The 286004-nt window shown below is 49.4% G+C and overlaps 2 protein-coding genes and 1 pseudogene across 3 annotated transcripts; 1 reads left to right on the top strand and 2 right to left on the bottom strand.

Annotated features, from left to right (window-relative positions):
* The first annotated feature begins 58839 nt into the window (after positions 1-58839).
* Positions 58840-186297, top strand: CPXM2 (carboxypeptidase X, M14 family member 2). Of its 2 annotated transcripts, none has more exons than XM_047703219.1 (14): positions 58840-59220; positions 69554-69652; positions 91429-91538; positions 109030-109169; positions 144313-144397; positions 145350-145500; positions 157216-157304; positions 163488-163611; positions 164810-165006; positions 166000-166179; positions 172098-172395; positions 176857-176996; positions 178926-179025; positions 183154-183281. In XM_047703219.1, the coding sequence occupies exons 1-14, from the start codon at positions 58914-58916 to the stop codon at positions 183177-183179; spliced, it is 2046 nt and encodes a 681-aa protein (XP_047559175.1). In that variant the 5' UTR covers positions 58840-58913; the 3' UTR covers positions 183180-183281. The 2 variants fall into 2 exon arrangements, with proteins under 2 accessions (XP_047559175.1, XP_047559174.1); XM_047703218.1 differs by lacking the exon at positions 183154-183281 and adding an exon at positions 184550-186297 and having other exon boundaries at positions 58843-59220.
* Positions 186298-203683: 17386 nt separating this feature from the next.
* LOC125085387 (uncharacterized) lies at positions 203684-203811 on the bottom strand (annotated as a pseudogene).
* Positions 203812-225719: 21908 nt separating this feature from the next.
* GPR26 (G protein-coupled receptor 26) lies at positions 225720-254996 on the bottom strand. The gene is made up of 3 exons (XM_047703549.1): positions 254279-254996; positions 244425-244538; positions 225720-230469 (listed from the first exon to the last, which is right to left on the bottom strand). Exons 1-3 carry the CDS (start codon positions 254944-254946, stop codon positions 230238-230240), a joined length of 1014 nt encoding a protein of 337 aa, XP_047559505.1. The 5' UTR covers positions 254947-254996; the 3' UTR covers positions 225720-230237.
* Positions 254997-286004: the final 31008 nt, after the last annotated feature.

The raw sequence follows: 286004 nt of genomic DNA, 5'->3' as shown, positions 1-286004 counted from the left end.
GGCAGCCAGCTGGTCCGGGGGCTCTAACTCTGAACACAGAGCAGCACTTGACCTGCTGCGTACGTGCGAATGGCCCCTGGTGTGTGGGGATGGGGTGACCTGGAGCCCAGCCCTTTCATCCCCAGCCCTCCACACCCTCTCCCTGCCCCTGGCTGGGAACATACGTGCTACTCACAGATGTTGTGCAATTCAAGCTGCGATTTCACTGACAAGCAGGAAACAAACTCACCGTTCTCAGTCCACGTAAGGTGGTACAGGGACACACGGTACTCTGTGACTGTGACTTGGTGAATTGTCGCTCCCAGGTTAGGAGCGGGGACCTGAAAAGGACACCCGGGTCCCCAAGTTCCCAAAATGTGGACTCCACTTTCCGGTCCCTCGACAGGCCCAGCAGAGGGCAGGCTGGCCCTGGGAATGCGCTGGAGGCCAGGACAATTGGGAGGCGCCCGCTTCCCAAACAAGAGCTGGGAAGCCTAAATCCGTGACTCCCTCCAAAGGCTCTCTCCCTGCTGGGCCCTGCCAGGACCCGGGTTACACCCCATCAAAGAGGAGACCTCTGGGAGTCCCAGCCAGGTCCCTCTCCCTTCCTACAGGGCCCTGCCCTGCTCCATCAATAGGAATGTCCTGGTTCACAGGTCTCCTGGGGACTTGGAGTCGGGGCCCTGAGAGCGTGCCGGCTCCCTCTCGCCTTCCTGCTGTCTTTTTTAGGGCTAGCGCACTCGCTGCCAGCTCTGGGCCTATTGAGCCCACACAGCAGCCCTGGGCCACCCCTCGGCCTGCCTCAGCTGCCCCCCTTCTTGCCTGGACAGCCTGGCAGAGAGGTGAGGAGCCTGCACCCTAGACGGGCCTGGGCTCTCCCAGGCCGTGCGAAGTGACCTTGTTTTCTCATCTCTAAAATGGGACTCAACAGGTTATACTGGAGAACTGTTGAGCAGAGTGTGTGTGATATCATCTGAGATAGAGAGATACCTGATAGCTGAGAGGGGGCAGATGGAGATGATAAACACGATTTTCTTATGTCGTGGGACGCTTTGTTTTTCCTCTTGAAACTCTCAGTGTGACCTCAGTGTCCTGAGGCCGGTGTCCACGGCCAAGCAGGGGCATCCACTCACCCGTCAGAAACCCGCTCGCCGCTGAGCTCTGTCAGCCCGCGGAGCCGCTTGCCCTCCTGGATCTCTCAGCTTCTGCATCCCACGCCTCCTCATGCTCTATTTTCTTTGAAAGAGACGTGAGACTGCAAAGTGCTGTGGAAGAAAAGGGGATTGAGTTTTCCTGCTCTTTCTCTGAAATCCTTAGAGACTGAGTTTCAGGGCCAGGCTGGAGAAGTAAGGAAACCCTGAAATTCTGTATGGGTCTGGATCATTCCAGAAGCCCCCAGAGACACGCAGGACTGCAGAGACCTACCTCGAGCTGCAAAGCCTTCTCATGGCCCTCCCTGGTGGCCTGGGCACAGGTGGCAGACACTGAGCCCGGGGTCGCATGGGACCAGAGGCAGCCAGGGCGGGGATGGGAGGGGGGCACGGGGCAGAGGACACAGCACGGCCCAGGGCAGGCTCATGTCCCCAGTTTGGGTCCCAGCACAGGAGACTGGACCCTGCATGAGGCCCCCGTATCTGGCTGAACCCCAGTTCCCAGTTTGCTCCCCGGCATCCCAGGCCCCTGCCCCACCCCAGCCCATCCCGCAGGCCAGTCCTTCTGACAAAGTCCGTGGGAGTGGCGGTGTCTCTTCTCTGCTTCTCTGCACGGGCTGGTTTTGCAGCCTCTTCCTGTGGTTTAGAGTGTGTGCATTGTGTGAATTCCCATACAAAAGCTTTTTGGGTTCATCATCTTCATTTGGTCAGATTTCCTCTGACTCAGGTAGTCAGTTGAAATGTTAATTCTGAAAATATGGCCAGGGGCACAGAGCTGGAGTCGACTTGTTCTGGCTCCTTCATAAACAAGGAGGAAAAGGGCCCAAGGAGTGACTTGCCCGGGGTCTCCAACCTCTGGCAGAATGGGAGGGTGGGGCCTTGAATCGGGTCTCCTGAGCCCCTTCCTTGGTCCCCAGGGCTTTCTTCTATGGGATTGTTGACTCAGCTTGAATGTCCAGCACTCACTTCCCAGCAAGTAGCAAAGCACTAGAATGATCCATGAACTCGGGGGGCCCCCAGCAGGAGCTCAGGCCTTCTTGGAAAGGAGGTCTGAAGCGGCAGTGTAGCCACTGTTTGCTGAGGGTGTGGGACAAGGGGAGGGGACACGGAGCTCTTCCTTTCCTGCTTCAGTCATTCATTGAGTGGGGAACCCAGGGCCTGTGGCCCCCCACAGGGATGGGTGACATCGGGGCTCTGCTGTCACAGAGGCTTCCCTCAGACCGGAAAGGGGGGTTGCTGCTGGCTGGTGCGCTCAAAAGGAGTGACCACATTGGCCCATGCAGGACGGGGGACCAGCTGTCATGGATGTGCCCAGGGTCCTTGGGCAGATCAGAGCCTCGGTTTCCCCATCTGCACCCAGAAGCGGGGGCAATTCTATAGTTTGTTCCACAGTATTGTAAGGATACCAGGGAGTCTCTGGGAGCCTTTACCAGCAAGAACCATCCAAGAGGAGTCAGCAATGAATTCATCATGACCCGAACCCATAGGTCCTAGGGGTTTGGTTGGTGACAGTGGGAATGAAAGAGCCATGTCACCCGTGTTGAAGTATCAGACAGGAAGGCTGTTGGCCTGGGCGGCTATCGGTAAGCGAACCCGACCTGAAGCCCGAGTCAGGGCACTGATAGGAGAAAGTGAAGCTTGAGAAGAGTGGATTGCGAACGACTAGCTTTCCCCCGGGAAGGCAGCCACTTAAGCTCTAGCCAGCCAAACACATTTCCTTGTTTTGCTCCTGCACCTTCTCTATAAAAACATCTCCTGCGAACATGCCTCAGTTTATCTTTTTCCCCGCTAAGCACATTGCCCAGTGTGCCACTGTCAGCCTCCTCCAGTCCCGGTGGGGACAGCAGGTGTCCGGGCAGAGACGGGGAGAGGGGTGCCCAGGCAGGTGGCTCGGGGACTGAGAAGGTTTTCAGCCCCGGAGGCACCACGCTTCCAGAACCTACTCTTGCCCAGGGGCAGCTGTGGCTGGCAGCCTGAGGGGCCCCTCCCACACCAGCAGCCCTCTGGCAGCATGAAGGGTGGGAAGTGGGCAGGCCTGCCCCTTCCTCCCAAAATGAGTGAGGCCATTGTTTGTCACCGAGGGTCTGCAGGTCTGGCTGGGGAGGGGAATGCAAGTTTAAGAGGGCGGAGGCTTCTAGGTTCAGGGTAAACTGAGCCCGGCCACTGCTGAGGCACGGGGACAACGGGCTCAGCAGCACGCGGACAACGGGCTCAGCAGCACGCGGAGGCTCTGTGTCGTGAGAACGTGGGGATTTGGGCACCAGGTGGGAGCAGTGGCTGGTAAACACCCACGGCCTTTCGAAGGAGGCTGGCGTTCATCTTGGAGATGCACGTGCGGAGGGCCCACCGGAGACACGTGACCCCCGCATCTCAACGCTGCGTTTCCTTCTGTCTGTTCAATCCCAGCCATGGAAGGTCCGAGCGCCTGATTGTGGGCGGCCAGCCTCCCTTAATAGCCATGGTGCAGGTGGCACGTGTGTGTGTGCGCGTGCACACACGTGTGTGTGTGTGTGCGCGCGTGCGTGCATTTTAGGTGGCGATGTTTCCCAGACTGGGTTTGGAGCTCGTGGGACTGTTCCAAGTTTAGAAAGCAAATGTGTGAAGGATGAAGGGGGCGCCACCAGAAGGTGTGGGCTGGAGCCTCTCCGTGCCTCTTCTGGAAATTAAGGAAGAAGAGTTCTTTTTTTTTTTTTTTTAAGATTTTATTTATTTTTATTTGTTAGAGAGAGAGCATGAGCACAGGCAGACAGAGTGGTAGGCAGAGGCAGAGGGAGAAGCAGGCTCCCCGCTGAGCAAGGAGCCCGATGTGGGACTCGATCCCAGGACGCTGGGATCATGACCTGAGCCGAAGGCAGCCGCTTAACCAACTGAGCCACCCAGGCGTCCCAAGGAAGAAGAGTTCTAGTCCAAGTCTAATGCCACCAGCTGTGTGGTCTTGGGGAGGCATTTCCCTCCTGGGGCTGCCACTTTCCATCTGCTATTGTTCATCATGGCCACGGCAAAGCTCTCCTAGGTGTTTGCTTTGGGGTGAGGAGGGTCCCCCATCTTCTTGGGGGTTGGATGGGGTTGGAAGATGGCAGGGGAGACTCGGAGCCCCAGGCTTATCTTCCAGGAGCACAGAGTGAAGGCGCCTCGGGCTGCAGGCTCCTGCCTGCCTGTCGTCCACCCACGGTGCTCCAGAAAATTTTCATTTGACAGAAGGATTCAGCAGCTCCATATCACTTGGATGTCTTTGCATCCAGAGCTCGAACGTTCGATGATTCTGCAGCAAGCCCTCCTCCTGGGTTACCAGCCATGTCGGTTTGCCCAGAACTGAGGTTTCGATTCTGAAACCAGGAATGTTCTAGATAAGCTAGACCAGTTGGCCACCCTATCATGTCCTTATTGAAGCAGCTGATCTTTTGGGGAGGGAAAGACATACCATTTAGAAGGCCTCCTTGATGCCCAGGTGCCAAGAAAAATGGGATCAGTAACCCAATCCAGTAGTAACACTGGATAGAAGGGGAGGGAAGCTCATCCCATCTGTTTCTGAAAAAGAAGCTTTTATTTTAACTTGCAAAACAGAGCGAAGGCAACCGGAGCCAGGATTGGTGTGACTGATGGGAGCGGAGGGGAAGAAGGGACTTGAAAAAAAGAAGAAGAATTTCACACTGAATCTCTTAATCTGTTTTACAAAGAGACTCATAAAACCTTAATATAGCCCCGGGACTGTCATATTTATAGGCACGGTCACATTCGCCAGCACAGCAACCGGTGCTTGGAGCGGCCCAGAGAACCTACAGCCATGCACTTGGGGGTGGGGTACAGCCCAAAGCAGCAGAGCCCCCTCTGGGGAGGGCATGGAGGGACAGCAGACCCCACATGAGGAGGCTGAGCTATGACCTCTCCTGAGTTTCCAGGTCTCTTACTCTCGTCTAACAGCTCGATCATATGCCCAACCCTGCCCCAGTTCTCAGGGAGGAAGTGGAGCCCAGGTCTCCGGAAAGCCTGGAGCACCTTACCCTCCTAGGTGAAGGGAAGCCGCCGCATCTGTAGCAGAGCGTGAATTCATTAGCATGGGGGACACACTTGAGCTGTGATCTAGAACGGCTGGAGGTAGCTGAGAAGGAATGGGGGTGGCCAGGGAGACAGGGAGGCTCCTGTGTCTTCCTGGAGAGGGGCCCCAGGCTGGGATCCACAGCATCTGGGAAGGCAGGAGGGCGGGCACTGCAGGGAGCAGAGGCTGGGCAAGTGGCCGGGGTAGGGGGGTGGCGCGGGGGAACGAGGTGCTGGGAGGGCAGGAAGGGGCTGGCACTCAAAGTTAGGATGAGACATGAACTCTACCCTCATCCTGGCCTTGGGGACAAGAAAAAGAAAACCAAAGCAAAGCCTGTCATTCCAAAGAGCTTGCCGTCTAGACTCCACCTGGGGGAGATGAGCTCAGAAGCAGGTGTGGGAGCAGTGCATGCTGGGACCACGGGCCAGTCCCAGCCAGGGGTAGCGGGATGCTCCCAACAGAACTGGGACGAGCCATGGCCACGGGCACACCTTCCAGATCCTGTTCTCCCCTCTTCCCTCTCTCCTCCTATCACTGTGCCAGGAATCTGGGAATTTTGCCCTCTTTCATGCTTTAAAGAAGTAACTTCCCATCAGTGGTCTCTGCAGGGACAATGAAGAAAGAATCAAGCGTTTCCCGCTTGAAGGCAACATGTGAAAAACGGAGCAAATGTAATGAGTTTTTCGTAAAGCTGAGTTTTTCCAACTTAGAGGTGCGCCCTCTGCACGGTAAGCGTGCTGTTCCTACCTCTGCTACTGTTCGATGGACATTTGTTAGTGGGCTTGTGGCAAAGGGATGGTGCTCTGCGGGTTCTTGCTCTGCTTTGTTTTGTATATTTGTTTGTTTGTTTGTTTTAAGCTGGAAACCCAGGAATAGTCCCTGATTCCATTTAAAAGTGATTTCAGATTCCTGAAGTCCTCAAGGCTGGGGACCCCTGATTAGACCCCCGACTCTCACCCTGGCTAGAATATATATCTGTGTAACTTGAAAGTTTGATGTAGGGACATTAGGCACCAAGAAGACAGAAGTGTCTGTACCGTCGGGGACCAAGACCTAACTGTGCTCTAGAGCACGCTGTGTCCACGGAGAAGAAGGGACCCATAGCAGGCGAACCCCACAGCTTCCCTCCTGCCTCCTTGGCTCTGTCCCTTGGAAGATGTGTACTACTGTGGTCGTGGAGGGTGGGGAAAAATTGGGAGGGGGTTTGAGTGCTCCTATAAGATTAGAGCCTACACAATCTTTGCGAAGTTTGTGAGGGTTTGAAGCAGGCATGGGGAGGGCAGGCTGTGGGACAGCTATTGTCACAATGCACTCCCCAGGGCAGAGCTCCAAGGAGAACTCTGGCAGATTAGGAAGATGATAGCATCAATGTATACAATCCATAGAGGAGCTGGAAGAAATTGGAGATAAAAAGCAAAACGGGAAATAAGGGAGACAGGTAGAAAGTTAGAAAATCAAATTTAGAAACTCTAATATCTACAGAAGAGAACCAGAAAGAGCACCCAAAGAAAATTATTAAAGAAATAATTCATAAATTCATCTGTTAATGTGTCATCTTTAGCGGGGTGAAAGGTAAGTATGTTAGAGCCACAAAAGAGCTCTGAGACCTCCCGAACCCCACTCCCTGCTTGTAACACACTCCCTGCCCCCCCGACAGGGCTCCCATGTTGTCCTATGTCAGTGAAGATCATGGCATGGTCATGGGCTTGGGAGACGGAGCGTGGGGGAGGAGGCAACACCTGGCTTGCCATTTGGTCGCCCGGGACCCTCTGTGCAAAACAGCAAACCCCTGAAAACTTGAGTTTGACCCAATCATGCAAAACAAACCTGCATGAACAAAGACGCAAACGTGACTGTGGAGATGATCTGTGTGGAAGGCAAAGGACAAGCAGGCACTTCTGAAGAGGAGAACAGAAGGAACGGAACAGAAGAGACCCTCAAGGGACTTACCAGAAGCAAACTTTCCAGAAGAGGGACTGAATCTTTAAGTCAACAAAGTACATTGCATCTCAGGAAAGAAAAAATGGGCAGAGTGATGAGTGCGGAGACATAACCATGTTTAGCTACCGAGTACCATGATGGAGGCAGAATCCTACACAGAACAAAGCCAAACAGGGAAGCCTGGGTGTCTTAGTCGGTGAAGCATTTGCCCTTGGCTCAGGTCATGATCCCAGGGGCCTGGAATCAAGTCCCTTATCAGGCTCTCTGCTCGGCAAGGAGTCTGCTTCTCCCTCTGCCTGCATCTCCTGCTGCTTGTGCTATCTTTCTTTGACGAATAAATAAATAAAATCTTAAAAAAAAAAAAAAAGAACAAACTGAAACAAGACAAAAATTCCCCCATGACATCCCAGTGCTTGCGGATGGTGGCCAAAGTCTACAGAGTGTGGACAGCAGGGGAGTGTGACCCGGCATCCCTGGGACCCAAACGGCAGCATCGGTGGACAGTTCTGAAAAGCCGTTTTATGAAGGAACCCTGAGAAATCAGACAGCAGATCCCAGAAACCAGGCACCCTCCTCCTAGAAGGGTTGATGGTGAGCATAGAGTCTGTTCTGTTCTGGAATTAAGAGACTCTATAACTCTTGGAATGAAGGTATAGGACAGGACGTTGGTGTCGCAGAGTGTGAGTAATGATTCCAGGAACCAAACTGGCGGGCGAGGAGGGCGACGAGAGGCAGTATTTCCCTCATCTTCCGCAGCCGGAAGTCCAACTTGAACACAGTCATCTCAAAATATAATAACCCCACGTTCTTATTATTTTTATACTCTTTCCCTCCCTTAACTTTGAAGAGCTCTTTTGGTCCTTTTTATATTGCTTGCATTTTTTTTTTTCTTTTTTAATGAGCATGATTTAAAAAAAAAAAAAGGTCATTATCCTGAAAACATTTCTTTTTGAGTTTTCTCTTTTCCATCTGGTTTGCTTCATTAAAAAAGTAAAAAAAATTAAAAAAATTAAAAAAGGAAGAAAAGGAAGAAGAAAGAATTTCCGTGCCTTTGAAAGGCAGCTGTCCTGATCCAACATCTCCAGGGCACGGAGCTGAGCGCTGCAGGCCAGAGCCTGGGAAGGGTGGGTGCGGTCTCCCCCGCTTCCTGCTGAGTGGCGCCAGGCTGAGAGGCTCTGGGAGCCCCTGGCTCTTGGAGAAAGTGTCCGCAGCCAGCGGGGGGAACGAGGGGGTGCCCTGTGTTGGATATGGGACTTACTTTGTAGGGCAGAACCCTGGGACGCAGGCAAAGAATATGATAGCCCGAAGCCATTCTGGAAGGAGATTACTAGGGGCTCCCCACTCTCCCTGCCACCATCTCTGGATCTGGGGTTTGGAGCCAGACTTTCCCAGAAGAGCAATCTTGCCTGCTGCTTTGTCTTTCTCCAGTCGTGAACTCTGCCCCTCCCAAGCTGCAGCTCAAGCAGAGAGAAACCGGGTATGTACGTGGTGGGGAGGCAGAGACTGAGGCCACCATTCACGCATCCCTGCATTTGTGCCCTGAGGGCCTCTCACTGCAGGCTCATATGGTGTCTGGGGACACAGAGGTGGTCTGACACTCTCGGGCCTCTTGGCGTCTCAGTCCAGTGTGAGGAGACCACGGAGGGTGGGGGGGGGGACAAGCACAGAAGGCTCAAGGCCCTTAGGGCGTTGGCGGGGGCCGGACTGTGTGCCAGGCACCACCCAAAAAGTGGGCACCATGGTGGTTCCAGGCTGGGGAGAGGGTTGCTTGGAGGAAGGCCTTCTCTGCTGGGCCTCAGGGGGTGACAGTGGAGTGGCTCTATTGGGGGGTCCTCCTGGCTCTTCTCTGGCAGAAGCTCCCCTCTCCTTTGATGCCCATGTCTTCTGGCCTCCAGGCCTTGCTGATTGATCTAGCCTGGGTGCCCCTGACCTGCTTGGCCCAATCAGAACGAAACAGCCCCAGATGGCTTGCTTCAGATCCCAGCTCCTTGACTGCTGGGCTGGCTGAGCCGGCACCAGCTCCGTGCCTCTGCCTCTCAACAGGGAGGGGAGCCGAGCCCACCCGCCACACCGGGTTGTGGGATCGTCCAGTGAGATGTGTGTGGCTCTGTGCCTGGTGCCTAGTGGGTGATGGCATCGACACACCTAGGAGATGGGAGGGTCCCAGGTCTCCAAGGGCACAGCCGGCCCTGGTTCTGGTCCGTCCAGAAGGCTGACTCTCCTCTCATTCTTGGAGTTCATAATCCAACCTGTGTTTTTATGATTGATTAATTCTCCTTTCTGCCAGCATGGTAGTGATGGCCGCGGTGGCGGTGTCCTGTTTTTTTGCAATGGTGTTCCAGAGAGGGGGACAGGGATGTGCAGATGGGACGGGCTAGGGGATGCCTCCTAGGGCCTGATGGGCTCATGCCATTCACCTGGAGCACAGAGCCTTGGAAGGGGCAACATCAGCAAAGCAGGAGGGTGACCTGGGACCAGGATCTGAGGGATCTAGGCAGCAGCCAGGATGCTGAATGGGGGCCTCGGCACATCATGGGTACTCAATAGCAATTCCCTTTCACCTCCCCGCCTCACCACCTGCCTGACACTGGCGAGACACGCACCCCTTGCCATCCCCACCCACCCCCCACCCCGGGGGGGATGCGGTGGTTGAACTAGAGGCTCTCCAAGACCCCTTCCAGCCCGAGATGCTGAGTTCTCTGGGCTACGTGATGTGATGCACTTTGTACACACAATGTGCGAAATGTAATAAAACAGTTTTTGCTGATGTAGGCACTCCCCCAGACCCCCGCGCCGGCTTCCTCCCGTACAACCCTCACATCCTCGCTCTCCACTCTCTGTGGCTAGACAGGCACATCAAGGCTGGAGAGGTGCTCACCTGCCACACAGTAAGTGGCCAAGATGCTTGTTCCTGGCTTTTCTGACTCCAGATCCCTTGTGTTTAATCAGTACATTCTTCTGCGTATTGGTGACCTGTTTAAATAATGATTTTCCCCCCTTCTAACTGGGAGTAACAAAATACCCAAAAGGTATTTTGGGGAGAACTAGTCAGTGTACACAGAAAGGACAGTGGGCAGGGAGGGAAGGAATAAAGGCCCATCAGGGAAGAGCTCTGCCAGAGCCATTTTCCCTTAATTGAGAAAGTGTTTGGAAAATACTCACTTTCCTGCATAATGAAAGACTGTAGAAACCAGCTATTTTAAGGTACCCAAGCTAATGCATATGTGTGTGAACACTGCGGCACAAGCCTGGGTTCTGTCTGCCTTCTCATTTGTTTTCTCCGGATGTGTCTGCATTTGATATACATAACAGAATGCCTCCATCGTGGTCTGCTTCTCCTTTAAAGGAAAAAAAAAAAAAAGCCCAAGATTTAGAAATGCAGTATAGAACCAAAAGCTTTTAACTCATCAGCTTCATTAAAAAAAAAACAAAACGAAACAAAATAAAATAAAACAAGGCCCCTGGCGTCCTCAAAAAAAGATTTCGCGAAGGTCCCACAGGCTGCCTCCAACCCAGTGGGTTGTTACCAATCATCCCACCGAGCCTCCGTGGCCTCAGCTTCCAAGGAGGTATTTGCTCTGTGGACACAGAAGCAAAGCACTCTCTCTTTAGAGAGAATCCAATTATCTGAACTTTTGTATCAAAGACCCATCTGGAGAATTTTAATCATTCCAGCAGAATGGAAGATTCCAGTGGCTCCGGGCTGATCTCTGTGACTGCATTTTAATCTCTGTGATTATGCGGTGTTATTATCTCTTTAGGTAAGCAAGGATGCTCTCGGAGATGCTCACTGCCAGGGCATGTGGGCCAAGTGCCCCGTGGTTTTAGGAGGGGATATCGTGCCTCCAGCTGAGATGGGTTCTGCCATAATTTAAGGGGTTAAATTGCATACGTCCCCTTGGTTCCTTGGGCCCTGTCAGTATTGCTGAGTTTGTTGGCTCAGATCTTAGGCGCACTGTCTCTCACTGGCAGTGGTACTGAGTGCTTTGACCGCCTCCCCAGGCATGTTCACTGGGCTGAATTAACAGGTGTCTTGCCATCCCTGGGGTGAGCAGGGGATGGTGGCCATGGTCCAGGAAAGGCCTGGATGGAAAGGAGAGGTGTGGTGGGGAAGGGAAGTGGACAGTGAGTATTTCCAACAACGACCTGCTGTCTTTCCTCTGGTTCTCTGGTGCAGACCCTGGCTTTAGGTTTGCCTACCCCAGGACCCTCTACTTGGCCTCATTTTCCCTCTGGCTTCTCTCAGCATTTTTCTCTTGGCCCTTCTCCATAGAACCATCTGTGATTCCACTACCGGTGCCACCAGGGAGAGCCTGAACCTAATCTCACATCTCTCAACACTATGCTATCCTCAGGGAGCACACAGAAAGGTTACCACCCAGGTCACCCATGAGCATCAGAGACAACAGCAGCCTTGGTGCCCCATGAGGCACAGAGGACTGAGTGTGAACTGAGTGGACATGATGCTGAACTGAGCTTTGAAGGGACAATGGGATATACCTGCTGGGGAAGGGGGTGGGAGGAGTTCTGGTTGGAAGGAACAGGGCACAGAATGGTTTGGAAGCACACAATCCTACAATTGGGGATTCTAGTTAGACAGAAGGTGCCTGTCAAAGAGAGGCACAGGTGAGACCAGAGAGATTTGGAGGCCCGAAGACCTTCAAGATCTCTCGATGTTAGACTCAAGGCCACAGGGTACGGTTGCGCAGGTTATGGACTGTACCATTCGAGGAGCTCCCCTAAACCTGTGCAGGGCACAATCAGAATAACAGAACAGGATGATGCTCTACTAAGGGAAATGAGCTTTATTCTAGTGGCAGTGGGAAGGTTTCAAAGGGTTGTGAGCAGGAGGGCTCGTGATGATAAATGTGGCTGTGGAGCGTGGGTTGGCAGAGAAAGGAGGGGAGGCAGGAGAGCAGCTGGAGGTGACGGGGCTGCCATGAGGCTGTGCTGGGGAGAAAGGTGAGGAAGATGTGCTGTGTGTTGGGGGAGGGGGGGTGCATTCTGCAGGGCTTGGAGCCGGACAGCATCAGTGCACTAAATACAGAAAATGCCCAAGCCATTATAAACACCTTCAATGAGTAACGGCAGGCTTGTAAAATTAGCTTCCATTTGTCATTGCTTATGCCGGAGAAACTTTCCAGGATTTTCTTCTCCTCCACAGTTTCAGTGATGCTTGAAACATTATTTTGCTTGTTGGAGATAATATGCACACTCAAAGGCATTTCATTATTTCACTCTCTCTTCCATGCTGAAGTTCAACACCTTTTCTCTCTCTCTCTTTTTTGGAGAGAGAGATAGATGGTGCATGCCTGTGCATGTGGGTGGTGGGGTGGGAAGGGGGAGAGGGAGAGAGAGAATCCTCAAGCGGACTCCCTGCTGAGCACAGAGACCAACATGGGGCCCCATCCCAGGAACCTGAGACCACACCTGAGCTGAAATCAAGAGTCAGCTATCCATTCACTGTCTGATTCACCCTGGCGCCCCATGGTGGGCTTCTTTAATCAGAATTTCACAAAGGATCTGTCCCAGCCCCAGCTCTGGAGTCAGAAACACTTTCTTAGGGTCACCGAGGGCAGAGACCCTTCTCCTCCATGGGGCCGCTGGAGCGCAGTCTCCTCCTGCTCCCTCCAGGACCCAGGCAGGCTGTGTTTGTCTGCGTGGGCGGAGTAACCACAGTGAACAGCCTCACCTCCGCCTTGGCCCTGGACCTCCACTCGCTGGGGCTGTCAGCAACGTCTCCGCAACCTGGCCTCAGCCCATTGGCACACACGTGCCCTGACATACAGCCAGCGGTGACGTTTTTATGATCCTGCTTGTTATTTTTCTCTGCTCTCTGTGGATCTGAGATTCAGACCAGGGGAGCGTCGGGCCTTCCGTGCAGCCCGCCGGCCACCAGAAGATCTGCCTGTTGCTGATCGTTCTGGGAGGATGCTCGAGCCCACAGGGATCCCTGGGGTGTCACATCCTGATACTATTGTTGTCGTTGTCGCCATCATTTGTGACCATACGTCGCTCCACTTTCCAGGAACTCATGCATTCAAATGCTTTACTGTTAAAGAGATCATTTAGTAAATGTTAAAATCATGGGTCTCAGAGAAGTATGAAGTGAATACAGGCAAGTTTAAGTCACCCCTTCATGAGGAAACCAATAGTATGTCACCATCAGTTCGAAGGAAACGTCAAAGAACACACAAATACAGAGGCAACCTGGAATGCCGAAGTGAATGTAGAAAGAGATGCAAAACCGACCAGCCTTCCCAGGGCAATAGTCAATTGTGTTCTTACAGACAAAACTCATTTGCACTTCTGGGGATAGGCACCATTTGTATTCTACGTTTTCTATAACTTGCAGAGTAGTCACCCGGCTCAGACAAGGAGAGGTGCAGACCCCTAGAAAATCAGATTACCCTGGAGGGGTGCATTAAGCAGAGTACCGGTGACCCTTTCTCTCTGTTTCAAATTCTTGCAAATTTCCCTGAAGCCCTTATAAGGGTCTACACAGGTCTGCTTGTGAGCCATCACAACCGCTGCTTCAAGGTTTGCATATTTGGGTTCCCTCATCCTTATCTCAGATGACACTCAGGGAGGGTAAGGGGCCTGCCCAAGGAAAGGGCTCTTTCCCCCACACACCCCCAAAGACAGGGGAGGGTGAAGGACATCTGGGATCCTGCCTATTGTAGGTGCAAAAGTCTTCTTTATAGTGTACATGGATTTTGTGTTTTATTCCCTCATTTATCCACGTTGGGTTAAACAGTAAAGTGATGTTTTAAAATTACTCAGTTATGGGTTGAAATACGTCCTTAGAAAGATATGCTGGGGTCCTGACCCCTATTGATATAGGAAAGATGTTAGGGTTTGAAGACAACGGTCAAGAAAGAATTCTTGAGACGCCTTTGGTGCCAACAAGTGGTTTTATTAAAGCATGGGGACAGGACCCGCGGGCAGAAAGTGCAGCGCTGGGGTCATGAGGAGTGGCCCATTATAAACTTTCAAGTTGGGAAGGGGTTAGGGATAGCGTAAGTCTCTAAGGAATTTGGATGTAAGGTTCCAGGACTTTGAGGGGCCTAGCTGTTCTTGGGAAAAGGTCATTTATTACCCTCTAATAAAATCTGAGTCACGAGACCCTTCAGATGTTTTATGGTGGGTCATATGCTTGGGGGATGATTGCCAACATATATCTTGGGGGGTAGTGAAAGGAAGTGTCCAGAGGAATTTCTACATGTTAAAGTAGACTTACAGGATCCTGGGGGTCAGGCTAAGATTACGTTTTGTCTTTGCTAAGTATTAACATCAAGACAGCAGAGGTCCTAGAGGAATGTCGCTCGGCCTGTTTCAAGGACTTGTCAGTGGGCTGTAGGTAGTAAGGAAATTTAATTTCTCCTTTTGCCTTTGTTTCCCACAACAAAACTCCCTCAGAATGTGACATAATTTAAAATAGGGTTGTTGCAGATATAAATTTTGATGGGGTCCTGCTGGAGTTGGGTGGGCCCTTGCAAATCTGACATGACTGGTGTCCTTAGGATTAAGGGGCAGAGACACGGAGTTGCAGACAGGAGGGGAGAACCCCCTGCGACAGTGGGGGCAGGGATCTCAGAGGGCTCCCACTGCCCGCCAGATGACGCCGACATTGCTAGCAGCCGCAGGAGGCTGGAACAGGCAAGGAGATGCTTTTCCAGAGCCTCCCGAGGGAGCGGGGCTGCCGGCACCTCTGTACTAGACTCCCGTCCTCTGGATCTGGGACACAGGTCTGTCTGTCCTTTGAGTACCCCCAGTTTGAGGGACTTTGTTATGGGAGCCCTGGGAGATGAGGCCCCCACTGTGGAGACCATAGATGCTTCTGGAAGAAGGGTGGGCTCTTCTGTCCCTTGGCTTCCAGCTCCATGGCACACTCAGGTCCGGGAAAGACGTGGGCTGCGGCTTCCCACCCCGCTTCCAGAAATCCCGTGTGGGCTTTAAACGCTGGAAAAGGAGAGAGAAAAGCTGCCATACAAGTATTTCTTAGGTAGACGCGGAGGGATCCCCGCGGACTTGGCAATGAGGGCACGCCCATGTGAACACCAGCCCTGCAGCCTCCAGATCAGAGATGCGCACACGGACCATGGAGGGATCCCCGGGCTTGGAAGGTCTTTCATGGGGCTGGTTCCTGGGAATCTCTGAGAAGGTCAGGAGGAGGGCTTGTATGTCAGCCACCAGCTGGTATGAGAAGAGGCACCGAAGTGAGTGGAGGTGACACCTCCCAGGGAAGGAGGCAGACCAGGTGGCGCCAGGGCTGTGCTGTCGGTGTGAGTGGCACCGCAGAGAGCGTTATAGTCAAGACACGATGTCCCCAGTCAGCTTCTGCCTGGTCGGGGTTTGGGGGGAGGCGTGCTGGCCAACCTGCAGCTCCCTGGTCTCAGTGTGTGTGGTGGAGAGTGGGTCCCGGCTCCCGGACCCCAGCCGGGCTTCCCGTGGGATCGCTGATCGTGCCCACTGGGGCATTCCGTCTCTGGGACAGGAGTTCTCGTGGACGGACGCTCTGGGCGTCCATGTTTACTCTCGTTTGCTTTTGTGCCATTTGGCATGAGGCTGCCCATTCAGGCTGGATGAAGTCACATTCGGATGGCCTCTCTATGGACTGGTGTCACACCTCCCCAGGTGCAGGTTCTCGGTGACTGTGCCCAGGCACTGGGCCCAGCCACACAAGTGCATGGTCTCCTTTTTATCCCAACAATCCTGTATATCAGGGATAATGCCTTGCTCCTCCCCCATTTTAAGATGGAGAAATCAAGGCCAAGACAGATCAGTAACTTGCCCAAGGCCACGCATGGGTCATGGGCCAAGGCAGGATAGGAAGCAGGTTTGACTCCAGCACCGGAACCCTGGGACTTTGCCTCACAAAGAGCTGTCACGTAACCCAGCAGGTCCAAGTCCACTGGGGTGCCCAGAGGGGAGACTTCCTGCCTCTGCCTGTCCTCTGCCTACAGGGCCCTGCTCTGTGCTGCTGCATGGCTTTGGCTTGAATACATGGGTCCTGTTTCCAGCCTTACCGGAGGCAGGCCCAGGTAGAAAACATCACCATGGTAACCCTTGTTTGGAGGGGCAGCAAGTTGCTTCTGGAGAACATGACACCCTGGTTCCCAGCACTCAGTGCTCTGTGGGTCTGCAGGGCGAGCTGAATTGGCATCGCTCACAGTTGGCTCAGTGGATACGCTGCTTAGCTCCCTGTCCACGATGCGGTATCCAGGAGACCAGGAGACGTGGTGTGTTTGCTCCTAGAGAAAAGGGGGCAGGGGAGCCGGGTGTGTCGTCTGCGTTGGCTCCAAGCTGTCTGATGAGACAGGCCGCCAGGGCTGGTGGTCTGGCTGGGCTATGGGGACACGGGCTGGGCCCCACCTGCGTCCCAGATGAGGGTGGCCTCCCATTGTCACCACCTGTTCCATGTTGAAACCTGGCATGACCTCCCCGCCCCCAATTTCCACTGGCCCTCGGCAAACAGAGAAGAGGGGTGCTGTGGATCACTTGAAAGACGGCTATGGCAGACATTGCTCATCCATCAGCCAGCAGCGATACCCCTTTCTTGCTTTCTGGAAGCTTCTGTCATGATAACCACTTTCCCTGTTGCCAGATGCCTGTTCTCCCAGACCCCCCCCAGCCCAGGTGGCCACGAGACAGCAGGCTGGCCCATGAGATATGTGGGGACATCTAGGAGCCTCTAACGCAATTATTCTCTTCGTAGAAAAGGAAGAGACCCTGGAAAAGAGTGCTGTTCTGCCTCCTGTCAGGGATCACTCATGTGAGGAGGTGCCATTTGCAGCCATCTTGGGATCAGGAGGATAGCAGACACAGCGTGTGGACATGACTGGGCGGCAAACTGCCCTGCATCTTTCCGTTTCAGGCCTCTTGCTTGGTGACATAATGAGGTACTTTGTATTGTCTGAGCCCTTGCTGCTCAAAGTGTGATCCTAGAGCAGCTTTGGGATCACCTGGGAGTGTGTTAGAGATACAGATGCTTGGGCCTGGCCCCAGACCTACTGAATCAGAATGTACATTTAAAAAAGATCTCCGGGTGATTTGTGTGTATGTGAATGTGTGAGAAACATGGACCTCAGAGTGGGGGGGTGGGTGGTGGATCTCTTGTAAGAACTAAGATTTTTCTGGAGGTTAATTTTCTTGGTGATATTTTTGTGTCTATGCCTCTTTCAGCTAGGAACAATGAAATCTTAACTCTATTAAAATGAAAGCAAGGCATCCCTACCCCCCTCAGCATCCCTACCTCCTCTCCATCCAGTTGCAGAAATGCAAGAGGGCAGGCGGGGCTTCTGGGTCCATGATTGATGGAGGTGGGCTCATTGAACTGGCTTTGAACTTGGCTCATTGCTCTCAGAGTTCCATCATCCCTCATCTTTTCTGAAGTCTGAGCTTTAATTTAGAAAGATTAAAATCTGTGTATTCAAAACAGAGCCCTGAGAAGTAAAAAGTGTTGCCTGAGGCTTTTTCTTTTAAAAAGCTTGTTTCTTTTCTCAGACAAGCAGTCGGGATGCTTGCAGGAGAGAAACTTGGTGTGGACTTTAGCTTCAAGAAACAGTCAGGAGACTTTGTGGAAAAGCGGAGATCTTCCATAAGGAAGGGTATTTGGTTCCTGGAAGTACACACAGAGAGCTCAGGTCCCATGGGGTTTCTCTCCACAACACCACGATTTTAATGTTTGATTTTGCCCTTCTAACAGGGCTCAATGCATGAGAAGAGGACTGACTAATGAGGGGGGGGATGGAGGGACCAAAAGTTTGCAAAACATTGGAGGGGATGCTCAGTAACATCATGAGAAGGGAGGCATCTCAGCTTTCTAGTTCAGAGCCTTCCCCCGCTCCCCCCCACCCCGCTCCATTGCAGGGGGAGGTCCGAGGCCGTGAGGGAACGAGGACTTTCCAGAATGTAAAGTTGTGTCTAGAACCCAAGTCCATGTTAGCACTGCACCCCCCCCACCACTACCCCATGCCTGAATTACCAGAAGAGGAACTTGGGGGACAGCTAGACTCTCCTGCAATTTGTTTGGGAGGCCAAGGTCCAGAGAGGGGGCATTGTTGGTGCATCAAATTCGGAAGAGGTTTCAACTCTGCTCCTTCTAGCCGTCTTTGATCTCTCAGAGTCTCCATTCCCTCCTCTGGCTGAGATGACAAGAGATGTGATGTTCATAACCTACCCCACCTGCCTCCCAGGGAGGAGCCTCGGCATGTGGCACTTGCTGCCTGGTCTTCTGCTGGTGAATGAGGTGAAGGGTCCAGAAGTTGCAGAAGAAGCCAAGGGAAGGGAACTGATGAATTCCTGCAGAGGAAGAGAAAAGATCAGGTCGTGACCCAAGAACCAGGGAGTGGGAGTATGGGGAGAAAGAGGAGGGAAACAGAACCCCTGCACTAGCCCGAGGCTCCCACACTGTAGGAAGCTGGTGTGCAGCCAAGAAGAGCCACAGACGTTTCTGGAATCTTCTGAGTAATCGTCAGTTTCTGATCCATCTGCTCCTGTAGTTAGTGATGGATCTTCAGATGGTGGTAAGGCATAATGGTTCAGACCATATGCTCTGGAGTCAGGCAAATATGGCTTCAAGTTCTGGATGACTCCTCACTGCCTGGTGAGCTTTAGAAAAGTTGATTAGCTGCCTTCGAGCCTTGGTTTCCTCATCTGTAAAATGGGGATGATAAAGATGACCTGACAGTTTTGCTTTGAGGATTAAATGACATAATAGATATAAAGGACAGTGCCTAATCCTTGGTAAAAAAAAATTCAGTAATCATTGATGAGGATGATGATGGTGGTGATGATGATGGTGGTAATGATAATGATGATGTTTGTTTCTCTGGCCAGATCTTTGCTCAGAGTCTCTTCCTGGCCCTCTTGCTCACCTTGACTCCTTTTCCTCCCAACCGCCTTCCAGGCCTGGACTGCCATCCCCAACAGCAGCTTGAAAGTGTCTGGCACCTCACTTACCAGCCGCAGTGGGAAGAGCAGTTAGGCCATGAGCTAGGGTGAGGGGATCCTTTATCTCCCTGCAAGACCTGTTGAAGCTGGCCATGGTCTCTCTCCTCGGTTTCTGGGCCTTTCTGACCAGGGCAGAGTTGTCCCAGCAGCCTCACCCCACCAGTGTGGGGCTTTGAGTGAAGATGCTCTTGAACCCTGAGCTCCCCAGGCTGAGCTGGAATGGGCAGATGCTGCCCGGTCCCTGGAGCCTAGCCTGATGGTTCCCTCCTGGAAAGGCTTTTTTGGGGCATAGCCCCTCAGTTTCCTTTTCCTGACCAGAGGGCTGCTGCCTCTGCTTGAAATGGCACCATTTCAAGTCTTTATTCATTTAGGATACAGCTCTCCCTGAGACAGGCCAGGCTGTAAGCCCGGCACGTTAAACCTTTGTGAATTATGGCCACTGTGTTTGTTCTCACTCTGATAGCTCACAGGACAGAGCATGCTCGGTGCATCAGGCCCGGTGGCAGGCCGCTTGCCCCATTCTCTCCTGCTGTACCTGCCCCTGCCTTTAGAGAGAAAGAGACAGAGGACGAGAAGCTAAGTAACTTGCCGATAGCTGCTGGAACCTGGGCCCAGATGGGAAAACATACAGAATGGAACCGAGAACTTTCTAGCTGGATTGTGCCTGCCTCACAGTTTTGCCTCAAGTTTGGCTGCTGCTCCTAATTTCAGGTGGTGAGGCGCTCCCCTCACTGCAGCCTGGCAGAACGTGGAGCCTCAGCATTGGGATCAAGGGGAACAGGAAGCCAGGCCCACGTGACCCTGGGCGGACAGGATGCACGGCTGCCATCCTTGTGCACAGAGTTAGGTTTACGCGGTAGACAGTGCACGGCAGATCCAGACACGGGGAGAGCAGAGGATGGGCCCCTCCATCTTCTCACTCCACGTGGGTGGGGGCAGGCACGGAGGAGAGAACCCACACACTATGTTCCTAGGACACACCTCCATAGGAGAAAGAAGAACGATGCCCACTTTCTGTTTTCTGCAAGACGGTCCCGACTAGAAGCCAGGCCTGCTCTGGGCATGGGGGTTTAGAGTGGGTTGAGTAGCGATCCTTCCAAACTCATGTTCATCTGGAACCTGCAAATGACACTTTATCTGGAAATAGGGTCTTTGCATGTTTAAACAAGTCAAGATGGGGTCAGATTAGATTGGGTGGGGGGGACCCTGAATCCAATATAGCCTGGTATCCTTCAAAGAGGGAGAGCCTCTGGCTCAGGGACACAGACACGCAGGGGAGAAGGTCAGCAGAGACAGAGGCGGAGACCAGAATGATTCATCTGCGAGCGCAGGGATGCTGAGGACGGCCAGCCACCCCCAGAAGCTGGAAGAGGCAAGGAAGGGTCTTGCTCTAGAGTCTCCAGGGGGCACAGGGCCCAGTCGACACTGTCATTTTGGACTTCTGGCCTCCAGAACCATGAGAGAATACATGTCTCTTGTTTTCAGCCACTGGTCTGTGGTCTTTGGTGGCCGCAGCTCTGGGACACCCAACACAGTGCTCTTGCGTCATGTTGTCCAGGGCACGGGAGCCCTGCTGGTGGTTTGCCAGCATGCTTCTTCCTCCTCCTTTGCTAACAGATCGTTACGTTTGCTCAGTGTATTACCCACGACCCCTGCTCCAACATGAGCAGAGAGAAGGTGACTTGCCCTGTCCCCAGAAGAGCCCCAGTTCCCCTGACTCAGGCCTGGGCCTGTCGCCCAGTGTCCCCGCCTGTGCCTGGTTTTGGAGCCATGAGACAGGAGGGGAGTTGGTGGGGCCAGGGTGGGAGGGGGAGGGTTGGTTTCTGGGAAGAAAGATTTCCTCTCACTCAGGAAGGAGCCTCCAAGGAAGAAGATGGCCTCTTCCTCCTGCTCGCCTGCCATCTTGCTGAGGGTGTCACGGCCTTTCACGGCCTGCGGCGGGGGTGGAGGGTGGGGGGTACCGAGGGGGGTTGGTGCCAGCGCAGGCCAGGTTGGGGCTCCATGTTATAAGACAGTGAATCATTATTGTTGAAGGCAGTTTGAGTTGGGGGTTTCTGTTTTGCTGCCCAAGGCGTCCTGACAGACCCCCAGGCCGGGATGTAGCGGAAGGCAGGTAAGAGCAGACCCTGTGGCCAAGTAGGAGAGAAGAGAAATGGTGGTTAGGCCCGCAGCTCACACAGCTGCTGCCCAGATTTGGGTGTGCCTCCTTCTCTATCTCTCGAAGTACAAACACAGTGACATCACTCTTTGGCCTCCTCCTTGATCCCTCTAAGAGTGCGTCCATAATGAATCCCCCCCCCCCCCCGCCCCTTGCAGAATCGGAGCACCTGGGATTTATTTAAGCCAAAGGCAACCAGCCCGGGGAGCCGGACATGAGGTGGTCCGTGTGGGACTGTTGCCACTTGATGCCATGTGCTGTTGCTGTTGGAGACTGGCCCTGCTTGTCTGCCCCTATGACGTCCTTGCTGTCCGCTCCTTGCACAAGGTGACCATGAATTTACACCTCCTTGGTCAGCTGTTGTCCCCCTCCTGTTCTGGTCTTGAGAACTTCTTGTCTCTGCCACAGGTCCCAGCTCCAGGGGACACAGGCCACTATATTTTGGGGATGTGCTCTATGGGTCCTGTCCTTAGAGCTCACAGTGCTTTATGGACCTACCCCTCCCATGCTGGCCCAGTGCCCTGTGCACCGCCGGCCCAGCCGCCTCCCTCCTGTGCATTCCTTACAGGGACCCTTGGTATGTTTCGTCCATGCCATGCTAGGAAAGCATCTTCGCTGACTCCAGCTCTTTTTTCCCCATGATTTTTAAAATTTATTTATTTGAGAGAGAGAGCAGAAGCAGGTGGGGGGGGGGTGCAGAGGGAGAGGGGGAAGTAGAGCACAGAGCCCGAAGTGGGGCTCCTTCCCAGGACCCTGGGATCGTGACCTGAACCCCAGGCAGATGCTTAACCCACTGAGCCACCCAGACGCCCTTGACACCAACTCTTTTAGGTCCCCAGACCCAATTCCAGTGTGGGGTTCCCTCCAGAACACCAAGCCATTCTCAGACGCCAGCCGGGGGGGCCAGGAATGCAGCTCAGTTTTGGTGCCGTCCGCCCGGAGGTGGCATCGGAGTCCATGGGCTAAGGGCTCAGTCCTACACAACGGCCCCCACCCCTCACTCCAGATACCGGTGCAAGCCCCAGGCTGTTACCCGCGCCCCTACCCAACCAGTACAGATTGGAAGTTCCAACGATCTCCTTACGCTAGATTAATTTGCTAGAATGGATGAGGACTCAGGGAAACACTGACGCTTACCAGTCAATTAAAGGGTATAATAAAGGATATGAATCAATAGCCAGAAGAAGGAATACATAGGATGAAGTCCTGAACACGGTCGTGGGGCTCTGGGCCTGGCTTGGTGGCATGTGGAAGCCTTCCAGTTCCCCCAAGCAAGGAAGCTCTTCAAAGAAAAAGGGCCAAAAGCTGTCTTCTTGGGTTTTGATGGAGGCTTCACTATGTGGTCATGATTGGCTAAGTCACTGGCTATTGGCCGATTCACACTCCAGCCCCCCTCCCTGCTCCCCTCCCTGGAGGTGGGGGCACTGGTCATTCCAAACCTTGAATCACATGGTTGGTCTCCTTCAACCAGCCCCACCCTTTGGGTGGGGTCCAGTGAAGCCACCTTCATTAATAAGACATCACCAATTTCCCCTTTCTGCCTCAGAAGCGTTTTCAGGAATTGTGCATGACAACCAAACGTAGCTGAGAAATAAGTATTTGGTCATCTGAGTGATCGCCCATGAATCAGTCTTGTGTCGGCATCTTTTAGTTTACCCGCGCATTTCCCACCCTTGGAGCTCTGGGTCCAGGCGTCAGAGTGCTCAGCCCTCCTGCCCCAGAGGCTCTTGGGTTCCTGGCCCATTGGTTCACTGTGTACCCGGAGCCTTGCATCAAGGAAGAAAAGCAAGCTGAAGCAGAGTCTGTCCTAACACCGTGGGGTACAAGGTCACGAGGAGCAGAGTGGGTGTTGGGGGAGCACCCAGGAGGATGGAGGCTCTGCACAAAGGTGCGTGTGGACTTGGCCGCTGCGAAAGGCAGCTAGTTAGTTGCCCAGTCCTGCAGACTTTCTGGGCGTTCTAAGGAATGTGTTTTGGAACCGGCCCACCCAACAACGTGGGAGATACTCTTCCAGCACCTGCCCCGTGGGATTTTAACCAGCAAGTTGAGGGCTGGGACTTTCAGGTTAGCTGAGAGTCGTCTGGAGGGGTGGCCAAGAGCAGTGGGGTACCCCCCACCCCCATCACAAGAGAATGTTTGACCTCTTGACCTTGCATGGAGTCTGGACAATGTCCCGGACGAAGATGATGGGCTTCGCTGTGCCCACCATCTGTGCCTGGAGAGGTCACGGGCATGACCCTTCTGCAGTTTCATCAGTACCTTCCTAAGACGTACATCCTTTAATTTAACTGATACCCTGTTGCCCTGTTTAAGAACAAAACAAAAAAGCCAACTCAGACTTGTCTTCTGTATACAGTCCCGAATTCTCATTTTTCAGCTTACCAGTGCAACAGAAGCATTTCTCAGCGGCGCCTACTGTTCCCGGCGTGGCCCACAGTTTGGGAACGCCGTGCTACTCCAACCCCCCACGTGGGGGGTGTCCTTCTGCAGAACTTGTCTTCTCTCCCATTTAATTGGTGGACAATGACTACCCTACCCCTTTAAAAAAAAAAGATTTTATTCCTTTATTAGAGAGAGAGAGAGCATGCACACACAGGGGGAGGGGCAGAGGGAGAGAGACTCTCCGGCAGACTCCCTGCTGAGCACAGCGTGAGATGGGGATCTTGATGGTGCCACCCTGAGATCCCGACCTAAGCCACAATCAAGAGAGTTGGATGCTTAACTGACTGAGCCCCCCAGGCGCCCCCTATCCTACCTCTGTTTGCTTCAGATGAGGGTAGCTGGAGGAGTTGATAAGCGTGATCATCCCTTTCTGGTGAAGCTCAGTTTATGGGTTTGGCAAGCGCTGCTTGCTGATGAGTTGGGGGGCTGCCTTCCCCTCCCCTCACAATCTCAGAGACCCTTGGGTTGGACAGTTGCCCAGAAGAACCACGGAACACACCGAAAGCGATTACACTCATGGTCGTGGTTTATTACGGGGAAAGGACACAGATTAAAACCAGCCAAGGGAGGAGGATGTGGGGCAGAGTCCAGGACCGTTCCAGGCACAAAGATCGTCCAGATGTTCTCTCCCAGTGAAGTCGTGGGCTTTTCCCGGCAGCAACGGGAATAATGCACCAGAGTTTGCTGACCCGGGAAGCTCACCTGAGCCTCGGTGCCCACTGCTTTTATAGGGTCCAGGAAAGGCAGACCCGGATGGTTGCCCATGGCTGAACTCAGTCCACCGTCTCTCTGGAGGCCGAGCTGATCATGCAGGGCTCGAAGACGGTGCCCACCATGAATCCCTCGGTCAGATTATCTGCTGTGGCCCAGGACCTCCAGATAAACAGACACTTTTATCAGGCAGGACAGTTTAAGGGTCTGGAGGTCACCTCCCAGGAGCCGAGGGCAAAGGCCAGATCTCTCCTCCCGCAAGGTTAATTCCTAAATACACAGCACCTGAGTCCATGCGAGACCACAAACATACATGTCTACACACAGACATCCAGGAATGCAAGTTCCATTAGTCGGGGGTTGTTCAAGGAGTCGTTTCTCAAAAAGTTCCCCTCGCCTCCTTTTCCCCTTTATTAAGTAACAAACAGATACCTCGAGGCTCTTCCCGGTCGCCCCCTCCTTCCCCCTACCCTGCGTTTTGGGGGCCCTCCCTGCCTGGTACCTTAGTCTGTGTGGGCTACTAAACAAAGTGCCACCCACGGGGTGACCTATGCAGCTGAAACTTGTTTTGCACTGAGGTGGAGGCTGAGAGTCTGCGATCCGTCGGGTTCTAGCAAGTGTCCTCTCCTCGAATCCGCACAAAGGGAGGCGGGGAGCATAGAGGGGGAGCGGGCAGGCTGGTGACTCTTACAAGGGCGCTCATCCCATTCACCAAGGCTCCACCATGACCTCACCAGGCCCACTTGACCTCCAAGGCCCCACCTCCTCGGACCATCACCCTGAGAGGGTTGGAGTTGGGCGGGGCGCAAACATTTGGCCCGTAGCCACTGGGGGAGCCTCCATGGTCCGCGCTCTCTGTTGAGGTTACCAAGGTCAAGTTGTCCTCACGGATATGTCTGGAGACTCAAGCCTGGGCCACAAACCAGGACATCGTGGCAAACCCAGTGTGGGTAAGTTCCTCCCCCGCCTGTGCTCAGACCTGCCGCTTTGGGGATGCGGGATTTATGAGCTCATTACCCAGTGCTGGCGACTTCCTGGGCCGCCTGTGTTCTGCAGCTGTGAAAGGGCTATGATCACCAAACATTAAACTATCCAATTAAAATTAACGCCAGGAAATGCCATTGCAAATTGTTTGGGGAGCTTTCTTGCAGTGACTTGTTGGATCCACTCTTTGGAGGTCTTTTTTCCCTGCTTTTACTGTAACAGGAAAATTAAAAGCACATGGCAGCTCGCAGGCCTGTTTCGAATTTGCAGATCCCGGCTCCCGGGATGGAGGTCTGAGGGGTCGGTTAGCTCTCGGTCGTGTGCACTTTGAGGCCCCGATGGTGGTGGAAGGCCAGGCTGCTGGGAAGGCGGGTCAGCCGGCCCTGAGGCATGAGCACCAGGCAGCCTGTGTGGGTCCCAGCAAGACGCATGCTCTCACGCCTGCTCCGCCCAGCCAGTCCCTCCCTGTCTGAGGGAGGACCACGTTCCTTTGGAAGGCTTCAGGCCCAAGACAAACTAAAGCCTGAGCCACGGGGCTGCTGGAAACCGCAGAACCCAGTTTGTTCTTACTCTGCAGACAGCGGCTCTCCCTCTAGCCCCGACGGCACGGCCTCTCATTGGGAAACTGATGGCAGGGCTGGGAGGCCAGCAAGAGGCTTTGGGGAGAGTCTGGGCTTCCCTTGCCAGCCCCCTATGGGACTCTGGGCGCAGATTTTCCCAAGCAAGGCAGTCAGGCCATCAGGGTGTTTTGTGTTGAGCCGTCCTTTCCGTGTGTATCGTGTGTGTGGGGGAGAAGGGGCCAGCACACGTGTGTCCAGGCCACTTCTGCAGGGGGTCGAGGCAAACCCAGGAGGCCCTGGACCTAGGGGAGCAGGACCCGGTGGTGGGGAATGTGTTTCTGATGCTTTGCCCCTTCCTGCAGATTATGGGTGGGGTATTGAAACGTGAGGGAGGGCTGGCTGGGCGCAGGCTATGTCTAGGGGCATGATGTATACTCGCCCCACAGGGAGGGCTGCCTGCCTCCTTATTGTCAAAGCAGGAGCTCTTGGGTGGCAGGTCACGTGGAGGTAGTGGTTTTCAGATAAGGCCTATAGAAGGCCGAGGAACATTGCCCTCCAGGAGCAGAGGCGGGGCTGAGAGGAGCCATGGCCAGGGCTTTGGCTAGAGCACCCACTTCAATGTGGGATCCAAAGGGAAGTGAAACATCTGGTGCAGGGGCAAAGGAGGCTTCCTCAAGGTGGCCTCCTGGCTTTCTTCCTCCTAGACCTATGGTCTGCTTGGTCCTCAGTGTCGCTGATCTTTGCTCAGGTGCAGTTGCTATTCTGCAATTTTTCTTTTGACAGGGACCCTGTAGACTACACCCCAGAAAGCCACCAGGGGGCCCACCAGGAAGGCCCTAGCTCCGTAAGGCTCAGCCAGCCTCGTTCCCTCCCGGGGATGATCTGCTGATGCCCCAGCCCATTGCCTTCTCAGAGCCCTCGCTGTGCCCATCGCAGTCACAGTCAGGCTTGCACTCTGAGGCATCACCTATCCTGGTACTGCTTGCCCCTCCCCCATCACCCATGATGGCTCCCTTTCTCAGGTCCTCTGACAAGGACCTCAAGGTGTCTTCTGGCTTCAAGTCTGCTGGCTTCTTGAGGATTCTTTGGCCCAGGCTCCCGTCCAGCAGAGGGATCAGCTGCAGGCTGCCTGCGGGAGTGTCCCCTGTGCCACACAGAACCACCAGTGGCTTCCCAGGCACCCACAGGGGCAGCCACATATCCTAGTTACTACTGTTATGTAACTGACCAACCCGAACTTAGTGGCATATAGCATCTACCTTTTTATGCTTCCAGATTCTGTGGGTCAGGTGTCTGGAAAGAAGTCCATGGGGATGACTCATCTCTATGTTCGGACGTCTGAGAAGATTCAAAGTCTGCGATCCCTTGGGCAAGGTGCTTCACCGTTCTGTTCCTCAGTGCCCCCCCCCCCCCGCATCAAGTGAAGGTGATATTAGTACTCATGGGCTCACAGAGAAGAGTAAAGGAATTACTGCGTGTAAGGGCTCAGAATTGGGTGTGACACATGGTAGGTGATGTGTCAGCCTCTGCTGTTCTGACAATTTGTGAGAATCGGCTGATCCATTTCTCACAACAGCTCTTCGAGGCAGATACTGTTAGCAGGCCCATTTTATGGATGAGGACATTGAGGCAGAGCGGGCATTTTGTCTGTCTAGTATCAGTGGAGGGTGGGGCACAGGGGGCTGCCAGGGAATGATCCTCGAGGAGGCCTTAAGGGAGATAAGCGGAGAGAAAGTTCTTCTTGTTAAGGGAGCAACAGATGCAAAGGCCCTGGGGTGAGCCAGAGGTTGGAGCCCAGAGGGCACCATGTGTGCAGTGTGGAGTGTGGCCAAAATTGGAAATCAGGAGAGAGAAGTGATGACAATGAGCTGAGAAAGTTGGCAGAGGTTAGCAGGGCCCATTCTCCACACATGAGCATTTTCTGGGATCTTATTAGGTGCTCGACCCTTTACTTCATCCAAGAGGCTTTGTCAGTTAGGGTGCATTTGGCTGGGACTCAGGAAACCAGACCGGCAATGACTGAAGGCAGTAAAGGAAGTTTCTTCATGTCACAATAAATCTGGAGCCATGCAGTATGGAACTGATGCAGCAGCTCAGAAGCCAATGGGGTCTCCATTCTCTTCCTATCTTTTTGCTATGCCTTGTGGTTTTAGTCCATGAGGTTGTAGTCCTCATGGTTTGAGTATGGCTGCTGCATCTCCAGACATCACATCTCCAGGATCTCTCATGTTTGTGTGCACCCCACCCCAAGGCAAAGAATAAAGGGCAAACCAAGAGGGAACCAGGCTAGCTGAGTCTATCTCCTTCCAGAAAGCTTTATAGTAAGCCAGGCCACGTTGTGGAACACACAGCCTACTTGCAAGAGAATCAACCAAGGAAGGGGAATAATTTTATCAGGACCCACTGCCATTTTGTCTACTGCCCTGTACAAAAATGGTGTTCTCTAAGTTCTGAAGGAGAAGAGAATGGATGTTGGGGTGTTCAGGTAGAGGGAGAGAGAAGAACATGTGAGCAGATGATTCCAATAAAACCAGTCGGTGGACGATAGAGGTAAGCTGAGGTCCCTGGGGGCCCTTCAAGGGACATCCAGCCCAAGGAGGGCTTCTCAGGGAAGGAGGTGTCTGGGTTAAATCTTAGGGACAGAAGGAGGGAGCAGAGACTGTAAGACCGGTCCTTGGAAGACGGGGCTAACGTGCCCAGGTCCTCACTGCTTCCCAGTGACTTACTTTAGCCAGTGGAACATTGTGAATGTGGCACAGGCACTACTGACCTTGCCCTGTGGCCCTCCTGTGAACCACCATGGGAAGGGCAGATCCTGGGTAGCTTCTAAAGTGCTTCTAAAGTATATGACCTCAGAGCCTCTTCTGGACCTGCAATCCTGCCACGCTTTCAAAGCATTATATGCACATATCGGTTACTGGGATTTCATTTCTATTTCTACTTTCAGTAGAAATAGAGCATTTTTGCCTAACATGTAGATCTTGGAGGCTAATTTTGATTGTATTAAGTTATTGCAACTTGTTATAAGTACATCTTTAAACTCTATAAATTTTGTTCACCACCACATCTCAGCTTTCCAGAACCAAGCCTTGACACTTAGTAGGAGGTCAATAAGTATTTGATGAATGAATGAATGAATGAACGAACAAATGAATCCTACAGTCTTGAGGAGGAGCTCACAGGTACACAAAAGACAAAAACCTTGTGGCAAGAGTGGGGGGTGGGGAAGCCCAGTGTTGCAGGAGCCCAGAGCTCTACCTTGCAATACACAAGAGAGGGATTTGGGAGTTGCCAGTTTTTCTGGATGTACACAACTTACAAATATTTTGGCATAGGCATAGATTTCCAAGAGGATGTTTATGAATTAGAATGTTTTTGAAATTTATGCATTTTGATTAAATTCATTCTATTATGTGAAATGGCTCTTGAAGCCACTATTTCTCTCCATACACTAATTAGCAATCAAAATGCCAATGTGTTTCGCAGATTTAACAAAGCCTGGCAACGATGATCTTTGATTCACTGGAAAAAAAAATTAATAAGCGTGTGGATGCTTTCTAATAATCTCCGCTACTTAATGAGCTCTGGAAACTCGCCGAAGTAGGCAAGCATTCAAGCCTGACTTCCTGGGTTGTTTTAAAGCAATACGGTTTTTACATATTAGAGATTACGCTGAATTGAGAGAAATAGCCAAGGGGTAGGAAACCTTCCCCCAGTCACTTGTTGCTGAAACCTTATGGGTAAAGCGGTGGAAACAGCACCAGATCTGGGGCTAACTTGGTTCCGTTGGCCTCATCTTCCTCCCCCTCTCTGTGGCTGGTGGGCTTCTTAAGGTCAGCTGGAATTGCTGAATTCTATAGACCAAGTGCTCACTGTCATAGCTGAACGGACACATTAATGAATTGCTATGGGAACAGGAACCCCTAGTCCCTAATAACATTTGTCAAATTCACAGAATGTATGCTTCACCTAGATTCATTTGAACATTTTGCCATATTTGATTGCTCTCTCTGTAGGACCGTATCTGTATCTGTTTCCTGACTGTAGATACATACTGAACACACACACACACACACACACACACACACACACACACACATCATTTGGAAGTAAGTTCTAGTATGACATCTCACACCTAAATTCTATTTCTCTTGAGAACAAATACCCTTTCTTGTATCAACCAATATTTTTGTTACACTAAAAATAATTATTTTAACTATCTGATATTCAGTCTAAGTTTGTATTTCCTCAACCTGTCCTAAGAATGTGTTTCACGGGTATTTTTTTTTTTTTTTTAAACAGTCTCCAGTTCAGCCACACACGTTGCATTTGGTGGTCTGGCCTCTCAGTCTTTTTAATTCAGAATGGTTTCTCCACTTTTTCTTTTTTCCACAACATGAGTTTTTTGGAGAATGCAGACCACTTGTCTTCTAGAATGCCCCATGTTTTCGATTTGTCTTATTGTCTCCTTGGGGCTTTTGCATGTTCTTCTGCCTGCCACATTTACTCTGAGTTGGGAGGGAGAGCTAGAAACTTCATTAGATTTCTTGGGTGAAATACTGTGTTGTAGGGTAGTGGGGGGGTGGGGCACTGTAGGTGTCAGCAGGCCCCGCAGCGCCAGGCTGAGCCACTGCCCGGGATCCCATCACTTGGTTAAGGGAGCAACCGTGAGAGGTCTCCACGTTAAAGTAACTTTTCTCTTTGTAGTTCGTCTTCTGTGGGATGACGAGCTACCACCATGGGAATGTCTTGCTTCCCCCCTACTTTTCACCCATGTTTCCAGCCTGAGTTCCTTATTGCATTGGGTTTGCAAATGGAGCTCTTTTTTTCCCCCTTTCGCTGGAGCTGGGGACATTCCATCGAGATTTCCCTCCTCCCCAGCCCTACCTACTGGGGAAAGTTCTCTCACGTCTCTGAGCCTCCTTCTCTTTGGGGAGGTTTATCTCTTTCTTTGGGGAGAATGATCTCAGCTCTCAACAATATTGTGGGGCTCTGTGAGGTCAAGTACAGTTTCTAAACTGCAAAGTTCTGTATTTGTTTCTGCAAACCAGGGAGGTGGTCACAGAGGTGAGCTGAACCGGCCAGCTGCCGCGGGGCGAGGAGACTTGCCCACGCGGCAGTAATGAGCGTGGTTTGAGTGGATCAATGAACACCGCGAGCGCAGGAGGAATAGGAGGAATATTCGGGTGGAACAGCACTGAATTAACATGGGGAAAACCGTATCATCTCCAGACAACGTTTTACCCTTTTCCAAATTAGAAAAACAAACCTTAAACTTGACATTTTTGGCCCTTATTCTTCTGGGCTCTGCTGGCCTCTGTGACCATTCTAGTTAAGACAAGTGGACCCACCTCCTGCTCTTCCGAAATCACTACCCATGAAGTTTCTAAAGTGTTCTAGTTGACTTTGCTCCCCGGGGGATATTTGGCAACATCTGGAGACATTTTTTTTTTAAAGATTTTATTTATTTATTTCACAGACAGAGATCACAAGTAGGCAGAGAAGCAGGCAGAGAGAGAGGAAGCAGGCTCCCGCTGAGCAGAGAGCCCAATGCGGGACTCGCTCCCAAGACCCTGGGATCATGACCTGGGCTGAAGGCAGAGGCTTAATCCACTGAGCCACCCAGGCGCCCCTGGAGACATTTTTGGTCGTCAGCCCTGTGGGGGTGGGTTCTTCTGGCCTCCAGGGGCTACAGGCTAGGGGGGATGCAGGACATCCTACTGTGCAGAGGACCCCCCCAAACAATGGATAAAAGGATGCCCCCAAAGCTGACAGTGTTTAGCTTGAGAAATCTAGAAATAGACAAGAGACATTCTCAATTCAAGGGAAAGAATGCAAAGGGCAGTGAAGGAAAGATGGGGTAGAGTGGCAACTCCACCTTCTCTTGGCAGAAAAGCCCTGTACAAAAGGAAGGCTTCCTCCAGCCAGCACATGCCACAAGCCTCAGACCTCAGTTTCTCTTCTTGGCTCCTGGAAGAGGTAGAAGACAGGACTTGGTTTTCCTCCCCCAAGCTGGGAGCTGTAGGGGAATGGCCAACCTATGCTCTGCATGGCCACATCTCCAGGATTCTTCCCAGCTTCCTACATGCCTGTCTTTCTCTTCCTGATACAGGCCCATCGTGGCGCAGGAGACTACCTCCATGACCGCCCTGCACTCCCCTGAGTGACTCTGGTTTTGCATCTGAGTGTCTCAGCTTGTCCCTGGTCTGGAGGCTGACCTCACGCCCCTCAGCAGGTTGTTTCCACCCAGTTGTCTCCAGAGGCTGGTGGCCTGGTCCTGGCTCTCGTCTCCTGTGCCAGCACCTCTTAAGCTCTTAAACCCCCCGTTGGCCATTTGTGGCTAGCTGGTTTTTGTTCTTTTGGGTTTTTTGTTTTGTTGTGTTTTGCTTTGGGCTTTGTTCCTTTCAATGGATGATGCTATCAATTGTAGAACAGTGATCACCATTAGCATCCTGGAGACTCTTTTCCATGAAGACCTTGTTTCCCACATAAACACATAAACAGAATTCAGAATTTTGGGCAGGCTATAACAATAATGATCAAGATACTGAACTCTAGGTTTTTGCTGGTTGGTTTGTTTGTTTTGATCCCAGTTCTCTTAAATAACTGGAACCTCATGAGAATGGGTGAAAGTTAAGTTTGCCATATTCTTCATGGGGTGGGCACTCTACCACACCCCTTCTCTCTAATAAGAAACCGATATGATAAGCATGTTATGTTTTTTTGTACCCAAACTGAGACAGGGACTTTGCCTTTTTTCCGAACTAACCAGTGCTTTAGAAGGAATTATTTTAACATTATAATGATAGTTGATCACCTACTGAAATTTTGGAGAAAAAAATAAATGAAGAGCAAAATTACCAATAGTTCTTTTACCGAAAGAAGTCACTAGTAACACTATTTTCCTCACATCCAGCCCCACTCTATGAAGAAGCACATTGCCGTCATGCTGTTGGACATAACTGTAATCATATGTTTTTTTCAGTCTGTATCATGTGGTTTTAAAACATAAGGTCATAGGAACTTTAAAACTTTTACCAACCCTTTGTAAAATAATTCTGTAGTGTTCTGACTTACACAGTTTATTTTGTAACGTATCTACTGCCGGCAATAAATTCTCTTGGGTTTCATGTCTTTACTTCACTTTCATTCCTATGCAATATTTGTGCTACATGGAGGATTCTGGCTTGATGGTTCTTGCCTTTAAGAGCTTTAAAAATAATTCAACTGTCCTCTGGGCTCCAAGGTTTCTGATGAGAAATCTACCATCATTCAAATTGGTGTTTCGCTATGTGTAATGCATCATTTCTCAGACTGATTTCAGGAATTTTTCTTTATCTTTGGTTTCCAGCAGTTTTGTGATGATGTATCTTAACTTGGGTTTAGTTAAGCTTATTTTACCTGAGTTTTGCAAATCTGTAAATTTATGTCTTTTACCAAATTTGAGAATTTAAAAACATTTTTTATTCTTTCTTTTCTTTCTTTCTTTCTTTCTTTCTTTCTTTTTTTTAAATATCACGCTCTCTCTGGGCCTCCAATGTCATGGATACTAGACCTTGTGGTGTTGTCCCAAAAGATTCTGAGATGTTACTCCATTCCATTGCGCTCATCTAGTGATTAAAATATATATATATTTTTTAGCTATTGTATTTTTCAATTTTAAAATCTCCATTTGGTTCTTTTTTATTGGTTCTCTTTCTTTGCTGCGAACTTTTGACTTTTTATTTGTTTCAACAGTGTTCTTTCCTACTTCATAGAGCATGGTTGTCTTACTTATTTTAACTCTTTTGTCTGATTGTGCCACCAGCTGGGTCATCTTGTGGTTGGCTTGTCCTGATTATCTTTTGCCTTGAGAGTTTGTTGGGATTTCCCTGATTCTTAGTATGCTGAGTGATTTCAGATCATATTTTGGATAGCTTGAATACTATGTCATAAGACTCTGTGTACTATAAAAATCCTCTGATAAATGTTGTTTTTTGTTTGTTTGTTTTAGTGGACAACCAACCTGCTTAGGGTGGACAAGTCCTTGCCTATCTTCTGTGGGCTGCGGTTTCAATGTCAGCTTACTTTTCAAGGCCTTTGCTGCGCTATTCAGATGTGTCCCGCGTATGCCCTACGTGGGGTCCAGCCCGGCATCTGGACTGTGCTCATACTGCAGTTAAGTTCTTGAAAACTTATTTTTCCTGTTTTGTGTCAATTCTGCACACACACGTGGTTCACAGATGATCCTGGGGCTTCATACACAGATCCAAGGGATCTCTTTCTCCAGCTTTCTCCACACATTCCAGCTCCCATGGCCCCCTCTCCTGGTGCCCTGACTGGAAAGCTGGGGCTTTTAGCTTCCTTATATTCTCACACATACCCTATGCCTGGTGTGCCTTGGGGACAAAGCAGCTTGAAAAAGAAAAGAAAGAGAAATTCACAGGCATTCCTTGTGCCTCACTTCAAGCCCCAGGGATCCCTCTTCCAGGTTCCTCTAGTCAGAGAAAATAGTTTTCTCAGAATTTTCAGTGCTTGCGTGACTGCCATGCCCATGGATGCTAACGGGGGCAGCTTCCTGACTGGGGCTCGCTCAGGGTAGGGCTGGGGAGGAAAAGGAAAAAGACTGGAAAATGAATTGGGGATTCTCCTCACACTCTGTATTTCAGGGGCCGCCCTGCTGGTTCTCTGGCCAGAAAGAAAGGAATCCTCTTGGAATTTATTTTGTCTACATCTGCTGCATGGTTTCAGGATTTGACTGCCTTTGTGTCTAAGCCAGAAAGCACAGGAGGGGGCCCCAAGACGCTCACTACCATATTTGTATTTTTTCAAGTTCTGATTTCTCTCCACTCTGCTTTTTCTTATTTATTTTTTAGGCTACTCTGATAGTCATTTCATAGACTATCAGAGGTTTTTAGTTGTAGTTGTGGGAAGAATGGAGTGCGGTGTACCTCCCAGCCAGAATCAAAGCCTGTAAGATTATTTTTCATGGCTGCATAATATTTCATTGACCACATGTGTTGTGTTCCTTGAAATTTTCCCCTATGGGATTTTAGGCCATTTTCATTTGTTTCCATTGTTATGAATAAGCCACAGAGAACACCTCTTTTCTGTGTTAAGAATTCTTATCTTACAACAGATATTCAGGAGTAAAATTACTGAGCCCAATAAGGTAAACATTTTTAGACCTTGTGTTTCCATCTGTCTGGAATGCTCTGCCCTATTTCTTTCTGCAAATGGGTACTTCTTGTCATTCATCTCTCAATTTAAGTCACCTCCCCAGGAGGCCCCTGACTCCTCTATCACCCTTCATATACTCTTGATTATGACATACTGTTTTAATTTCTTCCTGGCTCGTTTCTCTGTATATAATTGTCACAGTCATCATTTCCCTGGTGAGTATCCCTACTATAATGTCATCTAGTACAGGGAACTCTCTCTCATTCCCTGCTACTTCCTGGCACCCAGCACAGTGTCTGGCACATAGTAGGTGCTCAGTAAATATTTATCAAACAGATGATGTAGCATAGTGTTTAAGCCTATGTCTATGTGTTCTTAGACTGCCTGCATTTCAATCTTCGCTCAGAACTCCAGAATTGTTGGGGGTAAGGAGGGTAACATACGAGAAGCTCAGTGCCCAGGATACAGCGAGCATTCGGGGACCATCTGCACTTACTGTGTGCTGGCCTCAGGTTATTCCTTCTGTAAAATGGGGCTGCAAATCCTTCTCCCCTCTTCAGTGTACAAAATGGGAATGTTAGTGGGAGCATATTTGCCTGTTAGGTAAGAACGGGCCATTAAAATCTGAGGCATTATGGCTACCATGAGTACAGAATAGTAAGAAGATTTCAATGGGTTGTGAAGCCCATTACATCTGGCCGCTTAGGGCAGCAGGTGAACTGACGGTTCTGTCCACGAGCTCTCTCCAACTCCCCAGTGTCTTTGCAGTATTTCATTTTGAAGGAAAGCGTTGACAAAAGTCCATGCTGCGTGTAAGAAATGACTATGTAGTTTAATTATTTTAATGACATTAAAAATGTTAGTCACTGTAACTTTCCTTCCTGTGACTCGGTACCTCAAAGTGGATCCTTAATTAGAAATGGAATGAAGGATCTTTTCTATGGGCTTCTCTAGAGAGATGTTCCAGGGACACTCATGACATTCTGAATATTTTGGCGTCTGGTGATCGTATAGATCTATTTTCATCGCCCACTCCCTGCCTCACTGCCTCAAGCTCTTTCTGTCTGTCTGTGTTTCCACCCAACCTCACTCCATTTCAAGAAAAGCTGGGCTCAGCCTCCCCTCCCCACCCTCCCTCTCCGTGCTCCCTCCTGGCTTCTCTATTTCCAGCTGTCCTTCTTCCCACCCGCTTCCTCCCCTTCTCCCTCCCTGCCCCAGGGCAAGTGGGAGGCAGCTTGAGCTGGAGCTGGAAGGGACCCTTGGGATAATGTAGGCAGATCAAACCAAGGAACGTGAATTTGATGTGCATTGTATGCTGCGGGCTCTGAGTCTGAGTTGAGTGTGGTTGAGATCCGAGGTCCCTGCCCTGGAGGAGCTTCTGAATTAATGAGATTAAACCCATGCGTGCTTGCACGCTTGTGCACACTTGGGCACACACACAGGAAAGTTTAACAGAGCTTCAGGCAGTTTGAGAAAAATGGCCAGCTGCAGTGACTAGGCGCTCTGTGGGACTGCGGGATGGAGCCGTCTGTCATACCTAGCTGGTGTGGGGGCTGTTGAACTGGGTGGCTTGGTGGCTCAGCTGTCTCAGGCTCACAGACCTGGCCTGAGAAGCCCAGAATATTTCGGAGCCTTGTGTACAGTTTGTGGCTTGTCAGGAGCCTGGCCCTTACCTCATGGGTCCCTCCTCCTCTTCGCCCTTCACCCACACACCCGTCACACAAATCGTGGTGTTTTGCCCCACCCCTGGGATGCAGTTCCAGCTCAGTGGTGGCCAGCATGTTGCTCCCAGGGCTGGAATGAGTGCTGGCTGAGGTGGTCTCCCTCCTGCGGGAACTGGAACTTGCACCCACCTTCAAGCCTGAGAGCAAAACAAGTCTTATACCAAGTGTCCTGAGATCCACACGCTGCCAGAGCTGGAGGTTGGCTCCCCAGAGGGCATGGAGAGGGGCTCTGGTGTGGGCACTAGAGAGGACTCCGGTTTCAGTAACAGAAAGCTGCTCAACCCCAGAAGGGGGCTTGGTTGGAAGATTCCAGAGGTCTTCAGGGGAACTCCAGGGCTGGGGCTGCACACCGGCTTCCAGAGCAACCAGAACCAGAACAGGAACACCTAGAGGACACTCTCTCAGTCTCCTGTAGTCTGCTTAGCTTTCAGAGTAACCAGGACCGAACATTGACTCTGGACCAATTTTGAACAGTGACAGTAAGTCAGACACAGTGCCTGTCCTCAGGGAGCTACAGACTAGCAAGGAAGATTGACGTTACACAAGGCAACAAGCTAATAAAAAATGACCAGCATTCTAAGTGCTAGGAAGGAAGGAAGGAGCTGGTGGGGATGGAGAACAGTAGGCGGGGCTTGTTTTGGAGAGAGGGAGGGAGGAAGTGCACATGGATGAGGAAGGGCGGGGCAAAGAACAGTCCGGCAGAGAGTGAGTGCGTGCAAAGTCTTGGAGGCAGGAAAGACCCCACATTTTGGAGAAAGTACAAAAAGTTGGTTGGAGGGAGGGATGGGGAAGGAGACAGGGAGGCTGTTGGCGGGAACAGGTCCAATCTCCAATGCCTGAGAAAGGAGTTCGCCTTTGATTCTTAATGTGATGCGGGTCATTGAAAGGATTTAAAGCAGAGGGATGACTGGATCCAATTCTGGTTTTAAAACGATCTCATGCGGGGCGCCTGGGTGGCTCAGTGGGTTAGGCCGCTGCCTTCGGCTCAGGTCATGATCCCAGGTCCTGGGTTCGAGCCCCGCATCGGGCTTTCTGCCCAGCGGGGAGCCTGCTTCCTCCTCTCTCTCTGCCTGCCTCTCTGCTTACTTGTGGTTTCTCTCTGTCAAATAAATAAATAAAATCTTTAAAAAAATAAAAAATAAAAAAAATAAAATGATCTCATGCAAACCAAACCGGGGGGCAGGGGGGACAAGAGCGGGCATCGGGGCTGGTTAGAAGGCCGTTGAGCAAACTCAGGCTGAAGACAGTGGTGGCCAGGACAGGACTCGGGATTCTAGAGAGTAAGCGGGGAAAAGGGACTCAGTTCGTTTTGGAAGTTGAATGGACTGCGGTGGCGTGCTGATGGCCGTGTGCTGGGGATGTGGAAATGAAGCAGAGGAGTGCCAGGTTTCTGGTTTAAGTCACCATCCGGGAATCGGATGGTGTCATCTACTGAGAGGAGAAAACAAGTTTGGGGGAGCCAATCAAGAATTCACTTTGGATTTCCGTCAGGATGTTGATGCAATGTCTAAGTGGAGAGGTCCAGCAGGCTGTGGATATACTGACCTGGAGTTCGGAGAGCTGCTGGGGCTTGGGGTCTACCTGGGACCCATCTGCATGTGGGGTATTTAAACCCACAGGAAAGTTGGAGAGCCTCCAGAGAGAGAAGCGGGAGAACAGAAGAACAAGGGCCCCACATGAGATACCGGGCGGGACTGTCTGAGGTCTGGGCAAAGGATGAGGAGGCAGAGCCGGCCTGGTCAGGACAGTGGGAGGACAGCCAAGGAAGTCAGGCATTCAGCATCCAAGATGGGGGAGTGTTTGGGAAGCAAGCCACAGTCCACAGGGTCCAACGTTGCCGAGAGATGGAGGAAGAAGAGGACAAGTCGTGCTTGGCCACAGGGAGTCCACAGCCAACCTTGGCAAAAGCTGCATTGACCTTCAGTTTGAGCCACCAGCCAACACAATTGCCCCCCCTCGGGTAGAACCCAGATCCCCAAGGGTGGGGGTGTGCCGTGGTCACCCCGGGGCCAGCAGGTGCAGCTGGGGCCGAGGGCAGCTCCCAGACTCCGGGGTGTGGGAGGCTGCTGCCTTCTGGGCTGAAAGGAGGCCCACTGTGTGTGGTGAGACCACGGGTCCCCAGCACCTTCCCAGAGCAGAGCATCAGAGCCTTGGTCTCCATGGTTACCATGGAAACAGAAGCTTTGTTCACCGCTTCCCCTTCTCTCTCGCTCCTCCCCCCGGTTTCCCCCTTCTTCCCTGTCCTGCACAGCCGCTCCTCTCCCCTCTCCTTTTCCTTCCTCTATTTTCCTTCCTCATTTTCGAATTCACCTGCCCTGATTGTCTCATCTATTATTCTATTTTCTATTATGTGAGGCTTTGCTAGTCACCTTGAACTCCCTCTGTGGGCTTACGGCAGTGAATACACAGCTGTGTTCGTTTAGACATGTGTGCGTCCCCGTCTACACGCACGAGCACGTTCGTGACTTGAGAATGCTGGCGCCCTTTGACCGCGCCTGTGCTAGCCTAACAATTATTAGAAAAAGGATCAAGGCGGGGAACGTGTGTCCTAGCCTTGCCATTCACCAAATGCTGCTTGGAGTACAGGATCTTCTCTCAGATTCTCCCGAGACCCCGCATTTAGGTAAGACAGCTTCTTCGGCATATCCGTGGACAAGTTAAAACAGCCAGGGCTTGATTGCTCCTATCCGAACAAGCATAGCTATTAGTCATGCTCAGCTCAAAACACCCACAGTGCATCTTTTATTTTCTGTACACACACAACCAATCCAGGTTCTTCCAAGAATGCAGCTGCCAAAGTCTATCCACATTAATCAAATCAAGGCTGAGAGCCCGACAGCCAAGTCCAGGGAGAATTGTGCAGATGCAGAGCTCTCACCTCTCCAGAGCAGAGCCTGGGCACCCTCTCCATCAGGAGGGCGGTCCCCCTGCACGGCAGGAGTTCCTGGTGGCCAGGGAGCTCCCCAGCAGGGTTGCCGCGTCGGCTGTGCGGCGCCCCACCCGGGGGGGCGAGAGGACCGGTGCTGGTACTTTCTTCCATGCCTGCAAAGCCAGTTGGCAAATGAAACAGCAACAAAACAATTGACCTGTGAGCTGGCTTCAGAGAGACAAAAATGACTCGATGGTCAACTGAACTGGGAATTTCTTTTCTTTTCTTTTTTCTTTTCTTTTCCTTTTCTTTTCTTCTTTTCTATTTTTTAATGGAAAGTCATGAGAGTCCAAATGGCAAGAGTGGACTTTTTACCAGGGTCCAGGACAAAAATGAGTTCATTGCCCTTCACCAGTGGGCTGGGTGGGGTTGGGTGTGTTGAGGGTCATGCTCGTGAGCCCCAGGGCAAGTGCCTCAGAGGATGCTAAAAATGAAAACAGACTACCCATGGCCATCAGCTCCCTCTCTCCTTCCCCCTTGAGGAGCGGCTCTCGAGGGCCAGTGTGCAGATGTGGCCGGGGCCTGGGCTTGGGAGCAGAGTCCCAGAGTCCAGCTGTCATTGCCCCTCACGTGAGCTGGGGAGATGGGCCTGTTTCCTCAACCGTGCAGTGGACATGAGAACCCCTCCCTGGCAGGGTTGCTGTGGGGCACGGGTGCAGACATGGGCCCAGCAGCTGGCTCCCAGGGGCACTCAGTGATGCTTTGGACTTCACAGTGACCTGGCAGGTGCCTCATGTGACCTCTAGGCACCTCTCTGTTCCGGCGGCGCTGACTCTCCCAGGTCCTAACAGCTTGACACTTCTCTTTTCTGGGCTCTTGGAACTCCTTCTGCCCTGGACCTCACTGCCTGTGTAGCTCGGACTCAGCTGCGGTCCTCAGCTCCGTCACCGTCCCCTCCCGTCTCAGAAGTGCCTGGATGCTGAAAACCGGGAGAGAAGCCCCACCAGGGAGAGGGGCTGCCGTGCCCCTGAGGGCTCTAGCTTGGCATGATGTCACAGTCGTCTGTTCACTTGTCCCCTGGCCAGTAAGGCTTTGAGGCCAGGGATCCCTACACCTAGCGCAGGGGCCCAGAACACAATAGGCCCTCAATAAATGTTTGCTGAATGACTTAGCGAGTGAAAGAGTCAGCACACTAGATACAGTAAAGGAAACATAATCCAGGTTCATTTGGGGCTGAATTGTGTCCCCACAAAAAAGACCTGTCGAAGCCCTACACTCCAGTATCTGTGAACGTGACCTTATTTGGAAATAGGGTCTTGGCAGAAATAGCCACATTAAGATGAGGTCATCAGGGTGGGCCTTAACCCAGTGCGTGGCTGTCCCTATAGGAAGCGGGAGATTCGGACAGACACTTGGACATGCAGGGAGAACACCACATGACAGCAGACAGGGACAGTCGGAGGGAAGACGGCAGTATGATGCTGGTGGCAGAGACTGGAGCGATGTGGCTCCATGTGGGTCCCCAGAAGATGAAACAGGCAGAAGGGACCCTCCCTTAGAGCCTCTGGAGGGAGCAGCTCAGCGCACACCTTGGTTTGGGACTTCCGACCCCTGGAGCACCAGGAGGACAGCTCTGTGTTCTTTGAAAGCACCCAGCCTGTGGCGTTTGGTGGCAGTAGTGCTGGGAGCCTGATGCAGAGTCAGCGGGGAGTCAGAGATGAGGTGCGGTTGGCCGAGAAACTCTTACCACCTCCATCTTGTTACAATCTGCCCGTCGCATCTGATTCATGCTGCCATGGCATCGGAAGGCCTCTGCCGGGGGAGGGCGCACGGTCTTGGGCATTCACTTGAAGAAGAACCCACAGCCAAGGCCATGGAGGCACAGAGAGGGAAGGAGTAAAAGAGCCCAGCCAGGTGTCTCCTGCGTGGGACCGTCCCCGGGCGTCGCGGAAGTTCTGGGCGCTCCCTGCCATTGTCCAAGAACATGACAGGAGAGAAGCGAGTATACAGTTATCCACTCCTCCCTCGCCTTCTTGGCTGATTTTAAATGAAAGCAGAGCAACTTGTTGAAAGCCGTTCCTGAGGGAGCTTTTACTGGCTTTCCATTCGAGTCATGCTTTAGACGTCGAGCACTGACTACCAACCTCTGCACGCGGGGCTGTGTGTCGCAGAGACACACTGACATGCAACGGAAAGAGAAAACTCCGGCGCCGTCGACTAGCCCAGCAAGTCAGGACCACAGGGTTCCGGCAGGCCTGGACAAAGGCATTTAGAACCAAGTGACTGGCCGGGGAAGGGAACTTACAGCAGGCACACAGGCTCGATTTATTACACATGACTGTATAGACGTAAATTATAGGGCTGCTTTCTGGGAAGGCACCAGTGAATTACTTTATTCAACCCAGATTCGTATTTTGGCAAAAGATATTCTTATCAAAGAGTTAAGCCTGGTGTGGACAGCACTTGGAATTTGTAGAGACAGAATCTGGGAGGTGGAGGGACCTTGCCAGGGGCAAGTCATCCCCACAGGTCTTCACAGGTGGGATGTGGGTCAGTGGGACGTTCCCTGGAAGCCCTTCTTAGATGTAGAACCTCAAGGCAGATGGAAAGCAAGTGTCTTGTGATACAGGCAGTGCATGGATCCTGCTTTCTGGTGAGTGTTTCTTTAAAAAAAATTATTTACTTATTTGTTTACTTATTTGTTTATTTACTAGAGTCAGGGGAGAGCAGAGGAGGAGAGAGAGAGAGAGAGAGACCAGACGTCCTGCTGAGCTCCATCCCAGGATCCTGGGATCATGACCTGAGCCAAAAGCAGACTCTTACCCAACTGAGCCACCCAGGTGCCCTCGGTGTTTTAAATCCTTTCTTTCTTTCTTTGTTTTTTGTTAAGCAAAAGTAAGGTTGTGTACTCTGTATACTATAACAAGGGAGACAAGTCATTTCTACGTTCATCCAAACCCCTTAGAATGCACAGATCTGGGGTGAACCCAAGTGTGAACGACAGAATGTGGGTGACAGTGATGCATCAGGGTCCGCTAGATTCACCGACCGTAACAAACGTTCCGTTCTGCTGGGGGTTGTTGATAGTGGGGAAGGCTGAGTGTGTGTGGAGGGGCTGAGGGTATATGGGAATCTCTGTACCTTCCTCTAAGTGTTACTGGGAGCCTGAAACTGCTCTTTAAAAAGCAAAGTCTTTCATTGAAAAGAAGTTAAGGCATCATGTAAGGGTGGTGAAATGCACACGTAGTGAAAAAAGTGTACCGTGAGCTGAGTTTCAGCAAATGGAGAACCAGCACCCAAATCAGGATGCAGAGCATTTCCATCACGGCGGGAAGTTCCCGGGCACCTCGCAGCAGTCAGTAATCCCACAGCTGTTTAAACTCGCAGCTTGGAGCATGGGGACAGGTTCTGCCAGCTCCAGAGGCTCTGGAGGACTCCACTTGGTTGCCTGGCCCCCGTGCGGCTGTCCCCAGTACCTTAGGCAGACGGGCCAGGTGGCCCTCGAGACTTCCTCAGAGAGGGCTTCCCCACCCAACGTTTCCTCAAAGAGGAACCCTCTTTCTCTTTGCCACAGATCCCTGCCTCCCTCCCCCTGCTTCCCTGTTTCCCTACCTCCTGCCTCCCTGCCCTTTCCTCCCTCCCTCTTGTCTCCCTGCCTCCCTCCCCTTGCTTTCTTGTCTCCCAGCTCCCTCCTTCCCTCAACCCCCTGTCTCCTCTCCTTACCCCTCCCTTTGCCCCTCCCTGCCTCCCTCCTCTATTCCTTGCCCCTCCCTGCCTACCTCTCTCACTTTCTCTCTTTCTTCCTTTTTCTTTTTAAAATATTTATCCAAAGCTGTATGTTTTGCTGATGCACTGGCCTATTTCCCTATCACCTCCCTCTCTCTAGAGTATAAGCTCCATGGGGGCCGCGCAGAGGCCTCTCGTGCACATCCACGCATCCCAGGCCCTCGGGGTCGAGTCCCTCTCTTGGCACCCAGCAGACGCTCACTGACTGTTTCTGAATGCATGGGTGAACCTAGGGGAGGGGCTCTGTGATTCTAGGACAGGAACAGTGGAAGAAACATTTAAAAAATGACTCTGGGTGGGCCAGTGCCCTCAGGAACCCTTAGCTGGTTCCTAAGAGAACAGTCCACAGGGACGGCTTTGTGTCCCCTGCTGTGATCCTCTGCGGGTCAAGGTGGGCTGTGGAGTGGCGGCAGGGAGCCAGGGGCAGCGGGGCTCTCCTCCCTCTGCTGCATGGGGGGTGCCCTGCTCGGCTCAGCCCAGCCATGCTTCTTGCTTTGCGTGGGGTATGTTCCAAGTAGACGCATTTTCATGATAACATCGAATAAAGCACAGACATTTGAGAAAAAAAGCTCTGGCTTGAAGAATAGTCTCTCCTAATTACAGAAAGCTGTGCGGTTTGAAAGGGAAAGAGTTTTCCATTAGGAGGCCTCTAAAAATAGTCATGGTGATTTGAACCACCTTCCTCAGTTTCAGCCGGAATGTTAATTACGTTAGCAAATCATTTTGGCAGCTGGAACAGGTAGCCCCACCATCCGCGGCAGCCTCGTGTAAACACACCATGCTGATGGGACCCCTCTGGAAACGCAGCTCTTTAGGGGACACACACACACACACACACACACACTCCCAGTCCCTTCTGGCGCTTCTCACAGGTGTCTCCCAGCGTGAAGTTCATTGTGCTGAGCTTGTAGGGGCAGAAACTTATAAATCCTCGAGGTGAGCTCCAGATGTGTAGTAGACATCCATCAGGCAGCTGCTGGGCAGCTGGAAGTTTCAGTGGTAGAAGAAGACGGGGCTGGTTATGGCAGGGGAGGCAGCCGCCTGGAAAGCAGGGCAGACATCCTCCCAAAACTCTCCCCCTGGCACCACGTAGGGGTCACTTTCCATCATTCTGGCCCATGGTGGCTTGGGACCCCACTTCTCTCTCCCCTTCTAGAAAATGCAGGGGAACGACGTGAATCCCAAGGAAATGGGAGAGGTTTCCTGCACCAATTTCTTATCTTTGGAAGGTCCCCAGGTCTTATGGAGCCAAGTTTGGGAAAATTCAGTGCCTGTGAAGGAAAATGTCATGTTTTTTTATTATTATTATTTTGGTTTGTCATTTCAGGGCAGGGAATTCAAAGTGTGGGTTTTATGAAGCATTACGGCTTCTGGATTCAATTTCAACTTTATTCTGATATCGTGCACACATGGCCAGAGGTTCCGAGACAGCTGAGTGGGGCTGATGTGATCTATGGCAGAGGTAGCTGCGGAGCAGCAATCCAGCAGCCCCTCAATCCCCTGTGGCTGTCTGAAGTTGGGCTCATCCACTGGAGTGGAGGCTGCCCATGGGCAGGAGGAGAAGCCAGCCTTGGCTTAGCATCAGCCTGACCTTCGTGAGGGGTTTCCTGTTTGGAAATCATCTTCAATCCCATCTCCTTTCTGAGCTTGGTCAACATTAGTTTCCCATTCTGTAGATGAGGAGGCTGAGACTCGGTAAGGTGAAATGATGAGGTAGCAGGTGGTCTGCCTGTATCTCCCTTTCTCACATGTTGCTAAGGAGACTTCAGGAAAGAAGTTCAGAGACAGTGTCCCCTCCAGGGTCTATCTTGGATGAGGTGGATGTGGACTCTGAATTTAAGTGGTGGTGCCAACTGGGGAGTGTTCTCTGCACCTTGGGAGTCTGGAATGGGAGCAGGTGGAGGAGCTGGCGGGGGAGGCTTCCTGCAGTGAGGTGTGGGCGAGCCGGAGTGTGTGGGAGCCACGTAATGCTTTGACTTCGTTTCCTGCCTGGCCAGCACTGGGAGAGAGGGGGGGAGAGGAGCGCCAGGGGCAGGGAAGCTTGGCCAGTGCATGTAGACCGGGGGTCTGCTCGTCACCTTCCAGAGAGCAGGGAGGCACCAAAGGGTTTGACTTGTGAACCGACACAGGCAGCACAGAGGGTTGACTTTCAGGGTGAGGAGACTCAGAGCAGGACACGGGATGCAGCGGGGTGGGTTTTGGGGGGGCAGGCAGGGAAGCAGTGAGATGAGAGAAGTCTCTGGCAGAGGAGTCTATGACTCTGCTGACTGGGCGACCTGACCCCAGGGTACACAGAGCCAGAGAAGGGGGTGGCCGAGTGGGAAGCAGGAGGAGGTATGAATGTGATGGGCAAGGCAAACATGACGCAGGTTGGGTCCTGGGGCCACAAGGAGGTCTGCAGCCCCATGTGGTGAGTTGAGGCATTTCTGGGTCATCGGCATCCTCTGTCCTGGACCAAAAGCTTCAGGGGAGCGATCGTGATTGCTCAGAAGGTCAGGGACTGCCGGAGGAGGAGCCTCTGGGGCCACTTGCCAAACCCCTTAGTTTGCAGATGGGGCGACCAAAGGCTCTGAAAGACGAAGGCACAGAGAGTGGCGTCCCTAGAACCAGAGTGACTTGGGTCCGGTGCCCTCCCTCTAGACTGCTGTCTCTGGGACCGTGGCTTCAGCATCCAGGTCACACCATCTGGAAAGCAGGAGACACATGGTGGCAAAGCCCCACTGCCAGGCTGCGGTGTCCCACATCATTTTGTCCTGTTCCCTCTTTGAGGTTGTTGGAAGACCGTGTCACTGCACGTGCGGTTAGAAGTAGCCTCGCCGAGGGCAGCACAGGGCATCTGAATGCAAGCTCCTCAGAGGAAAGCTGCAAAGCCCTGCTCCTTCCTGGTCTCAGGGTCACTCCCCTGCACATCTGCCACCTGCCTGGCCGTGAGCATGGGCACTGGACACGCTCTCAGGGACTCTGCTTTCCCAGAGTCAGCAGGGCGGTGTCTCCCCAAGGAAGGACGAACGGGGCTGTGCTTGGTGCCCCAGTGGGCAGGCGAGCTGGGGAAATGGGGGAGGGGTGACAGAACAGGAAGCAAGGATGGGGCAGGTGGTGGAGGAGGGGACAGCCCTGTTGGGGGGTGCAGGGGAGCCTGATGTATGGATGCAGAAGAAACACTTAGTTTGACCAGAGAAGGGCTTCATGAATAAAAGGTAGGGGTGAATTTGGAAACACAGGCTAAGGCCAGAGTCAGGGAAAGTCTGTGCCAGCCTTGATGGACCCCTGACCCCACACCAGAAATTGAGCTTGGTGTGGTCACGCCTCAGCAAAGAAGACGTATGAAGTTAACAGTGGGGATGGTGATCATTTAATTGAATCCTTCCCAGGCTCTGTTCTTAGCACCTCACACACATTAACTCCTTCACCAACCCCCACCAGTCTGTGAGGTACGGACTCTGATTGTCCCCATTTTCCAGAAGGGGACACTGAGGCACAGAGCGCTGAGGGACCTGCTCTGGGACACAGCTGGTGAGTGACTGAGCCAGGATCTGAACTCAGGCGTTGCCCCGGGCTCGCCCCCTCAGCTACTGACCCCGCCGGTCTCTTTGCTCCTCAAGCATCGGGGCGACGGGGAGAGAATGTCCAGGTGTGGTGGGTGCCGTGAAGAAAACGCACAGGATGCGGAGCCGGGAAATGAGGGGAGAAGGGTGAGTCCTTGCTGAAGTAGAAGTTTCCAGAAAGGGATCTTTAGGAAGGGACATCTAAACTGAGCCCTGAAAGGGGCGCCCGGCTGCCTCCGTCGGGAGAGTGTGTGATTCCTGATCTCAGGGCCGTGAGTTCCAGGCCCATGTCGGGTGTGGAGGTGACTTAAGAAAATGAAGCCAACAGAAAGCCGAGTCCTGAAGGATGAAAGGGACAGCACTTATTTCAAAAGTACTATCCCGGGGAAGGCTTCGTTTGAAAAAGACATACTGCATATTGATTTTAATGGTGGTTGCTATTCTTCATCTTATCAACCTTTTGTTTATTTACTTATTTAAATTTATTTATTTATTTGACAGACAGAGATCACAAGCAGGCAGAGAGGCAGGCAGAGAGAGAGAAGGGGAAGCAGGCTCCCTGCCGAGCAGAGAGCCTGATGCGGGGCTCGATCCCAGGACCCTGGGATCATGACCTGAGCCGAAGGCAGAGGCTTAACCCACTGAGCCACCCAGGCGCCCCCAGCCTTTTATTTATATATATATATATTTATCTCCAAAGCGGGAGCTAAGCAGTCTGCTAGCTGGAGCGGAGTAGACTCAGGAAGCCTGACGGGGCCGCCGCAGGTCCTGACCAGGCTGACCCACACCGGAGGCTGAGAACGTCCCAGAAAGGCTCCTAGTTTTGTCAGGCTGTAGTTATGCCGTGTTTAATTTGGATCTCCGGGGTGTTTAAAAATTAATTGGTTTGGCTCCAGCGTTCCTCCTTTGAGAACAAGACCATTGTAGAATTTAAGTGGCGGTGCCAACTGGGGAGTTGCCAGGCGGTGCCACCTTGGGAAGAAGTTCCTCTCCCCAGCTGGGGGTGGGGAGGGCAGGGATGCCGCCACTGGAGAAGGAAAGACTGGGTCCCTGGGCTCAGGGGAGGAGGGGGGTCTTCTTCCTCACGTGCACCCCTCCTTGGGGTGGGGGGAGGGGACTTGAGGACTGGGCCGTGCTGCGGGTGGTGGGGTGGGATGGGATAGGAAGGTGTCCCAGATCTTCCGGCCACCGCAGGGGCCCCTTGGATGAGGTGGATGTGGACTCTGAAAGTCAGTTTCAATGCAAGACCCTTTGTTGAGCACCTACTGTGAGCCAGCCACTGGGATAGACCCTGGAGGAGACACACAGAAAAATCAGGCACTGGACCCTGCCCCCAAGTTCTTTTCATGCAGCCAGCATTTACTCAGCACCTTCTGCATGCAGGAGAGATGCCAACTGCATTCTAGTGTTTTCTCCCTTGGAGGAGATCGCTAGGTAGTGAGGAAATCAGTGCTGTGCCTATGTGCAATGTCCTGAGGGCTGTGGGGACCTTGTGCAGGACGCTATGGGAGCCCGGTGGGACAGGGAAGAGAGGACCTACCCCCTGCAGGGAGGAGGGCTTCCCCAGGAGTGGGACCTCAGAGGTTGAGCAGGAGTTTGTCAGAAAAGGAAGGGCCAGGAAGAAGCCAGGTAGTGGAACAGCGTGCACAAGACAGGGGTGATGAAGAGAGACTGATGGGCGTGATGTGGTCTCTTTCCTCCATTAGGCAGCGACAAGCAGGAGCCTTGCTCCGAAAGGGCAAGAAAACAGCAAGTAACAGCCGCGTACCGTGTGCCCAGCTTTATGCTCAGTGGCCATGTGCATTATATTACTAGCATCTCACCACCGTTCTCTGCTAGGGCAGCACGATTTCTCCCACTTTACAGATGCACAGACTGAGGCAAGGCTGGTGTGGTCCATCCCTGCCCCGGGCTGACAGCTAGTGAAAGGCTGGGTCTGGATGAGAGGTCCTCAAGCCCATGTCGGTCTGACTCGGGGGCCTGACCCGTCTCTGCTCCGAGCGGCACCGGCCCAGATGAACCACTCCTGGTTCGGAAACTAGGGTTTCCGAACTAGGGTTGCAAGCGGTTTATGTATTAAAATAGTGTAAACACTTCGGTATTTTACACGCCTCACTCCCCCCTCCCCGATGAAGAATGGAAACAAGAACAAGCCTACTTTCTCTTCCGTCCATTGAGCTGTGGAAGCTCGGGTTTAAAAAAAAGATTTAAGAATTTGATCCAGATCCTTCCAGTGGCTGCCAACTTTGGTTGGAAACACAGAGCTCGGATTTTCGGTCTTGAAAGTTAACCTTCTTAGAAATAGAAATGGATTCTTAGTATGAACTTTATAACTGAATGTGACAACTTAGCTTCCTCAGCACACGGAAGGAGAAAGGTGTGGGGTGAGAGGGAAGGAGTGTTTGCTATTCCCAAGAGCTCCCCATCTTTTATGCCTGAGCCCCTCCGAAGCTGCATTTCATTGTGTGATTTATGACTTGGAGGGAGTCGGCAGCGAAGCCCAGGTGTGAAGGAAAGATGCCAACTCTTCTAAAAAATGTGCTTCCTGATTGTGCCCCTAAAGGGAGATGTCATTAAGCTGAATTTTGAAAACCACTACGCCTGTGTTTTTGGTTTATGCTCAGTGTTATGATCTTAATCGGATAATTGTAGCTTGAGAGCAAGGATCTATTTTCCTCCCCGTATGGGGGTGTTTATATAACTTAGTCCCCAGATGGCAAAAGGGCATATTACAAATGATTTTCATATATGGCGTTTGCTTACCTGTGCCGAGCCCTTGCTCCCTCAAAGGAATGAGAAAGGTAAGGAAGAATAAGAAGGTCACTCCACGTCACCAAATAATTAATTAAATTTGGGCTGACTCTAGAAGGTAGTGCCATAAAATTGATTGGTTTATTTAATTCAGTGGAAGGAAAAGAAGAACAAAAATCAGCTCAGTCTTCTGTTTTCCAATGGCAATGTAGAAATTGTCAGGTGTGCATCCTGGGTTAATATACTGTCCTCTATGGGTACAAGCATTTTAGCAGGGAAAAAAACTGCTTCTCCACTAAATTTTTCTTTTCCGTTGGGTTTGTCCTTTTCTCTTAAGCAAATAATGGGCATTCAAGCCTGGTGGCCATGTGTACATTTGGAATGCTTCAGGGCACATAAGTCTAGTCTGCCTGTCAGATTGGTGTCACCTGTCTCTGTGCCCCCCTCAGTGCTTGAGGATTCCTGTGACCCCACCTTGTCACCAACACTTGACATGACCCAGCTTTCTCATTTCTATCCATCTGATGGTTGCCATCATTTAAATTTAGAATTTCCCCGATTACTAAGGACTATGCATTTCTTCATACATCATTAGCTTTTTGAGTTTTCTCTTCTGTCAGTAGCCTGTTCATATTCTTGGGTGTTTTTTTTATGAGGGCTTCTCTTTTTTCCTTCCTTATGTATCATGGATGTGATTTTTGGGTCCGATCGAGACGTTGGGGCATCACCTCCCAACGTGTTAGCTTCCTGCGCCTTCTGTCCAGCGTGTCCTTTGTGGAATAAAAATTGTGTTTCTTTTTTTTTTTTTTTTTTTAAGATTTTTTATTATTTATTTATTTGACAGAGAGAAATCACAAGTAGGCAAAGAGGCAGGCAGAGAGAGAGGAGGAAGCAGGCTCCCCGCTTAGCAGAAAGCCCGATGTGGGGCTCGAACCCAGGACCTGGGATCATGACCTGAGCCGAAGGCAGCGGCTTAACCCACTGAGCCCCCAGGCGCCCCAATTGTGTTTCTTAATAGAAGCAAGTTCACCAATTATTCCTGTTCTTATTTTTTTCCTGGTGGTTTGTACTTTTGAGGTTTTATAAAAGAAGTTTGTCCCATCTCTAGGTCCAAAGGCATTTCCATTATCTTTATGATCTCACTTTTTACATTTAGTTCATTCATGCATTGGGTTCTCACCTCTGTGAGCGGTATTAGAGCAAGAGCCACGCTTAGTTTTCTGCCACAGAGAACTGGATCTCCCAAGGCCGTATGGTGAGGAGTCTACCTGGATTCATAATGTTCTCATGTTCTGCGTTGTTCTCGATGTACTACACATAACTCTGTCCCTGAGCTCTCCCTTTTGCTATATGAGTCTGTGGCTTGTTTTGTGCTCATAGCATGTATTCTATTCCTTTTTTCTCTTTTCCTTTTTTTCAACTGTGACTTTGTAAGGTGTCCTAATACCTAGTCGAGTAAATGTAGGCTATTTTAGCTATTTTAAGACTTCTTTCTTCCACATATATTTTAAAATAAGCTTGTTGAATTTCTCAAAAAACCCAAGTGGATTTTTCTTGCATATAACTTATTTAAAATTATTTTATTTCTAGATTAATATGTGTGTGTAGTGGTGTGTGGGGGAGAATTGAATCTTTGTAGATGCTAAGTTGGCCATGAAAGAGTATGGAGTATCTTGCCATTTGCTCAGGACATTCTCCATGTACTTTACTAGATTTCAAGACTGTTTTCTTGCAGAGCTCCTGTATTATTGGATGGACAAATTCCAAAAGAGTTTCAGCCATAATTAGCTAATATTGTGAATTTATCTTATCTTGTATTATGTTTTCTGGTTTGTTACTATTGGTGTAGAGAAATGTTACTGATTTTTTAAAAGAATTATCTCCTATCAACCTATCTTGTAAAACTATGTTTTGTTTTGTCTGATGATTCTAATGGTCTTTCTGGAGAAATGATCAGATTATTAATCTCTAATAATAAAGAATTTTTTTCTCTTTCCTTCTTAAATTTATATACTTTCTGTCCTTTTCTTTCCATGTAGCATTGCCTACAGCTTCTAGGACTGTAGGAAGCAATTACAACGATGGTGGACATCTGGCCTTGAATTCAGTCTTAAAGAGAATACATTAAGTTGATTCCATTACTTATCATGCTTGCTGTGGATTTTTGATGTATAACATTTATCAAGATAAGAAAGTTCCCTTTCATTTGTAGTTTATTAAGGGTTTCTCCCTGAAATAGGTGTTGAATTTTAAGAAATGCTTTTCTGATCCAGATAATTCATTGACAAGTCATTGAATCACATAATTATATAATTTTTGTCTTTTAGTCTGTTGATTTGATGAATTACATAATTTTTTTTTCTGTTGAACTATCCTTGCATTCCTACAACAAGACGGTCTTCCTTATACCATATATAAAAATAAACTACTACATTCAATTAGCTCATATTGACTTAGGATCTTTTACATCTCTGTTCATCATGAAATGATCCCATTATAGTCTTATGTTACCATTCTCTGGTTTTAGAATCAAGATTACATTAGCCACATAAAACGATCTAAGCTTTCCCTTTTATGTTTCCCAGAATAAAGCTTTTGTAAGATGAGAATTTGGGCTTTTTAAAAAATTTGGTAAATTTTTTTTTTAATTTTATTTATTTATTTGACAGAGAGAAATCACAAGTAGGCAGAGAGGCAGGCAGAGAGAGAGGAGGAAGCAGGCTCCCCGCTGAGCAGAGAGAGCCCGATGTGGGGCTCGAACCCAGGACCTGGGATCATGACCTGAGCCGAAGGCAGTGGCTTAACCCCCTGAGCCACCCAGGCGCCCCAAAAAATTTGGTAAATTCATTTGTAAACCCATTGGAACTACTTTATAAAAACTAGTTGACTCCTATTTTAACTTTGGGTTCTGTCTTGTTTGGGTTTTCTCTTGTGTCAACTTTGGCATTTTTTATTTTTTCTAGGAATTTGTTAAATTTTTTAATTTTTTAGGTTCACATTGCTTTCTTATTATAGTTACAGTTTCTATGTTATCAAGCTCAGGGATGTGGGGAGATGTGGGGATATTCTCCTGCAGAAAGGGCAGTGAGACTCCTGGTTGTGGGTTTGGTTGCCTGAGAATGGGCTAGAGGTATGTGTTGACTTTTCTGTCCCTGGGGCCTCCATGAGTCTGTAGACCAACTGCATTTGGCATTGGTGTTTTAGACAGCCCTGCACCCTGACAGGGGGGAGAGAGACGGGGCCTTCCAAGCCCTTTCTTCTGATTTTGGGACAAAGTGTGGCAGTCCCATGAGCATGGTGGTAGTTCGCTGCGGGATGGGGCAGCATCTTCCTAGGATTAGTTTCTTGGCCTCTTGCATTGAGTTTCTCTTCATGCAAATGAAAAGATTGTGTTCCTTCTCTTCATGCATTAAGTGACCACAGGAGCAGCTCCAGAATTTCTGAATTTGAGGAGCTTAGATCTTAAGCCATCCCATTGGAAGGAATGGCTAGAAATTTCCCCAGACCCCCTCATGACCACCACTGGGGCTACACTGTTGCTCTGCACTTAGCCTGAGTGCATCCTGGACCATCAGAATTCCCTTTGTCCTGAGATGGTGAAGAGCATGCTGGAGGCCAAGGTTTTGGAGATGGACAGCTGGAGCTTCAATTCCTGATTCAATCACGTGTTAAGCGGGTGACTATCAGCAAGTGATTGAACTATTTCCATTTCCCTCTGCTACAGGATGGGGGAGAATACTGAGGCACCAGAGACTAGAGACATCAGGCTTAAGCCTGCCAGAAGTCATTACTGCTATGAATATTAATAAAGGGATCCCTCCCTAAAATGGAGTCAGGGATCGGCAGGAGGCCGACTTGTCCTCAACCGCAAATCCAAAAGGAAGAGACAGACTTTGCCAAGTGGTTACTACTTTGTTACCCAGCAGAAGAAAGAAAGTTTTTCCTTCTTCCCTGGCAACAGCCCAGCCAATGAGAGATGGCCACAAATCAGCCAATGAAAGGCCACCATACTTCAAAACTCCAATGGACTTTTCATTTCTAACAGTTCTTCCAACATCCCCTTTCCTCTATAAAAGAGCATTCCTCTCCTTTGTTCTCTGGACTTGACTGTGCTTTTGCCATAGCTTATTCCACATTGCAATTCTCTGCTACTCCTGAATAAACTGATGTTTTGCTGCCAACACCTCCCATTGACCATGCCCAGTTAGAAACCAGAGGGCAGGGATACTCAGCCCGTCAAGGTCAAGCTCCAGGATGCATAGGGCTGAGAGGGATGGGGATTGGATAGAATGCAAACAGACAAAAACCAGCATAAAGCTTAGATCAGTCATATCTTCAAGTTCTCTTGCACACAGTAGGTGACCAGGAAATGCTGACTTTCCAGGGCTGGTGAGCAGCCTCTGGCTGTTCTGAGTCCGGTGTCTCCCCAGGTGTCTGTGAGCAGGGTTTCTTAACAGTTTCACTACCGAGTCTTATGTTTACAAATGGAATCTTTTAAGCCAGAGCCAGTTTCTCCAGGTCAAAATGAAAATGAAGGGATCTGGGTGGCAGGGGAACCCGTGAACTAAGAATAAGGCTTTATCAGCAGATGCCAAATCTACAGAGATTAGGAGTAAGAACAAACATGTTGAAAATTAAATACAAAATGGGTAATTATGTAGTAATGAGACTGAGGACATTACAAAGGGCGCTGTCATTTAAACCACCACATCTCAACACAGTAATGAAGGGGAAAAACCCTCCAGCTTCGTAATTATAATCGTAGTTGCCATAACAACTTAGTATCTCTCTCTGTGAGCATCTATCTCAAGACTATATTTTTAGCAACAACTGTGCCTGAGCATGTATTTTTCTTTATATAGCAGCTAATTTTTCAAATTACTGATCTTGAAAAAACAAAAAAACCCCACAATTCCATCTTCATTCTCTCTGAGTGTAAAAGTCTCGGGGATAATTAGGGAAATGAGCAGGTGTGAAGAGTCCGTTATGAAAAATGCTATAAAAGTATTGATGTCTTGACAACATTTGTTTCAACAGAATGTTCTCTGGACCTGTGCACCCTATTGTTCCTTGTCAAGCAGCTTAACATAAATCTTTGCTATGCGACTCATAAATATTGGAAAAATTATTAGCTCTGTAAGGTGTTTGAGGATTATTTGACAAGTACAGATTTATGTTGTGTAACAGAGATTGGCTTAATGGGATCCTGAGTCTCAGGAAAGAATGAAGGAGTAAATAAACACGGGCTTACCTTCCTTAGCAGAAATGTCCATAACAGATTCTCAGCTGAAGCAAACAATGGGTTGACTTTAAAGGACACCGTTTTAAAAACTCAGAAAATCCAGGAGGGATTCTGAGCTGCCATTTTGGTTTCTAAAAGTTGTCTGCATCTGCTAGACCCTGCTGGAGGGTTTGGTTTTATAGCATGGCAAACGTCCAGTAAAAGTTAGCACTTAACCAAGCTCCACTTACACTCTCGGGAGATGCCAACAGCCTTTTGTTAGGATCCCAGACTTAAGCTAAGTAAGCAAATTATTAGGTTGAGAACAAAAAGATCTCACTTCAAAAAGAAGCATTTTTCGACAATGCTACAAAAAACGCTTAGCCAAGATTAGGCATGCAACAAGAATTTATTGAGAAGTTTCTGTCTTTCTTATACTTTCTTGTTTCTGTGGAGGATGTAAAATTAGCAGGTTAGAATAATTGCTGTTTTATAAAGAGCTAATAAACACTGTGTATGGGGAAATGAAGAGGATGCCTTATTGTTTGGGGCCATGGGTGAACCAGGACGGCCAAGTGTGGGTGAGCAGGTGAACCTGAATCCTCTGTGGCAGCATTGCGTGGGATTGGTAAGCTCTCTGGTCCTCAGTAGGACAGCAGCAGCATAAGTGAGTGTCTTAGGGAGCTTCTCCATAGCTTCTCCTTTGGGGTAGACAGCAAGTCAGAGAGGCCAGAGGCAAGGGGGTCTGCCGAGCGTGTGTTCCAACGACCTGGCTGGCAGCTCTGAACAATGGGAAAGTTGGAGGGACGGAGGAAGAGGTGAGTTCCAGAACATGACGGCGAGAAGCACTAGGAGTTCCTAAGCTGTCGGATGCAGTAGAAGGTAAAGCATAAATGGGGCAAAGTCCTGATCTGGGGATGCTGAAGGGTGAACAGAGTCTCTGGGCCAGATGATGGCCAGGTTGATAAGCAGGGCGAGGCTTGGGAATGAAGGGTGGGAGTAAGCTTGGCCATCCTGTCTTTCTAAACTTCCTGAACGCTGCCTGTGCCCAGCCCATTTCCAGGTGAGCAGCCCCAGAAGGAGAGAATCGGAGGGAGATAAAAGCAGCTCCAGGAACCCAGCAGGAGGCTGCTAATGTGTCGGGAGAATTGGCAGTCGATGCAATCAATTCTTGTTCTCTTTGTTCTGCTTGCTTTAATTATGTGTCTATCTGTGGAAAACAAACAAGCCAGCCATCCCAGGGAGAGCAGTGATTAGCGGGATCTGTTTCCTGATTTTAGGGATGTGTCGAGGCTCACGTTGGAGCAGGGGCTTTCTCTGAACGTTACCCAGACACTGCAGAGTAGGTGTGTGTTATTTTATTTGGCTAAGAGGTGCCAGGAGAGTAAAATGTTTTCAGAACTTATGTGTTTGGGGTTACCAAGATTCATACTGCCAGACTTCAATTATTGGATAAAGGTTAGTCTTGGCTGTAGTTTGCTATGTGTCCCCAGGTGAGTCTGGGCTTCAGTTTCCTCCTCTGTAAAATGGGAGAGAGAAGGTCAGTCTCAGGTTTTAACTGTATCAGAATGATTGGAGGAGCTTCCTGGACACGCCCATGTTCAAGTCCACCTCTCAGAAGATTGGGGTGGGGTCTGGGCCCCTGCAAGGTTAGCCGGCTCTGGGGTCTCCGATGGAGGTGGTGCGCGGTGCCGCCCTGTCTGGAGGGGCTCTAGGCCCCTTCTGGAGGGTTCGAGATGATCCTCTTGGTTATGCTTCATAGAGCTAGCTGTAACTTCTGAGGGCCTCACCTCCTCCGGCTTTGCCACTGAAGCCCTGTTTTGTTGTTGGGAGGGCGTGGCTTCAGATAAAAGAGTCCCACGTGGGTGAGCCCTGGGGATATATCATGGGCGAAGGTGGGCAAGGATCCACAGGGGGTCATGAACCGGGCCCAGACCAGGCCTACGTGGAGAGTGGAGAGAGGGGAAAAGGGCCATTCTGCCTTGTCACTTTGGAGATCTCTGCTGGTTCTGGATTCCAGAATTTTCTGCAGGTGTGGAGGCTGTTGATAGTCAGGTCCAAGGCTTCTTGGCCCTTGAAGACAGGGCAGAGCCCTGCCTCAGTCTGTAGCCTCCTATTCTCACTCTGGCCATTCTCTTTGGTCCGCAGCCTGGAACCCCAGATCTGCACTAAAGGATGGCCTGGTTAAGCGGCCTGTGTGAAGGCAATGAGAGAAGACGAGGTGGCAAATGGAGAGGCGGGTGGTAGAAGACGGCAGCTGGCCTGGCCCAAGCCCAGCCCACTGTGTGGGCTCAAATGTGAGACTCCAGGGAAATGGGGAGGCTGGCCCGGATGCCCCGACTCAGCTCAGTGCTATCCTGGGATGTCAGGGCCCCAAGGACTGGGAAGGTGATAGCCCCAGTCTGTCCCTGGGGAAGGCAGAATGGCCCTCAAAGACCTCCCCAGCCTATTGCTAGCTAGGTTATATCCAAAATGGATTGTACAGATGTGACTGAAGTTACCTAAACGGGATTATCCTGGATGATCTGGGTGGGCACGACGTATCACTGGAGCCCTTCCTCCAACCCGAAGGAGGCAAGATGTGGCAGAAGGGGAGGTCAGAGAGCTTTGAAGCTGTGGGGCGGGGTGGGGAACGACACTCAGCATGCCAGCGCTGGCTCTGAGGTGTCAGGCCCACACACAAGGACCAGGAAGAAGTGGCTAGAACTCCTCATGGAAAGCGTAAGAAGGAATACAGACAGGCAGGAGGAGTTGAGAGTGGGGTGCTGACCGCCGGCAAGTTCTCAGGACCTGGGTGCTTCCACCTGGTGGAAGGGAACTGGGCCAGCACCCAGTGGGAGCCTGGAAGCAGGATCTGCCCCGGAGGCTCCCCTGGGAAACGCAGCCTGCTGATTTTAGCCCAGTAACATGGCTCACACTTCTAACCTGCATTGCTGTGAAGGTAATACATAGTGGTTGTTTTAAACCACTAAGTGTGCGGGACTTCATTACAGCAGCAAGAGGAAACCAATGCAGGCTTCGTTTCCCCCAATCCCAGCCTGAAGGACCGAAACAAAGTGGTCCAGGAGAGAAGGTGCTTTCTCAAAAGTGGCTGAGCTCCCGGCCCACTCAACTAGAAAACCCTCCCACGGGAGTCTGCGCTTTGGATGTAACCGAATGACCTCAGTGACTCTGAGTTCAGCAGCCCTAGGGTAACTGTGGCTTCTCTCTCTTGTACAACAGACTCCCCCTCTCAGGGGCTGGGACCCTCCAGGGTCACCAGGGCCCTGCCCTCACGGAAACTTTACTCCTTGGAGCCCTGCGGATCCCGGATCCCGGGGCTCAGGAATTCCTTATTCACTGTTCCTGAAATGGGATCACGGTCAAGTTGAGCGAGAGGTTTGCATGGTCAGTGGAGAACCGTGTCTGGTGCGGAACCAGGTGCGGAGGCAGGGTCGGAGCTGCGGTCGGGAGAGCTGGAAGCTAGGCTTCCGCCCTTAACTGGCTTTAGGACAAGGGCAATTCCTTTCTCCTGGTGGGTCGCACTTCTCCAACCTGGGAACCGGCTCGAGTTTCCTCCTGGATAGAAATTCCTTTGAGACTCTGCGGAAACAGGCGCCTAGCTGGGCAGCGGGACCGGACGAGGCTTGGAGACCTCTGATGGGATGAAGGGGCCTCAGACACCTGCCTCCAGGGCCGCCCTCGGCGGGGTCAGCGCCGGGAGGGAGGGCAGACGGAAGGGCGGGGCCGGCCCCCTGCGCCCGCCCCCGGCCCGGCCCAGCCCAGCCCGGCCCAGCCCAGCCCCGCCGTCCGGTCACACGCGCCGCCGGCCCGCCGCCTCCCGCGCCCCGTGAGCCTAGCTGCCGTCCGGGCGCCCCTGCCCCGCGCCGCCGCCCGCGCCCGCCGCCCACCCGGCGCTCCCGGCGCCCGTGACCCTGCCCGGGGCGCGGGGCGGAGCGGGCATGGCCCGCCGGGGGGCCGCCGCGCTGGCACTGGCCCTCGCGCTGCTGGCGGTGGTCCTGGCCGGGGTGGGCGCCCAGGGCGCAGCCCTCCAGGTCCCGGACTACTACGTGCAGGAGACCTGGAGCCGGGAGCCCTACTACGCGCGCCGGGAGCCGAAGCCCGAGCCCTTCTCGCCGCGGCTGCCCGCGGGGACCCGGGACGGGGAGCGGGAGCCGCGCCCGCCCGAGCCCAGGCCGCCCAAGAAGGCGACCAAGCTCAAGAAAGCTCTCAAGAGGGACAAGTTGGCCCCGGAGACCCCTCCACCAGGTAAGTAACTTTGTGTGCGGGGCGGCCCGAGGGGGCGCCCGTGACTGTCCGCCTCCCCCAGCGGCTGCCCGCTTGCCGGTGGGGACAGCTGGCTTCCAGGCCCGTGTGTGTCGGCGATGCCAGAGCCCGCGCACCCACCCATCGCGATCCTCCCCCCACTCCCCGGACTGAGTCGCTCATCCCGCTGGCCGCTTGGAACTTCCCGGACCGACCCCGGACTGCATCCCCCTCGCAGGTGGAGGTGAAGCTGTGCGGTAGGGAAGCTGCTCGCGGAGCTGGTGGCCCAGGTCTGAAGTGGGCTGGCCAGAGGCTCTTTCCGCCGGACGCCCCCTCAGGTCTTACTACAGGGCGTTTTCTTGGGAGTGAATTTACAGGGTGGCCAAGTGAAGGGCCGGCTGGCTTTGGCACAACCACCTTCTGGGGGAAAGCCCAGCAGTGGGCCTTTACCCAGCCAGCACCTCTCAGCTCCCTCCCTCCCGTGTTCTGTGGGTCCCGGGAGTCTCTGCCCAGTTGGGGCAGGATGGCAGAGCCTCTGCTGGGGAGGCTCCTGTGCCAGATGGAGGGAAAGCCCAGGGGCGCCTGGCAGCCTGCGGCGCCCGCCTTCCATCCATCCGCACACCCTTCTCCCAACCGCGCGTCTCTGCCAGCCCTGTCTTGGCAAATGACTTCCATTCCGTTTCACTCCTTGTGAAGGGGGCACTTTTTCTCTTAATTGTTTCAGATGTTCTTTGCTCAAATCGCAGGAGGCCCTGGTCCTAGTATTTCAGGGTTGGGGAATGAGCAGGATTGTAGCCAAATTCTCTGGCCTTGTAATGGCCTTCCTTGAAAGGAGATGCAGTGCTGGTGGCACCGTTACATGGCTCCTGGCATGGGAGGAATTGCTTTTGTTTGGTTAAACTCTTCAGAAAGTCAGCAGGAGGCAGCAGGAGAGGGGAGGAGGTGGGGACACAGATCTCTTGAACGTGTGGACCCATCTCAGCAGCCCCTCTGCACATGTGTGTGTGTGGGGGGAGGTGTCCTGCCATGCCCCAGTGTGTGAGCGACCCTGCCAATAGGCAGGCACTGCTATGAGTTGTGTAACCCCGAACAGAACCATCCAGAATTTCCAGAATCTTCTGGGGGAATTATGGGAATCAAGATGTGTAAAACCACAGTGGTTGAATAGCAGGAGGGAAGAGACAGTCACGTTTGTGGAACATCTGTTGGGACTCTGTTAGGAGCTTTATGTACAATTGTCTGGGCTGATTCCTTCAGTGGCGCAGAGGGCTGGGTGTTTTTATTTTACAGATGAGGGACGGTAGGCACTGACAGTTGAACTTAGTGTCCCTTGCTGGCTTGGGAGATTGGAAAGCCCTTCTGTGCCTATTTTTAACTCAAGGCCTTTCTTGCTTGGTAGTTTGAATCAGATTTGCGTGTGTTTTTGGTTTTTGGTGTCTGCTGTGTGATTAGCGCGGTGCTGGTCGGGGTGGGTGGGGACACGTATGCGGGGTTCTGGTACTTGCCGGGGGGGAGGGCAGGGGCAGTGTGGAAGGAGCCCCAGGCTGAGTCTGAAGATCACATGTCATACCTGGGTCTGGGGGCTCAGCACTCAGCTTCCTGGGACTTGGTGTCTTCGTCGGCAAAGGACGCCTGCGCCTGTCACCTCCCTTTACTTGGTCACTTGCTTTAGAAGCTTTTCCACAAAAGCTTCTAGTGTGTCAGCTTGTCCATCTCTGAGCCCTTCATTCGTTCGGCAGGTGGTTTCCAGGAACCTGTTCAATGCCAGGTGCTGGGTGAGGTCCTGGGGGTCGGGCGCACGGATCATCCTGCCCCTGTGGACCGCACAGAAGCTGGGGGGCTTTGGAAAAGGGATCACTGTTGTGCTGAGGGCCGCATTGCTAATCCCCAAACGGGAAAAGGTCCTTGGAAATTCCTAACACTCAGCTTTGAGGCTTCCTGGGAGAGCGGCCGCCCCAGGCCCACCACTCTTTTTAATGACTTGCATGGGTTTTTAAGAGCCCACCAACAAAGACAAGCGAAGTGGGACATTTATCCCCACTCAAAAATCCTGTCCTTTCCACCCCCCATGTTTTGGGGTGTTTGGCCAATGGAACCTTCTACCCTAGACTCTTAAGTGGAGGAGACTGGTTTAACAATGACTCGATCAGGGGACTTGGTGGTGGTTGTGTTCAGGGACACCATGCTGAGAAGATCCATCTTGGCATCAGACTGTCTTCCAGGTGCCATCAGGTCGTGGGGAGACATAGATGGAGGAAGGAACCTTGTACAGCAGCCTGGGGTGTGTAGCGTGGGCTTCCGGACCTGGCTTTGCGGGGTGGGTGTGCGTGTGCCCGTGCATCAGACTCTGTAGGACTAACCTGGGAGTGAGGGCTTGGATTTAAAGATGGATAAGAAGGTAAATGTGTCTATAACTACTTTAAAATCAGTCACGTGCTTTGTCGCCATAGGCGGTAACATCTTTTTTGAATAGCTCTTGTCTTGCATCAAGGCAGGTTCTGGAAGGAGTGTTGTCTTAATCCCAGAGGAAGGTCTCCTTAAGGAAACTGGGACACTGGGGACTTGATCTTGGTGTGAATTTGGCCCTGACCTGTGGCTCTTCTTTAATGCCAACACATTAAAAATGTGCAGCGGATGGCCCATGTTGACATTCTCCTGGAGGTGGCTTGGGCAGCTGGGTCTTTGGGTTAGTTGAGACCATTGCATTTTTCCATGAAGGGCCGACAGATTCCTGGAGAAGTAGAGCTCTGATATGCTCAACAGAGTGGGATCTTTTTTTTTTTTTTTTTTTTTTAAAGATTTTATTTATTTATTTGACAGACAGAGATCACAAGTAGACAGAGAGGCAGGCAGAGAGAGAGAGAGAGGGAAGCAGGCTCCCTGCTGAGCAGAGAGCCCGATGCAGGACTCGATCCCAGGACCCTGAGATCATGACCTGAGCCGAAGGCAGCGGCTTAACCCACTGAGCCACCCAGGTGCCCCAACAGAGTGGGATCTTTAAAGAAGTTGCTAATGCTTTCATTTTGAAATAATTATAAACCACAGTGAGGTCCTGTGTACCCCAGTGATGATACTTTCTGGAAACGTAGGACAGGATTTCTGTACCTTGGCAGTATGGGCATTTTGTGCCAATTGTGCATGCTCTGGGGGGTGGCAAGGAGGGGCTGTCCTGTGCACTGTGGGATGTTTGGCAGCTTCCCTGGTCTCAACCCCCTGGCTCCCGTAGCGGCCTTCTCTTAGTCGGGACAATTGAAAATGTCTCTAGATGTTGGCAGGTGTCCCTAGTGGGCTGAGGATTGCTGCTCTGTGCAGTCGCAAGACAGGAAGTTGACATTGGTACAACACTATGAACCAGATTACATACTAAACATTTCAGCAGTTTTTATGTGCACGTGTGTGTGTGTTCTCTGTGGTTTTGTCACATGTACAGGTTCCTGGAACCACTCTTAGCATCGGGATACAGACCTGACGACCTCTTATTTATTTATTTAAATTAGAGAGAGAGGGAGAGAGCACTAGAGAGAGAACAAGCACGTGTTGGGGGCAGAGGGAGAGGGAGAAGCAGGCTCCCCGCTGGGCAGAGAGCCCGATGTGGGGCTCCATCCCAGGACCCTGGGAACATGACCTGAGCCGAAGACAGATGCTTAACCGACTGAGCCACCAGGCGCCTCTGAGGATCTCTTGTTTTGAGTTTGAGTGGGACACACTCTTGGACAATTTCTGGGGTCCTCACTGTGAACATCCGTTAATCCCAGCATTTCAGAACTTGGAGGAAAACACGTGGTCATTGCACGCAAGTTCTTGTTCACTGCAGGGTTCCAACACTGGACTGCGCAGTCTCTGCTCACACATTTCCACCGATGGGCTCTTCCTACCACGTTCATTGGATGAGCAGTACTGATTGCCAGAGTGTTCTTCCTTGGTAGAGACCGGACTACCTCCTTTTTTCTAATTCCCTTTATTTGGCGATTGCCGGCCAAATTCAGTAGTTTCTAGGTCTTTGCAGTTGGAATGCTTTGGGAGCCAGGTCCCCGCTTTCCATTAGCCCAGTGTGGGGAACAGGATGGGGAGTGCATTTTTGGCATGCGGGTGGATGTGGGGTGTACTTACCTTTGTATGTCATCCCCAAATTGACGAGCTCGGTTTGTGGCCAGGTTCTTGGTAGAAAATAAAATGGAACAGAGAGGTGAACCATAATTAATATAAATCATTTGTCTTTTCCCCCCAAGGGGTCGTAAGAAACAAACAGTCCCGTGACCGACACTCTGAGTAGGTGATCTGAAGACTTTTTTCTTCCTCCTATTCCTTTTGGGTCTTGGGTTACTTTCGGTTTCCTGCTTGTTTGTTTGTTGCTTTCTTCCAGGACGGGCAAGAACGCGCCCCTGTTTTGGGGATGGGCACGCCCACGTCACACCCGCCAGCCTGGTCCACGGTCCTGAGCCCGTGGGATTTGCAGAGTGGGCGGCGAGCCGTGTGTGTTTGGATGTCTGTGCCCAGAAGCAGCGAGTTTGCGTTTTGTACCGTGTTGTGCCCCCGCCGCTGGGTGGAATAACCCAAGACTTGTTACTGGAGCGTGTGTGGTTGTGAACAAAGCCCTTTCTGTTGTGAGCAGCCGGCCAGTTGCGGGAAGGGGCCTCACTTTCCAGCTTTGGCCGGTCACTCTTCAGAGTGTCTTGTTGCGCGTGGCCTTCAGAGGGAAGCGTCTTCTCTCGGGCCCAGCTGGAGCGTGAAGATCCGGGGAATGTGCTTGTCAGGACTTCGCTGTGTATTTTACAAGCGGTCCCGGCGCCATCAGCACATGTGGACAAACAGCAAGAACTCTTTACATCGGGATATTATATGCTCGCTTGAAGAGTTAAATCCAAAGTGTTTGTCCAGATAAACTCCCTACAGAGTCCTGGGGGAAAGGACATTTAATTAAAAAAGGTTGTTTGAGGGGTACCTGCGGGGCTTAGTAGGTGAAGCATCTGCTTTTTGGCTCAGGTCATGATCCTGGGGTCCTGGGATGGAGCCCTGGCATCCGGCTCCCTGCTCAGCGGGGAGTCTGCTTCTCCTTCTGCTTCTCTCCCGGCTCGTGCTCACACTGTCTCTTTCTCTTTCAAATAAATAAATAAAATCTTAAAAAAAAAAAAGGTTGCTTGATGTGCATCGGCAAGCAGCTTTCTAAGACACTGCCTCTCTTTCCAAGACGTTTTCCAAAGTCAACTATTCATGATGGCAGTCCCTGGTCTGTGCCCGTAGTTCTAGAAGCCAGCATCTGTGCGTGGGCCTGAAGACACTCCCTTGTTAGGGAAAGCTGGGCTGGATGCCCTGGTTCTTAAAACCAGCCATCGTGTTCTCCAGTGGCCTCAGGTGTCCATGGCTGCCAGATCTCATGGCAGAGGGGGCCCTCAGTGCCAGGACAAGGGCAGCTGGGGCCCCAGAGTCGGGACTGTGGAGATGAGGCTCTCCTTTGGGTATCCCCAGTGGGGCCAGGGAGCCTGAGCACTTAGGCTTGGCATCTCCAGCCATTGCTCAGCCTGCTGTGGCCTTTCGAGGTCCCCTACCATAGCTGCCACTCTGGGATCATGGAACGCATGAAATTAGGGTATCTTTGGATGGCCCGGGGGAAGGGCTAGTGTCCATAACCGGCTGGCATCTGGTTGGCTACGCGTCCAGGCATCATAGAACGGTCGGAGGGGCACAAAACACCAACAGTGTTAATTTAAGACTGCAGCATCCCAGATTTTTATGGAATGCTTGGTCATGCAAACCACGTGTGGTTATTTGGCAGTTTGCTCAGGATTCAGAGAGAGCGGAGACTAGAATTGGCGCTGCCACTCATGGGCATGGGTGACTTCTCCAGGCCTCGGCTTCCTCACCGTGACATGGGAGGGATGAAAAAGCCATGCTCCCAGAGATGTGACGGGTCAACTTCCAGTCTCCTGTGCTCAGAGACACGGTTTGGGAGCACCTTCCACTGTCTTCCCCAGAGACCCCAGCTGGGCCAAGTCCTCGTGGGTCCTGCTCTGCACGTGGCTTGCGTTACTGGAGTTTCCTTCTCCGGGTCTTTCTCCTTCCATTTCTTCACTTGAACTTCATGAAATCCCTTCCCAGATACACACCGGCAACCAAGGCTGCATCTTGGGCTCTTTCCAGATGCAAGCCAGACTGAGACAGGCCAATGCCCACGGCGCCCTGCCCAGACCCCTGCATGTCCGCACTTGCTGCTCTTCCTGTGCTGGTTCTAGAAAAGCAAAGGGCTTCTCATTTGGTTGCAAGTCAGGAAGGTGTCTGCTGGTGCACTAGAGGTTGGGAGTGGCGGGCCCTCCCTGGGCCCTTGAGGGCGACCCAAGTTGCACAAAAGGCTGGCCCAGAGGAGCAGAGGATGGCCCCCTAGTTTCCCAGGGAAGACACAGCTAAGCAGGGAGGGGAAAGCTTTAGACTGATTGGTTGACTGGTTGATTTTGGTCTGGCCCTAGTAAAAAAGTACTTACAGTACAGCACTCGTGCCCCCATCTCCACCCCAGACCTTCAAGGTTACTGATGAACAGAGGCAAACATCTCATTCAACCATTCAACCTGCCTTTCAGGATCTACCCGCTCCCTTGATTCCTGTTTCCGCCAATCCCTTGACTTTCTCAGAAGCAGATGAGACACAGCCTGTTCCCTTCTGGCGTCATGGCCCTTGGCCTGCGCACGGCCACACAGAGCACGCGTTTCTAACCCCTGCTGCTGAGGCTTTCCCGTCCACCCGCGCCGTCCCACTGGCCATCTCTCGAAAGGGTTCTCTGCTGACGTGCCTGTGTCGTGGGGCTTTAGAAAGCCCTGATTGCTGTCTGGCCTGAGAGACTGCATTTCTGGGCAGCCCCCGAGAACCTGCCCTGTGTTCAGGTGAGGCCGTCCTTCTCCTGCAGGTTCCTTAGCAAGAGGCAGGAGAGGAGCCTTGGGCCCTGGACGGACTCCTGCACAAGAGAGAGTGCAGATGCCATGGGGCTGGAATTTCCTAGGGAAAATGCAAATATGCAGCAAAGAATTTTTTCGGTTCCTGCGGGGAGTGGAGGGGTTGCTACTATAAGCTCCTTGTATAGAGAGGGGGAAAAATAGTTTCCTATCAACCCAGAAGCATGATGTTTACCACCATAGACCAGAATAGAACATGTGGCCCGCATCGGCACTTTGCTGGCTACTTTTAAGGAATTCAGTTTTGTCACGCAGCCCAGATGGAGTTGTTGATCTCCTTCTCGGCAGGCTTCTTCCACTGGACGGTCTTCTCTCATCTCTGCCGACCGTCTGCGGCCTTTCTTGCGGTGAGAGAGGACGGGTCTGGGGAGGGCCTCGCCCTGAAGTCCGCTTCCACTCTGTCCCCATCTGTAAAGGCGCGTTCATTGCACCTTTCCTGCCCTCAGTGGCAAGTTGCCGAGGTCCAATGTTGTAATCCTGGTGAGGAGGCCGCCTTGCAGGCTGGGAATCAGGCTCCACGTGGGAGCCGTGTTTCTGCAGCCGCTGGGTTGGCGCTCTGTGATGCGCGGGGACTCGATGGCGAACCCCTGACAGAAGGACAGACAGTGGCTTCTGTTTGGTGGTTGCTGCACGCTCTACACAGCCCCGAGCGCTGGATGCATATTGTTTGTTTCCCCCACAAAGCGCCCACGGAAGCAGGTACTTGTCTTGTTGATGAGGGAATGTGGCTGCTCGAGAGGAGAGGTGACGTGGGTCATCCGAGGTCAGTGCAGTGGTCCGTGCAGTGGCAGAGTCCAGCGGCCGTGGGCTGGGACTGGATCTGACGGCCCTCCAGGAGCTGGAAGTGCGCCCCCTAGAGGAGGTGGCAGGGTCTCTACCTGTGGTCTCTGCCCCTTTGCCACCCCCTCCCGGCTTCTGTTCCCCACATCTCAGACCCCTGGGGAGTCAGACTCTCAGAGCTTTGACATCTGCCTTGCATCTGGGCCTTTGGTGGCTGCCCAGAGCCGCATGGGGACGTGTGTCAAGGGCGTGGATCTGGCACACGGTGGCGGGGGGCGGGGTGCACTGAGGCTGAGGGTGTTACCAGGCCATGGTCCGTGGTCTTTGACCCTTGCCTCCTGTGTTGGGATGGAGGCTCCAGAGAGGTTTCCCTGGGAAACAGAAGGCTTGCAGCCAATGGCTGACTTCTGCGGAAGGTTGGGATGGAACATTCTTTTCCAGAACTTTGGCTTTTTCCTCACATATTTTGTAAAACTTCATTCCCCCTTTAACATCTTATCTTTCCGCCAAATCAGGCTCCACATTCTTAAAAGTGATGGTACCAGTTTTTCTGAGCAATCCAGATCTTTACAGACCCGAGTCAGGCCCCTTCAGAAGGGGCCATCTTTGGAGGTCACCGGCCATGACGTTCTGACCCACAGAAACGGGACAGGTGCTGAGGTGACATCAGGCTGATGTCAGATGCTCCTGGGTCCTCTGGGTCTTCCTCTGGCCTTTCTGAGCATTTTGGTGTTTTGACTTTCTGGACCTGAGGGGAACACGTACATGAAAAATGAATGATACTCCCAGCAGGCATTGCCCCAGAAGATGATGGAGAGAGCAGTACTCTTGGCTGGACCCAATGTGGCCTTTGGATTGTTTGAAGAGTAAAGGTTTTCTTGATAAGTATCTTTTTTGGGGGCGGGGAAGGAAGACCGTAGAACAGTCTGAAATGATTCATTAATTGGCACTCAGTCCACTAAATGTTTTTTGTATTTCAACTTGCTTTTTAAAGTCCAAACTAAGTATCCTTCCCTTGTCCCTTCTCTAATTTTTGTCTGTTTGTCATTCAGTGACTCATTAGTATGTCCATTCACTCATTCATCTTGGCTTATTCTGCACCAGACTCCAGAGACAGAGCAGGAAGCAAAACTAGACACAGTCCCTGCCCTCGCTAATAGACCAGCATATGTTACGTGTTACATGCTCTTGGTGCTACACAGCACAAGTGTGTGGACTGACAGTAGGGGCTGCTCGTGCCCTGCCCAGGCCTTCTTCCTGCAGGTACACCCATCTTCCAGCTGTGGGGTTCTTGACTGCAGTGGCTCATAGCTGATGCCTTCTCTGGAACATTGCTCCTGGAAGCCTGGTTCTCACACCCCAGTTGGTCCATCTGTAGCCAGAGGCTAACCAGCAGTATAAAAGGTGGCTTCTTTTCCCAAGGTGGGGACAATGATGTGTGTAGTTCCCGCTGCAGAGCTCCCCATGGGATCAGACTGAGCCAGCCTCTGGCTAAGAGGTAGGACAGCCTTACTTAGCTCCTTCCTCTGCCCTATCCTGCTTCTCCCTCCGCTTTCCCTTTAGAGCCCTCCCCCAGTATATCATGTGCATCTGAACCCCTGCATCAAGCTCTGCTTAGAGGCAACTTGACCTAAGATGGGTGTTATCAGAGCCCACCAAAGGAGGCATTGATTTAGGTGGGGAGTTCAGGAGAGCCAAAAGAGGAGATGCCAGAGCTGAGATTTGCAAGATTAGTGGGAGTTAATGAGACAGAGATGAATGGAAGGGTGCTCCAGGAGGAGGGAATAGCACATGACCTGAAGGCGGCAAAGAGGCTGGTGTTTCAGGAGTAGAGAGAGGGAGCTCAGTGTGAGAAGAAGCTGAAGGGGCCAGAAGCATGAGCAGGTAGCCTTCCTAGGCCCTGGTAAGGATCTCTCCAGTTGGTTAGGAGCGCCACCCCCCACTCCCACCCCCAGGTACCCAGCCAGGGCCCTTGGAGAGAATTGGAAGGAGGAGCCCAGCATGGTGGGAAATGCTAACTCTGGGGTCAGGAGTCCAGAGTTCCCGCTCTGTTTTATCAGTTAGGTGTGCTGTCGCTCTCTGGGCCCCAGAGTGGGTGAAAGTACTACCACGGTATTTTTGCATTCTTAGAATAGTGTTGACTGACAAGTGTACATTGTCTTTATTAAGAGTATTTCTTTCTTTCTTTCAATTTAATTTACTTTTATTTAATTTCAGTTAATTAACATATCATGTATTATGGGTTTCAGAGGTACAGTTCAGTAATTCAGTAATCAATCGCATATAACACCCAATGCTCATTACGTCACGTGCCCTCCTTAGTACCCATCACCCAGCTACCCCAGCCCCCACACACCTCCCTTTCCTTGACCCTCAGTTTGTGTCCTATGGTTAAGAGTCTTTTAGGTTTGTCTCCCCATCTGAAGGAGAGTTCATTTCCCCGGGTGTTCACAATAACACGCTCCTATAATCTCCAGCAAGCACCTCAGAGTCCAGAGTGCCATCCCTGGGGACAGGGGATGCAGAGGGGGCAGATGCTGCTTTGCAGAAGATGGTTGAGCTCTCCCCATGGGACGTATGTGGAAGTAAAGGCATTTCTCTCTCTCCTTTTTAGGTAAAAATAGCAACAGAAAAGGCGTGAGAACCAAGAGCTCTGAGAAGGTTGCCAGTGATGATCACAGCGTTCCCGTGGCCCGTGACGATGTCAGAGAGAGTGAGTGAGGCTCTGTGGAGAAGCTCCTGCTGGTTCCATCACCGGCCCAGGGAGGGCGGTGGCCCCTGGAGCACCTGGCAGCCGCAGATGCCCCCTGGGGCTGCCTGGGGTGTCTGGCGGCCTCTCTGGCCTCTCCTTTTGCCATTACCATTTCGGGGTGCAGATTTTCCCAGCCTCCCTGTCCTCTGCAGCCACAGTCATCCACATCTTTTCCCCATTGGCTCAAATGAAGTCATTTCTGAATCTCCCAGAGCCCTGGGTTGCCTTCCTGGACCCTTCCACTTCCCCCACTCCAACCCCAAAACAATCTCATTTCCTTTCTTGTGGGGCCTCAGAGCTGCCCATGTATATTGCATGTACATTTCTTATCTTCCAACCAGACCCCGGGGCCTCTGGAGTCAGAGTAAGTTTTCCATTTACAAGCCCCATGATGCTGGTCTTGGGGTCTTACTCCCTTGTAAAAATATTAGTCTTTTAATTATTTACTTTAGGATGGTCGAAGTCATTACTCCTAGACTCCTGGGCCAACTCTGGCCCATTTGCAATAGCGCTTACTAGACTGACTACTAGCATTATGATTATTGTCTGTGACGCTCTGGTATCCAGGATCACATGTCTGCAAACGCTGATAGTGTTTGTAAAATGCTTCTGCTCTCCGTAGCTTCAGGTCCGGCAAGGGGTCTCACCTTTGGTATCGACCCATGCCTCTCTCTGAATATCGGTGGACATTCCTGGTGTCATCAACATTGTGCATCTTTTATGGATAAGGAGGACGAGACTTGGTAGTTTGTGCCCTTTGCCTGTGGTTATGCAGCCTCTAAGTGGCAATGGGGATTTGAACCCAAGATTTTCTAGGCTTTCTGCTCAGGAGGACAGCGGCTTAAATAAACACAGCATCTCACAAATTTGCATTTCTGGAGGCAGGGTCCGAGGTCAGCTGCCGTGTGAGCCCATGCACTATGTCACAGCCTCGACTGTCCTAAAGGGAATGCTCTGTTCCCTTAGGCAGTGGTTGGGGTATGTGTTTCTAACCAAAGCTCACCGTCAGAGCCATCAAAGGTATGATTAGGAGTGCGTCCTAAAATAAACATGGAAATTCAGCAACAGTCACATTCTGCAGTCACTTAACAACCGAGCATTATATTCTGTCTTAAAGTCTCAGGCCTGCAGGGCACCCGTGGGCATCGGGGCAGGGTGGGTGGGGATGTTGAAGACACATGTGATGTGGAGCTGTGTTTCTGCTTATTCACCTGGTGAACCCTGGTGACCTTTGGGGTCTCAACAGATGGGTGGTAATAAAACTCCCACCTCCGGTGGGCCTTGGGCATGACTTCCGTCCCCTTGTCCCAGCAGGCTGACTGGAAGACGAGCTGTTCCTCTAGGACCCCAGATGCCCCAGGGCAGGGCAGCTCCCAGCCTCTGTTCTCTGGGCTCTCACTCCCATCCTACTTGGGCCTCAGAATCCCTTATTGTCTTGTTAATATTTATATGCTTTAAACATTGAAAAAATATTCTGCCTAGGTCTTCTTTTTTTTTTTTTTTAGCTTCATCACAAGGGTTGGTTTGAATTATTTTAGTTATTGGCAGAATTGGAAGTTATTAATATTTGGGGAAGCATTTTCAAAGAGAGTTTTCAAGGCCCATTTATTGACACACACACGAACACACACATGCTACCCCACGCGGAATTGCTCCCCAGGCCTTGGCCTCAGAGCTCTTTCTGAAGGGGCTGAGGTCCCTGGTCTCCGGGACAGCCACTGTGGCTCTGATTCACTGAGTGCTCGATGAGTGACTCTGGTCTACGAAATTTGTTTACATTGCTCTTTTGTTAAAATAAGCTTGAAAAATCGGGATGACGCAGGAGGGCAGAGATGCCATGGGGGGCTGTGAAATGTAATACGGAAGGGACAGAGAGGACTGTGGCTGGGGAGGCAGACAGCACAGCAGTTAGGGACGCTGGCTGGGGTGAGGCAGGGGCGCCTGGGGCGTGGTGCTGGGTGGAACGGGGCCTCAGATCCATAGCCGGGCGCTCTCAGGACCCTGTGCTCAGCCTCCTCTGTGTCTCTGCTCTGGTCTCCCTTGGGGGGCTTGCTGGAGAGGTGGCAGCATGAAGGGGTTGGGTGGCCAGTGGAACGGACATGCCCTATATTGTGCCCAAGGTGGCAGATGGAGATGTGACCCGCTTCATTTTCAAGGTGGTGGGTGGCACAGATATTAACACACACCCCCCTCAACACACACACTGGTTATGTGAGCAGATAACATCGTGAGTTTGCATCAGATGCAGACTCTCCCCTTAGGAACTTTCGCTTTGAGGGCGAGAACGCGTAACGGGCTGAAGAGCACCGTCCGCTCGGGCAGGTTCCGAAATGCATCTTGGATGTTGTCCCAAAGTCACTGGTGCAGCTGGCTGACTTATTGCTCTAGCTCTTCCCCTCTCCTTGGGTCCAGCCCTTTGCCGTGTGACTCTTCCATGCCCTCGCTAAAAGGTCAGGGCCCCTTGGCTCCGGGCCGCGTCTGCAGGAGTGCGGGGCCGTGCCCAGGGGCCCGCCGTGAGCCGAGGACCTGGGAGAACTTGCTTGTTTCTATTCGCTTCTCACTTCTGGCCTCTGCCTCCTGCCCCCGCAGCCAGACGGGCTAGTTTCTCACACCGCGTCCCGTGCTGAAGCCCATGGTTCACGTGTTTTCTCCAAAGGGACCTGGAGCAGTGTCTAAGCGGATGGCGGAGAGGACGGCTTTGGGTCAGGCTCTACTCTCACTGCCCGTGCGACCCCGGACGAGTTCCTCCGTTCTCTGGGACTCCCTTTCCTCCTCCACAAGAGTGGGGACAGATGCCTTTACAGGGCTATTTTGAAGACTCAGGATTGTCTGAAGGGTGCAGCACACAGCCCACAGCAAGCCCTCAGTGAGAATTAGCGATGCCTTTTATTTGCCATCTGTGTGGTTCCTTTTTTTTTTTTTTTTTTTTTTTTGTGCCTCAGTTAGAGGACTTGGCAGATATTTTTAAAGGATCAGATCATAAATACATGGTTTATTGGCCAAGAAGCAAAATTGAGGATATTATGTCATTACTTAAATAACCATTTAAAATGTGATCATTAAAAAAATACAAAACGGGCACCTGGGTGGCTCAGTGGGTTAAAGCCTCTGCCTTCGGCTCAGGTCATGATCCCAGGGTCCTGGGATCGAGCCCCACATCGGGCTCTCTGCTTGGCAGTGAGCCTGCTTCCCTGTCTCTCTCTCTGCCTGCCTCTCTGCCTACTTGTGATCTCTGTCTGTCAAATAAATAAATAATAAAAATCTTAAAAAAAACCCAAAAACTATTCTTACCTCTTTGGCCATACAGACACAGGTGGTGGCCTGGACCTGGCCATCCCAGGGGCTGAGGCTTGCCCACCCTGTCTCAGAACTTCACTTTTCTGCAAACACTGCCTCCAGGAAGACTGCCCTGATCACCTCTCTTTCATTTCCCTACACCTCCTCCTCAGAGTCCCAGTCCCTTCCTGTCTCACGTCCTCATGATCCCTGCAGGCAGCTCTTCTCCTCTGTGAGGCTGAGTAGTCAAGAGCTTAGTCTCCCCTGCCTCTTCTCAGGAGACACCCGGACTTGGAGCAGCACTCGACAAAACTGGCAGGCTCATTTATTGAACACCTGCCCTGTGTTGCACTAGTGTTCTGGGCTCCAGAGCAGGTGTTGAACGTACGTTCCAGTGGCTTCTTCACAACCCAGAAGGGCAGGGCTGGCCTCCACAGGAAAAGCTCTTGGATCTGTAGGAGAGGAACGTGATTTCCCACCATCATAGAAGTAGAACGCTTTTCCCAAAGTGATGCACGTTGGTGAATGGGAGCTTCCTCATGCCTGGGCTGGGTGAGAATCGAGGCATCAGCCAGGTAGCATGCTAGGGGGTTGACCCCCTGTGTGTGTGTGTGTGTGTGTGTGTGTGTGTGTGTGTGTGTGTGAGACACTTGAGAGTTTTTCACTGTAGCAGAGACAGTTGGTTTTTCATCCATGCCCATGTTGTGAGCCTTTCCCCGGTGTTGGCTGGCTCGGTGCCTCTTGGGGGCTCAGCTCTGGTCTCCCTCAGGCATCTGGCACAGCTGTTGAGGGCAGGGGAGGGAGTCCTGGCTGACCTGGAAGATGCTATGATACACGGTTACATCTCTGGGGGTATTTCAGATCCTTCTGGAAGTGGGAGGGGAGGCGAGTAGCCAAAATTGAGACAGGGTCACATCCATCTTGGACCCGCCTCTCTTGGGAATTCTGATGGATGTGGGCAGTTGGGACACCAAGGGTTCCTCCACGCCTGGCTAGCTCCCCCACTTTCCACTTTGTCTCAAACATGCCTAGAAAGTTATTCTTCAGTCTCTAATGTGAAACGTGTCTCATGAGGATTTTCTGGCCTGCCTTTGCAATGGAGAGAGATTTCTTTTGTTCTTCCAATGGTTTTGTGGCAGGGCCTTCACTGGGTTCCATTAGGGGTCCTGGCCTAGCTGCTGCCTGCGAGTGTAAAGTGAGTTCTGTTAATGCCGTGTGGGCAGTGTGGCGAGTCTGGGCCACAGGCTGTAGAAGCTTTGGTTCGGAACCCGGGCCATGGCGGGCTTGCTGGGGTAGAAATACCTCCCAGAGAAGGGGTCAGGGCCCAGAGCTCTGATGTGCTCAGGAGCACCTGTGGGCTCCACTCATTTCTATCACCCAGCTGACCCCAGGGTGGGGGTTTCTGGGCGACCAAGTTCACAGGAGTCCATTTATAGAGTAGAAATTCTAGCTGCACCTCTTCTGAGTCTGTGTCGCCGAGGCCAGCACACGTGCTTCTTGTTGCTGGTCGGACTTTGCTCCTGTGACAATCTGCCCATCTTCTTTCCATCTTCTCAGCCCTTCTGCGACGAGATCCTCTTCTTTACTTATGGGTTGCTGACTCAGGATGGAGTTAGCAGAAAACCGAGTTTGCCATGTCATACCCTAAAACTGAAAAAAAAAATAATTAGAAACTTAACTCAAAGTGGAAGCTATTCTAAAATAGATTTCTTTCCTGGCTTACAAAACATTTTGACTATGAAAGTAGTGGATGCACTTTGTAGAAAATGTGGAAGATATATAAAAACAAAGAAGGGAATAAAACAAACCCATAGTCTTATCTTCCAGGGATAATCACAGTCAGCATCTGGAGTCTCTCTCTCCAATCTTGTCTCTCCGTGTGTGTGTGTGTGTGTGTGTGTGTGCACGCGCGTGCACATGCATGCATCAGGAACAAATTCCAGGTATGTGTGTAGATGACACGCACACTTTCTACAATATTGAACTAGTCTTGCTTTGTAACCTTCTAGTCTCAGTTCATGTGCTACTGTTATGTTCTTAGGTCATCAAATACCCTTTTAGGGCATGATGTGAAGTGGTTTCCATTTTAGGTGGAGTCGTAACTGACTGTTCTTCCCAGGCTGTGAACATTTCCACACTCCTCCTTCTGTCTGTCTTTGCTCGCTCGCCCCTTGCACTCATGCTTCTGGAAGAGGAACCGCAGAGTCATCACTGCTCTCTTGAAAGGTTTATGCAACAGGGGTAATAATTAGACATACCTGTAAGATTGGGGTAAGTATTTAATAAGGTAACTTGAATAAACAGTGACTTGACCAATGGGTTCCATCGTGGAAACTTCGTATCGGTCATTCATTTGGGCACCTGAGCTTGACACATTTTTTAAAAACCTGTAACAGTGCAGGAACACAGACTGATCTATTCCTTGAAAGTTATAGAGAACGGGACTCTGAATTCTTTGAAACTAGGCATTTTCCATTCAAGGAGTTCTTTGATATATCTCCTTTCTTTCATGGTAATTGATCAGATTTTCTATTCTTTCTTTATTTTTTTAAAGACAAGTTTTTTTTTAAAGATTTTATTTATTTACTTGACAGAGATCACAGGTAGGCAGAGAGAGGCAGGCAGAGAGAGAGGAGGAAGCCTGCTGAGCAGAGAGCCTGATGCGGGGCTCGATCCTAGGATCCTGAGATCATGACCTGAGCCGAAGGTAGAGGCTTTAACCTACTGAGCCACTCAGGCACCCCAGATTTCCTATTCTTTTAGTTAATTTTGATAAGGTTTACTTGGAAGACATTGTCATTCTGTTGATATATTTTCTTTTTGCCATTTATGTACTTACGCTTTGTAATATGTCAGCCAATTTACTTATTTATTTTAGAGAAGTTTTTGATTTTGGATTTAGAAAAAAAATAAAGGCAGAATACAGAGAGTTCCTATATATCTCTGCTCCTCCTCTCGGTTCCCTTATTATTAACCTCTTGGGAATTTTGACCCGTTCTTCGTAACTGAAGTCCATGGTTTACATGCAAGTTCACTGTGTTGTACGAAATTCTACGGATTTCGACGAATGTATAACAACACATAGCTCCCATTGTAATACCATCCAGAATGGTTTCACTGCCCTAGAAATCCTTAAATAAGTAGGTCCTTTGCCTACTTATTTCTGTTTCCCTTCCCTGATCCTCTGGCAAACCACTGATCTTTTTACCGTCTTCCGAGTTTTGCCTTTTCTGTAATCTCGTGTGGTTGGAATCATGAAGTATCCAGCTTTCTCATTTCTTTCACTCAGTCATATGCACGTCAAGATCCTCCATGCCTTTTCATGGCTGATAGCTCATTTCTTTTTATCACTGAATAATATTCCATTGTCTGGATATGGTGCATACGTTTGTTTCTCCACTCATCCATGCAAGGACATCTTGGTTGCTTCCAACTTTTGGCAATTATGAATAAAGCTGTTATAAATATTCATGGGCAGGTTTTTGTGTGGCCACGTTTTTAACTCGTTTGGGCAAATACCAGGGAGCACAATTACTAGATCATATGGTAAGAGTATTTTAAGTTATATAAGGAATTTTGTCTCTTTTATAGGACCTCCACTAACAAAAAAAATTGGTGGTACTATTTGTCCCTTTTTTTTTGTCCTTTCAGTATGCATTCCAAAATCTTGACAAATTTGTTACCACATCACTGATGTGATTTTCTGTGTAATATATCCACTCTTACTGCTTCATGTAGGCTATTTCCTACTTCTATTTTGAAATAAAGCAGACATAGAAAAATTAAATAATGATATATATGTTCTTTTAGCAAATATGTATAAAGCTAGCCCCTGTGCCACCATCACCAAAGTCAAGAAGGAGAGACTTGTCAATCTTCTCGATCACATCTGTATCCTGTCCACTGTAGAGATGACTTCTACCTCAATTTTAACAGCTTTTCTTCATAATTTTACCACTTATGTTTTATCTCTAAGTTAGTTTGGCCTGATTTTGAAATTTATAGAAATAGAATTATGCTATGTATATTCAGTCATACATACCTTATAATTTTCTATTAACGTTCTATATTTGTTGAGTTACTTCATTTTCCTTACTGGGTGGGTTTCCGTCATAAGGCTACACAACAATTTTTTTTTTATCCATTTCAGTGCCGATGGATGCTTGACTTATTTCCAGTTCCTGTATTTTATGAAAAGTGCCTCCATGAAAACTTCTGTGCATACATCCTAACCCCCAAGGGCTTAAGTTTCTCTAAGTATACATACATTTAGATGTGCAATGGCTGGGTTTAGTTTCACTGTTGAACAAAAGCTCAATTGTTTCCCTCCGTGGGGCAGGGGGCACGCCATTCTCACTTCCTGTCAGCATTGTGTGGGCTCTAGGCTTCACATTCTAAATAACTGTTCTATGAGCAGACTTTAGGATTTGCCAGTCTGACAGGTGTATGATGGTGACTCACTGTGATTTCATTTGCATTTCCTAATTATTAATGAGGTTCAGCATCTTCTCATAGATTTGTCATTTGAATATTTTTCTGGTGACATTTCCGTTCTATTTTTTTCCTTATAGATTTACCCATTCTGAGTTTGAATTTTGATTTCATAATATTGGTAGCAAATACTGTTTTTTGCTTTTCATTCTTGTGGGATCTTAATGAACAGAAGTTCTTAATTATCATGTAGCCAAATATATCGATTTTTTTTTCTTTTAGGTTGCTACTATTTGTGACTTGTGTAAGAAATCCCTTCTTACTCCAACGTCATGAAGATATTTTATACTGCCTTCTAAAGCTTTCTTTCTGTTTTTATTTTCCACAGTTAGGTCTTCAAATACCTGGATGGACTTTGTTTATTTATGATATGAAGTCAGAATTCAATTTTATTTTTTCCTTGTTTCCATGCTGTTTTGCAAAGCTACCTCTGTCTGTTGGGGATTAAGAGTCCATATGTGTATGACTTTGTTTTCAGTCTTGCTGTTCTTTATCATTAATTCATTTTTCTACCCATACATGGGTATGGCTAGAAATACCTTACTCTTCTAACTACTACAGCATTTTAACATATGATATCCAGTAGAGCAGGACCTAGTTTTTCTTCAAAAGTTGTGGTTGTTCTTGACTCATTGTATGGACATACACGTGCACGTGTGTGAGCACGCACATATATTTACACCACCCAGTCAGGATCTTCAAATATCTTTCCAAAAACTTTTGGAATTTTGATGACAGTCTCATAGATTCCATAAATCAGTTTGGGAAGAATTAATGTATTTACAACATTAAGTCTTCTAATCCATGAGCATGGTATATCTCCCCACTTGCTAAATCTTTTTACGTATCTCCCAATGGATCTTGCCCATCTTTATTAGATTTATTCTTAGATATCTGCTATGTTGTGATGCTTTTAATTTCAGTTTTCTAACTCTTTATTGCCAGTATACGGGAAGGCGAATTTTTTCTATGCTGATTTATACCCAGCAACATTGCTAAACTCTTACTAAAAACAATTATTTGCATATTTACTTGGATTTGAGTACCAAATCATAATGTAGGCTAAATGATGGCAATTTTGTTTTTTCTTTCCATTTCTTAAACTTTTTCACTTATTTTTCTTTACTTCATTGGCAGAGATCCCAGGTTAAAAATAATGGCTCTTTCCATAGGTTTTAATTCTGTCTTTGGGTTTGTAGTTTTCTTAATATTTGGCCTTATTTTCTTTTAAAGATTTATTTATTTATTTTAGAGAGAGGGAAGGAGAGAGAGGAGGGGCAGAGGGAGAGGGAGAGAATCTCAAGTAGACTCCTTGCTGAGTGTGGAGCCTGACGTGGCTCTCGATCCTACAATCCTGGGACCATGACCTAAGCCAAAATCAAGAGTTGGACTCCTAACTGACTGAGTCACCCAGGTGCTCCTGGCCTTATTTTAAATACTTTTTCTATACTTAGGATGAACAATTTCTAAGAAAAATATTTTCCCCATTATTACATGAAATCACTTTCAAAGGTACATTATTGCTTGAAGTCTTTTGGGAGCTATAGCTCATGTTCTTTTTTGTGGAATTTTGTCCTTCACAGATGGCACCTCGGTGTTTGTGCTTCACTCATCTTTCTTTTTTTTTTCTTTTTTTTTTTTTTTTTAATATTTATTTATTTGACAGAGAGACACAGCGAGAGAGGGAGCACAAGCAGGGGGAGTGAGAGAGGGAGAAGCAGGCTTCCCACCAAGCCGGGAGCCCGATGCGGGGCTCGATCCCAGAACCCCGGGATCATCACCTGAGCCGAAGGCAGACGCTTAACGACTGAGCCACCCAGGTGCCCCCTTCACTCATCTTTCAATGAGGCAAAATGCAGCCAGATTTCCTCCACTGGGGGGCAGTTGCAGCTCTTTCTCAGATCTACAGGTTTCGACTGGGTCGGCATGCAAACGCTCTGTACAGTTTTCAGTTTCAAGCAGATCTTTATCTTCTACATATTTTTGCTTCCCTGAGGTGCTGATTTCTTTCCTGGCTGCAGTTCTTAGATCCTCTTTTCTGATGGGATATGTGGGAGAACAGTAATTACTTTCCTATGCTGTCATCAGTGTTCTTGTCTTTGCCCCACAGTGTCCTTCTGTGTGACAGTTGTCCCTCCTTCCTGTCCAGTTTTTTTCTGAGAGTTTCTGATCCAAGCAGTTGTGGAAAGCTGATGGGGGTCGGGGAGGAGAGGCAAGCACCTGGCCACTGCAGAAAGCCAGATCCAAGCTACAGATGGTGTCGAATTTTCAGTTTTCTCGTTGCTGCAGACCCTGGACTTCAAAATGGAGGCACACAAGAGGGATGAAGTGTTTTTTGTCCCTCCTCTGGACATCTCCATTTTTTCTCCAGCTGTCTCCATCTGACTCAGCTGTGGGGAATAATCTTGCACATCTGGCACTAGGTGGAAGCATTGTTGAGACTCTTTCCTTTTGAGAATCTTTGTAGGTTTTTAGGATATGTTTGGGAGATGTTGCAAAAGTTTAAACTAGAATTCTCTTAAGTTTGTGATACATCTGTACAACTGGTGATTTTATAAGGTACGTTAAAAAACCTGGAACACGGTGTGAGAAAGTTTTTTTTTTTTTTTTTTAAGGAATCTTAAAGCAAAACAAAAACTTTCATTTTGAAATGACTAGAGATCCTTGGGAAGTTGCAAACAAATGGGTCCTATGTACCCTTTACTCTGCCTCCTCTGGTGCTGACCTTTTGCATAACTGCGGTACAATAACAAAATTCATAAAACGTATTTAGATTCCACACATTATCTGTGTGTGTGTATGCATATGTGTGTATAGTCCTGTGTCCTTGTACCACATCTGTCATTTCATGGGAATACCATCATAGAGAGATACAGGGCTGTGCCTTCAATGTGGGGCTTCCTTGTGACATCCCTTCCTAGCCCCATACCCTATCCCATAGTCCTTAACTCCTCACAACCTCTAGGCCGATCTCCATCTCTACAATTTTGTGTTTTCAAAAATGTTAGATGAAGTAAACCTTATGGTATATAACTTTTGAGATTGGCTTTTTTAACTCAGCATAATTCTCTTCTTCTCTTTAAAAATTGGACAAATAGACTTAGTTGGTATTAGTATGCTGTAGCAGTCAGGAAAAGCAAAGTCTTTTTATTATTACTATTATTATTATTATTGAAGTGTAACACACACAGAAAAGTCTGGAAATCTTAAGAGCATAACACATTGGATTGTCATATGCTCCACTCATGGGTTAATGTTAATGCACTATATTAACTACCATTTAGATAAGAAATAGGTGACCAGACCAATGAGGCCTCCCTCCTACCCCAGTTAGTCACTAGCCCTGTTCCCTTTCAAGGATAATCACCATCAGAGATTCCTTTTGCCTGTTTTTGAACTTAATATTCATGGACTCGTACACTGTGTCTGATTGCTTTCACTTAATAGTATGTTTATGAGATTCCTTCGTGTTATCGTATACGGTTATGATCCGTGTATTTTCAAGGATTTATAGTATTCTGTGGCATGGATATACCCCCATTTACTTATTCATTCTCCTGTTAATGGATGTTGGGGTTGTTTTCAGTTTTCGGCTCTCATAAATAGTGCTTCTGGGATCATTCCTGCGTGTAAGTCTTTTGGTGTATGTGTGAGTGAGATTCTGCTGGGTGTCAGCACCGTGGTAGAGTTGCTGGGTCACAGGGCCTGTGCATTTATATCTTGAGTGGATTCCCCTGGAGAGTTTTCCACATGGGTTGTCCCCGCTAACACGTCTCTACCTGTATTGTTGCTTTGTGTCCTTGCCAACATTTGATTTGTCTTTTTAATTGCATTGATATTGGTGTGTGGGTCCCGACATTTCATTGTGGTCTTGACTGGCATTTTCCTGAAGACAGATGGCCAACACTCATTCACCATCAGCATATCTTCTTTTGGGAATGCCTGCTCGGATCTTTTGGCTCATTGTTTTTCTTATTGATTTATAGGAGGGTTTTTTGTATGTTTGCCTTTTTTTTTTTTTTTAAAGATTTTATTTATTTATTTATTTATTTATTTGTCAGAGTGAGAGAGAGAGAGTGAGCACAAGCAGGGAGAGCAGCAGGCAGACGGAGAGGGAGAAGCAGGCTCCCCGCTGAGGAGGGAGCCAGACTCAGGATTCCATCCCAAGACCCCGGAATCATGACCTGAGCCAAAGGCAGACACTCAACTGACTGAGCCACTCAGGTGCCCTTGTATGTTTGCTTTTCTTAAAAATACCGTGGATGGGAGCACCTGGGTGGCTCAGTCGTTAAGTGTCTGCCTTCGGCTCAGGTTATGATCCCAGGGTCCTGGGGTCGAGCCCTGCATCGGGCTCCCTGCTCAGTGGGAAACCTGCTTCTCCCTCTGTCCTACCGCTGCTTGTGTTCCCACTCTCACTGTCTCTCTCTCTGTCAAATAAATAAATAAAATTTTTAAAAATACACTGTGGCTGTGAGTCCTTTGTCAGACGTACACACAGCAATATCTTTCTTGCACTTCCCGGCTCACCCTTCACCTCTGATAACCGTGTCTTTTGAATAACAGATGTTCTTAATTTAATACAGACAAATCATCAGTATTTTCCTTCAGTGTTTTTTGTTACATGTTTAAATTTCTTTCGCCTACTGCAAGATCACGAAGACATTTCCCTCTGTTGTCTTCTAGAAAAAGACTTCCTTTTGCAGTCACTTATTTCCATTAAAATTCTTGATTTAAATAAAAATACAAAGGAAGAGGACAGGTGGTCCTTGGATATGGAAAAATTCACAAGGATAATCAGCAGGTGATTGAATTTTGAAACCATAATTCCTCCTTTTTTGGCTTGATGAGCAACATAGAAAGAACAAAATACTAGCTTTCCGCAGCGTGTGGGCTAAGGATGATAAGTTCTGTTGGCTCATGAAACACGTTCGCTCATTTACTTGGGAAATACTGATGGCTTTGGGGCTCCAGGGATGGACACTCGCGGTTGCTGCCCCAGGGGAGAGAACAGGAGGCTTTGTGTCTTTTCTAAACAGGGGTGGGGTGGGTAGGATGAGAGAGGTGGGTGTCAGGGAGCAAGTCTTGGAGGCTTTCAGTGAGCAGCCACCAGATCAGAAGTCAGAGCCGCTGTGATGCAGGTGCCCTGGGCACGGTCTGGGCAGGAGGCTTCAGCCCTCCGATACTGCTCCCTGAGGATTTCCTGTCCCTGAGCCACAGGGCCAGCACAAGGCAAGCTCCCAGCCTCTGTAGCTTTAAGGGAGGAGACACCAGCCAGATTCTGAGGGTCTCACAATCACCTGGGAACCGAAGAGACCAGGGCCCTTCTGCAGTCCTGTTCTTTAGGGTCTCTGGGGAGGGCTCTGAATAGCAGTGTTTTGTTTTTGTTTTTAAGATTTTATTTATTTATTTGACAGAGAGAGACAGCTGGAGAGAGAACACAAGCAGGGGGAGTGGGAGAGGGAGAAGCAGGCTTTCCTCGGAGCAGGGAGACCTGATACGGGACTTGATCCCGGGACCCTGAGATCCTGACCTGAGCTGAAGGCAGATGCTTAATGAGGGAGCCACCCAGGAGACCCTTAAACCGCAGTGTTTTTTAAAGCTCCCCAGGAGGTTCTGATTCTGGTCTTGGGCCACCGTGAGAACGCTGGGAGAAGGAGGCCTGCGGTGAGGGAGGTGCTTTCTGAGGGTGGCTGGACAGGGCTGACATGAACTCCTTTTCCCCAGACCCAGAGGGGGGACCTGCCCCTCTGGGAAGCTGGGCGTGTCTGAGACCCGCCAGGAGCCATCACAGACCCACCCTCCAGCGCAGTAGGGCTGCTTCCACCTTCTCACCCATGGAAGGGCATGTCAGCTCCAGAAAGGTGAGGGACAGAACGTCATATGTCAGAGCTCTTCGATTTATGGCAACAGTAGGGCAGTGCACTTGTCCCCGCCAGTGCTCTCGAGGTCTTGGCGAATTCTTCGCTCTGCTTTGAGCTGATGATCACAGAAGGCCCACTGGCCTGGGCCTCTGCTCAGCCAGCTGGGGATGCCCGGCACAGCCCCACTGCCTTTCTCCATCGTGACCCCAAACACCACCACGAAACTTGGATTTGTCTCCCACTCTTGGCTTTTCAAGTCAAGCAGGTGGCGTCCCAGCCGTGCCTGGGCTCGTACGGCGTACCTGATCTTTAAATTATAACCCGCATACTTAGCTGTTTAACTCTGTGGAAGCTTCCTCCAGTCTTGTTTGTATACGTGTAAAATGGGGATGAGGACGCCCTTCTCTCCCTGTCCCTGGGGAGATGAAATCACAAGATGCCTTCAGAGCATCGGGCTCAGGGAGTTTGCCTGCACGTTTGCCCTATCGCTCCCCACATCCTTAGTCTTTTAAAATACTTGTCGTGACTTGTCTGTCATGACGGCTGCCCCCCAGACAGATTGAGGTTTTGGGGGTGGGATGTTGGTGCCCCAGACCCAGAATTCTAACTTACACTCTCCATTAGGACCTCACCCTGTAACTCTGGACCACTGGGGCCTCCACTGGGAGACCAGTGCGTTGTGCCTGCCCATAGCTGTTTTGTGAGGTGGCCGCAACGCAGAGAATTTAAGCTTGGGTCACACTGAATGAAGTGTGTGTGTGTGCTTGTCAGAGGGGGGAGGTAGAACAGGCCCCAGTCCTGGTGGACGGTGCCCGCTCGACACAGGGCCTTCTCATAGACTCACACTGCCTTTAGGAGCCATGTGGAGTCATCTTTGATGACTGTCACCCTCTTTCCTTCTGGTTATGACACATCTCTTATCTCTAATATCTTCCTGAAGTCTTCTTTCTCCCGCCCATTTTCACGTTCTCCTCCCCCACCTGCTTCTGAGGATTACTCTTTGTCCTTTTAGAAACAATAAGAACTTGATCATATAGGAGTTTTTGTGGATTTGTTCTGTAGGAGGAGCAGGGAGCAGTGCTGCGGGGGGCTCTGTGGCTGCCGTGGGGACCCTGCGGGATCCCTGGCCCACAGATTCCGTGCAGCCCGGCCGGGGCTGGGCTGGGGACTGGGGGTGCTCAGCTTCCCCGAGGCTCCCCAGCTCTCTGTGAGCCTGGCAGTGATCTCCATTGACATTACGGTCTTGGTTGTAACACAGGCATAGTTCAGTTCTGGCTTCCAGCCTTTTGACTTTCTGATCGTGGCCATTTACTGAGCTTGGAAGCACTTGTTTCTTCTCTGTTCTACTCGCTCATTGGGGCAGCACTTCCGGCCCCTCGGTGAAGTGTCCTGGTGGGTGCAGATGAGCCCTCCGTGGTGGGGGGGGGGTATGGTGGCCGACAGCTCCTTGGACAGGGCAAGCTGTTTCTCTGAGAATTTAAACCAAAGGAATTCTCACTTCTTGTTCTAGCCTTGCTCTAACCTCACAATGCTGGAGTGCTTCGGTTGGAGAGTTCTCTGGGCTTCTTTTGGAGGAAGTAAGTACTGCATAGCGTACTCAACTCTTCGCATCTGCTGTGCGTGTCTGTGGGTCTCTGTGTCTCTGGCTCCTTATTCCAGAAGTTCTTTCAGCAAGACTGTCTGGTTCTGGTGGGAGGGGTACATGTTCTAAGTATTAGCTCTCTGAAAATGCCCTTAGTTACCTGGACTGTTGACTGGTAGCAGATTCTAGATTCTGATTTGTTTTTCCTGAGCTCTGCGGTGCACAGGCGGCCAGTGAGAAGTCTCACGTTGGTCTGAGTATCACTGTCTTGTTCCTCTCCAGCAGTCGGACAAGCCAGGGACCAGAGCTGGGCTCATGGTTTGTCTCCTTTCTACCCTCTCTGCCTCTCCCCGAGTTCCAATTTTGAAGATGCGGAGGCTGATTCATCCTGTGGATTCTGTCTGGCTGCTTTCTGCCCCTGGGGTTATAATGTTAGCAGCAGTCCTCTATTGTGCCCAAAACCAGGGACCAGCTGAGTCACTGAAGTTCTCCAGATGTCACCTCAAGGAGTGGGAAGTGGTCTGGAGCTTTGGCCCAAGGTCATGGAGCCTGGTGGCCAGATGTGGTCAGCCTGCCATTTCCGGCTCCTTTTCTTTGTATGACTCTTCGGACTTTGAGAGCTTGGAGTGCAGCTGGAGGGAGGAATGGTCCCCGGGACCTTCTGTAGGCCTCTGCAGTGTGGGGGACCTGAGGGAGTTTTAGTGCCGTAGCAACAGGGGAGACAAGCCTCACCTGACTGGGTCTGAGGCCTCCGGACTGTTCTGTAGGTTTTCGATTTCCTACCTCCACCTTTCTCCTGATCGGCCGAGTGTGCTTGGCAGTGGTTTCTTAATTGTCCTCCGCAGTATTCTTTCCAATGTAGTGTTGTTCTGCTTTGCGGGTGGAGGGGCAGCTCATTTTGCTCATTGTGGGCCTTAACCAGACCTGCCGAGAGCCTTAAGGATGATGTTTGCAGGGTAGGAAGAAGAGGGGAGAAATGAATCAGGTGGAAATATGCTGAAATTCATCCGAGTTAAGTATTTAGTACGGACATCGCAGTGCTCTGTATTTTGAATTAACTTAGGAGCTCTAAATCAAAAGCTATTTGAGCTGTCCTCCACTGTCCTGTCCTTCAGTATAGGAAAACCCTTCATTTTCCTAAATGTGGAGATCCCTGGGTCAGACCTTCAACGTAAGTCATTACGATAGGCCTAGGAACTTGTTGTCCACAATAACATGGTACTGGCTAGGATTTTTGCCTTGTCGACCCTTGCATCAAGGCAGGTAGGATAGAGAGGTTGTGCTAAATATATTACTTTATGTGTAAACACTGTATTAATTAAAAAACAAAAAAAGTTGCAAATGTGATTCCTGGGAGGCAGGGAGCTCCCAGCTGGGGTAGCTTGTGTCTCTGTCGAGCTGAGCGGGCATGGTGGTGCCCCAGCCCTGCGGGTGGCGATGTGGGAAATGCGTGTTGAACCAAATTTCACTGAGGGTCATGGGAATCGAGGCAAAGCCTACGTCAAGCAGGCATGTCGTGGCAGGAAGGGAACAGAAGAACTGAGGAAGGAGAAGTTCCAGTGGGGGGGGGCGCAGAGGGACAGAGGGGAATTCCACAGGTAAAGACAGCATAAGCGCCTCCGTGACCCCTCCCCGGGCTTCTGCCATCTGAGTGTGCAGGGACAGTCTGCTGGAGGAGGAGAAAGTCACCGCAGCCTTGGAGAGCTTCTTCAGCAGTGGGCTGTGGAAGGCGGTGGGGACACGTCCGTGATGACAGTCACCTCCGGAGCGGGATGGCTTGCTGCTGCCAAGCAGGACTCACATATGGAAGGTGGTGGAATGGTTTGGTCTTCAGAGACACTCACGGGAGGGTCCCGAGTTGAAACCTCAAATGAGCGACTTGACTGCTGCTGGCGGAGGTGGCGTCTGTCATTGCGTGGATGCAACCGGGGCACCTGTGTGACCTGCTCAGGGGCAAGGGAAGGACGACGCTCTGGGAGCTGGAGGGTGACAACCCTGAGCTGCAGGGGAGGAAAAGGCTCCCTGAACCAGGAAGAAGGAAGGGGAGAAACAGAAATATCATTGCTGGGGCCTGAATATTTGGGACCCCCTGACACCCAGAATTCCCAGGTTGAAATCCTAGCCCCTAAGGTGATGGTCTGAGGAGGCAGGGGCTTTGGCTTCTGTCCTGAGGGTGGAGCCCTCATGAGCGGGGTTAGTGCCCTCCTGAGAGGGACCCCAGAGAGCCACCATGTGTGGCTAGGTGACAAGTGGCGGCTGAGAACCAGGCAGCACCCTCCCGCCCGCCCCAGCAGAGGGCAGCTGTGCCGATGCCTTCATCCTGGGTGTTCCAGCCTCCAGACAGGCGAGCGATAAACTTCTGTGTCTAAGCCTCCTGCCCATGGGGCTTCATTATAGCAGCCAGAGCCGACTAAGACTTACATTGCAGCAACTCTGGATTGGGAGTAGCCAAGAGGGAGCGGACTTGGGGAGGGAGAGGAGGCCACCGAAGGAGGAGAGCCACCGTGCCTGGGGACCAAAGCCCGAGTGCAGAATGCAAAATCCAAAAGAGGGGAGGGGGACGTGGGGCTGGAGAACGCATGTCACCAGGGGGGTGGGGGGGGGGGGTGGGGAGCGGGGGCGGTGTGGGACCTCCCACCCCACCCCGCAGGGCAGCGCAGGCTCCAAATGCCCCCTCCAACGCGTGCGCAGCGGGGAGCTGGAGACTGGCATCCGCCCCCTGCCTACAGCACCTGACTTTGGTGGGCAGACTGGAGATGCGGGGGGCCAGGCCCTCTCTGGGAGGAGGGGTGTGACGCTGCGTGCAGCCACTGAGGCGGGGTGGTGTGGCGGGAAGTGCTGTCAGGATTTGTCTGGTCCTCCAGGGGCACATGGTCCGTGGTTTCTGCGGGCTGGGTGATAGGGCTCTTGGGGCTCCCCCTGCACCTATCCCGTGTCCCTGCCTTGGCCCCTTCTGGGAGCTTCCTACCATGCCCCCAACAATCTCCATTCCTGCTTATGTTAACCACTGTTGGTTTCTAACAGCCAGAGATGCCCCAGCGACTTCCGTGCGTCGGTGACTTTGCTGTGGCCTTTCTCAGTGTGGGGCTGCCTCGAGTGTCTTTAGTAATGGCATGGGTGACAGACAAGGCTTCCAAACAAAACCAAATTCTCTGAAGATGGTGTCTTCTGGTAAGGGAATAAAACATCCTTATTAGGATTCAGGGAAGCCAGTGTTTGAGTGCAGTCTGAGTGTGTGTGTGTGTTTATCTGGGCTCCTCACCAAAGATGTCATCAGCTGTGCTGTGGACCGAAGGAGTGACTTTTCTGGCCCACGCTGTCACATCATATCAAGAGTGGGCGAGAGTGGACATTTGTCGGATGGGGCAGCTGACAGCGGTGCTGACTCTGGGACTCTGCACTTGCTTTGTGGGCCTGATGGTTGAGCCCCTCGAGAGGGCTGGCATTGAGCTTTTGGGTTGATATTAGATGTGCAGTTGATAAACACCCCACTTCTGGGCACTTTCTTCCCCACCTTGTGTATCCTGGTGAGAGGATGTGTGGGGCATCCACTTATCAATGTAAGAGTGATCTTGGTGAATATGCAATCTTATTCGGTTCCTTTTTGAATTAAAGTATGCATGTGCATATGAGATGTTCTCTTTTCCTGGAAGAAATGCTTTGGGTAACAATTATTCTTCATTATTTAACTAATAAATAATATTTAATTTGTGTTGTCCACCTGACCACCTAAATGAGTAATAGGGTTTGCTCAATGGAGTACCTGAAATTCAGCACTTGCTGTGTTTTCTGCTAAGAGGGAGGGATCAGGGGATGTGAACACATTTGACAGAGCTGTGAGACAGTCTCACTGAAATGGCAGTGAATCCTTTTGAATTCCTGATGCTCATGTGAGAAGACCGGGCTTCTGAACGGAGCCCCAGGACATGGGAGGGACAGACCAATTCCCTGTTCTCTGTCCGGGTCTGAAACCAAAGCTGGCGTATCTGGCAGAATCGAGATGCAGAGGCCACTGCCAGGACACAGGGAACCGTCCAGCAGAAGCACTGACCGGCCAGTGAGGTGTCCGGGCCCAGGCGATGTGGGTTTCTCTGCGGATGCTGATGTGACTGAAGCAGGGTGGACTGGGACTAGGTGACAAGGAGAAGAGGGGAGCAGTAGGAGGGTAGTAAGAACTGGGGACAGTGGGCAGCATCTTTAGCTGAGGAAGCCCCGAGCCCAGGGTCAGGGCCATGGCTGAGAGGCAGGTTGAAGAACATCCCGGAATCTAACCTCCCAGAGAGGATAGATAGTGATCCTGACCCTCAGTCCTTGCCCTGAATCTCGACCAGGGCCTCAGGTGCCTACCAATGACCACTGAGGTCTGAGAGGCTGGAGGGATATGGCCCAGAGAGGCGAGCAGCATGGAAAGAAGGTGCCGTCCATCCTGAGGCCACTGTGGGACGGCGTGGGGGCTCAGGCTCTGGATCTCACAGCCTGAGCCCAGGGACCGAGCTGCAGAGGGGCAGGTGTGGCTACTGCTGGGTCAGCACGAATAGGTTCCATGACCAAGCACAACTGGTGGAGGCAGGCCACGTGGATTTCTGAGTAAGCGTGTAAAATATCTTTGCTCAGTGCTCTGACACTTGGTCAGTTTCCAGTAGGCATGATGGAGAATTAATCTCTTAATATTGGGACCAAGGAAATGCCACCCATGTGCATCAGAGGCTGGGAAAGTGCCCAGGGCAGATCCTAGTGAGGGAAGGAGGTTATGATAACTAGAATACCCTCTGTGAGGTCAGCCTTGGGTGCTCAGGCATGCTTGCTGCCTAGATCCCCCGGGCCATATCCCACCCTGGCTGCATGCCCTCCCCATTCATTCTGTGGTCCCCACTGGATCCACACCCTCGTCCCCCATTCACTGCATGGTTCCTGCTCCCCTGGCCCCCCACTTGAGGTGCGGCCCCCTCTGGCAGAATCCAGCTGGAGCACCATTGCTCACAGTGCCACCTGAAGCCTCCTGGGGTCTCCTGCTGTGTCAGTGGGCAGCAGGGGCACCGTTACTCCCCTCTTGGTGCTGCTCACCACTCTGGGCCTTGGTACCTCTGCCCCCTCCTCCTAGCAGAGATGGCTGGTGCATGTGAACCAGCCCAGGCAGCCATATGGCAGACGTGGCAGGATCAGGAAGCAGCCTGGAGCCAAGAATCTGGAGGCCAGCATCCAAGGTCCAGCTCTGCTGCTGGAAGGGATGCCTGGGAAGGCTCACCTTGAGTCTCCGGGCCTCGCCTTCCTCCTTGAGGACTCAAGGGGAGGACTAGAAAGTGTCTCGGGGCCTGGTGGGTCTGAGTCCCTCTGACAGCGGCCCTCTCAGGCTGACTTTTGTCCCCAGCGGTTTGCAGAGCACCGGTCGCAGCTCCTGTCTTGCCGATCTCCCCCAGCATCTGGAGGCCAGAGGGCTTTTGTTCCCTGCCAGGGTTTGTCATGGATGGACAGATACCTGCACCGCCTCAGGTCCCTGAGGACACCGATCTCAGCAGTGAGCCGCACAGATTTTCAAACGTGCCTCTCACAGGAGGGATTTCTCACACTTCTAGTAGAAATAGATTTTGCTTCTTCCCCAGAGTTGGTATTTTCTTTAACCAGGGTCAGATCGGAGGAGACAGATAGTGTCACTCGGAGACTTCCAGCCCCAATGTGGGCTGGGCAGTGAGAACAACAGTTCGGGGGTCCGGAGGCCATGGGATCCGGCCCCGAGCTGTTGTTAAAGCTCTCACCCGCAGGGACGCTGGTCTGGACAGGGAGTCTGGCCAGGGGTCTGCCCACGTGCCAGCGTCTTATTTCAGGAGCAGCTTGGACCACACTGTAGCTCGTAGCTGTTCTCAAAACTGCCAGTTTTGCCAAGAATGGAAAACAATAGATTTTTTTTCCTATTTATATGGCCTTGCTTATTAGCATGCACAATACAAAGGCCAGAGTTGCTGAAGCAAAATCAACATGTTCTGATTAATCTGCAGAACTCAACCACGGGATTGCTCCGAAATTTCTGACCAATAGCGCTCCCTGGCTGAGTCGTTAATTGGAAACAGCCTCAAACAGTAGCAGGGACAGCAACAGAGAGAAGGAGTATCAGAGCACAGACAGCCAGAGAGGAAGTGCCGAAAAGAAAGGCGGTTGGGGGGCGCCTGGGTGGCTCAGTGGGTTAAGCCTCTGCCTTCGGCTCAGGTCATGATCTCAGGAGCCTGGGATCGAGCCCCACATCGGGCTCTCTGCTCAGCAGGGAGCCTGCTTCCCCTTCTCTCTCTGCCTGCTTGTGATCTCTCTCTGTCAAATAAATGAATAAAATCTTTAAAAAAAAAAAAAAAAAAAAAGAAAGGCGGTTGGCACACTGTTGATGGTGGAGTTGAGCGCATCTGTCTGGACATGCCGGACATACCCCGGGGCGGGGGGCGGTTCAGGGGCAAATGGGAAAAGGGGAGGTCAGATTTAGAAAACCAGAAACTTGCCTTTGAACATCTGTCTTTGTTTTTAACAAGCACTGTCCTTTCTAGGTTGCCCACCTCTTGGTCTGGAAACCTTAAAAATCACAGACTTCCAGCTTCACGCCTCTACCTCCAAGCGCTACGGCCTCGGGGCACACCGAGGGAGACTCAACATCCAGGTACCAGTGGCACAGGAGGGTTCTGGTGGCTTTGATTGTTGTTCTGGCCGGAGATGGAGCCTGTGATTCGTTGAGCTTGGGCCGCATACCCTGTGTAGTGTTGCAAATGCATTAGCCCCACATGTCCCACCAGGAAGGGTGATGCCTCAGATGCTCGTCCTAGAGGGAGAGCCTGACAGGAGACTTCAGGTATGTGTCTTCTGCAAAAAACCTTTAGTGCAAAGGCTGCTGGTACCTGGAGCCGGGTCGGCCTGCCTCCACCTGTTGGGCTCTGCCCCTTCATGTCATCTCTCTGGATTGGGCAGGAGGGGGGCGCTGACCTCCAGCCACATCAGCAACCAGTGCTTTTGTCCTCTTCCCCTCTACCAGTGATTCTCACCAGCATCCACACCCCTTCCAGGCTGTTCTGTGGCTCTCCCCAGGTCAGACCTTTAGTGGCTCTCTTGGGCCCAGCACCTCATGTCTCGGCCTCCTTCTCTGAGGCTCAAGGGTCATGCGAACTTGGCCTTCACTACTGTGAAGGTCCTGCTCCAGGCAGGCAAGCTCCTCCCTGCACAGCTGATACACCGCACAGTTCTTGGCTTCTTGCCTTTCCTCTGGCAAGTCCCCCTGCCAGCCACCCCTTGCCCTCCCATCCTGCCAGGCTGCGTAAGTCCTGCAGGATCCGTGAGGATCGACTCCTCGTGCTGCTGTCACATCATATCATAAATGCAGCCACGTGGGCCACACGCACTCTTACTCTCTTCCAGTTCTGGAGGACAGAAGCCCCCTTGGACTAAATCACAGTGAGGGCAGGGCCGTGCTCCTTCTGGAGCTGGAGGCGAGGGTCTGTGTCTTTGTCATTTCCAGCTTCTAGAGGTGCCTGCATTCTTCCTAAGCCTCTGGGTCCTTCTTCTGCTTCCCTCTTCCACTTTTAAGGAGCTCGCGATGACACCGGGCCCTCGTGGATGCTCCAGGATCACCTCCCATCTCAAGCAATCTTAATTACATCTGCAAGCTTCATTTCCTTTTACCAGATAGCCCAAGTGTTTCCAGGTCCCAGGGTTAGCGAGTTGGCGTCTCTTTTGGGGAGGGGCGCTATAGCACCGGCCCATGCAGGGGGCCTTTTGCCTCCTGCTCCGGCTCCTGCTGTTCCCTCCCTTCCCAGTTCAGCATTATGGTCACCCTCTGTCCTGTGTGCGTCTCGGTATTTCAGCATCTCTCCCCGCTGCTCTGTAATTCCGTGTAATTCCGTCTGCGCATGCGCCATCTCCTCCAGCTTCCCGGGAGGGACGTGGTCCTTCATCCCTGAGACCTGGGCCGCCTGAGCACCGCGCCAACACCTCATGCTCTTGGCGGTCCCCGAAAGCAAGCTGCAGGCGGCTGCTGCGCCGCTGGGGACCGGCAAGGGCGGACGAGGCCCATGGCCAGGAGCTCGCGGGCTCAGGGGTGTCTGATCCGAGCCCCCGCTCGCCGCGCCCGCTCTTCTGTCCTCCCTCCACACTCAGCCCCATCCACAGAGCTTAAAGCTGCTCAACCAGTAGCACTTTGCAGGCCAGGATTCCGGCAGCATGTTTCTAGAACCAACATTAGTGAAGTCCCAAGTTTGGTTTGTGTAAGTAGGGCTGTTTTTTAATGAGAGCTGATAAGAAACCTTGGGCTGTGTACAACTGGACGTTGTGTTTCTCAAGAGGATGAAGTCTCCAGGTTTCACAAGAATGACCCGTAGGGACGTGAGCACCTGCGGCTCGGTGAACAGGGTCCGGGCTTCCGTGGAAGCTAAGTGAAGGCTCGCGGGGCTGCGTCCCAATGGCTGTGGGCCTGTTTTCATGCAGCAGTGAGAGGAGCTGTCAGCTAACGCCTTGAACGCTCTCTCTGTAAGTGCAATTACCTTTGTTAAAGAGGCAGTGTTCACAGTTACCTGTGCTTTCAGTCAAAAATTGGAAGGCACTGTTAGTCCTGAATTTGTTGGTAGGGGTGGGGGGGGTCATGTTGTTCCAGTTGGGAATTCGACTCCTGGAGTGGGCGGATGGAGCATAGGGTGGGGGTGTCATAGTGCGGGGGTCCTAGGCACGTGGAGTTCAGACCTTGGCCTTGACACTTCTGGATTTTGGGGCCTTGGAACTATTATCTTATGGCTCCAAGCCTTCACTGCCTCACCAGAGAAGAAGGAGTCCTAAGAACTCATAGGATTTGTCGAGCAGTGAAATTAGGTGATTTATAATTTTAAAACATTTGCTGGATCATTTCACTTTTCTGTTTGTAGCTTCTCGGTTCTCTTGGAAACTTCCAGCCAGGCTTGTGTGACTGTCCCCTCTTAATTCTTATGGGGTGCTGTCCCTCCCTGAATGCGGGTGACTTGTTTCCTTGGGTGTTATTTGCCTGCCCCTCCTTGAGCAGAATCCCCAGGTTAGAAGGGGCTTGGTCTCTCCTCTCCCCTCCTCCCAGCCCAGAACGTTGCTCAGCACCCAGGACGTGCCCGGAGGGGTTCAGGTGAAGACCTGCCTTGCCTTTATTGCACCCCACAAGGCGTCCCCTTGCTGGACTGTCATCCAGCAGGGAGCAGCCGGCTGGGCTGTCCTTTGGTCCTTGTCATCTTTCCCGGCTACTTCATCCTTCGCCCCAAGGAGGCACAGCCCAGGGAGAAGGCAGGCACCCTGAGCTCAAGTGTGGACAGACCCACCCTCCTGACTAAAGGCAGGAGGAAGTCGGAGAGTCATTGAAAACCTCTTTAGGGCTGTTTGTCCTTATGTGGATTTATTATTTCTCTCCAGTGCCCTACCATTTCCCCAAATGCCCTGAGAACAAAATCTCTGCACGTGCTCTTACAATGGGAGGTAGCTGCTTTGACAGGCCAGCCACTGCCCCCCAGCCCTTGGGTGCCCCCCACCCCCGCGGGTGAGGTGGGGTTAACCGCAGAGAGCGGAGTGTTGCCTGCAAGCTGTGTGAGGGCCTTCAGCACGGCCCCCACGGGGACATAATGACTAGGTCGGGCTCCTGTTGTGGTTCTAACTTCCCGAATCAGTCCCCATGAAGCCTGATTTCACTGCCAACAGGTGTTCTAAAACACACCTTCCCACGCATGCCGTTTGAAGTGCGGGTTAAAAATATCTTCTCATCTGGCTTCAGAGTATTTTGTAGGTGTGTCCCGCTAATGGGATTTGATGTGTGAGAAACGTCAAGGTGTCAGAATTAGAAACTGTTCAGCTGCCGCGGTTCAGGATGTGAGTGGGGTGGCCCAGCCCCGCAGGCTCCGCTGCGGTCCCCGGGCGCACGGGGCAGGCTTTGCCGCGCGACCTGGTTCCGCCCATGATCAGCCCAGCGGCTCTAGGCAGGAGGCCCCTTGTCTGAGGCTCGGTGTCTTCATCAGCGAATCGAGGCCCCACCACCAGCACTGCCACCTTCTCACAACGTGAGGATCCCACAGAGTAAAGAAAGAATTATCTTCGTTGATTTCCAAATGCCGTGTTTGCACCTGTCTGAACCCGAGGGGGCTCGGGTGCTCTATTTCTGGGTGCTTGTGGCTTGATTCCTTTCCCCGCTCGCCCTTGTCCCCGAAGCCTGGCTGCTTCCTCGTTCCTCCCACCCCCTTCCAGCGTGCTGCCTTCACTTGTAGTTTCTTTCTTTTTCAAACTCCAGTCCTATCACTGTGGCTGTATTTCATTGTTTTAAGCAGCTCATGTTTTTTCTTAAGTGTGCCACGGTTTTTTAGGATGGATTTTTTTTTTTTTTTAATCTTCCGATTCCATAGATTTTTGAGTATTCTGGCTCGAACTCTTGTTTTTCCTGTGACCTCATTTTTCAGAGTGCCCGGATGGAGCTTTTACGGAATTGTGTTTGCCACATTACAGCAGACATTCTTTTCTTTGCCTTCGTCCTTTTGAGCCTCGCTGACCATCTCCCATCTCCGGGGCTTGTAAACTACATGGACTTCTTTCTCATGGGCCTGGAGGCTGGGAAGTCCGAGGTCAAGATGCTGGTGGACTGGGTGTCTGAAAAGCACCCTGGCTTCCTGGTTTGTAGGTGGCTACCTCCTTCACCTTCTTCTGTGTTCCCAGGTGGTGGAAGGAACTAGGGGCTCCGGAGCCCTCCTTTATAAGGGCTCTAATCCCACTCACAAAGTCTCTACCCTCATGACCTTGTCACTTCCCTGAGACCCTGCCTCCTAACACCATCGCTTTAGGGCTTGGTTTCAACATACGAACTTTGAGGGAACAAGTACAGTCAGTCTGTGGCACTCTTTTTTCCTCGTTTTAAGCAGAAGAGTTTGGAAGAATGAAAGCACCTTATAACTCCACTTATAACCTCTTTTTTTTTTAACAAGTAGAATTTTACTGATGTTTATTTAATAATATAAGTTTAGAGAAAAAAAACAAAACTCTGTTCACATTTCTTCATGTCGAGGGAAGATAGATCTTTCAGGAATTCAAGGAAGAGGTCCAGTTCAGCAGGAGGGCAAAGGCTTGTCCTCTCACCTGTGACTGTCCTTCCAGACTACCTGGAATCCTCTAACACCAACCCTCTTGGGAGCACGTGATCTCATCTGGAAACAACCATGGGTTCTGCTTCAGGAGCAGCCACAGGCAGAGCAGAACCGAACATCTGAAGTCTCAAAGAGAACGTTTCAGCGGTGAGCTCTGTGGTCACTCTTGGATCATCGTTCGCCTCTGGTCGGTCTGAGGAGGTGGCTCTCCACCCAGATGGGTCATTTAATGTCAATTTGTCACATGTCCTCTCCTTGCAGAATCTTCTGAAGACCCCCACAAGATTTCCCATGGCTCATAAACTAAGCAAAGTGGAGTCCAAGACCATGCCACTCCCTGAGGGATCCCCCCCGCCCCCCATTAGTACATTGGGTGCCTTCATTGCTGCAAATCCTTGAGCAAATTAGAGTAGCACTTGCTGCTTCAGAGCACTGGGTTTAGATTTCCTTCTCAAGACTCTACATCTGTGGTTGGTGAGTAGGAGCCTGACATGGACCCGAAGGGTGTGGCTGGAACTCAGGATGTCACCACAATTCCTGCCTGGAGCCGGGACTACGAGACAGTCGGTGCAGATCAGAGTTTTGAGGAAAGAGTTGACATTTTGAGGTCACAAGAAAAAAGTTGCCACCCTACACGCATACCTCCAGATGTCTCTGTGGCGCCTGCTCACGGTCCTGTGGCATTCTGTGGCCCATGTCTTGTCTCACTGGAGTTTGACCCCCGAGAGATGTTCAGGGCTGGTCCCTCTCTCAGGAGGAAATGTCTGGTTGTAATGACAGCCTCTGTCCGAGCCATTTCTCAGTGCCGCTGTGAAGCCAGCCACAGCTCCTCTTGGTAGTCCTTCCCCTCAAGGAATTCTCTGGAACACCTGGATTCTGATACTAAGATCCACTTCCGACGTTCAGATAATCTTCTTGTACCTGAAATGAGGTGAAAGCCTTGAAGATGGCCGATGCCTGTGGCTTCAGATGCACCCCCCCACCCCACCCTGTCCCGGGAAGGCCTGAAGTTGGTTATGGGACATTGAACCAGGTTTCATTCTGGTGTCCAAGCTGATGTGTGCGGGCCCGTCCTGTTGTCTGTCTGTCACCTTTGGTCCTGAGACACCTGGTGCCCTACTTTGCCCAATGTGAGGGCCACCTGGGGTAGGACTGTTTTCTCCCATGTCATCCCGTGTCTACCCCACTCCTGCTTATCACCGGAGTCCTCTGCACCCAGAGTCCTCTGACCCCACAGCCTGTCTGTCCCACCCGGTCATCCGGCTTCTCTGGGCGCTCGGCCTCCAGGCTATTCTTGGCTCACAAAATGCTGCTCTAACTCTCCAGGGCCTGGGTGGGGGCTGGGAGTGTGCGAGGTGCACCAGAGGCGGAAGGAATCCTAGTGGGGGTGGCTTCTAATCCAAGGAATGTCCTGCTTGCTCTGATAAAGGGATTTTCTGCTCTGTGTGGCTTTAAGAAGCAGTCTGGAGACAGGGTTTAGAGGCCAAAATGCTGGAATTTTGGATGTTTGGATTTTTATGGGAATAACAGGACCAAACATTCTAAATCATGAGTCTCTTGGAAAATTGAAAAGGAGAATTTACCAGAATGGTGATAATGCACCGTTCTTATTCTCCAGAAGCTTGCGTCATAAACACCCGAGTGGGAGAAGGCAAAGAGTAGGAGAACAGGGAAACAAAAGGAAGGGGCCCTTTGGGGCTCCCTGGCCTGGGAACCACAGATTATTAAGGAACCACAGGCCTTTCTGGTTCAGATGTGGATTTTGTTACTTGCTTATGTGAATTTTCTTGACTATTTTATGAAATCTCATGAAATTGATATTTCATTTCAGCTTCAATATACCCGGAGGGAAACTGTTTTGGAGATAAGGGAATTGAAGTCAGAGGTTAAATGGCCTGCCCCAGCCTCACAGCTAATGAGAGCCGAGCTGAGACTCAACCTCAAGGTTTCTGGCCGCATTTTCGCCCTTGGTTATCTCCGGTACTCACGAGAAGGTTCAGTGTGTTCTCCTGCTTGTGGCCTCAGCTGGCATCATCCCGTGACTCATTGCCCTGGCCGCCGGCTTGAGCACCGCCTAGTACCTTCACTGTGGCAGGGCCAGAGGGGCCCGAGGGCCACCAGCAGTCTCGGGTGGGGGCCTCACATCCATTCACCTGACACGAGCCAACTGGGCCTCCACGGATACTGACTCATGGGGGGCGGGCCCTCTGCGTGGTCTGTCCCACCCCGCGCAGGCGGGCCTGCCTGTCTCGGGGATGTGGACGGGGTGGGGGTCAGTCGGTGTTCTGGGCCTCCTAACAGTGTGCGGGTAGAGAAGCCTGCATGAGGAGGGGATGGTAGAGCGGGATGGAGAGAGGAGAAGAGAGAAGAGAAAGATCAGAGCAGACACTTCATTGACTGGGGGATCCGTCGACTGATTGATTTCATGAACACAAACCCACCTCCGGTGGGAGCAAGAATAGAAATGGTCCTATAGTTTAGCAAATATTTAGGGAGGACCTGCCATGATCTGGGCCTTGTCTAGGTGCTCGGGATACTTTGGAAACCCAACGGACATAGATCCTTGCCATCTGAGAGCTTCCGTTCTAGTGGGGGAGGCACACGAAAGCAGGGAATGTAATAAAATAGAGCTTTTCTAGCAGCAGAAGTGGTGAGTGTTATGGAGAGAAAACACACCAAATTTAGAGCTGGCAGCGGGGGTCAGGAGGGCAGGCTCTGGGGAGGAGATGAGCTGTCATTAAAGGCATGCATGGGTGGCTTCATCGAGGAGTTGGTACTGAGGCTGAGTTGGCTTAAAGGAGGTCATCAGGGAGTCAGGCAACTGTGGGAGGAGACCTCCAGGCAGTGGGAATGTCTTGAGCAAAGGTCCTGTGGTGACTGCCTGTGTGGCACTCCCCTGGAGGAACAGGAGGCTGCTGTGGCTGGAGCAGGGTGAGCCTTGGAGGGGAGGAGCAGTAGAAGGACTTTGCCTTTGACTTTTGTTCTTAGGTCAGTCGGGGGAGCCCTGGCAAGTTGCTGGGTGCAGGAATGACATGCCTTGATTTCCAGGTGAGAAGGACAAACCCGGTTGCTGTGTTGACTTAGGGGAGCAGCGTGGAAGCAGGGAGGTCTGTTGGGGCATGGCTTGGCACCCTGAATGGCGGTGGTGGTGGGAGGTGGTTGTACTTTGGCTGTTTTGAAAGCAGGATGAGGCTGGATGACATCTGGATGAGGGGTGCAAGAGATAAGAAGGGGAGTCAAGGATGCCTCTGGTGTTTTTTGGCCTCTGATAATCAAATGGGGAAGTGAGACTATTAAAAAGAAAGATTACCAGGGAGGGTGGGACTAGAGCCTGGGCTAAGCGCTCAGAAGGAAGCCCCGCATATTCGTTTCCTTGGCAACTGCAAAAGCTCTGCAGACTGGGCAGCTTAAAACAACAGGGATTTGTTCTGTCACGATTCTGGAGGCTGGAAGGCCAACCTCCAAGTGGTAGCAGGGCTGCTCTCCCTCCAGAGCCTCTGGGAATGAGGCCAGGCTCCTCCTGTGCCTCCTCCAGCCTCGGTGGCCGGGGCATCCTGTCGGTTCCCTGGGCTGATAGCTGCACCAATCACGTCTCAGTCTCCAGGGTCACAGGGTGGTCCCCCTACCATCTTCCCTCTGTGTGTATCTGTCTCTGTGTCCAGATTTCCCCTCCTTGTAAGGACATCCGTCATCAGAGTTAGGGCCCAGCCTACTCCAGTCTGACCTCCTCTGCACTGATTTGATCTGCCTTGACCCCTTTCCCAAAGAAGGTCACACTCTGAAGATGCAGGGGTTTGGATTTGTATATATCTTTTTGGAGGACATGATCTTTTTGGAGGCATAACACTGCAGTTCTCTAACCCAGTGAACCTGCCTCAGACTGTAGATTGAGGAGACTTCCCCGTGGGTGGGTACTTGGGCTAACACTTGAAGCAGGATGAGAAGCCATGAGGTTATCTGACAAAGGGTTGCTGGAGGGGGAAGAAGAATCCCAGGTTGAAGGGAATGGCATGTACAAAGGCCCTGTGGTTTTAGGGAACAAGACAAGGTGTTCTCTTTCATTAGTCATCAAGAAAATACAAAATACACAATGAGATATGACACATAGGCACCAGAATGGCTTTAAGGAAAAGGGACAGTATGAAGTTTAGGTAAAGAAGTGGGACAATAGACACTTGTAAACAGTGCTGAAAATGTAAAATAGCACAGGTTTGGAAATGTTTTTGGGATATCTATTAATGTTCAACACTCTGATACCTGTTCATCTGACAAATTCACTCTTATGCCTAAAAGAAATGCATTCATGTGCACACGATAAGGCAGGGACAGGTAGGTTCATGGCACCACTATTCATGACAGCTTAAAATGGTAACAAGACACATACCCATTGACATACTATGAATAAGTCACCCTATATGCGCATGATGGAATATTACACACCAGCAAAAAAGAGTATGTTATTGCTACCTGTGATAATATGGATTGATCTCACAGATATAACATTGAGCAAAAGAAGCCAGTAGAAAAGTAGAAGAGAGTAGTTATGGTAAGATTCATTTACATAAAATTTAAAAACAGAAAAGCCAATCTGGAAGTCAGAGTAGAGGTTATTGTTGGGGAGCAGGTGATACTGGGAGGTGGCCAAAGGGGGGCTGTGGCAAGCTGGTCATGTTCTATGTCTTGATCTGGGTGTGGACACGTGAGTGAGTGTGCAGTAAAATTTATTGAACTTAGGACTTGGGCACTTTTTTTGGATATATCTTGTTTTTAAAACATTTATTTTCAAGTTGTATTGAAACTTGAGATAAACGATCAAATCATGTATCTGTTCTTCTGCTTTACCATCGTATTTCAGATATGAAAGTATCCTTCTCTTCGGTTCTTAATAATTTAATTCTGGTACAGGGACACCTCTTGGATATTGTGGGTTCGGTTCTAGGCCACCTCAATAAAGTGAATATTGCCACGAAGGGAGTCAAGTGAACTTTTTGGCTTCCCAGTATGTATAAGTTATGTTTACACTATACCATAGTCTCATAAGTGGGCAGCAGCATTATGTCTAAAAAGCAAAGTATATACCTTACTTAAAAAATACTTTATTACTAAAAAATGCTGACCATCATCTGAGCTTTCAGGGAGTCATAATCACTGGTCACGGACCATTGTAACTAATGTGATAATAATGAAGTCTGAAATACTGTGAAACTTACCAAAATGTGACACAGAGACATGAAATAACCAAATGCTGTTGGAAAATTGGCACCAATAGACTTGCTTAATGCAAGGTTGCTACAGACCTTCCTGCCCCAAACCCTAAAAAAAATATCTGTGACATCCGATAAAGTGAAGCACAATGAACTAAGGTACGGCTAGGCAGGATGACTATTTAGTTACTAACATGATTTTAATATTTTTATATAATGTAAACATCAGACTCTTTAAGGGAGTGATTTTTTAAAAATTTTTTCATTGAGGTGTAATTGACATACATTATATTACTTTCATGTGTACAATACAGTGATACAATGTTCATACATATTGTTGATATTTGTGTATATTTCAAACTATATATATATAATATATATATTATATATAACATATATATAATATATAAGAAATGAAACTGATATATATACACATACATATATATAGTGTATATTTCAAACTAATCACTAATCAAATTAAGTCTGGCTAATATCCATCCTTATACATAGAAATATTTTTTTCAATGAAAACTTTATTAAAAAGCTGGTAAATCATGGAAAGGAGGTTGATTTGATTTAAATTTTAAAAGTGAATGTTAAGAATATGATGAAGGAAGTTAGGTGATGAAGGAGAAGAAGGGGCCATAGCAGGAGGTAGAAATGAATTCATCACTGCCTATAGTAGGGAGTCAACAGGGACTTTCTAAGAAAATATAGAAGAAGCATATTGCACAAAGGTATTTTTTTTTATGTTCAGTTAACCACTGCATAGTACATAGTTAGTTTTTGATGTAGTGTTCAGTGATTCATTAGTTAAGTACAACACCCAGTGCTCATCACAGCACGTGCCCTCCTCAACACCCATCACCATGTTACCCCCTCCCTCCCACCTTCCTTCCCTCTGAAACCCTCAGATTGTTTCCCAGAGTCCATAGTCTCTCAGGGTTCATCTCCCTCTCTGATTTCTCCCTCTTCAGTTTTCCCTCCCTTCCCCTATGGTCCTCCGTGCTATTGCTTGCTCCACATATGAGTGAAACAATATGATAATTGACTTTCTCTGCTTGACTTATTTCTCTCAGCACAGTCCCCTCCAGTTCCATCCATGTCGATGCAAATGGTAGGTATTCATCTTTTCTGAAGGCTGAGTCATATTCCATTGTATATGTGAAGCACATCGTCTTCATCCACTGGTCTGCTGAAGGGCATCTCAGCTCCTTCCACAGTTTGGCTATTGTGGACCTTGCTGCTATGGACATTGGGGTGCATGTGTTCCTTCTTTTCACTACATCTGTATCTTTGGAGTAAATACCCAGTAGTACAATTGCTTGGTCGTAGCACAAAGGTATGTTAGGTAAGTTATATAGTTACTAAATTAATCACTGAAACAAAGATGCACCTTTAAAAAAGGATAAGAAATGAAACTGATAAACATGGGGGAAGAAAGAGAGAGCAAACCAGGAAACAGACTCTTAACTAGAGAGAACAAATTGAGGGTTGCTGGAGGGGAGGTGGGCGGGGGTGTGGATGAAATGGGCAATGGGGATTAAGGAGGGCACTTGGGATGAGCACGGGGTGGGGAGGGGTGGGGGGACCTAGGGAAGTATCGAATCACCAAATTCTACATCTGCTACTAATACCACACTGTCTAACCGGATTTTAAATAAAAACTTGAAGCGACAACCACAGAAAAACCAAAAACAAACAACCCCCAAAAAGAGTACATAGAGAAAGAGTAAAAAGCACTTATAGTTCCAATAAAAATAATTATTTCAGAGGAGGCATGGCCTGAAAGCCAAGAAAACAGCTCAGTAGTCAAACATGAAGCACCAACAAAAGAAACAGGAAAAATACAATATCTGAGGAAAGCTGATGACTCATGACCGCAAAGAACATTTGTCAATGGGCTAAGTTGACCACTCAGTTGTTAGTGGAAGAAAAGTTAGGTGGTATCATGGAGGGAATTCAACCACAGGTCTCAGCAGATACGAACCTGAAACAAAGTGAGTTTTTTTTTTTTTTTAAACAAGTGGCTTATAGTATTTGAGCCACTTACATATAGATTTTACTTTAAATGTTTACTTTTTACTTTTAATGTTAACTTTAAAATATTTTAAGTTTCAAGCTCTAGGTGTTTATTGTTTGTTTGTTTGTTTGTTTTTTGACCAGCATAAGGAACAATTTAAGACTTTGATTTTGGGGTTTAACAATCGCTTCAAAAACAATGAATATTTCTTTTCAACCAGCAATCCTGATGACTGAGGTCTGAAGTGGGACATGATACTCTGCTGATTTGCAGAAGGATCAGATTTGTCTCTGGGCCGTTCTATGGGTTTATCAAAGGACTATCACAGAGGTTTCCTGAAGGAGATATTCTGGCCAGATGATGGCCCTTACTTATATGGGAGATTAACTCTACTAATCATATGTCACATCTAACATTTTTAGGTACCCCCCCCCATGGAGGTACCTCTTGATCATTTTTATGATCTCTTCACCTTAACCTCTTTAATCCTTCCAGTAAAATTGTATCTCAAATTTTGGGTAAATCTACATTAAAGGTTTTCATTAGTAGGACTGTGTCAATAGTGCTTGATACTCAAGCCAAGAAATAGTGTGCATTTTGAGCCAAGGGAGACACACTCTGTATCCTTTCTTGACAACTTCTTGTTTTCCTAGAGCTGTTTGTATTTTTAAAAAACATTTCCCATACCCTGTAATAGGTCTGTGTCTCTAAAATAGCCTTTAATAACAATTTTCTACAAGGTCAAACCTGCTCAATGTTCAGTTTCACCATTGTTTTTTATGTTTCTGTAAGACATTCCTTCAGAAGCCCTTGACCTGCTGTGTTGTGAATGGCTCGCTTTCTGGGTTTTATACAGTTGCTCTCGTGGGACTATATCCTCCCTCATTCTGGGAATTCTTTCCTATATTGGCACCCTTGATTTCTGGATCTCATATCTCCTTTTTGGTGTTCTGCCTCATTTTTGTGGAGTGCGTTCATTTTACAGCTTTATGGAATTGGTGCATGAGAGATTTTTTGAGGATCTCTGAATCTGAAATGTCTTCATTTTACCATCGCAATGGACAGTTTGGCCGAGTGTAAAATTCATGGGTTGAAAAGTCTTTTCCTTCAGAATATTGAAGTCATTATGCCTCCAGTCTTTGAGCTTCCGATGTTGCTACCAAGAATTTTGGTACCGTGCTGATTCCTTTGGCTTGGATTTACATATTTGCTTTTTGTTCTCTCTTTGGAAGCTTCTAGAATCTTCTCTTTATGTGTGATGTTTTGAAGTTTTAAAAAGATATGTCTGGGTGTGGGTCTTATTTATCATAGTGGATTCTTAGCGTTTTGGAGACTTTGACCTTACAGATCTGGGACATTATTCGCTTGTAGTCTTTTTTTTTTTTTTTTTTTGTAATTTCCTCCTCTGCTCTTCTTAATTTTCTTTGATTGCCCATTGTTTCTGGAGTTTTCACATTGCAAGAGCTCCTTTTTCCTTTCTAAGAATATCCTTCTTTTGTTTTATGCCAACAAGAGCTTCTTTGTCAAGGAATAGTCATTATAATTTCTTTGAGATTTTCTTCTGTTCCCCATTACATTTTCAGTTTATTTAATTTCTGTTTGTTGGAAGCCTGGCTGCCTTTTGTCCTAGAGCTGGAAGGAGGAGGGGGGCCAGGGCATCTCACTTTTCAATTCGCTGCTACCCACTGACCAAGTTCCCTGTTGTAGCTATCATATCACACCTCCTTCCTGAGTCTGGAGCCCCCAAATCCAGAGCCTCTGGGGTTGCTTGTGTGTGTGTTTTTTTTTTTTTTTTAAAGAGAAGAATTTCAGGTCTTCTTTGGGGTGGGGAGATCTGTAGAAAGAGCTTTGTGGGAATCTGTTTTTTTATACATGTTTTGAATCAGTTACCTGTTTTCAGCCCTGCCTCACCTTTCCAGCTACCTAGGAGTCTAGTTTCTGAGCTTTTTAAATGAAAGCCCTGGGTGGCTTGCTTCTCCTCTTGCTGAGTCATTTGGGACTCCTCCATCTGATTTCTGTCTTCATATATTGTAATTTGGAGATTATAAATGTTTTCTAATTTTGTCAGAGACCAAGGTTGTATTTCTTTATCTTGTTTTCTTTGGAGGGAATTTTTGAGAAAAGTGCACAGAAATCAACATTTACTCTATCATCTTGAAACAGAAAAATCCCATTTGTTTTTTGTTTTGTTTTAGAGAGAGAGAGATTGGGGGAGGGGCAGAAGGAGAGGAAGAGAGAATCTTAAGCAGGCTTTATACTCAGCACAGAGCCTGACTGGGGCTCGATCTCACCATCCCAAGATCTCAAACTGAGCCAAAATCAAGAGTCGGTCACTTAACCAGCTGAGCCACCCAGGCAGCTCAGAAAAATCCCATTTGATCTTAAAAGGATAGTATCAGATTTTCTGTTTGTTTTGGATATAGTGATTTCCACATTTATCTTAAGCAAAATTTAGTCTGTTAGATGCATTGTTGTTGTTTTTTTTTAAGGTAAAGAAATGATGAGTATGACTTAATTACCTAGAGAGAATTACATTAATTCTTAATTTATTGAGCCCCTAGTACAAAGTATCATTCCATCTTAGTAGTGTTTTCAAGACTAATTTATACTCTAAGGAATCTCACTTTTTATTACAACAGCTTCTGATAGAAATTTCTCCAACATTTATGAAGTCTTTCTTGCATTTTTGAACAGAAAGGGATGAGTGTACCCTTCTCTTGGTCTCTCAGACGTCATACTGACGTCACAGATTGCGCTGTGCTGAAATTTGGTGGCACCTCAGGGACTGGCCCCTCCTCTTTCACTGAATCCTTCCAGGCGCTTGCTTTATACATTCATAATTGATTTTGCAGAGGTGGCTGTCACTTCCCTGTGAGTCAGCTTCAGAAAGGGCCTTCCAATCCCCTGACACCTAACTGCATTTAATTGAATGTCTGGTGTGCTCAGGAAGAGCTGAGATTGGCCGCAGAAGCAAAATACCCAGGCTGGCAAAACCAGAAGCCCAAGATTTAATTCCAAGTCTGAGTCAAGTAGACTGTGGTCGAATAGCAGGGGGGTACCTCCTCCACATTCTGTGATTCTCTCGGGGTGAAAATCCCAGGCTCTGTGGCATCTCTGTTCTTTTCTGCTTAGCATGCGACCAGATAATCTCAATCTTGGCACAGCTGACATGTTGGATGAGGCACATCTTCCTCTTTTTAAATTTTTTTAGAAAAGCTTTTTTTGATTTAAGAGAGAGAGAGCGAGAGTGCATAAGTGGAGGGGAGGGACAGAAGGAGAGGGAAAAGCAGGCTCCCTGCTGAGCAGGAAGCCCAATGGGGGGCTCGATCCCAGGATCCCAGAATCATGACCTGAGCCAACGGCTGATGCCTAACTGACTGAGCCACCCAGGTGCCCCGAGGCACTTCTTTCTGATGCTGTGGTATTGTCCTGTGTGTTGCAAAACGGTTAGCAGCATCGCTGGTCTCTGTCCATCAGTTTTCAGTGGCACACACATCTTCCAGTTGGGACAGCCAAAAATGTCTGCAGACACCATCACCTGCCCCCTGGGGGGCAACATGGGTTCCTGTTGAGAGCTTTAGGCTAGGAATCTTCTCTTTCTTCAGACTTTGTAACTCTGTTCTGGATATTTGAAGTTGTAGAAGATGTGGCAGCAAATGCCCGGAATAGTATTGGAATTCCTTACAATTTTGTAGAATATGGGATAATTCATAAAGCACCCATATTTTCATAATTTGCCAGATAGTCATTGTTTTAAATATACTGATAACTAACATTTATCCAGCACTCAGTTTGTTTTTGAGCCCACACAGTGTGCCGGGGCCTGTTGTAAGCACTGTCAATACCCTAAGGGAGAAAAGAGCATTGCCCCATTTTGGAAGATGGGGAAACTGAGGCACAGAGCGTTTAGGCAAATTGCCTGACTTTATACAGGGTGGAAGTGGCAGGACTGGGATTCACACCGAGGCAGGAGGACTTCAGAGCACACGCTCTTAACCAGCACTTTATGCGATGGTTGGTTTTAAGGTTCCGAGATCAAAACGCGAGCAGTGTGTGTGGACTTTCGCCCGTCTGTCCATTCTGAGCACCAAGAGGGCGGGACTGAACACATTTTCCACCTTACCATTCCTCTTACCCGGGCCAGTACCTGTGAGATCATAGAGGCATGGTGAAGGTTAACTTTAATAAATGAAGTAAACGCCAGTCTCACGCCTGTTGATGTGAAAAGAGGAGCCCAACAAAAACTAATGGTTCTGGTTCCTCGGAAGAAGCTAGATGGCTGTATTGTAAGCATTGCTATGCGCTACAGGTCTCTGCCATTGGGAGGAGACCTGCTATGGGTGAGGATGTGCGGGGATGGTGCCAGTAAAGTCTCCAGCCCAGGGCAGTGGTCTTCTTGTTGGCTGGGCAGCTTGGGGACATGAGAGGCAGCATGTCAGAGAGTCACCCTCACTTGAACAAAACCCACCAAAGCACAGGTGAGGACTGGTAAGATACGCTCGCATGATTTAGTCTTTCTATGATGGTTCTAGAAGGCAGAGCCTGGTAGCACTCCCAGGTCCTGATCACAGAGGTGATCGCGGGATGCCATGAGATCCCACGGTGCTGGTACTTAAGAGCTCAAGTTTCTGGAGAATGTTGACCATTGGATGTTGCTAGTCACCTTCACTTGAGATAGCAATGCTTAAAGAAGACCAAGATATGTGAGTGTTCTGACATCTGCCCTCTTTCTAGATTGTTCCAGGAGGGGGTGGGAGTCACATACTGTGGTTTGGTCCTGATACAAGGCTGATGTTAGGTGGCACAGAGATGGTAGGACACCACTCATGGAACCGTTGGCCACATTGTTTGTCTGCTGTAGTGGACTGTGAATTTCACATCGCTGTTGGCCATTAGAAGTAAGGCTGTCCCAGAATTTGAGCTGAAAGCTGCTCAGAGGGAGAAAAGATGGGCTGGCCTGTCTTTCAAATATCACTTAGACTTTTTCTCTGATTCTGTATTTGTGAAATAGCTGTGGGAATAGCTATTCATGCAGAAAGGGTCTTAGTAAATTAGGAAGCTTCACTTAATTCAAATATCCTCCCCCACTTTTTTTCCTTTCCTTCCTTCCTTCCTTCAAATTCTCTCTTAAAATGGTGATAATATAGGGAAAATTCTAGAACAGAAATGTCACATACCTTGTAAAGTCAGATCGAAAGAATCTTTGGTAGCAATAGTAGCCCAGACTCAACACATCAAGTGACTTATGTGGCAGTAAGTAAATATTCACTAGATAGACTTACCCTTTAACACCCAGCTCAGAGCTCCTCTAGCCCGGTCTCCTCCCCAGTCAAGTTAGCCCCTACCTTTAAATGCTCCTCTAGCAATTTGCTCTGGTTCCCAAAATAACACAGGCTGCATCGTGTCTCTAATTCATCCGTTTTCATGTCTTTCTTCCTGCCTGGATGATGAGGTTCTGGAAGGGAACGATTCACCTTTGTATCCCCAGCACCTGGCATGTGTAGGCTGGTATGTAGGAGACGGTCTGTGCCTTCTGGATGCATGAGTAATAGGGGAGCTCATTAAATTTCATCTTCCGCACTGGGCAAGAAGAGGACATATCATATTGAAACATTTCCAACTTGTTAATAACAAGCCACTCCATTTTATGATTTAGGATAAGGAGTGTTCAGGGCACAGTGATTTTTTTCTTTGTCCCCTGCTCATTTTCTTCTACCCACCCCCTCCCCCAAACCCTGCAAGTCTCATGAAAGTATTCATTGATTCTGAATCTTCCTGAAGAACATCTCTCTTTCTTTCCAGGCAGGTATTAATGAAAATGATTTCTACGATGGGGCGTGGTGTGCAGGAAGGAATGACCTCCGTCAGTGGATTGAAGTAGACGCGAGACGTCTGACTAAATTCACTGGTGTCATCACTCAAGGAAGGAACTCACTTTGGCTGTAAGTGTGGGTGGACCTGTGCTTTTCTAGCCTCCATGCCTTGGGTCCCATGTTCTAGGGTTTGAACAGAGACAGGAAAGATACAGAAAAGTTCTGGTGAGAAGCAGTAGAAGGAAGAAAATTGGGATGTGGACAGGATGCTGAGCTTGCTGTAGACACAAGCATCTCTTGAAAGGATGTTTTCGCCTGTACGAGAGTAGAGAGAAGGAGCCACCTGACAGGTTGGAGAACAGGTCGTTAAAACAATGCAGTTTAGGCAGGTGGCTGCCATCTTGGATCTGTGGTGTGTTACTGGTACCCTGACTGGTAGACCAAACACAGCCCGAGGTGGGAACTCCAGACAAGCCTGGAGGAGATGGTATGATCCTTTAGAATCTGAGGACTGGAAGCCTAGAGACATTCCCCAATAAAGGACTACTAGGGAAGTAGTAGAAGGGTGAGCCAGTGTGAGGCCTGAGAACAAGATGGAGCCCATTTCTCAGAACTGACCTTGGGCCCAGGGTCAATAACCAGAGGACCCAGTAGTATTCCTAAGAGCGCTAGGCTGCCCATCCTGTGGTAGATGCATACAACAGAATATTATTCAGCCTTCGGAGGGGAGGGCATTGTGACATGTGCTATACCATGGATGAGCCTTGAGGACATTATGCTAAGTGGAATAAACAGTCACAAAGGGACAAACACTGTGTGGTCCCACTTATGTGAGAGGCCTGGGGGAGGGGGAGCAGGGGGGTATTTGTTGAATGGGTGCTGAGTTTCAGTTTGAGGTGATGGAAAGTTCTGGAGGGAGATGGAGGTGATGGTTGCACAAAGGTGTGAATGCACTGAATGCCTCTAAATTATACAGTTAAAAATGGCCGGAACAATACATTTTATGTTGCACACCTTTACTACACTAATGACAAATTATCTGTGCTAAAACAATATGCACAAAAAAACCCCCATACAATCTCCCCACCTTAACCCAGGGCTGGTTGTGGAGACGGAAGCCGGGCTGCATCTGTGGGGTTGTCCTGGGACTCCAGCCTTGTGGACAGCAGGCCTGCGGAGACAGGGTACTAGGCAAGGCCTAGAAGGGTCCACAGGACCTTGGGTGCTTTCTGAACTTCAGCAAGAATTTTCCAGTTCCTCTAACATCTGATGACAACTGAGAAGCCAAGGGCACAAGTGCCTCCCACGCTGACATCAGGAAACTGGCCCAGTTGGCTAAGACCCCTCCTGCCCTGCCCGCCTCCCCTTCCTGTCTGTGCTACACTCTCGAATGTCATTTCAGTATTTGCTCATTACCTCTTGGCAGTCATGCAAAATCTGTCTGTAATTTGTTGATTTGATTAATTTTTAATTCCTGGAAAGGTCAACATTAATAAATAAACCAGGATAAAGGAGAGGAACCTGACATCTGTGCTCACATTTAACTGCCTGTCATTGTCACTATACAGGGGACTTTCTTGCATAGTGACAATTGTCAGGCAGTGACTCATCGCCCATTTTCCTCTGAGCTTTTTTATCATAAAGACAATATTATAACATCTAGCAACATTTAAAAACATTACCCAGGATTCCACTGTCCTTAGGCAAACGTAGTTTTTTGGGGGGACATATTTGTAATCCTATTATATAGGCAATCATGTTATTTTAACTTAAGAACATATCAAAGCATTTTCCATGCGGTTGCTGAGGCTTCCTAACGATCGTTTTTAATAGCCTGTGATTGACCCAGCCGTAGCTCTGCCACCTTCTCCGTTTTCTTGAATCACATGTCATTTTGTAAGGAAGCATTTTCACACCTTTTTTCTTCCTTTGAATTATGTCCTTCAAATACATTTCCGGAGCTGGGATGATTTGTGCGTTTTGACAACATTTGGCTATGCATTTATGCTGTTGTGTGTAGCGCTTTTTTTTTGTCACTTTGCTTTTCAGCAGCCCGTGTATTGCTCGTCATGATGATTTTTGCTCCGCTGTGTGCATTGGGCTCTAATCAGCTTATTCCCATGACAATGGTTTTCACTGTTTAGGTTCTGAAAGGCAAGAATTTGGGGGAAGAAAATGTTGACTTGCTCAAGGAGAAGGGAAACTTGGACAGAAAGCCTGATCTGAGATTATCCATAGGGAGGAATGGAGGGATTTTACCTTAATGCTTGGATATTAATCCATCTAACCACAGTCATTAGAGAGCCAGTAGTCAAGTTATTATTGGATTAGAAAGACCTGGCAGGGTAGGAATAATACATTCCATTTCATCTAGAACACAAGAGCATTTTAGGTGAACAAAAATTGCAGTAAAACAGTATCTTTCTTTGACTTAGCCTAGGATGGGAACATCTTAGAAGGCAAGGGACAGAATTGCTTTTAAGAGTCAGATTGATTTTTTTTTTTCTAAATGTATTTCAAGTCAAATTATCCTTGGAGGACAATGGAAAGAAATTTGATGAGTTTCAGTTTGTCTTACCTCCTGGAATAGGACTGTCTCCACCAAGAACTGAAGAGGGAATGGGACAAGGATTTTGGTATCTGAACCTTTTCTTCCCCCAGAGGCATGAATAATGCTAGAAGCATTGGGATCTGTCCCAATGACCAGAAAACATGTCAGCCGCAGGAACCATCAAATACTGACAGTGAAGAAGGCAGCGGGTGTCTCTCTTTCCCTCTCCCCATGACCTTGGTCCCCATGCTGTTCCCAGGACAGACGTCTGTGGTACCATTTTTAATATTCCTTTTTACTGGCTTCTGTATTTTCTCCCTGCTGGTCTGGGAGTACCTCTATGATAGAGGTAATGCCTGGTTGCCATGCCCTGTACCACGCATCTATTAAGACGCTCAAGTAATGATTTTTTAATGAATGAATATTGTTAGGAAGTAACAAATGGACAAAGGTTCGTTCACACAGAATGGTAATGAGCTCATTAATCTGTGAGTGTCAGTGACTGAGCGCAAGCTTGCACCGGGAGTCGGGGAGGAGAGGGGCCGTGGAAGATTGAGGAGTGACGGTTTCTGGTGATGAACGGCACGGACCACAGAGTACCTTTGGAGTCACATCATGGCTCTTGACTCTTGCTGGTTATGAGACTTCCCTTCTTGGAACCTCAGTTTGCTGAAATAAGAGAACTGTTCTCTACGGGGTCAAGATGTGGTAGAAGTCAAATGTTATAATGTTTTAAAATTACCCAGCACATAGTAAGTGCTCAGTAAATGTTAGTTTCTTCCTTCTGCCTCTCTTTGGGTTTATTTAAAACAATGCCTTTGGAAGCTTTATATTTAGCCACAGTAACCTTTGGAGGATACGGGGAGGTGAGGCTGTGCGACTCTGGGGGGTGGAGGGGAGCTTTGCCTGCCTGGCCCTCCCTTCCCCCCTCAGCAGAGCAGCTCTGGAGGGTGCCTTCGTCCAGGTGGCTCTGGAGACAAGCACACTGGACAGCCTGCGGGCCCTCCATGCAGGTTACAACCCGGCCAGCTCCTCCAAAGTCCTGTGGCTGCTTTCTGAATCCTGCTGGTTAAATGGAAAAATGTGGCATTTGAACCAAGACAAGCAAAGGCAGGGCAGGAATTAGAGCTTGATTTTTCTAGTGAAACAGGCAGAACCTACCCTCATGTCAGAGGGTTGCATTTTGGCTGGGAATGCTTTAGGAACAGAAGGCAAGGGGTTGTCGGCCTTTTGAGGTCAGGGCCAGATGGATATTGCTGTTTAGAAAGGTTTCTGTCTGGTTGTTAGCATTCGGGAGCACTTTGGAGTTACAATGCATGTATATTTAAGGATGTTATTACTACTTTCCATCTCTAGGACTTTCATAGCTGGTATTTTTAAGTGAACGTCCATAATCTTACTTGTTTCTGCCCTTCTCTCTGTGTGTTTATGGATTTATTCACCTGTCACTGAGCCCTCTGTACTAAGCACCAGGGATACGAGGTGAGCAAGGAGGGGCCTGCCTGCAGGAAGCTTTCAGTCTGGTGGAAGCATCCAGTACGTTAACAGACGTGCTTACATTTGCAAAGTGCCTGTCAGTGAGGGATGGGGATAGACCTGTTACCAGATTTGGGATATAGGCATGAAGGACCATATGACAGGTCACAAGGCTTAGCCCAGGCCTGTGACTAGTTCATAATCCCATTGGCGACAAACTATAGTTCTAGTTTTAATAGTTTTTCTATTTGAAAGTAATAAAGTCTAATCATTTTCTTGATGCTGAATAATCTGTATTTTTCACCAGGAGAAATTACCCTTCTCCACTGCACTGCAACTTAGTGAAATGTTAGTTTACTAATAAAGGCCAATCTTTCATTTCCTTAATTCCAGAAAGTATATTAGACATATGGGTGTTACGGTTATAACCAGTGTGATGATTGAAAAGTTAATTATTCTGCTGGAGGTAAGTAATGCTGTAATGATGTGGGCAAGATACAGGCGATTAAAAAATAACCAAATGTTTTAAATTTTAATTGTTTAATAAACAAAACGATCCTCAGTCTCCTGAGAGTCTGTAAATGTGAGGTAGCAGATTGACTGATGAGTTTGTGAGGTGAGGACAAGGAGGCTTTGGCTGGCCGGCTGCATTTTTTAAAAAGCAGTCAGGCTCATTAGAGCCAGATGAGTGGGGCCCCGGCTGTGAGCCAGGCTTGTGACCGAGGACACAGGGATGGAGGACCTGGCTTTCTGTTTGTCCATGGAATGTTCTAGCCGAGGTTCTGAGAGTGGCCTCCCCGTACACAGTTCTGACAGTGAAGGAAAAGCTTGTCTCCCCCTTCTGCCCTGGAGACAGCTGTGTTCACAGGAGGGGATGGTGGCCGACAGGGCAGATCGCTGAGGGGCTCCGGGGTGGCTGGGAGGAGTGGGACTGACACTGGTGGAGTAGCTCACCCTGGAAAGGAGGAGGGTCTCCTTGTCCCTTGAGATGCTGAAGGTTGGGGAGAATCCCAGAGGGGGATTCACAGCCTTCGCACCAGGGTCTTGATTTTACATTCTTGCTGAAGCAGGAGGTGGGGTCCTCTGCAGACAGTGCATGTGGCCGGAGCAGGGGGTGGACACCTTAGAGCAAGAGGACCTGGAGAGCTGCAGAGCACTCAGCGGGTGTCCGGAGCTCACGGAATTGTGATGGTGCCCTTGGCACTGCTGGCACTCTCTCCACTAGGGGGCGGTAGAGTCGGCGGCCATTTCCCTGGAGGAGGTCCCAGGACAAGGGCATTTTGGAACCCGGTAGGGCACAGAGCACATTTGGAAGGAAGGGTGTGAGGTTCAGCTCCAGGGCTGGTGGGAGAGGAATCAGAGGCAGAGGCTGATTCCTTGGAAGTGAAGGGCAAGTTCAAGGAGCCACTGGGGGAGATGATGCGGCTTTAGAAGTGACGCAAGCTTGGCGGGGAGGACAGGGGTCATCTGAAGACTCCACAGGGCCAGTAGAGGTGATGATCTGGGGTTCTGGGGTGGGGGATGTGAGCAGAGAGGCAGAGGGGAGCAGACGTCTGGAAATCTTGAGGCTGCAGGGTTGGCCTTCTGCGCTGTCTCTGTTGGGAGCATCTGCAGGACACGCTGGACCCCAACTCCAGAGGGGTGAGGAGAGGGCGGCCGAAGAGACGGTGGGGTCTGGTAAGGAGGGAGACTGTGGTAAGAAGAGGCAGAGGCAAATAGAACCACTGCTAGAGGGTGTTCCTCCAGAGATGGGGCTGGACCGGACCTTCCTAGCACCTGCTTGGCCTGACGTTCGGCCCGACGACTGGAGCTCTGGTTCCCCAGTGGGGAGTGTTCCCCCAGGCCCTCCCTTTCTCTTCAGTTCATCTGGTTTTGTGAACTTCATGGCTCTATCACTGACACCCCCCCCCACCCCCTGCACATCCCAGAACGCATAGCGGCAACCCCCCGGGGGCAGAGGGAAGGGGCGCCGGGGCTCATGCCAAGAGCTCGGGGGACGTCCAGCGGTCCCTGGAGCAGAGTGTGCAGGGAGGCCGGCTGGCCCATCGTCACTCGTCCCCTGCTGAGTGTGTGTGTTTTCAGAACACGCAGTGCTGTGTGTCCTCACTTACTGGCAATGGGAGATGTTTACCACCTTGGGCGGGGTGGGGGGGGACAGCTGGGAAGACAGAAGCTTCCAAACTCCTTTCTAACTGCTTTGAAAACTGACAGTCTTTGACTCGCTGAATCTGGCAAGAAATGGAGGGGTTTTCATGAAAACCTCTGCAAGTTCAAGTAGAAGGCCAGGCACGCGATCCATTCTCCATGTTGTTTCCACAGTGCAGGGAGACTTGTTTGTTTGAAATTAAATGAAACTCTCACTTATGCCTGCGTGGCTCCTACTTGGTTTCCTGGGCGCCAGTGACTAAGAAAGAAGCTCTCAAAAAGCAAAATCAAGTGGAAACAACCCAGAGCTCCTTCCTGGGGATGGAACTTTCTCCCTGCGTGATTCAAAGGTTCTCGTTCCCTGGCTGCACCTCCCCGGGAACCCCTCCAGAAGGTTGCTGGGTATACCCCATTTTTTCTCTCATCTGTTTCCTGGTGGGGGGAGCTCTGCCTACAGCGAGGCCCCTCCCCTGCGTAGCTCCCATCGTGTTTCCACCCCTGGACCCACGTAGCCTTTGTGGATTGGCTCCCACTCTCTGACCCATTCCATTTGTTCACTGCACCCCTATCAGGAGCCTCCTCTTTGTTCCACAGGTAAAACAAGTGTACTCCTGCCTCAGGGCCTTTGCACTTGCCATTCTGTCTGAAGGCTCCACTCTCTTGCATTCAGAGGCTTTTTTCTGACCATTCTTGTGAAACCCACTCTTAGCCGCTCTGGATCCTCACTTGACTTTATTTGATGACCTGTATATTTGTTGGTACTTGCACTGATCTCACTCCTAGACAGCAGGAAGGACCTAGCTCTTGTTTGCCATTGAACCCCCCAGTGCTGGATATCACCCTCCAGGGGGAAAGTCTCAGTGACGGCCCCCCTCCCCGCCTGCATCATTCAAAACTGTTCAGATCATGTCCCAACTCTCTCCTATCCAGCGGCCGGACAGCCGCCCCCTGCCCAGAATGCACCCAGAATAGGGGGGCTCTTTAGGGCACAGAACATGAAGAGGGAACTTGTCACAGCCTCTGGGGGTGCAGCTCTCCCATGCCCTCACTGTCCTTCCCTCTCCGATGACCAGGTCCTCGGCTGGTGTGGGAGGGCAGCCAGGAGCACAGATTCCAGGGCGAGATGGGGATTTCAGACTTCCTTGTTGGCGTGGCCCTGGCTGTGTTTCTGAGCCTTTCTCTGCCTCAGTTTCTTTAATCTCTAAAATGACAACAAGAGTACCTGCCACAGAGGACGGCCGAGGGCACTGAATGAGCTCGCGCACAGGCAGTTAGGACAGTCCTTGGCACCCAGTGAGCGCCCTGTGGCTGCTCATCTCTTGGTATTTCTTTGGGACTTTGGTGGACGGTCCTGCTCATGCACCAGCCCCTGTGCCAACCCCTACTTCTCCCCAGCCAGCCCTCTTTGGGCCCTCGGACCATGTCCTCTCCCCTTTCTGGTGGCCCTTGTTCCCTCTGGTGGTCTTCCAAGTCCTAACCCTGGGGGGCAGCCGCCACCAGCCCACATTAGGCGGGTGGTCTGGGTGGACTCCCAGCCCTTCCCAGCCTCTGTTTCCTGGTGTGTAGGGAGAAGGACGACTCCCTCTCCCAATGCGTTGACACAGATGGAAGCCGTGACACATTTGGGACACAGCAGAGACTCCGTGTGAACCATGGCTGCTGAGATTTTCAAAGTGGCCTTGCCCTCTCCCATAACGCCCCTCCCCTAGCCATTCACAGCTTGAAACTCTAGTGCCCCTTTGCCCCCAGAGGGCACCCAGGAAAGACTGGCACTGGGTCAGTCCCATTGCAGTGAAGAGGTAGAGCCTGACGTTTTGTGAAAACGTTGCTGTGACACGTCTGTATTTTGCTGGCATGAATTTGGCCAGCAGAAATTTCTGTAAATTAAATCACATTGATTCCCTCTTTCGGGGGCTGAGCACTGTGCCTGACCGTACAAGGTGCTCTTGGTAACTCTGCCGGGAAGAGCCCTTTCTTGTCCCCACTGTATGGAAGAAACTGAGGTTTGGAGAACACAAGTAACTTGGTTCTCTTTCTCTGCCTCAGAGTGAATGTACATGGGCTTTCTCTGCCCCCACCTTGCCTCCCACTTTTGCTCACAATTTTCTCCTCTGCCTTGAGGCCTCAGCCCTGCAAGTGGACTCATGTGGGCTTCTGCTTACAGAATCTGGGGCCGAAGGGCATTTCTGGCTGCACCCTGGGCCCACTTACCCAGTGGACCCAGGAGGCAGGGTGCCAGGGGCCTTGTGACCTTTAGGGCTCGTGACTATGTTTAACCTCTTTGACAACCTGAATAAAATAAATGAGCTTTTATGGTAGGAAAGGTTTTAATAGATAATATCCATATAGTCATCTTTATACTCATGTGGTCAAAAAAATGCTTCAAAAAAATTTTTTTAGAGGGGAGGTGCCCTATGCTCTGAATAACAGTGGCCAGTGCCCAGGTGTTTATGTCCTAGTCCCAAGAATCTGTGAACGGGCTAGGTTTCATGGCAGAGGGCCTCCAGGTTGCACATGGAATTAAGATCATTAATCAGCTGACCTAAAAATAGTGAGATGACCCTGGGTTGTCTGGGTGGACTCAGGGTAGACACAGGGTTCTTAAAAGTGGAGGGGGGCAGCGCATAAGGACAGTTGATGGGATGGCAGCCGTTGCTGGCTTTGGGGCTGGAGGAAGGGGCCCTGAGCAGGGAATGTGGGAAGCCGCTAGAAGCTTCCAGAAGATGCATAGCACTACTGACACCTTGATTTCGGGAACTCTCATCTCCAGAACTGTAAGATCATACATGTGCACCATTTAAACCACAAAGTCTAAAGTGATTTTATGGCATCCATTAGAAACTCATAGCACCCACAAAGGCAGAAGTTTCTAGAGCCCTCAAAAGTCCTCCTGTGGCCTGGCTGTCCCACAGCGTTGCTCTGTGATGCAAGGTCATGCCATGCCAGAGACATCCAGCTGCAGCCAGGGCCTGCCAGGTAGCTCCATGCTTGACACATGTTTTAGCTGAATGGAATCGTGGCCAATTCTCTTCTATTTTTTAGGATTCTTGTGAGCCATTTCTTTGGTTCCTTTTGTCCTGGTCTCTTGAGTGATTCTTCCAGATTTAAAGGGCTTTAAATATCTTCTTTTTACTTTAAGTTCTCTGCAGTGTAGCTCCTTAACTAGGAGCTGCCTCATCTTTTACCCAAATTTATTGGACTTGGCCCCCAAAGTGGTATTTTTTCCCCTCTTTCCCTGGTAGGCATTTTTTTACTGGAGGTAATGGAAACTGGATAATATTTCTAAGTTTATAACATTCCCTCCTATGGTCTGCATTTTCAAAAGGCCATGGTAACTGATCCAAAGTGAAAAATCTAATAAATCAATGGGCTGAGTTTTCAGTGCCCAACGTTTGTCCGTACCAAGAATATAGCAGACCCATTTAACTGCGTGACTGATTCCAGCAGAGAGAGGAGGCAGCACGGAGGAGAGAATAAGGAGGATGCATTTTGTGTTCTTGAGTGCTGGAGTACCATGCCTAAATTGTAGACAAAAGGCAGCCCACCCCCCATGTTGTTTCAAGATGGTACAAAAGGCAAGTTTAGACTTCTGGAGAGCAGTGGTCTTGCCAGTATGGATGGCTTGGCCACAGCAAGGAGGTGATGGACAGGAAGAGGCAGCTGCCATCCTCCTCATGGTTCCAACAGAAAATTGGCCTAAACGCTGGGAGAGATTGTAGGGCCCTTCCTTCTCTGACTGAAAAGGGATTGAATAGTGCTTTCCCTGCATGTACGAGAAAGTGGACAACACCGGTGCTGCTTACAGCTGGGCTTGTGGCTTATTCCTTTTAGTTGACGGACTTTGTTCATTTGCCCTAGCCGGTGGTATTTGCCGGATGGTGGCTGTTGGCGAGGATATGGGGAGATTCTCTCCTGTGAGGTGGAAGGAGAGAAGAATCTGACGAACAAGACCAAGTGGCATGAAATTCCACTGTGATAGAACCCCACTGGGTGCCTTGGATCTTACCCTTTGTCCACCCAAAATTACTTCTTTGTGATTTGAGCTACTCTTGTTTTCCCCAGTTATTCCCTTTCTTGTCACTTTGCCTTTTGCTGTACAAAAACTTTGAATTTTTACATGGCTAATATAATCAGTCTCTGAAGGACTGTGTTGTAGCTGGAAAGACATTGTCCCTTCTAGGATGTAAATAGTTTCCCCCACATTTTCTTCAAGCACTTTTATGATTTCAACTTCTACATTGAAATCTTTGAACCACTGTATTTTGGAACGTGTGTTCGCATAGCTGTGATAGGTCAAAGTCATTCTCCAATGGCCACTAGGATGTCCCGACATTATTTTTTTTCCCCATATTTTCTCTAACTGCTATGGCCTGAAGGTTAACGTCCTCTCAAAGTTTATATGTTAAATCCTAATACCTGATGTGGTAGTGTTTGTGGATAGAGCCCTTGGGAAGCGATTAGGTCATGAGATTGCAGCCCCCCATGATTGGGATTATAAAAGAGGCCCCACCAAGCTCCCTCGTGCCTTCTGCCATGGGAGGTTGCGAGGATAGTCTGTGACCGCCTGGTACCCTGTGACCGTCTTAGACTTCCCAGCCTCCAGAACTGTGAGAAATGAGTTGCTTTTATGACCCACCCAATCTGTGGTGTTTGGTTACAGCAGGCCCTGGGGACTGAGACTCTAAATGAAGGACCTCCTGTTTGATATTCTGAATTCCTGTCTGTCATAGGGTTTACAAATTCTAGATATGTCTCTTGTCAGATTTATGGTTTAGAAATATTTTCTCCCAGTCTGTGGCTTATTTTTTAATAAGAAAAAAAAACACACTGACTTCACATGTTAACCTCTCAGAGAATAAGGTTTTAATTTAAATCAAGTCTGCTTTGTTGATTTTTTTCTTCCTTTATGGGTTGTGTTTTCGGGGTCAGGTCTAAGAACTCCTTACTAAGCTCTAGATCCCAAAGACTTTCTGGTGTATTATCTTCTAAGGTTTTATAGTTTTATGTTTTACATTTAAATGTATGATCCATTTTGAGTTGATTTCTATATAATGGGATTTAATGATATATCTCATTAAACCTAATGCTATATAATTGTGTATAGATATACAGTATATTTACTTCCTCACCAAAGTTGGACAGACTATCTCTCCACCATAAAATTGATTTTGCAAAAAAAAAAAAAAAATTGATTTTGCATCTTGTCAGTTGGCCAAGGGGTACCCAAGCAGGCTCAGGCAGTAAAACACGCGATTCTTGATCTCGTGGTTGTGGGATTCTTGATCTACGCGGTTGGGCGTAGAGATAAACATAAAATCTTTAAAAAAAGAAAAAGTTGGCCCTACTTGTGTGGGTTTATTTCTGGGTTCCTTGCTCTGTTCCACAGATCTGTGTGTCTGTCCCTCATATCTGTGTGTCTGTCCCTCCCTCTGTACCGCCTTGTCTTTATTAGTGTAGCTGTGTAATGTCTTAGAACACGGTAGATGGATTTCTCTCACTTTATTCCTTTTCAGAATTGTTTTAGCGATTCTAGTTCCTTTGCCTTCCTATATTAATTTTAGAATAATATCGTTTATATCTATAAAAAATCTTCGGATTTAACAGGAATTGCATTAAACCTGTCTATCAACTGAGGGAGAATTGACAGCTTCACCATCCTGCCTCTGCTAGTCCACAAAGAGGGAATGGTTTCTCATTTATTTAGACTTCTTTGGGCTCCCCCGCCAGTGTTTTAGGGTTTTGAGTATACAAATCCAGTACATGTCTTGTCAGATTTACACCGAAGAATTTCCTCTCTTTTGAGCACATGGGCATGGTATTATTTGCTAATATTTTATTTAGGAATTTTGCATCAATATTCGTATGTGACATTAAGTTATAGTTTTCTTTCTTTGAGCAATCTGTTGATTTTCAGTATGGGATCCTCCAAGTGAGGGACGGAAGATCTTGCTTTTCTGTGCTTTGAGTACGTCCAGCCCCGAGCTTTCAGTGGGGTGGGGGTGAGGCAGGGGAGCTCTTTAACTGCTTTGGCTCTGGGGCTCAGGTTTAGATTTTCTATCTCTTTAGTCGGTTTTGATAAATTCTATTGTCTTGCACAATTTTGTTTTGAAATATATTCATATTTGATTCAGCAGTTGTTTAAGGATTCATTTCTTCTGGTCAATGATTATTTTCTCATGATTTTGAAGTATTTGTACATTTCCTTCTTTCACCTCCCTAGAATATCTAATGCGTTGTCTATCTCACCATTTTCCCCTCTTATATTTATTTATTTTAAATTAATTTTTTAAAAGGTTTTATTTATTTATTTGACCGCATGCATGAGAGAGAGAGAGAGAGAGAAAGCACACATGCAGGGGGAGCAGCAGAGGGAGAGGGAGAAGCAGGCTCCCTACTGAGCAGGGAGCCCGTGTGGGGCTTGATCCCAGAACCCCAAGATCATGACCTGAGTTGAAGGCGGACACTTAACAGCTTAACCGACTGAGCCACCCAGGGACCCCCCTTTTATAAAAGGACATTTATTTTAGAAAGAGAGCGCACATGAGTGGGAGGAGGGGCAGAGGGAGAGAATCTTCAAGCAGACTCCCCTTGTAGCATGGAGTCCCATGAGAGGCTCAATCTCATGACCACAGGTCACGACCTGAGCAGAAGCCATAAGTTGGAGGCTCAGCCGACTGCACCACCCAGGCACCCCTTTCCCTTCGTCTTTTAAGAACAGCATTCCTTGGAATTATTAGTTCTGCTATTTTTCTGGTTTTGAATTCATTAATTTCTTTAGATCGATCCTTTCCTTTTGCTTTGTTTAGGTTAATTATTCCACTAACTTTCTGAGTCGGACTCTTCACTCATTCCTGTATTTTTCTCCCTCTTATTTAGTGATGTCTGTTTGTAAGACCGAGAGGCCTCTGCTAAGTGCTGCTTCCCTCTGTCCTGGTGGTGCCGATGTGTGATGTTTTATTAGTGCTGTTTTCTAGATGCTCTTCAGTTCCAGTTTGGGTTTTCTCTTGGATCGAACATAGTTTAGGAGACTGATTTACATTTCCTGGGGCAAGAGTGTTTTGGAGTTTTAATTTCATACAGGGCTCACTGTATCAGAGAACATTGTCTCTACTTTCTAATTTCGTGGTATTTGGGAAGTTTCTTTTGAGATCTAAAATCGAAAGACTATGTTTGGTTTTGGACAACAGAACACATGTATGCCATTAGATTTACCTTATTAATTATGGGGTTTAATCTCCTTCGTGCTGATCCATCATGGCTAAAGGAGACTGCCTTTCTTTGTCCTGTGTCTCCTGTAATTTGTGCCATTAATGTTGGTGCCATTTTAGTGCATAGAGATTCATAATTGCTTAAAGCCTTATTGTGAGCTCTATCCTTTGGAATCATGTAGTGCCATTCTTGGCCTTAATGCTTCCCCCCTTCCCGAATTCAGCATGCAGCCTTTACAATTGCCATCTTGGCTTTCTCTGTGTTTGCGTTTGCTGATACCCATGCACCCCTACTTCTGTTTCATCGTTACTGACTCACTCTGTGTGTTTCTTGTGCATATCCATAGAGCTGTGCTTCCTCTGATGATTTGGAAGGTCTGTAATGTAGTTCTTGTGGTTCTTTTCCTGACTGCAAATTTCTGTAATTCCCCTAATGCAGTATTTCATCAGACTCTACTGATGAAACCCTATTATGAACGAATGATTAAACTGTGTAATTCTCCTTTGTATCCTCCCTCTCCCTCTGCTCCTTCCGATTTCAGCTGACTTGTTACCTTGCTTACTGTTTACCTCTGCATGGTAAATGTTCCTAAAACCCCACTACCTAATTTATTGCTTTTAATATGTTTTCATTGCTCTCCTCCTCCTTTAGCTATTTGGGGCAAATTAAAAAACACCAGGATACCTGGGTTTGGGGTCTCATTCCACCTCGGAGTGAACTGGGAAAGCTTCTTGAACTTTCTGTAACCAGTAGCACCATCTCCCCGAGGAGGCAATCATCCCACCAGGTGCCACCTTCTGTGCGCGGGACAGCAGTGAACTGTCCATCCTGGGTGTGATCCTGAGTGAGTGACTGGACTTCATTGCTATTGTTTCCTTCTGCAAAATGGGAACAATGACAGTACTGACCCCACAGTGTTGATTAAATGGAATAAAACGAGTCACAGAGTTAGGACTGTGGCTGGCACGTAGTTCCCAGCCAGTAGGTGTTCCTGATTATACCCGATGATCCTGGTTCCTGGAACCAGGTGAAGCTGCACTAGAAAGAGGGCATCCCAGGAGATGTCTACACGAGATACGCTTGAGGGCTGTAAGGAAAACTGTGGAGCCCCCCTCCTCCAGAGAGCCTTTTCTGCGGCAGAGACAGTGCACTAGAAATAATGGAGCTTGTATGGGCAAACTTCACGAAACCCAAGCAGCATGGAACCAGAACACAACGTAAACTGACAACAGTCTTGATACAAACACCGGCATCAGCACGTCCCATCCTGTGTTCAAGTGCGTGAAGGGCGCTTCTCTGAACGGAGGCTGAAGTTAGCTTGGAAAAACCGAGGCTGCTGTGTGGTGCCTGGGAGACAGGGGTAGACTGGACATCATCATCAGAAGGTGGGATGGAGGTTGGCAGCAGCGACCCCGGCCAGCCAGATGTTGTGGAAACAGAGAGGAAAACTCTGGCTTATTACCTTTTGCTTGTTTCTTTTGCGTAAAGATAGTTATTGACTATCTGTGTGACGAATCCTTCCAAGCTAGAGCTCATGGCCAAACTGAGCAGAGCAGAAGAAGGAGGATGGGTGTTGTGTTGGGATCATCAGTGGCCTCTTAGCAGCTGAGTTAGGGCGGCTTGCATTTGGCTCCTGTGACTCAGTGGTACAGACATTAACACGCTGGGAATCCATCGTCTATGGACCACAGTGAGTTCTGCCTTCTTCTGACGTTGCTCCCCTCTTCACTGACGAGCACACACACACACTCACACTGAGCATCTGTGTCTGACACGTCATGTGAGAGCCTCTCTGAAACTAGCCCATGGATTCTGTCTTATTAAGTCCATTCTGAACCGTGGTCTCAAGCCATAGCTGAGGTCCAGAAAATGAGTGCTTTCTCCTTATAGTCCTCAACCCAGAAGCTTCTGGTCTTTCTGGAATTTCTGGTAGGTGTCCAACCATCTTAGCAGAAATTTCCAAACCATGTTTGGTGATTCTGCTCTGGGAGAAAGGAGACTTTCAAACAGAAAATGACACGACTCGCCGGGGTCCGTGTCCTCCTGCCTGGGCTTGGCCTCCTCCATCCGTGCTGGCAAAATGGCAGTCTGGGCCGTACCTGGGTGTCAGTCAGTGCCCAGAGCTGTCCTGTCTCATTACAGAACAGTCGCGATGAAAATAACGACCATATGGTGAGCTACTTCAGTAGTAAGGACGTCGTATGTGCTCACTTTGTGCCTTACCATGGCCCCTGGAAGTCAGAATTCACCAATTCACTCCTACAGAGAACTGCAGGCGGTTAGTACAAGGCACAGTGGCTCCCAGGTCACCATCCGCCACAAGAGACACTCCAGCTGGGCCTGGGAATGTCTACCTCTTCTGGGTGGTGTGGATTTTTCTCCCTTGACACCATCTTTCATGCCTGGTAGAAAGTTTCCTAGTTTTTTGTTAGAAAGAGAGACTTTGATGGGGGAGAGACTTCCACGCGGTTCTAGCTTCCGTCCAGGTGGAGGCTGTGGTCAAGCCCGTGTTTTTTTCTAAGCATTTTTAAAAGTTAATATCTTAGCTTAGTTTCAGAAAGCCACTATTTTTCTTCTTTTTAAATAACTTTCTGATCTCCCATGTTTCTTTAAAGTCTATTTAAAAAAATAACATCAGCGCGGCCAACAGACCAGTCAGTTGGCAATACATTTAGAACACAAGGCGGGCAAGAGGAAGTGAAAAGCAAAATGCTTTCCAGTTTTACTCATATAAAATTCCGCTGACTTTCTCTCCGGAGTCACATAGTAAAATGTGAACTCTTAAAAGAAAAATAAAAAAGAATCCTTGTTTTTTAATCCTGCTTTGGATTTATAGCTGGGATGTGACCTGGCCTCCGTTCTTGCGTGAGTTGATGAAAATGATCCGGACCTGGGTAGGAAATTGAGAAAGTGCCAGAGCACAGCAGACCCAAGAAAGAGATATGGGCATTGATTTTTTAATTAAAAAGTCATGGGCGTAGTTTTAAAAGTCTAATAGCCCTACTTACAACTAAAAGTAGTAGTCTCCACGGGCACCTCCGTGGCTTAGTTGGTTAAGTGTCCAATTCTTGATCTCAGCTCAGGTCTTGATCTCAGGGTCATGAGTTCAAGCCCCGAGTTGGGCTCCACGCTGAGTTTGGCACCTACTTGAAAAAAAAAATGGTAGCCTCTGTTCCATACCCTCGGTCTTGATTCTTTTTTTTTTTTTTTTAAAGATTTTATTTGTTTATTTGACAGAGAGAGATCACAAGTAGACAGAGAGGCAGGCAGAGAGAGAGAGAGGGAAGCAGGCTCCCCGCCGAGCAGAGAGCCCGATGCGGGACTCGATCCCAGGACCCTGAGATCATGACCTGAGCTGAAGGCAGCAGCTTAACCCAGGTGCCCTCGGTCTTGATTCTTGTCCAAGGCAACTACTACTATAAACCCTTCTCTTCTTTTTTTATTTTCTATTATATATTCTATTATTATATTCTATTTTGTTTATCTTAATACCTGTATTTCTGGGGCACCTGGGTGTCTCAGTGGGCTAAGCCTCTGCCTTCAACTCAGGTCATGATCTCAGGGTCCTGGGATCGAGCCCCACTTCTGGCTTTCTGCTCAGCAGGGGGCCTGCTTCCCCCTCCCCCTCTGCCTACTTGTGATCCCTCTCTCTCTCTCTATCAAATAAATAAATAAAATCTTAAAAAAAAACCCCGTATTTCTGAACAAATGCTTTTAGTACTCTTGCATGATTGTTTTATTTTTTAATTTTTAAAAAGATTTTCTATATTTATTTTAGAGAGCAAGAGAGTGAGCAGGAGGAGGAGCGGGGGGGTGGGGGAAACAATCTCAAGCAGCATCCTGGCTGAGCTCAGAGCCAGACTCGGGGCTCAACCTCACAACCCTGAGAGCATGACCTGAGCCGAAATCAAGAGTCAGGTACTTCACCAACTGAGCCACCCAGGCGCCCCAAGAATGTCTTCTATTGACCTACCTCCGACATGCATGTACACACACACACACACACACACACACACACACTCATTTCCTCTCTCCGTCTCTGTGTCTCCTCCCATCCTTCCAGAGGAGTTCCGTTATCAGCTTTAACTAAATCAGTATTTAATGTTGGCCTCACGGTTGCTGTTGAACTGTTAGTTATAGCTGGGTCATATGATAACAGTATAACTATACTAACTTTCCTCTGTAGCTTTTTTGCTTTTCCTGGAGGTAATAATCACTTCTTTTTAATGGTTCCTTGGTTTTCGGTGCCTATTGCCAGCCCATTCCATTGCTTCCTGAGAGACCTGAAAATCTTCCCTGGATACATCTATCAGCAATCGGGTCTTTTCTCCCCAGAGATCCCCCTCCTGGAGTCACGGGGCCTCTGCTGGCATCTGGTCTGCAGGCCCGTGGCCGAGCTCTGGCCCGCCAGTGTTCCTGCTGGAATTCTCTTCACCTGTCTCCTGAGTTGTATTCCATGTTTCTTAGATCCCATGTCTCAGTTTTTCCATTTATTTTGGTGGCATCTGTCTTCTCGGAATGGAGCTTAGGAGGTAAAATTCTGGATTCCTTGAACGTCAGCATAAGCATTCTTGTTGACCTTGCCCTCGATGGGTAGTTTGGAAATAATTTTCCCTAACAGTTTTCAATACCGTTATTGAGATAATAGTTCCCATAAAATATAATTCACCCATTTCACATGTACAGTTCACTCTTTTTCCTTTTTTAAAAGATTTTATTTATTTATTTGACAGAGATCGCAAGCAGGCAGAGAGGCAGGCAGAGAGAGGAAGGGAAACAGGCTCCTGGTGAGCAGAGAGCCCGATGTGGGGCTCGATCCCACGACCCCAGGATCATGACCTGAGCTGAAGGCAGAGGCTTTAACCCACTGAACCACCCACGCGCCCCCAGTTCACTCTTTAATAGATTCATGGAGTTGTGATATCATCACGATCACCATTTTGAGAGCATTCTCATCATCTTGCAAAGAAAGCCCTACTTGTCACCCCTCAAAACTTGGGAACATTCTCCATTGCCTCTTTACCTTCAGAGTTATAATATAGGCATCTGAGGATATTCATACTTGTAAATTTTAAAATTATTTTTCCAATAAAATTTTAGGGATTTTTTTTCTACGTTCCTCATGCTAAAAACTACCCAGTGTGTGCCGTATAACTGCCACTTGACATGACCAGGAAATAAGGAAAAGAATATTTTTCGGCTTGGGAAATTCTAATTTTTCTTCTTCCTCTTCCTCCTCCTCTACCTACTCCTCTTCTTCTCCTCCTTCTCCATTCCTCCTGCCAATTTTTTTGAAATTACTACTATTTCCCTGTTGAATCTCTTGCATTAATTTTTTCTTTCTGCCTTAAAATGCTAACCATTCTTCACCTTGTTACCTCCTTTTCATCCTCCGTGTTTCAGCTCACACACCGCCTCCCAGAAACTTCCTGGCGCAGCCCCAGACTAAGTCAAGCCCGGGCCCACCCCACCCCGCCCACCATGTATAAGCTCTCCCTGTTTCCCCTCTGAATAATGTCACAGTGGCAGTTCAGTAATTTACTGTATAATTAGTTATGTGATCTCTGTCTTCCCCACCAGACAAAGCTCCCTGAAGCCAGGAGACAGGTCTGCGTTGGGATTCCCTCTGCCCCGGCGCCTGGCACACCCTCCCTCTACCTGCTGCTGACCCGTATTTGGGTGCACGAAGGAGCAAAGGTGGCATCCATGCTGGGAGGGACAAGATTTGAGCTGAGGTTGGCACAATTTATAAAGATGAGTTTCAGTAAGCAGAAAAAGTGTTCACCCTGTCCAGGGGCTGTCCAGAACGTTTGGGAGAAAGCCAGTTTCTGTTCCCTGAACAGCTAGTTATCCCACGAGGCTGTCAGGCGGCTGAGTGGTGTTCTGTGAAGTCGCTACAGTCCCCACCTTCTCCATGGGTCATGTGTTTTTTTTCCAAGTCCTTCCCATTATTTAGGCAAATCAACAGGAGCAGGTGGAGGAAGCTTGTATCCCGTGATACCCATCCCGACAGGTAAACTGTCATAAGCCCCTGAAAACTCCGTGCCTCAGTTTCCTCACTAATTAATCGCCAGTGACACTTATCTCTTCCTTAAAATGGGTTTGAACAAAGTAAGTGGAGAGTTACCATGTTGATTTTAAATTGTCAGGTTGGGGTTTCTAAACTTCAGTACTGATGGCACCTTGGGCTAGAGCTCTCTTAGCTAGGGAGTCTGTCCTGTGCATTTTAGGACAGTCTGCGACATTCCTGGCCTCTGCGCACTAGAAGGCCCCTTGGTAGCACCCTGCTTGGCACCCTAACCCCCCAGTCATAACAGTCAGAAATGTCTCTAAAGGTTGCCACATGTCCCCTGGGGGCCAAAATCACCCCCTAGTTGAGAAACATTGTGATGCACAGGGATATGGGGTCTTTCTCCAGTCAGGTATGATAGTGTCCAGGGCCAGTGGCACTCCCCAGTGCTGAGGAGACACACTTCTACAGTTGCTGGAGTGTTCAAAAGAACATATTGAACATTGGGCTCGATTTGGAAGAGTTTTCAGAAGTCTCCTGTGGCCAGCACAATGACCTACTTGTTCTTGCCTGTTGGGCTCATGACGGTTACAAAACAGAGTGAACCTCTTTCTGGAAGTGTTTCTGACATTGTGTTGGAGAGGCCAAATGTTTTAAGAAACTTAAACTGTGGCAAGGGGACTGACATCAAACATTGATTTGCCAGATTGGAAGGAATTTCCTTAGTGTGTGTTTGAACTCTATGGCCACTCTGGGAGAGAGACTGGTGTGTTGGGGTGGGCAGTGACTTCGATTTCTTTCTATGGCCCACTCTGGGGGAGAGACTGGTGTGTTGGGGTGGGTAGTGACTTCGATTTCTTTCTATGGCCCACTCTGGGAGAGAGACTGGTGTGTTGGGGTGGGCAGTGACTTTGATTTCTTTCTATGGCCCACTCTGGGAGAGAGACTGGTATGTTGGGGTGGGCAGTGACTTCGATTTCTGTGGCTGCCATTTTCTGGCCAAGTCCTAAGCTTCCCATTCACTGCCTAGAATTAGGTAACTATTGTTTTATCCTGCGGGAACCAAAGTGGTAGGACATGTTAGGACCCACAAGCCTAGGGAAGGGTCTGGAAGGAGTCTAAGGATGGAGCTAGAATCAGAGTGGGGTTCTTGTGGTAGACAGATGTTCCTCCCCCAAGATGTCCACATTCTAATCCCTGGAACGTGAGAATATGCTACCTTAAATGGCAAAGGGGACTTTGTAGTTGGGATTAAGTGAAGGACTTTGAGATGGAGAGAGGATCCTGGACCAAGTGGGTCGCCTCTGGAAGCTGGACAAGGCAAAGAAACAGATTCTCTCCAAGAGCCTTCAGAAGGGATCCAGCCCTGCTGACTCCTTGACCCTAGCCCAGTGAGATTTCTATCCTACAGAACTGCGAGATGGTAAATGGGTGCTGTGTTAGGCCACCACATTTGTGGTAGTTTGCTACATCAGCCATAGGCAATTCAGGAGCTCTTAGAGTCTTTGGAATTCAAAACAAGAGTCCATAAAGCCCAAAGCAGGGCACTTAGAAGCAGACATTCTGGAATGAGTGCTGATCCTTGTTTCATATGGTAACTCTTGGCCTGCTAGCGGGGTATGTGTTTATGTGTGTGCATGTGTGTGTGTGCATGTTTGCAGTGCCCAGAATACAGAGACCCGCAGGATGGAGACATGGCCTACCCTGAGGAGAAACCCAAATTCCAGCTTTCCTGGGAAAGCTCATATTCTACTACGTAGAGTATGACACCCACACACCTCTGTTTCACTTCAGTGCTTACATATTCTTTGTCTGGTCCTATTATTATTTATTTTTTTGTAGGGGGAGAGAGAATATGGGGAGGGCAGAGGGGGAGGGAGAGAATTTTAAGCAGGCTCCATTCCCAGCCTAGAGCCAATGTGAGACTCGATCTCACAACCTTGAGATCATGACCTGAGCTGAAATCAAGAGTTGGGCGCTTAACTGACTGAGCCACCCAGGTGCCCCGTGGTCCTATTATTTTTATCAGGACACGTGAAAGAAGATGAGATTATATTTATATATTTTATATGTGTGTGTGTGTGTGTGTGTGTGTGTGAGCTCATTTAATCTTCACAAATGGCAGATATTACAGTCTAATAATAATGCTGATGTGCCGTTTCTCTGCACTCAGTTTTGCTGGAAAGCACAATGAAAAGTGTAGGATTCGGGAGACCAGGCTGCCCTGTTTCTTTCGGCTTTTCTCAAATATCCCTACAGTAAGGGTGACGATCTCTGTTTCCTGGTCCACCTGCTTCCCTCGAGCTGTGGTGGGGACTTCGGCTGCTTGGCCGGGCACTTGATTATCTGCCCCCCGCAGGCTTCGGCGGCTTGGAGGGGCCGGCAGGGCTTTCTGAGAACACCTGCTCCTGTCTTCCTGTTCCTTGCCTGTTTCAGACTGGACTGGAGGTTGTCTCCCCTTATGACACATACTTTATTGAAGTCAAAAGATGTAGTCAACCCTGTCCAGTGTCATAATTGTGGCTATGTTGTCCCACCCTCACTGGACCTGTGAGCTGAGTCACAAAACCCGGCTGGCCTCAGTTTCCATGCTTTCCTTCTGCAGAACTGTTGTCAGCTTCCCAGCCTGGGCTTATCCCTTCTGCCTCCCTCAGACTTAGCACGCTACACATTTGAGGATCATGGAACCCTCAGTTCATTTTTGAATAGGACTTCCTTGGGAGACAATTACCAAGTCCTACCTTGAGACATGCGGTGTGTCTCAAGAAGCTTGAGAGCAGGAGTGGAGGTTGTAAACTCCGACTGGAACCGGGGGTCCAAGTACCGCGGGACTCTCTCTCTGGGGGTTCTTGGTTTCGAGCTTCTCCGTGCTTCTGGGTCACTATTCTCTCTATGTAGACTGGCCTCTGCTTCTCCAGCTCCCCAATAGGGAATGAGACTGCCTTCAGTACCCAAGGTTTACAACTTAAAATTGCAGCTATGTCTTGGTTTCAAATCCAGAATCCCAGGGAAGAATGTATCGGCCCCACTTGGGTCAAGTGTCAAGCGTAGGCAAATCAACTGATTGGCCTAGTACCCACCATTAGGCCATTCAGCTGTGGCCAACACACAGAGTCCTGCTGCCTAAAACATCGCTCCAAAGGTAATCATGTAGAAGGATATTGGTGGAAAGGTAACTCCTGAAAATGATAGGGCTGAACACACAAAATAATATTTAGACAGATATAATTATATCTGTTAGGCCACTACTATTTTTGGAACACCTTCAAATACTTGAGATTCTCCTCTCTTTATTTATTGAAAACAACTGATGTTACATAATATTCATTAGAAAAATTCAAGGTATAGATTTCAGGTTTAGTTCATGTTCTCAGTGTTCAATTTCTTGAGTTTTAAAAGTTGTTTTAGTGATCATACGTCACCCTCTGTTTGTATTTGCAGAAAATGAGATTATTTGCAAATATTGAGAAATGTTGATTGTAAGGTTAAGATGTAAGCATTTTTTAAAAAAGGTTTTATTTATTTATTCATGAGAGAGACAGAGAGAGAGAGGCTGAGGGAGAAGCAGGCTCCCCTCTGAGCAGGGAGCCCGATCCAGGACTCGATCCCAGGACTCTGAGATCATGACCTGAGCTAAAGATAGATACTTAACTAGCTGAGCCACCCAAGGGCCCCAAGATATAAACACTGTTAACTGAGAACAATTACTATGTACCAAAGTACAACTCCAGAGAACTTGTGAAAATATCGCAAACGTTTGGGGATTGATCTGGGGATACCGAAATCCTGTAGGTAGAGCCCAGGGTAAAGAGGAGGATGATGAAGGCCCAAGGATGGGAGGTGGGAACATCCAGGTTCAGAGAAACAGGAATACGCGTGATCTGACCCTTCCCTCCCGACCAGCCTCATTCGCAGCCACATCCTGCATGAGAAACTTGGCTCGTTCTCAGATGGAATAAGACCCTATGCGCGGAGGCATTTTGTAAACTGAAGTGCCATATGAACTCTGAATGGAAAATGCTAGTACAGTTGCTCTCTCAAGAAAGGAAAAATTGTGTATTTACATGAAATCACAAGGACAAAGATTTTACTTTTTTTTTTTTTAAATCTATCTTTTAAGATATGAATGTGCCATCTTCACACACATCCCTTCACAGAGATGCTTGTGACATTTTCCTGTGCAGAAGCCTGTTACACAGCATGGAATAAATGTTTTAGCTTTCTCAGGATGTGATACTGGATAGATACAAAAGAACTGACATAATATAGGTAAATGTAAGGTATTAGCATTACAGTGAAACCCACACTCCTGAACCTGTTTATGCCCATAACGCAAAAATTAACTCTGTGCTCTTTCCTGATCTCATATGTGCTCCCTCCTGGGAGTGGACCCATTCTCCTCCTGAGGGGTTCATCATTCCCCTGCCTCTTTTTTTTTTTTTTTAAAGATTTTATTTATTTATTTGACAGAGAGAGATCACAAGCAGGCAGAGAGGCAGTCAGAGAGAGAGGAGGAAGCAGGCTCCCCGCCGAGCAGAGAGCCCGATGTGGGGGTCGATCCCAGGACCCCGAGATCATGACCTGAGCCGAAGGCAGCAGCTCAACCCACTGAGCCACCCAGGCGCCCCTATTCCCCTGCCTCTTAAAAACAGTCTTATCGCTGTATGTCCCACAGGCCAAAAAATTCCTTTTCTTGTTTTGACCTTTACAAAAATGATTTTATACTTTAGGTGGCTTTCAGAACTTCGCTTTTTTTTTTTTTTTTTTTTTTTACCCAATCTTATGCTTCAAATTTTGGCCATGTTGTTGCCCATTCATATTATTCAACCCTGGGACTGTGCCATTTATCCACTCTTCCTTGATGGAGACTGGATTTCTCCCTTTTCAACTTTCCATTATTTTATTTTATTATTTTATTTTATTTTAATTTTTTTGCTCTTAAAAATAATGTTGCTCCTTCCATTCTTGTATCTGTCTCCTGGAGCACATGTACAAGGAGATCTCCATGATCTGTATTTAGGAGTAGAATGCCTGAGTTGGAAAGTATGCAGGTGTGGAGTTTAACAGGAAAGCGACAAATTGTCTTCCAGAGTGGCTGTCCAAGTATCCTTGCTTTCTTGAGTGTTTTAGAGTTGCTTGACATCCTCACCAACATTTAGTACTGCCTTCCTCCTTCATTATCGATATAAAGAGTATAAAGCCATGTCTTTCATCATAGACCTAACTGGCATTTCCCTACCACTAATAGCAATGAACTTCTTTTCCTCTGTTTACTTGCATGTGTGTTACCTTTACCATGAAATACCTGTCATGTTTCTCCCCATTTATATTGTGGTTTTTTTTTTCTTTGTCTCATTGATTTATGGAAGTTACAAAACATATTCTGAGTATTCATCCTTACATTAGCTAAATGGGGTCAAAATATTTTCTCCCAGGTTCAAGTTTCTCTCACTGGTTTCATTATGATGTCTTTTGAAAAGTAAAAGTTTTTAATTTTTTTTTTGTTTGATTTTAATTTAACTTTAGTTTTTTAGAGAGAGAAAGAAAGAGTGTGTACATGAGCTTGCAAGTGGTGGGGAGGGGCAGAGGGAGAGGGAGAAAGAGAATCTTAAGCAGGCTCTGAACTTGGCACAGAACCCCGCACAGGGTTCCGTCTGAGATCATGACCTGAGCCAAAATCAAGAGTCAGAAGCTTAACTGACTGAACCGCCCAGGTATCACGAGAAGTTTTAAATTTTAACGCAGCTCAATTTATTTATCTTTCATGGCTAGACGGATTGTGTTTTACATATGAGATCCTTCCATACCTCATGGTTCTGAGGTAATTCTCCTATATAATCTTTAGTTTTTTTAAGTTTTTAAAATAGTTTATCAATTCAGTAATGATTTTTATGAAAGATGTGAAACACAAGGTCCAATTTCAGTTTCTTTTAATATAGATAACCAGTTGCCTTGAGACCATCTAGTTAATAGTTCATTTATTTTCTGCTGATATGCGAGACATCTCTATCAAGTTTATATATGGGCATGGGTCCATTTCTGGGCTCTCAGTTTTGTTCAGTTTATAAATATATGTCCACCATTATCACAATATCTTAATTACTAAAGCTCTTTAAAATAAGTTCTAATATCTTGATAGGACAGTTCCCCCCACTGTTTCTTCTTTTCATAAAGTATCTTTATTATTTTCCTCCATATAAATTTTAGGATCAGTTTGCCAAATTTCTTTAATATGCTCTGGGATTTTGGGTGAGAATTGACGTGTTTACAATATTTTTCTATCCACAAACATAGTATAGATCTCCAGTTCTTTATAGCCTTTAAAACGTCTTTGAATGAAGTTTTCTCCATAAATGTCTTACACGTCTCTTGTTCATTTTATCTCTGAGTGCCTCATTTTCGGCTGCTGGTGTCTAGAACTGTAAAGAGTTTTGTATAGTAGCCCTATATCCAGTCACCTTGCTGAACTATCTTAGCAAGTATAATAATTTTTCTAGTTTCTTTTGCATTTTCCTTGTAGACAGTTAAGTTCTTCAGGATTTAAATTTGTTGCTGTTTCTTTCTCATGGAGAATGCTCATGTGTTTCATGGTTTTTAAAAATTGTGAGCCACCATGGGGTTGAATTTAGCAAAACCTCTGAGAGCTTCAACGGAAGACTCTTCTTGAGAAAGGATTTGTGTTTTCTTGGGCGACCCAAGCAGACGCTATGGTTCTGACACCATTTCAGTCCCCATTGAGGGTCCAGGGAAAAGTCCTGGTTCAACGTTTCTAACTTTTGTTGTCCTAGGCTTTGTGGTTTGATCCCAGCACTGTTCTGTGCCCGTGCATTTTCCCCTAAGGCACCCCCCCACCAGCACTTTTCTTTCCCTTGGAAATTTCCTTTACTTTCTTGCAAGCCCATTGATGGCTTAAAACATTCCTTTGTTTTGTGTGTAACTGGGATCCAGCTGCATTGTAGCAGACGGCTTGGCAAACATTTAGTCTGCCATTTTGTTGGTGGCAGGCGTTCTCGGTTTTTATTTAAAACAAAGCAATGTCAGGTAGTAAAATATCTGAATGTGTCCCAGTTTTTTTTTTTTATAGCAACCCCCCCCCCTTCTCTATTTTCCTGATTTGAAGGTGGGCTGAATTGGTAGGGAGTGTAGTAATCTCATACAATATTAGGATTTTTGCTTTTTGTTTTGGTTTGGTATTTATTTATTTATATGTTTGTTTGTTTGTTTGTTTTAAGTGAGGGAGCTGGCTGGCACCCAGAGGAGCGTCCCCTCCCTCTTTCTGCAGTCAGGAAGTCTTTGACACAAATGCTTCTTTACTTGGGCTGCATTGCTTTGAGTTGAAATCTCCAGTCACAGAGAATTAAATGTCAAGGTGGTTTTGTGAGGTGGAAAAATCTCTCTGAGGCAAGTGGAAAAAAGCCACAAAGTGCTGCGGATTTCAAACCTTCCCCAAGGATTGAGAGGCCAGGAAACATGGCCATTACAGCTCCAAGAGCTTCGAAGAGGGCTCTGTAATAACAGTGGATGTGGTTGTAACAAAATAAAATACACAGCTTTTGTGTCAGTGGGGGGTCGGCAGCACTCCCTAGCCTGCCCCCCACCCATTGTTCCTCTGAGCCGCACACCCTTCCGCTCTACCCCCTGCCAGTGGCCTCATCATCACGCTTCATCATATTCTCTTCGAAATTTGCAGCTTACCCCCCTGTCTCCTCATTAACCTCTACAGCTCTTGAGTAAAGAGATCATATATAATTCACCTTTGTTTTTTTCCGAGGCTGGCGTGCTATCTGTCCTACAGGAGCTGCGGGGCGAGGAGCAGGACTTAACACATTCCATGTTTTCGCGTGGATAGAACTTTCTGGCAAAACTCAGTCCTCCTACAGCAGTACTGATTGGCGCAAATACCTCTTCTGTCATCCTGGATTATCAACCTTCTTAATTTTAATTAAGATATGATTAATTCTTAATTTCTTTATGGCTGTGTCAGATGGTTACCATTACTGACTGGGGTACAAAGGGTTAAGCTGGAGGCATGGTCACTTCCTGGAAGTGTCTGGAGGAACCCCTGAATTCGTTCACAGTTCAGCTGCAGTCCTTATATTGTATAGCGCTGGACACTGTCTTCATTGGGATAGTGTCCTTCCTCTTAAGAGCATAGGTGTGCAGATCGATTACTGTGTTCCAGCACTCTGCTCGGACGGCGCATGTGTTACCTCATTCACATCTGGATTCACTGTACAAAGATAAAAGTTGGTGTCTTGTCCCACAGCTGGAGCTTGGGGTCACGCAGCCCTCATACAGGTCACAGCCAGTAAGTGGAAGAGCTAGGATTTTACTTTGGGCTTCTTGCCCTCAAAGCCTGGGGTTTTAACCACTATACGAGTACAACTCTCAATATATAAATTAACCGGTAACCTCCTTGTAGGTATCCTTATTATTTTCAGAGGGTTTGGCAGTTTGTCAGTTGTTTTTTTAATTTTATTTATTTATTTGACAGACAGCGATCACAAGTAGGCAGAGAGGCAGGCAGAGTGGGGGGGCAGGCCCCCTGCTGAGCAGAGAGCCCGATGTGGGGCTCGATTCCAGGACCCTGAGATCATGACCTGAGCTGAAGGCAGAGGCTTTAACCCACTGAGCCTCCCAGGTGCCTCAGTTTGTCAGTTCTATAGAGTTAGTCAGTGACAAAGCGGGATTTGAGCTACGATGCGTAGCACGCATGTCTCCGCTCATACTCTTACTGTACATTTACCAAGTGCCATGACAGTAGCTTCCAGGTGTGTGTGTAAATGAAACAATGCCTCAGAAGCACGTCTAGTCAAATGTTTCAAGTTCTGACAGAAAAGAAATGTCAGTGTCAACCTAGAATTGCCAGCAAGAATATCATTCAGAAATGAAGATGAAATAAAGCCATGTTCAGACAGTAAGGACTGCAAACATTTATTGCCAACACACCTGATTTAAAATAAATATCTTAGGGAGTTCTTCAAGCAGAAAGAAAATGATCCAGATGGAAATATGGAAATGCAAAAATAAATGAGGAATACCAGAAAGGGTGGGGTGCCCCTGTGTGGCTCAGTTATTTAAGCTTCAGACTGTTGGTTTCAGCTCAGGTCATGATCTCAGGGTTGTGGGTTTGAGCCCCACACTGGGTTCCGTGCTTGGCATGGATTCTGCTCCAGATTCTTTCTCCCTCTCCCTCCCCCCAAATAAATAAAATCTTAAAATAAAGAATACCAGAAATGATAAATAGTAGACTATATGAAATAATAATAATTTTTAAAGACTTTATTTATTTATTTGAGCTAGAGAGAGCTCGAGAGAACACAACCAGGAGGTGGGGTGGAGAGGGAGAAGCAGACCCCCCACTGATAGGGAGCCCGATGCCGGGCTCGATCTCAGGACCTTGGAATCATGACCTAAGCCGAAGGCAGACACTTAGCTGACTGTGCCACCCAGACGCTCTTGAAATGGTAGTAATTTGTTACAAAATTTAAAAAATATATAGAATAAAAATGAATTAAATATTAACTATAAATATACTTAACATAAATATTAACATTAAGATATATAGAGAATTAAAAATTAAAATTGAGTTCCAAAATAATGCAAAAGACAGAGAGATAAATGGACTTAAAGTGTTAGATGGTTCCAATATTAACATGGCAGTGGTAGAATTATAATTTGAGTAAGACTAGTAACTTAAGGTTGCATATTGAAATATTTAAGGTAATTATGAAAAGAATTATGCGAGTTTATAACTATTACGTTAATAAAGAGAAAATAGAATAATAAGGATATTTGATTACCAAATAAAAATGCAAAAAAAAAAAAGAAAGGGAAATGTAACAGATGGGTCTAAAAGAAAACAAATTGTAAGATGGTAGATATAAATCCAAATATAACATTACCTCTAAATGAACTACAATCTCCAGGAGAAGAATAATATGATCACATTGTACTTAAAGAAGAAACCTCATAAAACTGAGCTACATGCTGTTTACAGGAGACATAGTTTAAATTTAAGGAGACAGAAGGTTAAATGTAAAGGAATGGAAAGAAATACATATACCCTCACCAAAATAAAACAGGTTAGCCATCCTAATATCAGACAAAGTTGATTTTAAGGCAAGAAACACTGATAGAAATAAAAAGGAAATTTTTTTAATCATAAAAGAGTCAATCTATTAGTACTATGTGACAGTCTTAAATCTGTGTGCACTCAATAGCATAGCTTCATTTTTTATATATTTATGGGAAAGGTTTAGAGAACTAGAAGGAGAAACAGATAAATTCACAGTAAGATTGATATTCTTTTACACACCTCTTTCCATAACCAATAGAATAAGCAGACACAGACACATTAAGTATACAGAAGATGTAAATAACACAATTAGTACATCTGATCAAAATTTTATATGTGGAACACTGCACACCATAATTACAGAAATGACATTGGTTTCAAGTGCCCATGGGACATTAGCCCAAACTGACCATATGCTGAGCCATAAGGATGTCTCAGCAAATGTCAAATGATTGACATGATTCAAAGTTTGTTCTCTGTCCATGAAGGAGTTAAACTAGAAATCAGTCATTAAAAGATAACTAGAAAAGCCCCCACACCTGGAAATCAAATTATACTCCTAAATAGTCCATGGTTAAAGGAGAAATCACAACTGGAATTAATATTTTGAACTAAACGATAATGAAGATATGACATATAAAAATTATGGCATGTAGCTAAAGCAGTGGCCAGAAAGAACTTTAACCTTAAATACATATATTAGGATTTAAGATGGAAAATTAATCGTCTCAAGGAACTATACAAAGTGAACAGCAAATCAAACCTAAAGAATGTGCCAAGAAGAAAAGAGTAAAGAGTAGAAATTAATAAAATACTAGTTTATGCCTTAGGAAATTGCTAGTAGTCAACTACTTTGATTTGTAAAAATGATAGTTTCATATGGGTCATATGGTTCCTAACAGGAGACACATATGGTTTTATATGGTTTCTATAGGAAACAAATAATAGAGAGGGTAAACAAAGCCAAAAGTTGATTCTTTGAAAAGATTAATAAAATGAAAAACTCTTAGCTGATTAGGAAAAGAGAAAAAAAAATCAACTATCAACATCAAAATTGTAAAAGGGAACATCACTAAAAATGCTGCAGACATTAACAAGACAATAAAGTAATACTGAGAATAGATTTATGCCAGTAACATTGAAAATAGCTGAAATGTGATAATTCTTCAAAAAGCTCAAGTTACTAAAACTGACAGAAGAAGAAATAGAATGTCAGAGTAGTCTAATATCTACTAAAAATATCAGTTCATTCACAAATACGGTCCCCCCAAAACCTGAATTTCAAAAAGTTCGATTGAATTCTTCCAAACATTTAAGAAAGAAATGGCACTTAAAAAAAAAAAAAAAAGGATGGAAACAGGGAGTCATTTCCCAACTATGAGGTTTCATAACCTTGATATCAAAATCTGATGAAAACATTACAAAAACCAAAATTATGGAAAATTTTTTTTTCATGAGCATAGATATAAGAAATGCTAAGCAATCTATCACTAAACTGAGTCGAGCAGTATATAAGAAAAATTATGTCTCACCACAAAATGGGATTTATTCCAGAAATAGAAGGGTGGTTTAGTCACAATTGTAACTAACCACTGTAATTCACAACTTAAATAGCACCGAAGAGAAAAATCACAAGAACACTCTGATATATGCAGAAAAGGCATCTCAGAAAATTCTATAGTCATTTGTGTTTAAAAGAAAAAAAGTCCTTTTAAACTAGGAATAAATAATACCTTCCTTAATCTGCAAAAAAAATCTGTAAAAGAAAAAAACAAAACTATGGTATAGTATAGCCAGGCCCCTTGCAGTGAGGGGCCCCAGGGCATATGCTATAGCATCCGCTTGGAGCTTCCGCAGTGGGTCCAAAGTTTGTGTGCACAGACTCGTTTCAAGAACTGTAAGTTTTTATAATGTGAGAAAAAAAGCCCCAAACAACAGGAATTGCACATTGTCGTTACATCATTAGAGGGTAGTTTGATAGAAATCAAAAGACTTTATCCAGTGATTTCTGAACGTGGACATGATAATGGGGCTGCAGCAACTATATTGCAACCCAAAGACAATAAATGTGAAAAATGAGTAGATCTTCATGTTCTCTTAGAACTCTGGGACAAGTATAAGGATGTCTTCTTAGAACTCTGAAACAATGACTATGGAAAAATGAATGTACACTGAGCCCTCTTGCAACAGCAATTAGAATGAAATAAATCGGGGTGCCTGGGTGGCTCAATCATTAATCGTCTACCTTTGGCTCAGGTCATGTTCCCAGTGTCCCGGGATCGAGTCCCGTGTTGGGCTCCCTCCTCTGCGGGAAGCCTGCTTCTCCCTCTCCCACTCCCCCTGCTTGTATTCCCTCTGTGGCTGTCTCTCTCCCTCCGTCAAATAAATAAATAAAATCTCTTTTTAAAAAAAAAGTGAAAAAAATCATAATATGGGCAATAGTATGAATTATCAAAGACAAACTAAGCCTGAGTCCAAATGAACAAAGGCTGTTTATCCCTAAGCCTAGGGCACAGGGACCTCTGCCCTTACTTTCATTTCAGCGGGAGCAGTAGAAATGTGGTAGAAAGGAGAGTCAGATTCATACAGTAAATGGGAAACACTAATGTCATCTCTGGTTTCCAAATGTTCTGTTAAGGTAGAAATTTTGGAAATGGAGGAGACTTTCTAATTGGTCTTGAGGTACTTTTGACCATGGACTACAAGGGGGCCAGCCCCCTATTGCTTGGCAGAGGAATTTCCACCCCCACCAAATGGTCTGCAAAGCCCACCCAGCCCTGTTTGTCCTGCCTGGTCCCTCACTCTGCCCTCCAGGAATGCCAGCTTCCTTCTGCATCCTCCAAACCACCATGATCTCTTCTTCCTCCATCTATGAGATGTTTATACTCTGGTGGGAGATAAACACACTATCAGATAATTCTAGAAAGGGGTATAAAATTATACGTGGAATTAAACTATGAAAGAAAGGAACATGTAAGATAAGAAATTGGCCAGATTGGAGGATTAGGCCTGCCTTATCTGATACAGTTTGAGGGCTGAATGATTTAGAGGCAGACAGTAAAGGTGAGGGGGAAGATGAAAATAGTATATGCAAAGGCCCTGAGGCAAGAGAGTATAATTGTTATCAGGAATGGAAAGAAAGAGCCCAGAAAACAAAAGATATAAGCAAGAGTCTTATAAACTGTGATGAGGATTTTGGTCTTACTACCAGAGAAGGGTGGTATTTCGGGCAGGTGGTCACATGGTAATAGTTCATTAGAAAACTGGTGTCTAACTGCAGGATAGATTGGGAGGCAGCTTAAATGCCAGGAGACCAATTAGAGAGAGCTGCAGCAGTCCTGCCTAGAGAGAATGGGCTATGAAAATGGAGAGAGTTGGGTAGATTCCAGAAATATGTGGGAGGTGACATTGACAAAATTTGATGATGGTCTCAATGGAGGCATAGGGGATGCGGGGAAAGTGGGGTGCCAGAGAAGACCCTGGGATTTTTGTTTCTCTGGGGGGATGCTAGTAGTTCTTTTGAGGCAGGAGCTCGGCCTGGCCCAGGTCAGGGTGCGGAGCAGGAGCCATGCACCCATCTGCTGGGGTGGGGTAAATCTGAGACGTTGCTGGGCCCCGAGAAGTGGTGAGACGTCAGGCAGGCAGAGCAAGGGGCAGGGGTCTGCAGCCCAGAGGGGAGGTCAGAACCACATAAACAATTAATTGCCCTTCAAACCATATAGTGGATTTGCCCACATTTGTTTTAAGTTTGAGAAATTATTTGGTTTTCATTTCTTTGTTGTTTTTTTCCTCCCCCTTTCTTTGGACTGCTTATTTTATTTTTCCTTCCTGCCCCTCTCTTACTGTGTGTGTGTTTCTCTTGACGGAGAGGCTTCTCAAGGCCATCGCCTCCATCTCTGTAGGTGGGACGTGCCTCTCGCCTTGGCAACCTTCCCAGGTCACTCTGGGGCGTTAGCAGCAGAGACAGACCGCAAAAGGGACTGCATTTGCAAGGTCTTTAGAGATTATTTGAATGTGGGACCCAGGTTGGTATTTGGGGTGAGGATATTCGCCGTGCAGAGGACACGCGCTGTGCCTGGGTCCCTTGCACAAGACACTCCTGATGCCTGTTGGTCTGCAGGCGTGGGATCCGCCTTCGCCCTCCCTGGGGGGAGCCCGCTGTTCCACCGCTTCCAGCATCTGGCGGGTCTTCAGACAGAGCTGGTGGGGAGGAGAGAAGGGAGAAGCCTCGAGGGGAGGTTTGTTTCCAAGCACCTATAGAAGCACCTAGGAGGAATTTTCACAAGTCCGTCACATGAGCCCGCGTGAAGACAAGCAGCTCATCTTCCTAAATGAAACTTATGAGGCCGTGCTGATTCAGAAACCCAGAACCGCATGGGGATAGATCTGGATCCAGAATCCAAGGAAATGTCACAGTAGGAAAAGGACTCCAAGTGCTTCAGCTGGCAGAATGTTCTAAGGATTGCTGAATTGTTGTTTCGTTCCAGTGTTTTAAAATTTTAAAAAAAAAATGATGCTCTGAGAAAATCTTCTATATTTGCTACCAGTTAATGTTATACACAGCTGAGTCTGAGGGACAAAAATGTGTCTTCCGCATGAAGGTGGTTTTGGGGCGTGGCCTAGCAGATGGACCCCCACCCTGGGAAGCCCACTCTGGCTGTTGTCACCTCTGATTTCTGTGCAGCGGAACTTGATGGCGGGTCTGGCGTTGGGCCCAGCGAGCACTGGCTTATCGCCGGGGGTGGGGGGATTGTCTGCCCGGCTGTGACAGCCAAGGAGAAGCCCAGTGTCTCTCAGACAGTCAAGCTGTTATTTTTGTGGTTGGTGCCATCGAGTTTGTTATGTTCCCAAATCATTTTCCCAAGGAAATTTTTAGACCTACTTGCAATTTTACCGAGGTTAGTTTTCCACATGGAACTCTTCTACCGCATGAGAGGTAGATGCTCAGTAGAAAGAAATAAGCCAATGTCCATGGGTCTTTGCGTGTCACCAGCATGCAGGGCTGGCTTGGGACCACGCACTGTCCGAGGGGTTTAGGAATATTGAACCGTCAAGGGCTCACGTTAATCTTCTGAGCCCGGTGCTTTTAGGGTCCTCATCTTACTGGTGAGTCAGCAGCGGCATAGATGGGTCAGTCAGGTGGCCGGGGCCACGGGGAGGCTGAGCAGTGGGGCCAGGCTGTGACCCAGTGTTTTCCTCTGCTGGGCTGACTGTTGAACCTCGAACAATGGCAGGGGTTAGGGGTGCCGACACCCTGTACAGTTGGAAATCTGTGTCTAACTTTTGACTCTCCAAAAACAGTTATCAGTAACCACCTGTTGGCCAGAAGGGAGCCTTACTGTTAGCACAACGGTCCATGAATACACATTTTACATGCGTATTCTGTACTGTGTTCTTACAGCAAAGTAAGTAGAGAAAAGAAAATGTGAGAAAATCTTAAGGAGAGAAAATACGCTGACAGTACTGCCCTGTATTTATCAAAGAAAATCCACGAATGCGTGGACCCGTGTGGTTCAGGGTTCCACCGGATCTTCCTTATTGCTGCACCTCTGCATAGAAGAGGGGAACATTGTAAAGGTTTATTTATTTATTTCTATTGTTGAGGTGGCGGCTGGGGGGAGGATGGGTGGGAGAGAGAGAGTCTTAAGCAGATTCTGCACTGAGTGTAGCTTGATCCCGTGACCCCAAGATCCTGACCTGAACCAAAACCAAGAGTCAGATCCTCAATGACGGCCCCACCCAGTCTCCCCAGAGCTAAATATTTTAAAATATGTAGTTCCAGTGATGTTTTATTTTCTCGTAGGAGTGACTGGGTGACCTCTTTCAAGGTCATGGTGAGCAATGACAGCCATACGTGGGTCACTGTTAAGAACGGATCTGGAGACATGGTGAGTTTCATGTTCCCTCTGTCCATGCCCTTGGTGTGGGGCTGCACGGGTCTCTGCAAAGAGAGGTGATGTGTGCCCCCCTCCGTGTCTGGTGATACTGTGTCAACTCAAACCGATGATGGATAATGTGCTCATCCCTTGCCCACCACCCCCCCAACTGGCTTCTGTGCCCTGAAGCTCAGTGCTCAAGTGGCCCATGTAGAGCTCATGTGAAATTCTGAGCTGCTGGGATGCAGCTTCTTCCACAATCCACAGGTCATGTGGGGGACGTGCGGCACAGCCGGTATGCCTGCGCCCCTCCTAGCTGCTCGGTTGCAAGAGTATTCCAGCTTTCTTTAATAATCCATCTTTCCGCTCCATGATTTGCTCCAGATTAGCCGGTTCTGATCATGTCAGCCTCTGACTCGGGTTCTCAAGCACATCCATCCTCCCATGGCATCCAGAGTCTTCCCTAATCTGACAGCATCTTCGGTTTCAACCTTCTTTCTCTCTTACCCCCTGCACACATTCCTCCTGCATTCCAGAAGTGTGGGCCCGCTGCTCTGCTCCTTCTGAAGCCCACCTCTGGGCTTCTCCAGTCATTCCCTCTGCTTTTCTCTAGAATCCCCCACCCCATAGGTCTAAAGGTCAGTTCAAATGCCACCTGCTCCCTGAAGGTCTGCCTGGTCCTTTCCTTCTTCTGAAATCCCAAAGCTTCGTGGCTGTCCCATGACACTCATAGATTTCACCCAGATTATCAAAATATTCCCTCCTCCTTTTCTCTCCACTACCCCAGAAGATGGGGGCTTCCTGAGGGCAGGGTCCATGCCTGATCCATTTCTCTTCACCCCCCCAATGTCCCCCCAACACTGGGGGTTCCTTAGTGAAATCTTATGGAATGAGTGAATTACCCTTTTACCCCTTGATAATTGAGCTCTAAGAGTTTGGCTTTCCCCCCCTTGTGCATAAGTAGATATTTGAAGGAAACAGTGAGAAGGAGATCCCTGTCCTCAACGAGCTGCCCATCCCCATGGTGGCCCGCTACATCCGCGTCAATCCGCAGTCCTGGTTCGACAACGGGAGCATCTGTATGAGGCTGGAGATCCTCGGCTGCCCCCTGCCGGGTGAGCCTGCCCTTCCCGACTTGCTGCTGGGGGGGGGTTGCTGATGGAGAACAGGTGCCTAGCCAAGGTGACAACAAACAATCCAAGCAATATTATTCTCATGTTTAAAAAAAAAAAAAAACTACATCTATTGCAGAATATTTTGAAAACCTAGCTAAGCAGAAAGAAAATAAATAAAAATCTCCCCTCATCCCACCCAGAAACACAATGCTTATTTGGGGAGTAGCAAAGTGATGTGCCAGCTGTGGTTGTGTCTGCCGGCAATGGTGCACGTTTCAGGGCTGAAAATTCACTCAACACTACCACTCTGAAGCAAGCAAAGAAAAAAAAATTAGAGAAAATTTTTCATGGCATATTTAATTGTCCCTGAGTGCTCCCACTACTTGGAGTAGAGGAGGTAGCCAAAATTAATTTTAAATGTGACCATGTACACAGTCTCTCTCTAAGTCGCTTTGCTTGGGTACCTATGTCTTTGGGTAAATGCCTCTTTATCTCCCGAGGCCTATTTTCACTTGATGATATCTGGGTGTGATCTCAGGGTGCCAGGAAGAGGGGGACTTGAAGTTGCAGGTGTGTCCTCTGGAGCCCTGCTGGTATTTTCTCTGGACAGGCTGATCTGGCCTGGCTCGTGGCTGGCTTGGTCTAGCCTTTCAGAGCTTTGAAGTCTGTGCCCATATGGAGCCTGTAGATGACCCCTGCCATCTGCAGGGCAGGAAGCTAGCTCCTAGCACATTCCTAAGGCTCTTCATTAAGGCCTATAGGAATTCCTACATCCCTGTACACCTGCGGTCTGTCCCTAGGGAGCAAGCAACACAACTTTGGGTTATATAGTTTTCCTTACTGCCCTTGTCTAGTGGGAGAGGGAGGCCTTGCTACTTCTGGGGTTCGCCCAGCCTTGGGGAGGGGTATCATCGGCTCTGATGCTCTCAGGAGCCAAGCAACAGCTATTTCTGTAGCCATTCGGCCCCCCTCCCCCACTGTGAACTTATATTTATTGCTTTTCAAAGCACGTTTAATGTCATTTATTGCTTTTCTCTCAATCCCACAATAGCCAAGTTCTTGCTTTGCCAAGTACGAATTTTTAGAACGCAAACTCTGTATTGGTGAGAAAGATGGGTCTATCTGCCTACCTACTCACACTCACACAAGACAGGTTCTTTGTTATATATTTGGACTTACTAGCTTACAAAACTTTTTTTTAATGTCATTAAAACTATTAGAGACCATCTGTCTTGTGGATGCATTTATCTAGTCTATAGACAAAAATCCTGTTTGTAATTGCCTTACTGTGGGAAGTTCAGTTGTTTCCAATATTTTGGTTCCATAAAGAAACACACGAGGAACGTCTTTGTTTCTGTGTCACTATGTGAGTCCATAATTACTGTGTGAATTGTAGGATTATTCAAGTATGGGATGAGTTCTTACGTGAGATTATGATAAATAGGGTCGCTGGTGCAAAGGGCATGTGCGTTTCAAGGCTGAGCCCTAGAGGCTGTTGTAAGCCAGCCTGATCTAGGACCCGGGCCTCCTTTTGTGGCTGGTTGATCCTGCAGTGGTCACTCAGGTCCACCTGCTGCCACCCAGGGCCCACTGGGCTTTCCAGAGTGCGGAGAGTCTGCAGACTGAGAGGCCCTCTTTGAGCCAGGCCAGGAGGCCTGGATTCCTGTGTCACTCATCACAGCCTCCGTCTGCTTGCTTGAAAGAGCAGGGCTGTGGGCGCCTGGGTGGCTCAGTGGGTTAAGCCGCTGCCTTCGGCTCAGGTCATGATCCCAGGGTCCTGGGATCGAGTCCCGCATCGGGCTCTCTGCTCAGCAGGGAGCCTGCCTCCCTCTCTCTCTCTCTCTCCGCCTGCCTCTCTGTCTACTTGTGATCTCTCTCTGTCAAATAAATAAATAAAATCTTAAAAAAAAAAAAAAAAAAAAGAAAGCAGGGCTGTGGTTTCTCTCTGCGGCAGGAACTCATCCATTGTTGGTAAAGGGCAAAGGGCAGCCTGTGACAGTCTCATGAAACAAATATTTCCCTGTGAAGTTATTCTTGGTTCTGTGTGTGTTTGAAGATAGGTCCTTGGGGGTAATTAAACACAAAGGCAGAGTTACAGCATTAATTCTAGGTGGGTTGCAAGGACAGACTTGGACTGGCTTTATTTCCAACACCAAACATTAAGGGCCATCTCTCTTCTAGAAGTTACATAGCAGTCTGCCCAGAGGGGAACTGGCCTTTGTCCGTGCCTCCTGGTGGCAGTCACATCTGAGGGACTGGGGCAGCCCAGGGGCCCCCTTGTCCATGTGGGTAAATGAACCTTGCTCATCGCCCTACTGTGGGCCCTTTGTGGGAGGTAATGAGGTCAAAGACAGAGATGACCCAGACAACTCAGCTGCTCAACCCCAAGGTGACCTTGTGGTCTAAATGCAATCGCCCAGAGTCTGTTTTTCCGGGAACTCTTGTTTATGAAAAATTCATTTACCTTTGCTTCTGCTCTCTTTGTTCCATGCCTGCCATCTTCCTGAGAACTCTCCGGTCAGGGCAGAGGAAGGGGGTGAGTCTTTTCAAGCTTTCGTGAGTAATGTGTCCAGAAATGTTTGAACTGGAAAATGAATTACCACATGCCATTGTCTATTAATAGGATTTTTAAAGCTCAAAAGGAAAAGAAAATGGAGTGTTGTTTATGGTTACAGTTTCAGTTTTGCAAGATGAGAAGGTTCTAGAGATCTGTCTCACAACAATGTGGATATACTTAACACTACTTAACTGTACTCATAAAGTTAGGATGGTAAATCAGACATGTATCGGACCACAATTAAATTTTTTTAATTCAAAATATATTTTATTATTCTTTTTCTCCCCCCACCCAGTTTGTCTATTGGAGCATAGTTGATACACAATGTTACATGAGTTTCAGGTGTACAGCACGGTGATTACACTGTGCCCACCCCGATCGTAGCTCCCATCTGTCACCATAAATGCGGTTGCAGGATCAGACACTGTCTTCCCTGTTCTTTGCCTTTCATTCCCGTGACTTAGTCATTCCATAACCATAAGCCTGGACCTCCTGCTCCCCTTCATCCATGTTTGCTCCACCCCCCACCCCACTGTCCCTGCACTCAGGCAACCCCCAGTTTGTTCTCTGTACTTACAGATCTGATTCTGCTTTTCATTTGCTTGTTCATACATTTGTTTTTTTTGAAATTCCACATGGGAGTGAAATCATATAGTACTTGTCTTTCTCAGTCTGACTTATTTCACTTAACACAATACCTTCTCGGTTGTTCATTATTTAAAAGTAAAAAAAAAAAAAAAAAAAAAAAAAAAAAAGAAGGAAGAAAGAAAGAAAAGTCGGGCCGACTCTTAATTTCAGCTCCGGTCATGACCTCAGGGTCCTGGGATCAAGCCCCAGGTTGAGCTTCACACTCAGCGTGGAGTCTGCTTGAGATTCTCTATCTCTCTAACCCTGCCCCCCTGCACTTGTGCTCTCTCTTTCTTTCTCTAAAATAAATAAGTAAAAGTAAAAAGAAGTCCTTTCCCCCACATTTGAATGGACTTGCCCATTTTGGATGAGCATGGATTAAAGATCTATGCATATCAGAAACTGGGGAAGGCTTCCTAACATACATTTTTTAAATAATGAATAGTTCAGGTTAAGATGCATGCTGGCCGACTTCAAGGTCACAGAGTTGGTGGTTCTCAGCTCTTTGCTGTGTAAACAATACTGCCATGTGTGCTATCTGTTTCTGGAAAGGGCCCTGTTGCTCTGCGTACAATTTCCCCACAGGGCATTAGGAGCACGCCCAGGGGCCCAGGAAATGATTTTCAGGGCCTGGGATGGGGCCGTGTGTGAGCCCTGGTGCTGTGAAGGTGTGAGTCCAACCTTCCAGGGGAAAGCACCACTCCTCCCACCTCGTCTTCCCTGTCACCGGATCTGAGCGACTGTCCCTCGATCGGTACAGGGCTGGGGTTCTTGGATTCAGCTCAAGACCTTGGGAGGGGCCATGAGGAGGTCTGGGTGCAGGAGCTCTTTTCCCTTCAACACAGAAGAGCTGCTAAGGGCAGATGTCCCACCATCATTCTCGTGGGTGGGCCAGGACCTCTGGACACACTGCCCCTCCTTCCCTTTCCCTGGTGCCCATGCCCTCCCAGGCATAAGTCCCTGAGAGCATATTCCAATCGTGAGACCACCACCGGTCTTGCTGACCTGGTTTACCCGGCCCCTCCCCACTCTCATCACTACGGAGAAATCAGGGGACGGACGGGCTCTGCTGGGTAAGCAGAGCTGCAGGAGATGTCGTCAGTCTCATTGCTTTGCTGCTTTTCTTCATGAAGGCCACAGGCTGAGTACCTCCTCATCCTGGCATTGGTCATTATTTTGGGCCCCGGCCTGGGTTTTGAAAAGACAGGTGTGGGAACATGAAGTTGCTGTGGCCCTTTTTTTGTCTTGCTTTGCTAAGGGCGACGTGTTCAGCCTCTTAGGGATGAAACTAGAAGTGCTCACGGGAAGGGCAGTATCCCAGCCACGGGCTGGCTTCGTTGTTACTGCTTGCCTGGGCCTTGTGTGACCTGAAAAAAAAAAGAGAGAGAGAGAGAGAAGAATTCATGTCCCATTCAGGGAAGCTGGGTGGACAGAAAGGGCATGCGTTCCTGATGAGATCAGGTTCATGGTCTGCGATCACCCCCCAGCACCTGTGGTCTTGTGCAACTTGTGGGAGAACCCCATGCCTCGCTTTTCTCACGTCTGAAGTGGAGTCATGAGCTTCCCTGTAGAACGGGGACTACGTCCTCCCACTCCTGCATTGCCCTTTCGTAAAGCATCGCCGTGAGATGACCCAAGCCCTCCCCATGTACCTATGGAAGGACCTGAGTCTCCCTTCCTCACCTGCCCCCCGGTACTTCTGGGGCTAGCTGGAGGGGTCGCCTGCCCTTGCCAGGGGGTTGCATTCTGCCTCCTGCTTCCCGTGCCTTCTCTCAGTGCTGCTCCTGGTCAGCTCATGCCATCATCTCCCTTCCCCCTGGATTCGAGAGCAACAGCCTCCTCGGATGCTGATCCACGTGAGGGCTCACTGCTGAGGTTTGGGGATAAAAATGGGGCTTTGCTGCATGTAACATAGAACCACACAGACCTGACAGTCAGCATTTCTGTCCCTAAGGCTCCTGGTCATCCCAGCAAAGGGGATCTCTGGACTGCTGCCATGCTGCCCAGACCGCGCCCTCTCGGCCTAGACCTCTCCTCTGCTTCCCACTTCCTGTCTGGCTCCGTTTTCCTCTGACTTCCTGTCCCTTGGGCTTCCGGGTTGGGGGAGGGGAATGAGTGGGATTGAAACACCTGTTTCTTTTTTCTTTTTCTTTTTTCTATTTACTTATTTATTTATGTTAATCACCACACAGTACATCATTAGTTTTTGATGTAGCGTTCCATGATTCATTGTTTACGTATAACACCCAGTTCTCCTTGCAGTACATGCCCTGCTTAATACCCATCACTGGGCTCACCTCCCTCTGCTCCAGAACTCTCAGTTTGTTTCCTGGAGTCCATAGTCTCTCATGGTTCACCTCCCACTCTGATTACCCCCCTTCATTTTTCCCTTCCTTCTTCTAATGTCCTCCATACTATTCCTTATGTTCCACAGATAAGTGAAACCATATGATAATTGTCTTTCTCTGCTTTACTTATTTCACTTAACATAATCTCCTCCAGTCCCATCCATGTCGGTGCAAATGGTGGGTATTCATCCTTTCTGCTGGCTGAGTAATATTCCATTGTTTATATGGACCCCATCTTCTTCATCCATTCATCTGCTTAAGGGCATCTCAACTCCTTCCACAGTTTGGCTATTGTGGACATTGCTGCTATGAACATTGGGGTGCATTTGCCCCATCTTTTCACTACATCTGTATCTCTAGGGTAAATACCCTAGTGTAATTGCTGGGTCGTAGGGTAGCTCTATTTTTAACTATTTGAGGAATCTCCGCCTTGTTTTCCATAGTGGCTGCACCAGCTTGCATTCCCACCAACAGTGTAAGAGGGTTCCCCTTTCTCCACATTCTCTCCAACACTTGTTTCTTGCCTTGTCACTTTTTGCCATTCTGACTGGTATAAGGTGCTATCTCAATGTGCTTTTGATTTGAATTTCCCTGATGGGTAATGATGATGAACATTTTTTTCATGTGTCTGTTAGCCATTTGTATGTCTTCTTTGGAGAAGTGTCTGTTCATATGTTCTGCCCATTCTTTGCTTTGAACATCTTTTTCTTTTTTAGATAGAGACTAGGACCTCTCTGCTCTTCTCCCATCCCGGCTAGATGGAGCCTTGCCTTTCAGAGCCATGAGTTCCACGAGAAGGACTCTGTTGCTCCCCTGGAATGCACGCAGGCTGCTCGCCTTCCCTGCCATTGTTCACCGGCTCTTCCGTTCTTGATGCACAGACCCCTCCCCCCACTGAAGGCTCAGCAAGAGCCATTTGCAGAGTACCCTCACACAGTGTGGAACAAATGTCATTTCTCCCACTTTCCCCTCCTTTCTTCTTCTACTGCCCTTGCTTAGACCATTTGGTATGTTTCTAAGGTCAGCAGCCCCCATGGATGGTGGGAAGTTGAGAGAGAAGATGTCTCCTTTTTTGTCCTGGTTTAGTTTTGTCCTCTGTGTCCTCTGTGTGTACTGCTCTTAGGACCTGCTGATAGGGATAAACCTCTACTTTTCGAGAAACCAGAATGCCTCCCTTGATCGGGCTGTCTAGCCACCCATCCACCCCTTCATTCATTCCTCACTCATGCATTCCTGCATCAAACACATAGGATGTGCCTGTTCTGAGGCAGGGCCCAGGGATCTGGGGACAGGACAGATGGCTTCACTGCCCCAGGAGCTCTCGCAGTGCAACTAGGGAAGCGTGTCGGGCATCCTTACCCCCAGGGAACCCCGCTCACTTCAGGGGAATCCAGCCTTGCTGGTGGCCACTGTCCTCCCTGCGACCGAGGGCAGTGTGCCCTTACTGAGTTTAAATAAGCCTTGGTTTCTCTTCTTGGTCCAAGCGCCCCATGTTGATTGCTGGGGAACTGTAGAAACATGAGCACTCTTGACAAAAGTCTCTTCTGAGGGTTCCTCCTGTCACTCAGGCTGCACGTTGGCCCTGGGACTGTCTGGAGAAGTGGCGTCAGCCGAGCGAGCAGAGGGCTTGCAGGCTTCTGCGTGCAGCCCAGCAGAGCGGTTGTGCGGGGGGATTATAGGAAATGGGGGCGAAAGGAAAATAGCCTGAGTGATGTGTTGCTCCCCTTCAGAACCACTTACAGCCCTGGGTTTGACGGCTCCAGGGACAGTAATGATCCGACAGCAACACGGGCTCTGCTGGGGCTTCCTGGCCCTCCCCTGGCTCCTCTTGGCATGACCTTGTCATAAGAACAGTCAGGTGGGCTGTGGGCAGAGGTGACTTGTTTTCATCGGGGGGCCAGCTCATTGGTGCTCGGGCTGCATTTGGTCCCAGGCCATCTGCACTCAGGCGTGTGTGCAGGGGGTGTTGGGGCTGAGGTCACAGGGACACAGTGGCGGGCACTTCCTTGGGGCGAGGCTGGCCTCGAGGCAGATACAGGAAGATCTGCTGTGGCAATGAGCCTCCGGTGGCCTCCTCGTCCTTAGAGAGCACTCTGAGGCAGGCAGCCCTTTTTTTCAAAAAATGAGGTGAATCTCTTGTAATGGTCATTGAACCATTTTAAAGATACAAGGCTGTGGTATTTAGCATACTCATGACGTGTTGCAAGCACCAGCTCTGTCCAGTTTCTGAATTTCCTCGTGGACCCATAAACCCACCCAGGGCCCATTGAGTCGTCACTTCTGGATCCCCTCCGCCATCCCTGTGACCTCTAGTCTCTGCCTCTATGGATCGCCTGCCCTGGAGAGGAATGTCAAAGGCATCATGAGCCCCGCGATTCCGGATCACACGGGATTCTCCTTTCCATCAAAGATGCCTCTCCACCGCCTACTGAGCGCCCACTCCTGTCAGGCAAAGGTCCCCAAGCAAGCAAACAGCAAAGCAGAACAGTCTGAGAACCTTGACCCCCTACCCTGGATTTCCAGGAATGCGTTTTGGCCTGGAATTATCACTGTTGTCATGAAAAGAGCCCCGTGGAGTGAGCTGGCGTGTGTGTGAGGATGGGAAGAGCAGGTGTCCACGGCGGTGAGGAGGTAGGAATGTCCTGGCTATTAGCAGTCTCCTCGGGCCGCCGTAAACACTGCCCAGACCTGGGTGGTTTGAAATAATAGTTACTGTCTCGGTCCTGAAGGCCAGAAGTCCTACCGAGATCAAGGCATCAGCAGGGCCGGTCCTTCGGAGGGGGAGGGGGAGGGGGAACCTGCCCCCGTCTCTACCCCAGCTTCTGGGCAGTCATCTGGCAGTCTTTGGGTTCCCTATCTTGTAGACGTCTCACTCCATCTGTGCCCTCAGTTCCACAGAACCTTCTCCTCATGTGCCTACCTCTGTGTCTGCACCCACCTTGCTAGAGACACCAGGCAAATGGGTCAGGGTCCACTTGAATCACCCCATCTTAACTTGCTAACCTCTGTAAAAGCCTCTCTCCAAATAAGGCCCATCGGGTAGGGCTACGGGCTAGCACTCCAACGTATCTTTTGGGGGGGCATTATTCAACCCCCAAAAGGCATAATCTGTAGGCAAGTTCAGGCTGAGCAGGATTTTAAGTAGCTGAATAAGAGAAGAAAAGTCAGGGGGATGGTTTTAGGCTCCACACGCCCTGTCGGGAGTTCGTCCACATAGCTAAGGTGTTCTGGAAGGAAGGAGCTAGTGTTCAGCCCATATGACGTGTGAAACCACACACTCGAAGGGAAGTAGGAGACTGATTCTCCCAAGCTCCATCTGTGAGGATAAAGGCCTCCCAGACTGAATCAGGACTTATGTTTCCAATGCCAGAAGCCCTCCTCTGATTAGCTTACCGGGGGGAGGGATTTGGGCTCACTTACATGAAAATTCCCGGGGTGGCTTGGACTCTGACTCTGGCTTCAGGCACGAATAGGTCTCCTGTGTCGGGATCCTCCCAGGGGGTCGGGGCTCCCCTCGTGTCTGTCTCATGGACAGAGAGATCAATACCCCAGATTCATCCCACCGTCCAAGGAACTCCAACAGGAGACTCTCCCCCTACAGCTCTGGGAGAAAAGTCTTCTGATTCCTTCCCAGCTTGGCTCCTAGGATCTTGGGATCACCTCCGAGCCAGTGACAGTGGATAGAGGACACGTGTTTTATGGCTGGACCTTGGTCACAACGGTGCAAAACGGTGCATGCTGGGCACAGCAATTTTATCTGAAACATCTGGAATGGATTCCCCACAGGAAAAGGGGATCTTTTGCCCACAGAAAGAAGAAGGTGCCAGTAGTTTGACTAACTGGCTGGGATTGCAGACTTGGGGTCCCAAGAGGGCCAGACTTGGGTCTTACTCCTCTCTTTACCTATTCTCTTCATCTGTAGTACTGAGCTCTTAATAGGTTCTCAGCAAAACTTTATCCAATCAGAATCCATTGACAAACAACTACTTGCTCCAAATGTGGGACAATGGGAAGTTGTGAGGAGAACTGATCGGTGGTTTTGAGACCACTCCAGAGCTTGTACCCTTGTCCTGAGGCAAACTGACTAGTCTTAAGGAAGGCGGAACGTTGCCAAACGTGGAGCTCCTTTGTACTTACAGTTCTGAGTTCTACTTCAATCCTTTTTGAGAAACTTGAAGGCATAACTTGTGTTTGAAGACAAAGGGGCTTTAAAGAGTTTTGGAAAGAGGCCGCTGGGGCTTGGGGAGTGCTGCGTAGCTCTTAGAAAACATCATATGGGTAAATGAAGTATAAATTAATGGGAAAACTATGCTTTACTTTGCTTTGAAACATAGAGGTCTGGAAACCCAGGAGACTGCGGCTTGTGTGTGGTCAGCCCACACTCCCCCAGAAGGAAAGTGCTAGAAACCTGCTGGGGGGGCCTGTGCAAAACCTGACCGGCTTCCGCTCTTTCCTGGGCCAAGTGGCAGCCTCTGCCTCACATTCACTCCCTTCAGGCCCAGTCCTTGTCTCTCATGGCATTATTGGCAGATGACACTTTTGCAGATATTAAAATCTGGTTTTCGGTGTCTGGGTGTCTGTGTGATTTTGAGCTCATTACAGGGAGCCTTGGTTCTCAAGGTGAGAACGGGCGAACCGTGGCAAGGTGGGCTGTGGCGGCCACGGCCCTGGGCCCGGTTGGTGGCCCCAGCGTGCAGGGTATGTCCGGGGCCTTGCTCCTGCTGCAGCGTGCTCAGCACTTTAACACGGTGCCCCTCAGACTTCCAGCCTGGGGACTCAGCAGGGATTGTTTTTGCTGTGGATTTGGGTTCAGGAGGTCTGGGCTGGTCTCACAGGCAGCTGATCTGAGGAGCACCTTTGGTGGCAGAAATCGGGACCCACGGCTCCCGATACCACTCGGAGCACACGCTCATCGCTGAGCCACCAGCACGCGGCCACTGCCTCTGGACCCCCTCTTTGAGCCTCTTGAACCAAACCCACAGCTGCTGTGGCTTCAGCCTTGCCTACAGGATATCTGGGTGAGGAGAGCCCCCTGTGTCTAAAGCAGCATATTCTTGGGCAAGGATTTCTGGCTTCACCATCCAGATGGAGATGCCATGTGGCTGGCTGCGGTCAGGTCCAGGGAAAGACCTCCAGATCCACTGAGGGCTCCTCCCCTTTATCCTCCTCCTCCCTCCTCTTCCCCAGCTTGTCCTTTCTTCTGAGCATCTTTTGTTCTCGTAATTTATATAAACAACAGGGCTTATTTACATGTATTAAAGGAAGAGGTCAATTTATATGGGAGAGAGAATCAAGTCAAGAGCAGACCTCTTGTCCTAGACCCCTGAATCCCAGTCCCCATAGGTGATCAGTGTTTTCAGAGCCTGATCATGCCCGTTGGGGTCTCCGACTCCAACAACAGAAACCCCAGCCCCCACCCCACCCCGGCTTAGTAAGGGAATTCGACAGGTCACGTGATTGGAAGTAAGTCCTGATGCTGGCGGGGTTCTCTCTGTCCTCTACTCGGGAGAGATTCTCAGTCACTCCTCTGTGCCATTGAAGTCCTCCTCTTCCATCTGGACCAGGAAGAGTCACCAGGCTGTGCTGGGCTCTGCTTGACTGACATGAGTCCTGCAGGCTCCCTGAGCTGGGATGCGAGGTCTGTCTCCTGGAAGCACTGGGGTGATTCCCAAACCACACAGGGTTTCTGTTAGGAAGGATGGAAGTGGACTGAATGCTGGATGAGTAACTAGTAGTAAGTACCATACTTCCAGAAGTTTCAGTTTATGTATACCGTTGTGATACTTGTTCACTGATTCATTCATTCATTCATTCAGGGCCAACAGTTTGCCAGGCACATAGATCATTGCAGCTAATACCAACCATGATCCAATGAGGGAAGTACCTTTCTTCCCTGTTTCCGGTGAAGAAACTGAGGCAGAGACTGCTCCAGGGACTTACCCAAGGTCACACAGCACTTCATAGAAGAGTGGAGATTTGAACCAGGCATTCTGGCTCCAGGTCCATCTCCACCACTGGCTAATTCTGAGTCCTGAGATGTTTCTCAAAAGTTGACTCTCACCTCAGTGCACTTGTTAGAAGCTGGAGAGTGGGTCGTGTCTCCATGTGAATCAGGCAACTCACAGAGCCACCGCAAGCAACCGAATTACCTGAGTGAATTCCAAACCATATTTCTGTCCCCAGATCCAAACAACTATTATCACCGAAGGAATGAAATGACCACCACTGATGACCTGGATTTTAAGCACCACAGCCACAAGGAAATGCGCCAGGTAAGTTCTGGATTTCTCAGGGCCGTTATATCCTGTACCCAGAAGAACAGCGCTGTTCGTTGTTTGTTTTCCCTCTAGAGATTAGGGTGATGTGTTTGGGATAGAGGAATCTGAATGATTGTTTTGGTTCTCTGAAACCACCCTGAATGCTTGTAGTCTCTACGTTGAGAATGCCTCACGGGGCTTCTGGTGACCCGACGAGGGCTCCCACTCCAGCAAGTGGTTGGAACAGAATCTGGATCCAGACTTTTCTGATTTGATAATAGTTCTTAAGACTCACTGTGTGTTCAAGTGATAACTGACTTAGTCATAGGAAGAGTTAAGAAAAAGGATCTAGAGCACCACTGATAAAAGTCACAGCCAGAAGCCTTCACGTAGGACCCACGTTAATTTACTGTGTTAGCAGTTGACCTGCAACAACGTGGTCAGCCCTCCGGACCTTACTGATGGGGAAGTCTGGTCACTGAGGAAAGCTAGAGCTCTTCCCCCCTTGTTATTCACTCTCTGGTTCTCCATCTTGGTTCTATCACGGAATCACCTGGGGAAATTTGGAAAAACACCTGTGCTTGAACCCCACCTCAAGCCACTTTTTAAAAAGAATCCTTAGGAGAAGAGCCCAGTGGTCTAAATATTTAACAGGTCTCCTTGTGTTTCTAATGTACGGCCAGTCTTCAGAACTACTGCTCCATACTTTTACAGAGCTCAGTGCCTTCGTGCCATTCGGAGCGAAAGTCCGTCCCAGCTGAGATTATCCCCAGATTTAGTTACAGAAACCAAGTAATTCCGAGCCATGGACGGTATTTGCATGCTGGGCCCAGAAGGGAGAAGGGACCAGCCGTTAATTAGGACAAGATGAAAGAGCAGGGCCCTTGCTGAGTGCTTTGCCTGTGAAACCCTGTCCGGCCTTTGCCCCCAGCATGGTGCTAGGAAAGATCAAGGAGGGCTGACGAATGAGAAATCCTTGGATACCTGAGAATCTGTTTGAAGAGACAGAACAGGGACATATCCTCATGAATACATTTATAGAACAGGGATTCACCAATGGCAAATTAGCGAGGCTCAAAGCAAGGGTTGGTGGGTGCCGAGAGAAAGAGCCTGCCGTCCAGTCCAAGTCCCACCATCCTGAGGTCAGAGCAATGAGCCCAGAGACCTCTCCGCCTCATCCCAGGGAATTGACAAACCCAGTTTGTCTCAATGGCATTGAATTTGAGCCACTCACCCAGAGCTTCCAGACACCTGCCAGCCTAGACTTAGAGGTGGGACCTGCGAAAGATATGGTCTTGCTATCTTGCTCTTCAGAAGTTGGGACACTGTGTGTGGACCTGAGGTCTGTGAATCACCGGCATTCACAAGACTCTGCCCACCCTGCCATGGCGCGGAGCACTTGCGGGTTAACACAGCTTTGCTCACTGCACGTGTCAGGGTTTCTTTGTGAGCCCAGAAACTAGGCAAATATCCACTCAGCTGGTGCAATAATGTCAGAAGCAATGAATCTAAATGCATTTAGAAGGAGCTACTGCACCGAGACTCTGGGTAGCTGGTATCTGTAAAGAGTTGCTCCGGGTAGAAAATCGGATCCTTCCAGAAGAGGAGAGCTAGTGGAATGCACTTTGTGCCGTGGGCAGCTGTGCTGCCCATCACCTGGTCATGGAGAGCCAAGGGGACACTTGGAATGGTCAGTGAGACTCCTGCAGGTGATGGATGGTGGGTGACCCCAGGGCTCCACAGCCCTCGGCTGGAAACCACTCTAGGGAGCATCTCTCAGTCCTGAACAGTGTTCAAGCCGGAACTGATTTGCCATTTGGATTCCTGGCCCTTGGGGATGAAAAAGAAGCCAGCATTTTTAGCAATTCCCCGTATGGAGTCTGCTGGGTTACTATAGAAATCTTCCTACTTCAGAAAAAAAAAAAATGTTAGTTTATCCTAGTATTGAGAGAGACATTTCCAACAAACAACAACAACAAAAAAAAAGAGAAACAGCAGCGGAGCAGGAAGAGAAGAGAGAAAATAGAAAAACATATTGCATGGGAAATGCTGAGAATATGTGCAGGAAATATTTCTAGAGCACTGACTTTGAAGGCGCTGGGAAGGGAAGGGGAGGGGAGGGCAATGAGCAGCTTGCGCAACGCTGGTGTCGCAGGCACAGTGAGGCCACCCCTCCAGGAATGCTCCAGCCTCCGTGGCAAGTGTCACCGTTTCTCAATGCCGTGTCACCTCTTTGTCTATATACATCTCCTTCCTTTGGGACCCTGAAGGCAGAGGCTGTGTCGCTCTGTAGTGTGTACTAGACACATATGTACATTGGAGGTCCTTCCAGGGAGGGAGCTGGGGGATAGGAAGGAGGAGTGACCGGCCTGGTTGGCTTGGTGGGGAAGGGCTTTGGTTGCAGATGGGGTCGGCTATGGTCCGGGGCCTTTGGCCAGCCTTGGGCAGGCGGAGACAGAAGGGAGGGCACCCCAGGCAGCCAGAGCAAAGGGCTGGAGGTAGGCGCAGAGCGGCATGCTTCTGCATCAGTCTGCCAGGAGAGGAGGCTTGCCGGAGCACTGGGAGAGGCTTTTGTATAGCATCTGAGAACCAGAGGAGGATTTTACATGGCAGAGCAGTGTTTGGGGAGATCCATCTGGAAGGCATGTGGGGAGCAGACTGGTGGGGATGAACATGGTCTCTGAGAAAGGGGCCAGCAGGCCTGAAGAGGGATGAGAGAGAGGCATCTCTGAGGAGGACTGGCTAGTCCTAGGTCTCCTGTTGGAATGAGTTTGGAGAGAGGGGTCGGGCGGGCTTCTGAGGAGGTGGGGGGTACTGTCCACAAAGGGAGGAAAATAAGTGGTTTTGAGGAAAAGGTTCACGATTTCACCTTGGTGTTGGGCGCGTGCTGTCAGGGAGCAAGGCTCGGGCAGTCCCGGTTGGCTGGCCATGGAGCAGGCTGTGATGCAGACGTGGGTCAAAGGCAGCCAGCGAGGGCCGTTGATTTCCAGGGCAGTGAAGGTGGGTCAGGGGCTGTGGCTGAGCCTGCCCGGGAGTGTGGGTGATTGTGGCAAGAAGCCAGGGCAGGGCAGCCCGCTGGTAGACCTGGACAATCCCACCTCCTCACCCTGGGAGTGCCTCCTACCACCATTCTCCCTCCCGCCCTCTGGGACTCCTCTTCCATGGGACCAGATACAGTGCCTGTTTCCCAAGCAAATGACTAAAGCTAGTGGAAGGGGACTTTTTTCTTCTCCCCACCCTTTTAAAAAACATTTTAATTCATTGGAGAAACAATATTGTGCCAACATCAAATGCAAACCCAAAATCTAAGGTCCATCTTCCCTGAGCCCACCACCCTCAAGAATCAGCCATTTGCATTTTCCCCCATTCCGGTCCAGGGTTTGTCTCTGCATTTGCAGAATTCATTCAGTTTTGATGAGAGTGGGGATAATTTTGCTCTCATTCCTCAGTCAACATTGGATCACGAGCCACCTTCCATGCTGTCCCCATAGTTGTGATCATGCTGCTGCAGAATGTACCAGGGAGCGGATGGAGCACGCTCTTCCCTGCTGCCTTCTTGCCCTGGAGCACTGGGTCATCTCTGGGCTCCGTGCTCCCAGGGAGAAGGTGTAACACCACAGCAAGTGCCATCATGCCTATCATCATAGCATCCTTTATGCAGGATGTATATTACTGGAAACTGAATTGCTAGAGAAGAGCGCTTTGTTTCTCTCTCCTGCAGAGGGGTAGGGAAGCAGCAGAACAGAGGGTTCAGTAGACACAAGGTTGGCAAAGTGTATCCCGTCTCCGGGATGGAGAATCAGAGTCTCGATGGGGCTCAGCCCTGCAAACCCAGGTGCTCTCTGGGTGATCATTCTCACCTGGTTTCATTATCACCCCCTCCCCCCAGGAAGCTTTTTAGACACTTTCTTAATTATTATTATTCTTATAATTTCTTAACCCATTATATTAAATATTAACAATTATTAATTAATAATTATTATATATTATATTATTAATAATTAATCAACAATTGTTAATTATTTATTAATAAATTCTTATAATTTCTTAACCCGTTATATTAAATATTAACAATCATTAACTAATAATTAATTAATTAATATTTTTATTATATTGTTAATAATTAATTAACAATTGTTAATTATTTATTAATAAATTCTTATAATTTCTTAACCCATTATATTAAATATTAACGAGTAAGATTTTGTTGGGTAGGGCTGAGCTTTGGAGGGCCACAAAGCATTGTGATGTGTGAGACCTTTAGCCCCAGACAACTGGTTTTCACCTCTGAGGGGATGATGTTCCCCCCCTACCCCCCCCACCCCCCGCCAAGAATGCATGCTCTGAGGCCAGGAAGAAGTTCTAGTCCTTATTGTCACTTTAACCATCAAGACCGCAACTCCAGTAAGAAGTCTTAGGCTCTGTTCAGGAATAAGCAAGGTGGATCACCAGCCAGGTCTTTGACGGGACTGGTGGCCCCTGGGGAACCCTTTCCTGGCATTTCAGAGAGGATTTCTCTCTGTGCAGAGAGAACTGTAAAGAACCTTCATAAAGGAGACCCCTCAAATGCTTGTGTCATCCTCATGTGTAAAGGTGCTCGTGACGCCACACCACAAAGAGGTGATGTGGCCGGGAGGGAAATGCTAGGATGGCTGGGGTATGAGGAGGTGACTGGTATGTCATGGCTGAGGCCATTCCATACAGAGATGTCTCCATGACTAAGTGTGCATCCGACAGAAGGTGGAGCTTGTTCTCCAGTGTCAACGTCCTGATCTTGAAGAATGCAGGTGGTGTGTCGCTCCTGCTGCTGACTGGAGGAAAGAGTTGGGGTGGGCATCAAGGGACAGTCAGGTTGCATGCAGGACGGTTGTGTTTGTTGCCTAGTTAAAGATGACTCGAGCGGTAGTGTCTACAGAACTGGTCATTGATCCCAACCAAGGCAGTGGGCCCTCTGGTGAGGCTGATGCTGGGAGGTGAGGATGGCTGGAGTTCGTAGGGACTAGTATGCGGGACCCCAAGGCAGAGGGTGAGTGCACTGCGGCCATCTTCAGAATGGTCATGGTGTGCTGCTGACGGAATGGGCGGCCGAGATGGGCTGGTGTTCGTTGCTTTGCTGCACCTGCAGGGATGGAGAAGAGCCCTGAGTCCAAAGCACCTGGTACCCATTGGGTGACCCTGGGCAAATCCCTCAGTGGTTCTCTGAGCCTCCGTCTCCATATCTGTAGAATGGGGGCAATCACTGTGCCTTACCTACTTCACCTGGCGGTCATGACAGGGAAAGTCAGGGAAGAAATAGACCGTGTGGCTAATGCGATTGTTGACATTATTAGTGACATTGTCACTGTGTCCCTTGGGAAGTTGTGGTGCGGAGCACGAGGTCCCACTTCAACCCTGTAGCATGTGCGTGTCCCCCACGGTGATGGGCACAGAAGCCACGTTTCCCTCGCATGCCGTCTCCCCAGTGACGGCAGGTTTTTGCTTGTGCCCTGTTGTGGATGACCGGCCCTTGTAGTCAGCTGCTCCTTCCTCTCAAGGGCAGCCTGTGCTCCTGTGACTAGCAGTGCCCCCCTTCCCTCCTCTGGCAGCTCATCTCACCCCCTCAGGCCAAAGTTGTCTGTCTAGCAAGCTCAACTTTAAATGCAAAATTCAGGAAATGACACACATCTAATTTTTCTTCCTCATCAAAGCCTGCTTTCTCCACCTTTTCACCACACGACCTGCTGTTATCATGGCTTCCCTGCACCCCGTTACTTAGCGTCAGTGGATTGGGCCATCCAGTGACCCCTTTGTTGCTGCTCTGTGAGCACCAGGAGGACGGGAGCCGTGTCTTCCCTCAGCCTGACACATCAAAGGTGTTTACCAAATGATGAGAAAAAATGGATATTCAGTAATAAATGTTTATTTAGGCAGGGTTATAGGGATCAAAGGCTCAGTGTGTCCTTTAAAGGATCTGTAGTCTAGCGAGGAGACAAAAAGAAAACAGGAAACCACAGTACAAAGGTGAGACCACAGCCAAGGGAGGTGAGAGTTACAACCTGAGGAGAACATTCCAGGCAGAGGGGATGGTGCTGGTGTTTGGGGAGGGCGAGGGCATGCAGGGGGGCTGTGGGAGGGGAACAGCAGGTGGTGGTCTGGGGAGCTCGGCTCCTTTAGCATCTAGCCACCACTGCTCAGAGCCTTAACTGTTTTGTTTTTCAGCTGATGAAGGTCGTGAACGAAATGTGCCCCAACATCACCAGAATTTACAACATCGGCAAGAGCCACCAGGGGCTGAAGCTGTATGCCGTGGAGATCTCGGATCACCCTGGCGAGCACGAAGTTGGTGAGGTTGCCCCGCTGTGACGCACCTGTCCCTCCATGCCTGTTTTCTTCTTAAAGGACCAGGAGATAGCTCACCTCCATGAGAACATTCGTGAAACAGGCCAGGAGCCATCCACATGCCACTCGCACACAAAGAGTCTGCAAATTTGGTTTCTGAGTTAGAGGCTGTTGACTTATTTAAGGGAGTCATACCTTCCTTTACTCCAAATGAACCATGTTTCATTCTGTTCTCCAGCTCCTGAGGCCAGTCACACTGACCAAAGAAAGTGGCCAGAGGTGGTTAGGACTGAATCCATGAATCCTTTTATAGAAGAAAATCTTGGACTTAAGTTATTAATGACTTAAATTAGAGGGAGGTCCCCTAATTTTTTATTTTAATTTAATTCCATTTTTGAGCATTTCCTGTCTTCCGCCATTTCTCCTTCAGTCACTCTGGAACCTGGATTCTCCGGGTCAGAGGGGCTTCTCCGGTTTTCTTTTTGGTAACTCTGCAAGTCTTTTAGAAATCCCCTTATATTTAAGTCTGAGGTTTGCCTGCTTCATTCAACTCTAAATTCGTCAGTATTTCAGGAGTTCCTCTTAGGAGTTCCTTCGAAAGTGTAAGGACTGGATCTGCAGATAAAATTACATTTCCTTAAAAGTAGTTGCTTTGCCAGTGAGAGAATAAGTATTGTCAGCCTATGCTGGGCTCTGATAAGCCCCAACATTGGAGAAAGTGAGCTGAGAAGAAGAAGAACTCAAAGGCAGCCCCTTATAAAATTGCATCAGTGCCCATGTCCCCTGCTGGTCTGTTTTCTGCTTCTGTTTATCCATCTCTATCTCCTTTTAGATTTAATAGGACCTTCTTTGGAGGAGAACGATTGCCTCCCCAAAGAGAAAAATAATTGCCCTGTCTTGTGTTTAATTTGTGAATTTTCAACCTTACGCACTGTATCACTTTCTCCGTTCTCGCTAAATAAGAATAAATATGATTACCCAGGGGCTGGCATCATCTATGAATTTTTTACACATTTTCTTACGTACCTATTGGGGAATTTTAAAAAAGGGTAGTGATAGAACTTGGGGGGCCCATTTGTAAGATGAGATGGGGTAAAACTGTAAGTTGCTATTACTCAGAGATCTTTTTAATCCTAAATGGTAAGGGCTCTTCTGCTAGAAGCGCCCATATGGACTGTATTTTTTCCTGTCCTCGAGTGAAGGCGAGCCAGAGTTCCACTACATCGCAGGGGCCCACGGCAACGAGGTGCTGGGCCGGGAGCTGACGCTGTTGCTCACGCAGTTTCTGTGCCAAGAGTACTTGGCCGGCAACGCACGCATCGTCCGCCTGGTGGAGGAGACCCGGATTCACATCCTCCCATCCCTCAACCCCGACGGCTACGAGAAGGCCTACGAAGGGGTAATGATGCCGCCCCCTGTTGGCCAGGGTAGCCGCTAGGTCCCCCCCGCAGAGCCTGCTGAGCCATGAGTCAGTTTCTCTTCCATGTCCTGGCTTCTCTTTCAATGTCTTACCTGCGGGGGCAGGTAAACTCACAGGGTTCCCGAAAGGTGCAAAGCAGGAATTAGGAATCGTGGGCACCTGAAGAGGTAGACAGGCCAACGCGCTGGAAAAAGTGAACGCGAGGGAATAATCCAGTAGAAGAGAATGAAAAGAACACTGAACCTGGAGGAGGCACCCATCAAGACAGATCCTCAGTACATCTGTGGCCTGTCATGCTCTCGCTGCTCCGAGGAGAGCTGTTTTTGTTATTCTGAGAGATCGTTTACATTTCATGTTCTAATTGTGGCGTAGGCTTTGTGCAGGTTACGTTGTGGATGGACTATTATTAGTATTATCTGGGAATAAAATGTAAGACTGTACTTGGAACCTGTCACACGTACACCTGATAATACGGAATTGGGGTGTGTTTATGGGCACCGAGTTGGTCAGGGACTTTTGGTGCCCCATTTGTAAGGTCCACTGGTCAGGGGTTTGCAAGCCAGACTCGTGGGCATGGCTGGGAGACTGTGTTAATGCAGTGGTGGTTGATTTTGCAATGTTGGACTCTTGGGTTCATTCCTACTCAGAGTTTTATCTGACCAGTCTAGAAGTTCTAGGGGGGTGAGAAGGTTGAGGGGAAGGGTTGTAATACCTCTTGAACACTGCCGTGTGGCTGGGGTGAGGCTCTGCCTTCCTTCTTGGGGTGATTTGGCGGTATTACCCGCCACCTACTAGAGGTGGTAGTACTAGAGGGCACTTCATTGTTCTCTTTTGGGGGCCGACTTTGGGCCAGAGGACTTGTGAGGCTTAGAGACACACCCAGGTGGGGATGGTGGGCCTGGAGACAGGGACGTCTTTTGTGGGAGAAGTCCAGAAGCCTGTGGGTCCCTCACGTTTGGAATTGTCTCCCAGGGCTCGGAGCTGGGTGGCTGGTCCCTGGGGCGCTGGACCCATGATGGAATCGACATCAACAACAACTTCCCCGACTTAAACACACTGCTCTGGGAGGCAGAGGACCGACAGAACATTCCAAGGAAAGTTCCCAATCACTATATTGCAATCCCTGAGTGGTTTCTGTCTGAAAATGCCACGGTGAGTAAAAATACCCCATCATTTGCAGAGCAGTGGAAGGCCAAAGTTAACACCCGCTGGTATTTGCGGAAGATCTGACATTTAAGAACAAGACAAAACCATTTTTTTTTTCCCTTTCATGTTTTCTCCCAAAGCGGGGAAGTGTGCTAAAAAATAACTACCTTTAAAGTTGATATTTGCAGATATTCTTCATAAAAGAGAAATCGTTGAATTAGATCTCTTTACAACCACACAGGGCTTTAAAAACAACAACAACAAAGAAAAGCCAAAAACCCTGCCATATTACTGTCCATATTACTCTCAGCTTCGGCCATGCTATGGAATTGCTATGAAATTGTCCTTAGAACTTACTGATTGCTTGAGATTACTTAATTTTATTTCAGTAAGTCCTCATGGATCATTACACGTCATGCTTCTTTGGAAAGAAAAGAAATGCATTGAGTGAAAAATGCTTCCCTCAAATTTTCCAGTCTTCTTTTTCTAAGAGTATATTGTGGGAGAAAGAATTTTCACAAAATTTTGCATGCCTTTTATGGCCTCCCCTTCCCATTGTCATCTACCTCTTTACCCCTGACCTCTGATTGTATATGTCCTTCAGGAGGGCTGCTTTGATTGCTTATATGAGTTAGGGTTAGATTCAGTGGGAACAATGGAAAAATCCAAAATGACAGCAGCTTAATGAGGGACAAGTTTGTTTATTTATTTATTTTCACATAGAAGGACTCTAAAGCCAGAGGATAGAAGCCTGGCCAGACAGAAGCCCTGTGAACATCAGGAACCAAAGACTCATCTATCTTTCTGCTTCCACCATGTTAGTGTATGACTTCCACTCTCAAGATCAAAATCCAAGATGGCGGTGGGTGCTCCAGCTGTCATGGCTGTGAAGGAAGAGGGGAGCAAGAGTTAAGGAACAAACAAACAAAAAAAGGCGTTAAGAAACAACAAAAAAGAAAATAGAATTCAGAAGATCCTCCTCTTAGACAATTCAGTTAATTTTAAGAATCATTCCTTGATTTCCTCCATCATACTTAGGCTTCCATCTTATTGGCCAAAATCTAATCAAAACATGCTCTCAACCCACTGTGGCTTCCTGAAAGCTGGAAAATGCTATATTTTAGGCAAGCACATTGCAAGCTCAAGAAAACAAAAATAAAAATAACTGGCTTCTGTCCATGAGGAACCAAGGGAGAAATGATGAATGGATAGAAGGCAACTCCCCTGCTCTGCCTTGGGGCTCCAGCCCACCCCATGGCAGGCACCACTTACTGGAGGAAGGCCAGCATGGTTGCCTCATTTAGGGAGGCATAGGATGGTGTTATCCAGGCCCTCAGGAAGCAACCAGTCAAGTGATGTAGACAGACAGTGGCAGTGTCTATGGTGTGGCTAGGGAACCCCTGGGTAGCTTATGGGGAATAAAGGGTTCAGGGCCTCTGAGTCTTCTGTATTCTCTCTCATTTCCTAGTTCCATCCTATACAATCATCCCCACCCCCATACACAGTTTTCTTTCAAACAAACGTACTGATGACGTCTGGTAAGGCTGAGAATTCAAGTGGTGTTATCATTTGGGAACTCTTGGACCAGAATTGGAATATGGTTGCCAACGTTCTTGGCCCTGAGGCTAGGAGAAATAAGGAATTCTTCAGCTTAGAGAAAGTCCTTGGATATCAGTCTTTGCTTTAAGACTAGAATTTAGCTTTCTGAGCTTGTCATCTCTGGGAAACACATGGAGAATTACACAGATCCTCTACCACCAACACTTTTTTTCAGTTGTGGTTACGTTAGATAAGAAGTCAGCAAAGATAAAGACTTGAAAAACAGTCAACAGCTTGACATAGGGATCTATAAGAAGTCTACAACCACTAGGTAGATAATAGTGTATTTTCTTGAGTATTCCCTGGAACATTTTCTTTTTTTTTTTTTTAAGATTTTATTTATTTATTTGACAGACAAAGACCACAAGCAGGCAGAGAGGCAGGCAGAGAGAGGGGGAAGCAGGCTCCCTGCCGAGCAGAGAGCCCAACGTGGGGCTCGATTCCAAGACCCTGGGATCATGACCTGAGCCGAAGGCAGAGGCTTTAACCCACTGAGCCACCCAGGCACCCCACCCCTGGAGCATTTTCAAAAATTGACATGCTCTGGGCTCTAAGGGAAATCTCAGCCAGTTCCAGAGAATAGGAGTCAGACCATGATGCTCTCACCAACATACAGTTCAACCAGAAGACAGTAAATAGGCTAATGAAAATATCACTGCCTCTTTAGAAAATTAAAGAAAAATACTTCTAAATAATAAGTCAAAGAAAAAGACTGTACTAGCAACTGAAAAATAATTAGAACCCGGGGCACCTGGGTGGCTCAGTGGGTTAAAGCCTCTGCCTTCGGCTAAGGTCATGGTCCCAGTGTCCTGGGATCGAGCCCCACATCGGGCTCTCTGCTCTACAGGGAGCCTGCTTCCACCTCTCTCTCTATCTGTCTGCCTCTCTGCCTACTTGTGATCTCTGTCTGTCAAATAAATAAATAAAATCTTAAAAAAAATAATAATTAAAACCCAACAGTAAAAACATTACGTATCAAAATTGGTGGAGTACCACAAAAACTCTTGTACTTTTAGGGACTTTTATACCTTTCAATGATTATATTCCAAAGAAGAAAGGCTAAAAATTAGCTAAAGAAATTAGCAAATGAATAACAGAAGAATCCCCCAAGATGTATAAAGATTGTGATCAAAAAGTAAGAGCAGAAATAAGAGGAAAACCAAGAAATAATATGAAGGGATTTGTCTGTTGAAAGAATTATTTGATAAGATTTAATCATCACTCCCAGGAAAATCTCTTAGTGAAACTTTATAATACAGATAACTAGTTTCAGGGAGAAGGCTATTTTAAATGACATTAATCATAAAATAAAAGATTAATAAACTCAACTACATAACCGACATAAGAAAGCTTGCTCATCAAAATTTTAAAACCATAAGAGAGAAGCTAAAAACCAAGAGAAATTATTTGCAAATTAGGAAATTAGAAAAGAATTAAAACTTTCAAATATATAAAGAATAACAAATAAGAAAAATATAAATGGCTCAATAGAAAAATGGGTAAAAGAATATGAAGAGGCAATTCGTGGAAGAGGAAATATGGTTAATAAGCATGAAAATATGTTCAGCCTTACTAGTACTAAGGAATGCAAATAAGAGAACATTTTACACCCACTGGTTGGCAAATTAAGAAGTCTGACAGTAGCTGAGCGTTGGAGAGGATATGGGGCCAGTGGCTCTCTCATGCATTGTGGGTGCGAGTGTAAATTAGCACCATGACTTCAGAGAATAATTTGATTATCTTGTAAAGTGGAATATGTGTATTTCTTATGACTCTGCAGTCCCACTTCTGGCGATTTACGCAGGATAAATTTCAGCACATGTATACCAAAAGGAAGCTCAAAAAAAAAAAACAAAAAAAACCCCACCACTGTTCAGTACAGTAAAAAATTGAGAATTACCTCTATGTCCCCATCACAAGGACAGTTAAACGATGACATCCTTGTACTTAAGTGGAAAGGACTGAGCTACAGCTTTTATGCAACAATACAGATACACCTTGGAAACATGAATTGAGGGGAAAAAAATGGAGAAAACAATCAGTATGGTGACCCCCCCCCCTCCTTTTTAAGAGCAAAAACAAGTAAAACCAAATAATGTATTTTTAAGCATACACACCTAGGGTAAAACAAAAAGAATGCAAATCGCATCATTGAGGATACAGTGCTTACCTCTGAGTGCAAAACAGGAGGATGGGACAGAGGGAATCACATATTATACAGAAATTGTCCTTAAGATCTGGTTTTGGGCACGGATGGTGGGTTAATGGGTGTTTATTGTATCAACATAGAGCAGAGGACAAGCAGGGACCAGCGATGATCCTGTGGAATGACCCAAGTTCTACAACAGTCCCATCCAGGGCCCCTGATGTGTTTAGGAAGAAAAACACAACTTAATGAACCCTAAGTCAATTTCGTTCCTCAATCAACTTTCTGTACTGCGCAGCCAAGTCATTTCCAGTCTTTCTTTCCCATTATCAAATTTTATTCTGCTGAAATTCTCTTCATAGGAATCAGTAACTTAGGATAAATAATTGAATTCATATCAATATTGACCATATCAGGCTTTCTAATTTTGGCTTCGAACATTGTGAGTTCCTTCCTTCCCCCTCCCTCTTTTCTCCCTCCCTCCCTTCCCTTCTTTCTCTTTTCCTCCTTTCCTTCCTCCCTTTCTTCCTTTCTTTCTTTCAACTTTTTATCATTAAAAAACGCCAACCGTACGGAACTGGAGCGAAAGCTTTCAGGGTCCTGGTGTTCCCATCTCAACTTCAGTATCTGTCCATTCTCATCCATCTACATCTGCACCCACTTCCTCCTCCTCCCCAGAATTACTGAGGCAAATCCTGGGAGTGGCATCATTTCATGTGCAGATATTTCGGTAAGTATCTCTAAAAGCTCAGAGTCGGGGCGCCTGGGTGGCTCAGTGGGTTAAAGCCTCTGCCTTCGGCTCAGGTCATGATCCCAGAGTCCTGGGATCGAGCCCCACATCGGGCTCTCTGCTCAGCGGGGAGCCTGCTTCCTCCTCTCTCTGACTGCCTCTCTGCCTACCTGTAATCTCTGTCTGTCAAATAAATAAATAAAATCTTAAAAAAAAAATAAAAGCTCAGAGTCTCTTTTAAAACCATGAGCAATTACCATTATCCTCAACTATTTCTAGTATTATGAAATATCCAGGCAGGGTTCACATTTGCCCTATTATCATTCTCTCTCTTAGATTTTATTTTTAAGGTTTATTTATTTGTTTTGTGGGGGCAGAGGGAACGAGAAAATCTCACGCAGATTCCCGCAGTGAACATGGAGCTCTATGCAGGGCTCAATCTCGCGACCAAGGAGATGATGACCTGAGACCAAACCAGGAGTGGGCCTCTTACCCGACCGAGACACCCGGGCGCCCCTCTTGTAGCTGAAGCCAGGAACCAGCGAAGCTCCCTCGTTGTGGTCAGGAGCGCGGGCTTTCCGGTCTCCTTTAACTTTCTCCTGTTTCACTTCCTGCCTCTTTCCCTTGCAATTTTGCTGTCGTTCAGCTCGTTGCTTATCTCGTAACAACTAAGGTACCAGCAACCGGATTAGATCGTCTTGACACATTTTCCACTGTCTGGGTGCTGCCAGCTGTATCCTTTCCGTGTCATGTAACCTATGTGTCTGTGTTTCCTGTAAGCTGGCCGTGAGCTGTCAACCAGACTAGGCTCCGTGGAGCAGGGGCTGGCGAGCTGCAGCCTGTAGGCGGGCTACTTCCCGCCCAGGCTTGTTGGTGTACATGGTGTCTTCTCAGAACCCAGCCCTGTTCATCTGCGTGTTGTTTCTGGCGCTTCTCCTGCTACAAGGACAGAGCTGGGTAGTTGGGACAGAGACCACAGGGCCATCAAAACCTGAAGTATTTCCCATCTGGTCCTTTGCAGAAAGAGGCTACCAGCCCCTGGATTAGAGGCTGGTCGTATTCTGGGTTGATGTTTTCCTTGGGTGTGTATGCTCTTCCCTGGGGAGACTATTCTGTTGTTGGTTTTCTCTCTTTCTCTGCTCTTCGGAGCCAGAGATAGACATGCCTGGTCCATTGATTCACTGGAGTTTAGAAGTGTTGATGCGCTAACTCCATCTTTTCTCCCTGGGCATGAACTGGGATATTCCTACAGAAAATATTCCCATCCATGATTTGCAAAAAAAATCTAGCTTGCTTCAGCCAGATTTTGAAATTCTACATTTTTTGCTGCAAGTATTCCACAAAATGGTTGTTCTTTCAACCATGTCCCTGCTTGGAAAGTAGGGAGAGGAAGCAGTTTCCTTCCGATCTTTATTTCTCAAAGCCTGTTTAAATGTGCCGCATTCACAGGTGGCGGTGGAGACCAGGGCTGTCATAGCCTGGATGGAGAAAATCCCCTTTGTCCTGGGCGGCAACCTGCAGGGGGGCGAGCTGGTGGTGGCTTACCCCTACGACATGGTGCGGTCACTGTGGAAGACGCAGGAGCCCAGCCCCACCCCTGATGACCACGTGTTCCGCTGGCTGGCCTACTCCTATGCCTCCACGCACCGCCTCATGACCGACGCCAGGCGGAGGGTGTGCCACACAGAGGACTTCCAGAAAGAGGACGGGACAGTCAATGGGGCCTCCTGGCACACTGTCGCCGGAAGTAAGTCTCTGGTGGCCTTGCTGTCATTGTAGAGCCAAATGGTAATGGATGGCTGGGACAGGGAGGGACCCAGCCATCCCTTACCTTTGGCATGGGGGTAGTCATGAATGTAGTCTGCCTTTGACTGTAGTCCGCCAACGCTCTATACAGACTCCTCCTTAGTCCTTCTGATAGTCTTGGGGGGGGGGTGTGTGGCTACTCCCCATTTTATGAATGAGTTCACCAGGGCTTGGAATCTGAAGGGATCTCTCCAAGCAAGAAAGGGGTCAGAGCCACACCTGTTTGGCTCTGTGGTCTGTTCTTAGCCCCGAGCTAGTCAGGTTCTGCAGGGTCAGAGACGGGTAGATGTAGACTTGGAAGGAAGTATCAGATCGAAAAGTGAACCCAGCAGAGGAGCAGAGAGCATGTGTGTGTTGGTGCTGGGGCCAGAGTGTTTTTACGCAGAACTGTGCCCATCGTGGGCGTGTCCCATGCATAGGTCCCCAGAAGGGCCGGGCATCGACCCCACGCTCAGGTGTGAAGTGACTTCAAGCTGCAGGTGTGTCCTGAGGCCCAGTGTGTGACGAACACCATTTCACACACCTTCCGCCCGTTGGGGGTCAGACCAGGGCATTCGGTAGAAGCTTGCCTGTGTGTGATGTGGGGAGTGTACGGTTTCGTTCCTGGCATCCACACGGGACCAGAAGGGCCTCTAGCAGGAACTTTGGGAATTCCTTTGCAGCAGCCACAGAGGACCCTGGGCTCCCATTTCCGAATAAGCTTTCCTTGCTGAATCCAAGCTGAGATGGCCCAGGGCTCCCAGCCAAGGAGGGAAGAGGATATCCCATTCCCTAAGGTGCCTCAGCTTTGGAATGGCAAGACCCCACGCATAATGCTGTTGCTCATTTTCTTGACTTTGTGGGGGTTGTCGAACCGTGGATGAACTTGAGAAATGTTCCATGTCAACTGGACCTAGACTCACACTCTGGCTCATTCCCCAGATGCTGTAGGACCCCAGGGGAGTTCCTTGACCTCTCTGAACCCTGTATTTTCCATTTGTGAAATGGGCATGATGGTAACGATGAAGGTGGTGGACCTTTGGGACTGTCATGAGGCTCACATGGGTGGCAGGTGTGGGGTGTCCTCTGTCCAGCTTACCAGGGAAGCACGCCGCCGGGGACCCCTCCCCTGTCTGCCTCTCCCTCTCCCGTGGTATTTGTTCACCATCACACTCCTGCTCTGTTTCCCTAATTAACCATCATATGATTTCCCTTTGCTAGATTCAGCCTTCACATGCTTTTCAGGTATGTGTCCGTGCTTGGGAAAAGAAAACTAAAAAGCAAATATCTTTGTTCCCGTGACCATGTTTTAACATGTACAGAAAGCTTCCCGATTTCTTCTGGGTTCCCTACCCTGCAGCGGTGTTTTATTTATTTACCATCATAGTTTGGCCCTGCACAAAATTAAAAAAAAAAAAATGGCAAAGCCCTGTTGATTAAGAGAATTTTCTAATGGCCCCAAATCTTCTCGCTTCTCCATCTCAGCCCTGAGAACCGGCGACAGCCGTAACGCGAACGTTCTGTTTACTTTTCCCGGCTGCCGCGACCGCGTCGGGTACGGACCCAGCCGGAGTCGCCAGTGCCCGGTCCGTCGCCGCGTTTGGCAAAGCTGGCTGCCACATAGTCACACACGCAGCATTTGATTTTTTCCTATCAATTATATTTTCCATTATTGCGGGGGCTTTTGTGGCAGAGCCGCGCGGCAGCTCGAGCCTTCTTAATCATTCTCCCTCCCGGCGGCGTGAGGAAGCGCGGACGCCTCTCTCTGTGGATTAATGAGATGTGACTTCTAATTTCCTCCCCTCCCCCGACCCCTCCGCTCCCTGCTCTTGCTCCGTTCTTGCTCATTAGCCGTGACCGACAGGCAGCGGTTAACGGAGATGGGGCCGTGGGGAGCCCGCTTCGGGAGAGCTCAAAACACACGTTGTTCGTAGCGCGTGTGTGTCACCCCCAGAGTGACACCAGGCCCCCTTGGTTCCCGGGCTGCCACCCCACGTTCTCTGGCCCAGCGACAAAGTGCACGTTGAGCTGGTGATGGGCGCCCGGGCCTCGAGGAAGGTGCAGCTCCGTGCTCCTTGCAGAAGCCACGGCAGTGGGATTCTAGGCCAGGAGAGCACAGGAACGTCTGGCCGGTCCCGCTGGGACCCGGGGTGTGTGGGGATCTGTCTGGGTCACGCCACAGGTCCTTGCCCACACATCACGCTTTCAAAGCCATTCTTAACCCAGAATTCTCAACTCACGCCATTTGCTGCGGGGCCGGAAGTCAGCAGCAGTTAGCCCAGGTGAAGCTTTTCCACCCTCCCCTGGCTTCCCAGCATGTCGCCGAGTCCTCCGGTACTTCTAGTGCTTCAAAGATATAAGGCAGGGTGGCAGACCCCCTCAGAGTTGCATAGGTAACACTGATTTATTTCCATGCCAGCAAGGCCTGGAAGGTTGGGAGTAATGAAAATACTCTGTGCACAGAGGCCCCTGGCCCTTTCAGCGTGTCCTGCCCTTCTAACTAGTGGCCATGACGTCTGAGACCCCCCTCTGCCCTCTCATAATTCCACATTCGGGTTCAGTGGATACGTTGACGTGGCGTTTTGACCAACCTTCTCCAGCCAGACCAGGCCCCTTTGAAGGATGTGCCCTTAACGTGCATGACGGGGTTCCCCTCTCCCACCCCGCAGCTCTCTGCCTCTGTCTTATCACAGATGTGGTCAAAGGTCCGTCTGCTGACACGGGAGTGGTTGAAATCTGGAATCCACCCGAGAGAGTGGCTGTGTCTTTTGTACCATTTTGCCCATGACTGTAGCGATCAGGCTGTTGTGGAATTTCTCTGGATACCCCAAGCCATGAGTCCTAATCAGGTGTTTTTACTGGGCAGTACGCCGCTGAGCATGATGGCGAGGTAGGCAAGGAGGGTAGATGCAGGGTGAGGACAGAGGCTGGTTGTACAGGAGGACCTGCTCCTTTGATCAGTCACCACACAGAAACCCAGCACATCCCGCTCTGCTCTCTTAGCCCTGACCCGAAAAACCCAAGGGCGGCTCGTGGAGGGGCCTCCTGCATCCTGTGGATGCTTCCTGCGGTCACGCACAGCATAGCTGCCCTGTGTTCTCGCTGATCTGATCACCCTGTTGCTCAAAACCAGAAATGTCTGGAAGAACTTAATGCCACCTACCATTCATTTCTTCGCTTCACAAATACTGGGAGCCGTACTGGGTTGAATGGTGCCCCCCCCCCCCGAAAAAAAAATATCTCTGCTTCCTAATTTCTGCAATCTGTGAAGGTGACCTTATTTGACAAATGGGTCTCGCAGGTGTAATTAGGCAAGTTCGGGGGCGTTCAGGGTGGTACGGTGGTAGGCATTGCAGGTGTAATTAAATTAAGGGTCTCAAGATGTGGTTATCCCGGGTTACCTAGATGGGTCCTAATCATTGACAAATGTCCTTATAAGGGACAGAGGAGAAGCCACGTGAAGACAGAGGCAGAGGTAAGAGCAATGCAGTCACAAGCCAAGAGACACTGGGGGCAACCATATACCAGAAGCTGGAAGAGGCGAGAAAGTTTCCTCCCTGAGGGCCTCCACAGCGAGCACAGCCCTACCAACACCTCGATCTCAGACTCCCAGCGTCTAGAACTATGAGAGGATACATTTCTGCTGTTTTAAGCCCCTCAGTGTGTGGTCATTTGTAACAGCAGCCCTGGCATGTTAATGCAGGACCCAACTCCAGGCCAGGCTGGGCGTTTCGTGTCCTGTTGCAACAGTGTCGGGATGTTCGAGATCTGTCTGCTGTCAGGCGCGGTGGGTGAGTGCGTTCGCCCAGCGGACCCCAGGCAGCCAAGCCTTGGAGAGAAGAGCAAGGCCTTGGTGTCACACACACCGAGGTTCAAACCCTGACTCTGGCTCTTTCCAGACATGTGGTTCTGGATATCTTTCTTGGCTGTTCTCTACCTCCATTGTCTTACTTGTGACACTGGGTTCTGCTGCCTAACTCTCCGTTGAATTTGTGGTCAGTGGAAGCAGAGCATTAAGGACAGGTCCTGGCTCATGGGTGGCACATGGGTAACCACGGAGAAGAACTCCATCCACCACTTCGAGTCCATACTGCTCATTCATGGTGGCTTTATTTTTTTAAATAGTGTGTTAAACTGGGTTTACTGAGCAGAATTTTATCTGAAAAACACTTCAGTCTTCCTTTTGCCAGCGATGTTCCCAGATGCACCTGTCTTCCCCAGAAACCATCCTGGCCGCATCCCCGCTCTCTCTCCCCCGCCCCTCCCCTCATCTTTGCTGTCATTCCTTCGCAGTCTGCAGCAGGTACTGGACACCTCCTTGTTCAAGTGAGGTCGTCCGAATCCCATTCTTAAACATTCTTGCTGTCTCCCTCCTGCCCTTGGAGCACGGTTTGGTGACAGGGTTGTCCGGTTGGCTCGGCAGGTCTCAACGATTTCAGCTACCTTCACACAAACTGCTTCGAGCTGTCCATCTACGTGGGCTGTGACAAGTTTCCGCACGAGAGCGAGCTGCCCGAGGAGTGGGAGAATAATCGAGAATCCTTAATCGTGTTCATGGAGCAGGTACGGCACGAGCGCACGCTGGGGTGGGGGCCGGAAGGGAAGGGGCCAGTTAGGGGACTGAAAGCCTGAGACTGAGTTGAGTTAGTGCTTCAGATCTGGCCGTTGTGCTGGGCCAGCCCCAGACGGTGCCGGAAGAGCCAGCATCTGTCCGCACCTGATTCAGCCCCCGGAGTGAGCTGTAAAGCCTCGTTGATCACTCACACTGGGTTATGGTGAGTGTGACCGGATGCTGCCCTGTGGGGAGGGGGTGACATGTGTCTGAGCCAGCATGCCCGGGCCCCTTGTGCTAGTCTGCTAGGGTTGCATAAAAACATAGGCCCCCCGGGGAGGGCAGGGGCTCAAGCAACAGAAATTAAGTTCTGGAGGCTGAAGTCCAAGATCAAGGTGTTGGTAGGTTGGTTTCATTTGGAAGAGCCTCCTTGGCTGGCAGAGGTCTGTCTCCTCCCCATGTCCTCACGTGGTCTTTCCTCTGTGCGCACATGCTCCTGATGTCTCTGTGGGTCCACAGTCCCCTTTAAGGGATTCAGATTGGATCTGAGCCCACCTGAAAGACCTCATTTTAATTTCATCACCGCTTTGAAGACACGGTCTCCAGATACAGTCATGTTCTAAGATCCCGGAAACAAGGACTTCACCATGGGCATTGTTGGAGGATACTGGGGTGTCCATCATGGCTGTGAGGCTGAGAGGCCCTGCCGTGGGTGTGTGAGGCTCTTGGGAGTGGGTCTCCTGAGCCCCTCCCAGGGTTCTGCTTACAGTTGGTGAGGAAGCCCTGCTGGGTCCCCCAGAACCCTCCCTCGCCTTCTCTTCCTCCTGCTCGCAAGGACCCGCCCATCCCGTAGCATCCAGTAAACCAGTCTAGTTCGGTGCTACAATGAATCCAATAATATCCACGCCCCACTAAGGAACAAACAAACTGGAAACAGAGGAATAAACAAAAGGGCCTCAATTACCTGACTGCCATGACTCCCATCCATTAGGAAGCGTGACCCTGAGGCTCACAGGATCGGGCACGGAGGCCGCCCCTTCCATGAGTTGTTGTAGATGAAGCAGAAGACAATTTCAGGCAGTGGCTCAGCTGCCAGCTTCCTGGTTCCTGCAACTTCCACTCCACTGACCTTGGCAGAGGTCAGCCCTGGCACCTAGTGTCCCAGTCTGCCCCACAAGGATCCCCGGAGACTCTGTGCAGTCCCCAGTACACTTGTCGGCACAGCAGGTGTGAACCTGTTCTTCCCCCTTGGGCAGATGCAAGCACACTGTCTGTCCGCACACTGGAATTTTGTGAGGGAAGGCTCTTTTTCATTTTCTCTCTGAAAAGAGAGAAGGCTCTGATCATCCTAAAGGAATCCCGTGTCCCGTGCTGTGGATAAAAGGCCCGGGTACAGAAATACATACAGTGTCATTAGAAATGATGGTATGCCACCGGGATCGTCACATTGTTCTACAGATAGGGAAACTGAGGCACAAGGTTCAGAGTGATGTGGGTCTTATGATGCAACCAATTAGCAGAAGGGCCCTATGGACTGAGTTGTTATTTTTAAGAATGCCTTTGACTCTTTTCTCTCTGATTCTTAAGTCGTTGGGTCGACATGTTAGGTCCGTGGAGTTCAGGAAAGTCAAATGCGCCTAGAAAAAATTAAATTCTGTTTTTACTGGGTGCGCTTGACATGCGCCATCTCAGATCCTAATATTTTTTAAGCGTCTGGAATAGCTGAACCCCAGTGGAAGACTTCCCAGTGCACGGACCCACGGGGAACATAGAAATTTACACACCAAATCCGGGTATAGCCAGGGAGCTGTCGAGCTAGATAAGGCTTTGAGAGGGTTCTTGGCGGCCCTGGTGCGACATTTGGCTTACAGCCATCGCTGTGCCCACTGGGTCGGGTGCGTTGTGAGCTCACCCTGTTCCTTGTCCCGTGTGCTGAGCAGGTCCATCGTGGCATCAAAGGCGTGGTGAGAGACTCCCATGGAAAAGGAATTCCAAATGCCATTATCTCCGTGGAAGGCATTAACCACGACATCCGAACAGGTAACTACGAGCCTAGGTGAACTGTCTCTCAGGAGGGAATGTCTGTTTTCTCAAAGCGTTTTATTTGGGTTAAAATCACACGTCAAGTGCTGGAAACTTCGTATGGAGAGCCAAATTCTTGTCTCCTTCCTTGGATTCCCCGTGGAGACCCTGGGAAGCAAGGTTTTGAGCCTGTGCTTTCTGGTTTCTCCCTTATTCAGGTGAAAACCAGAGGTGCAGGGAGGGGAAAGGAGATGCTGGTGGCTTAAGAGGCAGCTGGGAGCGGGTTCGGGTGTCTGACTCCCAGTGCCGGCATGCCCCTGCCACTCAGGGCTTCCCTGCTGCTGGGAAACCCTTGTAGTTTTCCCTTGTGCCCAGGACCGTTGTTACCATGATGGCGCTCAGTGCGTATGGTGTGACATGAGGAAACAGTGACCTTGACTGTGACAGGGATGTGTGCAGCCTGATGTGATGACAGGTGCACAGGGAAGAGAATTGTCTAGAAGCCCACAGCAGGTTGTCTGCATGGGTTCTGGAGGAGATAGTCTGTTCGGGGGCTTGTACACCCACGCACAGAGGTTTTCGGCCACCTGGAGACTCTGTGGAGCGCCATGTCATTGCCCTGGGCAGGTGGCTTTGCTTTGGTATCAGCTAAAGTGAGCGGGGACATTGGGTCCTGTGCTGGTTTCCAGTGGGTGTCATGACAAATGACCATGGACTTAAAAAGTCAGAAATGTATTCTCTCACAGTTATGGAGCCCAGAGGTGTGAAATCCTGGTGTCAGCAGGGCAGTGCTCCCTCCAGAGCCCCCGGGAAGGACCCTTCCTCAACTTTGGCAACTTCCTTGGCCATGTCACTCCACTTCTGCCTCCATCTCTGTGGCCTCCTCCTCTCTGCCTCTTACAAAGACACCTGTCATTGGATTTAGGGTCCACCCGGGCCATACAGGATGATCTCATCGGGGGATCCTTAATTATACCTGCAAAGATCCTTTTCCCAAATAAGGTCCCAATCATAGAGTCTGGGTAGTAGGATGTGGGCTTTCGGGGGCCGTGATTCAACCTACTCCAAGTCCCCCGCCGGGCACCCAGCACAGACTCAGTAGCAGGAGAAGGGAAACGGTGATTGCCATGAGGAAGACCTGTTCAGCCCTCGGACACACTCGAGCAGCTGGGAGAAATCAGATATGAGGCCGCTTGGCAAGTGTTCAGTGCAGCCTGAACGTGACCTTTTGGTTCAAGAGCTGACCCTGGATGGAGTGGCCAGTGGCCCAGGACGGAGAAGGTTCCCAGAATATGTGACTGTCAGATTTAAAACAAGGCGGTCCCAGGGAAACGAGGCCAAGTCCATCCTCCTCCTGTGTTCGTCGTGTGTTGTCACCTGTACAGCCTGTGACGGCTGGAAGGATCCCCAAGGTGCTGACGAGGAACAGAAGCTCAACCTCGGTTCGGCCCCACCCCCACCCCGGGTCAGGCAGCCCCGGGTTGCAGAATCGATGCCCACTCAGCACCTCCTCAGCTGCTGGCTGGTCTCAGCCCCGGCCCCTGTGGGGTCACTGTGGTACCCCCCAAAGGCCATGCGGGATTGGGCTCTGGGGTACCTCCCAAAGCTCTTCTTCTGGGGTGACCAGCTCTCTCAGTTTGCCCAGGACTGGCCCCATTTGAAAACTGAAAATCATGAGTCCCAGTTTTGGTCAAATAGGAACAATCGCTCCCCTGTGCTTTCTGCCGCCTCGCCCGGTGCCCCTGCAGCTCCCTCCTGGAGGACTGCGGCCACGTGTCGGGGTCTTCGCTTCTAGCCGCCTGAACCTCCTTCCCTTGAGAATCCCTTAGTCCCTTCCTTGCCCTTTTCAGGTCTTTGTTCAGATGTCACTAGGTCAACAGAGCCAACCACGGTGACCAACTTTTCTAACGCCGCACATCTGCCCCACCACCCACTGATTCCTCTCGGCCCCCCGCCTTCTCCTCCCATAGCCCCTCCACACCTGACGCCTGACGTCCAGCAGGAGAAGCTGGGACCTGCCATCCTTCTGGTGTTTCTGCCGCTCCCCCACTGGGTCCCAGACCAGGGGTCCTGGACCCTTTTGTGCCTCGATGAAGTATAAGCACACTGCCTGGCATTCCGTAGGTGCTTAATAAATATTTGTTGAATGAATGAATGAGTTCGAATGAATGAATGCACATGACATGATGTTTCTGGGAGTACACAGAGGGGCTGAGCCGGGATCTGAGCCAGGGACTAGGGACTGTGAATGCCGTGCCCCAGCCCTTGTCCCCATGCTGTCCCTCCTAAGGGGACAGGAGCCTCTTCTCCAGACTGTTCACATGCACTAACAGACCTGGTCCTTCTGACAAGTGATCCCATTTGACCTTTGAAGAAACGGAGCCTCTGGGACCGAAGGAGGGGCTAGGCTGGGCTTCAGACTTGCCGTGCTGTCCTTCAGTGCCAGGCTAACCTGAAAGCCTGCTGGCATGCCTGGTACAGAAGGACAAGGATTGCTTACATGGGTGGATTGTAGCTGACACACCAGAACAGTAGGCCGCTGTGTAATGCTGTGATACTCCTCGTTGTCCTAACCTATCTACTCTTTGTCCTTGAGGACCTAATAGCCACTGCCTGTGAGCTTTCCCACCATGCAGCATGGCGTTTGGTACATGGCCACCCTTCACCGGTATACGCCAGGCCGTGCATTCATTCCCGGACTCATTCATTCGTTCTTTCGTTCATTGACAGGTTCTGAACTTGAGATGGGTGGGATCGCCGTGGGGTGCCGGCGATCCTTATGATAGAAGGGGCTACTGTATCTGGGCCCGCATAGGACTTATATTTTAAACATTGCTAACAAGCTCCTGTAAAAGAAAAATTCACAAAAGTTCCTAGAACAATCTTGGGATGATTAGCACTTTGTATGCATGTGAGAAAACAGGAAGGTTTTGAACGGGGTAGGAGAGAAAGAGTCCGCTGAGCCCCACAGGCCAGAAGACAGTTCTGTGCCTAGTGAGCTTGGAACCTCAAGGCTCTTGTGATCACAGAGGTGGTTTGGATGAGCCGATGAGAGCCGCCTCCCCCGTCTCCCTTTATTTCCTTCCTGAAATAATTTCCCAGTGTATTCTCATGATAGATGAGCTCCGCACTTTGCATGTGTTTCCTTATCATATTTATTTCAGCGTCTCAGTGCTCAACATTTGCTCTGAATCTCCTTGATCTCTCTCCGAGGTGTCTGTGATCTGATAAGTTTTCTTTCAGGAGGGATTTTGCAGAAAATCAAAAGGGGGATTGAAGTCCCAGAAGAGAGAAGCTAGTCAGAGTGTTTCTAAATGCATGCAAGTATGTTGGCCAAACACCTGGCTCAGAATGCCCCCAGATGTCCTCTGTGTGGCAGACACTAACCTGACCTGCTACCAAATGGACAAGTGACAGTATCTGGGTTGTCCCTCCATCCACCATGCTGCACGACACCAGCCGCGTCCCCATCCCGCCCGTCCTACAGCTCCTAGAACATTCACCCTTGAATACAGATCTGGTCACCCCGTGGGCTAGCAACCTACCATGCTGACCCCTGAATTCCATGAAGTGGATGATTCTAGACTTTACTGGTCATCGGGGGAAGAAGCCAAGATTATAAGAGCCTTGGGGAGAATTGCAGGGAAAGCCTAACCGAGAATATCTGGGGGAAAGGGTGCTGTGTGGGCAGAGGAGAGCATCCGTGTTTCAGAAGCAGAAACTTGCAGATTACAGAGCTGACGCCCCTCGTTCCGATTCTGCGACCCTAAACACACTCCTGATAGTTTTACTCATTCTTTGAACGTATCTATGGAGCCCGTCCCGTGCTGTGGCCTGGAGATGCTGTGGTAGAGGAGACGGATGCGGCCGTTCATCTCAGTGCACATTCTAGCGGGGGGAGATCTGCGAACAGTTACAAGGGAAAACTTAAAAGGTAACTGCAGACTACGGTGCGCGTCGTGGAGGAGAGGGTTTGGATGATCTACAGGAACCAGGGGTCGGCCAGGGAAGTTTCCGTCTCAGAAAGCTGAATTGCATCGTGAGGCTCAGGCGGCTGACTTCGAGATAAGAAGACTCAGTGGGCTCCTGCCTTCTGGAAAGCATGAGGTGGCACTTTATTTCATTGAGAAACTCACATTTTTACAGAAGGAAGAGGCAAGGCACGGCGCTGAGGACCAGAGAGCAGCCGCAGGCGCCGTGTGGACCCCGAGCCCCACACTGAGGCGTGTTCACCAGTGAGCGGCCGTCGGCTGCCCGTGGGGTTCCTTCCTCACACGCACTCGTGAGTGTATCTCAGGGGTGTCTCAGGTGAATAAAGATGGAACTTGGACCTGATGCTTCATTCTTCGTGTGTTTGGGGGAGACAGTCACACACACATACAGCACTGCTCCCGTCCCTTAGAAGATCTCAGCCTTGTGGTCGACAAGGGAGCCTGGCCCGGGGCCTCCTTACCCCTTTGCCCTTTCTCTTTGGGCACCAAAGCCTCAGACCAGGCAGGACACTCAGGTGGACTTGAGAGAGGAGAGAGAGAGAGAGAGCGCTGAGCGAGCCTGGCGCTGGGAGTCAGCTGGGGACTGGCTGTGCGACCTCGTGCTGTCCTCTCACATGGAAAGGGGACTTGTCATTACAACCCGCCTCAGACGCTTGCTGGAGATTCAGCAGAACAGTGCCTGCCTTGACCTTCTGGTCGCCACATCCTCCACAGTGGGGAGGAGGGGGGCGTCACCAGTGACCCCATCTTTGCCTCAGAGCCTCTTTTCAGGTCAGGGGCCTAAGTGTCCTCAGCAGGTTGTAGGCTCCTGGGAGGAGAGTCCTGCCCTGGAAGCCTCTGCCACAGAGACGGGGCCCAGTGCTAAGGGTGGCCCAGGGCCCCTGGTGGGTTTGTTGGGTGACTGAGCCATGTGTTGCCGGGGAGGTGGGAGCCCTGCCCAGCAGCACTGGCCGGTGTGTCCCTGCTCCTGCAACTTCGCATTTCTCTTACCCACGCCGCTCCCAACCCCTGAGACCCGGGAATGCAGATTCCAGGCTGCCTCCCAGATCATTTGGCCCTGGTCCCCTGGAGTCTTTTATTTCTCTTTTCAGAAGTAAGAGACCCACCTCTTAAAAGAATTACTATTCGTATTTATCACCAGGCCGAGGGAGGCCAGGAAGCCAGGCACTGGTGGCTTTTCAAGGTGGCATTTTGTTGCGAGGGCACAGCAGTTGGAGGCTCAGGTTCATAATGAATGGCGTGTATTGTCACGAGGGAAGGAGTATGAGTGATTGTTCCTCCATCTCCACTCATGTGTATGAACACGGCGGGGAGCCTACACCCCAGCTCTCTGCCTGCTAAAACCATTAAGGTGGCTTCCAAGGAAGAAAACATTCAAAATGCCAAAAGAATTTGAAAAAAAAAAAAAATTTGCTTCTGCAGAGGCTCAAATTCCACGAGGCCAGTCTCTGAGTCTCTCTCTGGCTGGGAGGCTGGTTCTGGAACAGCAGGGCTGGTGGTATCTGCCTTAGAAGGGAACAGCTCTGAATTCCCTTCCTTTCTCTTCGCAGCCAGCGATGGGGATTACTGGCGCCTCCTGAACCCTGGCGAGTACGTGGTCACCGCCAAGGCGGAAGGATTCTCCTCGTCCACCAAGAACTGCATGGTCGGCTATGACATGGGTGCCACGCAGTGCGACTTCACCCTCAGCAAAACCAACCTGGCCAGGATCAGGGAGATCATGGAAAAGTTCGGGAAGCAGCCCATCAGCCTGCCAGCCAGGCGGCTGAAGCTGCGGGGGCGGAAGAGACGGCAGCGCGGGTGACCTCCCAACTCTTGAGACCGGTCCCGGACCCCTGCAAATTAAACCACCCCCAGTTGTAGCTCCGTAGAGGACTCGCTCCCTATTGTTTTCTCTGTAATTCAAGAAGGCCTGGGAGAATCGTGTGTTGCAAGGCTGGTCCCAAGGGGGAGGGCCGAAAACTTGGAATAGTTCTGTTGTCTTTGTTCCATTTATCAAGAGACCTCTGACAGATCAGCAGAGAAAGGCTGGTAGGAGTGAGAATTCAGCAACTGAACCTGGGAATTGGAGACAGGGAGGGGGTTTGCCAGCTCAGGGCCTCCTGGTTGCACAGGAAGGGAAGCCAGTGCCCCCCGCCACCCCCCCACCCCCCGCCACCCCTGCCCTGACCCATTTGCTTGCCTGACAGCAAGTTCCTGGTGCATTTGCATTGCTCTAATTGCAGCACTCCTGGGGCCCTGCGGTCCCAGATTTTACCATTTGAGATGCTCAGGGGTCTTCTGAGAGAATCCACCCTCTCTGGCCCCGGGGACATTTCCCAGCTGCTACAGATTTGTCCCACACTCTCTGTCGACAATAGAGACATTACCAAGTGAGCATCAGTCAGCCTCTTGAATCAGTGTAGTTCCTCTTTCCATGAAGGGGTGTGTTCATACAAGGAGAAAAATGCTGAGTGAGTTTACCAGGGATTGGTGGGCAGCAGGAGCACAGGGCCCACAGAGAACCCCCCCAGTCTCCCTGCCAGTCCAGGCAACACCTGGACAGGGAAAAGCAGGAGGAGCCGCCCTTCCAAAGGAAGTCGATCACTCAGCCTGGCTCTCCTCTTTGACCTGCAGGAACTTGAGAAGGGCCAGAAGGAGGCTGACTTGCAACCCTCTCTCTGCTCAGGCTGTCCCTCCTTTCATAGAAACGAGTGCTCCTAAGTTGGCCTAACATCACCAAGGGAGTTATTTTTGATGGGTGGGTTGCCAGACCTTCCACTTAGACTGAATGTGATGAAAAGTTCTTAGAATTATCTGTGGAATACTGGTTTGGGAGGGGTGATACCAGAAAACTGTTCGACTTCTTTTTATTAAAGTTGCTGCCTCAGTAACCTGGGGAGAGTGAGAAAAATAAAGCAAGTTCATGGTGAGATCGCTCCAGCGTGGGATTTTCCTGGGCAGACTCGCATTCGCCCAAATGTCGTGCCCTACTGCCTCTTCCTGAGGTCAGTCCCTCCAGAGGCAGGGCTGGCCTGGGGAGGGGTGTCCTATGCCCCCACCCAGCTTGGCGCTCCTGCTGACAGCTGTGTGTCCCCTGCCTCCTTCCCGGGAGAGCCATGTGCCTGGGTAAAATCATCCTGACGCTGGGGGTCCGCCAGTGACTGCTGGGGATGCCAGCCAGCATCTTTCCAGAAAAGATTCTCATGCAGCTTTCTGACTGTCTACACCAGAGATGGCAAACTTGCCTTATAAAGGATCAGATGGTAAAGATTTCAGGCTTTGAGCAAGCGTGGCTTTGTTTCAATAAAACTTTATTTACAAAAACACATGGTAGTTGGATTTGAAGGCCCCGCTGGGACGCAGCTCGCAGACCCATGCTCCAAATCGGCACCATGCAATAGAACTTTCCATGATGATGGAAATGTTCCATTCCGTGCCACCTAGTGCCGCCGTCGCTGCTGCACAGGGCTAGCAAATGCTGGAAACCAGGCTCGTGCACCTGGGGGCCAGTGTCTCTGGTGTTACATAGTTTCCATTAATTTAAATTTCGATTGTAAGAGCCATATCAGCCAGTACAGCTCTCCACGCAGCCCACACGGTGGGAAGAACCTGGTGGTGTCAGAGCGGGTAAGTGGGGTTGTCCATAACACCCTCGCGGTGATGACCCCACACTACTGTTCAGAAACGCTGTAGCTGTTCCAAGTGCCTCAGCAGACCGGAGTGGTCAGGGCCCCGCCCTTGGTGCCAGGGTGACTCAACCTTACTGCTGGTGAGTAGCTCTGGCCCCTTCGGGCGACGGTACGCAGTGTGTGTGTCCGTGCCGTGCTCTGCCGTCAGCAGGCCTGCCGTGGGCCCTGGCTCACTGACGGGCGTCCTGGGCTTGCAGCCTGGGGCTGTGGGCTCTGGGCCTGTGCCGCTCCCAGTGCGTGGCCTTGGACCTGGGAGCCTCTCTACTCTCCCGTCTGTTCCCACAAAGTAAAGCCATGCCTTGATGGGCCCCAGAGGCCAGGCTGGCTGTGCTGTCCCCTGATTTCTGGTGGAGGACAGACCCCGGTTTCCTCACGCTCTGCTCTATCGGAGCGGTTTCCCTACCCAGCCCTTCCAGTGGGCACACCAGCAGCTCCGTGGTACAGCAGCTCTTCCTCGCCAGGCCCACAAGCCCCGAACACCTTCCCCGACTTTGTTCCTGGAGCTTCTCTACTATGTGACTTCTACCTGCTTTCAGCCAGAATTACCCCTCGGCGTGGGCCTCTGCCTGTCTCTCCCCAGAATGAAAACCCTTCCGCAGCTCTCCCAAGACCCATCTGAAATGCCGCCTCCTACAGGAAGCCTTGCCCCCTCTCCTGACCTGGACATGTTTGAACAGGTCTGCAGAGCCCTCAGAGCCTCAGAGGGACAGCTCCCCATGCCTTTCCACCAAAACTTTTTTTGCTTCTTGTTCTCTCTGCCTTTGGACCAAAAACTCCCAAAGGGCAAGAAAGATGCCCCGGGTACCTGCTCCCCCAGGTCTGGCTTGGCTCCATCCTCCCAGCAGGTGCTCCACAAACACATATGGAATTGAACTGACCTTGCGCCATGTAGTGCTTTGCTTTTAGGATTCCCTTATAAGCTCAGAAAATGTGACTTCGGAAATTGAAAACTTGCCACTTGAGTTTCGTGTCTTCACCTTGTCAGTAAAGTCTGGTGTTTGGCTGGGCAGAACAGCATGTTTAAAAAACGTGGGGGTTTTGCTTTCTATCTGGATGTTTTTCAACAGCATAAAATCAACACAAAACCTCTGTTCCTGGCAGAGACTGCTCCGTCTGTTTCCCTGTCTTCCTACTCAAGGCCGAGGAGGTCACAGCAGCAGCGCTCTTTCTAACGCTGGCTGTGTTCTGTGTTGAAGGGCACTTAAGGAGCTGCCCCGAGTCTTCTCCATCCATCACAGCTCGCTTGCTGTGACTGTAACAGGAAAGCTCAAGATTTTTTCAGTCTTTATGTTGCAAAGACCGTAGGAACCACTTGAAAATGATACCATGTTTTTCATGGATAAACCAGCCAGGCAGTAGCAGGACACTGTATTGACATGGGGTTCTAGGTGGCCGGGCCAGAAGAGTGTCTCAAGAGTGTAGGTTCTGGTTTGGCCCTAGCGGTCACCCCGCTGCCTGGAGGAGCTCACTTTTCCACGCCTCTCTGTGTCGGTACCTTTCTACCAGTGCTTGGAGTAGCCACCATCTGCAAAGCCACCCTCCGCAAGACAGCCCCGAAAGCTGCAGAGACAGAGTCCCCAGGGCCCGATTCTACAGCTGAGCTCTGAGTACCAGCACAACGCTCCCAAGGCCCTGGGAGCTCTTCCTCCTGCTGCGTAAACACAGCCCCGACTTCCCAGCCAAGGCACAAGGAGTCCAGGGAAACCTAGACAAAAAGGACGAGGGGACAAACCTCAGATGAGAATGACAGGTCTTTACACCTGAGGGATGCCTCGAGATGAATGTGTCCAAGGGCAGCAACCAGGTTTCCTCTTGTAAAGAAAGAAAAACTCCCGACTTATCGGCCGTAGTTGCTTGGAGCCCTGTGTTAAGGATTCTGAGGCAGAGTCTGGCTCAGTGGAATCAAATGGGGCAACGTCTCTGGGTGTGGGAAGGGCTGACAGCCCTGTGTGTTTCCATCCCCAGACTAGTTCCGGTCCTCCTGGGATTAGACAGAGGAAAACTGAGGCCCGGGGGGAGGCCCCAAGTGTCCGGCGCCGTGTCTCAGTCTGTGGCAGAGGTGGGACTCAGGGCAGTGTTCCTTCCTGTGTCCCAGGAGAAAACTCGAGTTTATTTCTGGAGCAGCGAGCCCCAAGGCTGTGCCTCTTGGCTGACTTTCTTAGAGCAGATCAAGCTCCCAGCAGTGATGGAAGCCTTGGGAGCCGCAGGTGCATTTGAGAAATCAAAGGACAAAAGCTTGGAGCCCTTGCTTAATCGTCTTACCCTGGAGACGGTTAGCAAGGAGCTCAGGACCTGTGTGCTGAGGTCCTGAGCACTCCCACCCACCGCTTCTGAAGGCTTTTTTTTTTTTTTTTTTTAACCTCACAGTGCCCTGTCCTCTTCAGATGACCTCATAGCTAGGCAATGTCCCTAAGTCCTCACCCGAGTTCGGTTTTGGGTTGGAGAGGCTCATCGGGGTGCAGCTTCTGTGTCCTGGGCAGCCTGGCCAGTGTTCTGAGCAGCAGGAGGCCAGCACCACACTGCGTTTCCAGTTATCTCTCAGGAGAGCAAACCCCTCAGACCCACGCTCGTGAGTGCCGCCGTTAATGGGCTCTGTCCTCGCTTCACCTGTTGGTCGACCCTGCAGGAGGGCCTCTTGGGTGACCCCAGGCTGTCTCTGGAGCCCAGCCAAGGGTGAGGGTGAGCTGAGCTGAGCCGTCTGCCCATCTGTCCGTCTGTCTGTCTGTCCGTCCGTCCGCAGCCAGCGGTCAGCCCCGCCTGACTCAGCTCTGGGCTGGTACACAGCCACGTGGGCAAGAGCTTTGTCTTTGGAGTCAGGAAGGTTGAGTCATAGTCCCAGACCTGCGTCTGACTCCCTGCGCGGCCTTCTCACCTCCGAGCCTTGGTCTTATCCTCTGCGGAGTGGGTATAACAGCAGCGCTGCACACACCGTTAGACCTGCAGCTGGCACGCTGCTGGCGCCGAGATGCAGAGAAGAGACCGAACGTTTGTCTCCAGGTGCTGTGCTCCCAGCGCAAGCAATACGACTCTTCATGCCCCCAGCTGCTTTAGAGGTAAGCATATTTATTTTTCAAATGGAGAAACCGAAGCCTAGGATGTTGCTTTTGAGTTCATCACTCTGATGGAAGCTGCCGTGTGGATCGACTCCTTGACCTGCCCTGAGACCTGCAGCAGCTGAGCCGTGAGGGAGGGAGAGGGGAGCCGAGGAGACGGGTGAGCCCAGAGCTGCAGGAGAGACCTCTGGGCCATATGGTGCACTTACACTCTTGCATTGGGCTCCCTAGATGGGCCGGGGGGTCACTGCAAAGGCTACTGTCCTCTGGATGTCAGCCCCTTCCAGCTCTGACAAGTCCAGAGCCTCTAAGACGCCAGGATCCGGCTCTGCATCTCTGCTGCTTCATATAAAACACCACGCAGGGTCTGGGGGATTTGCTGGGGCAAGAAGAGGAAGGAGGGGAAGTTTCCATGGCAGCCCTAGGCCTGTGGAGGAGGGGAGGGCACACCAGTCACTCACATCCTGGGGGGGGGGGGGGGTCAGTGGGAGCCAGAAGGGACGGACAGAGCTTTGGGATCGAGTGGACTTAAGTCTGTCCCAGGGCTGCCTCTTACCATCCGAGTGACATTCATTGAACAAGTAGCCTCGTCTCTAAGGTGGGTTTAGTAATCCCTGCCTTGCTGGGCTGTTGTGGAGATTCAATCAACACTAACACATTTCCAGTGCTTGGAACCTTCGGCATGGAAAAGATCTAGAAATAAAAATGGGCAGTCTTTAGAGAAAAGTACAGCCACTTCCAAAAAGACTCTGGCGGTTTCTCAAAATGTTCAACATGCCGTTACCCCACCATCCAGCCATTCTACTCGAGGTCCCCAACCAAGAGAAGTGAAAACTCGGGTCCGCAGAGAACTGGTCCGGGACTGTTCACAGCAGCACCCCTCACAGTAGCCAAAAGGTCAAGATAATGAAGATGTCCATCCCCTTACCAACATGTCAATGAGACATAACAGAGCCACACGATGGAATATTATTCAGCCAGAAAAAGGACTGAGGACTTACAACATGGATGAGCTCGGAAACATGGCACCGAGTGAAAAAAACTGGTATCCAAGGACCACACGGTGCGCGATTCCGTTCATACAGACTGTCCAGAGGAGGCAGATCCAAAGAGACAGACCGCGGTTGCCCAGGGCTGGGAGGATAGGGAGACTGGCGTGGTGTAGTGGCTAAAGGGTATGGGGTTTCTTTTTGGGGTGATAAGATGTCCTAAAACTGATTGGTGCACAACTCTGAACAACTACTGAGTTGTGTACTTTGAATGAGTGAACTGTCCGCTGTGGATTGTATCTCATTAAAGCTCCTTTTTTCAGAAAGCAAGGCCGTACCGAATCAATAAACATCATTCTCAAATATGACATTCTAGGCAAGACCTTCATTGCATAACCAACTTTTCCAGTTATATCCTAGTAACAAGGAGGATGGGTTCCTATCGAGCCTGTTGTACAAGGCACACAAAGTTAGGGTACTCCGTCAGCATTTCTGAATTCAGGTATTAAAAACCAAACCAGATAAAAATTCCAAGTTTGTCTTTCCGTAGTGCCTTCGTGTTCTGGAATTCACGAACACGTTACTTGAGGACAGCCATCAGGGCTCTTCAAGGCAGGACTGGCTTATTAATGCTAAGATGTTACTAACATGCAACGCATTCTCTGTTCTCTTCAATTGTATCTGTAAACAAGCGTTTCAAAAAGGCTCCGTTTCTATTTCCCATACAGAAAACATTCATGGTTCTAACCATAAAGTCAAGCGCTCCTTGGGATCTTTCATAATTGTGAGGTAAAGGTATCTTTACAAAAAAGATAAAAAGACAAAAAAAAAAAATCTGAGAAATGTTGCTTCAGGACAAAACTGTTTTCCCTGAAAAATAAAAGCGTGTATTCAATTGCCTTTCTCCATCACTGGTGCCAAAGGAACTTCCTTTTCATAGAGCAAACTGGAGGATGGTTGTCTGAGACTTGCTACCACACACCATATCTTAGCAAACAGGCAGAACTCACAAATCCCCAGAACATTCTATTCTAGCCACTTCTCTCCCTTAATCTCTGAAAGTAGCAAAAATGTCCATGTTCCCTTAATATGCCCCAATGTACTTAAAAATATGAAGCAAAGGTCTATAAATTTATAATTATGCTTAGTAATCAATGTTTTGCTCTTCACCCTGGCTTAGAAATGATCCCGGCATTGAAAGATTATCCACTGATTAATGCTGTATCGGTCCAAAGGTTTTAGATCTTGGAAATTATCTTCAAGCTGACACCCTACAAAACATAATTACTGTTGAAATGGAGTTTTTCAGAATGATTCAATTTAGTGAAACACAAATCTCAGGGTCATGAGTTCAAGCCCCAGATTGGGCTCCACGCTATGCATGGGCCCTACTTAAATATTCTGGAAAGCAGTATGGAGGTTCCTCAAAAGTTAAAAATAGAGCAATTGCATTACTACGTATTTACCCAAAGGATAAAAATGTAGTGAGCCAAAGGGACACCTACACCCGAATGTCTATAGCAGCAAAGTCCACAATAGCCAAACTGTGGATAGAGCCCAGATGTCCATCGACAGGTGAATGGATAAAGAAGGTGTGGCATATGTATACAATGGAATATTACTCCATTGTCAAAAAGGATGAAATCTTACCATTTGTAACAATGTGGATGGAACTGGAGGGTATTGTGCTGAGTAAAATAACTCAATCAGAGGAAGACAATTGTCATATGGTTTCACTCATGTGGAATTTAGGAAACAAAACAGAGGATCACAGGGGAAGAAAGGGAAAAATAAAAGAAAACGAAATCAGAGAGGGAGGCAAGAGACTCTTAACCACAGGAAACAAACAAGGGTTGCTGGAGGGGAGGGGGTAGGGGATAGGGTGGCTGGGGGATGGAAGTGAAAGAGGGCATGTGATGGAAGGAGTACTGGGTGTTTTATGCAACTGGTGAACCCCTGACCTCTGCATCCGGAACTAGTGATTCGCTATACATTAACTAATTGAATTTAAATAAATAAGTTAAAAATAAATAAATGAATAAGAAAAGACATTGCATTTTTAGTAAATCAAAATGATTAAACCAGTCTCATTTGCCAAAGAGTTACCTTAATTACATGGGTTCCTCAAATGCTTCCAAGTTAGTTTGAGTAACATAGTAGAAGTATTAGAAGTTTAATGTTCTTGTTTTCTAACAATTATAGGAAATAATCTCTGTAAGTGTTTATCTTTGTAAGCCAACCAGATCCTCACTCCTTTAATTTAAGAGACTTTGCGATTTAATTTGTGAATACCATCTGGAGATAGGAAAACATCAAATATTCAAGGAACGGTAGAGTTCTTTCTGCACTACAGAAACACAGACACCCATGTCGCTAGAGGAGGACCTATAGCTTCGACCATTTTAACCATCGTTTATAAAAACTCACAGATCCAAATATCAAAGATATTTTGGTTTTCCTTCCCGGTAGGCACACGATTCTTAGTTGATATGACCTGAAAATAGCCAAATAGAGAAACAAAAGACGGCTTATAGATGAGCTCCTACTTTCAACCGGCAGTAATAGCCTTTCTAGGTGTGGGGCTGCCCTCAAAATTTGGGGTTCTCTTTGCTTGTCCTTGTGGTGCCAGAGTGTCTGGGAATACATCTCCCTCACTGAGTGAGGGGTGTGAGCATGTAAATACTCCGGTTCCTTTGATTCTGATCAGGACTTTTCTGAGTGGACCCTACACTGTCCCAGAGCTCTCGGTGGGACTGGTCAAGGTTGCTCTTGGTGGGAAACAGCTTAACCTCACAACCTACCTTAGATTGTTTTCCTGATCCAAGGTCTCCATGCCCCTGCCAGGATTTCCTGGACTCATTTCCCAATAAACCTCCTTTCTATACAAATCCTATTCTTGGAAGCGACAACTGGAGAGCCCATCCTCAAGGTATACCTAATATGTGCCTCATGTTTAGTAGCTGAACCCTGGGTATATGCAGGGGTTAATTTATATGGACAAGAGAAAGCCTCCATTTCTAAATTGTCCTTGTGGGAAGAGGTGGCACCATACTAGAAAAAAGTTCTGGATAATGAGATGTGAAAAGTCTAAGAAGTGAGAAGAAAAGGAAGGCATGCCTTTTTTGCTCCTTTCTCCTTCTGTCAGGCTGGAATAGAGGCATGAAGGCTGGCACCCCAGCAGCCATCTTTGATGCTGACTTTGAAGATAGGAGACCAAGAACTGAGGATAGCAGAGCCCAGAGCTGGAGGTACCCAAGTGCCACCCTATTAGTCCCCAGCTATCTCCCTCTAGATGTTTCCAACCTAATTTCAGCCAGATGCAGTAGGTCTCCATCCTAACTGACGCAAGGCTCAAATTCAGGTCCCTCTGATGCAAAAGTTAGCATCTCCAACCCAGAAGCAATGCGGAACTCAGGAACATTTTTGCATATATTTTTCTAATTTAGTCTGTCTCAGAACTTTAGAAACCAAAAGCCAAAATGCTAAACTGTGACTAAAAAGAAGAACCGTGTTGCTGGTGTATTTTCAGCTTGTGTTCAGATGTTCGTTGTGCAGGGAGGTCTTTTATGAATATCCCCACTGAGTTGCCTGCTATTTCTAATGTTCCTCAAGCTGTCGCTGGGCACCACCTCCTAATGCAGCACGACTGTTACGGATTATAAAGTGAGAATGTGACGCTTCGGCACGCTGACCTCGGTGGAGAATGCCGCGGCGTTCACACATTTGAGGGAGAACTTGCAGCACGGGGAATCCTTAGTCATGGCCCTCGGGTCATTTGGCACGCACAGAGAATATAAGTGCAATGTTTCAAAACTTTGCTTCACACCTTCTAGCTGATCAATAAATAAAGAACTTTTCAAGATATTTCTTTTCTTCAAGATTTTATTTATTTGGCGGAGAGAGAAAGCACATACAAGCAGGGGTTGCTGCAGAGGGAGAGGGAGAAACAGGCTCCCCACTGAGCAGGGAGCCCGATGCGGGGCTCGGTCCCAGGACCTCGGGATCATGACCCGAGCTGAAGGCAGACGCTTAACTGACTGAGCCACCCAGGGCCCCCTCAAGATACTTGTTTTGGTTAACAGAAAGTCGTGAGCTGTCAAGGGCGTTTGCTTGAGTGTTCACTTGCTTTATTGGGGATCCAATTGCCTGTGTTCTCTTAAAATCCCAGGAAAGAAATGTGTCCCGTTTTGTAGGGCATAACTTTTGACTCAGGTGGTAGAGGGGAATGAGACAGTGAATGTACATGTGGACGACAGCCAGACCAGATATAAAGGTAAATTCTGACCCATGAACTTCAGAATCCAGCCCAGGAAGCCAGACTGCTATCTGCGAGTCAGACTTGTAGGAAGCTAGACTTCCATCTCTTGTAGTCACATAGGAAGTCAAACATTAACCCCCGCAGCAATCACCGTAAGGTGGCCAGGACGTGATCAATAACCCACGCCTTCCTGAGTTTCTGTCCCTTTTCCCAAGTTAGGACCTTCCAGAGACGGCCCAGTATGCTCCCCCAGCCACCCACATAGGTCACCCTACTCCTTGTTAGCCAGCCTCCAGCTGCCCTGGGCCACCAGCCTCCAATCCGAGCTCACTGGAAACCTTCCCTTTTTCCTGCTATGCAGCTTTCCCGCTCTTCTGCCTACGTCGGAATCTCTGCCAAAATGTAAGGGATGGTAGCTGACTGCCTCCTACAACAGGCTCTGAATAGATAGCCCTCACTTTGGGAGAGAAATGGGTTTGACTTCAGACTGCCGCTCACTGCCCGTATGACTCCTGGCAAGGCACTTGACCTTGTTCATACTGAGTGTCCTCACCTGCAAAATGGGCCAGCAAAGGTGACCATGCAGCGTCTCCTTAATGATCTGTAAGGAGGCGGTGACACAGATCGTCCTGCCTGGTGATGACACAGAACTGGCGTGCAGGCAGTGAGGGATCCTTCTGCATTGCTAAAGTCACTTCCTACAAATCAATTCTGTTACTTCAGACTTTTTTCCTTTCTTTTCTTTTCTTTCTTTCTTTTTAAGGAACACTGGGTAAATAATTATGTTCCCCATTTATACGGCAGTTTGCAGTTTACAAAGGATTTGCCAGTCCGTTATTTTATCTGTCCTTCCCAACAACTCGCTGGATTCTGAGCAGCCGTGACGTAGTTGGGGACACGAGGCTGGAGCAGACGCTGGTTGACCAGTTGCCTCACTAGTAAGGGCTGTGAAGGCAGAGTCAGGCAAGGGTGGGGGCTCTTACCTACCTTGTCCCTGTTAGCACAAAGACGCAAACCAAACATGTTTGCTTAGCACCTGAGAGTACATGTCTAGGATTTGCAGCCTTCCAGTATGGAATGTGGATTTTGGTTCAGAGTAGACCTTCCTTCCATGATGCTGCCAATTCCTGGGCATTCCCCAAGTGCAGATTCAGGTTGGTTCTCGGGGCCAATTTCTAGTTCTAGAAAGGTCTGTTGTGCTAACACTCTGTTAACAATGCAACAGGGACCATTCGAGATGGAAATGGGATGTCGGTCCTCTTGAAGATCTTAGACCAGAGGGACAGAGATGTCCAGGTCCTTCTCTGTCAGTCACCTCTTTCCTGTCCTTAGAGGCTACATGCAAGGGAGTGCAATAGTGCCATAGGGGTCAAGGCCACTTTTTCAAGATCTGAGCTCCTGTGGTCACAAACAAAGCCCTACCCCACCCCCAGGGGCAGTGCTGGACCAGTGATTTCAGCAGAGTTCAGCGCCCTGTTCAGTGAATGAGGAACCCAAGTGAAGGCCTGCCTAGGTCTGAGTAGGGGCTCAAGAGGGAAAGAGAATAGAGGTTTGTGAATTTAAATGTGTAAGCGTACCTAGTGCAAAAACACAGACCCATGATTATCATGGGTTCTGGCCAAGCGACAACCAGCTCAGCCCTCAGAAGCGACCAGGGAACAAGGAAAGGGGAAAGTTTGGGGCACACTTTGAACTGGAAGAGACCAAAATATCTGCTGTAACTTCGGGGATGCGTTACAGCTAAGATGTAAAGGTGTCCTACGCAGAAATGCAACCCTGCCGTTCTAACCACCCCATGGGTTGCCTCACCTTCTTCTCCAAAAAAACTCTATGTCCTGCCCGAAGCAATATATTGTGGATCCCTTGAAATGAAGGTTTGTCATAAGATGAACTTTGTCATCAAAAGCTTTTATTGAGTGTCTGCCGTGGGGCCCTCATGAGAGGCCCTATGGCCTTGGGATGGAAAAGCCCCCAGGCTTGCTGTTGGAACGCAGACAAACACAGGGCTGCCAATACCCTTTGATGGCCATCCTAGAAACTGGCCAGTTCCCTCTGATGACTTGGGGTGGTGCTGGGCAGGGAAGGTTGACCTTCAGCTGCATTTGGAATATAAACTACAGATCTCCTGGCAGACCAGGAGAGGAAGAGCAGGTGTCTCTGGGAAGACGGGACGGTCTGCAGTAGCATAAAGACACACAAATTATATTGTATTTGAGGCATTGCGAGAGGACCACGTTAGAGAGGGAGAAAAATCAGTTAGGGAAGGCGGATCCTGACCAAGAGGGGAACAGGAGCAGAGAATGGTACCAGGCTCAGGTGCTGGATTAGGTTTTAAGCAGGGCACTGTGGGTGCCCAGGGAGGACTCACCAAAGGGCACACCCCCAATTCCAAGATATATAAGACAGCAGGAACGCAGCTTCTCCCTGAGAACTGACGGGGCCATTTCTGTGAGTGGTTTATTCAGTCTAAAAATAGCCCTGGTAAAAAACCTTTCTTTTAGGGGTGCCTGAGTGGCTCAGTGGGTTAAAGCCTCTGCCTTCGGCTCAGGTCATGATCCAAGGGTCCTGGGATCAAGCCCCACATCGGGCTCTCTGCTCAGCAGGGAGCCTGCTTCCCCACCTCTCTCTGCCTGTCTCTCTGCCTACTTGTGATCTCTCTCTCTGTCAAATAAATAAAATCTTTTTTAAAAAAAAAAAGCACCTTTCTTTTAATAAATGGAATGGAAAAATTGTTCAGTTTTTAAGAAAGAAGGATAAATAGGTTTTTTTTTTTTTTAAATCACGAAACCGCAGGATTTCATTGCAGACCTGAGTTTGGCAAACCTGGTACCTTTGCACCCACTGCTCACACAGTGGCCTGCCCCGCACCGTCTGCCAGGATGCGGGGGAAATTGGGAAAGATGGGTGTGATTATTGTCATTTTATCGATGGAGAAATGAGGCCCAGGCATGGTCAGGAACTTGCCTCAGCTCCTTTCAGTTTATCAAAAAGCAGAAATTTTGAGAGGACAGACTTTGGTAGAAAGACGGATACTTGAAAGTTTTGTGCAATGGGAACTTGGGGCGGAAAACATCCACAATGGGGTATTTTGTCTGACCGTATGCCGTGGTTTGGGGTTCTGTGGAGGTGAAGTCTGGGATGAACATCTGGGCGTAGGAAGTTTGTTTGGGGGGTGACCCCAGGAAGCAGGAGAGAAGCAGGCAGGAAAGGCTCTCCGGGAAGAAGCCAAGATGAGGCCACGGCAGGAGGCAATGGTGGCCCGCGCCGTCAGGGACTCCCGCTCGCGTGTGCCTGTGGGACAGGAAGCTGGAGCTGGCGTGAGGCCCGGTGGGCCCCTGGGTGTCCGAGGAGCACCTGGGTGTGAGAAACAGCAGTGCAGAGCCTGAGGGGGCACTTCCAGCGGGAGGCGCGCGTGAAGCTCCCCAGCCAGTGGACCTGGGGGCTTGGGCCCCGGCTGCCAAATGCATCTGTGACCCCAAAAAGGCACGTGGGACAAGCGGGTCCAAGAAACTGACCCAAGCACGTGATGACTGAGTGGAAGATGCCCTGAGTTCACACCTCAGTGCCTGGACTAGGGAAGACCCGGGTGACCTCTCTCTCCTCATCCCCCCGAGACGCTGTTGTTACAAGGAGTCGAGACAACTGGTAGCAGGAGGGCAGGAAATGCAGGGGAAGCGTGGCTGGACGCTTCTCTCCGTTCCCTCACTCACAGAACCAGGGTTCACCGAAGCCTGTTGTCTACCAGGCACGGTGCTGGGGCTCAGGGGTACAGCAGAAGGAAGGATCTTTCCTTGAAGATCCCTGTTCTCATGGCGTCCTGGTGTTTCAACCCCTGTGGGCTCGCTGTGGATACGGAGAAGACAGGACACAAACTCCCGGGGGGAGGGAATCAGGTGAGGAGGCTCCTTGTCAAGTGCAGTGATGTTCCTGGCTACTTGGCAGGTAGAAGTCGTCCAGGGAAAAGGTGTGGGAAAAGGTCTGCAGGATGTGGATTTCTGGAGGGAGATATGAGGCTGGGAGTAAATCTCAAGGCTTCCTGATGGGGTCGGGAGGTGGAGGGATTAGGAGATGAGGGCCATTTCACTGCAGGGGAATAAGATGTTCTGGGGGAAAAATACACCCTCCAGCCCTATGAGGTCCACCTAAGTTGACGGATCAGGTGTCCAGTCTTCCCACGTGTGGTTGAGCGACACTGAATGCTACTGTAGATCAAGGATGAGCGGTCTTTCTCTGATGCTCTTGTTCCGTATTTTAGGAAGAAAGTTTTGATGGCAGCTGGAAGGAAGGCATTGGCGAGGGGAGTGGGGGAAAGCCTGGGAGGAGGAGGAGCCAGCTGGAAGCTTCTCTGCCAGTTCCCGTGAGAGGTGACAAAGGCCTGGAGCAGGGCAGCTGCCACGGCGGGAAGTGACATCACATTTCAGACATTCCAGGGCTTTCCCAGAGGGATTCTCTACTTGAGGTCCTAGTGGAAATGTCAAGTCTTGAGTCCGCCATGTCTAACTCTCCCTATCAGTGCTTCAAGATGTTGAAGCTCGGCGTGGCCTCTGGTGTTTCCAAGCCAATCCCTCTTTCCCCCCTTCAGATAGGACTAATGTCAAAGCCGTGACCCCCCAAGGGCTTGGGACCAGCCAGGCTGCCATCGGTCATCCCCATCCATCCCACTCATGTTCAGGCCACACAGTCCTTTGAGTTGAGCTGATGAAATCCACTGGCTTTAGCCAAAAACAAACAAACAAACGACAACAAAAAACTGGGAGGCTGTTACCACATTTTAAAAGCTGTCTTCAGGGGCACCTGGGAGGCTCAGTGGGTTAAGGCCTCTGCCTTCGGCTCAGGTCATGATCCCAGGGTCCTGGGATCGAGCCCCGTATTGGGCTCTCTGCTTGGCGGGGAGCCTGCTTCCTCCTCTCTCTCTGCTTGCCTCTCTGCCTACTTGTGATTTCTCTCTGTCAAATAAATAAGTAAAATCTTAAAAAAAAAAAAGCTGTCTTCAGGCAGATTCTCTTCCACTCTTAAAAATCTTGAGCAAAACCCACTCTCCCTCCCCTTTGTGTTAATGGGAAGAAAACGTGAATCATCATTTTCTCAGAAGAGGAGCATATGCTACCATTTTATTAATTGGCTATATTTTCTGGCGATGAAAGCGTGGTATTCTTCTATATGTTGGGGACGGATTTAAAAGTGTGCCAGTTTTTCCAGCTTCGGTACAGTGGATTGGTCCCATGTGGTGAAGCCAACAAGAGGCTCTAATGAGCGTTCTAGTCCTTGCCTGTTCGAATATCCCTCCATCCCATGCGTCATGTAGTGTTTCCCACACGAAACAACTAATATCCTTCTGAAAAGGAAATGTGCCTTCTGTGGGAAGGAAAACGCTGTTGACAGTAGCTGTGTCCTAAAAGAACTGATGTGTTCTCCCGGGGATACGTCAAGCTCCTGAAAAATTAGCGGTATCAGCTCACACATTTAAGTTACGAACTACCAATCATCCCACTCAGCATAAATGCCAGAGACTGATTTACATTCTTGTTCCTGACGTGCGTTCTGGTCTTAACATTTAATTAGGCGATTGAAAAATGATGGTAGGCGAGAGAAATGTGAGGTTCTTTCTAGGGCTGTCCTTCTGTGGGCACACTTGCCAATTCCCAGCCTTCACACCATGAGGGTTGGCCTTCCCAAAGCCCGAAACTCCTGGAGGAAGAGGTGTTCATGGGGGTGGTTTCCACATATCCCCATGACCTCCCCAAAAGGCAAGTTACCGTTTGCCCAGAGGCTCCTGGGCCAGGCAGTGGTTGTGAGAGGAGACCTCAAGGTGCTTTCATTCAAACTGAGACTCGGGACAGGGGTGGCAGTCCAGTGAGTCCAGCCAAGAAGAGTTGGGTCTGTCGCGGGGTGCCCAGACTAGAATCACCGAGCACCCCGTACAAAGGCAGCTCAGCGTGACCTGATCTGCTGATTTCTTGAGAAAAGCTGGAAATCAGGATTTTTGTGGAGTGCATCTATTGGTCACAAATTCACATAAAAGTAATGTCTGGGGCCAGATTTGGTGTGTGGGCATGAGTTTGTGACTTTGAATTAGAAACAACTCTGTTAATATTTCCTTTTCTTTTTCCTCCTCCCTGCCCCACACCCGGAGAGCAGAGCATGTGAACTACGCCTCTAAAATCATATTATAGCCCTAGGAAACAAGGGCATTTTTGTTTGAACTTTTAGGGTCTGATCTAATCTTTACAAAGCATTTAACTCAATTACGACTTAAGCCAGTCCCCAAAACATCATCTCTGGAGATATGAACGCTAAAAGGACATGAGGTTACCAAGATTATTTGGGGGCTTTTAAAAAATTAACTTTTAGGGGAACAAGTCACCTTTGTCTCCAAGCAATTCAAATAAAGGATCTTCTGTGTTCAAACCTGTTTGTTACCTCCACTATCTGCTGATCCTTAATAGGAAGAGCTGTATTCTGCGTTTCTTGGAACTTTTTTTTTCTTTTTCTGACCTAGAAAAGCTCAATAAAACGCTACATATTATTTTGTCTGATTTCTCCTGCTGGGCAGGAGGAAAGGGGGTTCCCTGGGGGCAGGAAAGGAAGTAGGAGAGAGGCCTCTCCCAGAACTGTGGTTCTCGGCACCAAAAATGATTCTGAGGGAAAGGGATAGGGTGGGGATGGCTACCCCAAATAGGCTGGCAATCGAGAAAGATCTGGGATATTGGTAGTGGAGGTGGGTACAAGTGGAGTGGGGGAAGGAGTGCTGCTTATGGGGGGTGGAGAAGAGGAGAGAACGACCCTCTGAGAGTGGTCTGAGTGTAAGTGGAAGACAAGTACAGTGAGGGGAAGGGATCTGATTTGTTCCTTGACTTCACTTGTCAAGAGTGGTTCTTCTTGAAATGAGTACAGAGGGTCATCTTTATTATAGAGGTTAGGGCTCTTTCAGTTGCCAGAGACAGAAAAGCACCAGAAATAGGCTTTCGATACAAAAGAATTCATTAACTATAGCAAATGAAACTTTAAAAGTATGTGGACATCAGGCATGGCTGTATCTGGGCACAGATGTGATCATGGGTTACCTCTGTCCAACTCTTGTGTCTGGTTTCCTCTGGAGTTGTTTCCTGGTGAGAGGATTCTCAACACGTATTGTTAGAGATAAATCTTAGTAGTGCCAGAATTCCATTCTACCAGCTTAACAACACCAGGAGAGGAGAACACTTCTTCACTAATAATTCCGGGAAAGTCTTCAGATTGACCAGGATTCTCCAAACTTGGGTTGAGTCTAGGAAAAAAAAAATGCAGTTTTCTTTTAGCCTCACACTAAATATTTCTGAAACCAGATATATGTTTTTTTTTCCACACCAACCAATTCTCCAATACCAGCTGGGGGTCCTATAATCCAATTCAGTTCTAACACTATCCACCTGGAGTTAGACCAATTGGCTATAAATTGACGTCCCATGACTTCCTCCTTGGGTTTGATATTTTGCTAGAATGGCTGACAGAACGCAGAGAAACACTTACTGACATTTAGTGGCTTATGACATGATAAAGGAAGCAGATCGACAGCCAGATGAAGAGATACATGGTGGGGGGCGGGGTCCAGGACGGTTCTGAGTGCAGGAACTTCTGTCCCCACAGAGCTGGGGTGCAGTACCCTCCCAGTACTTGAACACCATCACCTACCTAGAAGCCCCCCAAAGCCTGTGCTGCTGGGACTTTTGTGGCTTCATCAAGAAGACCAATTACTAACTCCATTTCCAGCCCCTATCCCACCCCCAAGAATGGCTGGTGGGGCTGGAAATTCCCAGCTTCTAATCATGGTGGGAGTGGCCTTTTTGTCAAAGCCAGATCAGGGAGCTCCTCCAGAGTCACCACATCAGAACAAAAGACACGCTATCACCCAGCAAACTCAGGGATTTAGGAACCCTGTGTCAGGATCTGGGGAAGTTGAAGGAAATTGGAAGGGGAGGTGAACGATGAGAGACTATGGACTCTGAAAAACAATCTGAAGGGTTTGAAGAGGTGGGGGGTGGGAGGTTGGGGGAACCAGATGGTGGGTATTAGAGAGGGCACGGACTGCATGGAGCATTGGGTGTGGTACAAAAACAATGAATACTGTTATGCTGAAAATAAATTTAAAAAATGATAAAAAAAAATAATAAAAACCAAATACCAGTAGGAACTGGGGACAGAGACCAAAATAGATGGTTTTAAAAAGATGTTTGATCTTTTTTCATTGAAGTTTAATTACCCGTCAGTGTTATATTAGTTTCAGGTGTGCAACAGAGTAACACAACAGTTCTCTGCATTCCTCCGCTCACCCGCTAAGTGTGCTCACCATCTGTCATGGGACAACGTTCTTATGATTATTGACCACGTTCCTTATGCAGTACTTCCCATCTTCGTGACTTCCTTATTTTGTAACTGGAAGTTTGTACCTCTATTTCTCCCATCCCCCCCTCTGGCAACCCTCGTTTGTCCTCCGTCCATAAGAGTCTGCATTTTTGTTTGTTTCTTTGTTCGTTGGTTTTGGTTTTTCAGATTCCACATTGTAAGTGAAATCGTGTGGGGTCTTTCTCTGTCTGACTTCTTTCACTTGGCGTAATACCCTCTAGGTCTAACCACACTCTTCGTTTCTTATTACTTTGCAGATCACGTGCCCGTCTCTGAACCAGTTTCTTTGGGACTGGGGATGCGGTGCTCCCGGGGCCATGCCTGGGTCACATGTCCACCACCTGGGCTGGGAAGGGGGATCACGCCTATCCTCCCATCCAAGTACTAACCAGGCCCGACCCTGCTTAGCTTCCGAGATCAGACGAGATCGGGCGTGTTCAGGGTGGTATGGCCGTAGACGGATCACGCCTATCCTAAGAGCATGATGGGACAATGGGGGAGAGGGTTGTTGTACAAATGAAAACAGGGGTGATCTTCTCAGAAAAGGGGGATTACCTGGCTGCAAAAGCAACATATTAGCTCTGTGAAGACAGGAACTCTCGCTGTTTTCTTGACAATATGTCACTGGTTCCGTCTGTCCACTCTGTCCTAGACACTTGACTGGGAGTGGATCTTGGTGATCTGGTCCTTGCTGCAAGTTCTTCTAAGTGATCTTACATAACCAGGCTTCTCTGCTCCCTTCAAGCCCTAAGTCTGATTAATAAGATTCCACAGGCCTTCTAGGGAAATGTGTCTCCATCCGTGCTGGGTGTACCCCACACCTGTACCCCATATGTGTGGGGGGGTACATTACTGAGCCCCAAGTTAACCACACTCTCTAAAGCAGCCTAGCCCCCATGTGGGGTGTACGGATGGCACCCACCCTGCCATTTGCTCTCTGCTTGCCCACCTGTGACCTGGGGAAGGCTCTTTCCCTTTGACATTTAATGGCCCTAAAGGATTTGCCATATTGTGAGAGAGGCAGCAGGAACATGGGTGTCCTGGGTGTGGATGGAGCAAGGACAGAGGACACATTTCTTTGGTTCTGGTCGCCCTTGCAACCTCAATTCACAGATGCATTTATTTGGTTGTATTTTCCACATCCCATCAATCTGTTCCTCTGCCTTTGCATCACGGGTTCAAAGTCCTTCCTGAGTTTGTGTCTGAGAAAGTGAGAAGAAACCCTTGAACCTGTAATAGTACCTTTCTGCCAGCCAAACTCAGGCTGCAGGCTTTCTTTTTTAACTAAGAGTTTCTCTCTAAAACTGCACTTTGTGATGTCAAGATGACTCTAACTTTGAGGTGGGGTATAGAAGGGCCTGAACAAGGACTTTATTTGATGCTCTAGTAAAGGATAAAAGCACAGTTGTGAGTGGAAATGTAGGTCATTCTGTCCTCCTGGATCTACCTGCTGATTTCTCATCTCCCGACCGTGAACCTGACCCAGAGCAGAGTCAGGCTTAGGAACTGGGAACATGGCTTTGCCCAACCCTGTGGAAAGGCCTTGGCAGCATTAAGGAACACCGGGAGTCGGATAATCTGGGGCAAGGAAATCAGGTGTTGCCTCTGCTTTGGAACTAGCTGATCCCCAGGGGAGCCCGGAGCTCAGGCAGATTTGGGTTCCTGAGGACAGTGTGGGCGCCATGTCTGTTTTCAATAAAAAGCCACGGTCCAGGAAGACTGGAGAGAGGACACCTGCAGTGACAGCGTGCTGGGCCAGAATTCCCAGGAGCACATGAGCCTAACTTGAGGTTCCTGTGTAGATTCTGACTGCTGCTGAGCATCCAAAGGTCACCTGCCCCTTTCTATGTCCTTGACTGGCTTGAAATGGCTGTCACGCCCCCCACCTGCTCCCTCCACTCCTGCCTTCCTGCCTAGGCACCCGCCCAACCCCACTATAGTGCTAATTAGGGCTGTGTTGGCATGACCCTCAGGGGCACTTGGTTTATACCAGTGTCTTCTCTTCCACTGATGACACAGACCTCCCTGAGGCACAGGGGAATGGTTGCATTTAAATCCGGATTCACCACTTAGAAGTCTGAGACCCTAACCTGTCCAGGCTGAACTGCTTTCATCTTTTAAATGGGGATCCATCATAATACCAGCATTACTGGGCTATTAAAAGATTGAATACGATAATGTTTATCAAGTGCTTGACACATGCAAAATAATTCTTAATATCTATGAGTTCTTCCCTAAGAAACATTTACCTACGAAAACCCATCAATATTGGTGTCGTACTGATCAAAATGTTGGTGTCTATAAAGGAAGCAGGCCTCATAGCTGATGGCTGCCTCACCCCTCACCTCCTGTCGTGTTTATCCACAATGCCTCCTGACACCCCTGGATGAAGGGAGCTGCTCACTCTTCCCATCCCTTCTATGAGCGCCTTCTGGGAGTGCTCCACCGGAGCCCTCCTTGTCCTCTCAGAATGTCCCTGATGCTCATTCTAACTGTGGTTCTTGTGTGTAGGAGCCATGTGGAGAGGGCTTCAGTGGCCAAGATGCCATCATGGGTCCCAGCCAAGTCCTACCTGGCAGCTCTCGTGGCCCCGACCTAGAGATCCGGTCTTCTCCGCGAGCCGATGGGTGAGGACACTAAGCACGGGCAAAGGAGGGACCAACTTTGGAGTCTTCGCTGGAAACCACTTTTCTAACACCAAGTTCACCCTCTCCTCCTGAGAGGTGGAAAGTGTTATCATTTGACAGGTTCTGGAGGACAGAACATTGAAGCTGTTGATGGAATTCTGAAGTTTTTTTTTTTTTTTTAATCTTCTTTCCCCCAAACATGTGTGTCTCCTTTTTTCTTCTCTTTTTGGACTTTGAAAATGTTTCAGAGAGTTTCACCCTCTCTGAGTTACTGAAAAGTGCTTCAGAGGGTTGATCCCATTTTCTGAAGAGGAAATCGAAGCGCTGTAGGTTCCAAGGAAACACTGGAGGGAAACGGTTTAAGAGTGTGCAGTTTGGAGGGGCACCAGAGTGGCTCAGTAGGTTGTCTGACTTCAGCTCAGGTCCTAATCTCAGAGTCCTGGGATCAAGCCCCGTGTTGGGATCCCCGCTCAGCAGGGAGTCTGCTTCCCCTTCTCCCCATGCCCTTCCCCCTGCTCATACTCTCTCTCCCTCTCTCCCTCAAATAAATAAATAAAATCTTTAAAAGGAAAAAAGAGTATGCAGTTTGGAATGCCCCACACTCAGGTTCGGGCCTGGATCCTCACGTGCTGGAGGAGTAACCTTACCCACTATACTCACCTTTAAAAGCTAATAAAGGTAGCTTCAACCTTTTATTCTCCTTAACGTGTCTTTTGAAAAGCAGTTTTTAATTTTATGAATTCTGGCTTGTCTATTTGCTGTTTGATGGATCATGCCTTAAATTTTGTATTAAAAAAAAGTATGTGCCTAACCTGAGCTCACAAATACTTTCTCCTCTGTCTTTTTCTGCAAGTCTTATGGTTTTAGATTTTAGGTTTAGGTCTGTGACCCATTCCTGGGAGAAAAATCTTTGCAAAGTTTTTATCCAACAAAGAATATGTATTACAAATATATTCAAAAAGCCCCTCAAAACTCAATAAGAAACTGGGGCACCTGGGTGGCTCAGTGGGTTAAAGCCTCTGCCTTCGGCTCAGGTCATGATCCCGGGGTCCTGGGATCGAGCCCCACATTGGGCTCGCTGCTCAGTGGCAAGCCTGCTTCCCCTTTTCTCTCTGCCTGCCTCTCTGCCTACTTGTGATTTCTCTCTCCGTCAGATAAATAAAGAAAATTTAAAAACAAAACAAACAAAAACAAACAAACAAAAAAACCCAAAAAAACTCAATAAGAAATAGACCTAAATAGCCCAATTAAAGAAATAGGTAAAAAAGTTGAACAAGCTTTATCAAAGAACATACAGGGAGGGCAAATCAACATCATTAGCCATCAGGGAAATTCAAATCAAAACCATATATAATGAACATCATAGGCATTAGAGAAATGCAAATTGAAACCACAATAAGAAACCATGACACACCTATGAGAATGATCAAAATAAAAAAACTAACCATACTAAGTATTAGTGAGAATGTGGAGGACCTAGAATTCTCATACACTTCTCAGGGGAACACAAAATGATGCAGTTACTTTGGAAATAGTTTGGACATTTATTTTATCTTGTTATGTTTGTTATGTTACATTACGTTATGTTATGTTATGTTATGTTATGTTATGTTATGTCACCATACAATACATCATCAGTTTTTGATGCAGAGTTCCATGAATCATTTTTGCGTATAACACCCAGTGCTCCATGAGATCTGTGCCTTCCTTAATACCCACCACCAGGCTCATCCATGCCCCCAACTCCCTCCCCTCTGAAACCCTCAGTTTGTTTCTTGAGTCCATAGTCTCTCATGGTTTGTCTCCCCCTCTGACTCTCCCCCTTCATTTTTCCTTTCCCTCTCCTAATGTCCTCCATGCTATTCCTTATATTCCACAAATATGTGAAGCCATATGATAATTGTCTTTCTCTGCTTGATTTATTTCACTGAGCATAATCCCCTCCCTGGGGATTGCAAAAGTTAGGTATTCATCCTTTCTGATGGCTGAGTAATATTCCATTGCATATATGGACAACATCTTTTTTTTTAATCTTTTTTTTTAAGATTTTATTTATTTGACAGAGAGAAAGAGATCACAAGTAGGCAGAGAGGCCGGCAGAGAGAGAGAGAGGAAGGAAGCAGACTCCTAGCTGAGCAGAGAGCCCGATGAGGGCTCTATCCCAGGGCCCTGGGATCATGACCCGAGCTGAAGGCAGAGGCTTTAACCCACTGAGCCACCCAGGCTCTCCTGGACCACATCTTCTTTATCCATTCATCTGCTGAAGAGCATCTCAGCTCCTTCCACAGTTTGGGCTATTGTGGACATAGCTGCTATGAACACTGGGGTACAGATGGCCCTTCTTTTCACTATACCTGTATCTCTGGGGTGAATACCCAGTAGTGTAGTTGCTGGGTCATAGGGTAGCTCTATTTTTAACTTTTGAGGAACCTCTACACTGTTTTCCAAAGGGGCTGCACCAACTTGCATTCCCACCAAAAGTGTAAGAAGGCTCCCCTTTCTCTGTATCCTCTCCAACATTTGTTGTTTCCTGCCTTGTCAATTTTGGCCATTCTAACTGGTGTAAGGTGGTATCTCAATGTGGTTTTGATTTGAATTTCCCCATGGCTAATGATAATGAACATTTTTTCATGTGTCTTTTAGCTATTTGTATGTCTTCTTTGCAAAAGTGTCTATTCAGGTCTTCCTCCCATTTTTTGACTTGACTATTTGTTTTTTAGGTGTTGAGTTTGAGAAGTTCTTTGTAGATCTTGGATACCAGCTGTTTATCAGTAGTGTCATTTGCAAACCCATTCTGTGTGTTGCCTCTTTGTTTTGTTGACTGTTTCCTTTGCTATGCAGAAACTTTTTATCTTGACAAACTCCCAAAAGTTCATTTTTGCTTTTGTTTCCCTTGTTTTGGAGATGTGTCTTAAAAGAAGTTGCTATGGCCAATGTCAAAGAGGTTACTGCCTATATTCTCCACTAGAATTTTGATGGATTCCTGTCTTACATTGAGGTCTTTCATTCATTTAGAGTTTATTTTTGTGTATGGTATAAGGGAATGGTTGATGCTTCTGTATATTGCTGTCCAAGTTTCCCAGCACCATTTATTGAAGAGAATGATCTATACTCTAAAACTACAGAACACTTATGAAAGAAATTAAAGAAGACACAAAAAGATGGAAAAACATTCTGTGCTCATGAATCAGAAGAATAAACATTGTTAAAATGTCTGTGCTGCCCAGAGCAATCTATAATTTCAACACCATCCCAATCAAAATACCAATAACATTTTTCAAAGTGCTGGAACAAACAATCCTAAAATTTGTATGGAAACAGAAAAGACCCCCAAACTGCCAAGGAAATGTTGAAAAAGAAAGACAAAGTTGGGGCCATCACATTGCCTGACGTCAAGCTGTGTTACAAAGCTGTGATCACCAAGATGGCATGGTACAGGCACAAAAACAGACACATAGACCAATGGAACAGAAGAGGGAACCCAGATATGGACACTCAACTCTATGGTCAACTAATCTTTGACAAAGCAGGAAAAAATATCCAATGGAGGGGGGAAAGTTTGGTTGTTTCTTGAGAAGTTACACTTAGTCTGTCTTAGTAATGAATCCAGCAGTTCCGCTCATAGTTATTCACCCAGGAGAAATGAAAGCATATGTTCATACAAAGATGCGTAGATAAATGTTCATCGCAGCTTTGTTTGTAATAGCCCCAAACTGGAAACAACCTAAATGCCCATCAGCAAGTGAATGGATAAAAAAGACTATGGTACATCCATGCATGGAATACTACTCGATAATAAAAAGGAACAAACTATTGGTAATACACAATGAACTTGGGTGAACCTTGAGGTCCTTATGTGAGTGGAAAAAAACCAATCTCAAAAGTTACATACTGTATGATCTTGCCTGTATGCCAACCATGAAATGACAAGCAGAGACGTGATAGACACTTGCCCACCCGGGCTTCTCCTGTTGGAACACTTGCTCTTGGAGCTCGGTCACCACTCTGTGAAGCCCGGACCACATGAAGCAGCCACATGGAGGATAACAGAGACCCTCCACTCAGCAGACCCAATGGAGCTCCTGGCCAACAACCAGCATCAACTGCCATCTTGGATGTTCCAGCCCAGTAGAACCCCTGGAAGGCTGCAACCCAACCATCATCATAGGTGGAGAAGAACTTCCCCTTGATCCCAGGCAAATCACCTAATTGTGAGAGATAATGATATGGTTGGTCCCTTAACCCACTAAGTTTTGGGATGGTTTATTGTATAGCAATAGATGACTCAAATGGGGCCCTACGTCCTATTAGCTTAGTGACTCTGGGATTGACTTGAGCCAGTGTCCGTCCATGAACAAGTACGACCACAGCCAAGGAAAGTGCAGGTCAGCTAAACCCAGGTCATACGTCCAGCCCTGGATCTGCGGTGGCACCAGCTCTCAGTGTCATCCAGGCAGAGAGCAAGGAAGACCCTTTCTCCAGGGACAACAAAGTATGGTTTCCAGAAGAAAGGCATTGGGCATGGGCAGAGTGGACCAAAGCAGACCACAGAGGACTCCCAGGAGAGGGAGGACACGAATGAATTTGGGGATCTGAGAGAGTTGACATAACCACAGGAAGATTCATCTTTGTGTGGATCACAAGAGGTAATTTTAGGTAAAGTATTTCACCCAATATCTGGCACAGAGTAAGTGCTCAACTCTTTTTTTTTTTTTAAGATTTTATTTATTTATTTGTCAAAGAGAGAGAGAGAAAGAGCAAGAGCACAAGCAGGCAGAGAGGCAGGCAGAGGCAGAGAGGGAAGTAGGCTCCCTGCTGAGCAAGGAACCCTATGTGGGACTCGATCCCAGGACCCTGGGATCATGACCTGAGCAGAAGGCAGTGGCTTAACCCACTGAGCCACGCAGACGTCCCAGTACTCAACTCTTGATAGTTTTTAAAAAAATATCTGTTATTACCACTACACAGTAGCTGTAAATTATTAAGGCACCCCTTCCTCTGCAGACATTAGCCCATATTTGGTCCCAGTACTGGCCATATTTACATAGAAGTACATTTGGCTTTATTTGAAGGACTGTCCCCAGACTACGAGGCCCCAGTAATCAGAGGCAGAGAAGTGTTGTGCTTGTCTAGTTGAAAAGTTGTTGTCTTATTAACTCTTAGCCCCAGGGACTGGACTCTGTGGTAGCTCCTAATTTAGGAGACAGATAACTCAGCCTGGCCTAGTCCTGTCTGGTATCGAGGTTTCCATGGAGACTGGGATGGAGACAGAAGTAGCTTCGGAGGCTCAGACACCTTCTCGTGCCGCCAAGAGCCCAGCAGTCCTGGGGGCTCTTTGGTGAGATCAGAGATGGGTCACAAGGGGGTGTGTGTGTGCATGTGTGCACAAGTGTGTGGATGTTAGAGACTTGGCCTTATATATCTGCATGTACACAGGGGGTCCTCGCTTATGAGAGGCCAAGTAGTCCTGGAAAACCCAGCGGACAGCTGCCACCCGTGCCCAGGATGAGGCAAGAGAACTCTCCAGGCTAGCTGCCCCCACATCTTCCCACGAAGGAGCCTTGCTGCTGAAGACTAGCTGGCTCCTTGGCCCCCAGCGTTTGTTAACCTTCAAGATCAGAGGTTGGATGGCATCATCGTTCCTGTTCTTTGAGTGTCTCTGGCTCGGGAGCTCGCCCTTGGTCTGCTGCAGAGGCGACGGTGGGAGCTGTGACCTCCGTCTCTCGGAGCCTGGACTTCTTGCTGTCACAGGCAACACGTGGTTTGGGAGAGGAGATGAAGAGGAGGAGGAATCCGAGTGTCTGTGGCTTACACGCCCCATGTGGGAATCGGTGTCTCTGGTTTGAATCTGTGTCTCTGGTTTCACGGCAGAACTTGTACTGAGCGCCTACGGCTGGCCTGGCCCTGTTCTGCCCGCTGCTGAATCAGATGCAGCCCTTTTCCTTAAGAAGCACACGGTCCACGTGGGGAGGTGGACACGCAAACCAGGCGCTGGAGCCCATGGGCTGTGGACTGCTGGGGAGCCCAAAAACAGAGCCACCACTGTGCCCCCCGGGGACCACCGCTTCCAGACACCTGCTTAGCTCCTTTCTGCTGACACGGGTGCCCTCTAAGCCCCCAGGGAATGGTATAGGCACCTTCTCACAGACCCCACCCACTGCCAGAGGCGGTGACCATGGGATCCTCTAGGCTCGGCTGACACCTCTCCCCCCACTTACGGTTTGCTGACTCAAGACAGTAACCCCCCAACAACACACGATTTTCCTAACCTAGACTGAGTTTGTTTCCTGATACTTTGCAGCCCCCCCCAAATTCAACTAACCCAGAACATGACCTGTGACCTGGTTCCTAAATAAGGCGGCCCTTGTCATTTGGTGAAACAGGGAAGAGCTCTTCAAAGAAGAGAGCAGAGAGGAGGAGGACAGGATGGAGGCATCTGGCCAGGGTTGCCGAGGGTGACCAGGGTGGGATATCAGGGCAGGCTGGGGGGTGGGTTACTGCTGGACTGTGGAGCCTCATAATCAGCCAGAAAATAGGGGTTCACAGGTATCTGCCAAGATGACATCTGTAGAAGCTCTCAGAATTATTTTATTTTATAAGATTTTATTTATTTATTTGACAGAGAAAGAGAGAGGGAGGGAGACAGAGAGAGCACAGGCAGGGGGAGCGGCAGGAGGAGGGAGAAACAGGCTTCCTGTTGAGCAGAGAGCCCAACCCAGGGCTTGATCCCAGGACCCTGGGATCATGAGCTGAGCTGAAGGCAGACGCTTAACCGACTGAGCCACCAGGCGCCCCTCTGAATTGTTGCATCACATGCTTTTTGTTGTGAATGTGTCGGTGGCAGGACTCAGATCTCAGATCCCTTCTCTCCTCTAACGAGACCCAGACTCACGACACTGGGGAGTCCAAACTCGCCCGACACCCCACTGCGATGCTGCTTCGCCATCTCGAGTTCAGCAGGCTGAGCCCCTGACCTCGCCCCACCCAACCTCTTCTCCCTGCCCCTCAAAGTTGGTGGGAATTCCATTCTTCTGCTTGCCCTGGGTGAATACCCTGGAGTCCTTCAACTTGACTCCCTCCTTCTCGCACACCCCCAGCCAACTCCTCAGTCCGTCGCATTGGGGCTACTCTCCAGATGCTTCCGGACGGGTCCGGTAAACGTCACTTTGCTTCTACAGTGACGCTGTTCCCGTGCTCTCTTCTGTCGGACGAAGAGCATCTTTCCAGGGTGGCCACGTGGGTGTCCCAGAGCATATCACTTCTATTGTGAAAATAGAAGGGCAGGGCTCAAGGGGGATCTGCTGGAGCTGATGCTCGCTGACATTAAAGGGAGGGAGGAAAAACCAGCAAGCGGGCGCGCTGGACCAATTTAGTTTTGTTAAATGCACCATAAGAACGGAGTGTGGGAGGGAGCATTTCATCAGTTCCCCAACTGTTTGTCATTGAAAAGGCGCCTGCTTGCTAACACGTCGTGGAGAAAGTCACTTCGGGAGTACAACTGTTGGATAAATAAGAAGATGCTTCCTTGAGTCTTATAGGCCACGTGGGGGGAGTTTTGAAGAAGCCAAAAATCATCTAAAATAGTGGAATCGTGGCTTTTTCTGGTTTTTTTTTCATGACTTATTGAGGGGCCATCGGAGGTCCCCAAGTCCTCCTCCTTCCATTTGCCAATGCTTTATTAAAGGGAAATGATATAGACCGGGAGCAGTCACTGTATGCATCCCCACGGCTGGGCCAGCGCAGTCAGCGACTTAGCCCAATGCTCGTCTGAGGCTGGCGGTCGAGGTGTTTTGTGGCCGCGCTAACTCTCAATCAACTGACCACCAATAAAGGAGATCATTGCCCTCAGTAATGCGGGCCTTGGGGTGGGGGTGGGGGGCTGATCCAGTCAGTTGAAGGCCTTGAGAGCAAAAATTGAGGTCCCCAGAAAAGAAATGCTGTCAGAAGACAGCCCGAGTCTCCAGCCTGCCAGCCCTATGAATTTCAGACCCGCTAGCCCCCAATCATGTGAGCTAATTCCTTAAAATAAGTCCCTTACTATAGTTAGTCCTACTTCCCTAGAGAATCCTGACTGACATGCCTCCAAAAAAATTTTTTTCCTTTTAAGTAGTTTTAAGACAAGAATCTGAAAGCGAAGTGACTTACACACAACCTGTACCACACCCTCCCCAATCTGTGAGGGTTGGAAGATGAGGTCTCCCCGTGAGTAAGGACTGGGAAACCGGGGCGTTAGCCTCTCTCTGTTTACTGCCAAGCTTAGTTCGGGTGCAGAGGGAGCAGCCTCTTCTGTCGCTCCACTGCAGGAGCCCTTGCCCCAGCACCCACTCCTGCTCCATCGTCTATGCTCTGGCTTTCCCCTCCAGCCTGCTCCCCAAACCACACCGGCCCCGTTTCCACAGACCCCTCCCTCCTCTGGTCAAGGCTATGGAGACGGCCAGGTCTTTCTGGCCCTTTCTGCCACATTTCTTTCTTGAAACTTCTCCTGGCTTGGTCTCTGTGGCACTGCCAGCTACCCTCCTCCTCTCCCCTGTCTCCCCTGGGTCCCATGTCCTGTGGCTCCACCAGGGGCTTCTCTTGAAGACCTGGCTCTCTCTCACTGAGCACACAGTTGCTGAGTGATCCCTTTGTACATACAGTGTCAACCACCTCCTGAATTTGATGTTTCCTGATTCTCATCCCCTACCGAGAACCCTCTCTGCTTCTTCCAAACCATCTGGCCGGTTTTGCCCTGGACGTCCCCACTGGGGCTACCCCTAGCACTTTGGACTCAACATTTCGCCAGCAGACCCATCGTCCCACCCTGCATTCCTGATCTCGGCGGGGAGAATTTCCCTCCACCAGCTCCCGAGCCAAGCTCTGTCTCCCTGATCACAAGTCACTTTTGTTCATGTCCAATCTCCTTATGAGTAATACAGATGCTTTCACATTATTTGGGCGAGTGAAATTGGATTACCCCGAGGCCCGAGGTGTCTGATTTCTGTAATGGCATAATTGGCTGCTGCTGCCCCCAGATAACTCTTTTTTTTTTTTTAAAGATTTTATTTATTTGACAGAGAGAGAGAGAGAGAGAGATCACAAGTAGGCCGAGAGGCAGGCAGAGAGAGAGAGAGGAGGAAGCAGGCTCCCTGCTGAGCAGAGAGCCCGATGCGGGGCTCGATCCCAGGACCTGGGATCATGACCTGAGCTGAAGGCAGAGGCCTTAACCCACTGAGCCACCCAGGCGCCCCCCCAGATAACTCTTGAAGGAAGCATGGGTGCACCTGTGTTTTTAATCAAAGAGCAGAACAATAACCAGGGGCAGTCGAGAAGCACAGTACTTCTGCTCAGTCCCCAGCCGCAGGCAGCTGGAACGCGTCCCGGTGAGCGAGAGGGACAGGACGAGTTTGGGGAGAGCAACAGAGGACAAAACTCAGGGGGACCTCAGGCCTTGAGGAGGACAGTCTGTGTCCTGCATACAATGGGAGGGATTGGGGGATGCTCAGGTGATGTTTTTGATGGTCGCTCCAAGCTGCGGATGGGGCAGGACTAGAAGGGACAGCCTGGAGTCCAGATTCCTTCTGGGGATTTAGCTGATCTGTGGCGGAGCTCCCAGAGAAGAGTCGCAGCCTCTGCCAAGGCAGCCCGCAGCTGGACATACGATCTCCTCGCAGGGGCACCTGGCTGTCCCTCGGGCGGCTCTGATGGCGGGAGCGCAGCCTGGTGAGGAGATTCCCGGAAGTCACCCCTCCTCGTTGGGCTCCAAAGCCACCACACTTTGTGCTCCAGCAGCCCCGCTAATGTCATGTGTCCCGCCCACACAGCGTCTGCGACAGAAGTCCTTGCAACGCCTTTCCTCTGTGGGTTTCCAGAACTGCCCATTCCCCTAAACTATGGATTTGGGTCCCAAGGAGCCTTTCTGTTGAGCTCCTTATAGAGTCTGTTCCCAGAGCTCACAACAGCCTCATGAGCTGAACTGGGCAAGCCTGGGGCAAAGGCTCCGAATCCTTGTCAGCCCCCTGGGGAGACCCAGAGATGGGGGATGGGGGCCACGGCCAAGGTCGCAAGAGACTCAAACCCATAGGGCTCCTCCCAGAGAGGCTGCCTTGGAGGGCTAGAAATTTCGGATACCCCGAAGAGTCTGCCCTTTGCTCCAGAAAATGCACTGAGTTTCTCAGACGTTGGAGATGAAGGGCATTAGCTTAAGTGATGCACCCACTGTGCTCCAACACTTCCCAGCGGGAGCTCGCTCGCTCAGTCCTCCTGAGGTACCACGATCACTGTTTTACTGGTGGTGTCTCTGCAGTTCATGGCTTCTGTACCAGGTCGTTCTGATTCCGAAACCCATGGTTTTTTCTCCCATGCATGCTGGAGGAGAAGCGAAGCAGGATTCCGGGTTACAAAAATGATCTACACCCGTTCTGTGAGAGTCCAGTGTTAGGGGACCCCCAGTGCCCTGGTTAGGTCTGCAGCTGGTCGGATTACAGCAGGTGCAGCTGGCAGGAGAGGCAGGGAGGGAATGTGCAAGCCAGCTGTCCCTGGCTGGCGTCCAGGGACCTGCAGCCCTGAGGGCAGGTGCCAGAACCCTGCCCTGACCAAAGGGAGAGAGGAGGTCCTCGCAGGGGAGTCAGGAGTCAGGGAAGGACGCCAGCGTCAGTGCCAGGTAAGGTCAGCAACCAAAGAGCTGGAGGCTTGTCCAGAAATGCTCCTTGCCTTGCTTCGATCACCATTTGCCCGAGCCGGTCTTCGTTTCCGTGTGTCCTCCCATTTCGACCCCATCTGCTGCTCTGTTTGCCTGAGCCCATCGCTAGAGACACGCACGCAATTATCCAACTCCCACGCACTTTTCTTGTTCTCTTTCTCTTTGGGTTTAATTTCCCTGCGAGGCTCTGCCTTCAGCTGACTCAGAAACCTGCAATTAGGAGGAGGCACCTAATAAGACCAGGAGCAGATTTCTGCACTGGGCAGCTAGTTTTTTTTTGTTTTTTTTTTTTTGTTTTTTTTTTTTTTTTTAAGAATGAGATAAATAGAGGAAAATGTCAAAAGGGATCTCCACGCTGCTCCAGTGACAACTAGTGCATGTTTGGGGATTGTGACCCTGGGTCCTTAGGCTTCTGTATTTGCTTGCTTTTTAGAGAGAGAGAGAGAGAGAGAGCAGGGGGGAGGGGCAGAGGGAGAGGGAGAAGAAGAGAGAGTCCCAAGCAGACTCCCCTATAAGTGCAGAGCCCGAAGTGGTGTTGGATCTCATGAGCCTGAGATCACAACCTCAGCTGCAAAAAAGAATCAGTTATTTAACTGACTGAGCCACCCAGGGGCTCCAGTCCTTAGGCTTTCTGACCTTGCCGGAGATGTGTGACTCGATCTGGTCCAGCTGGAGACCCACTGGCCAGTGCTCCCAGGCCTACAGTCCCTCCTGGTCATGGTCAACAGACAAGTACCGAAAAGGCCACCAGGTGTCATGGCAGAGCTCTGACCCGACTAGGACAAGGCGGCCTTTCCAAGAGAGGTTTGTTCTCCTGCCCAAGCTCGTGATGGGATGATGACTGGGATTGTGGAAATGCCGCGCAACATGTGTCCTGATGACTAGTCTGACTTGAAATCCAGAATTCTCAGCACTCCTAACGTCTGCAGAAGTCAAGAGGCAGCAGAAGAATGTCATGAAAGTGCCCCTCATCACACAGTGTTGCTAATAACGGAAATTCAATTACAGAGACATTTATTTAGTACCTTCTGTGTACCTGGCTCCGTGCTGAGCACCTGGTATACAGACATGAGCAAGATCCAGCCTCTTCCTTTAAATCTCATGGAGAGAATCAGAGAATAGAATAATGCTGGATACAGTGAACACCCCTCACCATTCTCCTGAGGTTTAGATTAAACCAATAAAATAAAGAGGGGGTAGATCAAGGCTGTGGTTTTTCTTGAACGAACACATATTTCTTTGTTTTCCTCCCCAGGGGTGATGCTCTTCAGGCCCTGTGCTGGGCTCTGCGCTCAGTGGGGAGTCTGCTCAAAATTCTCTCTCTCCCTCTTCTTCTGCCCTCCCCCAATAAATAAATCTTTAAAAAAAAAAGAAATAAAACTGCCATCTTCGTTTTCACTAACCTCTGGCTGAAATTCAGTAGCACCTTCAATTATAAATATGGACAGGGTGTTTGCTGCCTGTGACTTTGTCACCAGTGGAAACCACAGGCATCTTCCTATCACTTTTCAGTTGTTGCTGATACTCGAAACATTGTTGAGGTTCATCTTTTAAGATGATAGTAATTCCTAGACTGCCATTAGATCTTATCATTCAATCTATTAACAAGAAAGCACACACATTACTATATGGCAAACATATATTTTAAAAACAGTTTGGAAACTATGCTTTAATAAGAATTTGTTTACTTTGAAGTCTTCTGTATTTTACTTCCTTCTTTAAAAAACTGTTAGAATTTGTAGGAGGGGCCCCCAAAGTTCACAGACTGCCAATAAGTCCGTGGCATATAAAGGCATATAAAGGAAGACCTAGTAGGGATGAATTTCCTCTTATTAGGAGAATTTGGGGCAATGTGCAGAAGCAAAGAATTTTTGGTAATAGTAAAAACAGACATTTTGTGTATTGATCAAGATTTCTAGGAGCTGGGGGTGCCTTGGTGGCTGAGTCGGTTAAGTGTCCACCTTTGGCTCCTGTCGTAATCCCAGGGTCCTGGGATGGAGCTGCACACCAGGCTCCCTGTTCAGCAGGGAGTCTGCTTCTCCCTCTCCCTCTGCCCTCCCCCTGCTCGTGCTTTCTCTCTCTCTCTCATATAAATAAATAAAATCTTTAAAAAAAAATTTCCAGGAGCTGGAAGGAAACTTAGAGATTTACAGCTTTCCTGGTTGTTGAATTAACTTTATTCAGCTTAAATGTATACCAATAAAACGCACCCATTTTTTTTTCAGTGTGCTTATTTTTATAAAATTGTGGCCAAAAAATACATCAATTTTACCATTTAACCAATTTTTTTTTTGAGAGAGAGAGTGCAAGCCTGTGAGCAAGGCTGGGGGGGTGGGGCAGAGGGAGAGGGAGAGAGAGAGAGAGAGAATCCTATACAGGCTTCAGGCACAGTGCAGAGCCCAACGTGGGGCTCATCTCACAGCCCTCACAACATGCGATCATGACCTGAGTCGAAATCAACAGTTGGACCTCAAACCAGCTGAACCACCACTGAACCATTTTCAAGTGTGTGCAGTTCAGCTGTGCTAAGGATGTCCACACCATCCTCAAACGCGTCCATCCGAAGCATGGCAGTTGCAGGAGTTCTGACAACTGTGACCACTCGCAGAGCCATCAGTACAATGAAATACACAGTATTTCTATCACTCCCAAATGTGCCTTCTTGCCTCTTCAAAAGCCCCCCTACCCCAAACCCAGCTCACCCAGTCACTGTAGACTAGTTTTGTCTTTTTTGTGTGTGTGTGTGGGGGGAGGACCATTTCATATCAGTGGAATCCTACAGAATATTCCAGTTTTTTACTCACGCGTTGTTGGATGTTTGAGTTGTTTCCAGTGTGGAGGTTGTGACGAATGACGTTTCTACGAGCACGTGGGCACAGGTCTTTCTGCAGACGCGTGTTTTCATTTCTCCTGGGCAGCTGGAGGGGTGGAGTGCTGGCTCCTGTCCTAAGTGTAAGTCCACCTTCATAAGAAAGTGCCAGACTGCTCTCCGAAGTGGTCGTGTCATGGTGCATTCCTGCCAACAGTGGAGGGGACTTCCTGCGGCTCCAGTCCTCCCAACACTCGGCATGGCTAAGCGTTCATTTCAGCCATCCCCTGGGTGGTGGAATCTCACGCGGTTTTAATTTGCACTTTCTGTGCGCTCGTTGGCTCTTCTCTGGAAGGGTCTATCTGAAACTGCCCCCCCCCCCTGCCGTTATTGGGTTTTCTCCTTATATATTCTGGATACAATTCTTTTGCTAGACACATGTGTTGCAAATGTTCTCCCCATGCCGTAGCTTGTCTTTTTACTTCCTTACCCTTTACCATGTGAGATCTAATTCCTCAACTTTTTGCCATCTTGCCTTTTGCATCAAAGACACCTTGGCCTGCCCCAAAGTTGCAAGGCTCTTCTCCTGTGTTTTCTTCTGGAAGCTGCATGGACTTAGTCTTTACGACATTTGGGTATAGGGTGCATGTCAAGGGCAAGCCTAGAGCACGGGCTGAGGGGTGGGTCAGGTTTATTATTTCTTCCTGCATGTGAATATTGGACGCTCCAGTATGATCCGCCTGCAAAGACTACCTTCTCCTACTGAGTTGCTTCAGCGATTTTGTCAGAATCAATCGACCATATATCTGTGGGTCTATTTCCAGACTCCCTATTCTTCTCCATTGACTTATATGCCTGATTTATACCACAGCTTTATTTCTGAAGATGAGAAATCCGGATCCGGGAGAGGGAAGAGATTTGCATGATCAAACCAAGTAACATGCCTCTTGTCCACATTCATCGTTGACTCTTGCTGAAAGTCAACAAAGAAGGAAATAGTAAATAGTCACGCAGTTATTGATGCTGAAGGATAATGCTTGCCTGAGGGCCCACCAGCCGGACTGTGGGGGCCCAGCAGAAGTGAGAGGCCGGTGGGGCTGGAGGGAGCTCCCCGCACGGCAGCCATGAGACCTTCCATGAGCTGTTCCAACCCTGTAGGTTCCTGCGTCAGTCAGGGTTCTCTACAGAAACAGAACCAGCAGGATAGAGATACACACACACACACACACGCACACATCAATTTATTCAGGAAAGGACTCATGCAGTTATGGAGGCTGAGAAGTCCTCTGATCAGCTGTTGCAAGCAGGAGACCCAGGAGAGCCAGCAGTGCAATTCGCTCCAAGTCCAAGAGCTGGAGAACCAGAGTAGCCAAGGGCGGGAGCAGACCAATATCCTGGATCAAACAGTCTGGACGGAAGGGGCAGATTCTTCGTTGCTCCTCCTTTTTGTTCTATGAGGACCTTGCGGGACAGAGTGGGACCCACCCTCCCTGGGAAGATCCATTGTCTTACGGAGCCCCACTGACTCAAGTGCTAATTTCGGCTGGAAACTCCCTCACAGACACACCCAGAAATAAGGTTCAGCCACATACCTGGGCACCCCAGGATCCAGTCAAGCTGACCAATGAAATTAACCAAAACAATTCCTCAACTGGAAAATGGTTATGAGAAAGAAAACCGACCCTGCAGGAGTATTAGGGCATTGAAGAAGGCGATGTTCTGGTAGGACTTAGCTCAGCATCTGGAACACAGAGGTTCCGAGAGGTTCTCAGGACCTAAAACTCTTCCCACCCTTAGTCAGCATAAGGGTGTCCTGCAGCCAACACCGGAGATGTCCCTTGGTGGTGACGAGGCTCCTGTCCGCTGGGACATTCCAATTAACTCCTCTTTCTTCCTTGTTCCCCTGAGGGCTGGCCTGGAACTCACATGCCACTCCCCTGAGGCCACCGCAGCCCTCCTCGAGGCTGCTGGGTGCTCAGCTCTGCTCCACAGGACCCAAAGAGGCCCAATCTGAGCAGTGGCCTGGACCCCACACCTTGAGAGGCTATCTGTGGGACTCACCCTAAGCTCACTTAGGGAAAGGATGCCTCCTGCATTGTGGCCATTCTGGAGGCATCTATGGGCCCAGAGAGGTCAGGGCAGGGACTGTGGGTCCTTGAGGGGGTGTTGGGGATACCTAACACCAGACCATACCTGGTCACCGTCAGCCAAGCCTAAGGAATCAGACCCAAAGTGGCAAAGTTTCATAGTATTTGGTGTCCCAGTGTCAGGCAGTCAGCCCCCGGGCAAGTGTGTTTGGAGAGGTGTGACTACTGTGGGTTTGGGTGAGTCAAGAGATGGTCCCAAAGGATGCAGACCTACCCCAGAAGGTGTGAAGGCCCAGGCATCTGCAGAGTGGAAATGGGAGAGAAAATAGAACACGATGCAGGAAGATAGGTGAGAAAAGACGTATGCACTTATGTCCCACCGTGAAGCAACCTAAAGCCAACATTTCTGACAATTAACTTGTACATGATAAAAATGTGCTCATACCAGGACATCAAAGTGTGGACAAGATTTTATAACAGGAGGCTTTATTGGACAGAATCACAATATATACTTCCTCCCTCCCCAGCCCTCCCCCTGTATTAACTATCGATTCTATCATAAAAATATATTACAACATTTGATATGTTTTCACAAAACACAAGCCATTGTAAACAGAGCAGGCAACATTGGCCTTGGATTCAAAATTCTTGAGTCCTGTTGCAACAGAAAAACAGTGTTGGCAAGTGTATTACATGAAAGGTAATATTGTCACATTGGGGGGCTTCTAATAATATGTGTGTGTGTGTGTGTGTGTGTGTGCATGTGTATAATGGAGCTATATTTCCGTTTAATAAATTAGGAGAAAATAAAGTTAAAGCTACAATACAATGTTAAACATTAGAGGTTGCTAAAATTTTGTTTCCTTTTTTTTTTTTTTTTTTTTTTTTTTTTACTCCGTATGCGGCTGTTTGAGTCTGTGAACACTGACCCATACGCATATACTCATGGGCACAAGGAAGCACAACACATGTGTTCATGGGTACATTTGCTCCAACAGAAACATCTCCATTTTCCTATGGGTCTGATGTTAGGGATAGAACATGGTACAGGAGCCAGATCACTTTGTCTCCGGGAATGAAATCTCTTTTAGTTTTCTAAATCCTGGTTTCCGAAAGTATTTTTCAAGTGTCCACATACAATGTACATTTCCATGTGGAATGCTAAACGAGGTGGCACATACTTAGGTTTCTTTAAGGTGGGCTCCCTTTTGTCATCCATTGGCCTGTTCTCTGGATGCCCCAAGCTATGGACAACGTAAGTCCCCCTCCCCACTTTGCACAGACACCAGCAAATAATGAAACCTATGAAAACTCAAGGTCAGCTGAGAATTTGACTTTGGTGCTCTCAAGCTGGGCACTGAGCAGGGTAAAGTCTCTGGGTGGGAGACAGGCGTGCTCCATGAGGGAAGATGAATAGGGAGGTTGGCCTCCACCGAACACCTCAACAGAGCGACAGATTCATGTCCTCCTAGGAGCTGTCTCATCAAAATGGTAACACATGTCCAAGCGGCAAGGGTTTCAATCTCTTCTCCCAAATGATCCTACAAATGTAAAGACAGGCCTATTCCAATATCTAGAAAAATGCCCTGTGTGGTAATGAGGGGAAGACAAGGCACCTTTATGATGTGTCCCTGGGCTGCCAATGCTGTATGTGACCTGTAATTAACCGGGTTTCCCCTGGGGACACCCTGATGGGCTTGGCGAGACACCATCCTCATTAAATGTCCCTCGAATGTTCCAGAAAAGGTCCTATTTACATGCTTGTTGTAAAACAGGATTGTTGAGGTTTGGAATGATTTCAATTTTCAGGGGAACTTGGCATTTAAAGGTTTTTAGAGCATAGGGTTTGGTTACAAGTAATTCAAGCAAGGATTTGGTATTAAAAGACTTGGAGGCAAGGCAATGGCAGGCTGAGCCTTTAGGGGCTGGGGGTTTGGTATCTGGTCATCAGGAAATGGACCAGCTCAGATGAAGCTATCCAAGGTGTGCCATCGTGATGGCATCTGATTCTCTCCCAAACACATTCCCTCTGGACAGGATGGGGTGATATCAAGGCCAAGGCCTTGATGGGGATGATCAGAGTGGGTTTCCGTGTCCAAATATAGATCTTGGGTTCTTTGAAACTATCAAAATATGGACCTGAGGTTCTCTTGAATACGTGCAACAGCCCTTTGCACCAGGGGAGAAATAAGATCCCGACTCTAGAGTCACCGGCCCGTGGGAGAAAGGACTCAGGAAATGCCATGACGGTCTTCCTAGGAGCACACAGTCCTTTGAGTCCACAATCTAAATTATTTTAAAAATCCTTAAATATGGCCATTCCAGCCCTGCTAAGTAAGACTGAGTGGATTCATAATGACTGACCTTGAAATGCTAGAGACATCTTTACATGACATTGTGCGAGCCAACGGTACAAGCCCAGTGACAGTGTGGGTGTGAACGGAGTGTGGCTGAACTGCCACATGGCACAAGGACAGCTTTTGCAAACATGCTGCTCCTGGTGTGCGAATTCCTCCAGTCGTCCCCAGGGGTGCGTGGCAGTGGCCGTCAGGACCCAGCGGTGACAGTGCCTATGCACCCTTGCTACTGAAGACACACCTTTGTGCCCCTCGTGCATATTGTCAGGGAGGTGCCCTGGCCAACATGGTTGGTTTGTGAAGAATGAAATATGCCCTCCTCCCACTCACTGTTAAATGTAGACGTCCCTCAAGATAAATGCAATTCGTTTTGGCCCTTCCTTCCTTTTGTCCATCCGTCCTTCCGTCCGTCCTTCCTTCCTTCCCTCTTGCCTTCCTTCCTTCGTTCTTCTGTTCCTTTTCTTTTTTTAGTAGCTAAATGCATGTAGATTTCCCTCCACGTTCTCTCAGAGAGATCTCATTTCAGTACTCCTAACTTCAAAACTTGGATCATCTCTCATGGTCCACAGATCAGTCACTCTCCCAGGAGGCACTTTCTCTCCTCTGGACTCACCTGACACCAATCCTGGACACGCACCAAGCTCTGAGCCCATGAGCCTCCTTCCCAGGCACTTTCACCTCTCCTCTGTGTCTTGTCTCTGTTTTTCCCTACTACATGTTCTGGGCCACTGTCCTCACCTCTAAAAAGCCTTCCAGAACCCTCCTTCCCCACTGGTCAAGTGCTTCAGCGCCCCCTCTGCACCCCCCAGCAGTGTGCTCACCCCTCCTGGGCAGCCCCGTCTTACACTATAATTTCCTGTCTCCCCCAGAGGCCGATACAGCGTGGGGCTGGGCACACAGAAGGTTCTCAGGAAACATCCAAGGAGGGACAGGCACGTGTGTCTCTGCAGTTCTGGGCTGGAACCTGCAGCTGCCCTATGTCCCTCCCTCCCTGGCTCCAGGACTCTGCTTTCCTGCGCCACCCCCCCAACCAATACCACCGCATGTGCCATGCTATCTAGGCCAGGCTGCCCAAAGCCACGTGTCCCAGCCACTTCCCTGTCCCGATACAGATTCCCCAGGAAGATGAGCAAGTCCATGGCCCGTTTTTATGGAAGGAGGCACGAGGAGGCCTTTGACGTCATAACTCTGTCCAAATTGGAGATGCAACAGCAAGCCTGAGATTCCTGTTCTCCTCCCTCCCCTAGGGCCAAGGCTTCGGCCAGCAGCAGGGCAAAGGCAGCTGGCCGAGGATCGGACTAGCTCTTTTGGGGCTAAAAGGGCAGTTGGTCTTGAGAGAAAGTGGGAGGCTGTTGGGAATGTGGAGAGGCTTACGAGCCACACCACCTCAGCCACATTTCTCCTCCGAACCCCAAAAAGCAAACTGGGGAGGACACCTCCATCCAACCTCTCCTTATGGCCAGCTCAGCCTGGGGTCCGAAGCCAACACCAGGGTCTTCCACGGGAACCTGTCTGGCTTCAGGACACTGCTGTGTTGTTCTGATATCCTAAGGGCAACTGGCCGAGAGTTTCAGGAAAATGCAGGTTGACAATGAGTCCTCAAACACCTAAGACATCTCGTCAGATAGATTTCTTGGAGGTTTAAAGGGCCTGGGAAGCATAAATCCCGGGTACAGAAGTGGCTGCTCAGCCCCTCCCCACTCCCACCGAATTCCCCTAGAGAAAGAGAAGTCTAGAGGGGTCCTTCCCAAGCAAGGGGCGGCCATGTGCTGGGAGGGGCCCCAGGGCCTGGCTGGGGGGTGAGGGAGCAAGGGGTTCTCTGCTGGGGATGGAAAGACGCCCGCTGTGCCTCCAGCTGCCCCAAGCTGGGTGCGGCTGGGGACTTCCTATCGGCACTAGCCTGCCCTTCTGGAGCCCATGGTCTGTTTTGTGTTACCCCTCACACATCTCTAACTGCTGCTCCAGGACTTACAGACCTTCCCAGCAGTCTGAAAAGGAGATGTCAGTCCCTACGTCCTAGGGTCATGGTGATGACCCATGGAAACGTGACCCGAAAGCACTCAGCACAGTACTGGCTTGTAAGTTTCACTCAGTACCCACGAGCTTTAGGGCTACGGACCACGGTCACTATGAGGAGCTGCTCCCGGGGGGCCCAGGCTGGGTCAGCCTTGCTGGATGAAGTGGGGAACCAAAAACAGACCCACACCCAGGGGTCAGCATTCCGCACTGTCTCCCTCTGGCCTGACCTTGGCCTGGCTCCACTCCCAGGGAGTGAGGCTGGGTGGGAAGAGCGTTGGGCTAGCTGTGGTTGGCAGCAGAGGACCCAGAGGCCATCGGCTCCCACAGCCGGGCTGCCCAGGCAGAGGCGGAGAGGATACCCAAGCACGTGTCCCCATGGGACCCTCTAAGAGCCAGCTTCCTGCTCTCTAACAAAGTGTCCCGGCGGTTGCTGCTATGTTCTGCCGACCCCCCGCGGACACACGCACTTGACCAGGGAGCCCCTGGGAATGGAATGAGGCTGCTTTGCAAATACCTCTGGAGGGGAGGGTGGCAGCTCTTCCACCAGAGTCTCTGAAGACGGGTTTTTAGAATTTCAGAATTTCACGGAGTGAGCGCTTTGTCGCTCTGAGAGCAAAATGACTCAGCCCTTAAATGAGGCTGAAGATTGAACTGTCTGGAGATTTGGGGAAAGCTACAAGACAAACAGAGATATTTAGAAAGGCCCAGCTTTCCACAGAGTTTGTCCACGTGTCCCAGATCCCCTTCTCAGAGGAGAGCTGGGAGGCCACCGGCTGCAGTCTCGGGCACGGAGGTTCGACCATGCAGAATCCCAGGCTGCCTTGGGCCAATCTCCGAGGAGGGGGACAGCAATCTGCATCTTAAACACGCTCCCTTGGTGTTTCCTGTGGATAATCAAGTTCACACGCCAAAAGCTGTTCCAGGTGCTTTAGACCTTCCAGAAAGGGGGCGGGAGCCACAAATATATCCAGGACCTCACTCTCCCCTGGGGTGCTCATGATCCAAAGGAAAGGAGCTGATGCAAGGAATTTCTGGCACCTGATAAAATATCCTCGTTAAGACCATGGGCCATCTGAGTTATCCTGCATTTGGGTTACATTCTAGAAATGCACGGCCATAGGCCATACCCCAGGCATCGTCTCCCTGCCTGCACGTGGGCATGGCCTGTCCTGTCTGTCTTCTCTCCGAGAGAAGAGCACCATGAGAAAGAAAACTAATTTCAGAGACACAAGAGAGGTTTATTGCTCAGGGTGACAGGAGACTGAGCTGAACCCCAGAAGGCATGGGCCGTTGGTATCAGGGGGCTCGAGTCAACTTCCCTCATGCCCCAGCTGCTTCCTAAATAAAAACAGGCTGGCCCTTAGCAGCATCGCTCCCGGAGGTCAGCTGACCATGAGACACACAAACCTCCAGATGCCAGGACCCTCACCTGAGCTGGTGGTCCGTCAGGCGGGGTCCTAGAGCTCTGGTGTCCTCTCTTTCTAGAGGAAGTACAAGAAAAAGCTAGAGTAGTTGCAGGGTGACTGAAAAAGCCTCGCAGGGCAGGAATTAAATCTACATTTCTGCTTGTGTAGGGCCAGAGACAGAGCCCTGGTGGGGGGGAGGGGCAGGAATCAGACCCCCGCCCCTCACCCAGGCCAGGCTTCAGTTCCAAGCTTCCTGAAGCTCTTTCCCACCTGATCCAGCATCCACCAGAGTCTGGGCCTTACACATCGAGCCTGACACTAGACTGAAGTCAAGTAAGGATTCCTGGACCCTCTGATCTCGCTGTTTCTGAGTGTTTTACCTGAGAAACCCATGTTGCATTTGATAAATTAAATTAGCAAATGAGGTAGATAATTCACCTGGGAATAACGAAGCCAGGGGAGAATTTTATAGACTGGGTATCGATGAACACCAACACTCATCTAAAGGTAATTACAGCTGAGCTGGTTGGTGCTGACCGCTAATGTTTTCTCCTTGCTTCTCCTTGCCTTTTAATGCCTGTCTGAACAATAGTGAAAACACCCCCTCGGCTGACTTCTTTGGTCTTTTGTCTACATGATGCCAACACAACTGGTTTTACGGTGTGTGTTTTTACTTTAGCAGTCCTAGGAGCTTGGCAAAAATTATGATATGTATCTTTCTAAGATTCGTGCTATTGTGGGTGAGAGATCTTTTGTGTTTTTTTTGTTTTGTTTTTTTTAGCTCAGGAAGAGGTAAAAGAGATCCATTTGCCTCTGGGAGTATAACAGGTCGCATACATAGAACAAGAAGAAAGAGAATTTGACATAGTCATTCCCCAACTCAGATGAAACAAGGTTGTTGCTTGAACTTGACTGTCTACTAGCCTCATCTACTAGGTCACTACTCCTCTGTCGCCCAATTTGGAGAATATTTGCATGGAAAGGGAGATTGTAGGATTCAATTGTGCCTACCTTCTTGGCTCCATTCTTGTTTGCAACCTCATTGGTACTTTTGGGGTTGGGACCGTGGGGTGGGTATGAACAGCTGCTTGTCACTAGGAAAGTTCCACCAAAATGAATGTCTGCTGTGACTCAAACTTGATTCAAATGAACGTGCTGTGAATCAGAGCACAAAGTCATGTCTGGGCAGTGGTGTGCTGGGGGATGCTGGACCACCGGCTCTCAGGGCGAAAGTCCTGGTTTTAGATTTTGCTGATTTTCTTGGCATAAGTATTCCCATCATGGCTGATTTCAAGCTACCAAGGTGATGTCCCTCAACACAGAATTGGCGAGGCATGTGCCCCACGGGCTCCTCCAGGCAGGTGTGAGCACACCTCCAACTGACAGGTGCCAAGGCCTGGGAGGCTATGCCTGTCCCGTGAAAACCTGGGAAGTAGGCAAGACTAGGCTGGGCTCAGCTATCTCTTTTCTAAATGGGGAGCTAAGGTAAGTTCCACAACATCTTTTCAAGGAAATGTGCACAACACTTCTCTGTCTTTCCATACTGGGACCCTCGGCAGAAAAAAATGTTAGACTCTTGCCACTTGGTCTGTGCTGGACAGTGTCCTCCCACTGTACTTCCAAAGCTAGGGCACAGAGAGCTGGAAAGAGGGACTAGCCATCAGCGTCGGTGGCTCCCCGTCTTTTCCACCCCAGAGGCATCAGAACAGAGGACGGAGAAGTAACCCTCTTGGCCTTCACACATCATCCAAAATGATAAACAAAGACAGATGGGCAGAGAGCACGGCCCACTCACCTTGGCTTTCTGTAAATCAAGATGGAGCTGCTAATGGTTTGGCAAAGGTATTGAAGCTATCATTTTCCATAAAAATGTCACCCTCCCTTCACTAGCGCAGGGCACATTCTTGATCACCTGGAACAGCCTCGACTTTCTGCTGATAGACTCACAGAAACCAGATGTGTAGCCACTGGGATCACGGAACCCAGGGCCTTAGAACCAATATCAAACCCATCAAACCCCTGCTCGGGTCAGTTCTTGTAGGTGCCTCTCACAGGACGGGGTAGACGAGATGCATGAGAGGAGGTAAAGGGCCTCCTGCAAATTCAGGTCACAACCAGGGGTGGGGGCACCAGGCAGCCTCCTTCCTCCTGCCTCTCCTTGGCTCCAGCAGTTAGGACAGGTGAATCAGAAGAAGGTGACTACCTATTTAAACCATTTTCAGGCTAAGATTGTCTACACACGCAAATGTTGGCTCTTGTGGGCACGTGGTGGACCAGAGTTCAACCCAACAGAACCATTTCTAAGACCACTGCTCGGCCACAATGGGGCAGCTGCAAGTTGTTCAACATTTTCCCCTGGGACTCAGGGTCCCGAGTCCCAGCTGAGCACAATTTGGTGACTACCAGCTGGATGATATTTGGGTTAAAGCCGCCACCACGACCACGTGGAGAAGAGCAGCCATGCTGGAGGTAAGGCCGAAAGGCTGCTGCCAACCTCACGTTCAGCATGACTCACGTCCCATGGAGACCACCACCACTCTTCAGCGTGAAGCCCAATGCCCAGTGGTTAGGGAGCAGGTGGACACCATGCTTCCCCACCTGCCACCAGCGCTGCATGTCCTTGATCGTGACCAGACTTGTCGTCACTCCTGGGGAGTCTCTGGTTGAGTCCAGGAGCTCAAAGGAGCTCCTCTGAAAGGAAAGCCCAGAGCGAGTAACCATGGTCATCCTTTGGTGCAAAACAGGGACGGTCCAACCTCTGCCCTTGAGGAACCAGGGAGCAGGCATCGCTGGGCCGGCCAGGGGGGTGGCAGCTGGGGGAGTCCACCCAGGACCCCAAGCCCTCCCTCCCTGCTTCTCACCAACTGTCTCATTCCTCCATCTCCAGCAAGAGCGGCGTCCTTCACTCGGAGACCGGCAGAATGTTCTGGCTGTGGGAGTCGCCCGTGAGGCCCGAGGAGTGGAGGGAGCGTCTGTGGAGGATCCTGTTCAGGATCTCTTTGCAGCTTTTGCGGTACTGGTGTCGCAGTAAGGAGTACACGAAGGGGTCCGACGCGGCCTTGCTGTAGGCCAAGCACTTGGACAGCACCCCCCAGTGGGAGCCGATGGGCACCGAGGAGGACAGCTCCACCAGCCTGCGGAGACACGGGAGCCCGTTACCGAGAGCACAGCCTCTTGGCCAAGCCTCAGGCTCTCTGCTGTAGTTGCCTCCTCCACGGCAACTTACAGCAGCAACAGGAAGGGGAGGTGCGCCTCCACGGGCCCTGAGTTCATTCTAGCTCTGGAGTAACAGCACAGTGTACACGTGTGACTCCGTGGGACCCAGGGAGATGTGACTAGCTCCATATAAGGCAATAGATGGACAAAGAGGTTAAGGAATTTGCTTAAGGTCACGCAGCCCATAAACTGTAAAGGCAGGATTTGAACCCCAGTCTGCCTGACTCTGGAACCCAGGCATACCTAAGTAATAGACTAGTGGCTAATAGTGACATGGCCCCTGGCTCCAACTTTCCTCCTGTCCTGCTAGGGGACCCTGGGCAAGTCATTTCCCCTCCTTGGGCCTGTTGGTTTGCTATGGAAAAGGAGGCAGCCGAATAAGGTCACCTCTCCAACTAGAAGACACTGGTGCTTTGCTTCAAATCCAGCTCTGCCCTCCTAAGAAGATTGCCTGGGACGGAGGGCTGAGAATAACTTTGCAACCGTTCTGCAAAGCTCAGCGTACGTCCTACATCAGGAAGAATCCACAGGTGACAAAGGCCTCTTCCCAGGGTTTCGATTCTGGTGGTCCTGGGCCACGGCCATAGTCAGGGTCCTCTCAAGTGACCTCATGATACAGGGGAGATACAGCCCATGTCTCAAAGGGGCCTTTTTCTGGAAGTCTCCTGGTGCCCATCAAACAACTCCACTCAAGGGTCCTAGTACCAGGTTGTGAGGAAGTGAAAGCCTTCCTCTGTGTAAATGGAATCCCCCCAACCCCACCCCAGATCAAGCCGCTTACTCTCAAGTGTCTCCAGCACCAGTGGCCCTATTTGGACCTTATCCAGCATGGATATAAGGTAGAAAAGGCCATGGCTTGGAGATCCTAAGTTACCCTCTCCCTGCCCACTGCCAAATGAGGAAACTGAGGCCCAGAGAGGAGAAGGGATCACCCAGGGTCACCCAGCAGGAAGTGAGAGAGAAGGTCTGGCACCTGCACGCTCCCCTGGTTCTGGCCCCTGTCCTCCCCCCGAGGTAGAGGTGTGTGCGCGACAGCAGGCAGCCGTGGTTCTCAGGGTGGGGGGCTGCCCAGGGGAGTCCCCAGAAAAGACTGAGCTTGGGCCATTACTCTGTGCGGCCAACCTGAGTGCTTTCCCTGGCTTTCTTTGGGCCGATGTGGTAAGGACAAGCTCATGAAGGGAAGGAAGGGAAAGGTGGTAGAGTTCAAGCCTCCATTGTCATAACTACCCCCACCTTTTTAAAAAGATTTTATTTGTTTGCCACAGAGAGAAAGAGAGAGAGTGCACGCACAAACAGGGGGAGCAGCAGGCAGAGGGAGTAGCAGACACCCCGCTGAGCAGGGAGCCTGAAGCAGGACTCGATTCCAGGACCCCGGGATCGTGACCTGAGCTGAAGGTAGATGCAAACTGATTGAGCCACCCAGGGGTCCCACAATGCCCCTTTTTTGAACAGACCCTTAATGAACCCCCCTATTTGGCTTCCTATTTCCAGAAACACCGGCTACCCTTGCCCTCTGGCCTCGTGGGAAAATGTGGCCTCATTTCTGCTCATGTCCTCGTTAGCCCGAATGGGGGAATGGAGCTGTTAGCATCTGGGAAAGCTGCACTTTTAAGAAACCTATTTTGGGAAGTGATGACTTTAAGGGGACAAAAACCCTGAATTTAGAATTCACACCTAATAATAACAATGAAAAAGCTGAATGCCAGCACATTGTTGCTATGTGATGCCAAATGGCTTTACCAAAATGTCTGCTCTCCTCTGTGTCGCTAAATTCAGTCTTAGCATTCTTGGCTTTCCCAAGAGGACTTATTAAAGAGCCAAATATCATTAAACCATCCGGCAAGATCAACATTACTATTTTTAGGTTCTGTAGATGTCACAGAATACAATGATTCGGGACAATGTAAAATTTTACCACTAGATAATTAATAGATAAAATCTATTTTGTTTGCTTCTCAGAGATTTTAATGTAAAGTCTCAATTCTCCGCCAGGTTCAATAATAATTTCCAGTTAGTTGCATGTCTCCTTTGGGCAAATTACTTGATGTACAATTATCCTGGAGAGCCGGTGTCATTCCCATTTCCAGGCTCAGTGAGCCGGCAGCTCCTCCACAGTAACCCGGTTCCACCGACTGCAGCCTGAGTGCCGGGGCTCAGATCCCACACGGCAGATGGGACAAGATTAGTCCTACGTCTCTCCCAGCCTGAGAAGCCCTTCTCCATGTGCTGCTTGGGACTTCGGCACCGGCCGCCAGCCACAGCACACACGAGGAGTCCTGCTCTGAAAAGCCAGTGTGTGGCCTCCATCAGGGCCTCAGGCAAAGACAGACTCTGAGGCAGCACAAGCCTGGATGCTGCTCTGTGGGGCTGCTGGGCCAGGCTGCTGGGGCGCCGCCCCCTTTTGTGCTCAGACGTGGCTGGCAGACCCACTTCCTGCACCTCCCGAGTGCGTGGGCCCCTGCTCCACGCTGTGCACCTGTTGCGACTGGCTTTGCATCGACCCAGCTCTCCCAGTTCAAGGGGACCAAGAAGGCACTGGGATTTCCACATTGCCACAACTGCTTCTTTTGCATTCTAGATCTGGGAAGGGGTACCACATGGCCCCTTACAGAAGACCCTGTAAGGAGGGAACCTCCAGCCCCTCTTAAGCCGGATCTAGCTCTGCCCAGGCCCCCAAGCGCCCTCCCCTCCAGGAAAGGGGCGTTCCTGTTCTGATCAGTCTTATTCTCTGCGTGGGCAAGGTCACTGCGTGCTGAAAGGTTCCTGCCATCCTGTGCCTCTTTTCTCTTTACTGAAAGGGAAAAGCACATGGTAGACAAATGAACTCCCCGCTCCTGCCCCGGAAGGCTGACCCAAGTGCCCCGAATTTAGGGATTCTTGGGCGTAGGTGTTCAGAAGGTGGTACTTTGTTTCCCTTTGGTGTGTCACCTGCTGTGGGTTGAACAGTCTCCCCGAAATTCATATGTGGAAGTCCTAACCCCCAGGACCTCAGAACGTGATCTTACTTGGAAGTAGGGTTGTTACAAATGTCATCAGTTAGGATGGGCTCAGCCTGGAGATGGGTGGCCCCAACCCAACATGACCAGTGTCCCTATGAAAGGAGTAAATTTGGCCACAGAGGCACACGTAGAGAAGGCCATGCAGAGCTGAAGGCAGAGACTGGGGGATGCTTCCATAAGCCAAGGAATGCTGAAGGCTGACAGCAGACCCCAGAAGCCAGGGGAGGGCCCTGGAACAAATTCTCCCTCATCCCCGGCTTCAGAAAGAGCCAACCTTGCCATCACCTCGATCTTGGACTTGCAGCCTCTGGAACTGAGTCAATACACTTCTGTGGCTTCAGCCGCTCAGTTATCAGTAGCTGACTCCGACAGCTCTGGGACACTAACACACACCCAGTGAGGAAGCTGCTAGGGAGGCAGGGGTGGGTTAGGCAGGGCCGGTTGTCTGTGGCCGTAACAACACAGCAGAGCACCAAGTCCCCGCCCCGTTCCTACAGCCCTGTGTGCAGCGAGCTGGAGCCCAGGGTTTGAAGCTGCAGCACTGGGCACCGAGTCGTCTTCGACCTCTGAAAAGCAGAGCTCCCTGCCCCCCATCCCTGACTTCCATCAGGCACCAAAGTGACTCCCGTGTATTTACTGCCTAGGATACGAACCAGGGAAACCTCTGCCAGTGGGCTCTACTCCGGGGAAAACGTTTATGCTTCTGCGCTCACAACACGCACAGGTCTGCCCCCGCCCCCGACCGCCCTGACACAGCTCCCCACTCAAACACCCTGTACTGAGAGCCCGCACTCTGGGTCCGCAGGGCAGCCTGGGGAGAGGGGAAAAGGGGCAGGAGCCTGCTTTCCCGCATTCCAGATGCTTCTTCAGCCGGTCCTTCAGGCAGGCCCTGCAAGTACCCGGGGCGGGGGGGTGGGGTGGATCCAAACACTGCCATCGTGGGGGGAGCTGTGAAATGCTGCTGGTTAGGGGTCTGCTCACACATAGGAAGCAGAGTCCAGAAACAGATTCTCGTTCCACAGGGTGACGCACAGCAGATGCCCGCAGATGCCCTCCCTGCATCTCACTCCACGCGTCCGAGGTGCCTGGCCCACCTCTGCTCCCCTGTGCCCTGTATTTGTTGGGGTGGGAGGAGCCACGCTCCTCTCTCTCAGCAGGAAGCCCTCAGATCAGGGCACTGGCAGGTCCCTGTGCTGGCTGTCACTGCAGAGGGCTGATGAGGCCGGAAAGCCCCCGCCCCCTCGCCCTTCACCCCTAGGTCTCATCCTCACCCTGCAGCCTGGTGGTCCTGGTCCCCAGAGGGAGGATGGGGTACCTTTGCCAGAACTCCAAGACGTTCTCTGAACCTCCAGGGAGACCTGTGTCTCCATTCTGCTCGACAGTGGGAATCTTGAAGGAAACTAAATTCTGGGGTGAGGATAGGACCAGCAAGAGCAGCATCCATAGACCCAGTTCCCCTTCCGGGTACCCCAGGGCTCAAGGCTTTGACGGCAGCTTCACAAACATTGTTTCAAGTCCCTGATAGAGGCCCCGTACAGAGGAGACACCACGGTGTGGTGATGTGCCACGCCCACACGGCCTGGAAAAACCAGGATCCGAAGCCTGGGCTGTGGGCACCGGCGACCATGAGCCTGCCTGGCACCAGGATGCCCGTCCCAGCTCCTCGGCCCGGTTCCAGGGTACAAAGACCTTCACCTCTCCTCCCCCTGCTGCCATGCACACGCACGCATGTACACACACACACACACACACACACACTCACACTGTACACCCAAGGCAACGTGGGCCACAGAACAGTCTTTGGGAAGCCAGCCTGATGCCTTTCCAAGACCCCTGGGGAATGTGTGTATTTGAAGACCTGTAAGTAATAAGCTGACACTTTACCTTTTCATGAGATATTAGAGCGGAAGGCGTTTTATTAAAAGAATACTAGCGCCGGACGACTTCCTGCATATTAAACCCCTCTGCCATCTACATAATTTCGTGACTTTGAAAAGCCACAACAATGGTGCTGTCAGGCCCACTAGTGCTTCCAAGCTGCCCTCCGGTGATTTGGGACAACCGTAATTATTCGGAAGCATATGTCGCTGCAGAGATAATAGCCTTACGAATGCTTCTAGACATGTGAATTTGAATTCAGAAAAATTTAATTAGAGCTTTTGGATGAGACTCTGTGTGGATCTTCAGACCCTGCTCAAACACTTGGAAAAAGTCAAATGTGACCCATGAGGGCTTTAACATGGGAGCCAGTGTGAATGTGATAGAAGGTAGTGACTCCCAGTAAGAGTGAAGGTAGAGATTTCTGAATGTTTTCCAGGGTCATCTGACATGCCCCATGGTGCAGCACAAGTGGCTCCTTGGTTGGGACAGTCAGTGGAACCATCTTTCTGAAATGTATTTGCTGCACAGTCTGCACTGTGCCAACCAATTCTACTGATGGCTCCAGCTGCCAGAGCTGATGGCCTCTGGGCCCTACTCCAGGTCTACCCAAGCTGCTATCAGCCAAGTGGTCAGAGATGACCCCACAAAACCCCACTACTTCTACCTGCCTTTATCCATAGGCATTGGGGTGCTCTGTCGGGGTTTACACTGAGATGCCTGGGCATAGGGAGTAGGCTGGGCCTCCACCCTGTAGATGGGCATGTCTATATTTCCAGTTGCCTGATTCCTAGGCTTTGGTGATACAGCCTGGCTGCAAGGTTAAATTATGGCCAACAGGCTTGACACTGACCCTTAACCCTTAATTCTGCCAGTTGTTACTGCTGTGACCTTAGGTAACTCATCTCCCCTCTGAAGCTCTGCAAGACGAGGATGCTAGTACTTACCTGGCAGGAGAGCTGTACTGGATGCAATCGGTGTGTACTGGTAACTCCTAGGTGCATTACAGGTGTCCAGTGATAGGTCACAGGTGCAGTTATCAAGACTTCATATTCTCTAAGAGGAGCTAGAGGACCTATCTGAAGACCTGAATGGTTCTTGACCCAAAAATGATGCTTTCCCAATCTAAGAAAGTTATCAGGCAGATAGGAAGAGTTGGGGACCCCATTCCCAGACAGCCAGATCTTCCTGCTCAACTCAAAAATGTGGCAAAGGTCACAGCAGAAGCCCGTTCTCCTCCAACGTTCCAGTTCTGCCAGTTGCCAGCGTTCACCGTGGCAGTCCAGATTGGGACCCGGCCCCTTGCACGTGTTCCTGTTTATAAGGCTGGAATGGGAGCAAGCGGCAAAACAGGCCACGTGGATGCTCAGCCACTGCAGAGTGGGGGCAAATATTACTTCCCAGCTGGCAGCTCAGTGATGGGTTTAAGTGACACCTGGACAGCTGGTTCCCGGTCATCCCCCAAACAGCAGCTTTCTGGTTCTGAGTGGGTCACAGCACCCACTTCTTCCGGGAGGAGAGCGGGAACCCCTGTGCTCTCAGGGGAGAAGCAGAGCGGTGCAGCGAGGGGGGCCCCGTGCATGGGCTTTGGTTCCGAGCAGACCCGAGCTTGAGCTCCGGCTGGGCCAATGACTGGATGGGACGAGGCTAGAGCCTGTCTGAGCCTCAGTGTCCGCATCTCGAAACGAGGATGTCACGTAGGCATGGAGGGCGGAGCGGTCCGGGCGCAGAGGCGGGGCTCCACAGGATCGTTTCAGGGCCAGAGCTATTTCTTAGCTTTTCGTCTCTGAATTCTGCAGCGCTGTCCCATTGCTGCCGCAGTGGTCTTGACCGTCACTGCCGCGCACGGGAGCGAGGCAGGGAACAAGGAGCTGGTGCTGCACCCGGAGAGTCCCCGGGGCTGCTCCATGACTATCTGAGGCTGGGCTCAGGTGCCCCGCTCCCTGTGCCTTGTGAGCCAAATGACCTTTGCAGTTCCTTCTCTCTCTGTGCCTCAGTTCCCCCGTCTGCAGAGTGCAGCGCCCACGGCTTGCCCAGTCCACCCCTTAGGAGCACTGCAGGGTCCGGGAGGATAACATGAAAGTGCCCATCAGGTCCAGGCAAGCCGGTGCCAGAACATAACTCCTAGCTCCCACGGGCCAACCTCTGCCCAACATGCTGCTTCCTGATGGTCACCCTGGTGAAGCTGGAAGCCCTCCAAGCCTCAGGAACCTCACCCCTGGCACGGGGCATACCTGTCTCATATTCTGGTTGCTTTTTTAGGGCCCAGACAGTTGCTGAGCTCAATTCACTTAACCATCATCAACCAAGGTTGGAGAGACACAGATGCTTACTGCCCCCAGGAGAACCTGTGTTGTGTGACCAAGAAGGTGACATCCTTCATTGTGAGCTCTGGAACTCTCCAGGGCCCACCCTTGCCCTGTTCCCAGGGTTTCTGCCTATCCCAGGGCAGGGTGGCTCTCCACAAGGCCTGCTGAGGGGCAGCTGACTGGCCTGAGCCTAGGAGTACCTGTGTGATAGTTAAGGTCACGTGTCAGCTTCACTGGCCACAAGAGCCTAGATTAAACATTCCGGGTAAATCTGTGGGGGTGTTTCCAAATGTGCTCAGCCTTTGAATCAGTGGACTCAGTAAAGCAGATTGCCCTCCCCAGCTGGGTGGGCGTCAGCCAATCCGCTGAGGCCTCTAACAGCACCAGAGTTAGAGGAAAGAGGATTCGCCCCTTTCCTTCTTGCCTCCCTGGTGGGACATTTCGTCTCAGCTTCTCCAGCCCTTGGGCCACGACTTATACCTTCTGCTCTCCCAGGTGGCTGGGCCTTTGGATTCAAGCTGAGTCCCACACCAGCTTTCCAGAGTTTCCAGCTTCCAGAGGACAGACTGGGGGATTTCTCATGCTCTCTCTACTCTCTCTCAATCTATAGACCTATGTATCTGTCCTGCTTGTCTGTTTCTCTGGAGAATCCCAGTGCAACATGGTCATTTGACGAGGTGATCTACCCTTGTGGGTAAGAGAATCCTGGGGAAGGGAGTCAGGGAGCCATCTCTGCATGCCAGACACTTGAATGCCACAGCCACAGACGTGAGTGAGAAAGCAGGGAAGAGGCGGCCTTTGCAAAGACCCCTGGAGTGTTCCGAGAGTCTGAAGAGCAGGTAGACAGCCCGCTGAGATTGGAAGCTCAGCTCCCACGGACTCAGTGTGAGACTCTAGGCAACTCAACGGCCCCTACAAGCCAGGCTTGTTTCTTCATCAGTGAAGTGTGTGTGTGTGTGTGTGTGTGTGTGTGTGTGTGTGTGTGTGTCTGGAGCTGTAGTTCTCAAGACTCAGGATTCGAATCCCCTGGGAGATTTTAAAACCCCCAGTGCCAGGTGTCCCGCCTGGGACTGCTAATTTAACTGGTCCCGGGTGGGGTCTGGGTAGGGTTTGGGGATTTGAGCTCTCCAAGCAGAGCTAATCCGAAGCCAAGATGGCCACCAAAAGCAGCCGATCAGGACGTGAAAACCACACAGCCTGTGCCTCCTCCCATCAGGCAGGGGAGCCCTCATCCACTACCCTTCAGGCCTGCTCCCGGCCTGGCTGCTCGGTGCCTCCCAACAGGCGCTCAGCTGGACCCTGGCTGTGGCTTTGGCTTGGGCCACGAGGCCTAACAAGCTCATACTCCCTGGATGAGATGCCCAAGAAGGGACCTTCCGCTTCCATCCCAGGGCTCCAGGTTCTCTGTAAGAGTCACTTCCCGCAAGAGGTCAAATCCTCAGCTACACTTCCGGAGCGGGGTCTGTCCTCAGCTTTTTCTGAGGTGGGAGCCTGAGGGTGCACGTGGAAACCAAGTCGAGAAGAGCAGGAGAATCAGTCACCCCAGACGCGACCTGCCTTCCAGGTTGGTGGCAATGGCCGGAGCCGAGCACCGCGCCTGGCTTACCCGATGGGGTGCCGCACTCCGTGGGAGGTGCCCGGCCGGGACTCTAAGCAGGACAGGAGAGGTGGCGGCAGGGTCTCTGGAGGTGAGTGTGAGAGCAAATCCTGCCCCACCCCACCCCATTTGGCGGTGTGGAGGCCCCAGTCGTGGAAGTGTGGTTCTGCTGGGACCCGGGGCCATGCCCAGCACATGGCCAGAGCCCACAGAACTCCCATCTCCCTGGGGTGGGCCTGGGGCTGCCCATCACCATAAGCACGGTGCACCTCATCAGCATCTCTTCTCCTCCAGTCGTAGGAGGGGTGTGGATGGAACAGGTGGTTCCAAGAGGGGTCTAATTTCGGTCTAATCTCACTAACTAGGTGTCAGCCACAAACTTCCCTCCTTGCCACCCTTGTTGGGGCCTCTGTTCCCCCATTCAGGCTGTCCAAGAACCCCTGCCTGGTGCACCTGACGTGGGGGAGGCAGACAGTGAGTTGGCCACTCGATGTGCACTCCCCGGTAAACTCTGACATCGAGCAGGACACTGGACAGGGAAGGAAGTGAGGCGGAGAGCCCTCATCACTCTTGCAACTCAGCAGGAACGGGGGTCCCAGGGGAGTGAAGGACAGGTGATACGAGCAGCTAGAGGTCAAGGGCAAGAGGGTGCTGGGAGGAAGGGCATCAGCACACCTAATACCCCAGACCTCTCTGGCTACAGACCAGCACTATTCAATAGGAAGAACAGGGAAGCCATAGGTGTAGCAAGACACAGGTGAAAATAATTTTATTCGTATAGTTTATTTAATCCAAGATATCACCATTCCCTATGGAATCAATATAAAAAGTGTCTGTGTGTCTGTGTGTATGTGTGTGTACACACACACACACACACACACACACACATATAGTCATGCTAAGCCACAGAAACCCAATGTGCATTTTCTACCTACAGTGCATCTCAAATCAGACAGGCCATGTTCAAGGGCTCTAAAGGAACCCGTGATTGGTGAACCCCACACAGGGCTCTAAATCTGGCTCATGCTGACCCTTCTGCTTGGATCGTCCCTCTGGCATAGTCAAACCCACTTCACAAGGCTGGTCCAGAAAGCTTCAGGCAGGAGAGCTCGTTCCTGCCTCAGAACCATTGGACCCTGTCCCTATTGGATAACATGACACAGTGTTCTGTCTGGGTGCGAGGGCCATATCTATGAGGTCAGTGTCCCCGCAGAGTGGGTCTCCTGTAGGACCTCACCAACCCAGGCCTCCTCTGCAGGGTCTTTTTCATGCTTTGCACAGAGACGGTAATGGAGAAATGTGTGCTGAAATGAAACAAGGGTATGTTTGCATATTTTGTGAGGTTTGCTTAGGATGGTTCTTTTGTTCACACTAAGAAACCCAAGACAGGAGCCTGATGGCTGATGGCAGTCGGAGAAGGAAAGTCTCTTCAATAAAGGGTGTTGGGAAAACTGGATGGTCATATGCAAAAGAATGAAACTGGACCACTTTCTTACACCGCCCACAAAAATAAACTCAAAATGGATTACAGACCTAAATGTCAGACCTGAAGCCATGAAACTTCTAAAAGAAAACACAGGCAGTAATTCCTCTGACATCAGCAGTAAAAACACTTTTCTAGATCTGTCTCCTCAAGCAAGGGAAACAAAAGCAAAATTAAACTATTGGAACTACACCAAAATAAAAAGCTTCTGCACAGCGAAGGAAACCATCAACAAAGTGACAAGGCAACCTACGGAATGGGAGAAGATATTCGTAAATGACATATCCGAAAAGGGGTTCATCTTCAAAATATGTAAAGAACTTATGCAACTAAACACAAAAAGAACAAATAGTCCAATTGAAAGATGGGCAGAGGACCTGAATAGGCATTTCTCCAAAGAAGACGGACAGATGGGCCACAGACATGCCAGAAGATGCTCGACATCACTCATCATCAGGGAAATACAAATCAAAACCTCAGTGAGATACCACCTCACACCAGTCAGAACGGCCAGAACTAAAACCACAGGAAGTAAAGAGTGCCGGCGAGGATGTGGAGTAACGGGACCCCTCGTGCCCCATCGGACGGAATGCAAATTGGTACAGCTCGTATGGAAAACAGTGTGGAGGTTCCTCAAAAAATTAAAACTAGAATTACTGTGTGATCCAGTAATTGCACTACTGGGGATATATCCCAAAGAAAATGAAAACACTAATTTGGAAAGCTATATGAACACTTCTGTTTATAGCAGCATTATTTATAATGCCGAGATACAGAAGAAGCCCAAGGGTCCACTGACGGATGATGAATGGATACAGATGTGGTCTCTCTCTATACACACACACAGCGGAATATTACCGAGCAGAATGGAATCTTGTCATTGGCAACAACGTGGTTGGAGCCAGAGGGTGTAATGCTAAGTGAAACAAGTCAGTGAGACAAGACAAATACCATATGACCTCACTCGTATGTGAAATTGAAGAAACAAGACAAAAGAAGACACAAAGAAAGAAACACAACAATAACAAAAACCAGACTCTTAAATACAGAGAACAAAGTGGTGGTCGCGAGTTGGGAGCAGTGGGTGGGGGATGGGTGAAATAAAGGGGATCAAGACTACACTTGTCTCCATGAGCCCTGAGTAATGCATAGAATTGTTCAATCACTACATTATACACCTGAAACTAATAGCACGCTGTATGTTAATTATACTTTAATTAAAAAAATAAAATTAAAATTTACCGCCACCACCACTCCCCCCAAAAGAAAGTCAAGACAGGAGCTGGGTCGGCAGTGGCGGTGGGGCTTCACCAGAGCCGTATTTTGTGTGTATGAGGTTTGTTGGACATAGATTTTTCTCCCTAGTAAGCTGCCATTCATCCCCATAATAGAGGAGCAGTTCAGTGAGTATTTTTAAAAACCCCAAATGCATCAAATCCATTTGGAGGGAACATATTGCATTGTGAATCTACCATCAATTTTACTGAAACGTTATTTTCTGGGCACCATTAGAGGAACCAAGCTATAATCAGAAAAAAAGGAAAATTTTGTTGGGAAATGAGATTAAGCCAGAGAAAAATCCAATAGTTTAAATCTGGAGCCACATTACCTATTCTCCTCTGAGGGTTCAAGTTCCCATCATCAGCCCACAGGTCCCCTTTCCGGTGGGATCTAAGAGGAGAGCTGTCTGCTTGCCCTCCCCACCCATTGTCTCTTTCCTCGCTGAATTTATTCCCCTCACTGCACACACCAGCCTGTCCAAGTACGAGGGAGGGAGGGCCAAGCACAGACGTCACCCATGCCAGGCCTGTGCTGCCCATGATCTCCAGCTCAAAGCCTTTCAGTCCTTACAACAAGCCTGAGTGGCAGGCACTGCTCACTTTGATGGGAGACTGGAGGCTCAGAGAGGTGGTGTCACTGGCCCAGGGTCACACAGCAAGAACCTGTGTTGCTGTGGTTTGAACCCACCGTGGGCACGTTTCAGAGCCCGTCCTGGTCACCACCCTGCGGCCTCACCCTTGGACAGCAACAGGAACCCACTTGCCTCAGCCTAGGCTTTGTGTCCCCTGGAAAACCTGATCTCTGCGAGCTTCAGCGTCCTGGCTGGATGTGGCACATCTAGACCAAGGGTTCTCCCCAGGGGTGATGCTGATCCCCAGGGTAGTGTCTGAAGACATTTCTAGCTGTGAACACTGGGGTGCAGGAGGGAAGTAGTGGTGAGACATAGGTAGAAGAAACGGGGCTGCTAACAAGCTCCAATGCACAGAGCAACCCCACCACAAAGGGGATCCCATACAAAATGTCAGTAGTGGGGAGATCTTGTCAACAGTTCAAGAAGGAGGAGCCAATGGCTCTGTTATGCCGACCTCAGACCTACCCAGAGATCAGCAGACTGTCCCAGGTCCTACATGCAAAGTGAGATTTCCCCCAGAGGAAGCAGCTGTGAAGAGACAGTAGAAGACACTCCAAGAGGAGCAAAGATGGGGGTGTCGTGGGGGAGCAGGGCCCTTAGGGGGAGGGGACAGATGTTCTCCTGGGCCAAAGAAAGCGGATGGAACTACAGGAAACAGATGTCAGCTCAGGGTAAGGATGAATGGGAGGAACAGGGAGCTCTGGCTATGGTGGGCTCCTCCTCCCAAAGCATGCAAGCTCACCCGAGGGGACAGGGAGGCAGGGGGTCCCTTCCCCCTGCCAGCTGCAGATCCTGTGGGATGCTGGGATGCTGGGATGCTGGGCTGTGTCCGCTTTCAATCTCTCTCTCTCTCTCTCTCACGCACACACACACCGCACACTTGCACACCCTACACATATCCTACTTCCCAGGCTCAACATCCCCTTCCTAATCAAACATCAAAGTCCCTTTTTATTGTCAACTTCCCAAATAGTGAAGCCATTCTGGAAACAGGGTTGTGGTTTTTCTTCCCCTCCAGTGTGTAAGACTGATGGGATGATACTTTTTTGTCTGGTTAAAGCACAAGAGAGAAATCCTACACCTAGAGCAGGCTGGCTTTTGGAATGCAGGGCCATGTGGCCAGCAAGCTGCACCTCGGAGCACGGGGCTGGGGAGGGAGGTGGCGGACAGGAGCAAAGGGGGTCAGCTCACAGAGCCTGCACTGTGGGAGGTCCCCAGAGTGCCTGGATAAGCAGGCACCCCCAGCTGCACTCGGACCGTGTTCCCCACCCTCTGTGCTGATGAGATGTGCTGCCTGCTGTTGACCCGGGTGTCCAGGTGGAGGATGCCCGGGGGGCGGGGCCACACTGTGTTCAGGGGAAGGTAGGAATCCAACCAAGGCAAGATGTTTTCCTCTGTCCATTCTCCCGTTCCCTTCCCTTTCCTTTCCTTTCCTTTCCTTTCGGGGCTCTTGGGCTACAGGGTTAGATGATGTGATCTGGGAATCAAGGGGAGAGTCTTTCCCATCCCTTCTGGTTCTGAAGGCTGAAAAGAAAAAGCATGTGCCCTCCTTCTCACCAAACCTGTCACGCTCACTGTCCCCTCCAACACACCACCCTCTGGAAACATGTGTCCGAGAGAGAGGCCGGTGACTGCTCCAGGTCACACGGGCCCTGCTTTGTTCCCCAAAGCCCCAGTCCCACTGGTCAGACTCACCTGGTGATCACATAGGGTGCGAAGCATACAAGGAAGGTCCCTATGAAGGTGCTGATCTTCTTGGTGGCACGCTGCCGCCTCCTTTTCTGTTCCTCCAGACAGCGCTCCCGCACACTGCGCGTGAGAGAGGGGATGAGTTGTTATTAATGAACACAGGCAGGGCCTTGAGTGCAGGGGCTCAGGGAGGGGCGAGAGAGACCCGAGGTCAAGTCCCGGCCATAGGTGTGTGACCTTGGACATGTCATGACCTTGGACACACGCGTGACATCGCTAAGCCTCAGGGTCATCATCCGTGAAACGTGCATTGTAATAAAATGCCATCAAGGGCTCTTTGGAGAATTAAATGCAAAAAGCACACAGACACACGAAATGCCTTCAATGCATAAAACACATAAAGCAATTAACACAATGCCCAAGTGCAAGCAAATATCAATTCTCATTATGATTACTTGTGAAATTCACTGATCACCTGCCATAAGCCAGCGCCAGAGTCTACGTTCTCTGAGTAGTTTCTCTCATCCTTGTCTTTACTGATATTTACTGATATTCAGGTGTGTTTGACCTGCCTCATGGGTTTTACTGGCCCTGTTTTACAGCAAAAACTATGAGCTCAGGTTTGCTCAGCTGATAAATGGAGACAGCACTGGAACCCTTGTCCGGGTTTCTCAAAGCTGGTCCTTTATATCTGGGCCGACCTGGACCCTTCCTTTCCTTCATGCTTTCAGTCCTGGGTCTTCCATCCCAAAGCCTCAGCCCTGCCTAGAGCTATAGACACTACCTTAGGGGGTCACAGGGTGAAGTCACTTTCCTTCAGGGACCAAGATCAGTGAAGCTAAGAGACTAAGACTCTGGGAAATCATGGTCACAGCTTTGAGGATGGAATCAGGAGCTTGCTGCCTAAGCTTCTAACCACACCCTGGTCCTGACTCCACTGGCTCCAGGGACGTCTGAGAACAGACATCTCATGCCAACTGAGAGAAGTGGTCTGTGCAACCCGTTTCCTGTAGCCACAGAGTAGTTCATGAGCACCAGCGAGCTGTCCGTTATCGCCATCAGAGAACCCGAGGGCCAGTCCAGCTCTATTCCATGGGGTTCCATGTGAGCAGGCATTTCTACTATTTATTTTATTTTTATTTTTTAAAAGATTTTATTTATTTATTAGACAGGGAGAGTGAGAGAGCATAAGCAAGGGGAACAAGAGAGGGAGAAGCAGGATCCCCCCTGAGCAGGGAGCCTGATGCGGGACTCAATCCCAGGACTCTGAGATACTACCTGCCCGGAGCTAGGGACGCTGCCTTAGGGGTCACAGGGAGAAGTCTGAAGGCGGACGCTTAACGGACAAGGCCACCCAGACACCTTATCTACTGTTTATTTGCATTTGTATTTATTTGTATTTATTTAATATAATTTAATTTTTTTAATGTCCCCCCCTCGGGAAAAAATTTTTTTTATTATGTTTTGTTAGTCATCCCACAGCACGTCATTCGTTTTTGATGCCATGTTCCATGATTCATTGTCTGCGTATAACACCCAGGGCTCCACGCAACCCGTGCCCTCCTCAACACCCATCACCGGCCCACCCATCCCCCACCCCTCCCCTCTGAAACCCTCAGTTTGTTTCCCGGAGTCCAGAGGCTACTGTTGATTTTTTAAATAAATCCCATCACTCCAAAAATGAACAAGGAGGAAGACCGCGGACAGAGCTGCCCAGGAAGTGGAGATAATCTGTCTGAATTAGGTCCTGGCTGTAGAGCCCCGGCTCCAGCATTAAGCAGTCTGTGCAGGGAAAGCAAGGAGCAGAGGGACGTGCTTAAGCCAGGACCACAAGCAGCATGAATGCCAGCACGACCTCCCCTTCCTTCCACAAGGACCATCGTTTTAACACTGAATCGGAACTCTCCATCACCGTATTTCCAATCTCAGATGGACAATTCCACGTTAGACTGGACGGAAGACCCCTGAAATTCTTGTAGGACTTTACTCCCCTGCCTTGGAATGTAGAGTTGGGAACTGGAGTTTGGTTTGGTACAAATAGTCTTCACAACGGCTGAAGAAGTATTACTATTAAATCACGTTACTAATTAATTTCTGATAACTAATAATAATAACAGTCCACATTTCTTGAATAACCTGTCCCATTTTAGACGCCTTGAAGGAGGTTCATGTGCATTGGTTATCTGATGCTCACAATGTCTCTATACACTGAGGACTGATACAACTATTATCTTTTTTTCTTTTTTTCAGATAAGCAGATGAGGCACAGAGGGGTTAAGTAACTTGTTCAAGATCACACAGCTGGTGAGTAGTGGTGATAGGATGACCAACTTGCCCTGGGGAATCAGGACTGTCCTGGTTTTAGCATGGAAAGTCTTGCATCCTGGATGCTTTGCATGGGACTGGCCCAGTTTTAAAATGGAAAGCCCCTCCAACCAGAGCAGATGAGGATAGTCAGTCTCCCCAGGTGATGGCAGGATCTGAACCCAGGCCATTTGACTCTGGAGGCTTGAGCGTCATCTTCCAACTGGTGGACGTCTACACCAACCCCATGGGAGGTACGAGGGCATCATCTAATCCAGAAAACCTGAAGAATACAGCTGCTGGGGCAGGAGGACTGGGGGACTTTGCCTGAGTTCATCAAGCAAGAGTCAGTCTTAATCTCATGGCTCCCCATTATACTTGGGTCTCTGCAGAGTCTTCTACCAACATCCTCTGGCTCTTGTAACATGTGCACAATATGGGTGGGTGTGGAGAGAAGGCACAGGGCCCCACCCAGGAGGTCTGGGTGCCATGAGGAAACCAATTCATCTTGGTCTGCCTGAGACTGTCCTGGTTTTAAAACCCGAAGTCCTGCGTCCTCGGAGAGCCCTGTCAGTACTCGGCAAACAAGGACAATGGTCACCCTAGGGCACAGTGGGTTTGGTATCTTCCCCATAACACAGGCACTTTTGTCTTAATATTGAAATATTTCCCCCAAACATTCATGCAATTGACTTGAGAATCGCTGGAGATTTGGGACACGAGCTGGGTGTCCTGAGCCATCACATGCACTCACCCCGTGAAGGCGTACAGCACTCTAGGCATCCCCTTAAGAGAGGTCTGAGCACCACAACTGATGTCAGCACTGGGACGGGCCCTCCTCCCATCGGTGACCTTCATAATGTTGTCCATTTCTCAGATGCTTCAGAATAACCCCAGTGAACACAAGAGCTCTGACAAAGATGTCCTAGTCGCAGCTCTGCCCTCATTGCTGTGTGGCCTTGGGGAAGTCACTAAACTTCTCTGAATCTGGTTCCTCATTTATCCAAGGGGAATTTCATGATAGCTGTAACTAGAGCTACCATTTAGCAGGTACAGAAATGACTCAACAGTTAGCAAGCTCTTGAGGAGTGAGAAGCTCCCTCCGGCACCCCCAGGAGGGATTATACTCACTGCTGAGGACCCAATTGTCTCCCCTCTCCCTGGTGCACCCAACAGTCCTTCCTTAACGACATGAGGAACACTTAAAAACAGATATTGGTAAAAGCTTCAGAGGTCTTTGGAAAGGTAAACAAACATATTGCGGTGACCTTAAAGGAAGAAAATCGGACACTGTACAGGCTAGAATGACCAACGTCACTACTGTACACTGTCAAAATCTATGGGGAATAATTCTCTCTGTTCTTGCAAAGCTTTGTCCAGCAGAAAACATCACATCATAAGCACTCTGCAGACACGTTATTTCCGTGGGTGCCCGCGGTTCAAATCTCAGCATCTGACATCCAGAAAACACCTGATCACTCTATGTGGTGTGAAGTGATGAACCCTTAAAAAAACTTAGAAAATTAAGTCTCAATCATTTTTTTTAAGTGACCTCCTCAAAAACAGATGATGGGAGAAACCTGTTCTGAAATAGGGTTTTTTTTTGTTTTGTTTTGTTTTGTTTTTTTTTGTTTTTTTAGTGAGCCTTAGAAATCTTGAGCCGACCAGACAAAGCAGCAAGGCCGTGAAAGCTTCCACTAACCTGGAGTCCTTTTTTGTGAATAGTGTGGTAGTAAGTGTGTGGCCCCAGAGCCCAATGTCTGGGTTCAAAGCCAGACTTCACCACTTAATTGCTGTGTGGCTTTAAGCAAGTTGCCCAACCTCTCCATTCATCAGCCTCCTCATCTCAGGGCCTTACTGAGATTAACATCCAAAAAGTACCTAGGACAGTGTGTGACTCAGTAAACCCTCAGTAACAATAATTATTATCTATTCAGCTGTTCCAGCATCCTCTGGAACTCCAAAACCACAGGACTCCCTCCCACTGCAAAAGTTTTCTTTCTGCCCTGTGCATGTTGGAGAGACAGACAGACAGAGAGACAGAAAGAAATGCAACCAGGGGCCATGCCAGAGAAAGTCTGACCTGACTCCTGACTCCAGTGCTGACCCCATGACACTCTCTGGCCTCCACGAACCCGGTGGAAACTGTCTTAATGGCCCCTGGCCTGCCACAGGTGTCCAAGGTAGACGCCATGTCTGGGTCACATCCACATGGATCTAGTCACACCTCTTCTCTGAGACACACTGCCTAGACCCCACTGCCTAGACCTCACATAGTCATGCACAGTACGGGAAACCCCCTCAACCACCTGACCCAGCTCACAGATGGAGAAAATGAGGCTCCGAGAAGAAAGGAACTTGCCGCTCTCCCCCAGAGAGTGAGATAGTGGCAGAGCTAGCCCCCGGTTACTGAGTGCCGGTCTGGCGCTCCTGATCAGGAAGCACATGGATGCTTCCCTGAACTCCTGCAAGAGGAGGGATCCGTCTTCCCCGCCCAGAGCTCCCCGGATTTCCAGGTAAGGCCAGGGGGGATGGCAGGAGAAGGAGGTCAACGCAGCCGTGCAACCTTCTTGCTTATCATTATTATGAAGCACAGTATGAGAGCAGCTTGCCTGTACCCAGAACAACAGAATAAAACTACCCTCCACTTGCTCTCATTTTCCCCCACCATAGCTCTGCAAAACGGAGCTCCTTGAAGTCTTGTAGCCCTGGGAGCTGCTGTTTTATTTATTTGCAGATGAGTCCCATCGGTGACCTTCACGATGTTGTCCATTTCTCAGATGCTTCAGAATAACCCCAGTGAACAAAAGAGCTCTGGCAGAGATGTCCTAGTCGCAGCTCTGCCCTCATTGCTGCGTGGCCTTAGGGAAGTCACTAAACTTCTCTGAATCTGGTTCCTCATTTATCCAAGGGGAATTTCATGATAGCTGTAACTAGAGCTACCATTACAAACTGGGGCCAGCCAGGTTTGTGACACGCCCAGGGTCCCACAGCGAGCTTAGGACAGAACCAGGACTCCTGGCTCCAGGGTCTGGGGTGTTTCCCTCAAATCCCACTGTCCTCCCTAGGACCACAGAGAAATAAGCAAGCTGCTCCAACTGCACAGACGCATTCTCCAGATGTTGCACAGGGGTAGCAGCTGGAGTCCTCAGGCTTATAGGCTGACTCTGGAGTGCAGGGGTGAGGGTTCTCCCTCACCCCTGCACTCCAGGGTCCCCCAATTTCCCTGGCAAGCAACGTCCTCCTAGAGTACAAGCAGATGCATCGGCATGGGGCATCCCGAGAACTGCCACAGGACACATCTTCCTTGTGATAAAGAGATGGGCTTTCCAGCACTATGACATGTGGGGCCAAAGAGATGTTCCCCAGTAGACGCCAATAAGTGGCAGAATGAACAGAGAAGGCCAGAAATATGTGAAGTGAGTAAATGAGGCAATCACAGCCAAAATCTTCCAGTCCCAGACACTGCCGTGCCCAGCACAATGGTCTGGGCCCTGAATGGTCCCCAGATGACTGCAATCGGTCTTCAGCGCATGCTCCAAGTACTCCCAGGGTAATCCAGATTGTTTTCTGGCTTTTAAAATAACAAAACTAAAGGCAAGGAAACAGGCTGACGGACGGTAGAGCAGACCTTGAGTCTGGGGGTCAGGACGCTAGTGTGAAAAGTCCTGTCCTCAGATCTCACAAGAGGGGGCCCTGTCCTGGGTCCTGAACAGTGAGGGGACTACGTCCCTCTCCATGAAATGAAGACTTCATGTGCCCACCCAGAGCCCACACCATCCATTCTAGATCAAGCTCCAAGTATCCGGAACACTGAATTCCCTGCCCAGATGCCGTGATCCTGCTTCCAGGACGTGAGCAGGCGTCCTCCCCAGGCCCATCCTCCTGGGGGTGACAATGCCACAGGTGTGCTCGGCTTGGAGCCTGAGGGGTGGAGGCTCCTCAGGGTACTGGGGAGAGCCGGGGTGGAGAGCAGAAGCAGGGGCTGTGTGCTTGGAGCAAGCTCAGCTCTCCCCACCACGGACGAGGCTGAACTCCAAGGAGCCCGAGAATTCTAAATTTGAACCCAGCCTTGCAGAGTGTTATAAATGTATGCTTGTCAAGGTAGGAGGATAGAACATATTTCATTTAACAGTTTGTAAGCTTAATTTAGAACTTCTAAATATTTATATAAATGGTTTGTGAGCCTCTATTTGCACTTTTGTCCCATCTAGAAATCTCAGGGGCAGAACTGGGCACAAGTTTTGGCTCAAGCCACATCCTGGATCTGTTAAATTGGGCAAATGACCTTGGCCTCCTTCCCTGGGTCTCCCAATTTCCTCACCTGTAGAATCAAGGGCACAGTGAGTGTATCTCGTGGGTCCTTCCAACTCCTACACCAAAGCTTGGACGCCCTCCAGGGTCGGCCCTTTAGCCAGCACTCTGCAGACGGTGATCAGAGGGATGAGTGTGCTTCAGCATCCCGTGGGGAAACCCCTAACCCAACCCGGGCGAGTAGCAACCCTCAGCTGGACTGGGGGAGCAGGGATGCCACGTCGGAACCCCAGCACCCCCCTTAGGTCCCACCTCAGTTGAAAGCCCACGTCTCTGGCAACAGCGGGGAGAGGACCTGCCATCACTCGTCTGGAGCTGTGGTTTGGGAAAATAGAACCGAGCAAGCTGAGCGATCGGAGGGCGAGGTAGGTAATAAATATTAGGAATTCCTAATGGCTTTACGAATGTCACAACTTGAAAAACCACCACAGGAAGACAGGAGTGGGGAACGTCTCTCAGGACAGATTAAACTGAAAACACAGGGTCTTTTGGCGGTGTCGCAACAAAGCAGTCCAGCCTGCCACTTACAGCGTTAAATACTCTGTGGGAAGAGCAGGCCCCAGCAGGGAGCTTTCTGACAAACGTCACCCTGGGCCTCAGGGAACTCAAAACGGGTCCCTCCTAATTAAGTCCCAGGAGGCCATAGTGTGGTGGCTGTCAACGAAAACTTCCGGGGAGCCAAGACTCCCCCTGCTGCCCTGGCTGTCCACATAAGGAAGCCTGGCTTTGGCTCATCCCCAGGGGCTCCTGGCTGTCAGCACCAAACCCGCCCAGGAGGCTTGGCTGATCTTTCCGGAACCTTCGTGCCTAGAGCTTGAGTGTTCGAGGGGCAGCCCTTCTCCATCAGACAGAGCTAGCTCTGTGGTTTCTCCTCTGTGCAGAGGAAGAGTTTGGAGCAGCCAGGAAAGAAGCTGTGGATCCGCTGCGAGGAAGCTGGAGCCCTCCTGTGTGGCCCGTCTCCCACCCTCTCACTCTGGGGACCCGTCTCCGCAATGACGGCGTGTGGGGTTCACTGAAGGGACAGTGCTGTCCCATCTGCCTGCTATGCCATAACCTCAGGCCGGCCCTTGGCCAGTGGGGCCTGTCTGAACTGGCCGAGGGCCATCCTTGCCCCAGAAGCCCTTCCTCTTCCCAGCGCAGACTAGTGCTATCCCTTGGCCCAGCAGGACCCCATGGCACTGGGAGTCGGGGCTCCAGAAAGCATCTCAGGCCTTCAAAGAGGTCAAGGCTCACCCAGAGGGGAATAGAAGGAGCATGCCGGCCTGGAGTCAGTGACAGATTCGCAAGAGTGGAGATGGGCCCATATCCCAAATGGGCTAAAAAGGAGCCATGGCTCCTCCTGTTCTGGAACTTGGAAGGGCAGCAGGGATGGGATTTGTAGGTTTGAGTAAGAACGGATTCCTTTCCTGGCTCAACGCCTTCTCTGCTTAGACTCACGGTGGGAGGGCCTGGGATAGGAATCGTTCTAGTGTCGGTTGTTCAACAACACTCCCTCAGCTTCTGAAACAGCCCCAGTCAGGTCCTAGGGATGCACCTTCCGGATTGAGGTCCTCCTGCCCCGGGAGAGGGCAAGGGGACGAGCTCTGCAATTGTGGCTGTGGGAGATTTCCCTAAGCGACACTGAACTATGACACGTGCCGTGAGTCAGCCCGGGTCACTGTGGTCAGTGTGCACGCATGTCCCCGGTGACAGGTGCACGTGCGGCCACCGGTCTGTTAGACATGCAGTTTACACATGAGCATATGAGACTGTGTGCGTGTGGCTCACACATTCACAGGCACGGATTCACAGGCCCTGGGGTCTTTGTGCTCTTGGTCATTCGGGTGTGAATACTGCACATGATTCCATTGGGAAGACTCTGTGGCTGGAAGCTTTGGCCCAGCTCGGAAGGAGGAAGGGCCATCCTGGGCGAAACAATGCCCATGCACACGCACGCCTCTGCCTGTGCAAACGCAGTGGAGTTTAAGGCTCTTCTTTCTATTGCTCGTGGGCAGAAACAGCTCACATTGAAGGAGCCCTTGCTCCGACTGACGCCTGCGGTCTGCCCCCCTCAGCCACGAGCTTGCATCTCCTTTGGTGGGGAAGGGCATTCATACCCCAAAGACCTGCTCCCTCACTGCCCCCAGCTGCCTCCTTTAGGAGCGCTGTGTCTACCTCACTGTCTGCACCATCTGGAAGCCAAAGCCCTCTGATTTAGGGTCCTGGGCGACAGAAGGGAAGCCTGCCCTTCCTGGGGGATGAAGAGATATAAAACAGCAAAGTCCTCAGAAACACCACCGGCTGTTTCCTTCCTTAGGTCCTATTCTCATAAGGGAAGCCAAGTGAGCTCAGGACACCTCAGCTGAGTTTCCTCCTTCCTTCCCTGAGATGCTTCAGGGGATGGCAGGACTTCCTAACGGGTAGCTGCCCCTGAACTGCCCCCATCGCCCGACCTGCCTCTCTGAGACAGTGGCCAGTTGAGGGTGGAAGGCAGTGTGGACAGGTTTTTCCCAGGAGCCTTGTGGGTGACACTCTCCCTCTGCAAGGGTCTCTGGTCTCCAAGTCGGGGAGACACAGGGCAGTGCTGTTTGCAAGAGCAGGAGGAGCCCCCTCCAGTTCCCTCAGAGCCCTTCAGATGCTCCTTTAAGGATCCACACAGGAAGATGCAGCCCAAGGACTCACACGCGCGCGCGCACACACACACACACACACACACACACACACAGAATCTGGAGACAGAGGCAGCACCAGACACCAGAGAAAGGAAAGACCCAGAAGAGCAGCACGTTCCCACCTCAAGAGCTCTCCAGGGACTTCCCCCAGCATCTAAGCCACAGTCTCAGGGCCTGATTAGAACCTCTTAACTAGCTCAAGCAGTGAACACAGATCCCTGCCTCCCCGCCGGGCTGTTAAAAAAATCCACAAACATCTCAAAGAAGCATCCGTCCAACAAAGTTCTGACTCTTTGTACCCGGGGACTTCAAAACACATACATACTGTGTCACGCACGTTTTTGGTAGCCCTGCTTTGTGGTTCTCTAAGCACCTGCCTCAAGACCGAGACCGCAGCCCTGGTCCCTCCCCCCAACCTGAGTTTTCCAAAGAAAAGAATGGAGGCTCCGGGGCAAAGGGGCCTGCCTGAGGTCGCACGCTGGGGGTCGTGGGGGTGGGGGGAGGACACAAGGACCCCTTCCCTCCCACTAAGAGCCCTCCCGAACCGAGTCCCCCCGTCCCCACCGCGGCCCTCCCCCTGCGCCCCCTCACCTGGGGTGGATGTCCACGAGCAGCACGAGCGTCTGCATGGTGATCACGTCGATGCGCTTGCAGTGGAAGCGAGCCACCTTGAGCACCTTGAGGTACGTGCAGCAGAGCACGACGAAGGACAGCAGGAAGCTGAGCGCGTGGAAGGCGCCCGTGAAGACGGCGAAGCGCAGGCGCTCGTCCGGCCGCCGGCTGCACAGCGTGCACGACGCGTACAGCTGGTGGAAGCCGAGCCAGGACAGGGCGAGCGCGGCGGCGGGGAAGGCGAGCGCGTGCAGCCACGTGTAGGCCACCATGAGCGCGGCGTCGCGGAGGCGCATCTTGGCGCGGTAGCTCAGCGGGAAGACCACGGCCACCCAGCGGTCGATGCTGAGCGCCGCCATGCTGAGCATGGAGTTGGTGGCCAGGAAGGTGTCGAGGAAGGCGGCCAGGCGGCACAGGCGGTCCCCGGCGGGCTGCCGCTGCGCCACGACGCCGGCCAGCGTGAGCGGCATGTTGAGCACGGTGCACAGCAGGTTGCCGCACGTGAGGTTGAGGGTGAAGAGCGCCGGCGCCTGGCGGCGGATGTCGGCGCTGTGCAGCAGGCACAGCAGCACCAGCGCGTTGGACAGCAGCGAGACGCCCATCGTGCCCACCAGCAGCCCCGCCAGGCCCGCGTCCCACGAGTTCATGGTGCGCGCCCGCCGCGGCGCTCAGGGCCCGCCACCCGGCGCCGCCATGGCGCCCCCGCCGCCGCCGCCGCCGCCCCGCGCCCCCCCGGCCCCCGCCGCCATGGGCCCCCCGCGCCCGCGCCCCGGAGCTGGCTGCCCGGCGCCCGCCCGCGGCCGGCTCGGCCTCCGCTCCCCGCGGCCCTCACCCCATCCCTCCCGCCGCGCTCTGCCTCCGCCGCCGCCGCGCCCGCCGGCTCCCCGGCTCGCTCTCGCTCTCTCGCTCTCTCTCGTCCAGCCCGCTCCCCGCGCGCTCTCCCTTTCTGCTCTCCCCTCCACTTTCTCGCTCGCTCCCGCCCGCTCCCGCTCCCTCTCCCTCCCTCTCTCTCCTGGCTGCGCTTCTCTTCCCTCTCTCCCACTGCTGTTCCCTCCGTCTGTCTCTCCCACCCCCAATTCTCTCCTCCCCTCCGCTTCTTCCCCCTCCTCTTCTCTCCCTCTCCGGAATCCGGCTGCTTCTATCGCAGAAATCCCCGCCGGGGCGCGCACACTCTCTCACACGCCGAGAGAACCGGCCTGAAGGCTCCGGTGCGGGGCGATTGGCTCCTTGCAGCTCCTCCGCCCCTCCAGCCCTCCCCTGTGTGCGCCCCAGACAGGCTGAGTCCGGGAAGTCTGTCTGAGAGAAGGGACGGATGCCTGGGCACCTCCACGCCTCAGTGCCACCTGCCCCAGCCTGAGCACCAGCCCCGTCAGACCTCCACACGGAGGTCCTGCCCACCAGTGCCCGAGATGCTTCCCGGGGCCGGTGGCTCCTCCCTCTGCAGGCTGAGCTGGGGGAACTCAGGGAGGCTCCTTTGGCTGAGAGCCGAAGCGACCCACATTTCTCCGTCCTGCGTGACCAGTGCACCTGCCGTGCTCCTGGGGGTGCTCAGTTTGCCAGGTCCCCTCCCCATCGCCTTTCAGCCAGAGCTTCTCAAGTCTGCTGAGGGGATGCTGCAACTCACTGTGACAACCTCTGGGCATCCCCCTCAGCCAGGAGAGGCCTTTATTTGACCCTGAGCCCTCGCAGTGGGCCAGCTTGTCTGTCCACAGACAGCCCCAGTAGAGCCGTGGTGTGGCTCAGCATCTCCAGCCTGAGATCCAGCTGCTGCCATCTGTCAGCCACACACACCATCTGCCCTGGGTCTGGTGAGACAGCAAGTTCCAGTTCATGAAGGACCTGGATGGCATAATGTGCCGAAGCTCTTCAGAGAAGGGGGAGGGCGGTGGGTGGTCTGGCTTGGTGGCAGCCTCAGGGACTCTGGGCATGCAAGGTATAAGCCTACCCTCAGGACGGTGGCCCTTCTGTCCTTTTACCAAGGCCCTGCTGGGAAGGTGTGTGGATCTGAGCTCCCTGCCCCCACCCTGAGAGGCTAACTGAACACTTACCAGAGCACCCCTGCCATCCCAGGACCCTGCACAAGTCACTGAACTTTGTCAAGCCTCGGTTTCCTTCTTTACCTTTCAGAGCTCTGGTGAACATTAACTACTGTGTTGCGTGTGCAGAGCCTTGTCTCCCTGGGGAAGAAACCCACCTAGTGGCAGCAGTCTCCACATCACTTGGCCCCCTCGCGGGGCCCACAGAATTCAGGGTTGGATACATGACTTCATTAGATTCTTGGTGTGGGACATCAGAGTGAGATGTTTACCTGTGCGTCTCCCCTGCTCCCAAAGACTGACCCCACAAACAGCCTCTGGCACAAGGTGGGTGTGTGCGCACTGCTGGAGAGTAAATGTGTCAAGGAATACATTTCTGGGGGGCACCATTGGGTCCATGATTCTCACACGTTGGTGATTCTCAGACTCACCTGATAAACTTGGGGTACTGGTTAAAAATTGAGATTCCTGGGTTATACTTGAGGTTTCCAAATCAACAGGTCTGGGCTCTGCATGGTCTGTGGGCTCCTTAGGTAACTCCAATGAGGGTGATCTGGGAGGATGCCCGAGGAACACGCTCAATGAGAAGTGGGCTCGAGGCCGGCTGGAGGTTCACCTGGAGGTCCGCTCAGCACCCTGGACACAGCCTCCAACAACGGCTTGACGTTCTGGCCTGGAGGCACATGCTGAAGGATCACCAGTGTGTATAGGGAGCACAAGGTGAAGGGCTAACTAAACCCTCATAGCACTTCGGCATTTACAAAACACATGCACACATTATCACACTGTATTTAATCCCTGCAACAATGACAAGAAAAGGACACTGAAGCTCAAAGAGCATGTATGGGCGAGTTGGTAAGGGAGGAAGCAGGTGTCAGTAGCTCCCTAGATTGGCCCTTTCTGCACACTCCAAAAGGCTTCCGTCGCCTTCTCAAGCAGGAGTCCTTGGTCGGGAACTTGAAAGTATCTCAACTTAGCAACATTAAAATGATGTCAGTGACCATGTGACCAGGTCTAAGAGCAGTAAGCCAATGAACGTGCCCACATGTGCACATGCAAGCACACACACACACACGTACACACATCATTTTGAAGATCATTTGCTTTCTGAATTTGTAAAGGCAACATTGCAAGGTTAGAACGCCAGAAAGACACTCGGAATACTGTAACTCGGTTTTCTAAAGAACAAAGTTCATTTTCTTCTGGTTGTGAACGATATTTCCTGCTCCTAGTGGGGCTGGAGGAGGATTGGTCTCCCTGGTGACCAGGTCCCCAGCCTCTGTGGCTTCAGCCAAGCTGGACCTCCCTGCATGCAGGTCCCAGCAGAGCCCCAGACATCAACAGTAAGGTCATAGTCACCAAGGAAGGGAGATACCTGTTCCTGCCCAGGCCTGGTGCTGGGTCCCCATTGCCTCTTGTGAGTGAACTCAAGCAGCTGGCACATCTGATTGGGAGACATGAGCGGTCAGCGCTTGGAGCCTGTCCTCAGGGGGATGCACTGTGACCAGATCTGTATGCCTGCATACTTCTCTGAGCTGGAGAGAAGTGATGGGATGTTCATGACAGTGTTAACACAAGTTATTAATTGCTGTAACTGGCCCCATTGGCGTGCTCAAAAACAGAACCGAGTCTCATCCTTTCAGATCGCTGAATACAGTTCCACAGAGAGACAGGCCCATGTGCCCATGGATAAGAATCATGGCCACACCCCTCCAGTGTAAATATCATGAGTCTGTCTTAGCAAATGAAGGAGCCAAGACTGAGAAAAACCCACAATGTGTTCAAGGTCACTCCAGGTGGGCATCAATAGGTAGGGCAGAGTCAATTAGGATGGCAGAGCCAGGATTAGAATCCTTATCTACTGGACATTAAAACCCGTGTTCTTTCCAATTGTGATACTTTATTTATCACACACCATTTGTCCCATGTGAAAGAAAATTTTAAAAATATGTCACATACGTGCTGGAATACACACACACACACACACACACACACACACACCATATATACTCATAATCAGAGGTGGTCCTTTCCATGGTTATCTTTAAAAAGAGGTGAAAGATTTATATAAGCTGAACAGAAACTGCAATGTGACCAGTGCTCGGAGAGAGGTCTCACTGAAGTCCATGGCCACAGAGAACCCTTCCCTTTAGGGAATCAGAGGAGTCTGGATTTTTGCAAGTGGAGGAGGGCCCAGCAGCTGAGAGGAGGATGTTACTTGAGCAAACGCCTAGAGGCCAAGTCTGGTGCATATTTGTGGTTCTGAAGAGAAGATGGGCCTATAGAATGGATGGAAAGAAAGGTGGTGGCAAACCCTGGATGTCAACCCAATGCCAGGCTGCTGACAGAAAGGTCAGTCCCTTTCAGATAATGACTTCCAGGACCTGGAGCATCCAGCCATCCTGGGGATACTTCCCTGCCAGCTTTCCACCTGAGCCCACCAGCAGATCTCCATCTTCACACCAGTTCCATACCTGCTAATTCACGTGACCCTATAGAACCTTGGGGATTCTAAGAGATAAGGACCAGATAAGGAAATAAATCCTAGAGGTGACATTCCTTGCCTAGGAGCATGTGGCTGGTAAGTGGCAGACCAGGGCTTGGAACCCCAGATCCTGATTGACTATCTAGAGCCCTCTCAGCTGCCGGCTCTGCCCAGTCCCAGAGTGGTACCTCTGTGGTGACACCTTTCCAGGCAGTCTGCTTATGCATACTCCCTTGCCCAGGCCTTCAAGCTGGTTAAGCAGAAACAATTGAACAGTTTTTCCAACAGGACCCTCAGGGCTCTGGCTTACTTGCCTATTAGCCGGCAGGAGAGGAACTGGCTGTTTGGACAGGGTCTTTGCTGCTCCTGGGTCTGCATGGCTGTCCCAGGCCCCCACAGACCAGGCATAGAAGGAAGTGGGCTCAGCAGAAAGAAGAGGAAGCTTACTGCCTGGCGATCTTAGCTGGTGATCTCCTGGGAGAGATGGGCTACCTCTGTCTGATGGGACTCATGATGCTAAGAACATTTACCAAAGTTGGTGATGATCCAGACATTCTGCCTACCTAATCTCACTTGATCTTCACAGCAACCCTATCTGAGAGAAGCTGAGGAAACTGAGGCTTAAAAAGCTTATCAATGTACCCAAGGTGTCAATTAAGGAGGAAAGGGATGTGGACCCTGTTCATATCATCATTGAGACTCTGCTATGCTGCCCAGATTTGGTCTCTTCTGATGATGTTCATCAACCATCACTCTCATCCTGCCAGCCTCTGCCTTCCTTCCCAAGCTGGATCTTTGGGGTGAACATCAGCTGGGTAGCGTAAGAAGTCAGTGTGTGACACATGTAAGCTTGAAAGCTCCTTGTTGGTCAGGCCTTCTGCTGAGTCCTTTACATTCATTTCCTAGCTTAGAGCTCATAGGATAGGAATTGTCATCCCACTTGTGGGTGAGATGATAGGGTCTTGCAGCTACGCAACTTGCCCAAGGTCTTACAGGCAGCCATGGTAAGTCTGAGATTGCAATACTGATCTCCTTCCTCCCTGCCCCCCGCCCCCACCCAGAGCTCTGCCCCTACACCAGAGTTGCCCCCACAGCTGGGCAGACAGAAGGAGCTACTGTCCAGCTAGAGTCTGCCTGGCCAAAATATAGGGCCATCCCTCTGCACTGGAACTTACTATGCCCACACAGCCAGCCAATGAGGTTTATGCACTTTGTCTTGAAAATCCATTAAACCTGCTCAAGGAAGCAGCAGCTCCTTTATTTGCAACCTGTACTGGCTCCAGGAGGGCAGAAGTGTGTGATTGATCTTCCTGAGTGTTAGACTGTGAGGCACTGAACCGGTCCATGAACAATGGCTTTTCCGAGTTTGGACTGACTTCTAAGAATGTCTGGCTTCTGCTCATTTCCTCTCTCTGAGCTCCAGTGGAGCAGCAGAGCTTGTCTTATATCCCCAGAACTAGAATCTTCAGCAAGGGTTATTTCTCCCAGTTTCTTGTCCCACTTCTGTCCCCACTCCCTCACAATTGCTGCATGGGGTTTAGGGTCCTGAGCAGTGGGAAGGCTCTGGGCTCTTGCCCAGAATTGAGTTCTGGACTGATCAGCACTGAGGTAGTGGACAGCTCCTCCCCTCCCAGTCACTTCTGCTCTCTGCTCATTTTCAAGAAACACTGGCTGTGGAAGCCCAGAGCTGGCCTCCTGCTACTATGTCTTTTGAGTTCCTAAACCAGGTCTTTAAAACAAGCCAAGCTCAACTACCATTTATTAAGCAGATTCTAGACTGTTTTATTCCTTTCAATATACTCAGAAACTGAGGCTTGGCCACACATCTAGTGAGGGGCGACATTCAGGTCTGTTGGATTCCAAAGCTCATGCTTTTTAACACTGAACTATACTGCTCTATCATTTTGGTAGGTGGACCGTTTGGAAACAATGTCTTCCACTTTCTTTGTCCATCAGCAGCTCCTGTAACATTTACAACACTGAACACATGCCAGGCTGCTCCCTGTCCTAAGGGTGGGTTGATTTGACCTGACTCCATTAAGTTTCCTGAGGACTGTCCCATGATCTGTACTTCTTTGGTCTACGTTCCCAGGGGTCTGAAAGGGAGGTATAATTTACTGGTGATTCTGAAGTTCTCCCAGTCTTGTCCCCACTCCAGGACTGAGGCCATAGTCACACGATATCCTCAGCAAACCATGGCAGGAGCCACTGGTCTAAGTACCACTTTCCAATAGTTTCCAGTGGGAATAAGCCCACTTTTCTGATGGGAAAGAGACCTTGGGTTGACAGTGTCATGCTGCAGATAGTACCCTGCACTGGAAGACAGGTCTAGTCTTCCAGTGTTTAGTCACTGGACAGTAGATAGATCTAGTCACCGCCTTAACTGACCATATGCCTTTGGACAGCTTTTTCCCTTCTCGTAGCTCAGATACTCCCCATCTGTGAAATGAAGTGGGTGGATGAGGCAATCTCACTTGCAAATTTAGGCTGTGTAAAGATGCCACAGCAGGGATTTGATACAGGGAGAAGGAGCAAGAAGGTGGGGGGTAAAGACAGGCATTGTGGGGCCTTCCTTCCCCATCTGTCTGGAATTCAACCCCTTCCACTACAGTGGCAGTGAATGTCCACGCATGACTTCAGCTTAAAAGGTCTGTATGGGGGCATGTGTGTGTGTGGGAGGATTAATTCCCCTCCAACTGTGCACTGGTCAGAACAATCATGGGGCTCATCTTTCTGCCCTCATCACACCTAAGGGGATTGTGTGTGCATATCAGGCCCTATTTTGTATATGATTCAGGAAGAGAACCTGCCCGTGGCTCTGCTGGGGACACAGGTGTGTGTGTGTGTGTGTGTGTGTGTGTGTGTGTGTGTGTGTGTGTGTATGTGTGTGTGTGAGAGAGAGAGAGAGAGAGAGAGAACAAGAGAAAGAAGGGGAAGAAAGAAAGTTGGAGAGGGAATGCGGCAGACTTAATAGTGACATGAAGATGATCTTTTCTCATAGTTTGGGAACAAAAGAAACTGAGGCAGACATAAACCTCCTACCTAATGATTCAACTTTGGGGGGTCTTTAGCAAGGTTTAGAAAGCAGGAAAAAAGTCATTTATTTTGCATGGATACTAAAGGGCACTTTTTGGAAAACCAAACTATTTGTTTAAGGCAGAGAGATAAGGGGGTCTTACAGAAAGGAGTGTGCCTCTCTTGGACCCAAGGCTGATCACTTGTTAACCTCAGAAGTCACTGTCCCAACCAGTGGTGCTTAGGGATCCTATCAAAAGGTGTCATGCTGGCTTGGGTCAACCAGATGGGAATGGAAGGCTTCACCCCTTCTTTCATTCCCCCACCGGGGAGGCAGCTCAGACACCAATCTGATTGCGGAGGTCATTCTGGTCTTTGTGCTCTAACTCTGATACTGGAAGCTTCTTTTTTCCTGTGCAGATTTTTTTTTTCCTTACTGAGGTTTGATCTACATAGTGAAAGATACAAGTCATGCCACGGATGAGTTTTGCACCATCCATGAAATTTACACACTCATTATGATTCAGAATATTTCTACCACCCTAGAAAGTTCCTTCATGCCCCTTTCCGGTCAACTCAGCCTGACCCCAGCTAACTACTGTCCTGTTTTCTATCATAATAGATTAATTTTGCAAAGAGCTAGAACTTCATATGAACGAAAATATACTTATGTGCTCTTTTATGTCTTATATTTTGTCTTATTTCTCTCAGCGTAATATTTTTTAGGTTTATCCCTGCTGGCATGTATTTAAGTAGTTTATTCCTTTGTGTTGTTGGGTAGAAATGGATTGTATGAATGTACAACAGCTTGTTTAGTTATTCTCCTATTAATGGACATTTGTTTTATATACGATTGGTGGATATTCTGAATAAAACTACTATGGACATTCTTGCACTCATTTTTTCTTAGTATACATATGTTTTAGTTCTCTTTAGTAAATACCTACATTTATATTTAACTTTTATGAGAAAGTGCCAAACGGTTTGCCAAAGTGTCTGTACAATTTTGCAACGCAACCGACATTAAAATAGGTTGTTTGTCTCTTTCCTATTGAGTCGTAGGAGTTTTAAAATCTATTTTGGATATAAGTCATTTATTAGATTTATCTGTTGCAGTGACTCTCCTAATCTGCCGCTTGTCTACCTCTTTTCTTAATGGTGTCCTTGATGACACATACATTTTAGAATTGGCTTGCCAACTTATTATTTTTTTTAAATGCTGGACTTTTCTCTGGGATGGCAGTGAGTCCCTAGATAGTTTGGGGGGAAATGTCATCCTTTGTATTTTCTCCTTTATAATGTTAATCTAGTGAAAGGCATTAACTTTGTAATGTAAACCAACTCCGCATTCCCAGTTGACCCTTCTTTTTCCTAATATTTCAAGGGTTTTTGCATCTGTGTTTTTGAGGAATAATCTACCTATGGTTTTATTTTCCTCTGCTGGCTTTTTCTGGTTTTGATATCAGGGTTATGCTTCCTCATGGAAAGACCTGTGAAGTGTTCCCTTTATAAAAAGCTGTCACACTGTTTTGCAAAATGGCTATGAAATTTTTACATTGTTACCTGAAATACATGAGAGCTTGAGTTTCTCTGCAGGCCTCCTAGCTCTTGGAATTGCTGGTTTCAAAAAGAATCCATTCTAATAGTGCGTGGAGGTATCTCACTGCAGTTTTAATCACACGTCCACATTCAGTAATCATACTGACTATCTTTTCATTCCTTATTTACCTTTGACAAAGTGTTTCTGATTGTTGCATTTTGAGACTGTTTTATAAATTTCAGGTACAAGTCCTCTGTTAAATATGTGGTTTACAAGTATTTTCCAATCTGTGGCTCATCTCTTAGTCAATGTGTTCCATAGAGAAAATGTATTTAACTTTGATAAAGTACAAATTCTCATTTTTTTTCTCTTATGGATAGTGCATTTATTGTTCTAAGAACTCTTTGTCTCGCCTGAAGTCAGAGTCTTTCCTCATATGTTGTAAAGTTGTAAAGGTTTATGTTTTATGTCAGGTACATAATTCATTTTAACTAATTTTTTTATGAGATGTGAGGGATTGGGCAAGATTCATTCTTTCAGATATGGATACCCTACTGCTCCAGCACCCATGTGTTCGAAAGACCATCCTCTCTTCATTGAATTGCCTTTACAATTCAGTGTATTTTCATTTATTTTGGGGTCCTATTTTGGACCCTATTCTCTTTCACTGATCTCAGTATCTGTCCTTTCACCAGTATCACCACATGTCAATTCCTGTCGCTTTATTATGAGTCTTAGAATAAACTGTGATGACTCTCCTTTATTGTTCTTGCTTCTCAGAATTGTTCAAACTAATCCGTTTACTTTCCTCCCCATACAGATTTGGGTATTGGCTTGTCAATATCTACAAAACAATCCTATTCAGGTTTTGTTTGGGAATGTGTTGAACCTACAGAACATTCAGGGAGAATTAAGTATCCTAGCAATACTGAGTCTTCTAATTCATAAACATGGTATGTCTCTCTATTTAGATCTTCTCTGATTTCCTTCATTAGTGCTATTGAGCTTTCAGATACAGGTACTGAAAATATTTTGCCTCTGAGAAACAAATTGATGGTTTTGGGTGGGCATGGGGTGAGCCTGGTGGTGGCTATGAAGGAGGGCACATATTGCACGGAGCACTGGGTGTGATGCATAAACAATGAATCTTGGAACACTGAAAAAATAAAATTAAATTAAAAAATATTTTGTTATATTTTTCCTAAATTCATTTATACCTAAGTTCATATTTTGATGCAGTGTAAATTGTGCCAGATTTCTATTTTAATTCCACATTGTTCATTGATTTTAGATAGATAGATAGATATGGAGAGAGAGAGAGTTCATTTTGTATCTTGACTTTGAGAATTTGCTTAATTCCTTTATTGTTTCCAGGAGATGTTCTGCAGATTCCATGGTATTTCCTATGCAAGCAATCATGCCATTCATAGCAGCATGCCTTTTGTTTATTTTCGGCTGTCTCATCTCATTGGTTTGGACTTACACTAGGTTAGGAGTGGCAGAAGTGCGTACCCTCGCCCTATTCCCAGTCTGAGGTGGAAATACTTATTTAGTCTTTTACCATCCATTGCGTTTAGCTGTGTGTAGTTTGTAGATGCCATATCTCAGGCTAAAGGGGTTCCTTTTTATTTCTAGTTTACCAGTGGTATGGATCATGAATGCACATTGAATTTTGTCAAATCTTATTGCTATATCTATGGAAATGATCATGCAGGGTTTTTTCCTTTAATCTCAATATAGTGAAATATATTGATTTTCAAATGCTGAACTGGCTTTGCTTTCCTAGAAAAAAAACAACAACTCTGTTTTGATGTGCTTTCCCTTTTATATATTGTTGAATTCCTTTTGCTCATGCTTTGTTGGGGATTTTTGTATCTATATTCATGAAGGGTACTGGCCTACATTTTTTTCCTTTGTAATATCTTTGCCCAGTTTTGGTATCAGGGTAATACTAGCTTCAGAATATCAGTTGGGAGGTGTTCCTTCTCTTTTAACTTCTGAAAGATCATGTATAGAATGAATACTATTTATTTCTTAAATGGGAGAATTCACCAATGAAACTCTCTGGGCATGTGGTTTTCCTTGTTGGAAGGTTTTAAAGTATGGATTCAATTTATTTAATAGAAAGAGGATGACTCAGGTATTTTGCGTATGTCATCTCATGAACCTCTCCCAGTGCTCCATGAAGGGGTGGGGGAGAGGCAGCCTAGGAGGGCAGAGGGAGTAGGGATGAAAGCAGCAGGATTAGTCTTTCTAGAACTTGTGGATGGTAGGCGCTTATGCGGCTCAGCACATATACTACATTGGTAAGTTAAACGCTCTATGAAAACTAGATGCAGAAAGTGTCTGTCCCCACTCCGGGGGCTACAGTGTGGGGAAGCTGGGCTGCACTGACCAAAGAGGACCACCACGATAGCAAAAATTGAGAGTGAAAGAGAACTTGGGGGCCAAACACAGCAGGTGGGGACAGGCATTCTTCATGCCAGGCTGAGATAACTTGGACTTCATATTGTTAAGCAGCTCCTGGACCCCAGAAGAAAGGCTTAGGGCTGAGCCTGCTCAATAAGGAGGCAAGTGGGCCGCACAGGCTGGCATTGGCTCCTATATCACACTCAGAAGATTTTCCAAATAGTGACCTAGTCATTGCATTCTCTATAACATTCAATATTACTAAGACCATACCAAGTATTGCTTTCACCTCAATTGCCTAGCAAAAGATAGTTTGGCATTATTATACCCATTTTGTAGATGCCTTGGGATTTGAACATCCATCTCTCTTCCCACCCTGCTGTCATCACCTCCTGAGAGAGTTTGATCTAAAGTGCCTCCAGCAACAACTGATATGGGGGGATGCAGGTGTATCACCCAGGTTTGGGGGTGGGAACCAGCCTGGGAAGTGGGCCTCAGGAGAGAGCGGGGTTCTTGGCAAAGCCTGTTCATGCTCTTAGAGAAGACTCGTGTGCCTTTGCCAACACTGAGTCTTCTGGCCAAGCCAGCACGGAGCGCCAATTGAAGATTTCTATTTTGTCAATAAAACCGCTTTTTGTTTGTTTTTTAACAGAGAACACTTTTGTTGGGGTTTTATGTACCAAAGACCTTCTGGTTATTGTTGGCAACTCACTGTCTTTCCTTGAGTGCCTGGTCCCGTAGTTTCATGTCCAAAGCGTTGGGGAGATGAGCCTGCATTTTGAGTGACCCGATGCTCCTGAGACATCTCCAGCCCCATCCCCTTCACACTACTCACATTCAAGTCCTTCATGAGGCAAGCCTGGTTCATCAGAGTCATGGTCATTGAGTGCTTATAGGACCCTGAGAATAGTCTATAGTCTATGGCACCCCCCAAATTTTACAGATGGAATTGATAACCTGGAGAAGGTTACATAGCACTTGGACCTAGAACCCAGACTCCCCAACCCTGCCCCCCAGCAAAAAATGTATCTCTCCTCATTTCCATTTTATAAAAGAAAAGACAGAACACAGGGTGAATTGATTCCCCAAACCCCATCCTAGCCCCGCAACCCCCGGGAGATTTGGAGTAAGAGCCCTATTTCCCATGTAGATAGTATAACTTACTTGCCTTCCAAAGGACACTCTCCAGAGTGCTGAGATGGTGACATGCGCGTCAGAGTGGCTGCCAATCAAAGCCCAACAAACAGGGCCCCTCAAAGGCTAACAGTGCTGGAGGAAGAGGGAGAGCCTTAGCCAGGAAGTGCCTGGGTCCGGGTGAGCCTTCTCTTCCTTCCGAGTCCCTGTCCTTCTGGGTGGTTCACCGCAGGCTATGTTAGCAGCAGTGAAGGACTCTTTCAGGAATGGACAAGGTGTCTGCAGACACAGGCCAGAAGGCCCAGTCCCCTCCGTGGGACCCTGGAGGTAACCAAGAACCATGTCCTGGCTGAGATGGTCCCAGGCCCCGAGAAGAACTCACCTTGCTTCAGCCCAGGAAAATTGGCCTTGAGACATGTTACTGTCTTCTTGTGGATACCCAACCTCCTGTGTCCTTTGCCAGACCCTCTCTCCTTCCTACCTGCTCTGCATCCAGCATTCAGACTCCCCAGTGCCTGCACTGGTGATTCTGTGTTATTTTGTCCTTCCACTCCATAATGTATCATTATCCCCATTTCACAGACAGAGTTTGGGAGAACTGGTCCAAGTTTTCCTATAAGAACTGGCAGGTCCAGCATTAGGAACATGGTCTATTTCACTCCAAAACCCATATTCTTGGGGCACCTGGGGGCTCAGCTGGTTGAGTGTCTGACTCTTGGTTTCGGCTCAGGTTATGATCTGAGGATTGTGAGATAGAGCCCCGCTGCCAGCTCTGTGTTCAGCGGGAAGTGTGTGTTGGAGGTTCTCTGTCCCTCTCCCTGTCTCTCCCCCAACTTGCATTCTTTAAACAAACAAATAAATAAAATCTTTAAAAAATATGTTCAAGGCCCACATCCTTTGCCAAGTGGCCTCTAGGCGAGGCCATCTCTTTTATCAATTAAAAGAAGGAACAGGAACAGTCAGTGTGTGAACTCAGGAGGGCAGGCTCACTGCCACTGGTCACTTCCTCCCACTGCTTCTGGGAGCTTTCGACTCCCTCTGTCCGGGCTCAGGTCAATTGTGTCCAGGTGGACTCCACTCCATCTTCTCCATTGTGAGTATGGTGCCCACAAGAGAATGGCAGGCCAGTGTGATGTTGCCAAAATCCTGCAAAACTGCCCTGAGCTGTCCCCCGTCTCTTCCCCACAGCTTCCAGCTACAAGAACCCAAATGGGCCAAAGCCCAATTGTTGAATCTCAGAATGCTTGAGCCAAGACCCAGGGCTTTGGTTCCCCTGGAATGGACTGTGCTTTTTGGTAAGGCTCACTATACAAATCTATGGGGAAACTGAGGCTCTTGTGGGAAGGATTGAGCTCATACAGGTAGACTGGGGTGAGGTTCCTCAAGATGGGGGTTTTGGGAGGAACCCTAGAGAACGGAGGAGAATCTGTGAAAGGCTTTCCATGTATGAGAGCTGCTTTTTCCCTTGAGAAGTTCACAGTTGGTTCTCATTGATTATTTAGGACATCAGCTCTGTGTTCATAAGTTAATTCTAAGAAGTCATCATAAAACAATTACGTTCACTTTCCTATGTGGCATCAGCTCACTCCTTCTTCCCTTCAACCTGGTACAGAGGGTCTCTGGACCTCACTGAAGGCACAGGGCAAGTGTGCTCCAATCCTGGTCCTCGAGGCTAGTACCTACAAGTAGTAGGTGCTTGATAAGGACGTGCTGGCTGACCGAGGAACAGGTAACATCTGAGCTAAGTCCTGAACTTGAACAAGGAGGAAGAGCATCTTTGGTAAAAGGCGGAGTTTATGCACACCAACTGTGAGATCACTGGACACCTGCAGGGTATCTCTGGTACCTCATGTGGAAGGACCACACTAGTTTTCCTTTAGCCTTGTCTCAGATTAAGGTGCAGGTGGCACGAACCACAAACGAAGGGCACAAGCAGACACTCTGCTCCCATTAGAATTGAGGCCACCTGTTGGGACAAGGTTCAGTGGTGTTGGCAATTTGTCATGAGGTGGTGTCCTGGAGGTGTGAGCTCCCTCGGATCAGAAGGTGACACTTTCCCCTCCCCCCAACCCTAGCTGGCCTGGGGGAGGCTCCACGTTCCTTCCTCATACTGTACTGGTCTTCTTTCGTGTGGAATGTGGTTGCAACGTCCTGAAGAGCTGACAGGAACTGAATTAGAGAACACTTGTCACTGTCAACACCTGAGAAACGAAACCCAGGACAACTTAGCACATTGTTGTTTTTGAAGATTGTGTGTCTATTTCTGAATATTCAGCTGGGGCCGACAGGATGCTGTGTTTGTTTGTGTTTAATTACACACACACACACACACACACGTGCGCGCGCGCGCGCTTCTGTCTTTGTTTTCTTTCCCGTAGCAACAAGAGAGCATATATAAAAACCCAAGGTGGTAGCATCAGACCTTACCATCCCTGATGTTTCTCTTTTCCATAATTCTGGTCGCAGTTGGAATTACTTGTTCAATTTTCTTCTTTTCTATCAAAAAAAAAAAAAAATCTGTCCCAAGAGGACAGGCATATAGTCGGTTCTTTTAGGAAGAGTGTTGTGTTTGTAATTGGGACAGAAACCCAGCTTGAACTTGTTTAGCAAAAGAAGAGATCTCTTGGAAAGAAACTGGGGTGCCCCTAACCTTGACTCAGGGACTGTCTGTGCCTCACAGACACCTGCAAGCAGCCCCAGGAACACTGTGCTTGCTGTCCTCCACCTTCTGTCCCCACTTGTCACCATGCCTTTCTCCATATCAGCTTTCTTCTCTGTGCTGGTTTCATTTGTCTGGTAGACATTGTGATGACTGAAGACCTATAAACCTCGCATGTTATCAGTTTACCTTCAAAGGGTTCCCAGTCCCTTCTGTTAGTTGGACATGAACAAATCCCAGGGAAGAGCTCTGAGTGGCTGAGCTGGGTCACATGCTCACACCTGAGCTGAGGGCACTGCCGCATTCAGGCAAGAATGCTGTCAGAGAAGAAGAATTACTTTAAGTCGGAAAGCTGTGCCGATGCATTGTGGTCTCTGTGCTTTGTGCCTGTGTGGTGGACAAAATAACAAATGAAGGTTCTTCCAGGGCTGAGAGGGAATTCCAGAGTGTAAAGTACATTTGCCCCCACTTTAGCTAAAAGCAGATCAATCAAAGGTCATTTTATAACGGGATCAGCCCCAGCCCCTGGGGCCATGACAATGGCAGGGGTGAAGAGGGAGCTAAGTTTAGCTTCCAAGGAGGGGAAGGAGGTATAACAGCGTGACCTTGATTATGCTTGGGTTTTTCGATTTTTCTGGGGTTTTTTTGGTTTTGGGTTTTGGGGTTTTTTTTGGTGGACACTTGGTGCCCCTGAGCTCCTTGGGAACTTAAGACACTTGTGCTGGCAGGGGGCGGCTGCCAACAAGAAGGGACAACTAAAGAAGGGTGGCCCAAGATGCTGGGCCACACCCACGCCCCATAGAGGTGATGGGGGTCCAATGCAGGCCCGAGGGCCAAGAAGGCTCCCTGGTAGCCGCCATGCACCCTTCCTGCTCCCTGTCCCCCATTTTCCGCTTCCCACTGGCAGGGGCTCAGGCTATCACAAAGAATGAAGAGCAATTCAAAAAGGAATTAAAAACCACGGCAGCCCTGGGAAAACATCTGAGGCCAGTAAAATGGAGGGCATGTGTATGGCTGGATGGTTTTTCTACATCTTTGAATGTCTGCCTGTGAGTAGAGAAAGTTCCAGAAGGCAGCTTCAGACTTCAGCTGAAAAATCATGGCTTCGATGGTGCTTTCTGTATGCCAGGCTTGTTCTCAGTGCTTTATCTATACTAACTCATTTACAGCTCAAAGAACTGCCTAGGGCAAGTGTGGTTAGTGTCTCCATGTGTCCAGGGTTGACTAGTGCCCCCCCCCCAAAGTCATGTCCACAATGAACCTCGGAATGTGACATTCTCTGGAAACAAGGCCTTGGCAGAGGTAACTAGTTAAGAGAAGGTCCTACTGGACTAGAGTGAGTCCCAAATCCAGCGTCTAGTGTCCCCATAAGGAGAGGGAAATTTGGGCACAGACACACAGACGTGGAGGAAAGACAGGCATGGGGAAACTGAAGCAGGGATTTCGGGGACTCTGACACAAGCCAAGGACACTGAGGAAGGCCGGTGATGATCGGAAGCTGGATGGAGCATGGAGGGGCCCTCCTCGGTCGGAGCGTCTGGAGGGAGCCCACTCAGCAGACTCCTGGCCTCTGGCATTTTATTGGAGGAGCGCCCCACTGGACAGAGGAGTAGACCACGCCATGGAGGGGTTAGCCTGGTCCAAAGCCCCTCACTGGAGAGGGACAGAAGCAGAAGGGTGTGAGGGAGGCTGGGGCAGGGACTCGGGGCCTGGAACTGGCCACCAGGGACACAGCGGTGGGAGTCCCTCCTGGGTTCTGGTCTACTCTGGCCCCTGCTCTGGAAGCCAGGGCATCCTGCCCACCAGGTGGCAGAGTCTCCTTGGCCCCCACTCTAGCCCCATGGCTTTCCTTCTGGCATGGGGCTGACTACAGTCGACCGGCCCCTCCCTGAGGCTGCTCCCGCACCTCGGTGGCAAGTCCACACACAGCCTGGGCTGCCGTCCACCCGCCTCCTCTCCCTTCGTGGCACAGAAGCCCCTCCTGGATGTGGAGCCTCCCTGGGCTCCCAGGCATCGGAAGAACCGACCAGCACACTGAGGCCGGCCATTCGTGCCGCTGGCTGGGTTGGTTTTCCTACACTCCAGCTTTCTCAACTTGCTCAAAAAAAAAAAAAAAAAAACCCGCTCAGGATCAGCTTTTTGCTATTTTTTTCTAGCTCCTCATGATGAAAGTAAGAGGCGTGCGTCAACATTTGGAAATAAGGAAAGAGCTGACCACACCTCCCTCCTCCAGGAAGAGGTGGAAACAGTTCTGGGCGTTTCTTTCTCATCCTTTTCTAGGCTTCTTTTTGCTCATTTGCTTTCCTTGATGGGGATGATATTGTCAATTGCCCTTTTTACTTAATGTTATAACAAATCTGTCCCACATCTCAAATTCCAAAGGTGACTACTTGAATTGCCACTGTCTACCTGAGTATCCTACACACGCCAGAGGAGTTGTAATTTTTCAGAATTAGAAATTGCTGCAACAAGCACTCCGGTTTTCGTTTGATGACTCCTTTTTAAAGAAAGCTTCACAGCAATAGAATTCATGAGCGCAGACATCTTCAAGGGTCCTGATGTCCGCGGTCAGGTTACTCCCACAATGGAGGTAGTGAGCTGGTGTGCCCACCAGCTCCGCTTCTCACTCAGTGGGCTATCCTTTCTCTTTTCAGTGCTTAGTAATTTGATGGGGAGAGGGTTGGTTCCTGGTTCCAGTTTGCATTTCCTTGATTGCTAATGAGGGGAGCGTTTTCAAATGTACTAGTCATTTACATTTCCTTGTTCGTGGATTTTTCTATTTGTGTCCTGGCCCCAGTTCTCCATTCTTCCCTTGTGTGTTCTCACCAGTCCAGGGGAATGCTTCCCTTGGGTTATTAACCCTTTGCCTGCCACTAACCCTACTTAGAAATATTGTCCATGGACCTGGGTGGTACAGTTCGGATAAGCCTAGGACTCTTGATTTCGGCTCAGGTCAAGATCTCAGGGTCATGAGATTGAGGCCCATGTCGAGCTCTTTGCTCAGTGTGGAGTCTGCTTGGGATTCTCTCTCTCCCTCTGTTCCTGCCCACCCCTGCTGGCACCTATGCGCTCTCTCTCTCTCTCTCAAATAAAAGAGGAAGAAGAAAAAGGAGGAAGAAGAGGAGAAAGTGGAGGAGGAGGAGGAGGAGGGAGAGGGAGAAGAAGAAGGAAAAGAGGGGGGAGGAAGAAGGGGAGGAAGGAAGGAAGGAAGGAAGGAAGGAAGGAGAGGGAGGAGATATTGCCTCAATTGTTTGGCTTTTAAATGAATCTTTTATTGCTCCAGAAGCTCTACAGGAGCACCCAGAGCATATTGTTTTGTCCGTAGGTCCCTGCTACTTGCCAAATGTCAGACTTGCTGAAGAGACCAGGCCAGCCCCTGCATGTGCATTATGGAACAGGGGAAATGTAGTTGAGCAAAAGTGAAAATGAAAAGCTCTCACATTCCTACCACTTGGAGCTTTCCGCCACTCACACCTCAGTGCGTATCCTTCCTTTTTTATTTCACTCAGATGAGATCATTCTGCACATAATGTTTTATAATCCGATTGTTTTCAGTAAATAATCTCTACTTTGCCATTGGTTTTGGGACATTTTTACATCATCTAGTCCCCAGACCATATTCTAATTTCCCTGACTGACCCAACCCCGTTCCCTAGAGCTGCCTATTCCAAAGCAGCATTCCATGTGGGACCTTTCAGAGAATACTGCTGGGTGCCCAGGCCCCTGCTACCTCAGCAAAGTCCCCATAAAGTGACAGACTTGTGGAGGACACCAGGTCGGGTCCCCTGCCCACAAAACCACCAGCTGCTTTCTTAGGGTGTCCTTAACTTATTCCCTCCCCCACCTTCCCTCGAACCAGTTTTTCCCCTTTAATTTTGATTGTCTTTCTTAAAAACACAGTCATTTTCTTCTCTGATTTCATCCCTCCTCCCTGGATTGTGACAGCCTTTCTCTGTGTCTTCTGGTCCCTTCCTAGGCAGGTTGGACGCTGTCATCCAGCCCCTTCTGGAATCTGGAGGGATCTTTGCATTATCCTGGCATTCGAGCCACTTACGAAGGAAGAGCATTAGCCTTCCTGAAACTCATTACAATGCCCTGGTGGGATGCCAAGCTGGCTGCAGGCTCAGGGATGCTGGGATGCCCCAGTCTCGGGCAGGGAGTCTTCCTCCAGAGAGAGTCGAAAGCGTACATTTTACACATTTCTCTAATTTTAGGGATTATCTTGCCTCAGCCACCTGCCTCAAAATCAAAAATATCCCAGTCCTCGAGCATTCAATCTGCTTTAGCTGCACAGACCCGTTCACGAGGGCCGCGGGTCTTCCTGGGAACCGTGTGCTCCAGGGAGCCATTCCTCACGGGGTCTGTTCCAGAGAAGCTTGGCGTAGAAGGTGGCGGAGAGGGAGAGCGGAAGCCAGGCGAGAGGGAGGGAAAGAGGAATACAGATGGTGTGCCCGGCTCTGTCTAATTCATCCGTGCACCTGCAGCACCAGCAGCGATGCCCAGAGACACAGAGGCCAGGCTGAGACCTCCCGAGCCTGGGCACACGGTGCTCATCCCTCCACGTTCCAGTTCCCGATGTTCGCTTGCACCGTGGGGAGAATAATAACTACATTTCAGGAATGCACTTCTGCCCATTCAGCCCATTCTGCCTGGCTGTGCAGGGTGCACGCTCCATGGGGCTGGGCCTTTTGGTACCCAGATTACAGGGACGGTCTCCTCTGGTGACCACGACATTGTCACAATTTCCTGGGCTGCTTCTTCCCTGCCTGTTATCACTAACGAGGTGCCAGTGTCCGAAGACATCTTCGACTGTGGCCCTCTGGACACCCCCTTCCCTCCTTCTTGGCCCCCTTCCTTTCCCTCTTCCCTTCCTCTGAGAGACACTCTGCTCCTGGGGCTGCTGTAGCATCAGAAATAGAATCAAGGGAAGCAGCCAATTCTGCGCACTGTGATGGGCCTGGGACAGTGGGAGTGGCCACGTGTCCAAGTGTCAGTGCTTTCAGAGTGTCCGATGTCCCCAGCTTCTCAGGGGCACCAAGGGGCAGCGGAGTGTGACTGTGCTATGCATTCGGGTATATATTCCCTCGCCCCACAGATCCATGGTCCTTGCTAGGCCAACACCATGCCTGGGGACTTATGAGCAGAAGCTGCCCTTACCCCCTGCAGCTCCTGGTCTGATGTGAGACAGGCAGGTAGAGCACAGTCGAGGCTGGAAAATTCTGTGAAGGACACCAGGAGTGTCTTGGGGCCAGGGGGTGGAGGCATGACAGGTCAGGGTGATCTGAGAGTGGAGAGCAGTTTTTTACCTAGTGAGTGGGGGCATGGACAAGGAAGTTCAAAAACAAGGGCCACCCAAGGGATGTGGGAGGAGTGCTAGAGAGCATGGAAGAGGACCCCACAGCTACTCCCAAGGCGATGAGACATCGGGAACACACTGGAGGAGTGAGGGGCAGTGGGTGGCACCGGCTTCCAAGTGTAGCTGAAGGCAGTGCTGAAGGCAGTGGGGTGGTGAGCAGGTGCGAGCAGGCAATGGGTGGTCAGAGCTGTGTCGTGTATGGGATGAGGGGAGGAAGGACCTGTGCGCAGAATTCCATGCGGCAGCGGGAGGTGCTCCCTCTAGAGAGGGGAATTCTGAAGAATTCTGAGAATTCTGAAGAACACCAGCATTGATGGAAGATCTCGATTACCCATGTTTTGGTCCCCAAAAACCCCTCAGCTCATCCTGCCTCATTTTGCTCACCTGTAAAATTGGGGTAAAGCAAAAATTTTTGTACACTTGCATGAAGACCAATGTCTAAGAGTGGTCATCACAACAACATTCAAAATACAAAAAATAGAAGCAGTCTGCATGTCCGTCACTGGAGAACCGGTAAAATAGAGATTGACCATACAAGGGAGCGCTCTAAGTCTTTACAATGAAGCCGTTGATTGAGAAGGCTCCCTAAGACATATTGTTGAGATCAAGTCTCAGAATAATGTATGTTGTATGACACCGTGCCTATTAAAATGTATATACCCATGAATATGCATGTAAAATCTTAGCAAAAGGGCTGCTAGGATGCTCCAGAACCTTTGTGGAGGCAATCTGGGTTGGGGAGGCATTAGGCTGGGGGTTGAGGAAGGCCGTCCTTGCCGGTTACTACACACTCATATATTCTTTGCTTCTCTTGTAAGAAGGTCTATTAATGTTATCTCTGTAAAAACATCAAATCCATGACACTGGGAAGCGTAACTTGGGGAGGGGGGTGGTGGTTCTCAGCAGTGAAGTAAGGGCTCCAGAGTGGAGGGATGGGGTACAGTGCATGATGGGGCCCTCCGTCCCCACTTCCACCAGGGGGCAGCAGAGGGCACAGACACACACTTGCACTCAGGGAGCTTGGGTGATGGGACTCAGCTCCAGGATGGGACTGTGCCAGGTGACCTCCCCTTCCCACCGCTCAGCTCCCTCATCAGTTACACAGCAACAGTAAGCCAGAACCCCAGTCTAGGGGATGATAGACAAGATCATGTATATGCAAATCATAAGCAGACATAAACAGGTAGGAAGATGACCACGACAGGATCAGAGGAAGGTGAGGAGCGTGCATATCTGGGGGTGGGGGTAGAGGTGAGGGAAGGGAGGGAGCGTCAGCATTTATCATCACGATCTCATCACAAGGCATTGCTATCTTCATCTAATGGATGAAAACAAGGTTCCATGACTTTCCTAAGTCATGTGGCTAATAAATGGCAGAATGTGACCTAAGTCGGCATGCTGGACCCCTCCTCTCTTTGCCTCCAAAGCAAGTGTCCAACACCTGTTTGCAGAGTGCTGGGTGACAGTGTCTAGATGCCGGGATCCCGGGGAGTCACCCGTGCCAGGAGCCTATGAAATGTGTATTCAGCAGAAGGGGTCTCCTTTCACTTGGGCACACCAGCCCACTCGCACGGCTTCCCGGATCCTGACCTGAGGGCGGGGAGACAGAACACTGAGTCCCCCAGGATAGAGAACTGTCCCACAGAAGACTCCCCACCGCCCTCTGCCCCCGCTTACCAAACTGCAATCAGACTCACCCCTGAGCTTCCCACCACACAGCAGCTGCGGACAGCACCTGCCTTTCAAAAGCACAATGTATGCTGTCCTGTGTGCTAAATACAGAAGAGCATTCTGGCTCCCTGGGGTCCTAATCTGGGGGGACTAGCACTGAGCAAAGCAGATGGAAATGCACTGGAATGCCTCAGGCCCGGGAGATCTACGGATTGGACCCTGGCTCCCCAAGTGGAAAACATGCCAGCACCAAGCCACCATTTAGGTAGCTTAGGAGAGGGAGTGATTTCTCTGTCCTTATTTATCCAGAATGTTAATTGGTGGCCTGATGTTCAGTTCATGGAGTTGGTCTCTCCCCCTTCCACCACCAGGAACCAAAGAAGGTGTGGAAAAGCAGCAGGCCTGAGGCCTTGGCTGAAGGCCAGCCCCTCTGACAGCTCTTTGGAAGAATTCTGCTGCTGGGTCGTGGGCTGCGCCTTCCAAAGGCTCTTTGTGTCTGTGGTTTTCTTCTTTTTACCTGAGAATAACTGGAAATCTCTGGATGAAAGAGCAAAAAGGTCCAGGGGCTGCCTCCCAGGTCTGTTAAGGGAGAGCTGATGGGGCAGGAGGCACAAGTGACATTTGAGCATTTCAAACTCTTCTCTTCAAATCCTTGTGGTTTTTAAAGCCTCCCCCCACCCCCGCGCCGCCTGCAGTGCCTCATTCTGACCCATTATGCCCCAGACGCCTATTTTCCTGTCCAGTGAAGCCCCCCACCTAGTATCCCCATGAGACCATGGGACTGCTTTCTCTAACATAGTTTTGCATATTTTCATCCCTTCCAAACTCCTGGCCCCCTAAACTTCTAATCTGTTTCTTTAATCAGAGCTGAGATTTCTCTAGTCACTGTGCACATGCATGTGAACACAGTTTCTAGGGATGCCATCGAAAGACCTATTTCTTCCCTAGAATGTCAATGTCACCCCATGTGTCTGTAATCCCATCTGGGACAGGTGAGCGCCAGAGGACCTCAGCCCCTGTGTGGGTGGTTCGTGGACAGAAAGGGGGTGGGGCAGCACCTGGCACCTGGTCGTGACCGTGTTTGATAAGAACTGGACTCTTGCCAGCCCTGGTGTGAGGGGGTCTTGCCAGGAAACCATGCCCAGTCTGATGATTCAGCTCCATGCGCACCAACTTTCAATGACAAGAAATGACAAATATGTTTTGTTCGCCATTCCAGCTGTCATCAGACTAGGCATCCATTTAATTTCCCGACTTGAATAATTCCCCAACGTTAGCTATCTTCAATGCCACGATGTAGCTTTTGAGTTATCAAGGGGCATCGCATTAAAATGGGCATTTATGGATTGTTCATGGAAAGTTCCAGTTTTATGTGGAGGCTCCATCCCCAGCACTAGAAAACAGTGCCACTAGATAACACACCTTTGTTTCTTAGGCATTCTGGGCATGTGTTGTCTTTCCTTTTTAAACTGTTTTATTGAGCTACAATGAACATACTGTATAATTCATCCACTTTAAATCTATGATTGCATTTTTTGGTATATCCAGGGCTGTTCAACATCTAGTTTTAGAGGCTTTTGGTCCATGCCCACCCTACACAGAAAACGCCACTCTCACCATACCCACGCACAGTGACTCCCACCCGTGCCCCCCACCCCACCCCAGCCTAGACTATCACTAACTTCTTTTCTGTGTCTATGGATTTACCTAAGATCTACAGACATTTCATACAAACAGAATCAGACAATAAAAGGTTCTCCTATGACTAACTTCTTTTACTTGACATGTTTTTACGTTCATTCATGTGTAGCAGCAGGTGTCGGGACTACCTTCCTTTTTATGGCTCAGTAATATCCCATTGTACGGACAGGCACTGTGTGCATACAATCTACCCAGTGTATAGGTAAACGTGTTTTGTGTATCCACCGAACACTCAAAGAACATTTGGAAATTTCCACCTGTGGGCCATTATGAACTGCTGCTGTGAGCACTCACATGTACATTTCTATGTCGACATATGCCTTCCAGTTCTCCTGGTTATATACTAGGAGTGGAACTGCTGGCTCCTCTGGCCACTCCATGCTTAGCCGTTTTAGGAACTGTCAAACCGTTTTCCAAAGAAGTCCCGCCACATAACATTCCCACCAGCAGTGCGTGAGCACTCCCACGCATCCACCTCTTTGTCAGCATGGCTAATGTCCAACTGCTTGATCAGGGTCACCCTAGCGGTTTCTCACTGTGGTTTCGATGTGCACGTCTCTGACAGCTGAGGGTGTGGACCATCTTCTCACGTTCATGTTGGCCATTTGCATACCTCCTTTGGAGCAAGGTCTATTCAAAGTTTGTTTTTTTTTTTAAGATTTATTTATTTATTTATTTGACAGAGAGAGAGAGGTCACAAGTAGGCAGAGAGGCAGGCAGAGAGAGAGGAGGAAGCGGGCTCCCCGCCGAGCAGAGAGCCCCATGCGGGGCTCGATCCCAGGACCCTGGGATCATGACCTGAGCCAAAGGCAGAGGCTCAACGCACTGAGCCACCCAGGCGCCCCATGGAGCAAGGTCTATTCAAATGTTAACCTTTTTTTCAAATTGGTTATTTGCTTTTTTATTATTGAGTTGTAAGAGTTCCTTACGTCTTCTGTACAAGGATACTGTACCTTATCAGATATATGATCTGAAAATAATTCCTCCCATTCTGTGGGTACATAAATTAAAGTTTCATTGAATATAGACACGAGGTGGAATCTTTTTACTTTTAAATTCCAAATTGGACACTTAGTTTCAGGAAAACAACCTCATCTGTCACATCAAACTGATAATTTAAGGGTGATTGGTTTTACAGTTTTATTTCTATTTTAGTTGTTAATCTGTTTTATTTCCCTAGTTGTGTAGAAGTTACCTATAGAACTAATATGTAGTTTTATATTTTAATACATTTTGATAACATTAGAACAAGGGAATTACATAAGAATTATTAGGGCAATTGGTTGACTGTTGGTTAACCATCGGACTATTGACTTTGGTTCAGGTCATGATCTCAGAGTTGTGAGATCAAGCCCTGAGGGCTTCAGGTGCTTAAGGCTAATTGCTTAAGGTTCTCTCTCTCCCTCTGCCTCTCCTTCCAACTCTTTCTCTCTCTCTCTCTCAAAAAAAAAAAAGGAATAAGAATTACTTAAATGAACACTTTCTTTTAAATATCAGCTCTTTTGTATTACGCTAAGTGAATTAAGTCAGGCTGAGAGAGACAGATTCCATGGGATTTCACTCATATGTGGCATCTGAAAAACAAAGGAATGAACACACAAAAGAAAAGCAGAAACGGACCTATAAATACAGAGAACAGACTGCTGGTTACCAGAGGGGAGAGGGGGGAGGCTGAGCAGAATGGGGGGAGGGCAGTGAGAGGTCCAGGCTTCCAGTTACGGAATGAATGAGTCGCAGGACTCAAAGGCACAGCCCCCGGAATGCCGTCGGTGACCCGGCAGGAGGCTTGTGTGGTGACAGATGGGAGCTACGCTTGCGCTTGTGGTGCACACGGTGAACATGGCATAATGTATAGAGAAGTTGAATCACTATGTTGTACACCTGAAACTAATATAACATTGTGCGTCAATTATACTCAAATAAAAAAAATAGGAGTCAGCTCTTTATTCTTCAAACACTGCCTTAGCCTGTAAATTCCATGAGGCTGCACCTGCCTGGCTCACCAGTGTATCCCCTGAGCTACCTACCATTGTCATTGGCACAGACGGAACACTCACCAAATAATAAAGGAGTGAACCGATGGTGGCCCCTAATTTCAGGGCATGACCCTGAGGCTTCTGGAGCTGCTCTCCTCTGTCCGGTGCCTGTCAGCAGTCCCGGGTGATATTAATTTGGCCGGTCCTCCTATCCCCAGCACTGGGGCGAGAACAGCATATTCCAACCTCTACAGAGCTGGTCCCAGTTCTGACCCAGGGTCTGCCAGGAAGAGTAGCTATAAGGGAGTTATTAGCATCTTATTTTCCCAGTGGGGAGACTAAGGCCAGGAGAGGCGAAATCCACCCCCCACACGAGGTCACTCATGCTGGTGAGGGATTCCATGTCAGACAGTCTGAACACCCCCATTCTGGCTTCTTTCTCTTGCTGTTCCCAGAGGGCGATGGGGTCTGTCTACCCATTTGAGCTATTTGCAAGTTTACATTGAGTGAGTTTGAGCCTGGAATCCATCACAGAGTCCTGCCGGCCTGACCTCAGCAGGGTTTGTGGCCAGAAGTCTCCGTTGCCTGCTCTTTTCGGAGGAGAACCGGCTTGCCGGTAACTGCCAAGAGCCTGGCATCTTTCCAGTGTCACCAATTCCGTGGCAAGTGTCCAACTGCTTGAGCAGGGAGGCAGCCCACATGGAGAGCTGTCTGCAGGTGGCTCTCCGTTCTCTCTTCACATTGGAGCCTTGCCGGCAAACCGCAAGGCCATCATTTCATCCTTTGCTTCAGAAAACTTTGCACGGCCACATGGAGCCCACTCAGCTACCATTCGCTCTCCCCAGAAGGGTTTTCCCCAGGGCTGGCAGTCATCTGGTCCAGCAGTGCCATTTAAAGTCAGTGGCAGAGCCTCATATCAGACTAGAGATCAGGGAAATCCAGAAAAAGCCTCCTAATGTCTAATGCTGGCCCATCCAGCATGCTCAGCAATCAGAGGGTATGACTGGAGGGACTGCATGGCCAACCAAATTAAGATTGTACAAACTGGCTGTTAAAGCAGCTGAAACTTCCCTCATTAGGGGTAAAAACCTGCCCAATGGATCCCTGAGCTTTGCGTGAGCCCAGTTCTTCTACAAGAACGGGAACTCAGCATTCCCTTCTGAGAGGAGACTGCCAGGAGCAAGGAGGGAGGGCTAGCCTTGGATTCTGCACGCGTCACTCTCTCTCTCAGCTGAGAGGCAAAGCCGCAGAAGGCTCAAATCATGGCAACGAAGCCCTGTGGGAGGACACCAGCCTCCTCCTTGGCTGGTCACTGCATCCCACCTCGGGTCCCGTCGGACAGCAAGAGTAAACCTGGGGCCACGGTTCTCCGAATCCAGCTGGTCCAGCCTCACCTGTCCCAGCCCCATGCAGAGCACCTGACCAGCAGCCGAGGAGGAGATGCTATTGTATGTTCCCTCACACCTCCTGAGGATGCACTCAGCCTTCCGGTCTGAGAAGAAGCAGAGTAAACCTTCAGAAGACTTCAAACTTGCTGGCAAAGACTATAAGGAAGCTGTTGGAAATAACCTTCATAGTCTATTTTCCTGTGGCCGACCGAACTGTTTGATTCTATTCTTTGCCCAGTGCAGGCAAATGCTTCTTTTTCCTTCCTGGCTTTCAATTATTTTCCATTTTAAATGTCGGGGAAAAATACCAACTTTGTGCACTGTTCGGACTCCTCAAATAGTTTGTGTTTGATTTGTGCCCAATTTTGCCATAGCTCTTCGGACAGAAAACACTGGTCGGACCTTAAAAATTAAGCTAATTTTACTTCCAGCACTCCAGAGGCAAATTCTCAGTGTGCAAACAATTGACAGACTGTTTCCATTTTCATTAGGCTGTTTGTTTTTGTCATCAGAGGCAAAAGTCCCAGAGCACATGGGATGAAGTGTACGTGGAGCTCATGCCAGCCCAGAGGTGTTTAAGGAGACCTTCCTGCTATATTTATTTCCCTTGAATGGGTATCATCTTTAAATGGATTTTTCATAAAATGAATGGAAAAATGAATTTTTCATAAACTGAAGGGACACTCATTTTGATAGTATTTTAAAGAAATGTGTAAGTCTGTGCCTGTATATAATTAATGCCGTCCGTTCATGACCATATTGGTAAACCCACTGTAGCTTCGGAGGGACATTTCACAGGTGATCAATGCCCTTCAAAGAATGTTCCAGTCTCCAGAGACCTGAGGCATGCCTGTGCGGTGGAGATTTTAGGCATTGTGACATGTTTTGCCACAATCCGTAATGAAGTACCCATGATACACTAGGCATCACGCTCAGAGCTGGAGATACTCATTTGGATAAGATGCTCTTTATGATCTCAGGGAGCTTGCAGAAATGATACAGGATGTGTATCTGGGTCACTGCAATATGGCTGGAGAGGTTTCATTGCATCAGTGCGGGTAGGACACGTAGGAGCCCCAGAGAAACTTTCCTTTCAACCAAGGATTAGGAAAAGCCTTCGTAAAAGAGACGGCTTTCCAACTGGCAAGAATTCAACAGTATGAAGTGGGACCAAGGCTGAAGGCTCAGTATGAAGAGAGACAAAAGTAAGATGGCCTGGGTGTGTTCAGAGGAAACTAACAAGCCAAGGGAAGCAAATCTGGGGTACTATGGGCTTGAGGGGAACAACAGTGGCCCCAGGACATGGGTAACAGGAGGAAGACAAGGCAGGTTACAGAGCATGGTTGGGGCCATGTGTGGCAGGTGAACTGGGGTGATGGGGCAGCCCCACTGACTCTGCTTCCATCGTGAGGATCACTGGCCTGTGGATAGCAGCTAAGAATGGAGAGAAACTTCAAGCTGTTCTCAGTGCTCCCAGGAGTCGGAGGATAGTTGTCCTCTCACTAGCTGTCTGGATGTGGACCCATAAGCCCACACAAGAGCTTTGAGAATTGTTTGAGCAAATTATGAGCACTCTGCTTTATCTTGAGCCATGTTGTGGGGGCCAGGAAATGTGGAACCCCAGGAAAGCCAACCTTGTCTTCAGCAGGGAAGGACTCTTGTCCCCACTTGTCTTCCAAGTAGTCTTCTACTCAAATGACCCTAGTCATCCAGGGGAACATTCTTACCCCACACCAAGCTTGTGGCATTACGGACACCTCAGGCCTCACTGGGACTTCCTTCACTGGGACTGAAGCTGACACTCTCATTCCTGCTTAGTTTTTCCTTCTGGGGGTGAACTGCCTATCTCATTCTTCAGTTCCAGAGGCTCAGAAAGACATTTCAACAAGACTAATCACCAGTAGTACTGATTTTCACTGGGAAGCTTGTCATGTGCAGTCACATCGACACATGAAATTTGATTAGAAACTCAACTCTTCCCCGTAGCTGCAAGTTAAAGTCTTCAGAACATGATCCCATCAAGGGCAGGGCTTTTCTCTGATCACCTGACTGGACATTAGAATCACAGACTATTAGATCTTGGAGCTGAAGAGTCCCTCCAGTGTAACATCTCCCAGTGGGCCGTGGGAACCTCTCAAGTGTTTCCTCAAATTGCTGGTCATCATTTTTGCTCACACACTTCCAGCTGTGAGTAACTTAGTCAATGAGTCACCCACGATGGGTCCAACATGATACAAAGTCAAAACCCAGCTCAAGCTTATGCATTTCCAAAGCTACCCATCCAAGTAAATAATTGCAGTTTTGGTCTTTTAAATTTGTAAAGTCTGAAGGTCCAGCTGACCCAGCCTAAGTTTATAGTTGAAGAGCCCAAGGGCATTGGAGAAATGAGTAATCCTTCAGTGTGGTTTCTTGATGGACACAGTCGACCAGAGCGTCTTCTCCTTTTCCAGCCTAGAGTCACTGCTCTGGTTCAGAACTTAATCATCTCAAGCCTAAATATATACAATAATCTCCTTGTTTCCTACCTTTACCCTTGCCCCTTCTATTCCTGACCTGTGCCTACAGCATTAGTAAATTATTTCCCTCCTCCTCTAGAAGCTTAAATCTGTACTTCCCTTTGCCCCACAGTCCCTACAATGGAGTCTGAACTCCCCAGCATGGTGTTTGTGGCTCCAGCCCAAGATCCCCAAAGCCCAGCTTCATCTCTCCATACAGCCTCCCCTCCTTCCAATCCAGACACTGGTCCTATGTTACATTCACATAAAATTACTCGTTCACTAACTAATAATCTCACATATATCTCTCTAATTCCACAAGTCTTGTACTTCTCTGTTCTGGCCATCCTTTAAGACCCAACTCAAATGTCACTTTTGTTTTAAAGTCTTTGTCACCCCCTCAGCCCCTCACCCCAGTTCTCCTTCCCTGGGCTCCTTCTCTGGGCTGCACCACACTGAGCATCACACTCTGGATGCATCCATCCTTACACTGCTGATGTCTGTGCACATCTCTGCATCTTCGGCTCCTTGAATAGTAGGTCATGTCTTGTTCATACTTATGTCCTCAGTGCCTGGCAGAGTCAGAGATGTTATCCATTGATCGAATCCATGAATAAATAAATAAATGCATGAATATGGGTTCAATGTGTGTTCATGGAACTACCAGAGAGACACCAGTGAGTGCTCCTTATTACCAATATTGACAACAGGTACTGCTTGGTCCCCCAGAAGACAGTAAAGGAAGTTAGACACAGCCTCTACTGTCAAGGAGTCTAGTTAAGAAGACAAGACATAACCACTTAAAGAGTGATGATCTTGACCAGGGCTAGTTTCTGTCCTATATCTCTTTTGAAGTTAAAGCAGTCTAGAAAACCTGCAAAACTCAGCCTGGCTCATTCCCCTGGTAGGTGTTAAAGCCAAGTCCAATCCTTCTTTGGGGAGCTGTGAAGGCCACCTAGGACCAGCAGGTGTGTTGGATGAGTCTTTACCTTGGAAAGCCTTAGCAATGACCATATACTTTCTCTGTCTTTTTTGGTCTCATTTTAGCCTCACAAAGATCAGGGAGGTGGTGGTATTATTGTTCCCACTTTACAAAGAAGCCATGACCAACTACAGCAAAAGCCTTCTAAGTGAGTCAAATGTGGGCTTCCCTCCCCAAGTCACTTGTGTGTTTCTTACTTCATCTGATGTACACTGAGCACCTGTTTGGTGCCACTGTGTTAGGTACCAAGAGCACAGATAGACATGGAACCTGGCTCTTCACATGGAGGGAGATCTAGTTAAGTATGACACATGCAAGAGTTACAAAAGTCTACCCTAAATGCCGTCTGCCCCTCCCTAAATACTGAAGCAGGTGCTATGTCTTTCATGCATTTGATATTTCATGAGAACTTATATGAGGACATAATATTGGGCAGTAACATTCAATCACTCTAACCCCTCATTTCTTTTCCACTGTGCTGAAAACTCCCCAAGGATAGACTGGATCTTTCAGGTCTTTGGATTTGTTGCTGAATTTATGTAATGTCCACCAGTACATGTTGTGGGCTCTGCCAATGTGGTAGATTTGGATTGTAATTCATGAGGATGTGAGAGCAGCTCTGCTCTTCTCTTACTGTATAACTTCGGCCAAGTTGTACCAGCTCTCTGGACTTCAGTGTATTCATCTGTGAAATGGAGATATTTCTCTCATCCCAAAGAGATGTGCAGATACTTCAAGGGCAGTGAGTTTCCATTTTGCCGCATCTTTACTTTCCAAAGTAAGGTTGCAAGAAGGGTGCCTTTAGGGCACTGGCTATCCACTGGGATGCACACCTCCTCTCTTTCCACTCTTCTCCCC

The sequence above is a fragment of the Lutra lutra genome, chromosome 14 (assembly GCF_902655055.1).
Source record: "Lutra lutra chromosome 14, mLutLut1.2, whole genome shotgun sequence".
NCBI lineage: Eukaryota > Metazoa > Chordata > Mammalia > Carnivora > Mustelidae > Lutra > Lutra lutra.
Note: the sequence above shows the minus strand (reverse complement) of the source record. Positions and strands in the feature narration are given on the sequence as shown.

Excerpts from the sequence above, each read along its gene's own strand:
- CPXM2 (XM_047703218.1), top strand. The coding sequence starts at position 58,914 with ATGGCCCGCCGGGGGGCCGCCGCGCTGGCACTGGCCCTCGCGCTGCTG. Across the intron at positions 157,305-163,487 it reads GCCACAAGGAAATGCGCCAG|CTGATGAAGGTCGTGAACGA; the intron begins GTAAGTTCTGGA and ends TTTGTTTTTCAG. Across the intron at positions 165,007-165,999 it reads ACGAGAAGGCCTACGAAGGG|GGCTCGGAGCTGGGTGGCTG; the intron begins GTAATGATGCCG and ends ATTGTCTCCCAG.
- GPR26 (XM_047703549.1), bottom strand. The coding sequence starts at position 254,946 with ATGAACTCGTGGGACGCGGGCCTGGCGGGGCTGCTGGTGGGCACGATG. Across the intron at positions 244,539-254,278 it reads CTCGTGGACATCCACCCCAG|TGTGCGGGAGCGCTGTCTGG; the intron begins GTGAGGGGGCGC and ends TCTCACGCGCAG. Across the intron at positions 230,470-244,424 it reads GCACCCTATGTGATCACCAG|GCTGGTGGAGCTGTCCTCCT; the intron begins GTGAGTCTGACC and ends GTGTCTCCGCAG.